The 288,358-nt window shown below is 46.1% G+C and overlaps 12 protein-coding genes, 1 long non-coding RNA gene and 1 pseudogene across 19 annotated transcripts in view; 4 read left to right on the forward strand and 10 right to left on the reverse strand.

The window, feature by feature from the left end:
* Positions 1–2,043, forward strand: part of LOC146181957 (uncharacterized) — a 43,099-nt gene extending 41,056 nt beyond the window's left edge. Inside the window, exon 7 of the mRNA XM_084576950.1 lies at positions 1,599–2,043. The gene's annotated coding sequence lies outside the window, so the exon portion shown is untranslated. The remainder of the gene's footprint in view (positions 1–1,598) is intronic.
* LOC146181958 (mpv17-like protein 2) overlaps positions 1–9,388 on the reverse strand; it is a 12,498-nt gene extending 3,110 nt beyond the window's left edge. Inside the window, exons 1-4 of the mRNA XM_084576948.1 lie at positions 9,048–9,388; positions 8,457–8,692; positions 4,895–5,023; positions 2,604–2,645 (exon numbers count right to left, since the gene is read on the reverse strand). Of these exons, the coding sequence (XP_084433074.1) occupies positions 2,604–2,645; positions 4,895–5,023; positions 8,457–8,692; positions 9,048–9,216 (576 nt within the window). The 5' untranslated portion in view covers positions 9,217–9,388. The remainder of the gene's footprint in view (positions 1–2,603; positions 2,646–4,894; positions 5,024–8,456; positions 8,693–9,047) is intronic.
* Positions 9,389–17,134: 7,746 nt separating this feature from the next.
* LOC146181959 (transmembrane protein 8B-like) lies at positions 17,135–55,875 on the reverse strand. Of its 2 annotated transcripts, none has more exons than XM_084576952.1 (13): positions 55,662–55,875; positions 51,928–52,099; positions 51,198–51,402; positions 46,263–46,387; positions 41,688–41,986; positions 39,498–39,667; positions 37,048–37,233; positions 35,966–36,201; positions 34,974–35,128; positions 33,690–33,868; positions 32,453–32,713; positions 29,861–30,071; positions 17,135–23,224 (listed from the first exon to the last, which is right to left on the reverse strand). In XM_084576952.1, the coding sequence occupies exons 1-13, from the start codon at positions 55,753–55,755 to the stop codon at positions 23,094–23,096; spliced, it is 2,424 nt and encodes an 807-aa protein (XP_084433078.1). In that variant the 5' UTR covers positions 55,756–55,875; the 3' UTR covers positions 17,135–23,093. The 2 variants fall into 2 exon arrangements, with proteins under 2 accessions (XP_084433078.1, XP_084433077.1); XM_084576951.1 differs by having other exon boundaries at positions 17,136–23,227; positions 55,662–55,874.
* A 100-nt stretch (positions 55,876–55,975) lies between these two features.
* On the forward strand, positions 55,976–58,972 carry LOC146181960 (U6 snRNA-associated Sm-like protein LSm4). The gene is made up of 5 exons (XM_084576953.1): positions 55,976–56,133; positions 56,239–56,280; positions 56,361–56,459; positions 58,112–58,292; positions 58,742–58,972. Exons 1-5 carry the CDS (start codon positions 56,131–56,133, stop codon positions 58,843–58,845), a joined length of 429 nt encoding a protein of 142 aa, XP_084433079.1. The 5' UTR covers positions 55,976–56,130; the 3' UTR covers positions 58,846–58,972.
* Positions 58,973–65,911: 6,939 nt separating this feature from the next.
* Positions 65,912–198,264, reverse strand: LOC146181961 (rho family-interacting cell polarization regulator 2-like). 2 transcript variants are annotated; one of them, XM_084576955.1, is made up of 22 exons: positions 197,757–198,264; positions 163,993–164,083; positions 102,709–102,942; positions 100,515–100,659; positions 100,089–100,167; positions 99,303–99,356; positions 98,681–98,891; positions 96,804–96,973; positions 96,007–96,155; positions 95,276–95,414; positions 91,307–91,578; positions 90,357–90,570; positions 86,874–86,989; positions 86,092–86,290; positions 85,501–85,633; positions 81,714–81,863; positions 77,591–77,734; positions 72,935–73,084; positions 71,362–71,405; positions 70,609–70,692; positions 68,997–69,090; positions 65,912–66,877 (listed from the first exon to the last, which is right to left on the reverse strand). In XM_084576955.1, exons 3-22 carry the CDS (start codon positions 102,929–102,931, stop codon positions 66,804–66,806), a joined length of 2,844 nt encoding a protein of 947 aa, XP_084433081.1. In that variant the 5' UTR covers positions 102,932–102,942; positions 163,993–164,083; positions 197,757–198,264; the 3' UTR covers positions 65,912–66,803. The 2 variants fall into 2 exon arrangements, with proteins under 2 accessions (XP_084433081.1, XP_084433080.1); XM_084576954.1 differs by lacking the exons at positions 163,993–164,083; positions 197,757–198,264 and adding an exon at positions 149,718–150,002.
* Positions 119,835–123,968, reverse strand: LOC146181962 (uncharacterized). The gene is made up of 3 exons (XR_014700318.1): positions 123,530–123,968; positions 123,287–123,447; positions 119,835–121,745 (listed from the first exon to the last, which is right to left on the reverse strand). It is a non-coding gene; the product is annotated as an uncharacterized LOC146181962 (long non-coding RNA).
* Positions 198,265–204,315: 6,051 nt separating the features above from the next.
* On the reverse strand, positions 204,316–206,421 carry LOC146181963 (uncharacterized). The gene has a single exon (XM_084575582.1). The coding sequence runs from the start codon at positions 206,387–206,389 to the stop codon at positions 205,214–205,216; it is 1,176 nt and encodes a 391-aa protein (XP_084431708.1). The 5' UTR covers positions 206,390–206,421; the 3' UTR covers positions 204,316–205,213.
* A 181-nt stretch (positions 206,422–206,602) lies between these two features.
* On the reverse strand, positions 206,603–208,286 carry LOC146181964 (uncharacterized). Its single transcript, XM_084575583.1, has one exon. The coding sequence runs from the start codon at positions 208,227–208,229 to the stop codon at positions 207,216–207,218; it is 1,014 nt and encodes a 337-aa protein (XP_084431709.1). The 5' UTR covers positions 208,230–208,286; the 3' UTR covers positions 206,603–207,215.
* A 438-nt stretch (positions 208,287–208,724) lies between these two features.
* Positions 208,725–210,391, reverse strand: LOC146181965 (uncharacterized). The gene has a single exon (XM_084575584.1). It carries the CDS (start codon positions 210,383–210,385, stop codon positions 209,216–209,218), a length of 1,170 nt encoding a protein of 389 aa, XP_084431710.1. The 5' UTR covers positions 210,386–210,391; the 3' UTR covers positions 208,725–209,215.
* A 15,732-nt stretch (positions 210,392–226,123) lies between these two features.
* LOC146181966 (UDP-glucose 4-epimerase-like) lies at positions 226,124–245,252 on the forward strand. Of its 2 annotated transcripts, none has more exons than XM_084576958.1 (10): positions 226,124–226,478; positions 232,526–232,762; positions 234,320–234,435; positions 240,612–240,725; positions 241,292–241,468; positions 241,571–241,751; positions 241,810–241,895; positions 244,561–244,638; positions 244,708–244,822; positions 244,928–245,252. In XM_084576958.1, the coding sequence occupies exons 2-10, from the start codon at positions 232,636–232,638 to the stop codon at positions 245,062–245,064; spliced, it is 1,131 nt and encodes a 376-aa protein (XP_084433084.1). In that variant the 5' UTR covers positions 226,124–226,478; positions 232,526–232,635; the 3' UTR covers positions 245,065–245,252. The 2 variants fall into 2 exon arrangements, with proteins under 2 accessions (XP_084433084.1, XP_084433083.1); XM_084576957.1 differs by having other exon boundaries at positions 232,625–232,762.
* LOC146181967 (uncharacterized) lies at positions 235,643–238,638 on the reverse strand (annotated as a pseudogene).
* A 44-nt stretch (positions 245,253–245,296) lies between the features above and the next one.
* Positions 245,297–277,499, reverse strand: Rpn1 (regulatory particle non-ATPase 1). The gene is made up of 21 exons (XM_084576956.1): positions 277,344–277,499; positions 276,967–277,023; positions 276,717–276,881; positions 273,485–273,606; positions 272,250–272,465; positions 271,451–271,609; positions 268,754–268,898; positions 268,424–268,484; positions 267,442–267,591; positions 266,217–266,323; positions 265,846–265,973; positions 262,679–262,766; positions 261,745–261,907; positions 261,413–261,514; positions 261,257–261,327; positions 259,052–259,213; positions 251,415–251,583; positions 251,071–251,292; positions 247,103–247,221; positions 246,067–246,181; positions 245,297–245,405 (listed from the first exon to the last, which is right to left on the reverse strand). Exons 1-21 carry the CDS (start codon positions 277,425–277,427, stop codon positions 245,338–245,340), a joined length of 2,673 nt encoding a protein of 890 aa, XP_084433082.1. The 5' UTR covers positions 277,428–277,499; the 3' UTR covers positions 245,297–245,337.
* A 143-nt stretch (positions 277,500–277,642) lies between these two features.
* Alg14 (ALG14, UDP-N-acetylglucosaminyltransferase subunit) lies at positions 277,643–285,317 on the forward strand. The gene is made up of 5 exons (XM_084576959.1): positions 277,643–278,082; positions 278,645–278,847; positions 279,582–279,722; positions 280,016–280,075; positions 281,520–285,317. The coding sequence occupies exons 1-5, from the start codon at positions 277,917–277,919 to the stop codon at positions 281,688–281,690; spliced, it is 741 nt and encodes a 246-aa protein (XP_084433085.1). The 5' UTR covers positions 277,643–277,916; the 3' UTR covers positions 281,691–285,317.
* A 1,144-nt stretch (positions 285,318–286,461) lies between these two features.
* bt (projectin protein bent) overlaps positions 286,462–288,358 on the reverse strand; it is a 258,850-nt gene continuing 256,953 nt past the window's right edge. For all 4 annotated transcript variants that reach the window (XM_084576962.1, XM_084576961.1, XM_084576964.1 and 1 more), the window contains one exon: positions 286,462–287,214. The gene's annotated coding sequence lies outside the window, so the exon portion shown is untranslated. The remainder of the gene's footprint in view (positions 287,215–288,358) is intronic.

Raw genomic sequence — 288,358 nt, forward strand, 5'->3', positions numbered from 1 at the left:
GACAATGCATAGCTTCCACAGTGCATGTCGAAGCAGGTGGTAGTAAGCAGGCAGACTTTCAAAGCTGACCTAGAGCACTAGTATGGCGGCTGCTACGATGTCGTAAAACAAGCATTGCAGATGCTGCGTATACATAATTGGACAGTTAGAATGCACAAGCAACTAGCAGGACAGTTAGATCATAAGAATATCAGCGTAGTACAATTCCGTATATTGATCCGCTATCGCGGGAACCTAACAAACTGAGCACGCGCGGAGGTAGGTGCACATCAACTGCGCTTGAGCATGTCTGAGCACGCATGTACAGATGCATTATTCATCACGGGTGCAATACTAAAACTCTCTAATACAAAGTGGCCTGGATATCCATGCATTGGTCACCTGGTCCCCCACAGTACCTGAAGCAGCTAGAGGAAGCTGGATAGCTGTAGTGTTGCACCAAAATGCATTATTACAGATTTTAAGGAAAGGGATCAGTGTTAGAAGTAGCAGGGGCACATAACTGTGCTGTGTTACTGTAATCACAACTCTGTTACACCCATATTAATATAAATATTACTTTGCACTGTATGGCAGTGAATAGCTTAGCACACCTTAATTAGGGTGGTTTAGAACCCTGCATTTTGACAGTAATAGTTTTATGCTGAACCATATGCTATCTTAATGTGACAGGATCTTGGCCAACATTTTAAAAAATATGTAGAGGTCAAAACAAAAAAAAAAATAACAGTGCACAGATACCAACATTCCGCCATAAAAAAATTAACTCTGTTTCCAAAAAAGGTCATGGAATATGAACAATGCAGCCTAGTTTTACATTTACCTTACGGGCAGAGCATTGAAAAAAAAAAAAAACTAATTTCCCACTAATGTTACTCGAGCCAATGCTTCATGCTTCAAGCCAATGCTACTAATGCTTCAAAAGGAAAAGTATCATGCTTCAGTTCCAATTTCTTTATTCACTGCACTTACAAGCAAAAAGATGGCGCTGCACTTACTATATTACAAAAACTTTGATCACTACTATGATTTTTGAGGTGTAAATATTTGCAGCAGATATGAGAGATTGCTTAATTGCCTTTTCTCACAGCCAAACCAGTAGAAAAATGAAGCCAAATTTGTGCGTGGCTTAATGTGCATAAGGAAAATATTGAAACTCGCAAGGATTTGAGTAGACTATGGTGCAAGAGCATCTCTGGTGAAATGAATCCTAATATGAACACGCTTTAACAATGTTGCAGCCATGCACAAACAGTAAGCATTAATGAACATTCATAAGCATGGAGTTTGCAAGTTTTCATTCAAGTAAAATTCTGTAAAATACTGCTCTTCTGCTTTCAGCTGCAAGTAAATTTTGCAAGCAGTAGACATAACAGTAGCAGAATGCACTTTATAATGGTGGGCTGTACTGACAACAAACATGCAAGAAAGCAGCCTCAATAAGCAGTCAATAAAATATCTTTCTAGTAATATCTTAAGAAAGACTGCAGGGTTCCGGTCAGTGTCAACTTTTTGATTTCTAAATCTAAACAGTGTGCACTGTTGGGCAGCAAGTAGCGAAAAGAAAAACGGTCTTTTTTTTCTTCTTCTTCTTGCAGCAATGCAACCTGAACGGAAGTGGCATCAAACCCTTCATCAATTCATCACAAAGCTCTTTCCACAGCTTCCTTTGTGGCACTGGCAAGGGGAAGCACTCCACTGGCATGATGGCCAACATTGTACCATGTAGAGATTCCAGTGCTAGCAACGAAGACTCTCTGCATATCTCAAACAGCAGGTCTCTGCCATGCATTTTGGTGCAAAGGCAATGGGCAGAGGCTCCATTTTTTTTCTGCAGCATGAGGGAACTATACTCTCAGCCCAGAGGAGCCGCCAGCTCAAGTGGAGACCGTGTCCAGACTCCCGACTTGATTATAGCATTTCTGTCTCTTGCATTTGTAGCCTGCTTTCCCCAGTCCACAAATCGACCGCCTCGGATGGCTGCATACTTGCATAACTAATCTTTCACAAGTGCGTGAGCAGCACTGCACAATATGCCCTTCGTTTCCCACTGCTTTCGTTTGCAAGAAGGAAAGCATATGCGAGTGAGGTGGTAAGTGAGAGCTTGCTGGGGCATAAAGAGTGGCTGTAGTTAACGTTTGACAGAAATAGCTTACAAAGGAATTCAGGGTCAACAAACTTCTCATAGCTGGAACTACACTGAACCGAGCAAAAACATGGCCAAAAGTAACAGGTCACAAACTGAGTACTTATACTGCCAACAGTAGTGTAGGAGCCTATGATACACTAAAATACTCTCTGGATGTAAAAAAGGGCAATGTTAGGGTTTTCTCTGGCTGCTTTGTGTGCCAAGCCAAGCAAAGTTTTATGTGATTGCAAATGCTTGCGGGAACAATACTACATATACCCTCGTCATCATAAACAGGTGGAAAATAATAGGAACATGACTACTGGAACTGTACATTCCGAGAGAAAACGATAGTGTGTTTTGCAATAAAAGTTGTGTTGTCACAATACCGAGTTTTGTCGTGACTTACACGGCTACAACACAGGCATTGCTAATAACGACAGGCAGGAAGGAATTGAGCGACAGCTAGACTTACACTCCATTGTAAATTTTTTGCTTTGTCTTCATCATGAGAGTCCTGGAAAAGGAAGATCAGCAAACAGGAAAATTAGGTTTGATACAAATTGCCTTAGTGCGAGATTACAGACAAGCCAGTTAGAGCTTGCACAACTACATGAAAATTAGAACTCACCAGCGCCAATGGCAATGCGGCTTGATTGCCAAATGAGCCCTTAGGAGCGGCGCTCTAAAAATGCTGCTTGCTGCTAAGTACACAATATTGTGAAGCAGATACAGTTGCTGGGCTTATCGGGATGCTGTTTTACTTTAAAAACTGAAAGTACTACAATCTTCTCACAAGCTATTTGCAGCACTTTGCAAGGTAGAGCTCTCTCATCCAGTCAGGGCTGCAAGAGCACAGCAATTAGACCTAATATTTTAGCAGTCAAGGACTATTTTTCAAACTATCAACACAGAAATTTAAAACACAGTTTAGACTTGTTATTAAAGTACAGAGAGCACTTCATTAAACTATGAAATTAACAGACAAAACACACACGGACACAGCGCTGCAGAGGCCGCCGTAAAGTGGTGATGCGCAATCTCTCGGCAACATAGGGTCACCCGGTCATCTTTGTGCCATCCATCAAATGTGCACGGTTACCTCAGGATGGCAAAGCAGATAGCTTTAGATCTTCTAGAAGCACTTCGCCTAGAGTGCAGGGGCAGTTCAAGTTTGAGCTCATTCATCAAAAGGACTGCAAAACTCACGCAGGTGAGTGAGCAAACAATTTACCTGTGGAAAACACAGGCAAAGAATGCAGGCAGTGCATTGTCACTGAAGAAGCAATCTTGTGGAAAAGGCTGTGACTGGACGAAGAAGCTGGATGATTTTTACCTGAGCGCTTTGCAAAGGGTGGTGCACAAATTCCAGAGAGGGGAACACCAAGTAGCACTGAGGTGGTGCAACGTTTCAAAGAGGACGCCATACTACCGTGTCAACAGCGCTGATACAAAGGATGCTAAAGGAGCATGACTTCCAGTGCAAGAAACACCCTCAAAATGCAATGATGATCAAAGCAATGCACATTGTGCTGTGCCGGATTAGTCTGACTGCTTGTGTTTTGACTTGTTTGTTGTTTGTTTGTGTTGGGCTTGTTTTGTGTTTCGCCTCCATCGACATGGCTGCCCTGGCAGTCCTCACAAAGTAAATATTATGAGACAAGAGGAAGCAGTAGCTATCAACAAGCACACTTCATCCACTCTTTGTCTTCTTCATGAGATGACCGATGATGATGAATACGTACAGATGAAGCTGTTCACTGAGAGTACTTACAATATTTGTAATACACGTGGCAGAAACATTGAAAACAACTCTGCATGACAACAAAAGAACTGATAAGAACTGGTGGTAACAAAATGAAAGCTAAAGTTGGGTCAGTCCTTTTCTAATTGGTTTTTGCCCAGTCAAAAGCAAACAAAGAGGAGAACACCAAGTGCCACCTGCTACAAAAATAAACAAGGTTAATACTAGTATGCCTTTTCCCAAATAGATGGAGCCACCTGTCAAATTCACGGGAGCGACAGATGTGTAGTAACACAATTATGTATTCTGATTGTAGTTCTAATTGGCTCAGTGTGCCCTTACCTTCCCCAGTGCTGCAAACATCTTATGAGATGTAATATAGATGCTTCAAGTACAGCTCTGAAACCACAGCCTCACCGTGGTCTGTAATGCAGCAGATTCAGTATAGCGATACAATTATCTCCAACATAAAATCAGTCACACAAGCACAGACCATGCCTGACACTACGTCCACACTCCACAACCAAATGACACTGCCAAGAAATCGTGGTACTCCACAAAGCAATGATGCACAAGCAAGCAAGCAGAATAGAAGCTGAATGGATAAGCTTGCCATGAGGCTTGGAAAGTCGACACACAAATGATAAGTCAAAGAATGAGCTTGTGGCTTCACCATCAACAGTGCAAAAGCAGTTCACAGAAGGGTGACGGACATCCCTGTTCATTAGAGCTAAATTTAACATTATGAGATAGTAACTCTTTTCTCAGTATGTGCATATAAACACCGGAAGGGCTAAATTATTCAGCAAAGCAAGAGGGGCACAAGTGACATCGTTGCATGTGTGATGGAATGGACTTGATGAAGTAAATCTAATTATTTCGGTTAATCCCAACCACAAACAGATAACACATTCTTCACCAGCAATTCCTACTGCTACTTTCCCTTTAATCTATTGGTGCTATTCTAATTGTGCCAGGAAAGAAAAAGAAAGAAGACATCCTTTAAACAACTGTGCACATACCCGATGAAGGATGAATGAGAGGAAAATATCGTAGACCACAGTAAGGCCACAGACGTAGAGAAATCGAAAGCGTGGTGGCAGGAACATAAAGTTGAGAGCTTGTGCGGGGACAAAGCACCCCCAGTCTGCCTGCAAAAAAAGTGCAAGGCACACTTCAGTTGAGAAGCACAAATTTGCTTTTTAAACAATACCAAAAAGAGGTTCCCAATATAGCATAAAGGGGTACATAATCCCAGGAAGCTTGCGCATTCACTAACCCCATGGTGTACCATATTCGCAGCTTCAGATGTGGTCTGTGGTGCCCACAGGCTGAGATAGTCATATCATGCTTCATGCGAAGGTCATCCATGACAAATGTGCCCAAAGAGGCCAGAGTACACACAGACCAAGCCGACAGTTATGCTTGCAGCTTGAAAGAGAAATACTGTGGAACTACGCAGCCAGGAATGCAGTAATTCTTTAGAACCGTCCAACTTAGAAAGATAGTGAAGATAATTCCATCTATTTTACTTCTAAAAAGTGAAATTTAGACACTTTTCAGACTGTGCCCGTGGCATCCATTATCAAAACAACATCATCAGCCTGTCTCTCTTTGACCTCCAATCAGCCACCCTGGGTCAGTTATGTTCACCCCATTTACAGCAACTACTTCTTCCATGCAAGTCTATCTGTGAGATTTAATTCAGAATCCCTAAAGAGTATGTTCTGTGTTACAGTGTTTTAAGTCATTTGTGTAGTTTGACTCGGTCATTATAGTTTAGACAACACTGCAAGTGGTGGGTAAAAACAAGGGAAAAATGATGTGATATAAACTGCAGTGTGCAGCAGTCCAGTAACAATAATTTCAGGAATTCTGCATTTTATAAACAAATGAAAGCTTTGAAATAGGCACAATTGGCCTGGTAGCTTTTTATATAGCTCACTGCACAAGATACATAAACAAGTGAAACAGAACTTTATGGGTCTTTGCTACACAAATAAAAGAAGCCAAAATGAACAGAACAAGCTTCAGCGTCATGCCTGTTACAGCATGGAGGCAGAGCACTGCAGAGCTAAGAGAGTGGCATATGCTGCTGTGCATTTTTCACCGAACACATTAAGAAATTCCTGAAAATAGGTTCGAAATAGAAACACTTTTCAAGAACGAACTGCCAGACTGTGTAGACATCAGTTACTATAAATATTAGCCAAACTGTTGAGCTATTTGACTAAAATTCATTAATAACCTTGTTTTAATTTGTAGTGTTTGTCCTTATAACGGCAATGGGGAGTCTGAAGCCATGGACAGGAGGGTGCTGCACAAGCTCTTGAAACCTCTAAAGCTCTGCAGCAAGAGGTGACTTTTCCCCTGGAAATCAAAACTGAGTGCGTCAGATGCATAGGAAGCTCGATCAAAAGGCAACTTTATAGCTGGCGTGTTGCAAAGAAGACTAAGGCCCCATCATTTGAAAAGCAATGACTACCGTTTTTCTTGCACCAAGAGGCGAAGAAAACAATGAGCGTGTGGAGACAGTTTGAAATGGAAACCATAGGAACTGCAACATGTCACCAGTACACACAGCAAGTGCACCAAGCTTCTTGCATACCTGGTTTGTCCATTTTGGAAGAGCTTCTTCGTTCCAAAAACTGATGCGATATTGTGTTCGCCTGGCTTCCAACTTGCCACTGGCATCAACTGCTAGACTATCTATTCAATAAATAAGTTAATTACTTCATTCTGATAAACTAGTTCCCTGTATAGTGTAATCTTTATAAGTAAATGACATCCACAATGGCTGACAGTTTGCTTTTTGAAAAGGATGTTTGTACTTCGTGCTCTCTGTATTAAGGAATTACAGGATTCCGGTCTGGGCTAGCTGGTTTGTTTTTCTTCTGCAGATTAACACTGTGCTAAGAAATGAGGGCACGAGGAAAAGATAAGGCAGGACAGCACCCTTCCTGTCTTGCGTGTTGTCTCCTCTTGTCCTTGCTCCTTAGTGCTTTACCAGCCTGTTTTCCGCAGTGTTCACTGAAACCCCCGGTATGTATACACACTCCACATTAACAATCATGCTCACATAAGTAACATGCCTAGAACATTTCAAGGCACCGCGGCATGTCCCAAGCTTTGTTCCACAGCATATAGAACTCGCAGACTATAGATCAGTGTGCTTTGGCCGGTATAAGTGGATAAATTACCAAAGGTGGCACACTCCACATGAATTAAAAAAAGGGCTCGGTTGCATTAAATCGTTTTCTTTCCTTTCCCAAAACAAAATGGATATCAATCTCCAAAAAACACAGCTTACAGGAAACCAGCCCGTGCCAAATCAGCACAAAATACCTTTTAAAGGGCTGTACTCTTAAAATGCACACTTTTGCTTAGATGCTATGAATACGCCATTATTTCTGCCCACAAAGCTGTGAAAAAACATGCACCTCCCACCTCTCTTCCCTGCAAGAAAGAAGTGACATAAAATGCACTGATCTGTGACAACCCCCCCCCCACCACCAATAAAAGTGCACGCACTCCCAGGCACATCTGGACTGTGGGGTGCCCATCTGGACTATGGGGTTAACAGAAGGCGCATCAGGCACATCTCTGAGACTAGCCGTTAGCCAGCCAATAGCCATACACTAGCCATTTTAGAGCATGCCCACATAAATGATGCTGTCACTGGCCACAAGGTGAACGGGGGTGAATGTAGTAGCCATAATTCTGGCAATAAAAGTTATGACACAGAGAGTCACCTCAGAGAAGGCCCATCACTGTAAAAGGTAGAGACTAGGGCTGAGTTGGCAATGAAGTTTGTTCGAACCATACAGTGAGAAACTGCCACTGCTGGAAATGTGTCCAGCAGACAGCACACACAGAACACTGCGCACAAGGACGGGGTTCCTAGTAACTAACATATGACCTTTGTACGATAAAAAAAGAGAGGACCGAATACAGTCGCAACACTTTAATCAGCTGGTTTGACTATGTGGAGAACGTACGAGAACCTTGTAACATCAGCTTCATTCACTTATGGACAAGTGCTTCTTACAGCCTAGTGTTGAACACAGTAGCAGCCATCAACATATTAGTGAAGAAGTCAAGTAACGAGCCGTATATGGCATCTGTGAACTCGTTTTTCTAGATTGTTTAAACTGGACTCCATTATCAGAAGTCCTATTTTGCTTGTCTATAGTCAGTGTCATACCAAGATGTCAAGCACTGCCTTCAATAAAGCAGAATATTCGTACACTTAGCTTCATGCTTGAAATAATATTTCACTGCAGAATGGGGGCATACTGTCTACAAAGATGTCACGCCTTGCAATTTGTTTGGCGATGCTGCTGGTCGCGAACCGAACCAGTCAGCGGCTCAGCTGAAGTGAACGGTGAGCAGTCAAGACAGACAAGACTGGAAAACGACCCGCGCTTTCCGAACTTGTCTATCTTGACTGTTCACCGCATTTGCAAGTGTCGAGCTGAGCGGCTCCCTGGTCGCATGCGACGGCCGGTCGCACGCTCTTCGCGACTCGCAAAAAAAGCAACAGCTAGGCAGCCAACTTCAAATTAGACACAAAAATTCACTTACGACACAGAAAAGAACGATGTTTCTCTTGAACTCGGTGACGCTCTGTTGAAAAGGCTTGCTGTTCAGTGCTCCAACACCGACAAAGAGGATGAAGGCAAGTGGCGGACAGATTGCGAATTCGCATAGTAGTTTGCGACCCACCATTGCGAAACTGTTCCCAGGAAACTTGCGGTCCAGGAATGAATACCATTTGTGACCACAGACACCGAACGTGCCGCCCACGATCAACATATTTTCTGTGAATACAAACGGGCGCGCATCACAGTCTTGAATAAGCACTACTGCAGTTCAGCTGCTAATCGATCCCGATGAGTTTACAGTTAAAACAACCTAACAAGTGAATGCCCGCAAGCGAAAGAGCGCGTGCTCATGCCGTTGTGAGGATCCTGTTCAAACACAAAGTAAGCGACGGTTAAAGCATTGAAGGACTGTAAATTCCTTAAAAACATATCCACGTCAGCCCCGATGGGGGCTAAAGAAAATTAATATAGTCACTTGCAAAGAGACACACAGTACTAGCGAGGTTCCGAGCACTTTTGTTACAGTTCGTTGGTGTTAGTGCTTGGAGTAGCGCGATTAACAGCAACTTACTAGATCTTTTTGTGTCGAATGCCGTCTGTTTTTCAGCATATATTTCGTAGCTTTGTTGCATGGTGTCGCCGATCATCATAAAACCTGTGCCAAGGGCAACATTAGTAGCAAATAAGTGCTTGGTAAATAAGGAGGCTACTGCCGACTTCAGCTTAGAGAAAGTGGGCATGTTGTTTTGCAGCGTTTAGAAAAGGCATGAGATGTTTATCTCGGTTGGCTAAAGCAAGACACGACTCAGTCACTCAGATTCACGCGACACACGATAAAACTCCCGCAACTAAACGCACTAAACACGACCAGCTAGCACCCTCTATGCCTCTACCGGCGCAACGTGTTATCAGCGATCGTCTCGGCTGGCCGCACATCGAGGTGTCGCCGCAGTACCGGCCGCCGACGTTCGTCGCCACTTTTCTGTGCGCATGTGCGAACTGTGGCGCGACGAATTTAAAGGGGTCGTGAAACGAAAATGTAGCTGCCCAGTTGTAATTTTCCTTGCTTTAGTAAACATTAGGCATGCTGGTTCCAAACGGGCTGCAGATGTTTTAAATAAAACAAATATTTCCCGGTTCACTGACGACAAACATTTTATTTGTGCCATCCACGCCATTTTGACAGTTTGTAGCAAACTATTTCACACACACACACAGATCTTATTTCTCAAGCAGGCGTAAGACGTACGCACACACAATGCACTCACTCACTCACCCGCCTGCCCGCCCGCCCGCCAGCCGGATGTGTAAGGCACAGGCTGTTGAGCTCTTCAACTAATTAATATAACTTAATTTTATATTAGGTGAACAGAATTCAATGCTTTTCCTCGGGTGATAAAGGTAATTCAAAGATCCATTTCTTCAACGTACAGTCGCACTCATATGATTTTGTGATTACATGTGATGTATCATTATGATATGCATATAGTGCTGATGGTCAAGGAAATGGTTTGAAGTCCCTTCTCCAACATGCACGCTCATAATCTGAAAAAACAAACAAACAAACAAAAACAATTAGCACTATGAAACTGCACAAAGCAGTTATGCTTATGGTGTTATTAAATGCTTAAGTTATTGCACTACAAAACTCTGCAAAAGCCTTGGTCGCACAATAAAGAATGCCAAACTAGGTTCTCCTTAAAGGTCTGTGACATCAAAGTAGAACAGTTACACTCACAATACTCTGCAATGCAGCATGCAGGCTTTCTGATTGTTACATCTGAAAATGTATAGAGCATTGGCAGTGCCACATATATGGTATACCACGAGTAATAACAGCTGAGAGCACCTGCCAGTACCATATCACGAATCAATTCACTACTTGTATCCTACATCTCAGTTCGGGTTGGATTCGAGAAACTGAAAAATTTTCAATGCCAAGTGCTTCTACCTAGGTTGAGAGCTGCATGTTGATTTGCTGCAGGCAGAGGATTGCTGGGCTTGGAAGGTGGTCGGCCAAAGTGGTCACCTGAGAGAAAAAGCACACAGCCAAGATGTTAGGAAAAGGATCAGAAAAAAAATTCTAACACCATTGAAAAAACAGAGGCTTATATCTATTCGGCCACAAAAGCAGATAACAAAAGTGAAAATAGGGTAGTCATGACTTCGACTAAAAGAAGAGAAAGAAAAGTTTCGTGAACGGGCTTTGCATTGGTACCCCACACTACATATATATAAACGTAAACTTCAACAAACTATCAATGCATAAACTAGAAGTAGCAGTAGTGGAATAAGTGGAAGAGTAGTTTGCAGACAGGGAGACAGGGGAACTGTTGTGCAAATCTTGAGTAGACGATGCTTTGCTATGAATCTTCGAATGAATCATCGAGGTCGTTTGCTTGTTCACAGCTTGCAAACGGCCAGGTAAGTCGCAGTCTGGGGCAATAGCCATCTAATGTGCAAAGGTTAACAACAATATGTTTGGCTTCTTTTGACAGCATCATTGCATTCAGTGAACTTCCCAGAGAGAAGAAATGCAGTGACCAGAAAAAAAAAATAAGGCAGCGATACCATAGAGGCAGAACATTCACTTCGTGTGCAAGAGGAACATGGTTCAAATCCCAGTGCACGCAATCCTCCACCGGATAAAAAAAAAAATTCAACGTTGGTTGCACTGCATAAACAGGCCTGGTGTGCAACATAATCCCGGTGAACCACACTGGAAATACACTTTCTCACCAGAACAGGATTTGGCTGTCCTGGTGTAGTAATTGGCCCCTACCTCCTTATGAATACTCTAATAAATCCATGACCTTCAGTCCCCGACGGCTGCAGAGCAAATGACCACGGTGGCGTTCAGACCTGTGACGCAGCAGAGGGTGCTAAGAATCTCTGACTCTGGACAGACCGCCATTAGAAGCTGACCCTGGTAACGTTTAACGCTAGAACTCTAGCTAGTGAGGATAGTTTAGTAGTGCTGTTCGAGGCACTAGCGGACATGAAATGGGAAATCATAGGGCTTAGTGAGGCATGGCCTCCGAGATCTATTCCGCACACGCGCGGGGGTGATCTTAGGTTAGGAGGCCAAATGAGGCATACACTGTACTGAAGGGCGGGTATGTACTGTGTGATCAAGGCATACCGGACAGGCGAGTACTAGTAGTGTTCCTTGTCGATAAGCACACAGCTGGAAGCATAGATGAGTTCTAGAGCATTGATGAGAGGGTGGCAGGCATTGTAATTAAGCTTAATAAGCAGTACAAGCTGAAGGTTGTACAAGCCTACCCACCTACATGTAGTTATGATAACCAGGCAGTCAAAAGCTTATACGAAGATGCAGAATAAGAAACGGGGAAATAACGCAGTATACTGCACTGATGGGCAACTTCAATGCCAAGGTAGCAAAAAGCAACCTGGAGACCAGGCAGTAAGTGAAAATAGCATTTGCTTTAGGAATAGCAGAGGGAAGTTATTACTTGAGTTTGCTGAATGCAATAACTTATGAATCGTGAACACTTTCTTCAGCAATCAGTAAATGGAAGGACTGAAAGTGTACATAGAGATGCACCAATTGGGAGAAAAAATTAAATTGAATTCGTGTTCTAACTATGGCATTGTGCAGGATGCAAAGGCAATTGGAAAGGTGTGATGCAGTAACCACAGGATAGTAGCCTAGATTTGAAGAGGGAACGAAAGATTAATAACGAAAAACTCCATGAACGAATTAGTGGTGAGAGGGATAGTCGAATAATTTCGGATCTTGCTACATAACCAATATTCAGCTTTAAACCAAGGAAGCTTGGTGCCCTTAGTGTAGAAGCAACGAACAATAATTTCAGAGATATCATTACTGAGTGTCCAGTAGATGTAGGTGGTAGGATACTCGGAGAGGATAACAGTAAGCTATCTAAGCAGGCGAAAGATTTAAGAAGTGCCATAGTATGAAAGCCTCCAACCTAGTAGACCGTATAGAACTGGCAAAGCTATCAAAGCTAATTAATAGGTGCAAAGTATCCAGCATAAGAATGTATAGTATGGAGAAAATCTTAGTATAGCATTAAAGTGGTGAAGAGGAAATTAGGCATAGGCTAAAATCAAATGCAAGCACTAAAGGATAGGATAATATGGATTACTAATATGGGTAAGATAGTCGAAGTAGCCTAGGAGTTTTATGCTGACCTATACAGTACTGGGTAGCTAAAGTAGTCAGGACAACAGTGAGAATGACAGAAGTGAGGAGCAGTCAGACATTCTGCTAGTAACAAAGAACAAGCATAAGAAAGCTTTAAAAGCTATGAAAAGAAGGAAAACAGCTAAGGAGGTTCAGGTAACAACGATTTGTTGAAAGATGGGGGGAATACTGTGCTAGAAAAACTGCCCACCCTGTATACGCAATGCCTCATGACATCAATGGTACCGGAATCTTGAAAGAATATGGACATCATCTTAATCCATAAGAAAGGGGACGCTAAGGACTTGAGAAATTAGACCAATCAGTTTACTATCCATTACATACAAGGTATTGACTAACCTAAGGTTGTCCATAAACCCTGACTGCTTAGTGGAGGGTCAAACTCTAAAGTTAAAGCTTAGCTACTTTGGTCATCTAATGAGATGCGAGGAGTCGCTGGAGAAAACTTTGATGTTGGGAGAGGTTGAGGGTTACCGGAGAAGGGGTAGGCAGGGAACGTGATGGTTATCATGGCATCCTCGAGGCGCTGCAGATGAAGTTATGTGATGTTAGGAAGATAGTGACAGACCGGAAAGTGTGGCGTGATATGGTCCATAGGGTCTAGAAGAGTCGGACACGACTGAACTGAACTGATTGACTAACGTAGTCGTTAACAGAATTGACTTCTATCAACCGAGGAATCAAGCAGGTTTTCAGGAAGGTTACTCTATTATCGATCATATCCATACTATCAACCATGCGATAGAAAAATGCTCGAAATACAACCAGCCTCTATACATAGTATACATTGATTACGAAAAAGCATTTGACTCAGTCGAAACCTCTGCAGTCATTGCGACATTAAGGTATAGATGAGCCATGTATGAAAGTACTGGAAGATATCTATAGCGGTTCCACAGCAACCATAGTTCTCCATAAAGGAAGGTGCGAGGTAAGGAGACACGATCTCCCCAGTAGTATTGACTGCTTGTTTAGAGGCATAGGGAAAGAATTCAGAGACTTGGAATGGGAGCAATTAGGAATAAGGGTTGATGAAGGCTAGCTCAGTAATCAGACTCGCTGATGACATTGCCTTGCTAACTTAGGGGAAGAATTGTAAAGGATGATTGATGGCCTGGACAGTAAAAGTAGAACGATAGGCCTAAAAATTAATATGCAGAAGACTAAGGCGATGTTCAACAGCCTCGGAAAGGAACAGCAGTTTACGATAGGTACAATGCACTGGAAGTGGTAGACGAATTTGTCTACTAAGGACTGGTAGTAATCGCAGATCTAGACCATGAAAGGGAAATAACTAGGAGGATAAGATTGGGATGGAGCGCATTTAGCAAGTACTCTCAGATCATGACTACTAGCTTACCAGTATCGCTCAAGAGGAAAGTATACAACAGCAATATCTTGTCGGTACTCACTTACAGTACTCATGTTAACCCCTGAGGACGAGCTCAGCTCGTCACAAGCAATCGGCACTTTTTTGCTTATGACGAGCTAAGGTAGTCATGGATTTTCTGCAATGTTTCAAGGGGCTTTTGGCGAGCCCAGCTCATCAAACGGTACCTTACTGCATAAAACATAGATGGCAGCATGGGTCCCATCATATGCGTGTTTCTTGAATGCGATTTTGAATACTAGATGGCAGAATGCCACCATCCCGTTTCCCGCGCTTTCTAACAAGCATGGCATCATCCAGGATGTCCCCTGGATTTGAAACGGTTCGGTGAGCGCCACTTTCCATCGCACATCCCGCCAACAGGAAAGAAGAAAGAACCGACACGTCGCTGTGTAGTGTGCTACTTGAAGCAAGACTGAAATGGGAAAAACATTCGCAAGGAAACAAGGGTCTGGTGCAGGTGGTGCGAGAAGGCCCTCTGCATAGTGCCCCTCTGCGTAGTGCCATGTTTCGAACGCTACCACACGGATAGTGGTCTCATCTAGTTTGAATGCATTTAGAAGCAATGGTGCATCTTTTGCATGGCAATTCTAAGCCACCTCGTACTATCTGGGCTTTCAAAAATTTATTTTTTTATTTTTGAGTGCTCCTCAAAGGCGTTAGGTATGGAGTATTACAAAAGGGGACAGGTAATGACTAATAAAATATATCTGCCGTAAATTCTTTGTGAATTTTTTGTGTTTCAAGCACATTACTGAAGCATGTGACGTAATAAAAAAGTTTGGCAACATAATTTTTTTATTTGGCCTTTAAGCAGCTAAGAGACAGGAAGCGCGCAGAGTGGGTAAGAGAAATACCTTGACGCAATAACATTCCAGTGTAATCCATAAGGAATGGGCATGGGCAGGCCATGTAATGTGAAGAGAGGATAACCAATGGTCATTAAGGGTAACAAATTGGACTCCAAGGGAAGAAAATCATAGCAGGGGGCGGCAGAAAATCAGGTGGGCGGATGAGGTTAAAAGTTTGCAGGGGTCAAGTGATGCAGCTAGCATAGGACCGAGTTAATTGGAGGGATGTGGGAGAGGGTTTTGTCCTGTAGTGGGTATAGTCCGGCTGACGATAAATTTGAGAAATCTGTGTTATTCCTCGTACTGCTTGGGAATAGCAAACCAGCGCTATTAACTACATGCTAGTGCTGAGCCTGTTGGCATTCAACATTTATAGTTTTACACTGCAGTTAACTTTTTCACTACACCCACTTCCAGTTCACTCTAACTGTAATGTTTAAATTGAAAATGACGATTATAATGGTGCTAGTGTTTATTGGTCAGCTCGAGTACATAGTCAGGGCCCTTCATTGCAAGATTCTATTTTTCTTAAAATTTAGAGAGCAAAAGTTGAGCAATCATTTTTAAGTCTAAAATCCAGCAAAATCTTCAAGGATTTAAGTTTTTTGATGTGCAACTTTTTTTTACAGCACATGACAGTTTAGTATTGGGGTTTGTTTTCGTGTAGGACGAGAACTCCCTTTACACTACGTCTATTGTCAAAAACGGCATGGAAATGGTAGGTGGCAAAGAAAAGCAGTCTATTAATCAAGCCTTTTTTCCTTGTATACTGCAAACATTTAGTCGTGCACATTACTGATCTCCCATGCAGCACTTCTGTGTCCATGCGAGACCTGTTTGCTGTTGTACATCGCAAGAACATTCATTTAACATCAAAATGGCCATTTGAAACTTGCAAGGATCTGGGAGCAGGATTCCTTTAGTGCCAATAGCGCTGGATATGATGACACTCTCAGGGCAGCCGCTTAGAAGCAGTTTTTGGCCTATCGCTTAAACAGACTTTAGAACTTATCCACCAATGAGACCATGTCATTTAAAACGAGCTTTAAGAAAGGCTTACCCAATCGACCAAATGCATGCTTGTACCTGCGGCATTGTGTGAAGTCTTCAGCCTTTTGCATTAAAGAACACATTCTTTAAAGGATGCATTTTTGGGAAGAAACTTTTTTTTTTTCTTTATGCACAGCAGTGGAGGAGGTTCAATTCTCAGTGCAATCAGCAACCCACCGGTGATAGAGTTGGGTGCAAGCTTTCCCTTGGACTGATGCTTGGCTTATCCGAGGTGAAATGATTGAGAAATGGGTCTGTGACCTCACCTTGTGTTACACCAACATTTGGCTAAAAACTGCTTTTGTGCAGAAGTCATAAGAAAATGTGCTAAAAAAATAAATGGGATAGGTCCAGACTACCAACTAAAGAATTACAGTTGATAGTTTATGCTCATCATGTTCTGTGTCGGCCTTTTGTGTGTCGTACGTTTTAGTGCAAATTTCCATGGCTTCTGCAGACAATCACCGAACAGCCTGATAATAACTCTTGTTAAAGCTGCTTTTGTGCCAGAAATATTAGTCACCATCATCAGAAATCGGGATTACCAGAGTTTTTAAGAAAGCTGTTCAGGGCGCAACCATTGGGTAAACCAAAGTTTTACTGAAAGATGATGGGCCTTACAAATACGCTCTGGGTTAAACGTTGTAAAGGCATAATAAAATGGACATACACTTCCACAGAAATGTAAGGAACATGGTTGAAAAAAAAAAACAGCGTACAAAAGGCTAGGGATCAGAAGTATCTTTCTATAGTATTTTGTGCACTGTTTTTTTCAACCATGGGCCTATACTAACTAGACCAATTGAATATTCTACTATGCCAATGAAAGAAAAAAATCTAAGGACACAGATAGCTTCAGTCCCAGTCTTTGTCCGGATGGGAACCATGAAGACCCTGACTACGAAGATATACAGCTGCCCTTCTTCAACAGCTGCACTTCTTCAACATTGAGACAAAAACTAAGGTAAGTAGTTGTGAGTGATGACTAGCAGAAAGCCAACATCTGTTACAAAGTACTAGATCATGTGATCAGATCAAATCACTTTGGCACACCTTTCAGGGCAACCAAAATGTGTTTTAGAGCAGTAAAATTATCTTTTTGACCAGGTATATGAATCCAAAAGCTCTACCCAGCGTAAACATCTTATGCTGCCTAATAGAGGTTGGTATTTCATTCCTGTGAAACTGAGAAGTGGCACCTTCTTGTTGCTTCTAGTCACAATTTAAACCATGTAATACAGGCAGAGACTCGAGTCAAAAAGAAAAAAAAACAGGTTTTATAAAGGGGTCTTGCATTATACAATCCAAAGCAGCAATAATAAATAGCAAAAAGTGTAGAACTAAAACATATAAAAATTCTCCTATCAGCATTAAAATTCCATATTGTGCCTTGACCCCAGTTATCACAACAAAGAACACAACACACAGGGCAGCATTAACCAAACTGCCGGCTTGTAAATTGTGTTGGCAAGAGTCAACGTTGGAATTAAAAAAAAAAAACTCACATTATTGCAGCGCATATTACTTAGGTAAACAAAGTAGAAATTCTGCAGCAATAACAACATGCAGCCCCACTGTAAAGTACTGCCAGTAGCAAAAGCAAACAGGCTACAAGGGCAATTTCTGAATAACATTGCTGGTTCACTTGTAGACAATGTGACCAGGACATCCATTCTGTACTTGTAGAGGTAGCTGTGTTACATATTCCACACAAACCTCTTCTGCAAATTTAGCACAAAACACATAATACTCCTTTTTGGAACTGTTACAAGTAGGCACGACACTTACTATACGCCTGATGATTTCAGACTACTTGCGTAGCTGCAAGTCTCCACAAGTAAGAATGCAATGCACTACAACAAGAGAAAACCAGGTCTTACCCACACAGCTTTGCAAATGAATGCAATTGCATACATCGCAGTGTGTGCCTTGTAACCCATTAAACATAAAGAGAGAAGCCACACCACAGCAGTCTACCACACAAATATAAAATCTAACAGCGCAAATTAATACACGATACACAGTAGACAGGGCAGGCACTGAAAACACAGTAACCACCACATCTACTGATACCCGGTCGCATGTGTGTGCATCTCAAGTTTGTGCTGTTGGATTTTGTCAGTAGCATGCACGAACTCGCCCAATAAAACGTGTTTACTGTCACGAAAACACTGCTATGGACACGAAATAGATGTGACTGGCACAATCTCAACAACAGGTACAGTACAGAACTTCGTTAATACTGGAAAAGAAGCGGCGCATGGCCCACGGCCTCAAGAGAGAAGAGTAGAAATAGGGCTGGTGTTGTGTCCATTTCTACTTTTTTCTCTGGGTCCGTATTGTGAGTCTGCGTCGTTATGGAAAGTGTCGCTACCTCTCTGACCTCAAGTCATCTGACTGGTGGAAGCAACGAAACCGGATGTCAGTTTGATTGCCACCACATCCGGTTCCGGCGTTTCCACCAATCAGACGACTCGAGGTCAGGAAGATGGCGACACTTTCAATAACGACAGAAACTCGGAATACGGGCCCTGCTCTTTTCTTAGGCCGTGCGCTGTTGTGCTGCTTTTCGTCCATCATGAAAAACCAACAGCTCATATTTTCAAACTCGATACGTTCCTATGGTCAAAATAGCAGGCGGCAAATATCCCCCATAGAGTTGGTTTTTCTCCTGGCCACTACATTCAAATTTTCAACAAATTGTGCTCGTATAATATGCTTAGTGACCAACTGCATGTTCCAACGCAAGGACAGACTGGGCCCAGGAGCACATGAAAGGAGTTCTTAGAAGGCAGCGACCCTCTCCGACTAGGGTGGCTTCTCTACAGTACCTCGGTGCAAGGGGGCGAAGCTAGCGTGCATAGGACGTTTTCACAGACACGGCGCCAAGAGACGCAGCAATTTCTTTGTAATGACTTAAGCAGAAGGAGGCAAAGCATTTGGGAACTATGCCTTCACATAAGAGCAGGCCAGATCTGGGGAAAGCATCGTGAAGAGCAAAAATGTGGCGAGAGCCACCCATTGCAAAGACTTCTCTGCGGTGCACTGGTAAGAGGGCGAAGCATCCGCAAATGACGAGGAGGTGATTTCAGCTCACCACTGCTGTGAAGGTGCCGGATGTGCTGCTAAATCTCTTCCACACTAAGGACAACACAAAAGCGGACTGAACTCTGTGAAAAATAAAACAGGGACTTTTCATATCTTAAGCAAGGAAATAACAGCCTACATTTTTTTCAGTTCAAGCGTCAATAAATTTCTCTGCACCTAATTCAACAGTTAATATTCAAAATTACACAGTTTGGGTTATATGCTTTTTCAAATAATATGTTTCTTTCCCGCATTTTTTAATAAATATGTCCACAGGGTTTTATTGTGGATGGTTTGCTGGGCAGTACACCTAAAATATTCAGTCACACTCACTCCACCCTATATACGTTTAATGCCAACAGTACAACGAACACAAAACATCAATCTATTGCAAAGACCATTGGCAAACAGACAAATGCACTTAAGTCTGTGAAACGGCGAAAGCCCCTTCATAGGATGTCCTCATTAACTGCATCATCGTCATTTCTATCATCATCACTATCCCTAGTACTATCATCATTGTCACTGACTGCATTAATGTAGCCAATCGCTACTATTATACTCACACTAGGCAAGGAGAATTATGATCGGTTTCTCATGAGCCTGGCGAGGCCTAGTGGTCTGTGTACTGGGCTGGGAATCTGAGGGTTACTGGTTCAGTCCCCCGAGACAAATTTTTTTTTTTTTCTTGCCTGTCAGTCCATGCAAACACTTCCTGGGGACACTTCCGCAGCCCATGAAGGCTTTCGCCTTAAATATATGGCATATGCTGGCCAGAATCATGACAAGAATGAGTTACTAATGGGTTTGTTAGTCCTACCAATAAGTCAGAAGCATGAGGTGGTATGAGGAAGTACAAAATTTGTGGCATTATAATGAACATAATCTAAAAAAAAAAAAAAGAAAGCATCATCCCAGAGCACAGAGGATGCTAAGTTTATCCTTTACAGCTTGGCAGCCTGAAGTTGCAAAGGAAAAGGCAAGCCAGCTTTACACATAAAGTAAGTTGAGCATGAGGTCTTTGCAACTGCTTGTGCTATATCTGCTATGCAGGCTTGGCATTGCATTACATAGCACGCCTGCTTGAAAATGGCTCGGTGTGGGAGCTATCATCGCCACTAACAGCTCAGCCATGTCCGCTCTCATGCGCCGGCTGCGGCTACACTACATCAGCGAATTCCCTCAACGGATCAATTTACCTGGCTTTCTGCTATCTCCTGGTATGTTCTCCTATCCTTAGAATGCATTCCCCTGCCCTAACCGAGAAGCATAGCCTACATAGTACAGACCGGTATATAAATCCTGGTAATGGCTTCAATAAACACTTCTGAAAGCTCCAAATTACATCAACAATTGCTACAAGACCCGCATAACTCTGGCAAGTACAATAAACTACACAATGACGTTGGCATAAAATATCACTAAAACGATGTCACCCTCTTCACCATTTTCACCAAATACATCACCATCTTTTGGGAATCAGCATGACATCTACTAAACTACAACATAACACCATGGCTTTAAACAAGCGAGCATCACATAACATTCATTCCATTTTGCAGATGGCACTGGACATTACAAAAAAAAAAATCTTTCAATCACAAATTCGTTCACGAGATGTCAAGCGAGTGTACTCAGAAGAACAAAATGTACTGCTGCACATATGAGTGATGAGGCTCTCAGTATGCATGCAATGTGACAGAGCTATACGGCCACAGTCCACTAACTGAATGCTAAAATCTACTTAAATTCAGCCACAAATAAATCCTCCTAGATAGAACTTCTCTGGGGCATGTAAAACTCTCCTGCAGCTATATATAATTACCATACCTTAATTATACAAAACAAAGCATTACATTTGATCAACGAACATGAGTTCCCATTTGAAAACCAATGTTATAGACAGGGCTCATTGTAACTCATGGATCAAACAAACAAGCTTGGACATCAAAAAAAAGAAAGGTATTGTAAGAGGGTCTATGCTCATAATTTATTACATAAAAATGTTATCATGCTACAGACTCTAAGGACTCCTCATTTATTGTTATTGATGCTAACAGTGTCAGCCTGCCGAAAGTGGCTATGAAGCAGTCTTAAGCTAACGGCACCCGGTTGCTTAAGAACCAGGTGTCTCGGACCAACCTTGTGCCTTTTATGGTGCCGGTCTTACTACACGAGGCATTTAAATTAGCAATTTAGAGCATACTTAGCAGCCTAATAGGGAAGTGCCGGGTGCGAAGCTCTAAAAACACTGTAAGAGTACTGATCTCCATTGGACACTTGATAGGATGATAATGAATAAATGGGAATGAGAAGTGATTATAAAACGACAGCAAGTGCTCATCTCCCAGAACACTTTGCATAACTGCCAACTTAAGAAAGATCAGTTCAAAGAGATGCTGCCAAACAGAAATCATGATCCACTGCCCAGGTAGATTCCCGCAGGAAAAATCATGTGGCATGGTCATGTGGCAGGCAGGTGGCCTAATAAGAACAATATTAAGCAGCTAACCATGGTAGTTAAAGAAACAAAACAAAGGTGTGATCAGATGTTAAGTCTAATGAGGATGAGAAAAACTTTTTGGAAAATGTGGCCCAGAAGAACGTAACACTACTCATGCCAGCATCAAGAACAAGCCAGGGGAGCACGAATTTTAAATTCCATGTCGCCTAACCATTTCTCAAAAAAGCACTAATGGCATTGATTGACTGTAGCTAGTAAAATAAAAACCAGAGTAACACCTCATTTCAAAACTCAAGTCAATTTTAGACTTCTGGTGTGGTTTCAGTTCATGCTTGCTAATTCAGCCACTGCTTACGTTGAACTAGTTCATTAGAATGGAAATTCCGGTTGAAGAATGACTGGCACAGCAAGCGGTCACCCACAACAGCCCTCCTCAAGCCTCAATAATTTATTAGTGCATCTTAACAAAAAAAGAGTGGATGAAGTTAGCCAAAACATATTTGGAACCAGTTACAATAAAAAAATCTCCCATTTCAATCGAGCTATGCTTTGGCCCTTTCCATATCGTGTAACTGGCACGCACATCTGATACTATGTGCAGAACAGCAGGTGTGATGACAATCGCGAGGTCACATTGCCGAAAATACTAGTCCAGCCACACTGTTCAGGCATTCCAAGCTTCACGCTAGACTGACCTGGCGGCAGCTATCAGCCACACTTTGGCCAGCGAGGTAATGATGCGTCACAAGTCTTGTTTTAATTCTTGTTCTGAAGTGCACTTGACTGTTGTAGCAAAAACTCCCACTCCGACTTGCATTGTTCTTCAGTTATTCTAGTGCACTGACACTGCATGCTTGTCACATGCAGCTTTGCAATTTGCATGCTGGAACCTACTCATAGGCAATGGTGGAGGTGGTGGTGAAACTTGATTTCTGTCAAAAGTCTCACATTTATCTACTTGCAAGGAGGCTCTAGTGATAACGTGTCACAAAGTGAAGGATGCTGCAAGGACTTTTTACACCATTCTGCAGCAGTTTTGCTTCAACATTCCCAACAGCATGCCTACAGCAAGGCGCTTGACAAAGACCAGAAAAACTGTCATTGCCGCGTGGCACTCATTTCACAAAATGATGCTCGTCACCCAGGCTTCCACCAAGTTAATAATGCGACATTACAGCAGCTTATTGGGGTCTAATTAGTAACTCAACATTCATATAGTTGAGTCATTTTTCATAGCCCCTTGAAATCAATGAGGTTTCACTGCACGTAAAAAATCTCATGTATGCACTACTGGGTCAATTAGCCTTACACAGTAATGCACTTGAGCAACAAAAAAGCAATAAACAAAGCCTCTCTTGATCACACATACTACTGAGCATCTATAGCTCTGTCCACTCAAGTTCCAACTAAAAGGCACCTTACAGTACCAGTCACCATCTGCAACCACCTTGAGGCCCTGCCCCTCCCTCACAATTCTGTTCCAGCCAGCAGTGATGATGACCAATGGCACCTCAATGACAGGCAGCAAAACGGTAGCCCTAAAAAAAGGCAAATGCAGTGCACAAAAACACTCCAGGTGTGGATCACGTGCCCTCTCCTCCTATCACCAAAGGAGCGTGCGATGACGGCAGTTCAGGTGTGGGCATCATGTCGCTCAGCTCCTCCACTCTGACATAGCTGCATGTGTTCACTGATTCCTTCTTCTCGTTAGCTGCTGCTGTAGTTTTGAAGAAGCCAGACCACAGGGAGGTAGGTAGGGAAGGGGGCCAAGGAAGCAGGGTAAGGAACAGAAAGAGGCAAGATTTAAATGTGCCACACAGTCCGCAGGCACGGGGTTATTATTAGGAAGCCAAAGAAAGAGGCCATGGTTAGGGAAGGTAGGGGGAAGAAAAAAAATTGCAATCAGGCTGTGTCACACATCACAGGATTACGACAACTCTCTCTCTCACAGTAATTAGGCTAATTGTACACAACTTGCAAAAATGTGGAAGCACAGACCAGATATTACAGTTCTGGCTGGCTTAGATGTGCTTGGCAAGGCAAAATGCGCTCTGGCAAGCAGCAGCCTGGCATGGAGTCCCTCCCACTCATGACCACATAAAGCCATGAGCAACAAAATCATATGCCAGGTGCAAATATGCCAATAAACCCATTGAGTGGGCCAGCTATTTTAAAACTTTGAGGTGCAGCCAAACATAAAAACTCGTGCCAGATGTGAATGTGGTAACGAAAAGACTGAGAGGCAAGTCCACACTTGAGCTACTCTGCATTCCTGCTACCTTCTGTAACTGTGGTGCCTACTGCATTCTTAAAGGGGGAAGCTACCCTTGAACACCAACTTTTTTATTTCTTGAGGTACTCGAATGAAATTTTCAGGGTATGCTCATAGTACACACATTTGAAGAACTAGCAAGTTTCATGGAGCTGGGCTCATCGGTTCTCAAGTTAGAGGAGTATATCAAGATAGTTTACATAGGTCCCTAGGGGCGGGGCTGGAGAATTTGCGAAATGTGCTAGCAGTGTGAAATTTGTTATGGTCATTCCTGGATAGTTTCCCCAGGGCAAGGCAATTCCCTTTTTCCAAATTTCCTTTCTGAAAAATTTTAGTACAGCCCCAAATTTAGTGTTAAAATTTACACCTGACTTAACGATATTTTAATTGACTGCCCCTAATTACACATGAAATATTTTGAAAAAAAAAACTAATTGTCTTGCCCTCAGAAATTTACTTAGGTATGCAACAAAAAAAAACTCGTGAAAATCCAATAAGCGGTTCTTGAGCTATGACTTTCCCTAGCAGCCACACCGTGCAAAAAATTGATTCTGAGAAAACGGCTCTCAAAGGTTGAGAGAACAATAACTTTTTTGTTACTCAAGTTATCATGATGAAAATTTCAAGACAGGCTCATGACATTAACAAATGAAAAACCACCAAGTTTCATAGAATTGTGCACGCTAGTTCTCAAGTTACAGAAGCATATCAAACTGGTTCGAATAGGTCCTTTATATCAAGCCTGGAGAAATTGCAAAAGGCACTGGCATTGTGCAATTTGTCATGCTGATTCCTAGATAGGTTCCTCAAGGCAAGACAAAGCCCTTTTTCTAAGTTTTCTTGCTGAAAAATAGCATAGAACTGGATTTTTTGTTATCAATTAGACCTATGTTGATTAACCAAATTAATTATGACAAATTCCAGACATACAGTCAAACTCGAATATAACGAACTCGGATAGAGCGAATTATGTTTTATATTGAACACTCGAATTTCCGCTAGCATTATGCATATAAAATGTATTTTTTATAACGAACTACACATCGGATATAGCGAACTCAGCGCGCGCGATCGGTCGCCAAACGCCCGCCAACGGGCGGGCCTTTGTGCCGGCTCCGAGTTCTCTCCGGGCAGCCCACGCTGCCGGGCCGCAATACTTCTAGCGCATGCCCTTGTCAGATGGGAGGGGGATTGGCGACGGCTCCGTTCCCCAAGGTCTCACACAGCGCATACGTCATCACGCGCCCGCTAGGGTGCTTCTGCTGCTTCTGCGCCGATGCCACGCTTCCGTAAAACGCAGGAGGGGCTCTCTACAGCAGCTTCCACGAGGGACCCTCCTGTACGCATGCGCGGCCGTCGCCCGGAGTAGCGTGAGTAGCCTTTAAAATCCGCGCCATCGGCCAGCCTCTCTTTGCAGCGCTCCTATTCGGCAGTTGCCTACCATGTGATCAAAGACGTTCGAGCAGCTCCGGACCTATTGCGCTTCGAGAAAGAAGCAACACCGGCCAGAACTGGTTTCAAGTTTGGGCGAAGGGAAGGCAGCCTCCGAACAACGAACGCGTCAGTGGCGAACTTTCCCGCATCCTCGGAGCTTTCTTTGTTCGCGTTTGCAAGTCGTGCTGCTGCTATCCTCACGATTCCGGACGTGCCTACGTTGCTGCTGGCTTGCATTCCGGCGCTACATCCTGCAAGATGACGACGAAGCAGCGGCATGCCCTACCGCTTTCCGACAAGCTGGAGATAATTCGCCGCGTTGGCCGCGGCGAAAAAAAGTCTGACGTTGCCGCGCATTTCAAGATTCCGCGGAGCACGTTAAGCACCATTTTGAAAAACCAGTCGGCCATCAGAGGCAATGCACAGGAACGACCAAATGGTGACGGCTTTCGCCACCGCAAGCCGGCTTACGATCAAGTAGAGAAAGCGCTGTACCAATGGTTTTTGGACGTTCGCGCGCGAAATCTGCCGGTCTCTGGCCCCATGCTACAACAGAACGCAAAAGATTTTGCCTTCGTCCTGGACGTCGAGGGGTTTACAGCGGGCAGTGGTTGGCTCCAACGATTTAAAGACCGCTACTCCATCACCGGGAAGGTGGTTGCAGGTGAAAGCCAAGCAGTGGACGCTGAGAGTGCTGAAAAGTGGGTGCAAGACGTGTGGAGTGCTGTCACGGAGAGATACGAACAGTGCAATATTTTTAACACCGGCGAGACTGCCTTGTTTTGGCAACTGCTGCCGAGCAGAACCTTGGCGCTAAAGAATGAGAAGTGCCATGGCGGCAAATTGAATAAGGCCCGAGTCACCGTTCTTCTCCCGACAAACATGGACGGTTCATCAAAGCTGCGGCCGCTTGTCATAGGCAAGTTCAAGTCTCCTATGTGCCTGCGAGGATGCACTTCACTCCCAGTCACATACAACTCAAATTCTAAGGCCTGGATGACCAGAACGTTGTTCGAAGCGTGGCTGCGTGGCTGGGACGAGGAACTTGCAACGAGCGGGCGAAAGATTTGCCTCCTCCTCGATAACTGTTCTGCGCACCACTGCGGCGTCACGCTCAAGAACATCGAGCTTTGTTTCCTGCCACTGAACGCAACAGCGGTTTTGCAGCCCCTCGATCAGGGGATCATCCGCGCTTTCAAGCTGGGCTACAGGAAACGCGTCGTTGAGCGGCTGTTGGTGAAATTGCGGGTTAACGACGAGCTCAAGATTAATTTGCTGGCCGCAATAGAAATGATTAACCGTGCCTGGCAAGACGTGACGCAATCCACAATCCGCAACTGCTTCCACCATGCTGGACTATGTCGAGAGGATGCAGAAGCTGCTAGTGAAGCGCACACTGTGCAAGATGACAGCGATGTTGCCACGCTGTGGGAAGAACTCGCTGATGTTCTGGACGCTGTGCCCGAAGAAGTTGCCCTGGAGGATTTTCTCACTGTTGACGACAACGTAGCCGTGACAGCGAGCCCGTTGGACTCGGAAATTGTTGCCGACATGCTGGCATCTGGTGCGAACGAGGAGACCGAGGAGCCGCCGCCGGAGGACGATCGCCCTCGCCCGACGTTGCACGAAGCCCTCGCTGCTACCTATCTGCTGCGCCGATACTGCTCCGGAATACAGGGAAGCGGACTGGAGTTTGTGGAAATGATGTCGCGTGTGGAAAGTGCGATTCTCGCTGATGGAGTTAAATGCAGTGTTCAGGCGAAGATCACTGCCTACTGCAAATAAGTGAGCATTTATCTGCAATAAATTTCCTTTGTAGATTCATGGTGAGCGGCACGGTTTTTCTTTAGTTAGTGCGTTTTCGCTGCGCTGTCTGGACATCGTGTATAACGAATTTGGTACTGAAGTTCGTTATAAACGGGTTTGGTTATAGCGAAATACTTTATATAGCGAACAAATTGCGTTGAATTACGCAGTTCGTTATAACCGGGTTTGACTGTAATATTTTGAATACATGGGCTTGCCTTGCCCTCAAAAATTTATTCAGGTACAGTCGAGCCCACTTATAACGGCCCCACTTAAGACGAACACTCGTAATTATAACGAACAAGTTTGGTGCGACCGTCAAAATATACATTAGGGCTATGGCGCTCCGTCGATCTCGGCTACAGCGAACATCTGTGCGACTAGCCGATCGGCTACAGCGAACGCCTTGGTGCCGCGGATCACTTTCCACATGCTGAGATCCGTCGATCCTGTGCTCTGCAAGCCGCGACAATCGGCATTCCCGATTCCCCCGTGGCATTTCGCCCTAGCATGATAGGCGGCGCAGACGCAGCAAGCGGTTCCCCGGTTTATCTATCGCGGCATCTCGCCGGAGGAACGAGGAGCGGCCCAAACGCGACAAGTGACTTCCCGGATTATCTTCCGCGGCGTAAGCGCCGAAACGAAATATATATATATATATATATATATATATATATATATATATATATATATATATATATATATATATAAAATATATATTTTATATATATATTTTTATATATATATAAAAAAAAGCTAGCCAAGTCTGCACTGAATGCGTGTCGCACCTCGAGGCATTGTGAGCGACCACGCAACGTTTAACAAGTTGCACGAAACCGTTCAGAGGGCACGATGAGAGATCGTAAATCCGGCGATCGCAAAAATGGCGAAAGGCGAACAGAACGTACGAAGTACAAAGACAGCCAAGAACGACAGCAAGCAAATAGCCGTAGCAGACGACGCGGGGAGGTAGCCGGCGGAGACCGACGCGTCAGCGGCCGCAGCAGCCAATAGTAGTCGGCCGATCCCCCGCGTTCTCGCGGAGCGCGCGCTTTGCCCAATCGCAGCCTTGAATTCGAGCGCGGGAAACTTGAAAGCTGCCACGAGGCTCCCAATCGGAAGCAAGCCACGCCTCGACCGCGCCGCCACCGCCGTCGCCGAGGGTGGCAGAAGAAAGCGCAAGAATTCACAAACAAAACAAGACCAAGATGGCGGTGCTCAGTTCGGCGGGAGAGGAATGGTGCGTGCGCGAAGTTTGAGAATTTTCGGCGCTTGCTCGCTGCTGCCGCAGCTTGTTAAATAATTAATTTTGAGTATTTCTACGGCGAGTTAGGCATTGATAATTACAGAAATGGTAGTCTATAAGACATACTACCGGAATATATAACCTTCCAAAAATTGACTGTTTCGCGATTTTTCGGTTTTCAAAGGTCGCGTTCCCCCTTAAAGCTAAGTAAAATAAATCCTCTTACAAATAAAAAGCCAACCTCTGGAACTAGGAACAAGCATAACAATCAGCACAAATACTATATTTGGTGCTTATAAATGGATAAATGAGGTTTCACGGAGCTTGAAATGAGAATGGCATGACTAAAAATTAAGTTCATGAGTGCACAGTGTAGCCAGTGCTAGCGCCACCAAATGTTACAAGCGGGGTGGTGCACTGGTAAGACGCCCGACTACTGTGCCGCAGTGCCCTGGTTCGATCCCAACCGTAGCGGCTGCATTTCGATGGAGGCGAAATGAAGAGGCATCTGTGTGCTGTGCGATGTCAGCGCACGTTAAAGATCCCCAGGTGGTCAAAATTACTCCGTAGCCCTCCACTACAGCTCCTCTTTCTCTCTATCCACTTTCCCTCCCACCTTCCTCCCTTCCCTTAAGGCGCGGTTCAGGTGTCCAAAGAAACAAGTGTGACAGATAGTACTGCGCCTTTCCCTTCCCGTGAACCAATTATTATTACAAGGGGTGTGCCCATGCACCAAGCTGCCCCATGTAGTCAAGAAGCTTTGTTACTTATCGCCTTTCTGCAAAGAGTACAGTAGAATCTCATTGATACGTTCCTGGTTCATACGATTTCCCATTTCATTTCTCAAAATCAAAGGCAGTAAAAACATCGCACACTTCGTTACACTATTTTTTTCCCAATTAATATGTTCCTGGATAACACGATTTCCCAGTTATTACATTAGAAAATTCAACAAATTTTCGTCGTAGAATACATTTTGTGATCAATCGGACATCTGTTAACGAGCGCTCGCGACATAAAAAATTGATCTGCGACGCTCGCTCACCACAGTTGCTTTCCTGCAGTGCTTTGGTGCAAAGGGGCGAAGCATCAAAGAAAGCCAGCAAACCAAATAGAAACATAGCTTCATGAAGAGAAACGCGATGGTTTCTTTGCAATGCCGGGTGCAGGAAGGAACGATCTGATAACTACAACTATTCGCTTGCGTATGAGCAGGCCGGGTCTCGGGGATGCAGTATGAGCAAAAAAGCCACTGCAATGGCTTCTCACAAGTCACCGGTGTAAGGGGGCGAAGCATCTAGCAAGAACTAAGGAAGCAATCCTGGCTCATCCTCACCTTCTACGAACCGAATTTGTTACTGAATCCCTTCCTTGTTTATGACAACGCAAATATGGATTGAATTCAGTGAGAGCTAAGAAAGGAGCTGTGCATTCTCAATTCTAAATGCCTTTGTGGCTCATTCAGCAGATGAATTTTTTGTTTCAAAATCAGGCAGTTCAGATCATCCATTTTCCCGGATATGTATTTTTCCCTGCATTTTTTAGAAAACATATCACCAAGCTTTTGCTGTAGTCTTGACTCAGCCACTCACACTGGCATTTCCTTTTTGGGGGCAGCACCATGAAGAGGGAGAGGCCCACGAGCGCGTGCCACACGCTGTGCACGTAGGCATAGTTGCGATGCGTCTCGAACCCTGTGTACAGGGCAATGCCCACAATGCCCAGAGCAGCACCAGGGGCCAGGCTTGTCAGCCAAAAGCGTGGCTGAGGAAAGCAGCTCCTCCGCGAGGCACACTGCCTCACCTGCAGACAAAAGGGAAGCTTCTATAAAGGGCTAGTTAGGCATACAGCAAATCGTGGTCACAGCATAAATTTTTTTTAAAGTTATTAAGATTGAGCAGTGTCAATCAGATCTGTCCAGCTGTTCTACTTTGTTGTACTGTTCCATCCATGAGAAATGGTTAACATGATTTCTCTGTTATGTGAATGCAGAAGAAGTATAAGCCCTCTGCACTTCCTTGTGAATGTTAAACTCGAGCAAAATTTTTTAAAATGTGGACTGGTCGTTAACTGACACAGTGCTACACAAGTAAAAATAAGCTAGATATAATTTTCTGCAAGCATTTAAAAAATATATCTGGGATAATATCCAATACTGAAACTATCAAGACGACGAAGCAATTCAAAAATATAATGGTATTAATAACAGCTTCTTTACAATGAATTCCCCCAAGTGGCTCAATCGATACCTAATAACTGATTCTTGATTTTTGCAGTGGCCTACACGTTCATATCAGACTAAAACGGATGACTAGTGAATGACACCTAGTGAAATGATGCTTACTGTTAAGCGGCAGACCATTTTATCATGATATTTCCATTTTGTTCACAACATAACAGTCCAAAAGCAGCATTGAATAACAGGGTGCCAAGATGTTTTCAAATTTCCTGAGTTTTCCAAGTTTTCCAGTAGTGTATTTGTAGCATTCCCCGAGTGACACAGTACTTTGTTTTATGCAACAACGAGCTGACACAATGTAACCTGATGCTATCACTCTCTAGTAAAAAATGTTACAAAATAAAAACAACATGATCCATTTTGAATGGTAAGGAGTAGCATTTATTGCAATTAAGAGCAAAACAGAAAGACGACATTATTAAATCATAACAAATCGACTATCTTAAAAAAATATGCTACAACCAACCGCAAATCAAATCAAACATTTTCAAATACAGTAGCCGACTGATTTTCGGACTTCATCCATAGCTACGTGTGCATTTTCACGACCAATATTTCCGACTCTATTGGAATTCGGAACCTATAGTAAACTATACATCGAAAGCGTCGCAAATTCTTGCAACATCTTCTGCTGCCTTGCTGGAGCAGTCTGGTGGGAAAAAAACAAGAAAACAAGCGGAGGCAGTGGCCGTCAAACAGCCCATGTGCGATCTGTAGAAAGCATGTGCTCTGCCGCCGGCCAGAGAGCCGGGGAAGTGTCCATTTTCAACATGCTTCAAAATTCGCAGCTTTTCTTTTTCGCCTTTCTGGGTGGTACACTCGACAGCACAAAGTGTGAGGCCGACGGTCGCTAAGGAGTGGATGCGTAAAGCCATACTGCACAACTCGTGCAATACCAGTCTGCTTTTTTCACGAGTTTAGTTTCCCTGCAATAAAACTAACCTATTTTTTCTGATATAAGCACAAATTCTGCAAGCTTCCGATGAGTTTTCCTAGACTATCCAGATTCCCTGAGAATTCCTGGTTTTCATGATTTTCCTGGTTGGTAGACACCCTGAGTCAAAAATGTGAATAAGCACAAATAATTAACGTGCAGAATAATAAAGGACCAGATTTCACACATCCTTCGCTTATAAGGATTCAGTCGCTTCTGCATCACCAAGTAAACATCACACAAACGCTATGCAGTGGCAGTTTCTTTAATCTGTGTGTCTCCTGTCCAATACACCTCCTCCTGTGCACTCCATCTTGGTGTCGCAGTCACTGGCCTGACTGCTTTCTATACGATGCCTTGTAACTTCACACAAATGCAGCTTTATATTTCAAATGCTCAGCTTCTTGTTTAAACTCTGGTTTGAGCACATTCCACGAGTTCGATGTGATATATTATTTGAGGAAGACTGAAAAAAAAAACCTTACACAGGCGTACCAACCAACACCGTGAACCGAGCTCATTTAATTCAAATGTACGGTTTACTAGAACTAACCTTTTAGTCACATAGTGCAAACTGTATTCAAGGGGCTCCCTTGCAATTCAGATTGTCAAGAGTCAACTGTATACATTATACATAACGCAGTGAGAACAAATGTCCCAAAAGGCCCATTCACTCAAATAAAAAGTTTATGACGCAACAGTGTAGGCTACTGGCCCACATATAAAGCCCCTGGCTGCAATGCCTAGGGGTAAAGTGAATGTAACGGTCCTGGCAGGCGGATTCTGATATCACCCTCCCATGTGAAATGCCAAACGTAATTTCAGGCAACCCTGCATACAGTTAGTGTTCGGCTATGTCAGCTGCCAGCTACCGGCCACCAGTGCCATGCTCATGATTTTTCACTCACAACGCCAATGCCGGATTTTCGGTGAATGGGGCCTTTAATGCTTTCCCATTAAAACTCACTATGAGCATGGCTGCCCGCTAACACTACCCTGTGGACAGCTTACCCAAGAGCCGAACACGAGGGTGAGGCCCAAGCCAGCCGGCAAAGCTATGACGAGAAAACCGGTGCGGTCATTCTCCACTGCCATGGCAATGCAAAGAGTGCCGAAGGTGGACACCAGGGTGCGCAGGGGCACTGACACCTCAGCTAGGCAGAGCAGGGTGACCCAGAGAGAGACCACCGCGGTCAGGAAGTCGCAGTACTGCAGCACGCTGGGCCTCAGCACGCACACTGGGGACAGGGCCGCATCGCAGGCATGGTACAACTGCAATGTGCCCAGGGAAAAGACATGGGCACCACCACTGACAATAATATCTTCAGTGCAGAACTATTTGGCCAAAGCGTTTCTGCAAAAACACCAAACATTTAAGGGGAGACGCTGGTCTTAAAACAAATTTTTTTATTACTAAAGATATTGTAATGAAATTCGGTGTGTGTATGTATTTCTTCCTGCTGTTTTCAAAAATAATGTTTTACTACACCTCAATTAGTTTTCATACTATGGAAACATAACTGATGTCTAATTAGATAATTTCTAACGGTTCGTTAAGACACTTTCCCTCGATATTATATATATCGCTATAGCCAAAGACCTGCCATGAGGAGCTATGCTATTCATATTGTCAATGAGGTGCATTATCATATAAAAATGTCAAATTATGTCCAATGCCCAATAGTTTTTAAATATAATTAGCTGACATTTTAATATATCATGCATTCCACTCCCTTCTGTAATGATCCCACGGGCCCTGAAGGTATTCAAATAAATAAATATATGAAAATAGCATAGCTCCACATTTCAAATCTTCGTGAATTCAATGGTATCAGACTAGGCGTCATGTTGACGAAAAAAAATTGAAAAAAATCGGATTTGAAGTTTTGACACTGACTGCAGAAAATTTTGGGAGCAATCTTCAACTGTAGATATTATTTGAATGTTCCCTATCTGTCCCCCTGCAAAACAAAACAAAAAAAGTGTCTTATTCCATCCAAGTAAAGCATTTTTTTAAAAATGCTGAGGACATGTACATGATGAAATTGTAAAATATATTTTCAAGAAGTTATGGGTTGACTTTTTTTTTTTAGTCGACGAAAGCGCGGGGCTAGGACGTCAAGCTCCAAGGGCAGTATTTTGAGCCCTGAAGACGATTTCTTGAGGGGAATTAGAAGTCCGGAGCCAAAAAGACCCAAGCCCCAATCTCATGCACACTCCTCCCCACCATGCCTAACTTCATGCTCACCGTAGAGGCACACATGGTAGTGAGGTACACCAGGCCCTCGAGGTAGTGGCCTCGATAGAAGGCCAGAACAATGGCAGGCAGCAGGAACAGGTTGCTCAGTGTCAGCAGCAGCAACTCAGTGAGCATGTGGTAGTAATTGTGGGCCTCTCTGCTGTCTGTGCAGCCCCAGCCGCGGTAGCCTGCAATGGCACAGTGAGCCTGACACAGTGAGCCTGGCCGGCATGGAATTCAAGACATCATGTTGGGAAAGGAAGGAAAAAAGCCTAAAATAAATGCATCATGGATGAGCTAATACTAATGGCCTACTCTACAAAAAACTTCGCTACCCTGAAGCAATGATACCGGTTATTTGCACCATTGCATTTGTTTTTTTCTGCACATCAAAGCAGTGTGACAAGCATTCTTCTGAAAACAGAAATTGCTGGTTTGGCTTCTAGCAATTAAAGTCGGCCATTATCCCAGAATTGTCATGCACACACCACAAGTACCGATTGAAAACTGGGTGATAATGCACACTGGCCCTCATACATGAATTGCACGAAGTGGCGCTTGAGAACATGGTCACCAGTACAATGTTTTCCAACCCAGGTCCCAGTGAATCTGCTATACAGTAAAACCTTGTAAGACACTCAGGGGACTCAAGGGACTCCAAAAAGGTGTCTCTTGACCAAGGTCTCTTGCAACCAAAAATTTCTATCAACTCATATGTGTGGCAGTTTAGATTCCCTGATCTAAATTCTGTTTCTTATCAGTGTCCTGTTTAGTTGCAATATGCCAGGAACCAAGAAGGAGTGCCTCCGTTTGACTGGGAAGTCAAAATGTCCATACTGATTCAGCCACTGTCATCACATTCCTGTGTGACTGAAACAACAGGGACATTTTGACTTCTCAGTCAAGGGGAGGTACTCCTTCTTGGTTCCTGATATATTGCAACAAAGCAGGACACTGATATAAAAATAATTGAATTAAGGGAATCTAAACTGCCGTACATATGAGTTGGTACGAGTCAGCTGAGTTGCATTAATGTACCTGGGCTGTGTCTCTTATAAATGTAGCAATTACTTTAGAGACTTGAAAAAAGTTGTCCTTAGAAACAGAGTGTCTCTTGTAAGCAATGTTGTTAACATGGCAAACATAGGAAAACCAACCAAACCATTTTCAGGAGTCTCTTATAACATAGTGTCTCTTGTAACCATGTCTCTTGTAACGAGATTTTACTACAGCAGTAGCACCAGCATGAGCTGTAAATTCCCAGCTTGTTCCCGATTGCATTTTGAAGCTCACCAGAGGTGCAGTAGCAGCTGCTGAAGATCATCCCTCCGCTGATGTACTGGAAGCACCGCCCAAAGAGGCCACACTTGTTGTTCAGGCAGGCAGTCGAGTTGATACTCAGTTCCACCTGCACAGAGTCTGTTTCACAGGGGACCCAGCTTGGCTCACTGCAAACGAGGGGAGAGCAGGAGAGGCGAGTTGTGCTGTTCGCTGAAAAAATATATGTGAGAGGACATCCATAGGCACTGCTACCAAGTGTTCATTCAAAGCGGAAAGAACAGGTAAATGCATAGATCCTATACAAATATGCACATCCTATACACGTTGGCCACAATGAGCATTTCACAGGTTGTACGCATCACTTGAAACACACGCACTGACTTTCAGTTATCTGATTGAACTGCAATGCAAGCAGGTGGCTGCAAAAGCTTACAAAATGTGGGCTTCACTTCAGATCACTTCAGACTTCAGATGAACCAGCTGTTGACCTAGACTGTGGAATGCATTTATGAATACTGTGCCCTATTACCTATTCTTTTTTTCTTTTTGTGCTTATACACTGGTAGAAAGCCCCCAAGTGTGACAAAAAGGGGCAACTTCCACGGGTAAACCTTATATCCACCACAACTGAATGGTTGACTGAAATCGCCCAATGTTTGAGAACATTATTTTTTGAGGATTTAAGTGAAAACCCTTCACCACTTCTGCTTGATTTATTTCTGATTTACTAATAGTCATACACACTAACTTCATCCAATATTCCTAGCCCATCTGTTTCAACAAAGTTATGAAAGAGCGAATAAATTTACCAGGTCCTGTTTGTTCACATTAAAAGATTTTGTTAGTACTCTAGTTTTCAATTTCTCCAGAGTTGCCATAATTAGGCACACCACAATGCTGCTCTTTATTTTGCCGCTCACAGTGTGTGAAAAACGAATGTCCTACTAGCAATAAAACATGCCCCGAGTGCAAGGAAATGAAAAATAAACATTAAAGCATGTCACCTGGCATTGGCACTTTCCTCAAAATAGCACAGAGGCAACAGCCCGAGGAACCAGAGTCCGAATTCCGGGTACGGGATGTGTAGCTCAGCTTTGGCGTAGTGGTCCGTGCTAGTGTTCACCTGGAATTCACTGCCCCACTCCCATGACCTCTGGTCTTCCTTCAGTGACGGACGTGACCCGTATGACAGCACCGCTCGCAGGGTCACATTGGTTGGAATATGGTGGGGATCATCTTCCTGCATTTTCAGGTTTCACGCGTTCAGGCAGTTAAAACTTGAACATAAAACTACATCGATACAGAATTCTAAACAAAGAAATAGCTGTGCTACTCATATAAGGATGAAGAAGAGGCAAGACGCACACAAATGCAGGCTAACGACCTTACTTTGTGAAGAAATACAAGGCAATATATAAGCAATTTCTGCTAGAATCTAATCGTCAAAACCCCGTATGCGAACAAGTGCCACAGATGATATCAGGCAAAATGGAGAAATTCATGAGCAATGAAGACAGTTTTCGCCTGGGCCGACCCACTAAGTGAAGACAAAGCCTAACCATGAAGTCGTCAAATCACCCGAGAACCATAAAATAAAGGGAAGAATGCCATCAAGCACAATTACAGACCCAATAAGCCGACCAAGACCAGCAAAAGCAAACAAAGCAGACCAAAACACCACCTCCAGACTGCGTCAATGAAAAACAGTAAAAAAGACATCACATCACATCAGCACAAAACCGTGCAATGGGTTCGGCGGCAGTGTACTGCAGACCACAACCGCTCATCCAAAACGCTTATTCTCTATGCAGGCGAGTCTAAATTTGAATGGCTATTATTGTGTCTTCTTGTGCACGCTTCCAAACACAGCAAAAGTGTACTTTTGGTTGTCATTGTAAGAGCTCCAAGTAGATGATTCCCATCTAAATTCTCATTCAATGGCTAAGTATAATAAAGACCTGGCCAAACAGCTATAGATGATTTCAGAAGAGAGCTGTGTCTTGAGATGCGAACCTTAAAGGATAGTGTGAAGTGCTGTGCGGACACAGCTGAACAGCTACTGAGTTTTTTAAGAAAAGCTCATCACCTTGCCTGGACTGAGGAGGTGCAAATTTATAGACAGCGTTCCACCAGAGTCCAACACTGGAAAGACTCGGAAAATGACAAGTGTCGGCTCGTGCAGACTCAAGTTGAAGCCAGATGTGAAGTTAGATTCGTCTGGCCCAGGGTCCAGCCTGTAGCCATACTCAAATGTCCCTGGCATGTTGATGTGCTGGTGGAAAAAAAAAAAGGGGGGGGGGGGGGGGGGGGGGACTTTCAGATGACAAACATCAACTGTTTCTCATTAATAACTCAGACACCTAAAAATAAATAAGTAAAAGCAACAAGCAGAACAATTAAGGGGAAATGAGGGTGCTCGTTATAATACATGAAGGAAAGAAGCCAACAGTCGGCGAGGCCAAGGAAAGCGTTGGGGATGGTACTTTATGTCAATCTTTTTTTTTTCTTTTTTTTTTTAAATGTTTACTTGGATAATCACAGAAATTAGTAATGTAATCTGTTAGGGGAAAGATAATTAAATACAAAGTAGAAGAAAAAACAACGTGCCGATGGTGGGAACCGAACCCACGACCTCCGAATAACGCGTCCGGTGCTCTTCCAACTGAGCTACATCGGCCGCTGTCCCCCCTGCTACTTGCTTGGGTATTTATGTTGTCTGTATACGAACCTTGAGAGTGTTCACCAGCGCCACCCTCAGCCATAGCGGCGGACGTAGAACGTCCTTTGTTACCGCCAGCGTCACGTAGAACGTGATCAAGAGCGAGGGCGAAAGCTGTGCTAGAACCCTCTTACGCTACCTATGGCTTCAAGACTGCCAGAACCGAGACCCCCGTAAGCTACAAGCAGAACAATTAAGGGGAAATGAGGGTGCTCGTTATAATACATGAAGGAAAGAAGCCAACAGTCGGCGAGGCCAAGGAAAGCGTTGGGGATGGTACTTTATGTCAATCTTTTTTTTTTTTTTAATGTTTACTTGGATAATCACAGAAATTAGTAATGTAATCTGTTAGGGGAAAGATAATTAAACACAAAGTAGAAGAAAAAACAACGTGCCGATGGTGGGAACCGAACCCACGACCTCCGAATAACGCGTCCGGTGCTCTTCTTCTACTTTGTGTTTCTTCTACTTTGTGTTTAATTATCTTTCCCCTAACAGATTACATTACTAATTTCTGTGATTATCCAAGTAAACATTAAAAAAAAAAAAAAAAGATTGACATAAAGTACCATCCCCAACGCTTTCCTTGGCCTCGTCGACTGTTGGCTTCTTTCCTTCTTTAGTAAAAGCAAGTTATTCTTGTATTTTTTTCTTGGCTACAAGTCCCTTCCAAGTACAATCACCAATAAATTTTTCGGATTCTCTAAGGTCTCCATATACATCTAAAAAAAGATATCAAATTATTCCTAATAATTGTTTTGATTTTACATTAACTTGCAGTTGATAATATCGTGGTGGAAATGGCCAATAGTCTTATGCACAATCTGAAGCTTCACATGTCTCGTAAGTCTTGTGTGCACTGTGTACTGGCAGTGCTTTTTTTGTGAGCACAGAGTTTAATGACTCGTAAGTCTTGTGTGCACTGTGTACTGGCAGTGCTGTTTTTATGAGCACAAAGTTTGATGGCTGCTCTTCTTTCAGCATGTTACATATGAATGTATGTGCTGCATCTAAGTGACACCAAAGCCCACCTATTCTCGTGGGAGCTGCACTGCGCTCACTGTACAGAGGGCCCAAAACAAAACGGGGAAGGCAGTGAAGATGAGAAAAAAACACTTGGAGCAAGCACTTTATCAGACTCGATCATCATAACTAGGCCTAGCAACTTGAGCCCAGAATTAGAGCTTTGCCAAGAGCAAAATTTTTGGCTCAAAGCAAATGTGAATAATAAAAAATGAGTCCAAATAAAGTACAATATTCTGCGAATATCACCGTTAAGTTACAGATGCATATGGTTACAGTTACCGCTAAACATGGCCAGAAAAAAGCATTAGAGGAGCACAAAAACATGTTTTGGGGTACAAAGCGAATAAAAACAATGAAAACTGTCCGACAAGATATGCATTCTGCTCATAGCCCCCCCCCCACACACACACACACACATATAAAAAAAACATAATTGCAAAAATTATTTTGTTTTTAACCATTTCCATGATTTGCTGCTCCTACAAAGCCTACCAGGCAATAAATGAGAAAGCAGGAATTATGCAGTAATAACTTGTTTACGATTACATGACGCGCATTGTTGCAAGTGAAAAAAATAAGAACGAATGGACTAAAAAAATTGAACTTCCTACTCAACATGAAAAAGGGAGTCTGAATGCTGTCATGAAGCACAGTAAAGTGGATACCTCCTTTGCTGGAGGAGTGGCATCAGAGATCAATAAATGACGAGGCAAGGCACTCACGAAACACACAGAGCCTGCTCGCAAAAAGAATAGAAGAGCAGCAAGTGACAGGATGACAGGAATACTTACCACCAGCTCATATGACGGCCAACAAGTGTCCGAAAATTTTGGCACCTGCAGGTATTCCTTGAGGACTGTCCTGAGCATGGTCACATTGGCTGTGAGCACCTTCTCCAACATATCCAAGTTATCCTTCTTCCTATTCTTGGCCACGGAGCTCATCATTGCTGTCCTGCAACCTGACGCCCACCAGAGTGTTCAGAGTGGCAAACGGAAATATCTGCAATAAGATCCTGAGGAAAAAATTCTAGGGGGCACTTTGGACTACTAAAGTGTAATGAGACAAAAGCCTTTATAGCATGGTTGTTGTCTTTAAAGCTCTTCATCCCGTCTCTTACAGCACGTTTCCGGTGTCCGCGGAAAAGTGTGACCGATACTGCGCCTATTCTTCCCTAGAAAAACAATTTGAAAAGCCGCTCATTTCTGCTTTACTGTGTCTGCTTCTGTATGCTGTGTGGGGCGGCGTTTGAGGAAGCGCCAAATGAAAGGCGCAGCATAGACGCCTGGATCGGACAGCCGGCGGGGTCAGCTTCATATATGCATGAATTGCCTGGTGAAGTCATCAGTCATGACTGCATGTGACGTCATGATGACGTCAGTTCTGTTTATTAGACATGACCAGATGCGACGTCATGAAGGCGTCCTGTCATGACGTCTCATTTGGTCATGACATGACTAGGTGATGATGTCCCTAGACCCCTGGAATCTTGCAGAGAAGTGTGCTACTTTTTGCGAATGCACGCATATACAGAAAGGTACTTATGGGCCTATAAAGGCTTTCATCTCAAAATGCCACATCTAACAATACCTGTGGACACATGCAACCAAAGTGATTCAAATGAAAGTTGGCCTCCATACGTCTCAGACGCTATACGATAAACAAGCCACTCTGTCCATAAAGGTTTTTGCTCAACTTCAAGAATGTTTGTTATGGCCTTATTATAAATCCACACCTCAAACAGTAGCAGCGTGCAACATTAGGCGACGTCAGAATCCATACCGCATTACTATCCTTATGCCACTAATGTCCATAATAGCCAGCATCAAGCAAAGTGTTCTAGTAGAAGGGAAAGTTGGGTGGTTCTTCACAGTGCAAGAACAGTGCCGATGATAATAGAAAGAAAATACAGCACAAGCACAAACTCTCAACTGAAGGTTTCAATGCAGGAACGCATTTACCTCAATAACGAAATTGCGAAGGTACAAGATTGTTAGTCTGGGAAAGCTTCTAGCCTGGGGCTAGTGATTGTCACTACTGCTCATTTTCTGCCACTCATTTGACTAGTGGGGCCATCTGGCACAACTGCACACCCCAATTTTGCCTGAATCATGTTAAAAACACGAAATGGTGGCACTTGATCAATAATAATAATAATAAAAAGGTAGCCGTATACTATGCTAAGCAGGTTTGCATGCTTGAACGACCATTTTTTCCTTTTGCATATCCCACTTGTCAACTACCGACGTTAAGAACTATGGTTAATGTTAACAGCCAACTTCAAACCAATACAAAAAGCGCATCTTGTATTCATTACATCTTTACATGACACATCAATGTAACCAGCATGAACTTTGTGTGCAATTTCAGTTATCAATACCGCTACTCGCTGCCAGCAGGATAGCACCGGAGCACATACGTAATAAAACTGTTTCCTCACAATCTGTACTTTGTTTATGGACCAGCCCACATGTATTCCTACAGTGAAATAATATAGGCATAGTAAGGATTAGACCGCCAATCTTTCTCGAACGAAACTAAAGACTATGCCCCTGCTACACAGGTGATGACAAACTAGCTAGGCTTACAACAATCTTTACAATGATGTAAGCCTAGCCAGCATGATGGCATCTGCATCACCAATGTATTAAAAAGAAGAGAAAAGAGTTATATGTGCATATGCACAAGGCATACATTCACACAGTTGTCACCTGCTCGGCTGTTTTAATGAGAATGGCAACACTTCAGCATATAACGCAGTGACTTCCTTGCGTGCAATTGCCCTGACCAGTCAATGCTTACTGCTATCGCTGATAGATAACCAACTCAACTGCGATCTCGAAGACATAAAACATTTCTTTCGTACATTTTCACACAACGTTTGGGTAAACACCAAGTTGCACATAAGTCTACATGATGCCAAAATGGCCTCCATAAGACTTATTCCAAAAGTCAAGGGTTCTAACTCAGTGTAAACTTACCATGCGGGGTGAGATGAATTTTAAACTCCACCACCACTTCCGATGTCAGCGAGACTAGAATGTAGTTCCACGCATCTGCGGCGGGACTCATGGTGCCGCCGCAAGGCTCAACCTCCGTGCAGTTGACCACTGTACTCCGCCGTGACACTTCGATGTCTACTCCATCTATCATCGACGAGGATGGAACCTCGGCAGTGGCATACACAACAAGTGGGCACAAATCGGCAGTACTGTTACTCTGAATCTTGCATTCAGAAAGAACAAAATCCAGCGTCCACATCTCCCGCGATGATGCAAACCTTAACAAAGACAAAAAGAGCGAAGTAATAATCAATGTCAGTGAAAAGATGGCTTTGAGGCATGACAGAAATATGCCAGAGCTTTAAAATTCACATCAATTGGCAAGCTTAACTAAAATATGTTATAAATTATGTTCACAAGAAGCTTTCTTGAAGAAGGCCAAGGTGGCTTTATATTCCATTCCTCTAAGCAAAGCATGGCTACGACACGCTAATATTGTCACTCGTGGTAACAATAGCTGCTGCTGCATTTAGTAAGGTGCTGCAAAGCACTGCAAAAGTTGGAGACAAGGATGTGTGCACAGCTGGTATCCAGCTGCACGAAACCTTGAGCAACGCCAAGGCCTCATTCAAGAAGCAGCTGAGCACTTCTTTCCAAGTGACCTGGTTGAATGTGAGAAAGAGAAACATGCTCAACTGAGGTGGTAAAGTTATGTGCTCCGCCAGGACACGTGCCATGTAAACCTCGGGCTTTGGTTGCGCCGAGGTAAAGCGAGGTCGACAAAGCGTGAGGCGGTGGTCAGCAAGGTCAATTGCAATGCTACAATCGCTCAAAAAATCCATGCCAAGAATAATGACTCTAGAACAATTCAGTAATACAACAAAGATGATCGGGCACGTGAAGCCATTAGTCTGAACCCGAGCAGTATATCTGCCTACTGGCTTCATGAGGTGGCCTCCAGTGGTTATGATTTCGGGGCCATCCCACTGCGTCAATACCTTACGAAATCAGCGACACAGCTCCCTCCTCAAAACAATAGTCTGTGCCGGTGTCAACGAGTGCCGTCGCATCATATCCATCGGTCACAACATCAAGATTATTGCACACCGTGCTAGGAGGGTTGTCGGAAGCTCCATCGGTAAGTTCGTCAGGAAAGTGATTGGTTCACACTGGGGAGCTTGGTGACGCGCGTAGAGGCTCTTTGGTATGGGTTCGGCAATGCCATTGGGCTTAATTTTCCCAACTAGGGGAGGTGCTTTGCCACCGACTACTGTGAGGCGGGGAATCGTAACTGTGGAGCGGTGGCGAGCGAAGGTCCCGACGAGAAGGCTGTTAGGGTGATGGTGAACGGCGCAGATATTCCGCGATGTCATGGGGCTGCTCACCAAACTCCAGGCAGGGAGCATCTCGCTGGAAGCCACGAAGACCAAGCTCGTGGTAAGGGCAGTGACGGTAGATGTGGCCGGCTTCTCCACAGTAGAAGCACACCGGGTGTTGGTCGGTTGTCCTCCACACATCAGTCTTGCTCATCCTGTGCTGCTGTGGGCGAAGATTATACGCAGGTGTAGGGGCAGTGCACGCAGGTAATGACGGTGAACAGGCGGTGGCGGGTGACGAGCGAAAAATGCGTATGTCTCGACGGCCTGTGTAGGTGAAGAAACAACAGAGCACTGTGGGTAAAGGGCCTGGTGCACTTCTTCGTGGACAGCCTCCATGAGGGCACAGGGTGCCTACCATCAGCAGGCGGAAGCAGCTGCCGAAGCTCATCTCACACAACTTTGCGGATGATCTTGAGCAAGTTCACAACGTCGAGGGAATCGGCCGGAAAGCGGGCAGCTGAGAGACTTAAAGCGCTGGGAACTCCAGCAACGCGATAATAATCGTCCACCCACGTGGCCAAGGCTCGCTCGATATTCATCGGCTCAGTTACACAAACTGCCACTGTTGTCGGTGGATCTCGAAATGCCACCTTTTACGCCCCACACGACTACGCGCCCCTTTTTTTCCTCGGTGGCTCGGGGATAGGCCCGAGCAATAAGTCGCAAGACGTATAAAGACTAACCGGCCAAGAAGGCACACACAGGAAAAAACAAACGCAGAAAAAAAGAGGCTGGACTACCAACTGATTTATTTGCAAGATCCTCAGTCACATCACATTCTCACAATCGTCATCACAACCTTCCGTCATGGAAACACAATTTACATTCGTCGAAACTCCTTTGCCTTACCTTCGCTTACCCAGCTACCTATTTGTAATACAAAACTATTTTTACAAAAGCAGCGTCGGAAACAACCAGAGTCATACACAATACAAACAGTAACAAAACCCTTTGATGGGCATGGGTATTCAACCATAAATCAACGCCATGTAGACCGGGCACACACTTTATCTAACAAGGCCTGGTGATTATAAAACACATTCAATGAACATAATTTCCTTACTTCATAAGGCAACAGAACAGTCACTACAGCATGCATCTCCTTTCTTTGCTATCAGAAAGGCGTCAAGGACCTCACGCGCTATTTTATCGCGACTTCTGCCAAGAATCTCTATACCGTCAAGCACCGGCTCACATATGCACACTTTGCAATGAAGAGGCAAATTAGACCCGGTTCCATTCTTTAGCGATTTTGAGTGTTTCAGTGCTCTGTCGTTAATACAACGACCTGTATGGCCTATATAGACCTTGCTGCAGGTCAGTGGAACTTAATAAACCACACCAACTGCACGCTTCACAAAGGGTTGGCCATGCCTCTTTTCGCACTGGGGTTTCTTTTTTTGTCCGAAGCGCGTGCACACAAACCACTCAGCTTTCTCGGGGCTGAGAAGACGACAGGCACTTTATACCTGGCAGCAACCTTTTTTAGGCTGTGGGCGACATGATGCCTATTAGGGACCTCTTGTGGTCTCCCTTGCAGAGGCTTAGCTGCGGAAATTTTCTTCTCTTTCATTTTTTGTAACAGGGTCTCTGCTACTGCAGACACAACAGAGCACGGGAAGCCTGCCTTTTGAAGTCTGTTAATTTGATTATTAAAACTATCCTCAAACATGTGAGCGCAGAGCTTGATCAGCGCCAGTTCCAAGCAAAGAGAAGCGATGGCCCTTTTTACCATCTTGGAATGTGTCAAAGCGCAAGACAGCAATTCTTTCTTTGCTCTGGGGAAATACATCCAACAAGAATGCCCTTCTGAAAAAGTGATGTTAATATCTAAAAACTGCAGCAATTGTTCTCCGGTAACCATGGGTAAAAAGTAAGGCCTTTCCCTTGTTGTCCAAATAGGCTTAAGATTCCTTCTATACTACCGGCACGTGTCAAGTTACGGTTAGTTCTTAAAATCACCAGAAAGTCATTAGGATACCTAAAAATTCGCAGGACAGAGCCTTTTTCAACAAAATATGCTAAGGCACGGTCAATAGAAGACAAAAATATATCACATAGCACTGGGGCAACACAGAAATCTATGCAAATTCCCTTTTTTTGAATGAACATCTTTGTTCCACAAGACGTCTTGGACAAAACTTTTTACTGCTTCATAAGGCCGCTGAACTCTAGTTTGCAGGAGGGCCTCTGCTCATTGTTGCCGATATTGATTGGTGAAAGTCCTCCGTAGCTCGTCCTTATAGACGTCCCAGGATGTAAAGGAGGCCTCGTGGTCTTCCTATCAGCGACAAGCAGTACACTCCAGGCAAAATACAAATTCTGCAGAGAGTGTTCAGCAGTCCAGCCCCTGTGGCGGATCACATGTTCGTACTGGTCCTCTACCTTTTCGGAGACATCCCCAAAGAATGTAGCAGCTGCACGAGGAGTCATCAGTAGGAAGACCATGAACAGTGCGAGAAAAGAGTCCATCTGCTGGTACTGGCTCGTGGTGCTCCGAGCCATTGTAAGTCGTGTTGAACGGCTGTTGTTCAGCAATAGACCGAATTTGGGAGCGAGCCCTTGAAGCTGCCAGCTGGCATGTATCTCGGCCTCTTCGTTGAAGGGGCAGAGGCTGGGACTTGGGAGGGGACTTGGAGCAGCTGGCAGTGAGGAGCTGCACTGCATTTACCCAGCACCTTCACCAGTATATGTATCATGAGGTCTTTCAGCAACCTGAGATGGCAGTCCAAAGGGACAGAGCTGCAGTGTTCAGGAGCAAAAGGCAGAAACAGGAGCCGGAGCCAGGCACAGCGGCAGCGGCCGATTCCACTCACACTTCGCACGATCATCCTCTTTGTCGCCAATCCATCTTATGCAGGCAGCAGCAACTATTGTTACCTTGGGTGACAACATATCACATTCTATGTTTTGCATGATAATTGCAGACTATTAAGCACAGGTTTAGCTTCTTGAATACAAACCTCTAGAGCTCACTGACTAAACAGCAAAAAGAAGGAACATCACTCCATTTAAAGTCGTGCTATTTATGCTCGTGATTTGCAGCACTTTCCCAATTCCCTCAAACCTCAACACTGAGATGACAGAGCTGGCTTCTCCTAGCTCTACTCACGACTCAGCTCACTTAACTGTACACTCAAGCACATAGATGGAAAGAGGCAGTCTGTTTAATCACCTGAAGTATGTGGGCTTGTTGATGCTCTGTACAGTGGGCTGACCAGGCAGGATGTCAACAACATTATCCAGGAGGTATGGGGTCAGCGAGCTAGAGAGGTACACCTCACAGGGTGAGAACAGGTCCTGCAAGCGTGTAAAATGTCTAACAGCATTTCTCTGCTAGGAACACTACGATGACAACAGCAAGTGAAATTGCTCAATGTGGCGAAATGCTAATCACTTTGACATTGCAAAGGTTTACATTAACTCGTGTACACTGCACTTATTTGAATGAGCCCCTTTTTTTTTTTTTCAAAAAAAAAAAAAAATGGAATCACCTAAAAATGTTATGGCTATTGAAATTGAGTATAAAACTGAATCACTGCCAGGAACATCCTATAGGGAACCCAAGCTGGAGTTAGCTCCACAATGCCAGCGCTCGGTTTCCGACGGAGCTGAAAGAAGCGGCAAAACCTGCGTGCAGCCGTGGCCGCGCAGCATATGGCTTACTGCGGAGCCTGCGCAGCCTGTCCGCACGTGCACACAGAGCAGGAGAATGAGGAGGAGGGACAGTCTAATAAAGAAGAGCGCAAAGCCGGCACTTTTCGCCAGTGGGACTTTTCATTTTTATGTTTTTCGGTTCCTCAGCTGGCAAAAAAGCTTGGAAACATTTTTTTAGCAGTGCTTTCGAAAGCAAGGAATTATGATTAGCTGATAGACTGTCATCACTGTGCGCCACTTCAGGTCCTGAAAAACGGCCCAGGTAGCATCAAACAGAATATTGTTATAAAATTGTTACCTAAGTCCCCTGAATGTTGCCTAACGTTTTGTGACATAAAAATCTTAGTACAATATTCAGAAGAACACAATACACTAATACTTGACTTTTGAATGTTACAATATTACATAATATTTTGTTGCTTTCAAGAAATTGTTTAATGTTATAAAGAAATTTTAATATAACCTTCTACACATCAAAATAATGTTTGAATCGTAACTATAAAAGAACATAAAACAACATTTCAAGCGCAGAGTCCCAGCCCTCCTGAACTAACACAGCAGCTAGGGGAAGTTAGTTCGATGCTGCTGTACTAACTCAATGGCGTATCTACCCTTTACGATGACTGGTTCGTAACGACTTGGGGTCATTTATCAGAAGCCAAGGCATGTCATTCTTGCAGCAGTTTTCTCTCTCTCCTCGAGACAAACAGCGAGGAAATGCCTGACGACCTTCGATGCAGATGGGGACAGCTTTCCACGGAAGCCTTTGTCTTTGTAGTTCTACAGCTACCCTGCGCAATCCCTAGTTCAGTTATCTGCTCAAGCGAGTGCAACATGTTAGAGCTCCAGAAACAGGATCGTGTATGAGGATAGAACGATTAACAAATCTGTAGTCTGAGGCTGACTCGGTTCCCCAATGGCCGCTGTGGCACCGCCAGGTATAACCAGCAGTGTGAAATACAGGCGGTACGAGAGAACAAAAAGGGCCAACAACCACCCCATTACCATTTATCCGTTTACCACACAAGTTGTATGAAAAAGTGCACTGTAATTTAATCATTGTAGTTTTTTCTCCCTTTTCTTGGAATGTGACGGCGGCTAGAATGTAGGAGGAGGAGAGCAACAGCCGCGCGTGTGCACTTAAACACGTGCTCGAATGCAGTGCAGAGCAGACTATGCAGCCGCGTCGCAAGGAGGTTTTGCCAAGGCCTCCATAGAGGGCGCTGGCACAAAGCGCAACACCTCATGGCAGAGGTTGTCTCTTCTACTGTCATTGGCATGACAAAAATAATGGCTTGGTATTTCTTGCGTATCAGTATCACTTCTCTAGCCTGCCACAGTTGTGAATACAGACAAGCCTCGTGATCATCTCAAGTGCCCCTCAGCTAGGATCTGGCAATCGGATTTAGGCCAATAATAGAAGGCCCCGCCACAGTTGAGTAGTGGTTAAGATGCTCGACTACTGCACTGTAGTACCCAGGTTCGAACCCAACTACCGCCGGCTGTGTTTAGATGAAGGCGAAATGGAGAGTCGTCCATGTGCTGTGCAATGTCATGCATGCTAAAGATTCCCAGGTCGTCAAGATTACTCCTTAGCCCTCCACTATGACACCTCTTTCTCTCTTTACACTTCCACACCTACCTTCCTTCCTTCTCTTACAGCATAATTCAGGTGTCCACAAACAAAGCACACTGTGCCTTTCCTCTCCTGCAATAAGCCAATTTAATTTAATGTAGAAGCGTTCACTGCAAAGTTATGTCGCGGTCACTATGATGCAGGATTAAAAAAGAAGAAAGGTGATCTTGCGTGCCAAGGCAAGTGGCAATTCTCAGTATGTTTGGTGCTCCTGAATCTCGTATGTGTTGTTGGCGAAAATAAAAAGATCAGCGAGTCGACTTGGAAGGACTTTAACAGGCCGAAAAAGCAGTTTCCAGAAATAGAAAAACAACTTGCCAACTTCATGAAACAAGATGCAACTACAAAAGTCTTGAAAGTTAGCGCAGCTGACGAGGCAGGAAGGCCTAATGCAGACAGAGTTCGAAGCCAGAAGGTGCTGCCTTACAAACTTTGTGAAAAGGCACAAATTTCTGCTTCAAAGGCTATCGGGCAGACACCAGAACTGCACTAAAGGTGTGTTGTTCCAAGCAAGATTAGTTTATCGAAGAATGAAAATCTGGCGCGCGTATAGTTGAAGACATTTCATTTTTCCAATGAGAGCTCTACTACTCTAAGTGCAACCCAGTTTCACCTGGCTCTGACTCAATGACCCTGAAACCAGGCCAAGGTCAAACCAAGCAAACATCCCAAGCAAGACTAGCAATGTATGCCATGTATGACTATATATTGGAAAGGAAAGGCGCAGTATCTGTCACAACCCTTCGTGGACACCTGGCCCAAGCTGTAACGGAAGGGAGAAAGGTGAGAGCAAAAGAAGAGAAGCTATTTCGAACGGCTACGGAACAGTTTTGGCCCCCTTAGGCTCTTTAACGTGCACCTAAATTGCCAAGCACATAAGCGTCTCTGCGTTTCAGTTCTATCAAAACGCAAAGGCATCCTTGTGCTGTGCAACGTCAGTGGAGGGAATGCAAATGCAGCCTCTGAAACACCTGAGCAGCGAGAAGCCGATTGGCGGCTAAACAGAAGGCTTACCATACCAAAATTGAAGTGGCTTTGCAAAACCAAGTACTACAACAAACTTTTCGCTCAATATAACCAAGTACGCAAGGCTAAAAGTCAATTTTTTTTCCGACTACGAATAATGGGTACAAATTAAAATCAAGGGTGCTTTAGGACCAACCAAATACACTAAAAAGATTGTGTCAACCCCTACCTTTAAATCAAATTCAAATTAAATGAGCAATGGTAATAAAGCTCTTCAGTCGCTGCCCTAAAAGAGGTTAAATGGACATTGGGGTCCTCATTCAGATGATGCTGACAATTTTACATTCACAACTGCTAGTACGCGTCCTTTCCACTGCCCGGAATACAGAGGAAATAAAGAGTATACATAACTAAGAAAAAAAATAGAAAAATAACACTTTTGACAAAACTGTGGTGGCACGAAAAGAGGAGCAACTGAGAAAGTTCGAGCAAGATTCACAAGAAATTCTTTCCACTAAAACTGCATCATTTTTTGTAGAATTAGAAAGGTTGCTGTTCCTTTTGAGAAATTTTGGTCACATTTAAGACAGCAAGCACAGTTCCCAAGATTGTGCATGGAAAGTTGTACAGATTTTTTGCACATGGCTCTCAGACAATCGGATTAATGGCAAATGGCAGATGTATACGGGCACCAACTGAATGGCACCACTACATAGGTGCCCTCAAGAAGCTATGGTTGCAATTTGTTTGTACAGGGTCGTCCACTTTTAGCTGTAACACTGTCATTGCCTTCAAAACAACACTGCACCCAACGCAGGCACATATCGATGCAAAGCGCTACAAGCACAAAGGGATCTGAGGGTGGTGCTTCGTATAGCCTGCATTTTAGCTTTATGGCATTGCCTGGTCGGATGCAACGACACTTAGAAAGCAGTGACGGTGCTATAGCTAGAAGTGGATGACCCTGTACATTACAAACCAGAAAGTACCCGAGTGGCTACCACTGCAAGTGAAGGGAATTTTTACTTTCTGTCTCGTATGCAAACATCATATGTAACACTAGTGGGTTTGCATGAGAGCGTCTTCAACGGAAGTGAGTATGGTTGCATTTGAAAGTCGCTATCTGCTGCCACTCGCTCACCTCTCAGCCTCCAATGAAGAAAGGCCTCAAAGCATTGGGCTGCTAATAAATATTAGTTGGTGCAAGTATTGTTCAGCTTTTACAGCACTACTTGGTGAATTTGGCTGGGATGTTCACAGCAACATCATCTTTCTGCAACAAGTGCATTCATTATACTAAAGGTGTTGCTTGAGGCCCCTTAAGAGTCTGTTTTCCAAGTGTGCTCACCACTGAGGCATGATACCAAGTTGCCGACCAAGGTCTGAAGTTAGCTAGTCAATGTGACATCGATAAATTAAGAACATTGTGATTATCAGGATGAACAAACTTTATAAAATGAGATGTGTGCAAGCAGTGATTTTCTGAAGGAAAAAAAAACAACAACAATAGCTGTATGACTGATCCTTCACTGACACCTTTCAAAGCTCCCTCTTTTCTTGTTCGTACCTGCTATGTATTTTTCTTTCATTCTTTATTTTCTTTCTTCCTCTTTTGCCAGAAACTTGCACGCATGCAATTCTGATGCCAAAAACAAAATTGTGTTACCCGATAGTCAGCACTTGTGTGCCTGTCTTCTCTTTCATCTGCCCCTCTACTCGCATCACTTTTAATTTGCCAACACCACGTCACCTTTTTTTCCCACACCATGAACCCACACTCATGAAACAAATTGTACATGACAGCGTACACAATCTATGTGAGGAGCTCAAAGCTGTGTAAACACTTGGCACCTTCTGCAAAATCCTCTGGTGAGGATCTAGCGTGAACGCTGCTGCAAACCACTGGCCGGGGTCAGGTGAAGTGACGTTGATGATGTGTTGCTGGGAGTCGGTGCTAAAGATAAGGCTTCGCATTCGCTGCCGCTTGGTCACAAAGTGCTCAGGAAAAGTGGCATTCAAGGGGCTTAATACAGGCAGCCCTCCAAACTGAAGGTATCTGCAAATGTACCACAAGTAAAGAAGATAATGTCAAACATTAAACAAGAGGGTGAAAAAAATACACTACAATCTCTGGGAGAGGTTCATATGGAGTCATAGATGGCTTCAAGCAACAGCTGTGCTCATACTACATTGTATCCAGGAGAATACCATGGATATAATTTTTTACTGTGCCAATTTTACAAGGAACAAGGAATTCAATGAATGCCAGGCCTATTAAGTGTCTCTACAGCTCTGAAGCAAAGTGCAATACAAAGGGCATGTACTCAAAGCCACGATGTGGTGTTTTTACATGAGCCGCCATCCAAAATTCAATCCAATCCATAGCTGCAAATCTTACAGGACATGGTCACTACCACCATCCTCATTATGGTTAATGCTTGCCTATCTAACATCACACTGCTAGCTCTCAATTACATCACAATGTTAACTACCAATCGCTGACTTCAACATTAGCGCCACCACATAAAATAAGACATCAAAGTGATTTGGAAAGCATGATGGAGCTGCAGGAATGGCTCACAAGTGGACGGTGTCTGGTCTGCAGTGACTGCTGATGTTGGCCTTGAACATCCATGTAGCTGCGAGCGTGCCTTGAGGAACAATGAAAGGCAGCAACGTCACGTCACCATACCGCCGGTACGGGTACACCAGCCGTGGCTCCAAGCTCTGGCTCATGACAGCTGTGTCCAGATCTGTAGAAGGCACAACACTCTCTACAGTGGAATATTACTTGGGGAAAAAACTGCTGCCACGGTCAGGTCAAACATCACGAGTCGCTAAATGTAGACTCGGCATTTAGGCAAAACACAATTTTTTCTCTAACTCTACAATCTGACACAGAGCTTCACTTTTCCTTTTTTTTTTTCACCAGTGTTACTACTGTATTATGCATTCTGTTACAATGGTGGTGTAGATCTTATGTCCATCATTTTTCATATCTAATGTAAACTTTCTGTGATTGTTTTATTTGAATCCTTTGTACTGTCCACCGCTGCCTATAGCCTTTAACTAAGGCTATGAATAAATAAAACAGGTTGGCAATGTGATATGAGTAGATGCTGCTGATACCTTTACATCGAGTCTTGTGTCATTCTTTTGTACTGTGCTTGCAGACCATTACACATCTGTCTGCCCACAATCAGACATCTCTTGCATTCATCTAGTTTATGGCTAAATGTTTCACAAAATTTGAAAGAGGTGGCAATGCAGACACAATTAGGACACATTAAAACAGCAAGCTGGGGAGTGCTTCATTTTGAGGAATATGTCCGTGGACAAAATTTCTTCCTTGAGACTGATCGCCAGCCACTTCTGGAGCTCAAGGGGTCCATGGATATTGACTTAACTGCCTCCACGGATACAGCGTTTTCGACTGAAGCTGATGCACTTCCAGTACCAAGTAAAGTATGTACCCGGCAAGTTGTTAGCCACTGCTGACACGCTCTCACGGGCACCAGTGGATGGTTCACTGCCAAGGCAAGTTGATCAAGTTGAGCTCTTTGTGGAAGAGATTCTTCGCTCACTCCCAGATTTCGTCTCTACACGTCAAGAAGAGCTTCACCAGGCACAAGCCATTGATTGTGAGTGCAACCTTCTGCTTGAATACTGCACTAAAGGCTGGCCCAGGCAATCAAGGCTGCCTCTTCACATTTAAAAGTGCTGGCAGCATCAGGGGGACCTAAGTGTTTGTGAAGGTTTTCTTCTGAAGGGAGTCCGCATTGCTGTGTCTTTGGCTCTTCAGCATTCCATGCTTGACCTCATTCACAATGGGCATCAAAGTGTTAACCGTTGCAAAGCTATTGCTCGAGAGTCCGTATGGTGGCCTGGAAGAAACAGCCACATCGAAACGCCCGTCTCTAACAGCGCCAAGTGCGCTGAAACGAGTTCAATGTGCAGAACCGATGTTGCCTTCACAGTCAGGAGTCTTCACAGTCTTCCCTGACAGGAGGTAGGAATAGACCTTTTCTATCTGAATGGTCAAGATTATGTACTGCTGGTCGACTACAGGTCACACTTCTCACAAGTCATCACTCTGCATTCTACAACAGCACTGGCAGTCATCGAAGCAATTAGGAGCGTCTTTGCACACCACGGCATTCCAAACGTCGTCTGCAGCGACAACGGTCCACAGTTTGCATCCAATGACTTCTCTGCCTTTACACAGACTTATGGCTTCAGACATGTCACCAGCAGCCTACGTTTTTCGCAGTCCAATGGGGAGGTGGAGAGGATGGTGCGAACTGTCGAAATTGCACAAAGCTAACGATCCTTTCTTGGCCCTACTGGCCTACAGGGACACTCCTGGTACCAACGGTGTGAGCCCTGCACAGCTTCTCATGGGCAGACGCCTACAGACGAGAGTTCTCAAGATAGCACAGCAACTAGAGCCAGGCTGGCCCTCGTCGCATTCTCTTAACCTGCGAGATCGAGTTAATCGGAGGACACAGACATGAGACTTTAACCAGAGACACGCAGCCCAAGTACAGCGCCCACTTCAGACCAGTGAGCATGTCTGGGTGCAAATAGCCCTGTGATGGTTCTGGGACCAGCCCAGCACCCCCGGTCGTACGTCGTAGAGACCCCGAAGGGTGTCCTCCAGCGTAATTGTCTGCACCTTGTCCTAATGACCAACTCTTCAGGGTCCAATCTGTCGCCAGAGAGGAGCCGCCCGAAATGAAGCCATCCGGTAGCGAGTCTACTACTGCTGGGCCTACCACCTCTACTTCGTCTGCTTTACCCAAGTCCCAACTTACTGCACCCATTCATGTGTCCCGGTTTGGAATAATGATCCCGAAAAGACTGGTGTGAGGGCTGTGTTGTGCATACTGCTCCTTCTTAAACAAAGGGGGATGTAGTGTGTGAGAGTTCCGCTAGGTGGCACCATTGCTTCCCCAGCTATATATTTGGGTTCAATAAAGCCCGAGGGTCTTTGGCCAGCTGAGCGGCGGTGCGTCTCGTTTGGCGTTCGTGCTTACAGAAGCACATCCCGCTACAGCAACGGTTTGTCGGCCAAGAACAATGGTCAATGAATTGTCATTTGTCTCTGACATGCACCACCGGCAAGACCTCAAAAACTTTCCTGAACATTAATATAGAATATTTATTAGTATCTGCGGCGGAATGGATACAAAAATATAAAGACGCAGGTCAACAAAGTGGTCTTGCAGCTGGGTTACCATCTTATTAAACAGACACCAGCCCGAAGCTTTCTCTCGCACCCAACAACTTGGCTTACTTTCAAAGCAGGAAAGAAGAAAAATATGTCGTCTACGCAGAACTTCCGTATTTTCAAGTGAGTTAGCGCCGCTCACAGTATGCTTCATCTGAATGAGCTACGGCCTTGTCTACCGTTAGTGCGCGTAAATCCTTTACCGCAAAGCTGTGCACAGCATTCGATGAAACACTAATCATGTTTAAATTCAACATCACCTCTGCTGCGAGCTTATTTTTTTCCCTAAAGAGAGTAAAGCAGCAAGAACACCACAACGTGGGAACGCCGTTGCGTAAGGCTGCTTGGCCCGCGAGGAAAACCACCGAAAGCGCAATAAGCAGTCACGTCATCCGGCTTGGTGAAGAGGGGAGGCGAATACGGACAAAGTCAGCGTGCAACGACCTCCAGCATGCCCGGCACCACTTCAATCGTGTTGTCCTGTCTTTTCACAAACTGCAGTATTGGCGACGCACGAAGTGTATCTTTGTGTCGCTCCATAGAGAAAGGTCGCCCTTTGCGCGCTGACACAAACAAACGTCACGTCGCGACGAATGGCGCACGTGTCTAACGGGCATAAGTAGGGTCCCTGGAAAAACTTGTAGTGAATAACAAGCGGATTATGCAGCACGATTGTCCCATATGTCGAACGACATCGAAAGGCGAAAATCGAAAATGAACGACAGCGGAGGGGCGCTCAAGTAAGATGATTCCGGTGTTTCAGAGATACCGCAGTAGTGCAAGAAGGAATCGAGTGGTCCGAACCAAGCAAAATCTAAATAACAATTTGTTTTGAGCGAAGCATCAGCAGCAGCAGCAGCAGCACCCACAGCAACTCATTTATAAGGGAACAAGACGAGCTGATACAAGATTGGAAGACCGCTATGGATCACAACAAGGAATAATTGATACATGTGAAACGACATAGCAGTACGATTGTCACTTCTACAGCAATACGTAAAGGCAATCGTTGCTTCCTTTCATGGGGCAAACCAAACGCATGCTACCGCGCTTCAAGCGCGGTCTTCAAACAAAACCACACTTACCACCGCTTGCGCTTTGCCATGACACAGATGCAATGATCAGGATCACATTCTGCAGAGACCACGATGCTGGGGCCATTCTCAAAATTATTGTCATACTCGCTGCCCCATCCACGGCCTGCCCGCACCACCCGACCAACCCCAGCCAACCCGACCCACACCAGTGACATGCATTGAAGCGAACCACTGGCACCACTTGTTTGGTTCTGGGCTGGAAGGAGGGCGCTTATCTGTCCACTTTTCAGTTAGAAATGGCGCTGTTTACCAACCCTTTGTTTTCTGTGCAACTGTACTCTGTACGTCTATTTGGTCAGTCACCTTTTGGCTGTGACTGGCTCTGACCGGCTGCTAGTTTCGCGTGTGCGTGTGTTGACTTCGGCGGGGACTTGTTTTCTCGGTCTTGCACTGCGAATTTTGTGCGTTTGCGGTTACCTGTAGAAAATAGAACCGAAAGGACAGCGCGCAAGTCAGTATGGTAAGTTCAACATCTTTCATTCTGCGAATTTAAAAAGGTGGTTGCGAAGCACCTTTATAACGTGTGCAACCCGAGTGAGCTGAAGTGTAATTTGTGTTATTGCAGTTGCCGCTATCCCTGCTGCGGACGGCCCAAAATCACCCCATGGTAAGAGAAAGCTCTTAGATAGCCAGAGTTAACTCTCTTGTTTCTTTTGGGCTTTAACCGTTCGTTGTGCTTGCTTTCAGCTTGTGGAGCTCAAGAATGGAGAAACTTACAACGGCCATTTAGTGAGTTGCGACAATTGGATGAACATCAACCTCAGAGAGGTTATTTGCACGTCCAGGGTACGTTAATCCTGCTCTGTGGTCATATTTAAAAAGCCTCATTTCTCTTAATTGGCAGTGTCTTCGAGCAGCTGCATGTATGCTGTATATTCGTGACCTTTCACAGTTTTTCACATTGCTCTGGTTCTGAACTAACTACACCCTAACTGTCCACATTCATGCTCCGTCAAAAGTAAGGAACATCCTTGGGAACCGTAAGCTTCGAACGGTTGAGAGGGAAAGTTTCTCTAACCCTCAACAGATTTGGAATGTTGTTGATGCGTAACGAGCCAGAGAGGACAGAGAAAACCCAATCTTTTGACAAAGGATGTACTACACAGCACTCCGAATGCCGCCGTACAACAGCAAAGATAAAGATGTATACATAACTTCTGTACCCGCATGGCTGGACTGAAGTGACCATCTAGATTGCTTACCTGGTATTGCAAAAAGACCTAACCCTCTACCTCCTTGGTACCTGTTTCCTGCAGTCTGCGGCCTCTCTCTCTCACAAAGCTCCAAAAAACAATAACTCCAAAGAACACATTATACAAGAATTCCTTCAGCTGAAAGAAAACTACAGTAACTTCATGGACTTTTACACAGATGGCTCGAAAACAGATCATTATGTTGGAAGCGCAGTAGTTCGAGGTGAATGGGAGGAAATAAGACTTCCCCAGTGTGCGTCCATCTTTACGGCTGAATGTTATGCTGCCTTTGTTGTCCCCCCAAAGAGAAAATAATAAAAGGAAACCTCAGAAGTACTTTTTACACAGATTCCTTAAGTATAGTCACAGCACTTCACTCAAGAAACGCAGTTATACCACTACTGGGAAACATAATACACAGTATAGCAACACTTACAGATGAAGGACGAAGCATAAAAATTTGCTGGGTCCCCAGTCATGTTGGAATCCAAGGTAATGAGAAAGCAGACATGTGCGCTGCAAAAGCTCGAGACAAAGTAAAAGAAGTGCAGATGCCATCTAAAGACTGCATGAAATTGGTACATTGTAAGCTGACCCAAAAATGGCAGTCCACATGGAACACTGAAATAAATAACTACACCTCATAAAGCCTGAGTACCCACCTGAGTACCCACCATCAACGTTCCAAAAAAGTGGCTCTATGCCGTTCACATAGGACACACACATTTAACACGCAGCTTTATTTTAAAAAACAGGATAAGCCCTTGTGCAATTCATGTGGACATGAGCTAACAGTCATCCACATTTTACTCTCAAAACACCTTCCGCTGTTTTACAAAGAACACATTCCACTTCATTCAGCGTTGCTTTTAAGTGAAAATGCTCTCGTTGATTTGTCCTGTGTCTTTAGGTTTTTAATAGAAGCAAATGTTCTGAACAGAATGTAAATTTTAATTACATAAATACAACACTCTTACCCTTGTGGTTGGTGCATGATAGCCTAAGTTGCTTATGCGCCACTAAACCCAACACAACACAAACACGCTACTCAGTTCTGACTGCATTGGATTTCCTTTTTGTTTTGTTTCTTGACTGGTCTTAATATGCTGTTTTACAATGTTATTTCCCCCGCTTATGAAATGCCTTCAGGCCTTTAAGGCTTCGATAAATGAAATGTTAAACCCCACAAACCAACCAACCAACCAAATGAAATGTAAATGAAATTGTGTACACCCTCTCCAACAGGACGGTGACAAGTTCTGGCGAATGCCTGAATGCTACATCAGGGGCAGCACCATCAAGTACCTCCGTATCCCTGATGAAGTGATAGACATGGTGAAGGAGGAAACTCTCGTCAAGGGCAGAGGACGTGGTGATGCTGGCAAGCGTGGCGGCTCTGGCGGACGTGGTGGACGCGGAGGCAGGGGTTCGTAAATTCTGTCGTTTTCGTCACTTTATTATTTCTATAATTAAAGCTGCCTTACCGAGGACAAGCATGCCACCTGCACGACCGCGGTTTACATCTGATTTGAGTATCTTATTGACTGCGCACATTCGACTTCATAGGCACTGAGTAGGACTCTGGGATCCACGCAAGAAAAATGTAGTCTGAGGCTATTGCAGTCTACTTGTGGAAATGCCCAGTTATGGTTGTTCCTGTATGTTGTTTTCCCAAATTTTCTATCATGTAAACTCCTTTCATTCAAAAGTAGCTGCTTTGTTGTTAGAACACTGTCGGTTAGTAATGCACTCCAACCTAATTTCCTCTGCATCGATTTTAAGATGGTGTGTAGCAGTTTGTATAAAAGCTAGAGCATGCCATTAGCATGTTCCTTAGGGACGAGACAAGCAACAGCTTGTATCTTTTTTTTGCAGGTGGGCCCTTCGGAGGCAGGGGAGGCAGACCTGAGGGCGATTCACGAAGGGGTGGTGGCCAAGGAGGCAGGGGTGGCAGAGGTGGCCGAGGTCGTCCTGGTTGAATTCTCAATCCTGTGTTATTGTGTAGAGCCTGGACTGAAGGCTGCCATCATTGTGTACATTGCAACAGCGTAACCCTATGTCATCAGAGCTCCCATCATGTCAATAAATCCTCATGGTCTAAAAAAAATTTCATTGCTGAGCTGGTATGCTCGCTTGACAATGAAGATTTTAGAAATGTTCACCATTTGGGCATTCTGTGTAAAGACAGATTTCGTTGCAACAATTTACATACATGGCATTTCATTTCATTCTGGCTTAAATAGAAAAATGTATGCATTAGAAAATAATAAAAATATATCAGATTACAGTCGAACCCTGTTATATCGAATTTTGGTTATATCGAACTTACGAAATATCCCCTTGAAAATCCCATGCAAAAGTATAGGAAAGCCGCGTCATATATCGAACTCAATTTCACCGGTCGTTCGATATATCGAACTCCGCACCAGGCACTGGAAAATGTGCCTTCCCCAAAGACGATCGCACCAACCTTGGCCGATTGCCGCGTGACGTTTTCAAGCCACGCGCGGAAGGAATAAGAGGAGACAGTTCGGCGACGGCTGGTCTGGGCAGCGCCGCGCCCATTCCCCAAAGGCGCGCGCATCCGCAGTTGTCGTTTCCCGCGCGCCAACACATGACGTTTGCAAGCCATGTGCGTGGATGTGTCCATTCTTTTGCCGAGCTATCTCTCTCCTTCAGCACGCGCAACGCATGCGCCAAGCCAGCTCAGCCCGTTTTCAGATAGACGTCGGACGCTTTCTCCAGCGGGTGTTGCGAACCCTCTGCGTGCGTCGGCGCGGCGGCTGACGTGGCTATGGCGCCTGCGGATGTTAAGAAGCGACAGCTCTCTCTCTCTCTCTCTCTCTTTTTTGCGTTTTTTTTTTTTTTTTTTTTTTTTATCGTTGTGCTGTACGCGCGACGTAGCGTAAGATATGGCGGCTGCGGACGTTAAGAAGTGGCAGGGTGTTTTTTTTTTTTTTTTTTGCGGGGATGTTTATTTTATTTATTTTTTTTAATCGTTTATCCTTGCATGTATGAATCGGCGAACGCACGCGGTCAGCTGCTGCGATCATGACGCCCGCCCAAGCGCGGCATGATAAATCGAACCAGGCTTGTGCAATCAAGCCATCACGTACGGGCACTCTGCCAAGTTCGCTCCCCGCCACCGCAGGAGCTATCAAAAGATAAACGCGCCCCGACGTTATCGCTGCGCAACATCTTGGCACGCTGCTAATGAGCTGTGGATGAGACGACCGAAACGGACTGACGCGAGCTATCGACATGCAAGCGAAAATGCTCGCGATTTCTGCCTTTCTGCCGCCCCGGCGACACAAAAACCTTGTTTTGAGCTACCGCGGTGGCTCGAGCGGCGAGAGGGACGCAGTTTCAACAAGTTTGAAAATTTTCGCTCTGTCGCTGCCGCTCGTCGCTGAGATCGCTCAGTCGCTTGCATGTGAGCGAGCTGGCCTTAACGCATTTTTTTTTTTTTTTTCAAATTCTCGGTAGCAAAAGTGGAGGGTGGGTTCATTATGCGAGTGAGTTGATTGCGCGACAAATGCGGTATCGTTTTTTCGCATCGCAAGTGCCGTCACAAGCCGATTTCTGTATATCGATATATCGAACTATTTCGCGATCCCCTTCGAGTTCGATATATCCGGGTTCGACTTATATATAACTTACTTCCTCACCTTGGAGAAAAGTCGATTATCTTTTCTTATATTCTTTTTTCCTTTGTTTTAAAGCGTTTTTGTTGACATACCATTCATAAAAGTGCTAACAGCATGAGTCGGGTATTAATAAAAGTTTTTCAGAATAGTGTGCTGGGGTGTTTCATGGAAGAAGACCGCATTAATGTTAACTTTTCACAGCCAGTTGCGCCAGCATTAAGCTTTGCTTCTAGCAAAATAAAATACCTCTTTGTGTCACCAACTAGTCAAGCTTATCATCAATCTTCTTATTTATTGGATAATGATAGCAAGTTTCATTAAGTAAAAATCTGTGTTGGCCACCCGTTTCCTATTTAGCCATCCCTCTATGTTGAGACAGAATGTAGCATGAAATGAGACATAATGGAAATCTCCAATTGTAACCATGTGCAGCATCGTTCAATGAATATATTGTGTGGGTGCTTGTTTTTATCACAGTCATGCTCTAATGCAAACATGAGACTTGCTTTCTTATTTCAGATCCGAAATTGGTCCATGTGAAAATTTTCAGTTTCAGGCAAATTATGCTGAAGCTAAGGTGACCTTGGTAGAAGAAGATGCACTTACTATTGCAGTTGTTTTTCATTTCAGAGGTGTGAAAACTGTAGTTCGAAACCGTTGACGAACCTTGCTTGTATTTCGTATCCTGCAGCAAGTGTTGAGTTTGAGCTGTCCTGTTCATATCATTTGATGCTACCGTCATGGCATAGAACTTAGAGTTCATATTCCTTTTGTGGCTTGTTGGCAGCATAATTCAGCTGGCTTAAATCTCCTCTAAACACATCTACACCGTTGGCTCTATACAAAAGCTGTCAAGCTTTAGCTTGATCTACGTTGCTAGGCTTAAACAATATTTCAGAACTGCTGCTCCTTAGTTTTGCTGCAAGTGAAAAAAAACCTTTTGTAAAAAATGACCGAGTGCAATGGTAAAATTAAATATTGCGTAGGATAGAATATCCTAGCCAGTCAAACCTTATCACCTTGATTTATAGATTACGAGGTTTAACATCCCAAAGCCTCTTTCAATTTTAATCACCTCTAATTCTTTAATGTGCACTAACATTACATATTCCACGAATGCCGTGCATCTTGCCTCCGTTGAAATGCAGCTGCTGCGGCCTGGATCAAAGCCAGGTACAACCACTGAGCCACCTTAGAAGGGCCACTGACAACTTGTGACGTTGAAACAGGGAGGTAAATGAGTCTTCTCTGCTTAACCCTTTCACTGCCACTCCCGGAATATCTCTGGGAAACCACACGCACACTCCCGAGCATACTCATGTTGTCTTTGTAACTCGCTCTCGATATTACTCTTGTAAAAATTATGTGGACATGCTGTTCCACCTGTGCAGAATCCATATAAACACAAAACTTGCAAGGTAAATTTTAAACATATTGCGTGGATGTTTCTCCATCCTCGTGATCATTGTCGTCAACACTGCATCACTTCGTCATCACTAATGCAACCATGACGAGGCAGCGTGCCACGTGCGTCTACGATTTGACGGGAAAAGAAAATGAGAAGAAAATAAAGTGCAATGATGAAAAAGCAGAGCTAAAAAGCTTGTCGAATGAAGACAGCGAGGAAGTGGTCCTGCCGCCTCTCAATACGGGTAGCAAGAGGAAACATACAGAGCATAATGAAAATACTTAAATTGTCTTGCAGAGCATCGCAGTACATTAGCCACTTGCAGTAGCTAGGCCGGTTAGCTTGGTTGTGCTGCTGCGTGCTCGGGCAAAGCTCGCTGCAGCTGGCATGTGTTTCATGTTCATGCCAGTGTTTGCCTGACTGCAGAGACCTGCCCTGCTGGCACCTCAACATGGTGTCAGAAGTGGCAGAACAGTCTCGTCCTTCGATACATCGACATGGAAGACAACGATCCTCATGCAAGGCCAACCTGTCAAATTCAGGATCGACACAGATGCTGACGAATCTGCCCTCCCAACTAAGACTTTCAGCATGCTCAGACATCGGCATCCATTGTCATGTGCTCCTCGGCAGCTCTACGGTCCTGATGAGAAATGTCTCGCAGCCAAAGGCGTAGCACGTCTTTACCTCGCCTACTGAGGACGTGAAACACTCCAAGAAGTCTACGTGCTGGAAGATGTGCACACTCCCTTACTCGGCAAGCCCGCCGTGTCAAAGACCTGCAGATGCTAACCTTCGTCAGCGCCATCGCAAAGAAGATAGCCCAAGAGATGAATTTCCTTCGTTGTTTCAAGCCCTTGGTAAGTTACCAAGAGAGCACCACATTTGCCAGTGCGAAGGTGCAAAACCGTTTGCTTTCAGCTCCTCTTGCCGCATACCAATTTCACTCTACCAGAAAACAAGGTTTAACTGCAGCGAATGGAAAATATTGGCGTCATTTCACCTGTTGATGGGTTGAATGGTGTGCACCTATGGTAGTAGTTCAAAAACCAAATGATGATGTTAGAATCTGCATGGACTTCACTGAATTCAACCATTACGTCCTGAGAGAGTGGCATTTGATTCAGTCTGTCGAGCATACACTTGGGCTACTTCACGGGGCCAAGGTGCTTTCGAAGCTCAATGCCAATTCAGGGTTTTGGCAGATACCACTTTGTGCGGACTGCAAAAAAGCTGACTACCTTTTTTTTTTTTCAACAGGCTTCCATTTAGTATTGTGTCCACTCCTGAGCACGTTCAGAAGCAGATGTGAAAAATTCTAGAAGGTGTCAACAGAGTTGTATGTCATATGGACGACATCCTTAGGTGGGGCTCAGATGAAACAGAGCACAACAAAATGCTTTGCACTGCTCTTCAATGACTAATGAAGGCAGGTTTAATGCTAAACGAGAACAAGTGCCTGTTTAACCTCGACCAGCTCACATTCCTAGGTCAAAAGTTTCACCAGCACAGAATCGAGCCCGATAAAGTAGGAAGTGGGACCTTACTCAACAGCAAGCATTCGAGAAATAGAAGCAGCTACTTTCATCTCGCCAGGTGTACGATCCCGCCAAGAAGACAATGGTCAGTGCAGACGCTTCTTGCATTGGACTAGGGGCAGTGATTCGACAGAAACAGACCAGTGGCAAGTTTTCAGTGATCACCTATGTCTCCCAGCTTCTATCTGGCATGGAGAAATGCTATGCGCAAATAGAGAAAGAGGATCTTGCCTTAGTTTGGGCTTATGGAATTTCAGTTATCACCTCGATGTCAAACCCTTCACGGTCGAAACAGGCCACAAGCCGTTGGTACCCGTATTTACCTCAAGACAAAATCACCTTACCCCACGGCTACAAAAACTGCGAATGATGAGGCACCAGTACGAAGTGGTATATGTCGTTGATAAAGAACTCCTCGCGGCCAACACGCTTTCTAGAGTGCCTCTGCAGGAGACTGGAGATTTAGAGCTAGAGTGCGACACCGAGGCTTTTGTCCTCTGCATGAGGACAAGCGCCCTCATTAAGCAGCACTGCCTTGTGTGGCTTAAAGGTGCCCAGAAATCAGATTGTGTGTGCTTACTGCAAACTCTGCATGAAAGCCTCGTCTTCCCGACGAGGTTTACTCCTTCTATGAGCATCGTACGGCCCTTCTATGAGCATCGTCAACAGCTCATCGTGAAGGACGATCTGGTAGTCTATGCAGCTCGTGTGGTTGTCCCACTCATGTGCAAGAAATAAATTTGGTGCCTTTTGCACGGAGGTCACTTTCGTAAACCAAGGTGCAGGCCTGCACTAAGGACTCTGTTTGGTGGCCTAAAGTGGCCAAAGACATCGCAACCACCATAAAATATTGTCAAGAATGTGTCAAAACGTCCAGCAACCCAACAATGTCCCTTCAAAGCACAGTTTCTAGCAAGATCTAGGCAGAGAGTCGCACTGGACCTGTTTTCCTTCAATAGCCACTGGCGGTTAATCGTAACAGATTATTACGATAGATACCCAGAACTGACTTGTCTAGAAAAACTATCACTGATTACAGTGATCAATCACTAGAATACCATGTTGGGCGAAAATTTATTTCCAGAGGTTGTGGTCTCCGACAATGGTCCACAGTTCTCGTCATCTGACTTAACGAAGATTACTCAGGAATACAGGTTTAAACACCTGGCATCAAGTGCGCACTACTCTCATCTCAGAGCAACGAACTCGCTGAGGCTGCTGTGAAAATCCTACAGATCAACTCCACTGCAAAATGGCTAAAGTCCTTATGAACTATTGATGGGGAGGCGGTTGAAGACAAAGCTTTCTCTGACTCCTGGAAGTCTTCCCTGTTTTCCAGACGCCACTAAACTTCGGTATTTCAAAACCCAATACTGTGAACAGCAGCAGAGAAATTATGATATGCATGGCGTATGGCAACTTCCAACCAATTATGGAAAGTGATGAAGTCTGGTTTAAGGCCTAAAGCACAAAGGGGACGTGGTGGAGCCCACAAAAGAGCCCAGATTATATATAATTGCCATTGGGCACAGCAAAATTGAACCCATCTTATCCTTTTTCTCAAGCCTGCGGAAAGAGAGAGACAACCAGAACGTAGACACGAGGCATCTGTATGGTGGCACACACACACACAGACAAGTCTCCGGGAGATTCACAAACAACCTGCACAGTCTCCCACCAACACAATAGGTGTGGACGTTGCGTCATTCCTCCTAAGAGATTGCTTTTCTGTCAGGGGAGCCACATGCAGTGGTTAGGCTGGTTAGCTTGACTGCACTGCAGCGTGCTCGTGCAACGCTCACAGTGCACGTGTCTTAGGTTCGTGCCAGCGTTCACCTGACTGAATAAACCTGTTCTGTTGGCATCTCAACACTGCTGACCCCACCTAGTGATAGCGAGTGCTACTGAATGCATGCAGACCACTTCTGTTTTAGCATAGTAACCTTCACATAAATGGCCACAAGACTACTCGAAATATACGGTTCATGCATTTTTCATCTTCATTTGTGCATAAACAGCCTTGTTGGCAGCTCTTTGAAACCACAGCACATTTCCTTTTAGAGTTCTTAGCATAAAAATATGATATTTTGTATTGGCAGCAACAGTCTCTGGGTGTAGCACCTTAGCAAGCTAACTGTTTGTATATTTGGGTGGTTGCCAAAGGAAGGGTGCAGTACCCAACTGTAAGGGTTCAGGAGTGGTGCAGTAATAGAGGGCTCCCAATTCAAACTAACTGGAAGTGCATCAACATTGCACAGAGAACTGCTGTTTTTACACCACTTCACCTCTATTAAACTGCTACCACCATGACTAAAATTGAATCTTTGTTACGGTGGTAGCAGTTCGACAGAGGTGAAGGGCAAAAACAGCAGTTCTACGTGCAATGCTGGTGCAGCTACCAATGGGTCCTCAAAGTGTCGCTTGAAAGGAAGCATCAAAATGGACAACCCACTCATGCATAACTTGTTTATTAAAAACCAGCACTCAGTCTCAAGAATTTGGCAGACTTTTCATTTGCCTTGGTGGCAAAGGAAAAAAAAAACAAACTAACATCTTTCAGCATCAAAGAACAGTTTGCTTACTTCATTTCTTCCTGGAATGATAACAAACAACCAACTTTGCTGACTAGACTGCACGGGGTGGCTCCTTCGGAAAGTGTGATCAGGGTGCCTGTTCTGCAACTGGAATTAGAAGCAATTGCACTGTCGATTCCCGTTAGCAACATGGCACATTGGAAAGCTCTTCAACATGCGCATCACCACTTTCTTGTAGCTTTGCTCAACTGATGTGCAAGAAGAATGCGCGGACACACCCAAAAAGCAAGCGCGGTAAACCTGTCGCAGAAGTTAAACGACATTAAAATGAAGAAAAAGTGCTTCTGTGCATCACAACTATGCTACACAATAGAAAAGTTAATGAAATTTCTAGGGGAAAAAAAAAGGAATGTAAATAAAAATTTGAAACAAGTACAGTCAACTTAAAAAATTAAAAGAGAACAACATAAAACACCCAAATTAAAAGAGTCCTCAGTGGAAATCTGATATTTACAGACACAGCAGCAGCAGTGGGGGGCTATAAGCAGGAACTCAAAGAAAACAGCATTGTAGTTGCAGTCTGACACTGAGCCGGCACAAATGCAGGCACATGCAGCGAAACGACATACTGGTCACGGTCTGTGAATCAGGTGACCCATATGGTCTTAAGTACCAAAGCTGGAATCACTAGAGAGCATATACTTTGCAGTGGTGAGGGCAGAGGAATGGTGGTTAAGGGATGCCAAAATATAGAGACGTCCTGAAAAGACAGATTTTGTTCGTGGTGGTCTAGATTTCATCAACAAAGCTCTACTTGACAGTCAGACCCTGGAAACCATGTGCAACCAACTGGGACTGCTGAAACTCTCTTCTCCCATCCTCCCCTGAAAAGATGCAAGAACAGCACAGCCACGATAAGAAGACATTCGCCCCAATCACTGTTTACACTTTTGAAAAAGATGAAAGCGAACACGAGAGAAGTGCAAATTCTCAAGTCACATCTCTCTAAAATGTGTGTATGATTTCAAGTAACTTCAAACAAAGTGGGTTTGAAATAGAAGAAAAAAAAATACATATTTACAAGAACAAACTCTCAGCGCTGCAAAACTCCTCTGATTATTCAGCTAATTAACTAAAACCCAGTGATAAACTTTCTAATTATTGCAGCTGGTTGCTTAGTCCCAGTGGGGAGTTTGAAGCCGAGAACAAAGTTATGCCATATCAGTTTTTGAAATAATGAAAACCTCATTTTCTGAAGTCCTGCAGCATGAGGGCATCTGATACTTTTTTCCTTACGAAACCTAAACAGTGCAAGAGATGCACAGGAAGTTCGTTAGAGAAGCGACATCAGGTGATGACAAGATGCAGCTGAAACGGCCCAAAATTCGGACTGCCTGCAATGATATGACGTGTCATGCACTTTATTTTCTCTCGCTCTTAAATATACTAACAACCTGGCAGCTGGAAATGACTGGCCTTTCCCTTGCACCAAGCTGCGAAGCAAAATGTACACAACATGATGCAATACCACTGCCGTTGCCACTGCTCACGTCACTAACGGACGTCGCTTCTTCGTCGAGCTTCCTGCGCTTCTCTTGCAGTCAATTTCGTACGGAAAAAGCGCTGAACCTGCTCACGCTGCAGGGCTTTAGAAAATGAAATGAGTTTTTCTTAATTTCAAAAACTACCATGGTATCGTCTTCTTTACGGCTTCAAACTTTCCATGGGGACTAACCTTCCAACTGCGATAATTGAAAGATTAATTAGTGGGTTTTACTTAATCAGCTGGATAATTAGAGGAGCCTTGCAGAATTTTATATTTTGACCCCTATTATTTTAAAAATTGCTTAAAGCCTTCTTGAAGCACCCTGTATAATAGAACTACTATTGCACAGACTTCTCGCTAGCTATGTTGCAGGATGCAGAGAATATGCAGGCATATAGTGGAGGCTGCAACCTTACCACCAATTTTGGGCTTGTCTTGTACAAACCACAAACTTTCATGTCCCCTCTCTTGCAACGCAGCTGTATCAGGTCTGTCATTATTAATGTGCTTTTCTAATAATATAACAGTTTACCAGACAACACAATAAACACTGCCTCATCAGAACCGATCAGTGCATTAGAAAATTATGGCTTTTATACTTTATTATATGGCAGCCCAATATTCACAGTATCCCCCTAGTATCTACAAGTGAGCATTATAATTAAGGGTGTGAAAATATTAGAAATTTTGAATATGATCCGAATATGTTTTTACTCGATTCATATTCATCTTTGAAAAATTGATACTAGAAATTTTATGAATATTTGAAAATTAACTAACACACTAAAAATTCTCGAATTCACAGCAGTTTTGCTGCATTGCACACTGCAATGCTTTACCGCATGATGAAACCAGGAATACTCACTTCTCTCAAATGTAGACAGCTATCGTTCATATCAGAAAAAAATTCCAGTGATGCAAACGGTTTTTGGCAGTTTTTCCGGCCCATTCAATAATTCGAGCTTTCAGTTAATTCGAGCATTTTTCCTAGACCCTTAAAGGCCGAAATAACGCCAGTTCACTGTATTCAATAATATGACAGCTCCAACCAGGTTCATGCAGGTCCTTCTTGTACAAAAAAAGGTCTATGAAATCCTGCATACAATTTATATTCAAGTTTTACTGAGATATGCACTTCTGCGCAGTTCTATTAAGTATTATTTGCAAATACCATGTGAATCCTGAAACAAACAAGACAAGCAATGTTTACTATTCTTTAATTTTCAGGTTTGTTTTTCACTGGTCAAATATTCAATTCAATATTTGAAGCTTTTTTTCTCATATTTGTATTCGATTCAGAGATTGTAATATTCATGCACCTCCTAATTATAACGTTTTCGTAGAGATGCATACACTAGGTTTGTTTGAGAATTGCTGCAGGCAACGTCGCATCATACCGCTTCTGTCAGCCTTCAGATCTTCAAAACAGACACTATATTCCTACGTAGGCTACATACCGAATGAGAACAGTGCTTCTTTGGCTTGCTGTCGCACTTTGGCCACTTCATCTGCGTAGGAGAGATGCACCAGCTCCTCCATGTACTCCTGAGCCTGTAAGGAAATGCAGAGCAGCTGTGCCTTGGTTTCTGGGACAAGCCCTCTTTGCTAGAGGAACAACTCTCTAGAACCAAAGTTATTAAGGAATAAATTTTCAAAATACAAGAAAACCAAAAAATTCTCGCAACTCAATTTCCTCAGTCTTTCACTTTCAAATCTCACTCACCCAATGACGTCGCACTGCGGGACCAATCAAAACAGCCTACATGAGCACGTCACTAGAACGTCACAGAAGATGGCTTCTCATGGTTTCCTGTTCACTGCAACACGTTTTTGCTAAATTTGATGACTTCTCTCCCATGGCTAAGAGCGTGTGGGCGCCTCGCAGAAATAGAATAAGGAACAAAAATACTAGGGGCAGGCATGGGAAGGAACATTCCTTTGTCACCATGCACCACGAACTATTGTGCGTTTCTCGTGAGCGTACTCCTTGACCGCCCCTGTCTCTCTATCCACAGGCATTCTACAACACCGATGCACGAGTGGCGAAGTCGTTCAATTCTTTCCTGCCTAGCTTCAGCTGCATAGCCACAGGTAGCTGTCCATGTGCACAGGTCATGAAAGTCTTTGATGCAAAGTGGTAACTAGGGCCTCTGTTGATGCTTTTTGAGTCATTTGCTTTGCAGTGTCTTTGTGTAAAGCAAACATATTGGATTCATTTACTTAATATAAAATACAGAAATGTGAAATAACACATTTTTCCTGGTGGACACAATTTGCAATGCATTTGCTATTTATTCAATTGCCAAACAGGTGCCAGTTGACATCATATCCGTTGCAAAGAGCCACTGCTGCATGCCGACACCATCAGCAGCATGACTTTGGTTCTTGATCAAATTGAAATACTAAGTAGGGAATATGAGTGTTACGACCGGTGGCAATAGCATCACCATAACTCGACAATTGCAAAAAATAAGCAAAATAATGCACTCAAATTGTGTTGCAAAACTCTGTAAATGGTTTTACAGAGGTCTTCACCTTTTAAGAATGAAACAACACAGAAAATTTTGACAACTGAATTTTGTCATAAATATGCTCACATACAATGTGTTAAGTGAGACTTCCATGAGAAGGCTACATGAAATTACTTTAATGACATACTCTTGTTGAATACATAATTTCCATTCCTCTATGATTGGCTTCAAGGTGTAGCTTGTTGTCAACTTCATTATATTGGTATATAATAGTTAACAATAGTGTAAAGTGGAGAAGGCACTCTAAAAAGAGCAACCTTATATACAAAAAAGACAAGTCTGTAAAGAGCAAGCTCCCTGGCTAGCATGACTCATTTCTTACAACTTGACAATAACAGGAACACATTCAATTGCATCATCAGGTTTTTCATTAACGAGAAAGACCCACAAGCACGTCTTCAAAGCCCTCCCAATGGGCCACAGATCCTAACTTTGATCACCACTATCTAGCATAACTAATAGCATCGCACAAATAAGCTTAAAAAGATGCCAAACCTTAAGATAAACAATCTGGAGGGAGAGTCTGCAATGTGCTCACCTGTAGAAAAGACAGAGCCTTGCAGCAGCCCTGTCTTGTGAGAGCAGCATCAGCCTCCAGCCCTTCAACCAGCAGTGCACACACCTGCAACGAAACAGAAGGCGCTCAAGAAGCCTGGGAGCACTGAAAAATGCATTAGCAACACCCAAGAATGCTGCAGTGATTGAAGATTATGCTAGCTTCAACTACAAAGTTACAAAAGCAAGACTGAGCACTTGGCTACATAAGCTTTTATAAGACCAACATGAACTGCGACTGCGAAAGTTCAATAAGATACCGTTCTTGTCATTGCAAGACATCTGCTGCAGCATTTTCTTTGCACAGTAAAGAGATTACCGAGAGTTCATCTTCGTTTACCACACTAAACTGGGAACCAAGATTTTTCACAATCTATATCGGGAAACTAGAACCCAATGCGTTGGTTTTTAGTTTGTTTTGTTAAGAAAACCTGCCGATTTATAATGCAGATCTAACAAACCCGAATGTGCTTTACTTCTGTGAAAGATATCCACAACTAAAGTGGTCAACGAAGAGGCAGCAATGGTGCCTGGTGGTACACACCTTTTCGAAAGCGACAAATTTTGATTGGAACTGCATTTGGTACCATACCGAGCCATGCATTGCCTGCCCTGTCATGCAACTGTTCTTTCACAATGCAGTCTGTACAAAGTACTGCTTCATTCCACATGACTCTGTTGTGCTCTATCCTATCAAGCATTGGAACCTGGGCTGCAATAGATAATAAACACTTGCCTGAGCCTTGGAGGTGACTTTTATAGCTGTCTTCAAGTACTGTTCTGTAATGGTGGAAAAAAAATCCATCAGCAACATGCCTCATAGTTAACCAATTGTATCAATCAAAGTGCATTAAAAAAAAAAAGCAAGAGGAGTGAGGTTGTATGTTACTAAAGTCCTCTCAAAGAAATGCTCCCTCGCTTTGCATATTGTAATTCGCCTTTTTCGCAAAATGTGACGCCTTCTGGGAGTGGTTGAAAATTCATCTGCTACTGGTTGAAAAAATCCTTGCGAGACGCAGCCAACTATGAAATGGTGATATGTTTTCCTGACAGCTAAAGCCATCTGTCGCACACGCCTTCACGAATATGAACTGAGCATGGCCCCCCAGATCAGCTCCAGCTGTGCCGATCGCGGAGGCCAAGAACTGCACATGCGGGGGCTGGTGGTTTGTTTTCAACAAGGGGAAAGGCACGCATGCCCACAGCGGCCTTGTGATAAAGGGAGAAGGGGGATTGCCTAAGTTAATAGTAGTTTGCCTTGCTCCTAACAGGACCAGCGCAAGATGTAGACTATTCCCCCCCCCCCCCCCCTCTCTACCTCTCCACCCCATAAAAAACTACTCAAATCTGCATCAGTTTTTCACTGCTTCTCAAACAGCTCAATGGGTCAACTTTCCATAGCCTAGGCAGTAGAACTGTACACAAGGGGAAGGGGGTTCCACACAAATCCATGAGAAGATTTTGTCCCATATATTCTCCACTTCTGCCCTGCACGGCAAAACCAGCTGTCGCACAAATTACTGAAACTAGAGGATTTCTATTTGAGCACCTTGCCTCCATACATGAATTTTTCAAGTTTATTATTTCCAGATGCATGACCCTAGTAAGGCACTCTCGGCTTGTCATACTGCTTATAATATGGTGCTGGGAAGTGTACGGAAGGCCAGCACACTCAATTCTGCCAGAAAAGTTTGTTCACTCTCGAACACGCAGCTGCAAAGAATGGTTGACGAAGCGTGATCCAAATTATGCAACCTCTGTCGACCATTCGACCTGCATGAACTTTTTTTTTTCTTCACTTCTCTGATGTAGCAATTTGGAAGGAGACCAACCTTAAGCATTTTGCAGCCACAAAAGACCTGAACACAAAGCTGCCATATGACTTCTGGATAAACCAAACTGAACTGATTGTCAGCAAGTCCGTTTTCAAACTGATGAGGACCTGTTTATCTGTAACGTGAACTACAACAATCTGCACTTAAAAAGAGGCAGGTGTAGAAAAACAGTGCTGGCCTATTTCGTAAGACTTAAACACCTTTGCAAAAGCAGTTTTGTTGCATGTCACGAATGATTTGTTATGTGAACAACTATCTTGCCCTCTCAAAGGCAACAAATGCTGAGCCTCAGTGTTGAATGGTGCTACCAAAATACTGACAAATGGACACGCTGCTATCTTGGAAAGAAAAAATAATTCTCTGCTGTAACAGAGCCTCGTGCTGTAATATGCGACCTTGCAAAAAGAAAAAAAACCCCAGAGAGCAGTTGTGACAGATTTTTTAAACAGGCTAAAATAATCAAACAAGGCTCACCAGCTAGGCTGGAAAGTTGTCGATCACCGCAGACCAGAATTTGGGAGATGGCGAACAGCAGCTCCTTGGTAGGCACAACATTTTTGAGCGCTGACAGAGTTCTCTTCACAAGAGGAAGCTCCCGTGATGACAGTGAATCAAGGACCTTCACTGCATGAAGTTGAGTACATGAAAAAACGTCAGAAAGCAGCCTTACACAAAAAACTATATACATTCCAAGCACCTAATCTTTAAGATTCTGCCACGCTTGGCCTCATCACTTTGTTGCCCGCATGATCTACCCGCTCTCTGAACAATACGACTATTTGTTCATATAAGTAAAATTTTGTGATGAATTGCAAGCTGAATGATGGTACAGTACCATTTCTAGACAGCTGCATGCTGTGCGTCGGCATTTATTCTGCCAGTTACCAGCTGTTCATCACTATTACTACTTCTTAATTAGAATAAGAATCAGTTTATTGAATGAGCAATGACAGTTAATTAACTATTTGATCAATATAGGAGGAGGTCCCAAAGTCAGAGTGCACAGGAAAAAAAAAAGACAAAAACAACTCTTTCTGGACTGTCTTTTGTAAAGCAAACAGTTTGCTTCAAATCTTTCACCTTGTTGCTCCCGTCAAAAACATTGTGCAACATTGTCACTCTAGAATAAAGCAATTGTGCTCCAATTTTATGTCAGCTCATTTGTTTACATTTCTATTTGTTAATCGGCACATTAAATGCTTTCCAGTCATCAAGTGTGGATGACATCACTGCCTGCACACCTCAGCAATGATATCTGGTCCATAGTATTGTGGGTACTGTTTTTTTCCAACATGAATAATAATGTAGTGTCATCAAGACACCACAGGACCAGGGCAACATCCAGGAGATAGGTGTTGTGAGTACAGACTTTTTCTACAGCAGGGAGGCAAATAGCTGAAATAGGATCCGTAGCGATTTTTGGAGCAGCAAAATCTTAGTTTTGGAGCAGTAAAGTTCATATTTGAAGCAGCTCACCGGACAAAAAAAACTGCACTTCGCAGCCCGAATTCAAATTTCGGAGTCATTAAACAGGCAGGCTTACCTTAGGGCACAAAAAAAATGAAGAGGTGTGAATATCGGATCCTATGAATGTGAGCCAAAGGAAGCCTAACGCCACTTATCACCGGCACTTAGTATGTTTCCTTCAGGAATTCGGTGCGAACCTACTTTTGTAAATACCTGCTTTGTACTGCAAGGCATGCTATCACACTAAAAAGAAATATAAAGAACCTGAGCCATGGAATCGAGGAGGTTAATTTTTCAAACTTCGGGGATGAACAGAAATGAAAAAGTTGATAATATGCTTTTTCTTTTTTCTGCATCTAGCACGGTTTGACAGCCTTAATCATAGGATCTTATCTTGCTCCCAAGACTGATAAAACAATGTTTTACTGTCTACGAAATCCACAGCTTGTGTTGTGAGAGGGCAACTCCAGAAGAGCCCAATTTGAAGCCACGACTAAAAGTGCAGCACAAAAACAAAAAATAAAATGTTCAGTCACAAGCAAACACACAAAAAAAAAAAAAAGAAAATGATAACAGCGACCAAAAGGTGAAAGGGCAAATGTCGAAAGCGGATAAGAAAACAAGTCATAAGTAAAGAAAACTAACAGCGACCAAAAGGTGAAAGGGCAAATGTCGAAAGCGGATAAGAAAACAAGTCATAAGTAAAGAAAACTAACAGCGACCAAAAGGTGAAAGGGCAAATGTCGAAAGCGGATAAGAAAACAAGTCATAAGTAAAGAAAACTAACAGCGACCAAAAGGTGAAAGGGCAAATGTCGAAAGCGGATAAGAAAACAAGTCATAAGTAAAGAAAACTAACAGCGACCAAAAGGTGAAAGGGCAAATGTCGAAAGCGGATAAGAAAACAAGTCATAAGTAAAGAAAACTAACAGCGACCAAAAGGTGAAAGGGCAAATGTCGAAAGCGGATAAGAAAACAAGTCATAAGTAAAGAAAACTGACGAGCGCATCTTCGGCACTGAGTTACGCTTTCTAGGAGCTGGCAATGACTCGGTGGTTGTGACATGATATTTGATTAAGGGGAGGTGGGCAATGACTCTGGATAATGGGATATATATTTCGTGCACAGAGCAGACTTTATAGTATTTCGATGTTTTAGCATTCGTAGATGTTAATTTTGGTAGTCTTGGGCTCCACTGCCATCTTGGGTTCCGCTGCGGCGTTATGGAATTCAAAATCTAAGGCTGCTGCGGGTTTCTCGACCTGCTGACATCCGAAATAAATTTCACATGTACCACCTGAAGTTACACTAGCACAAACACAAAAGCCATAACTGATGCACCTAATACACTATCTTGGGATGGGAAAGTGAGTCTATCGATGAGACAGCATAAAAATAACCTTGCTGTGCATAAATGACTAAACAAAATACCGAAAACTTTCAAGAAATACATAAAAAACTAGAGATACATCCATTAAAAGAATGCGGCGCTTAACTCTTTTGTTACCACGTCACTGTGATTCGATCACTGGTGATCGAAAAACTCGAAGTTCAAATTTTGCGCCACCAGCACTGCAACGGACTTGCTGCGCCATCTAGTTTGATACTACATTTTTGTTTTCGGTGTGGTTTGTTTCTTTTCTACATGGCAACTATTTTCCAAATGCCTTTGAAATTCGGGTTGCGGCGTGGAAAGCTTCCAAAGTGCCATCAACCATGGGAACAGCGCTGGCTCGAACAAAAATCTTTTTCAGGCGAATTAGTTGCCGCTGGAGCAGAGTTCTATGCCATCAAGGGCAGCCACTCAGAAGACGATGTTGCATTCTCGGATTTTGATTGTTATATTGAAACTCTGCAACAACAGCGCGGAATGTTGCCGGCTGGGTGCACATACGTAGTGGTTTTTGCCTCCGATTTGTCTGTCCTTCCTTGGAGCTCGTTCACTCAATGGAAATATGTCATGCTTAATATTTTTCTCATTTTTAGTGCATCAGCAACATTGTGGAGACGTCCTTCCGCGCTTGCAAAGAAGGATTTTGTTTTGGCCGAATATAACTCCTGGCATTGACCTTATATTGACACTCTGTACCAGGCCTTCTGGCTGCTGCGGAGTGTCAATATAAGGTTTGCCAAAACAGCGGACTGCTTCAAACTGTTCTTACTGGAATAGTTATAAATGCCATATGCCTGAACAAGTGTGCATTTACAGTTACTAACTTCCCAATTTTTCGGACATGCTCTATTAGTCTCGCAGCACTGCAGCACCGCAATATGCTCCATACAGCTAAGGCATAAGCGCCTGAGATTTCAGATACATTGTGACTGATTATTCGATTTTTCGGACTTTATTCGCTCCGCCGCTATTTGAGGATGCTTCACCGCAAGGAACCTGAGGATATGTGGTGAAGCATCCACAAAACATGGGGGTTCTGCAAACCCGCAGGGACAGGATTGCTTTTGAGTCTGTACAACGTCAAAGCTCGTGCTTTTGCCCGCAACGTGTCAACGGCAGTAGAGCTATTGAATGCTTTGTGAATAGGCTTTTGGTTGATGAGAATAACTGCATGTTTCTAATTTTCATACCAAGAGTTTGTCAAAAATGTCAGGGTGGCTATATGTTCTGTTTTGTAATTTTTCTGGCATTCTTAAAAGTGGTCTTGGTTAAAAGTGAGAATGGTTTAAGTACTGTTATCAAGATTTGCTTATGAAAAAGAATTGTACTTCAAACGTGTTTTTTTAGAGTAAAATTTATTTCAAATCGAAAGCTGAAATTAGCCTTTTTCAGGTAGTATGAAAGACATTCTATATGTTCTAAAATTTATTTTACTAATTTTCTTCAAGAGTTATTATTTTGTAAATTAAATATTTCCACTCCCATCCAGCTAATTTTATGCTTCCCGGATTTTTTGTTTAATATTGGCACTGAGTATGTATTCAAAGAAACATTTTTCGAATGTGCATTCTATTTTCATCATTGGCATGTATTTTACCTATTTTACCTCTCTTATAATTTGCAGCAACAAAGATTGTCAGAAAGCTATGAAAAGCAGCCATTTTTCCCCTGGAAACAAAAGAGTTAAAACACAGTGTTGAAGTATTGCTCCAAAGTCACAAGTACCACCATGGCCCTTTTGGCAGTGCAACGCAATAACGGTGGCTCCACATTTATGCGGCCCCTTTACATTATCAGGATGCTTTTCTGCACAACTGTTACCCACGCGGTGAAGCATCCTCAAACTGTGAGGGTTCAGCGTATACACTCGAAGAGTGGAGAAAGCACGTGGATGCAAGAGAAAAAATATGAGTAGGCGCTAGAACGGCTTGATGCCATCTCAAACTAAAAGGCCACTGACATGCGCTGCAGTGTCTGAGACGTCATGACTGGCCATATCACGGCCGCAGAAAGTTATCCCAGGGTATGGCAAACTTTTGCGGCTAGTTCAGGCATTTGGCCGCAGCGTGGCGCAAAGTTAACAAATTTCATGCTTATGGCACAGCACGGTGCAGAAATATGCAGCTGTATCAAAATGGCGCAGCTGTTGCACAACTGCTACAGTATAGCATGCTGACTGTGAGGATGGCACTAATCTAGGCAACTGGCAATAATGGCATACCATTCTATTCGTTAATGTGCTTGCAAGCTGTTACCACCGTGAATACTCACATTCAGCTTCCAACTGCTCCACATGGTCCATGAACAGGGTGCTTCCCAACTGTGCAAAGTATGTCTGGAACTGGAGCACTGTGACCCTTGTGTCAGCTTCCAGCCTTGTAACATCCAGCATCTTCTGAAGCACCATCACCACCACTGGAACAAAAATTGACCAAAAGGTCACTAAACTGCTTGATGCACTTTCTAGAGAATAAAAGAAACTGGCAGATAATAATGAGAATCTGTAATGCAGAACTTCAGAGCAGCTCTTCAGGTATATAAATGAGGTTTTGCGATATGATGACGTAAAGAATTTGATGTATTAACATGGCCAAAAAATAACATTCATTTTTCCACACATAATCATCTTTCAACTGACACTCTGCGGCGGCGGTGGCGCCTGCTGGATGAGCATGTTCTTCCTCACCCTCAGCACACCAAGCCAGTCCAGCCAGGTATCGATAGTATAGAAGGGAGTGGGAAAAAAAACCTGACTGCAATTCAACCGGGCAGGAAAATAGGCAGTGGGAAAGGTTGGCATAAGAGGCAGGGCAGTGGGACATGAAGAATCGAGGCAGAATTTGTACAGGTATAGCCGTGCAGGCGTGATGAGTGTATACAGCTGTATCTTTCAAAGGACATGAGCCTCATGCACAGAAAGACTAGCTGAGGCGGGCAGCAATGTTCATTTTTTTGTACCTTTGCTTTTGGCTATTAAACTTTGGAACAAGCTGCCAGGTGACGCCGCATGTACTAACAATTACAATGCATTTTCTGCTGCTGTTTCTTTTGTATAGGTCTGCTGTTTTTGCATCCTGTCTTCTCTGTGAGCACACAATACTGTATCCCTTCTTATGTAATACCCCTCAGCAGGTCTTTAAGGGTAATGTAAATAAATAAATTAATAAATAAAGGGACAGTCTCGATCTGCTTTTCTAAGACCTAAGCCAGGGGATGAACGGTGCCTGGCTACAAATTTCACAAGTGAGCTGGTTAGCCTGCTCATTGCCATCCCCAATACCCAAGTGCCCAGGGATTCATCGGAGGAATCAGGACAAGGCTGCAGCGAAACAAGTGTGGCATCGAGCTCCATGCACAGATGAGGTGGTAGCTTTGAAGCGAAAAGTTTCACTACACTCGTCAACACCACGCTTCGTGTGAGCCGGAGCCCCAGATTTGCCACCTCTGCGTATGCGCGAAACCAAGTTACGTCTGTAGGTGGCCGCCGCGCCGCTGCCACCGCTGACTCAGTAGTCTGACCAAGCCATTTATTTGGAGTGCCCAATTTTCATCCTCGGTCATAGCAGCATCCGCGCGCTCCAGCATTGCGGAGCATTGCGGCACCGTCTCCCCGGATGCAGATGCTCTCTGCCGAGATCAGAGGGGAGGGGGAGGAGGGGCTGCCCAGCGCGCTATGCCAGTTCTCTCTCCCTGTCTTCTCTGCCACAGCTCTGGGCGAAGGAGGCCAGGAGGGGAAAGATGAGGGCTCCCCGTGTAAGAGAGAGAGAGGGCGTTCGCCACTTAGTGCAAGCGAGGAGAATGTTGAATTCCCACAAGCTGTACATATATCCTCTAGCATAGCACAATATGCCACTATGCGACAATATCGTCTTGTAGCTTTGTAAGGCAGGTCTCTAACTGGAGGTTATAGGGTCGCAGTCTAGGTGATCGGAGTAGCTTTTATCAACACTTCCATAATCTGAAGAGATGAGGGCTCAGGGCTGGAAGTGTAATATGCAGCCCTCTCCATGTAAGTAGAGGACGAGGACAAGAGTGCCAGGTTGAGGTGAGCTTGAAGAAAATAGAAGAGGACACCAACCAGATAGGATTGGAGCGATGAGGGAATGCTAAGGGGTGCTTCTCAGCGGTCACGGATATCTATGCATGAGTTACGTGAGGTTGTCACAGCAGTGGAAAGAGTTGCCATAGCTTATAAAGTGCAAAATGAACAGAATCCCTCCCGCTTGCTCCAGAATTCCCTTCTCCTTCAGTTACCACCTCTCCTTCTGCCACCGCTCTTCTCCGTCTTTCACTCTTGCCCTCAGGATGTGCCAGTCTTCCGTTCTGGCAATTCTGTTTTTATGGTAGTCAACCCTCCGCTGCTTCTTGCAGCACCACACCCAGGTTGTGCTCTTCAGTCTCCCTGCTTCTGCAGTAGCCACCTTCCAGCTTTTAGCCTTCCTCCACTCTTGCCATACCTCCAAGCCACTAACCCACCCACTGCCTCTCACTCTCTCCCCTAAATGTAGAGAGGGGATTTCCAACACCTCTTTGCCACCTGCTAGCCATGGTAGGCAGCAGGTGGCACTTTGCTTAGCTATTACATGCCATAGAGCGTTACACCGACAACTATAACACCGACAATGCACAATCCAGGAGTGGGCCCCCACTCTAAAAGGTACATTTCACTTGTGCCCAGCTATCAGTTTGGTTTGGTTTATAGGGTTTAATATCCTAAAGTGCCTCAGGCTACGAGGGACACCGTAGTGGTGGACTCATGGCTCTTTAATGTGCACTGACATCACACAGTACATGAGCGCATCACTTTTTGCCTCCATTGAAAAGAAGAGGCCATGGCTCAGATGATTACAGGTGCAAGTGAACAAAGCAATCTACCGTATTTTCCGGTTTATAAGACACACCTTTGTATAAGATGCATCCCTAATATTTAGAGGCTTTCTAAAAAAAAAATTGGTATATAAGACGCACCATTGTATAAGACGAATCTCAATGTATTCAGGTTAGGGCAATAGGACTTGACTTTATGTGCTTACTTGACCGTCGTGTACTATGTGCATAAAAGAAAATTTGCTATGTGCGTATGTGAATGATAGAAAAAAAGGCAACACTTATGCGCAAAAAAACTTGCACAGTGAGAGCAGAACACTTAATTATTACTCAAAGCTTTGAAAGGCTTCATGTTTGTACGCAGTTGTCAATTTCTCGAGACTGCGCCCAGACGTCCTCTTTGCGCTTATAATCAAGGCACTGATCATCACTGCGCGTGGACGTATACGCTGCAAAACACATGCAGGAAAGAGAAAACACACATGCAATAGCCACCAAACACTTTTGTAACTCCTAACTGGAAAAGAGGGTCGGCTCGATCTGGCTTGTCTAGGCAGTGCGGAAAGGGCCAGGAGCATAGACGTCGCCATCTTTTGGCATTCTGCCAGTGAGACGGCTGTACAATTCTAAAAGACTGTAACGACTGTAAATATTGTGATCGCAGGTGTCGCTACAGTTACCGTTTCATGATAAAGTTTGCCTAGAAACATTGCACGCACAAAAAAAAATGCACATAAGACACACCATTGTATCATGCACTACCGAACATTTAGTAAAAAAATACCGAGTCTTATACACTGGAAAATACAGTAGACATCTTTTACTCGGAAGTTTTCGTCTGCGAGGACAGCTACCATAAGGTTTTAGTGCGACAGCACTCATCCGGAGACCACAACCCTGAGCAAAATCTTGCCCTTCTTACTTGTGGAGCAGCTGCATAGTGACGCTGCACAGCGCTTCCATTGCCAAAGCACAACGTAGCCAAAAATGCAGATGTGAGGTGGACAGTCCCACAGCCGACCGCACGATGTAGCTCACCGTAAAACAAGATTTAATTGGTGAAAAATGTGTGCCTCACTTCAGCACAACAGCACTTTTGCATGATACTTAGAATTTGGTCGAATATTTTTATGGAAATCCCCCAAGGTGGAGTAGATTTGTAATAAGGGAGTAATTAACCATTGACATCCATCCCAAGCACAGCCATACAGCTACAAAAGAAAAATATACCTATAATTGTAGCCAAAAATTCTCAGCATATTTTTCGTTCATGTTTCATGATGAAGTAAAAATAAGCCTAGTTAGTACGAACTAGGCGTTTGCTTTTACATTGGCACTACATGTGCAGCTTCACATGACTGTCACTTTATTAAAGCCAGCGACAATTACTGCTTTTTGACCAAAGCAGCTGCATGTGTGAATGTGGCCGTTTGCACGCAATAAAGAGGAAGGTCCCAATGCTTCCGTATATATGTGTCCCTCTCCTGTGTGAACACTAATCATAAACGGGGAAAAGGGGGGGGGGGGGGGGGGGGCATAAAATTTGAGAGAGACAGAGAGAGCGTACCTCTTTCAGAAACGACTGTGTTGTTCAGCCGTGACCTGATGAGTCGAGTGAGTGGCTCACGCAGCTTTGCCAAGGTTGTCAGTAACCCATCATTGGTGCCCATTTGGCACCAAAGATGGCCAATGTCATCCTCTTCAACAAGCTGAGATCCTGAAAGGCATAGTGGCACAAAAGTTGTGGCATTAACCAAAAGCAACTCCCTGAGCCCAGTCTGGGGCTCGTAAAATGGCTAGATCATCACAGTCAATGGATAGAAAAACAATGTGAGTATATCAAGAACTTATTACTGATTGTGATTAATACACTAGACGAAAATAAGAAAGGACATCATCACAATCACTGCCAGTTGCCGCACAATGGTACTAGCAAAGGCCTGTTAGCAACAGGAGTGGACGTATCGTATCGCCATCACCAATTGTGCCTTGAAAACTGGATAAGGCTGACTAGATAAATGGTGTTGCTGGCGTTGCGCCACAGCGGGACAGACTCCGTCACAGTAAGGAATTGACTTGGCTAGGACCTTTATGATCCACCTGGTAAAAATGGGAAGCTTCAGTACTAATTTAATCCAATCCAAACCAAGTCCGTGAAAGATGGCGTCGACCACATTGACACTGACTGTGCGATAGCTCTCAAGATGAAAATGCAGATTCCTCGGGATTTCTGACAGGGTTTCAAGGTTGGTAGCCTCGTGAAAAAAATGCGGGCATTTGCACTTTACGATATTAATGGTCATCAATGCTGGGAATGCCCTGCAGTTCATCCAGTCACTAATCGGTTTCATGCATGCAAAAAAGACTGCCGCCAGCACACGTGAATTTTCGTCTTTTTCAAATATGCTTAAGTTATTTTATGGCTATTGATATATCCTGTTATGAAGTGTTTAGAGCTGTTTACGATGATTAGCATTGTTCAACCTGATTTACTCATCACTAGTAGGCAAGCCTACATGCACGAAAAAATAAGTGGGTGGCGCTTTTTTTTTTCGTTCTTCCTTTTTTTTTTTTTCACCACTCCAGGTATAACGATAATCAGTTAAACGATCGAATTTTCCAGTTTTCTCAATATTGTTATAAGTGGACTGCATTGTAGTCTTCCTATAAAAGAATTTCGATACTGAACAGAAAAAGAAAACTCATGGCTCTTATTCATATTCCAACATATTCATAATACTATTATCTACAGTTGAACCTCGATGTAACGAACCTCAATGTAATAAAATCCACAATCTAACAAATTTAAAATTTCCCAATCTCTGCCCTATTGAAAACCACATGTATTTCTTTTCGTGATTTAACAAAGTATTTATGCCGCACTTTCGATTGAACGAAGTCCTCGCACGTCGTATGCATATACCAGGAGCCACCTTGACAACGAGATGAAAACTAAAACTTCAGCCGAGACAGACCACATTTTGTATTTGCCTTTTTGTGCGTCAATTTTGCCAGCAGTCAGATATTTGAGAGTGAAATGAAATGATGATGATAGGAACATACTGCCGCGCCATCTGTTGAGTGCATATAAAATTCGCGGTGTTGGAAGCATGGCCTCCGAAATCACCCATGCATGCGCGTTTCGAAAGAGAGAGAATGAACTTCATTGACGAGAATTGCATAGGTGGTATTCCTAGTAAGGATTCCAATGGCTTGGGCTGCCTCCCGAGCACCAATAAGCAGCTTGCGCTGCTCAGAGAGACATACGTAGGCCAGCTCCGCCTCCCAAAAGTGTTTCGACAGAAACGCGCGTGATGGGGTGATCTCGGAAGCCATGGCGGAAATTTCAGCGCAGCGCCTAGAATATACTACAGTACAGTCCGCTTATAACAATATTGAGAAAACTGGAAAATCAAACTTTTATAACTGATTACCGCTGTATCTGGAATGGCGAAAAAAAAAAGAAAAAACAAACAAAAGAAAAGCGCACACACAAGTATTTTCCCATGCATAAAGGCTTGCCTACAAACCAGCGATGAGTAAATCGGGTTGAGCAGCCCTATTCATCGTAAAGAGCATGAAACACTTAATTACAGGATATACATCAATAGCCATAAAATAGCCATAAAAACCATAAAAAGTCGGAAATTTGCACTTTGTTGAGCAGCAGCTGAAGCTTGACAATCGCTGTGAGCATGGCTTCACTGGCGGCCGTCCATTTTGTGTGCACAAAGAAAATTAGCGACTGAATAAACTGAAGGGCATTCATTCCCTTGGGCAGCACCTTGGTGCACTGCCAAGAAATGTGCAACCAACTGCGACATTGCGAAAAGTAGACACATGCTCACGACAAATGCTTTTTAACAGCGATTCTGTTCAAGCCGAAGGTTGCTCCTTGCATAGCGCACAGCCAAATGTGTCCGCAGTAATGACGTCGCCATGACCAGATGTGACATCACCATGACATCCCCAAGGCAGTAATGATGTCACTATGACCGGATGTGACGTGACGTCACATCCCGTCATGTCTAATAACCATAACCGACATCATGACGTCACATGAAGTCATGACCGATGACTTCATCAGGTGATTCATGCATATACGAAGCTGACCCCACCAGGTGTCTGATCCAGTTGTCCTTGCTGCGCCTTTCTTTACCACACAATATACAGAAACAGATGCAGTAAAGCAGAAATTAGCGGCATTTCAAATTGGTTAACAGGAAAGAAAAGGCATAGGTAGTATCTGTCGCACTTTGCCGACAACAGCAGATAGAAATGATGAGTCTTGAAGTATAATCATGAATAACTTAGTTTAACCAAACGCAAACAGCGCCGCTTGTCATCAGTTTTACATGAGAGTACTTTTTTTTTTTTTTTTTTTTTCAAATTCCCAGCGGCAAAAGTGGGAGGTGGATTGATAACATGAGTAAATAAGGCATGCGCACTTGATGCTTGAGCAAAAGATCACCGCGTTCAATGTAGCCGCAATGTGGGCAATGTGAACATATGACAGCGTCCCTTAGATCAGCTGATCTAGAAACTTTTGTTCCTGTTTTCGAATGTTGGATGATGATGATGATGATGATGATACAAGTGGTGAAATCTAGCAGCGGCTTCGAGTACTAGGTGCTGTGCTCGCTCTTATCTATGCGCACATGAAGAAATATGATGTGTTCACTTTCGTTTGCTATCACCCATTATGCTTCTGATATACTAAAGAACATCTGGTGCCATTTTTGGCGCTGTTATTGCTAGAGTTTCTTGCTTATTTCCTGAATTGGCAATTTACAAGTTCTCATCTATTAGCAGTGTCCCACAAACCCTGTTACTTTATTTAGGTAGCAAAAACATGGAAACTTCGATGCAACAAAATTAGAGATTTAATGAAATTTTCGGCTGCATGTAGGGCTTTGTTATAGTGAGGTTCCACTGCATTGTCTTCACCAATTTATTTATTTTTTGAGCAGCGTTCACAACTGCTACAAACTCCTGCATTTTGTAAACCCTACATCTTATTTAACATCGCAACAGGGACCTTGAAGGAAATTGAAGTGATGTGACGAGTGATTTATTGCTCTGCTTTCATACAGGACCTTTCCTGAGCTTCAAAGGCACACATATTGTTACATACTCAGTATGTAATGGGGGTGTGGACTCGTAGTCCAAGCACTACGAGTCCGCAAGACACGTCAGCTTCTGTTTCTTCTTTTGTCCCCTGCCTCTTCTTCCTTATCAGCATGTGACAGTATTATGCATTTTGGCAAAATACATGATGTACCATATCACATTTCAAATAATGCACGGCAAGGAGAAAGAGCAGAAAACAAGAATCCCATAGAGGAACTCCTTACCGTACAATGGCCTCCTGTCCTCGGCAAATCTGTTGGCCACTCGCAGTAGCTTGTACAGGAGCCGAGACTGGTGCTGCAGCTTCTCTATGGATGCCCGCTCTCGGCACCGGAGTGGCCCAAAGGTGCCCAGGCTCTGCGCCAGTGAAAGTAAGTGCACAAGAGGCAGTGCATCGCAGGTTCCAGATTGTGTGTAAGCTGTGCTGTATAAGAACAGAACTAAGGCAAATAAAGTAATTAAACTCGCTTATACACTGGAACGCTGACTACAGTGTGCTCTATCCGTGTTCATAAAATCAGAGCAAAGCAAAAGAATACACAGTGGGCAGACATTTGACCATTATCTGGACATCAATTGTTACAGCTATGAATGAGAGGTAGCATGTGCCTTTTCCCTCAATTTCTTCCTAAGAGCAGAAACCCTCTTTCGTCCCAAGTGAACAAAGATGCTATACAGAGTTATATTAGTGTAGACGTCCCTTCTTCGAACTAATTCGAAATTTTTTTTTCTTAAACTGCTTTCAGATATGGAATGAATTTTCATGATCGAGTGTTTAAAAGGAGTGCAGTAATTAATGAAGTGCAGTTTCTAACCTCGACCAAACGAATACAGTAGCGGCAGTGCACAGCGATGACGCAGTCCAGCTGGTCGGAGCCAGTGGAAATTGTGACTGGACTTGGTGTGGATCCGCCGCTGATTGGGCTCTTGCGGTCTTTTAGCAGCGCAACACCAGAGTCGGCGGTTCCTCCATTCTTGGTCTCTCGGATCTTGTAAGGGCTTTGCCGGATCGGGCTGCAAAAAAAATGCAAGCACAAGATAACATGTTCACTTGGTATAAAATAGAATTTTTTCACTGTCCCATTGCAACTACAATGCTGCAATTGTGCCATGCTTTCCCTCTGTTTTATTATGACCATTTCTTTGGCATATACAGCATTGTGTCAAAAGCAGATTATTGTTCATCAAACCAACATTAAAACTTGTACTACTACAACAAGGATTTACTGTAAGTAGTCATTTCTGTATGAAAAAAACAACACAATGAACAATTAGAAAATGCTTTTAAACATAAAGGGAGAAATTTCAAGCGTTAAGGTATGGCCAGACAATAGAATAAAAAGCAGGCCCGAGTCTTGCCCAGTGCTTCTATTAATGTCAAAGTGCCGGTAGGCTGGCTGCGATTATGCACCGTAGCGTTTGGCACAGCAAACATGCAGATTGTGCATTCATAAATTAACTCAGGGCAGCATATAGGCTTCCACAGTCTTGGAGCATATACATTACACACTCACTTTCTTAACACTGCAAAAATGACTGGCTCATCAAGGTAATCAAAGTGCACGCTGTTGGTTAGCTGCTTAAGCAGGAATCACACCTGCTTTCAGAAGACTCAGTCTCTTCACTGTCGAGAAAGTCAAAGCAGCCGAGGGCACTCTCCACAGAGATGCTGACATTTGAGCCAGTGGATCCACGTCTGTGATGGCTTCGTCTCTGAAAATCAGGCATCATCACGCCACATATTACAGCTCTGCAAAACACCACACCACATAAATCTATAGAAAAACCAAACCAACAAAAAGATTTTACGTTAGTAGGATGGTAGACAGCAAAGAAAAAGAAACCAGGAGCAGAAGAAAAAAGCAGAAATGAAGATAAAATCAGTCGTCTCAGACTATGCATTCCAGCATGCAATAACAGAGCAAGTTACCAAGGTCAACCACCATGTACTGTATATAGACATGATCCAGACCCTCCTGCATGTACTTTAAGCCAGCAAAAAATGGCAGCCAATAGTAACACAAGAAACTTTGCACGCGGTTACTATCCGCCTGACAAGTCAGTATGCCTAGCACACATCACGTTCAGTAGGTTTGTCCCAAAGGCAGGCGCCTTACCTTCTCCATAAGGTTACCACACCAGGCTTCTCGACACAAGGCTATGGGTGGTTGCTTTCCATAAAAAACTAACCAGAGAGCCTTTTAACAGTCATGGTCCTCTCAATTTTATTGCAGAAAGTGACAGGAGAGGGACAGAGAGAGACAGTGGTGACAGAACAGAAAAAAATTAGGTATACAGTAACAAAAGAAGCAGAAATGCAGAATAAACATCAACAAAGAAAGGAAAAAGAAAACTAGTTTGCTTACACAGAAGTGCAAAAGAGTACAAGATAGAAAAAACTCATGCACACAAACATACAAAACAAAGGCTGAATTCTCAAATTCCTTTTGCAGATGACTCATACTGCCATGTAGTATATTAATTCCTGAAAACATCTGCTCTCGCACTTTCTGAAAAGTCAATGCCGACTAAATTCAACAGCATTGTTTAGGCTACTTTTCGTACCTAGATAAGAAATGCTGAAAATAAATATCCCAATACTGTGGATGCTGTAAGCAAATGCTACGTTCAATATAAACTGCACTACTGAAATGTATTTATTTATAGGGTGTTTCATTTTATACAATACAGGTTTAGCCAAAATCATAGCCGTCTTCAGGTACTCAACATTTACAAACATGATTTAACCAGGTATCCAAATGGCCTTCATAAGCAATGTTCCAGCTGTTACTGCGGTTAAAAAAAAATTGTATAAAATGAAATGCCCAGCATACAAAGCAGAACACAGGCATAAGCAAGGAACTAAATATAGCTTGCTGTCCTCATGTTAACTTTTTTTTTAATTGGTTCACATAAAGGGAAAGACGCAGTATCTGTCACACTTGTTTCTGTGGACACCTGAACCGCGCCGTAAGGAAAGGGAGGAAGGTGGGAATGAAAGCAGAAAGAGGGAAAGGGGTGCTGTAGTGAAGGGCTCCACAGTAATTTTGACCAGCGCTGACAAAAACATTTTTTTTTTATACTGAGTCATTCAGCCCTACAAAAAATTCAAAAACCACGCTCAGTAATCAACAAAATATGACAGCATCACAATAAAAATGCATAAAAAAAGATCAAATTTCCCTGTGCACTTTCCATTGCTCTGCTTTCTCATATCAGCAGCCATCACTACAGCATGAGTTGAGCCCAGCTGTGAAGAAGTAATAAAGCATTTCTTTTTCCATGTCACTGAACCCGTATAGTTGATGACAAGAGTGAAAAGTGAATACATATTCCAGGCTTAGTTATGAGATGCCTTGTGAAGTAACAAGTTTCCTGCACCACACTAATAAAAAAACGAAGGCACATATACCATAGCTAACTATCGTAGTGACAGTGTCCTTCAATACTTTTACTGGTCGTGACACTTCGCCAATGGTAGTTTGATACAGCTACTGATTGATTTATTTACAGGAAGGGAAAGCGCGGTAACTGTCTCACTTGTTTTCTGTGGACACCTCAACCGCGCTGTAAGGGAAGGGAGGAAGGTGGGAGTGAAAGTGGAAAGAGAGAAATAGGAGCCGTAGTGGAGGGCTACGGAGTAATTTCGACCACCTGGGGATCTTTAATGTGCGCTGACATCGCACAGCACACGGACGCCTCTACGTTTCGTCTCCATCGAAACGCAGTCGCCGAGGTCGGGATCGAACGCGGGAACTCCGGCACAGTAGTCGGGGGTTTTACCACTGCACCACCCCGGCGGGGCGATACAGCTACTGAAGAAGCCACTAAAGGCGTCCTTGCCTGTCTGAAGGCATCGGAGCGGCGTGGCCACTGACGCTCTATGGCACACGTCAGTGAGAAAAAATGTCTTAAGATACCTGCAAATGTTGATAGAATCTTAATTGATATTACTTTGAAAGAAGTTAGGGGAAAATATAAACAAAGAAAATTTAGTAACACTGCAGCGGGAATTTCGATGGCAACAAATGCATCGTATTTGTGTCACGCCATGCATTGCTGTCATAGAAATGTTTCTTCCGTGTTCCTGAAGCATCATACGTGAATTTGGATGTCCTTGGATGTCCACCTAAATTTGGATGTCCTTCTGAACTGTCCATACCAAATTAGGTTAGGCATCAATTTCGGCCTAAATCTGACTAGTTTCAGGAGTCCAGGAGGCTCAATTCTGGAGGTGGCTGAACGAAATTTGGAGGTCAGCACTGAGTTGCCAATACTCGAATTAGATTGGACACCAGATTTGGTCAAACCAAATTTCAGGAGCCCACAGGGCTAATTTCGGGGCTGCGGACAGGCACTTTCTGCATAAACTTTCTGTGGACACCTATTGCAGGCACCTTCTGCTGAGTCTTTTTTTGTGCCATGAGCCAATTAACACTGATGCATTAAAAAAACTGAGCACTGACTCGCCACGATACAACGGCAGCCGCCTTCGCGGCTGCCTGCCCATTGTTCTCAGAAAGTACACAGCGCCACACTGTGGCCACTGCTGGCAGCACACAAAGCTCCCCCATTGAGTAACGGCGAAGTGTCATGAACAGAAATGTTCTGAAGGACTCTGGCAGTAAGCTACAGCTGTTACATCAGTTTGACATCAAGCAGCAGCATTACAGGTTGCAAAAATGCAATATAAGAGGTCAAAGTACTGATAACAACCTGTTACTATCAAACCTTAAGTGCTACAGCTACTATAAATCTCCATCAGTAAAGATAACAGCAGTTATATTTCGTGGAAGTGGGTGTTGCATTCATGTTAACATACACAGCATTACAGTCACTTGGCACATAATGTTAGGTCAATAATGGCCTTTATCATGTGGCCTCACCATAGTAATGACATAAAAAAGCGGCTGTAGCTATACATGAAAAGAGGCCATTCTTTTCTCCCAAGGTCCTTCATTTACCAAAGAAATAAACCACTTTCCAGTTTTCCCTAGAGAAGGTACATCTTCTCTCTAGAGTCCTAGAGACATGTTGCAGACTAGAAGTGGAGCGTGGTGGCAGTGCAGCAGTTCCTCACCCGAAGCATGCGATCCAGCTCAGCTATGCTCTGCTCCAGAGAGTGCAGCTCGGGGTAATGGCCTTGGATATCTTCGAGGCACGAGCTCAGGCCCTGAACGGCCTCTCGCAACGGTGATGGCGCCGACGAAGGGGGGGACACTTTGCCACCCAATTCGGCCAAGTCTAGGCTGCTGCAGCAGTCTGAACCACTGTCACCACCCATGCTTGACCACCTGGTTGACAAGCACAGAAGTCCGGCAATGAAGGTACCATACCACAAACAACTGCTAGGACTGATCCTGACAAATAAAGCAAGAACAGCATCGCTTGCTCTTTTTTGTTGCACGGTCTCCAGACAGCCACTGGTACCGAAGAGAAATAGTCTACAAACAACCAAATAACCAATATCATTTATAAATGTCCCAAAATCCAGGTGATAACTGGCAGTTGAACGTCAGAAGACATCTTTCTCCTCATTTGAGCACCCTGATGACATGGGAAACATATGCAGTAGCCATGAAGAAGTGGGAAACATATGCAGTAGCCACCAAACAATGTTGTAAATCGCAACTGGTAAAGTAAGTCGGCTTGCCTCAGCTTGTCTTGCCAGTGTGGAAAGGGCAAGGAGCGCCGAGGTCGCCATCTTTTGGCATTTTATATTACTAATGCTCTAAGTGTCTGTGAGGTGACCGTAGCTTTTGTAATAGCAGAAGTAGCTACCGGCACCGTTCCATGATAAAATTGGCCTATGAATGTTGCACGAAACAAAAACTACAAAAAAAAAAAAACACTTAAGATGAATCGTTGGATGCACTCCCAAAATTTTATAGAAAAAACCACTTCTTACACACTGGAAAATATGATATTCTAATGCAGTTAATAACTGTCAGCTACAAAGCTCTTAATATATGTGTGAAGCCATACTGACACAAGGAAGAGGGGAGTACAGTGAAAAAAAAAGCTGCTCACCTCTGAGACGTCGTGGTCTCCACTGCTCGCAGAGTAGGGCTTTGCGGTCGGTTGTGCACGTACGAATTGACGAGGAGCGTCTGACCAGCAGCAGCTCGGGGGAACTCCTCATTAGGACTAGTCAGCACTGAGCTGGGTGCTGACATGCTCCCTGAGCCGATGCTCCCACCAGCACAGCTTCCCTGTGGTGTCAACCGTCGCCGAGACCCGTCCCACTCGGACACCTGCGGGCGCCAGTCACGCTGTCCGGTTTCCAGTTCGTGCACCATGCTCTGAAATGTGCAAGCGGCAGTGAGTGTGTGCGAAGCAACATGTGCCCCTACTAGGCTGATCACGACGACATCCACATTATTGCACGGATGCATCACAGAACAAGGTTACGCTATAAATTTAAAGGGATACTAAGGCGGTTTTCAAATGTGATAACCTTCTAGATTTTAACTGAATTATGTATTTGTTGACCACGCACTCCAGTTATTTTTAAATTATGCATTAAACACCGCTGCAATCGTTGATTGAAAATGCGCCGTTCATCTCCCATGCCCTGCGCGACTGTTGGAGAGGAGGAGAGCAGAGAGGAAAACCTCGCCCATGCTAGCCAATGTGACATCACTTCGAAAAGCTGAAGGCAATCCAAGCCATGCAAGAGAGCATTCAGCTTCCATTGTTTCTCGTCATGTGTGCATTTTGAACATACAAAACAAGTCAACTGGGTTATGTGCAATTAGATCCCTCCGTTCGGGTGCACAAGCACCTACAGCCGCGACGATGTCGTGTTTTACGGTTTCAAGTAATATCAAAAGCTCACAGCGCAATAGATCACTGCTGAGAAGAGATATGTTCAAGCTGACCAAAGGAAGTGTATTCTGATCGAAGCACTTTCGTGACTGTGATAACATGCAGCGTTTATTCTGTGGTGCTTTGTCAAAAGGCATTGTTGAAATATGACACAGTTCCTGCAATTGCTTCACATAAAAGAACCATGTCAGTCATCAATCCCAAGAAGCTTGTTTACTGAAAGGAGGAAAAGTGTGGTAAGGCGCTTTCTACTTTTGACTGCAACCTTCTTTACCTTTTGACAGTTCAGGTCTCATTTGTAATTGAATGTTTGCGTTATCCATTGATTGCGATAAGTATGTGGAATGCAATCCCAACGGGACAAACCATACAGCTCCTGTGCGTCTTATTTTCTTGCGCAAGAGTATACATTCTGCATACAAGCTTCTATAGTGCAACTCATAAGCCGCACACGCTGATGATTATTTGCAAGCGGGCAGGTGACTGAGAAGAGCCTACTGTTGTGTCGCCAGTTGTGTTGGCTTTGCGAGATCGACCCTTTCCCGCATGGTATGCTCCGTCCTGGAATGCTTGCTCAACCCCTGTGTGAGCATTCTTACGAGGCTCAGGTGTATGTAGCTCATGTGACTCAACATAAACGCTTCCAAATCTGGAGCGCATTGAGCAAGGTTTGATTCGACACGTTGAAGCAAAAATCGTCGAAGCTGCTTATATGTTGTCTAATAATTTTGCACCCCATGCTGTCTCATCATGAATAACAGCTACGCGATTCACACGAAAACATTTCACGCAGTTCTTTCTCGTCGGGTGAAATGAACACCAATGAGGCTCTTGTAAGAAAACGCGACATTTCGAAACATACTTGACTTTTTCATCAAGGTGAACAGGTGTTGCAGCTTGACTTTTAACACACGTGAAGCGTACGAAGAGAAAAAGGTTCCCTAAGCTTACAAAATGTGTCGTGGCTCAAGCTGCATAGTGCGCGGGTTTGACTTGGTCTCCAGCACAAAAGTTCTATCAATGTCCTATATGCATTGCAGGGCCTGCTTGCACGAAACATTTAGGTGCAATCTTATTCTGGTTTTCAGTCTTAGTCAAACCTTATTGGAGTCTAAACGTTCCCCAGCCGATAAGATGCTTGCATGAAACAAACTAGACCGGAATAAGACAGAAACTGAAGACTCATAAGACTGGAACCTAGGCTGCCCGAGCAATCTTATCCCAATTTTAAAATCAGTTGAACATGGCTGCCCTGCACTTGGACTGCCTCGAGATGCTCGCTGAATACTTGTTGTGCCACGAACATGTGTTCCAAGGCAAAACGAATCCTCATTAGCGAAGAGCAGCTGCAACAACGCTTATGCTTCGGGCAGGGTGGCATAGCCTTAACGCCATTCGGCCCGAAGTCAAAAACCCGACAGAGGTGGCTGTTTGCCAGCGTTGGCATTGCGAGAGAAAAACCACGAGCATGGTGCTAGCTGACGGTAGCTGGCAGCTGACATGGCCGAGCACTAATTGGAAGTAGGATTACGTTACGTTTGGCAGGCGCTGCAAGCTCGAGCCTCTCCTTCCATATGAGAGAATGATATCACAATCAGCCTACCAGGATCCTAGAATTCACTTTATCCCTAGGCCACGCAGGCACGTTCATACGGCTTGGTTAAAACAGGGCTTTATGTGTTGGCTGGTAGCCTACGCTACGGCATCACACCCTTAGAGGCAGAGCTTAAGTATCTCCCATAATTTTTTTTTTCCTAGAGCCACAGATTGTTCATAACACCCAGCACTGAAAAACAGATGCCGACCAAGGCAGCCACATTTTCCCTGTGGTATTGCACTGGCTATCGGGGACAAAAGTCTGTGGACCACATGTCTGGCGATTTCGGACTAGAAGTATAATGTAAGCGAACTGTCACTATTTCCCTAGCACACATGAAAGAACTAAAGTCCAACTTTCCCATCAACAAGTATGGATAAAGACTATTGGTCGATATGAAAGTTATTCGCTTTCGTTGCAGTTTGCGTGGTCCACAGAATTCTGTATCCAATTAGGACTGTAAATGGTGCATTGTTGTTTTTGAGCAGTCTGTGGTAAAAGTGTATGTAATCTGCATACAGTTCTTTTGAAAGCCAGGAATTCCTACTCTGTGTGTTCGTGTGGTGCTTCTATGCAGAACTGAGTTGGTGTAAAGTCTCGGTAGGAAGGCGTGACAGAGGATAGAGTGATAGAGGATCAGGTCTTGAGGCGATATAAATAAGGAATGCAACAATACCACTAAACAGCTATGCTTGTCAGTAAAACCAACGAGACTGAAAGTTGATCACAAATGCGATCAAGTGACATCACAATATCATCACATATATGTCTGCATCACCAAACCTCAATTAGGCGATGCAGGGGTGGGGTATAGAGTAAAAATGCCGGAATGAATGGGACATGCTGGCGAGCCTCAATAAAATAATAATGTCACTACATATTAGTACTTATTTATGTTTAATGGTTTCAAGTAAAAGCAAAAACTTTCCTATCAATTCAGTTCTTACAGCCAATCTGTTTAATTAAGTCTAGCCATACCTAAAAAAATACTTAATAGGTGGAAGCTATTACAAAAATGATAACCAGGCCACTTTTGCATTAAGCATAAATTTACTTCACAAGTGGCTGACTTAACATTACAACCGAATAACCAGTATATATCAGCCATGAAAAGCAGCCTTGCACTTCAGCCTCTATCATCTCGCTGTAAAATTTCGTGCTCAACTTTATTCCACAAACTTTTTAACCATCCTGTACTTCACAGCGAAATAATTAATGAACCACTGTACCTCTTTCATCGCATTGATCCCATTCGCAAAGTCGGTATCGATCATTGTAACACAAAAACTTTCAGTCATTTATGTCTCTTATATCTCGTGAATGGAACCATCTTGCCGCTGAAATCATATTAATTGATAACCAATTTTTTCGCAATTCTTTAGCTAACATTATATAATTAGGTGAAATTTGTATATCATTTTACTGCATTCGTTCTAACTTTGTATTATCTTGTACTGCTCCCCTCAGTAATGCCCCTGGCGCTGAGGGTAAATAAATAAACATCCTTTCTTAGAACATGTTCTTATAATAAACATCAAAACGCCAGTGTAGATGTAGACAGCAGCCAGTCTCACCCCTGTCCTTTCAAGGATGGTGTCATTCCTGAATGGTGAGGTACCCCGCCGCCTGGTGAAGGGAGAGCTCATTACACCGAGCACTGGGGGAGACTGCTTGCTGCCAGAGAGGCCATCTTCCATGCAGCCATGGAGAGGACTGAAAGAGTTACAAAAGCCCAAAGCAAGGTACCATTTTAGAGCATTAAAAAGATAGAAAATCTAGCTTGAATTGCCAAACAGCTGGAAGGTACTAATACAATACTGCCTACTGTCAACTAACAGGTCGCTAGTGTTTGATGATCAGCATCACACATTTTACGTCAAATAATGGTGACCTGATAATACAGCTAGTCATCATGGAAGCTATCATTATAGATAAAAACAAGGCACACCATCATTTCTTAATCTCATTTAACTATCTCCTATCCATGATGCATCAGGAGAAAATTAGTGTGTGCGAGCGAAGCGGGGGTGGGGGGGGGGGGGAAGAGGCTGAATTTATTTTTATTTTAGAAAAAAAAAAAATGGCCTTACCCCCAGCTTGGTTTCCCCCTACAAAACTTATCACTTATGAAGGGCCGACCCCTCCTCACCTTAAATCAGAAGAGAATAGAATGGAGCATGAATGGAATAGAGTTGTAAAGATTTGTTACGGTGACTCCCTCTGAGTGGAAGTGCAAGCAAGGAAAAAACTTGTGTAATGCAAAGGCAGCCTGTTTTGCTGTTTATGTATTTCCCATTTCACTCACTTCCAGGTGATGACAAGATTAAGCTTGAGCGATCCACTTGAGTTGAGGTTGATGGTCATCAGTTGTGAATGTGAGCTGAACAGTTCCTTGATCTCACAAGACTTGTTGCCCAAGAGAACGTTCTTCCCCAGACCGCGAACTTCTACAGCCTGTCAGTCATAAAGTGGCAAACAGAAAAATGATGAGTCTTCACAAAACTTTGTACTTAAATCACAAGTAAAGATTTAATGCCATGAAATGTTACCGCCACAGCACTGCATTTTCAAACGATGTAGAACATGATGCATTACATTTATCCTTGATCTCACAAGACTTGTTGCCCAAGAGAACATTCTTCCCCAGACCGCGAACTTCTACAGCCTGTCAGTCATAAGTGGCAAACAGAAAAATGATGAGTCTTCACAAAACTTTGTACTTAAATCGCAAGTAAAGATTTAATGCCATGAAATGTTACCGCCACAGCACTGCATTTTCAAATGATGTAGAACATGATGCATTACATTTATCACATATTCAGTGTTGCTACGTAACAGCCTGACAAAGAACGTGTTACAATAAAATATAGGTGACAAGCTGATGGTGTGCATGAAAAAAAAAAAGCTCAAATAGTGAGCAACTTCATCCAGTTATCCTTAAAACTAGGAAAAGAAAAGTTGGTGGCTTTCAATTGTCAGTTACGGCACAGGGAATGGTCATTTTACAGCATAGGGTAATGTAAGCATGTACACTGCCTAGATAAGTGGATCTTGGAGCTCGTAAAAGAAGCAACAACCAAAACACTGAAAGCACGTGCACACCTTGATGTAGAGGAACTCCCCAAGCAGGGCCTTGATGATGATCTGCTGGTTGTCCCAGACCTGCTGGCCATCCTTCAAGACACGCCCCCTTGACTTCCACTTCTGGTCCCCATGCTTCACACTGATCTCAAAGTGGTCCCCAGCACAGAGGCGTGCAAAACCCTGAATGCCTGTAGAAAAAGTAATCCCAAAGTTCACAAATTTCGCAAAGTGTATACACAATAGTACACCGTAGGGGTACCTTAATTCTCAAGAATATTAATCACAACAAGTTCCTTATGAGTTTTCAGCATATATAAATGACAACTGAAGTTAAATGATAAGCACATAAACAAACAAAGCTTCCATGTAATGTGCAACCCTTGACCAGTTAGGTTGGTTTATGGAAAAATGCCCAGTTTCAACAAGAAACAACTCAGGCCAGTTCAGCTGGTTTATAAAACAATCTCAGTTGGTTCTGGCTGGAACCAACTGAATAGGCAGCATGCAGAGAAGAGAGAGACACACACACATAGACAAGCACGATTCTGCACTGACAACTAATTCTTCTTCTTGCCTCTGTGCATATATGGCACAGATCCACAGTGGGGAATTGGCCAGAGGTCAGTGGATGTATAGAATTGAATCCATGATGTTTAATTAGACTGTACTGATATAAATAGCTTACTGTATGATATATGCCGTATGATATATAGACAGTAAAAAGAGGCATTGCGAAAGTGGCTTTGGTGTCAGCTCTTACTAAATACTGTCATCACCATATGAGGCAAAGTTTCTTGCGCCTCAGTGATAGGCTTCTGGACGGAGGATTTCCAATGATGTTACTATGCAGCATAGCAGAAAGCTTAGTGCTGCAGGAGAAGTAAAGAAGAATAGGGAATGGACAAGTGATGCAAAGGAAAAAATAGTCTTTGGTACCCTACATTCATGGCTTTACCCACAACCTGATGAAGATTGGTCAGAAGCGTGCCATTCAAATCCTTCCTATGGCTCCCAACGAAGCAAAAAGTATATGTGCGTGGGTGAATGGGAAGGAGAATAAGTTGAGAGGCAAAACGCCACACCAAACGAGATATTCAGAATGCATTCAAGGAATAGTGTATCAGATTCCTCTGTTCTGTGGAAAGTACATTGGCCAGACCGGAAGATGTGTTAATGACAGGATTAGAGGACACACCCCTGCTGCAATATTGAAGAAGTCTGGAATCGACCTTGAGGTGCAAAGAATAAGTTATGCAAGGAACAAAAATGCCCAGCTGATCTTCATAATATGGAGGTTTTGAAAAAGAATAAGGACAAGTTGATGACAGAGATATAACTGTGGCTGGGGAACAATGTGCTAGTACGCCTCCAGTTTTCTTATTGAAGAAGGAGAAGGACAATGAAGGAAGAAGTTAGGTGTACATCGAAGAAGTAAGAGGGTGCATTGGTGTGAGTCATTAGTTGTCAGTGCAGCATCGTCCTTGCCTATGTATGTCTGTGTGTGTAAGTCTCTCTCTCTCTTCTGTGCATTGTTGCCTGTTACGCTGTGTTTCTCATCATGTCAACCGGGATTTGCTTCATAAACCAGCTTAACTGGTCAAGTTTTCTCCTGCAAAATTGTTCTAAACCACGTGAAATCAACTTTTTCAGGCGCTTACTTGTTTGATATCTTTGTGGCCCAAACAAAAGGTGGTAACAAAGCACATATATTTCATGCTTACGGATACACAGGCAAGCAAGGCTGCCAGGCAAGGAGCTGCAAATTGTTATGGTGATCTGACGCTTCAGAATCACCTACTGCCTTTAACTCAATCTTAATTCCGAAGTTCTTGTGTGGCCTACTGCTGGAAATTACCAAATTCATTGCGAGTGTCATTAACATATAACAAACGTACCCCTCATTTGAAACTGCAGGGTCCCCATAAGCTGCTCCAAGTGTGCCTCCAGAATACAGAGAGTGTCCACACACTCCCGGTAGCCGGATCGGACGCCGTGCAAAGCATTGTCCTTCTCGCAGCCGGGCGACAGGACGTAGGCGTACGCCATGCTTCGCACGCCATCACGCATCCTCTGCTGCACCTCGTAGTGCTCACGCAGCTCTTCCACCTAAAAGGGGTACAGACATATGCCACAGAAAAATAAAAGAAATGTATTAAGCCTGTGTAATTAAAACTCAACTTTGTGAGCAGAGAAAAAAAATGGCATTTAAATTTAACAGTTCGATTCCAAGTAGCAACCTTCAAGGTTGATCTGCTGTCCTCATTTGAGCTGCCCCTTACATAATTCAAGATTTACTTGCGTAAAGGATACACTAACACAATAAATGCCACAACCAATTTGCTGCAGCCTAAATAAAGGTTTTTGCTCTGCCAGTGTAGAAACCTACATCATACACACCAAGGTATTCCAAAAATTTCTAGTATTAGGTGAGTAACTTTCAGTTGTATTAAATATTCAAGACCATCTGGTACTGGAGAAAAAAAGAATCAGAAGAGAACATGAGTACCGCCATATTACCTTGGAAAGTTGGAACTCAATTCGTTTTAGGTACCTCTCAGCTGCCTTCAGTTGCTGAAAAAAAAAAAAAAAAGAGCAAAGGCAAATATTAAGCTACTAACAATAAATGCTAACAAGCAATAACTCAGTCACAGGCAAGCAAGGCATATAGGCAAATCAAATACACATGAAGACATGCCAGCACAAAGAAACGCAGAAATCAAGCACAAAGGTCTCCGACATATGCCATAGCACTACTACAACCATGCAAGCAAACCATGCGGTAGAGTATTAGTGTAAAGAAAATTAAACAGCCCCAAAATGTGGAACCCCACATGGCTAGGTAGTGCATCTTCCCCGCATTCCTTGGGAAAATGCAGTAGCAAAAATGCATCACATCAAATAAAACAAATATAAAGGTATCAGCAACAAGGAATTACTGAAGGAAAGCAAATGGTAACACCAACAAGGTAAAGGAATGCAGCCTTTCCACAAAGAAGCGGCATCACCATGGCTGCTGAAATGTGCACAACTACCTGTGTTCTCCTCACCTTCTCACATTCGTACAGTTTTCCCTGAGACTGAAGAACACAGGGCAGGACAGGGTAGATGAAAGAAAGAAAGAAAGAGATGGAAGAAGAAGGTACAGTACGAGCATAGATGCACAAAAACTGCACACATGACGAGGTGCAATACAAAAAGTATGGTGCTTTACAGCAGGGTGAAAATATGAAGCCCTGCAATCAAAGGTCGACCTGAGGAGGAAACTGTAGACAGCAAAAACATGCTTGACCAACCAAGGCCTACCTGCGATGAGGAGAGTGAAAGGTTATCCACAGAAGACCTCAGGCTGAGAATATCCTCCTGTGCTAAGCTGACACATTCCCTGCACAAAACAGAGAAACAAGCCATTTAAATCAGTAGCCAAAGAAATTATGGGAGGGCTAAAAACACACCGGGAATAAAATAGTCCGTCAGTTCTGTCTAGGTACGTACAGTGCAAAAACTATTGCAAGCTACAGCACAGTATAATTTCAGAAAGCAGTGCAAAATATTTCAACCTATGCAGCCTCTATGCAATGCATTAAGAATTTGAAAAGACAGCTTTGGAGTTTAAATAGGGAGCTGTGGTGGGTAGGGTTGTGTGGCTGTGTGGTAAAGACATTAATAGTTGCAAAAAATATGCACGCAAGTGTTGTCAAAGTGGCCATTAAGCAGAGTACACGTGCTGACCTGAGGCCCCTTTCCACGGCGTTGAAGATCAGCAGAGTCCTGGCTGGCCGAGGAGACCTGGGAGGTTTCCCGGACCATGTTGAGGAAATGCCTTGGAGGATGCGTCGAGGTGCATGCGGACTATGGTGTTGGCCTAGCACTGAACCTGGCAGCAGCAGAGAAAAACACAAACAGCAGTGAGACAATTGCTTCTCTGACTAAAGCAGTCAAACGTCAGCTTGATGTTTTCATAAGTATGGTAGAAAATCATAGGTAAGTAGGTGGCCACTGTCAGCAATTTGTTTTTCATACTTAAATTCATGCTCACTGTTCTGTAGAGTTGTTAATTTATTGTCTGGGGGTTAGTGTAGGTTAGATGAACCCTCGATCCTTCTATAGAATGTTTTGAAGTGTATTGTGGGGTACATCACCCAAGCTTTCAGGGGCAAACAAAAGTGAAACTCAACCTCGATGACATGCAGTGGGTTTTCCTCCAGGTTTGCTCTTAAAATCATTACAACTGCCTGACACATCGACACTGGCTACCAAAAAAGACAATGCAGGTAAAGCCACCATATAAATACTTGCAGGTAGTCTGACCTAGCTGGTCCACAGTTGCAATGGCCAAAAACTAGTGCACGTGTAGTGTGGAATTTATTCATGTGCCATATAAGCTCTTGCTCAGAATAGTGGATGGTTCTCACTCGTGTGTTACCAATTGAACTCCTGATTAAAGAGGTTATTCTTACTCAGCAACATGATGCTCGGTGACTTCAACTTATCTCCGACCTTCTGCATTTTATCCCCACACCATTCAAGCTACTTTTTTTATTATTTCTTCACCCTAGCATTACTGACTAATGCAAGGGCTTCTTCAGTATTTTGCCTCTGTAAAGAGCTGCAAAGCTATCATGCTACAAAATATGTCCTAGCAAATTGATAAAGGCTACAAAATGGGGGAAAGGAATGTTGAAAAATGACTTGATGCCAACCAAAAGCATCATCCATAAATATGCAGCCTTAAGAATTAATGGCGCATCACAATGGCGAGCATGATCAAGTCATCAGTCACACTCTGATGGGAGCCCTCCTTCATCACATATGAGATTCCGGTAACTTTGCAAAAAAAGAGTTGGCTAAAATTTTATGTAAAGGCATTGGTTGGCGGTGACCTATACTGATGGCAAAAGAAGCATTTATGTGGTGATTTTTAATAGCTGGTAGCTACCATTCTTTTTGTGCCACTTGTGACCTTGGTCTGCTCTTCTGTCTGAGTTCACCTGTATTTGTTTCAGCCACCCTCAAGCAAACTTATAACAGTGGCACCTTCTGCACATACAGGAATGCACTACCTTTTGTTGCTTCAGCGCATAGCAAACACCAAAGAACACAAACATTTTTTTTAATACCCAACCTATTAAGTCAAAAATTTCGTGTCGGCATGTGAAACTTATGCCAATGGAAAGCATCTGAGACCATTTGAATAGTAAATGTTAATTGCTCATAATGCTTTTACTTTGCATATATCATTTAATGTTCAGGTTTTTGCAAATGACCCTTGGGCATTCTTAAGCAGAAGCGGGACGTTAAATGCAGGCCCGCATTAAGAATAACGAACAATACGACAAGTTGCAAAGTGGAGATGGTAGAGACCATGCACTAGGACTGTGCTAAGGCTCTAGCCAATATATATATACAAGCAAAGTGGCTTGTTGGGCAAGTTGGTTGGACATTATGTTAAAACAGTGCTAGAAACACGGACAGATAGAAAGAAAAATAGATAGAAAATGTGTGTGTCTTTCTATCCGTGTTTCTAGTGCTGTTTTAACATAACAATATATATATAATTTGCAATTACATTGCTGTGTATCGATTTTGCAATCGATACCCAGCAATGTAGAAGAGCATAAAGTGATTGGTGATAATGTAACAACCTGTGTCAATATAAGCCAATATATATTCTCAGGTTCGCAAAAGTCCCGATAAAAATCAGGATTTAATGAAAAGCTGGATTAAAAAATTAAACAACAAAATTCCAAATAAACAAAACTAACAAATAATAATAATAATAATAACAATATTAGTCTGGACTTTACAGAACTCAACGCTCCCAATTACAAAAAATTCGATATTCCCCGAAATTCTGTATTCAAGAAAACTCTCGGTTTAAGAAAGCCAGCGATAAGATAGCTCCGTGAAAGCAAACGTCGTATACCCTTCGAGAGGGTGCTGGATCCGGAGCTGGCGCCACTGCTGCTGCTCAGGCTGCCGTCGGCAGGCGGTGGCTGTCCCCCCGACGAGCCCGACGCGGCACTAGGCGTTCGCCGGTGCCCTCCGCCATGTAGGAGGCCGGCAAAAGAGCGGCTACGGGCCAGCACAGAGCCCGAGCCCGGGTCCGCCGCCTGCTGCCGAGGTTTGAGCCGCTCGCTCAGCGACATGTCCTCGCCTTCTGCGAATGGGTTCACAAATTACATCCGATATTAAAAGTGAGAAATTGTTTTTTTTTTATTTAATATAAATAACGCTGCTCAATCTCCTCTTTCACAATTTCTCACATGTAACCATGGCCCCACGTGCAATAACTGTTGGAGCGCCTTGAGGTACCTGAATATCCATGTATGATCCAATGAGTTTGGCATCAATAGTATGGAATCAGATTATCTACACCCTAGAATAGACGATACCTAACTTCAACCTTGGAACCATGCTCCAGCCGTCGTTGAAGCCACCATGTCCATTGAGCGTAGACAGTGGTGGGCAGCCCTTATCATACCGAGTACCGGATCCCGCGGACTCTATAAGGAAGCGGGCTATGACGCGGGTTGGGATTCATGAAAAATCATCTCATGGTGGTCAAACATCATCTCTCTGTTCTCTTCTCTTTATATTTTTCATCAGCTTGCCGCCCCGTAATATTTGGTTGGAGGCGCTGGGTAGGTAACCCATCATGATCTACTTTCTTCTCTTCCCCAGTGCAGAGTAGCAGGTCAGAATTTAATCAGTCCGGTCAACCTCTCTTTCCTTTCAATAAATCCACCTATCTAGCTGGGTACATCATGATCAGTCGTCATCCTAGCTGGCCCGAAGCTTCGGCGCCCTAGGTCTGCTTGCATCATCGACGGCGGGCTCCATGTAGCGCGTCTGGCTGTTCCCCAGCCTTCCGCACACGACACGACCATGCCGTTCCTCGGCCCCGTCCCTGCACCCCGACCAAAAGACACGAATGAAAGGCTAAGGCTCCAACCCGAGACGCCCTCACACGACCACAAGACACAATGAGAGAGCCAATAACCATGTGACATTAAAGGGCCCCTGAAATATGGTACGTTCTCCAATATTCTAGTGGTAGAAACTCATAGATGCGGTCTTTGTGAGTAATAGAGCCAAATGCGAGCAGGCTGATTGGCAGACGGGAATGCTACAGCCCGCGTTAGGTGACGAGCACCCGACAGCGTGCACTCCTTCACCGTTTACTACACGTCGTACGAAAAAGCGCGCTGTAATTTAACCACTGTAGCTTTTCTTTCTTTCTTTTTTTGCCCTCTTTATTGGAACGCGACGGCGGCCACAATGCGGCAGGAGGAGAGTAACGAAAGCGCGCGCACACGCAAACACGCGCTTGAATGCAGGCAGATGACGCGGCCACGCTGCGCGGAGCTTTGGCCAAGGTCTCCACGGAGGGCGCTGGCACACAGAGCGGCGTCGTAGGGCGCCCTAGAGTAGGCTGCCTCGATGCCTTTCGCAAGGCATAGAGGCACTCTACCCTAGAGCTATCTAGAGCGGCGTAGGTAGCTCACTTTAGCTTAGGGTGCCTTTACAGCCAGGCGCACGGGCCACTACAAAAATCTCCTTCCCGCCACGTGGGGCGCGCGCGTCGGTGCCCCATCGCGCCGCATCTCAATTCACGGGTGGTATTATAAATAACCGTTTGTCATCATGCCCACGTGTGCTGCACCCGAAAGCGCAAAAGGATGAGATTTCGAACGAAGCAACAACAAAAAAGAAATAATAGCGCGAAACAGGCGCGAGCCGTAGCAAAACACGACGATATGCGCCGCGCGCACGTTATTTTGTACCGACCACAACAAGCAAGAAAAAGTGCGCGCAAACACGTGACGGCGCACGGCCAATGGGGGGGTCGAACCGTCACCACCGAGATCTTGACGTCACGACAAGCGGATGGCGATAAAATACGAGAAAATGTAGGTGCGAGCGCGAATCTGAGTCACATAATGTCATCGCCCCTTTACCCAAGCATGCAAGCGCAGATTCAGTGGCTGATTCTTTTGGGAGAGAAGGAGATGCAAAGGCCTTATTAGAATCTCGGTGACGATGGTAACGCCGGAGGGAAACGCCGAAGAGGAGGCGGGCGACAATCTTCACATGCTCCAACGCAGACGGCACGGTTCAAACGAGCAACAGCTTGGAGTTGCTCTGGGCGTTCGCTTGTGTGTGCATGTGTGTAGGGAGATGAGGGGTGGTCTCGCCATCATTCTACTTTTTTTTTTTTTTTTCCCGAGCAGCAGCGGAGGCAGCTCAAAAGATTTGCTTACTTCCGTGCGCAGCGCGTTAACTGGGCTTAATCGCCACTTTTCTAAGCCCGTTATGCGAAACAATTATACCGACTGAAAATTGTCCGTCCGTGAAATAAGCCGCATCTTGTATAATTCCACAGACGTTTACAGGGCCTTAGAAGATGCTGTCAGTTTTGACAGTATTTTCTTCTCTTCGCCACTACCGAACTGCACGTGTGCGGGCGCGCGTTGCACGTATGTGTGTCGGCTTGCGTGCGTGCAAATAATTCCACGCAGGTACTGCAGGCGACCCATATATTTGCAGCCCCGCATACGCTTACAAATTTTCATTACAAGAACGTATAACGCAAAAAGTATTCCTGTGCGCTACGCACACTCACGAATCTGCGTCGCTCCCCATGCTAGCCACCCCGTTAACCACCGGAAGAAAAAGATCGTGAGAGCAAGAATGAAAGAAAAAAATCGGCGCTCGCTCCATATTCCAGCGCATCCCGCCTTTCGATCGACTAGCGCCTCTCTCTCTCTCTCTCTCTCTCTCTAAAACCAAAAACAAAAAGAACTTCACAAGATATGTATGTGACACTACCTCACAAGACAGTCACGTGATTGCGCACCCATGACCTGCAAAAATATCCTCCCACGGCATGGTGGCGACCACGAAAACAAACTATACAAACGAGAAGCCATTTCACGAAAAAAGAGGGCAGCCGATCTCGCACCGTGTGAATTCTGCGCCCGCACATGTGGCCCACCACCGTCTTTCCGCCATATGTACCTGACGCGGGGTTCGGTCGTCGCACACTTGCCGCTACGTGAGAGGGAGAAGAGAGAACGCGTCGCCTCAGAAAACGATCGAAGCAAACAGGAAAGCACGCGAGACTGGGCGCAAGGAAAATGAACAAGGAACCGCACACAATGCAGGAGCCCTCAACGGAGAGAAATAAATAAAAAGGAAAGAAAGGCCCCACCCAGTGGCACTCCCCTATTTCTTCTGAGAGAGCGGGACCCAACCGCTCTTGCACCTTGGACGGACCCCTCCGGTGACCCTACGTGCCCTCGACTCCGCCATCCCTTCCGGAGAATGGAAGAGCCGCTTTTTATATACGTGGGGAACAAGGTCGCCGCGCTTCCTTCCCAAGGTGCCGAAGGACAGTTCTTCCCTCTTTCTTTTGTGCGTGCCCTTGTCTTGTGCCGCGACTGATGGGATCGATAAGACCGCCCATCCGCTGACCGTGGCCTCTGGGGGAAATTCGCTTCGGCGGCGTGCAGCCCGGGAGTAGTGCTGTCTGCGAGAGCATTCCGTTAGGAAAAGAGGCGACAGCACTATGACATCTGCATTACGTCAGTATTTCGGCCCGCAGAGATGCAAAAATTCCAGAGTGGCTAGGAAAAAAATAAAAGTATTTCGGGTTTTTTCATGACAACGAGGAAATTTTTGTGAAAAAAATGAAATACACGCTTAGAATAGAGTGAATTTACTCACAAAAACCACAAACATAAATAATAAGTTTAGATTTATGAGATCACTCACAAGCAAGCTTAAGTCGTGAATCGGATATCCAATAGATGTGATTTGTGTAAATTGGCTGCAACAGTACCACTGACTAGCTGGTATATTGCTGGTGTTGTAAGTGGCTAACGATACTACCTTATCGCTTCCGTGCGTTTTAGTCCCTTTGCGTATCTAATCATCAAAATACACCACAGTGTTTCAATTCGTGCCTGTTTCGACTGATCAGTAGAATAATGATTTTGGCGAAGTCATGACCAATTCATGTGTACCATCTCAAAAGTGTCCGACAGGACTCATTTTTCAAGGTCTCTTCTACACGATGCTCCACTTTCGAGCAATTCGAGTCGAGCAAAGCTCCATTCAGAAACTATTGAAGAACTTGAACTGAGGCCGCGTCAATTTGGCTTTGTACCTCTGTACGGTCTAGGAAAAAGAAAAACTTTTTTTTTTTTTTTACTTGGGGCATGTTTTTCGTATCTGCACAGTACCGACTGACTTGTTTGATGCGTGGCATTTGTGTCATTTCCTTGATGCTCAGCCTTGTCAAACACGTCGCATTGGGAAATTCATTCACAACGTTACAGTACCTGTACAGTGCAAGCTTTTTGTCCACCAGCGGACACACAAGAACGTGCTTCCATGGCACTGTACTACGGGAGAACCTTTCGCAATGTTTGAGGCAATGCACAACTCTAATCGAATCTCGTGCATTGTTTTACATTATTTTCATTTGTGAACCTACACACGTCCAAACTGCGCAGTCGTGTAAGTTCAGGGTTTTGCCTGGTTTGTCTTAAAGTTCATTAGATGGCAATGCGATTATATCTCGCACATAATTATTGTACAGCCTTGTATATATATAGTTTTGTGTCGCGTTCATCGAACGGCAGCGCCTTCAGCGACATTTTGTTTTAAAACATTAAACTAGACTTGTCATGTTCAGCCCAGCGTATTCCTTTGACCTGCTTTCAGAACTTCTTGTAGCACCAATGTCGCACCCATGTAAAGACGGTGTCTGAACAGGCGATGACGTAAGCAGTCTCTACTAAGCCGGTGGCCCGGATCCGTTGTCGGTCGCGGCGGCCGCAATTCGGTGCATGCGTGACGTCATAGCAATGATACATGTAAAGGTTAGTGAAATGTCTTGGTAAAGATTTAAACAACATTAATCTATCACGTATGCAACATAAATGTAACGTTCTTGAAAATGATAATTCAACCTTGCACACGCATGTAGGCTCAGCACTTGTAATGGTATACCACAATGGTATACCACGTGTACGCACAGAGTCAAGCTTTTATATCCATTTCCAAGGCGTGTCCCATGAGTGACAATGGCGAATGAATAATAAGCAAAGTTCTTGGGAAAATGATATGGCGCGGTCACTCCGTGGCAGGTATCATCTCAAAGATTTAGTTGCGAAGAAGTAATACTTAAAAAAACATGTTTAATAGAAAAGAAAGTTCAAAAGCTCTGGGACTCAGTGATTTAAACATTATCTGAACGTGTAGAAGATTGCATTTATGTTGCGAAAGCGTATGCGTAGTATGCGCGAATGCGTGCCTTATAATGGCCACATGCCAATCAATGATAAACTACTAATCAATGGTAATTAATTACAAATTAATTAGCTACTTGATTTCTAATTAATTGTTTAATTAATTACTAATAAGTGACAGTTGCGTAGCAGAATGCGGCACTCAGGCTTTTGTCTTTCACCACTTTAGTCGCTGAAAGTCCCTCGTAATTTTTAAATGTTGCGCCTTTTCAGTACCTCTCCCTGATCCACAAGGAAGAAGCGCCCATCCGGCGCCAGCGAAATCGAGCAGGTGCAGCTGTTCTTCTGCACGAAGAATTCCAGGATGTGGTCTGGGAGCGGCCTGTGCAGGCCGCAGAACAAACGTGCTGCACTCGGAATCTCGGAGCGTGAACGTACATATATGATAGCATATATGCTGCAGGCTGCAGCCAACGTTTGCGACGGTTCATATTCGCCCATTTCCGCTCAGCTCGCAGTCTTACTAGGCGACGACATCATATACGTGAACAGATGCCGCGAAATCCGTACACGTACCCCGTATTTGCCAAAAGCAACCAGGCTGCTCCGAAGATCGTTTGCGACGGTTCATATTCGCCCATTTCCGCTCAGCTCGCAGTCGTACTAGGCGACGACATCATATACGTGAACAGATGCCGCGAAATCCGTACACGTACCCCGTCTTTGCCAAAAGTAACCAGGCTGCTCCGAAGGTTGCCGGAGCAGGCGCGCGGCCGTGTGGCGGCGTTGCGTTCGCTGGCGCCTGCCGGTGCTTGTCAGGTGCAGCAGCTGACGCAACGTCGCACTCACTCTCGCCTCTTGAATAATGAAAACTAGGCTGCGCTTTCAAGTGTTTGAAGCCCCGTTCTGCTGAGCGATGGCGCTATTCGCTATTCTCGGCTGAGGAAGGCTTCATTTTAGTTCATTACTTAAACCAAAACTTAACCACAAGCAAATGTAATAATTTATTAGAACCAGTCATTGCATTTATTTATACGCAGCCCACCCTCAAGTTTTGCAAACCTAAAAAAAAAAAAGATAAGTGGGCTTGAAAGGGTTCACAAGCTTTTCCATATATTTGTGCCAGAACCACGGCGCGTAAAGTGGAAGTACGCAAGGCACCTCGGAGAAAGTATATTGGAATTTCGATGTGCGTTATCATTCTTAAATTTACAGGCGCACCAAAGAACAGTGCAATTGTGCAGGTGAGTTAAAGCAGCGGATTACAGAAAGCCAGCACTTATAATTATATAGCGAAAAACGCGAATTATATCTGCTTCAGAAGTGCAAATAGCATCGTTTCTATATCGCTGGGCACATCCGGGCTTCGCACACGAGAAAACGCGGCCCGTACATCATACGCGCGAAGTAGTTTCTATCATCCAAATAGCGATAGTGAGGGTGCGAGATGTCAGCTGCTCTACCCTCGGAGCTGACGAGCACCGACAAGCGCCAGCGAGTGCAACGCCGCCACACGGCTGCGCGCCTGCTCCCGCAGCAGCCAGGTTACTTTTGGCAAAAATTAGAGGGTCTTTTAGATGTCTCTTAAGAGGAGAATGGCGAAAGCTTACCCTTTATCTCCTATCATTTGCCTCTATCGGCGTTCGTTGCAGTGCTACATATAATTATAATTGGGTTTTGCGGGGACCGCGCCAGCTACATTTGAAGGGAGTGCTTTTCCCGCGGCTACCGACGCGCCGCCCCTTTACCCCTTTCTTCTCCCCGCTCGTGCCGGGAAAAACCGGTCCCAAGGGAAGCGCACGCATAGCATCTCGTCTTTCTTCCCCTCTTCCTTTTCTTTCTTCTCTATTTTCTCTTCTGTCTGCACGAGGCAGCATCGAAATGTTTGGGCTGCTTTGTGCATGTTTTTTGTGTTTGTTATGCTGTAACATGCGTAGGAGAGGGGCATATGTGGCACAGCGATTGGTCAGCCCCTTTTAAAGCATTGCATGCTATTGGCCACATACTTACCTGTCGATGATTGGTTTATGGACCAGACTGGTTTTTGGAAGCGCGAAAAAAGCGGGTGGTTCAGAGAGTTAGGCTGAGAGGACAGTTGGGCTCGGAGGAGAGTTAGGTTCGGACGAGAGTCGAGGGCTGACGGGTTGTCCGAGGAGGGAGGCTAGGCTGACGGAGGTCTCTAGGGCATCCAGCCTAAAGTGTAGCAGAAGGCCAAGGCCTGATTCTGCTAGCCTCTGACCTCCGATCGTTCACTGTCCGAGGAGGGAGGCTGACGGAGGTCTCAAGGGACTCCGGCCTAAAGAGTAGCAGAAAGTCAAGGCCTGATTTTGCTAGTGTTGTCGAAAGAGACGCCATGCACTTTCGGCCCACGGACGGAATGCGCGCAGACCCTCTCTGGGGTTTCGCCTCGGACTCGACGGGGGGTGCTCTGCTCCGCTCTGCGAAGTAGCTACTCGGCCATTCCGACCCCGGACATCTGGTGGGAGAGGGTGTGCGGAGAGGGACCGAGTGGACCGTGCCGCCACCGAAACGGACCCTTTTCGGGCAGTGTGTGTTCTGTACGCCGTGCGAGCGAGTGTTGTAAACGAAGGGACAATAAATCTGTTCCGTTGTTTTGTTTTTGACGACTGTGTCGACTACACTAGCCCCTGACCTCCGATCGTTCACCCACCTGTAGTTCAGCCCGTTTGATGTTTTAATCGCATCTGACGACGTTCATGTAAATATAAATTGTAAAATATGTAAATAAATGCGTAGTCTAGAAGGGAAGTTATCTCCGCACCGCAATGTGTCGCTGAGCCACGAACACAGCGGTGATCACCAACGCCACTCGGTACGAGCGAAGGCAGGAGAAAAAAACAGCAAGTAATGCCTGTCGTACAGGGAAGCCCTTTCCCACGCCTTCGCTCATGAAAATAACTGCCCGGTCGCGTGAAACCCTGCCGGATACCAAATAAATTTATTTCTCCTCCTGGGCGTGAGGTTATAAATTCGATTACAATTTCTATTCGCATTCGCAGTCTTTTCTTTCTTTCATTTTTTTTTTTCGGGGCTCTTGTAACGTTGAATCCTGCGTTACGCTTCTATCCAGCGATAATGCTACGAGACAATTTTTCGGTGTACTTCTCTTTCAGCATCGCTACAGGTTTCCAGCCTAAACGACAGCAAGGTTAAAACGGGAATTGCAATCACCTCGACTTTCCGGTTGATTTCAACGATCCCTCCCGTAACGTTTTTGTGCTTAATAACAACGTTTTCCTATACCGAGACACATCTAACGATACAGACGCTAACCCTTACAGAACATGCTTCCCGAAGCTAGCTGCTGACCTAAACTCTACCGAGACGCTCGTTTAGCACTGCTCAATTACCGCCCTCTTTTAAGCGTATAAGATGGGTAAGTAGGATAAAGGAGGAATTTACTTGATTAGTTTAGATTAAGACGGAATAGATTGGAGTTCAGTGGAGCAGTGGGTAGAACATAAAGAGCAGTCAATTCTTTCCCCTTTCACAAAACGAAAGTAGTCACAAAGTGCCTTCTCTAACGTGTTCTGTCCGCCGCCTCCCTATCGAAAGTGCTCAAGTGAGAGCTCAGCTAAAATCTGCCGAGCAATTAAGCAAACCAGACAGCGCGCGCTGAGCCGCTGAAATTGCCGCGCCACAGAGCGATGTGGATGGTGCGAAGAATTTGTGCTCGACCAAGAGATCAATCGGCGGCGCTCCAAGACGGAGGGTGTGTTCGCGCCACAGACGCGCAGACGAGGGTCACGTGACAGGCGGACCTTTCGGAACTGCCGTCCAGGACGAAGATGGTGTGCGAAGGCTGAACTGAAAGCGCGCAGGGAGCGTCTCCATCGGCTCACGCAGATCGTTTAGCCATTTTTTTTTTAAATACATAAATGGCAGGGTTTTACTCACACTGTTTTCTCCGTATGCTTAAGTGCATTCGGGCACAATACTGCAAACACACGCAAAAAGAACCTAAGTCGTCAACTAATCTAAGACGAACGTTTTTCGTCTTACTCCACATAAAAACGCAAATTGAAACAGCAGAGCGACTCCGAAGCATTTACCTCCCCCCAACCGAAATGTCCTAACTCACGATACGGGCTTGAGCGCATAGACGTTTGGAAATGCATCTTGTCTGAGCAGCTAGCTCTTACACCATGTCCGGATTGCTCTCTCAGCCGAACAGCGACAAAAATGCGGGCAGAGTAAATGGCCCCACGAGTGTTTCCTATCGGGATGCCACGAAGAAACGCATACGCAGCTTCATTACACAAACGGCAAGAGTACCCCGGAGGTGCTGGGATTGTGAAAAGCCAAGAGCGCGCCTTATCGGGACCTCCTCTTGTAACCAGCATTCCTAACGCGTAGATTGCGCACACACGTAGAGCGTCAGAAGCGTGGAGGTCTCGTGAGAAGGGAACGCACAAGGGAAAATGGCTCGAGCGCTTAGGCGATGCGCCAACCAGTACGCAGCAGGGATCTTGGAAAATAATACTTCCACCGCAGAGAACACATCGGCAAGAAAACACAGCGAAACACAAAGCGCCTAAACAACAAGTTAAAACACGAAGAACACACCGGAAACACAGCAGAGCAGCGTACTTTAACTGGTTTCGTTTAGTTTGGTTTGTTGGGTTCTAGCGTCGCAAAGCGATTCGGGCTATATGAGAGACTCCGTAGGGGAGTCTGATCAAAATGCTGACGTACGGTCACAAAAACAAATCAAACAGCGATGATAGCACAACGCTTGACGGAACACGAACAAAATAGCATCGTAAAGATAGAACCAACATCACAAGCGCAGGAGATCGCGGCCGTATCACTACGCCATCACCACCTTATTTTTTTTTTTTTTTTCGGAAGCACAACTAAGAAAAAGCGGACACCATCGTCAAACAGCGGGCATCACGAGATATTCACGATTTTAAGAAATAAAGCCAGGAGATTTACGAATAAAATAATGCGCGGTAATGCCCCTATACGCGGGAGCCCAATAAACTAAAATCCGCCGAGGAACACTTTAGCGAACCCCTTCTCTCTAGGCTATATAACCGCAGAGGTTTCCGTATAGCTCTAAAGTTTGACTACCAAGCTGCGCTGCATCTCATTAACCCGTTCGAAATGCACTAAAATGCTCCAAAAACTGATGACGGAGTTTAGCCGGTGACATCTGCTTGGCAACTTTCCTGACAGAGGCAAACAGCAGCGCGAAAATCATGATGGCTTCGCTGAGCATGCTCTGCCGTGGGAGGCTTATACCATACTTATACTCTTCAGTAAAGCTCAGCTGACCAGTGCAGCAGTCGCGTGCATTTCTTCCTCTCTCAGTCTAATCTGGGCCGGTGTTCCCTCCAAGGTGGAAACGTGTTTATCTCTCTCCTCTTCCTCGAGTCCCCATCTCGCGAAGAGACGCCAAAGAACGACCGGATGCCTTTGTTCACTGGAATAACGAGCACTCAGCCACGACGACGGTGACGTCATGGGCAAATAGGTGGTGGTGAAAACTATTTCCGTAGAAACGGTTGCGTATACGGTTAGCATCGGTGTTTCAGATATTGATTTAAATGAAGGGAAAGGCGCGGTAACTGTGTCACTTGTTTTCTGGGGACACCTCAACCGCGCCGTAAGGGAAGGGAGGAAGGTGAGAGTGAAAGTGAAAGAGAGAAAGAAGAGCCGTAGTGGAGGGCTTCGCACCTGGGGATCTTTAACGTGCGCTGACATCGCACAGCACACGGACGCCTCTTCGTTTCGCCTCCATCGAAACGCAGCCGCCGGGCGAAAAACAGGAATACTCAGTAGAGAGAAAAGCGGGTATGCGATGTCAGCGCACGGTAAAGATCTCCAGGTGGTCGAAATTACTCCGTAGCCCTCCATTACGGCTCCTCTTTCTCTCCTTCCACTTTCACTCCCACCTTCCTCCCTTCCATCGGGGCGCGGTTCAGGTGTCCACAGAGCAAGTGTGACAGATACTGCGCCTTTCCCTTCCTGTGAACCAATTATTATTATTAAGAAGGCGGCCTGAGTGAAATCGAAAAGCTCACCTGCAAATCACCTTGCGCGCACGCGCACAGAGGTGTAATTAGACCATACGAATTAGCAAAGAGACGCAGTCAATACAGAGTTCTGATCATCTGCGATTGAGATCGATGCACAGGCAATACGTAATCACGGCGCTCTTGAACGTTGAGACTGGACACCCGGCAGGCTGCGTGGTCCCGAATTGACTCATCTATGTGGTACGGCAGTATTACTCCGAAGCAGCTTTTTTTTTTTACAAAACAAAACAAAAGCAAAAGATATTGACGTCAGAGCAACGAATTTCGTATTATATACTCATCTGATTTTCTTTTTTTTATGGGGGAGGGGGGGGGGTGTAGGCCGGTCATACTGAAGTGAAAACAGCATGGTGCGAAATGACAATTAAGGGCACATATCACACAGGCGCACATTATGATAAGGCTTACCGAATCGACTATGGCCCATTTTGCGTATGGCAGATGTCCAATTAGCCTCATGAGATTCAAGGGCTTCAGTCGCGACTAAGCATGGCCCCACGGCGGTCGCAGCAGTAACCGCAGAGGTCAGTCACGACAGCTGGCGGAATATCGGTGAGGAACTGCACGCTCGCTGTCGAGCGCCTATAACCTGATCGTAATCTCGTCTCGGGGCACTCGTAGAGTCGTAATTGCTCACATGTGAGCGCTTTTTCGCTTGAACATACACACTGCTTTTTTTAAATATTTTTTTTATGAAGGGCTACATAACCGCACTATTGTATCTATGTGCTAAGAGCGCGAGTATACAAAAAGTTATGCTATTATGGCAGTTTGATTACAAATCCACTATTCCACCAGTCGCACGTAGTACACTGTCCCCACTGTTATCACTGATAACAGTTTCTACCTATCGCGGAGAAAAATATGCAGCTAATGAATCCACAGATAACAGCACTAGAGATCAAACTATTTGTAATCGACTCATAAGCTTATCGCGAACTCGGAAGTACGAATAGAATAACCCGATCTGCGCTCCTCATGATCTTCTCCACACACACACACACACACACACACACACACACACACACACACACACACACACACACACACACACACACACACACACACACACACACACACACACACACACACACACACACACACACACACACACACACACACACACACACACACACACACACACACACACACACACACACACACACACACACACACACACACACACACACACACACAAAAATAATCCACGCTCATCAACTGATGCGGTGAGGACTATGCACAAGGACTTCTTTTGCTTCCAGTGGCAGACTTACGAGGTGTGACACAAAAAAATAAACGAAACTGTGTAGCTTGAAATGGAATGGTAATGATTGAGCGGGTTTTCAGTAATCAGACTAATAATTACTACATTTAAGTACTAAAAAGAGTTCGTGAAAAAATTAGGTAGAAAAAGGCCACAGTTGAGGAGTGACGGATGCCTGTTGCACGCAGGACAATGCACCCGCTCACACGGCCCTATCTGTCAAACAGTTTCTGACCAGCAAGAAACAACACTGTGGTAGAGCATACACCATTGTTCACCTGATTTGGTACCAAGCGACTTTCTATGTATTACCTAAAGGGAAATCTTGCTTAAAGGGGTCGTGAAACGAAAATGTAGCTGCCCAGTTGCAATTTTCCTTGCTTCAGTAAACATTAGGCATGCCGATTCCAAAATATCTCGTCGAAATATTGCTTCTGCATTTAATAATACCATTCTGAAAGCACAGCATTTTTGCGTTCCTGAAGCGACCATGCGACCCTGTAGGCCGGAATTAGAAGTACTCGCCTACGTCATATTTAGCCGTTTAGAAACTCAGATATAATCATTATTTCCCATAAAATAATAGGTTCCTGTTAAAGTTAGCAGATAAAAAAATAGTGTATCAATTATTCGCTCACGCAAACGCATTTCTTCAATCTGTACCAGGGCAATCCTGTCACGTGACGCGCGGTCGGCGGCGGCGGAGGAGGACGGGTGGTGTCTGCTTCTCGCTGCGCTCTGGAACAGAGCGAGAGGCGAGGCTCAAGTTGTTTTTTGGTAACGACGACTAACCTCGCTCCGCCGTGTACTCCAAATGACAATGGTTTCAATCTTGTTTTTTTTTTTTTTTCTTTTTTTTTTTTTTTTTGTGAACATTCGTGATGGAGCAGAACGTCTTGAGCAGTTTCATACCACCGGTACAACTTGGTTGTGCGACCGCTGCTGTAAATTTTTTTTTTATTCTTGGCGTCATTATAGATACGATGTAAATACGGTTTCGGTCAAAGAAATCGACAAGTGTGTTCAATCCGAGTGGTGGCTGGAGTGTTTCAGGAGCGGACGCCGCGGCGCGTACTCGTATATTGCTCGCCTCCGCGGTGCATCGTTGAGAATAGCGTGTCGAGCTTCGCTTCCTTTATTTCGGCTGGATGACCTGAACTATGGCACTACACGGAAAGCCGGAAACAGAAAAAAAAAAAAAGGTTGGTATAATGTACTCGGGTGGCTCCTTCACCTAGCGCGTTGTCGCAGCTTTGCTCCCCCACCTTCCCGACGCCTCTTTCGTAACCTTTCTGAAAAAAAAAAAAAAAAGAGGAAGCATACTTCCTACAACGTCTACAGTGCTCAGACTTCGCCTCTTTTTCCTGACAACGTTAGGTTCTGGTTTTAGGCGTGTTGTGCGGGTTTGAGTGCTCGCTAAGCCAACCGTGTGCGTCGCGAGATTGCAGCACGGCTTCTCCGAGTGGAAGTAACGTTCGCTTTCACAAGTTTTGGCACACCGATTGGGTTGATGTGTTCGTACTACTTGACTCGCAGAAGCCACCAGTTCTATTTGATTGTTTCCTGCCAGACTGCGCTCATAGCAGTAATATGCGCATTTTGGATTTTTAAAATTTTGAACGATACCGTGAGGACAGTACAACAGGTGCCCCTACCAGCATATCGTACCACCCAGAACAGGCCCCTTGGTTCCACTTTGATCACATTCTTTCCACAGCACTCATCTAGTCCCATAGAATCTGATGAAGAGGAGGATCATGTTGAGCAGGGCTCAGAATCCTTCACATCATTTAAATGACATTTCTATTTCGATGGAGGCGAAACGAAGAGGCGTCGTGTGCTGTGCGATGTCAGCGCACGTTAAAGATCCCCAGGTGGTCGAAATTACTCCGTAGCCCTCCACTACGGCTCCTCTTTCTCTCTTTCCACTTTCATTCCCACCTTCCTCCCTTCCCTTACGGCGCGGTTCGGGTGTCCACAGAGCAAGTGTGACAGTTACTGCGCCTTTCCCTTCCTGTGAACCAATTTAATTTAATTAATTTAATTAGGGTAAAAATGGTTCACCTCAAAAGCTCATATGCCTCATGTCCTTGCATTACGATGGTGTGATTACCAAATCAACCATCCAGGAGAAATGCATTCACGCAAGTGTTATCGATTGGAAAGGCGGATAGATGGGCTTAAAAGTTTAATATCTGACCTGCTACTCTGTGCAGGGAAAGAGAAAGAGAAGAACAAAGAGGGTCGTGACTTGATTAAAATATATACAGGAATAATAACTTGCACCACAGTCACGAGTCAAGTCCTGTGTCATGCAAGAAGCAGCAGAAAGCCTGCATTGCCTGTAGAGCTTTCCATTTCTGGCCAACCGGCCAATAAGTCCTCTGAGAGAGGCCTGTTGCCAAAACACTTCAAAGAAGTAACTCGAGTTATTGTTTTGCACGCATATACTGGGACACACCACTAGTACACGCTCCACAGTCTCCGTAATGTCACATGTGGAACATTCTGGGCAGTTCGCCTGTCCAATTAAGTATAAATATTTGTGTGTGAAACCACATTTAGATGCAGTCTATGGAGAAAACATGCATAATGGCATATAATTGGCAAGTGGGTATGGATCCACTAAAGCACTACCTTGTGGCCTTGAGCACAAGTAGATATAAGGAACTCAGTGATATGTAGTGCCAAAGGCTGGTAAGGGTGTGGTGTTGAAAACTTCCAAAAATTTGTAATGCAGGCTTTGAAACTGCGAATGAACACCACTTCTGAAGTGGTTTCCCACAGATGTGGAAGGCCTCTTACCAAGGGGCCACAAGCTCAGCAGCGGTTTGTGGAGAATTATGCCCTAAAAAAAAAAATGTCATGTTCTGAGCGGCATCACCACAGTTGTAGGTGACACTTGTGATGATACAGATCTATCTGTGTATACATGAATATAGTTCTAATATTCTCACCAGATGTATGTCAGATTAAGTTGCTTGAATCTACTAATTGGTACCATGGATTTCTTCAGTATCCCGAGAACATGCAAATGCACCAAAGGTTGGGTCATTACACACAAAGGTTGGGTGGGGTGGTATGGGAAGTCGTAGAGTGATAGCATTTGTGATTAATGGCAGCGGAGTGCACGTGAAAAACTGCTGTTCAGCTGCTCGTCATCATTGGGTGGCAACGGTGTTGTGCAAGTAGTCGTAAATACACACAAAGTGGTTCGTGTGACAATTATGTAGATATTGGGCAGGCATGTCACATTCTGAAGTAACAGCGCAAAACGTGGATGGGAGCACCAGACGAGAAGACGACATAACGTCTCGTCTTCTCGGCTTGTGCTCCCGTCCACATTTTGCGCTGTTACCTAAGGATGGAAAACCAACAAACCCAACCTGCTATTCTGGATAACATGCCATTGTTTGAGGTGCATTGCGGCCGCCAAGGTTTATCCCAAGCACCTGCACTTCTGTGTACATGTTAAAGAGTACTGGGAGTAGTGCTCATATGGGTGTGCACCATTTTCCTGGCTCGGGCGATCAGATTGCAAGCGGGCTAGCACACACAGCCCAAAGCACATGTAGCAGAAGTTTGGACTGTCGAACCGCAGTCTTTAGTTCAATTCCTTCCCTTATATTTTTCAATTTGTATGAGTATCATACAGTCTGTGCTTGTATGATTAAATTGCGAGGGCGTACATATCACCTGCTCTCCTGACCAAACTCACTCTGCATAAGTATTCACCAAGCAGTTTTCGTTCCATCAAAAGGCTTTCACAATATTCAGCGACAAGCAGCTACTCAGACAGCATCAGCGTAGCATTCTTGGAGCTTCGCAAATCTGTGGTTACATTGTTTACTAGCAAAACATGCACGGTATGTAGATATGTGCACTAGGACGCATAAGATGCAGTGACAATGTGGGCTGCCCTTACGTCTACAGCTGCCCTTTAATCCTGTTACATTCTAGCCTGCACTGAATTCAGCAGCACAAGATTTCACAATTAAATCATCCCAACTTTATATTTCCAGACTTGACCCCAGCACCGACGAAGTTCATTGTATTACCAGCATGTTGGTGGTATATTCAACCAGCAGGCCAATTAACTCGTCATGCAGGTTCTAGTGCAGATGTTTTCATGCAAACTACGGGTATCATCAACGAAGGAGGCTTTACTATACATACCTTTTCAGCACGCTGTTTTATGGCTGGTTAAAGTCTGGTACATTTCAAAGTATAAGGCACATATTATTGTATGCATGTCTACAGATTGCAGATTATGTTGGCTTGCTTCTGAATGAGACTGCGAAATGCTGCAAATAGTGGCCACCTTTAAAGCAGCTTTTGCAAAAAACTGTTCGATTTTTCTACTCCCCATGAGCCACTATTTTTCGAGGCCATGTAAAGGTGAATGCGGCAACTCAAAAATCTAGGTTTGTCAATGCCACAAGGACCACCACTTTGTAGTACATTTGGGCATGCTCTAATGTTATCAAATGAGTGTTAAAGAGAGACATGTTGCTTTCAAAATAATTTATTGGTTGGCCGCATGTTCATCAGTGCATTCAAAATTTTCAGGCTAAAGGCAGTTGACCTAGAGCAAGACATCTTTTATTCATGCTTCTTCACTGTCTTCCTCTCTCCTAAATATACAAATCTGTATATACAGCTTCACAATCATGATGCGTTGAGGTCAGTGCTAAATAAAAAAAAATGCATCTGACAAAGGTATAGTCAGAGATTGAGTACACAAAATTCATTCTAAGTGAGCCTATATATGTCTTGTAGATTCCAAGGGAAGGCAAGCGTAGCAGGGGGCGGCAGAAACTCGGGCAGACAGATGAGATTAGGAAGTCTGTGGGGATCATATGGATGCAGCTGACAGAGGATCGGGTTATTTGAATGGATATGGGAGAGGCATCTATTATGATGCCTCCCCCATTATGATGTATTTGCGGTCAGTTCCATAAAAAGAAAAATTCTACCCGTCAAAGGTATAGGTGGGGAGTGAGTAGACAAAATTCATTCTAGGTGAGCCTATATATAAAAATACAAATAATTTTATTTAGCATCAACACTGATTATACAGTACTCGTGATGCTGCAGGGTGCTAGCAAAAAGCCTGCGATGGCTTGACAAAGGCTAGCACCCCGCTTACAGTGCAATACAGCAGCGGACAAAACACAACAAAACAAGAAAAAGCCATTATAAACATAACGACGGCTTTATATATTACAAAGTACATTTAGAGGATAGGACTATTATTGGGTGGTACAGAACTGCATGTGTTAACAGTATATTGATTTGAGGACATATACTGTTGTAGTATAGATTAGCTGGACTTGTTAACAGAGGAATTAAGAGCTTGTGGTAGCATGTACATCAACATTTGGCGGCCATAGTTGGTACGGGTATGGGGAATCTTCCAGACCTCACTGCTTCGTGTGCCATACGTTTTTTCAACTGGAGTCAGCGTTACAAGTGTTTCAAGGAAAGCGTCACTATTTATGCGATAAGTATGATAACGTTTTAGCAGAACTGCGTTGAACAGGCTAAATGTTCTATATATGTCTTGTAGATTCCAAGGAAAGGCAAGTGTAGCAGGGGGCGGCAGAAACTCGGGCAAGCAGATGAAATTAGGAAGTTTGCGAGAATCATGCACCTGGCACAGGATCGGGTTATTCGGATGGATATGGGAGAGGCATTTGCCCAGCAGTGGGTGCAGTCAGGCTAGTGATATCAACAAGACTAACAACTGGAAGAGTTGGCACTGATTCATCTTAAAACCAGCCAGAAGACGAAACATGTGAGAAGGGAGCACAAGACAAAGTTTGACTAACAACTGAAATGTTACTGAAGGAAAGAGGCAAAAGAAGATTCGCACAGAAATGCACGTGCACGAAAAACCCCAAAGCAGTGAAAGCGTGGAAAGCAGAAAGGGTCTAAAAAATCATCTCAAAAAAGCAAATTCCTTATGGTCAAGGACCACTCGTTACAAAAGGGAAGCCACAGATCCAAAGGCACACTATACTGCAAAGGCTAAGGACGTGTGTGTGGTTAAGAAGTCGGTCAACAGTCTTTTGGGGCCTTTTTTACATGTGCATTTCTGTGCAAGTCTTCTTTTCCCTCTATCCTTTAGTAAAATTCCAGTTATTAGTCCAGCTGTCCTGCAGTTCTCTCTTCTCATGTTTACTGGCTTGTTTCAGAATGAATAAGGTGATGACTCTACAAACCTTGTGCAAACTGGAAACCAGTGTAACTGTCAGATGGAAACCTTTCCCTTATATGGCTTGCATCACAAATAGGGAGGACTTTACTGTAATGTCTGCCGAGGCATCCCCAAAGCCAGTGCGCAAGCTGGCTGTAGCAGGTGTAGCGGTGCCTCCTGTTGACAAGAGAAAAAAACAATATTTACTTTTCAGCATAGCAAAATGAAAATGTGGTTTAGGTATTTTACAAACTTGAAAGTTATGCATGCATCTGTACAATTAATTCCCGTCTAACAGAAGCTGTACAGTGTAACTTTCACTGTCAATTTATTCTCCCTGGAGGTATGGCAAACTTTGAATTCTGCTGCAGGTGATTGAGAGAGAATGAGACCCACCCAATATTAGAACTTCAGTGCAATCATAATTTGCTACTGCAGCAAAATAATGCCTGAAGGCAATGCAGCTTTTGCCTGACAAAACCTGGTAGTCGTCTTACACCCTCTAAACTAGAGTTGAGGCGGGGTCCACGCTGATATCATCCGCATAGCACGAAGATGTTAAGTATGCGACTTATGCGTTAAGCAGCTCTGTGCATACAGTCATTCTATTCGAAAGAGCCATAAACGACAAGTCCACTTCTGTCAACGGCTCTCAGTTGTTTTCCCACAACACGCCACGTACCAAACTTTCTGCAAGTGTCGCAAAACTGCTCTATAACTTCATTTGCTAACTGCAAAATTTCCAACACTTACTCAAGCTGTGGAAGTTTCGGTGTACTGGCCTTTGGAAGAATGTCGTTTTTTTTTTGGTTCTCACATATCAGCGCATGCAAGATGTCAGTGTCAAAGCATTTTGGAGAGGTTTACTGTGTGGAGGTATCAGTGAAGTCAGACAATTTTTTAAATTAAATTTTCACACTATGCAACACTCACCTAATGCAAGTGGGTAAAAAAAACAAAAAAACTAGCAAATAAAACTTTGAGTGCTGGTATGGTGATTGTTCTGGCAACAAGTGGGGACAGGCTATAACAAGAGTTGTCGGGCTAGTTAGTGATCGTCTGCAGAAGCCAGTCCTGCTCTGTGTGTTTTTCTCTTCTGTGTCGTTTTTTAGTGCATTTTTCCACGACTTCTGCAGGAGACAGGCTACTTCATTGCATGCAATTTCACTTAGCACAGAGTCCTCCGAAATGAGAATGCTTTTGTACTTATTTACTGCATTTCTTGTGGCATTCCTTACGTATTCATGTACTGAAGTGCTGCACTTGCTGAGGGTCATACCTGGCTAATAAAACAAGCAAATGTGTCCGGACAGTGTTTTTTTTTTTTTTTTTTTTTGCCGTTACTTCACATCAATGTGCATGCCCTTTCCATTTAGCAAGTTCGCACTATCAGATGATGCGTGTTTTCTCATTTACTCGTGCATGGAATTAAGCAAACCAGTAATTCGCATGGTGAAACTTCATGCTCCCCCATGCGCACCTTCTACGAAAAACAAGAAAAATATGAAAACCAGCGATGTTGTGTTCGCGCTAACGTGGCGCAATATCGACACTGTAGACAGTGTAGATGACCGCAAGTAAGTAACGTTGAAGGGGAAGCTTTCTTTTATTAACACTACCTTCCGCAATAGATTTCTTTACAGTATTTCTTGCTCGAGAAAATGAAAAACAGGTGGCCGCTTGTTCAAGTTATGTCGCCTTTCGCTCAAGGTTCTTACCTTGTGTTCTCGACTAGCAGTCCATGATCAAGAAGCATTTGGAGTAAATGCGGATGATCTGTAACACCCAGACGGCTGCTTCAACTACGTAGTCGCCGCCGGGATCTCGCCAGATGCTCTCAATAGCAGTAGGCATCGGCACGCACCGCCCGCAGCTGCACCTGTTCGAAAGCTTCGGTTAGCGATTGCGCACTCTCGCAACGGTCAAACCTAGGCTAGGCTGCAAGACTCGGACATACATACCAATCCGTAGTTCCGAAACGGCTGGGATCGGGAGGCTGACAGTCGGGGCTTCTGCAAGCCGGAGTTGTGCAGCGGTTACCGCGGCCTCTCGACACAAGTGTTACTGTACCGGTCGCAGGCTCCATCTTCGCCGACGTGGCACCCGAAAAGTTGCGTCGGCATAAGGCTCAAAGGCCACGATGTAACCACGTTCTAACAGTAGCGACTATGTTAACTATAGCAGCGAAGCTGGAATCCACGGAGGAACCTAGGCGTCGGCCATATTAAAAAACCCTGTGTGAGCGTAGAGTAGGGCACAATAAGAACCTCTAAAATACACCGAGCTCAGTCAACTTTGGCTCAGCAGGCTCCGGAAACGGGAGCTTCTCATTGGCTTAGCGCTATGACGTCTCTGTTGAGTTGAGGAGGACGCGCGCTAGGAAACCGAAATTCTGTTTTTGTCGCTATTAAATCAACGCGGGCGGTGAAACGAATCGAGGTATATTATATGATGCAGGACAAGGATTACATTTAACCAAGCCGTGCAAAATTTCCGGAAAACGTTTCACGACCCCTTTAAAGGGAACCCATTTTACCTCAGTTTAGGAGGTTCAGGGTTCAGGCAAAAACGGAGAATCTCCTGAAGAGCCTTCCAAAATCCTCGTTCTAGAACTGTTACCAGCAGTGTCAGCACCGAATGCAGAAGTGTCAGACAGAACTGATTCTGTATGTACAATAATTTATTGGAGCAGTCTCGTTTTTGCGCGCGCGCGTGTGTGTGCGTGTGCGTGTGCGTGCGTGCGTGTGTGTGTGTGCGTGCGCGTGCGCGCGCGCGCGTGTGTGTGTGTGTGTGTGTGTGTGTGTGTGTGTGTGTGTGTGTGTGTGTGTGTGTGTGTGTGTGTGTGTGTGTGTGTGTGTGTGTGTGTGTGTGCGCGCGTGCGTGTGCGTGTGCGTGTGCGTGTGTCACACCTCATGACCCATTCCAGCGAGGCCAGCAACAGCCCTTTCTGCATTCGCACAACTAAGATAAGAGACGTAAGTAAGCGGCAATCTAATCTGGTTCAGAAAAGGCTATGGAAAGGGCTGTGGTGCAACATTTTTTGTTTTTTCCACTTTTGCGCCATTTCGGCGATAAACGCTAAGAGGATTTTGCAAAACTTGACTGGGTGGCAGCAGACAACCATCCGAAAAGTTCGCCCCCAGGATCGCCGGTGTCCATGGCCATGTTCGCACCAGTTTGCCGACAACGAGAGCCGCAAGCAATTGGTGCTTTCGAGAATAAATAAATAAATAAATAAATAAATAAATAAATAAATAAATAAATAAATAAATAAATAGCGCGCACCACACCGCAGAACGACGCGACCACCATATCGGGGCACGTTGAAACACAGACGCAAGCCTTCATCCGCACACGCATGCTGTTCGGAGAAACTTTGAAGCACGCCCGCCTTCGCACGCGTCGTATTGCAAGGTCCCCCCGCGCGAGAAAATTATTCACGGAGCCACTGCTCTTCCTCCGGCAACAAACGTCGCTGTAGACAAAAATGTGGGTGCAGGACACGTCGCGATCCCCACGCGCCGCGACTACGGCATACGCGCGCGTTATGAAGCAGCGAACACACGCATATGAATAGGTGGTGCGTTTGTACTATCTTTTTTTTTTTCGGCATACAAAGCACCAGCGCCGCGTGAGTCAAATGCTGCCGAGTTACGACAGCTCAGCCAGTTATGGGGCAAAAGGCGCAAGCCGACCGTGGCTGCAGAATGGGGCGTAGGTGAGGAAGATGCGTCGCCTTCGCGGCGTGTAGGCACACGAACACGCCGCAGCAGTGGTGGGCGCTCGGAGACGGCGGAGAGCGGAAGAGCGGCTGGCCTTGGAAACAAAAAGGCGCTCTCTCTGGCGTTCCTAAGTAACCCGAGGGCACGCTTCCAAGGGCAGCTGGAATGCGGACGGGCACGCTCTTCTCTCATCGGAGAAAGCTATGCGCCTTACACCACGCTATATACCTCCTGCATAGAGACTCTCAGCGTACCTGTACACCTGTGCATAGCGCAGTTATAGAAACGCTCACAGTATGAACAGCGCTATGATTATGCCGCCTTAATCTGAAGACACACACTGCATAACAGCAGCCTAGCTGGAGCAAAGTTGCGAACGACATTTTAAAGACGAAAAAAAAAAAAGGAAAAAAAAAACGTCATTCTTTATCGGCGCCTTCGCACCGCGTCCCCGATACGTGTCCATGTTCTCTCAACACCCCGAGTAACTTGAAACAACTCGCCTACAAGAATACAAAATACCACGCTTCCGACAACATCAAAATGTGGTAGGTTGGTTCAATTGGTTGCAAGGTTTAACGTCCCAAAGTGACTCATGAGTGACGCCGTAGAGAAGGACTCCGGAAATTTCGACCACCTGGGGTTCTTTAACGTGCACTGGCGTCGCACAGCATACGGGGGCCTTGCTTTTCGTCTCTACCGAAAAGCGGCCGCCGAGGCCGGGATTCGATCCCACAAACTTGGGAACAGTAGACGAGCGCTGGAACCACTGCGCCACCCCGGCTTTTTTTTTTTTTTTTCTGACATGGTATTTATTACACGTGGTTATGTACAGAAAGAGTTATGTACACAGACTATTTGCAAAGCACTCGACCGTTGCTGAGCTGCACAACAGAAAACCCAACTAAAAGTCAGGCAAAGATAAACACCGTGTCACCAGTCAGGTTGAAAGTCAATTTCTTCATAAATGTCCTTCAGTTACAGCATCATTCTGCTAAAATGGAGTGTAGGTGTAACAACAGGTTCAGCGCTGCGATCCAACATGCGTGTTTTTTTCCACAAGCTATGAAGTCCAATAAAAAAAAAAGAAAAACGTCACATACGGTTCGTAATCAGATTGTGTAACTATATATATATATATATATATATATATATATATATATATATATATATATATGTGTGTGTGTGTGTGTGTGTGTGTGTGTGTGTGTGTGTGTGTGTGTGTGTGTGTGTGTGTGTGTGTGTGTGTGTGTGTGTGTGTGTGTGTGTGTGTGTGTGTGTGTGTGTGTGTGTGTGTGTGTGTGTGTGTGTGTGTGTGTGTGTGTGTGTGTGTGTGTGTGTGAGAGAGAGAGAGAGAGAGAGAGATGATATAATGATTGATGACCTAGATAGGAAAAGCAGAAAGGTAGGCTTAAGAATCATTATGCAGAAGACTAAGGTAATGTTCAACAGCCTCGGGAAGGAACAGCAGTTTACGTTAGGTAGCGAGGCACGGGAAGTAGTAGGCGAATATGTTTACTTAGGACAGGTAGTAACCGCAGATCCGGACCATGAAAAGGAAATAACAAGGAGAGTAAGATTGGGATGGAACGCATTTGGTAAGCACCCGCAGATTATGACTAGCAGCCTACCGGTATCGCTCAAGAGGAAAGAATACAACAGTTGCATCTTACCTGCACTCACCTATGGGACTGAAACGTGGAGGCTAACCAAGAGGGTTCTACTTAAGCTGAGGACAACTCAGAGGGCTATGGAACGAAAAATGGTAAGGGTAACATTAAGAGATAGGAAGCGTGCAGAGTGGGTCAGAGAAATAACACGTACAAAGTTACTGATATTCTAGTGGAAATCAAGAAAAAGAAATGGGCATGGGCAAGACATGTAATGCGAAGAGGGTAACAAACTGGATTCCAAGGGAAGGAAAGCGTAGCAGGGGGCGGCAGAAAGTTAGGTGGGCGGATGAGGTTAAGAAGTTCGCAGGGGTCAAGTGAATGCAGCTAGCACAGAACCAGGTTAAGTGGAGAAATATGGGAGAGGCCTTCGCCCTGCAGTGGGTATAGTCAGGCTGCTGCTGATGATGATGATGGTCCGCTGTCACGTGACCCAGCGAATGCAAACCGCTTCCAGGCGTCGCTCACGCTCCGCCGTCGCGACGCGCGAACGAAAGTGAGCAAACGGCAAATTACCGCACGCGACATATTCTTTCTTCCTTCCTTCCTTTATACATATATTTTTTGGTCGTAGGCTCAACCCTTTGGCAGCCTTCCATGCAAGCCACCGGACCGGGGAGGGATGGGGCAGCGTCGGGTTGCGACTCGTCGCACCACGCACACGCGCGACCTACAGGTAGAGGGAGCGACAGATGATACAGCTACCCGCGTCGGCAACACACGTCGCGATGGAGCAAGTGGGAAGTTCGACGCGAATCCTCGAAATTCGATAACGAGCGACAAATCCTTCCCGCAGTTGTCTGCAGGCCCCTTCCCCCTCCATTTCTTTTCTTCGCTCGGCTGGCGCGCACTGTGGGCAGACAACAAAAAAGGAATGTAAGCGCGGTTACAAGGGAAACAAGGAGACCTAGCGCCATTCGGTGTATGGAGATTTGGATGCATAATCCTCTAATGGCGACTATGGAACAATCTCTTCAAACCAGTGCTAACCACCCGTTAATACTAGTGTCGGGAGATTTCAATGCGCGCCATATCAGCTGGGGGATACAAAACGAACTGTACCTAACGGCGCCCGGCTCTAGTCTTCTCCAAAACGAGGTCATAACCCTCGTAAATGATACACAATATAATGAGCGCGCATCGACAACAGTGCCAAAACAACAACAACACCGATCTCACAACCACGTATTATCACCCTGGGTGCCTGCGTCTGCAAGTCAGCATTCCCCATTTAGCAGGCAGATGTATAAACGCTCAGGGAGCACTAAAATGCGCTGCTTCTAGATTCTTGCTATAGTGAATAATTCTTGCCATGCATGCCTGCGCCGCGTCGTAGTCGCGTAGGCTTATTCTGCTTCGTTCTGCAGTTAATGCCATCACTGTCACAAACCGACCAATTGGAGCCTGCCTGGTGGAAAGACGGAATAGCGTCTTGCGGAAGGCGATCGCTTTATGCGCCACAGCTGAAAGATTGCTCGCCCCTGCCGACAAGGTGATACGCCTGTAAGCATTCAATGCATCTTGGATTGTTGGCAGTGATTTTTGTGCCTTGACTGCTAGATTAAACCATCTAACTTCATCGTGACTGAGCGCACTCACAATTCACAAATTCAGGGCACTTCCAGCAGTGCCCACCAGATGCCACCACAACAGCAGGCGTGACCACTAGCACTGTCCTGCGTGTCTTTCTCAACGCAAAGGCTGTCTCGTTAGCTGCACTTTCCGTGAACAGCCTGTGCAAACACGCAAACGAGGCTCCCGCGGGCCCCTTAATTCACGCACGACCCGCGCTCGCGGGAAAGAGAACGCGTTTGCTCCTCTCGGCGGGCGTAGCAGCGTCAACGTTAAGCCCCGGCACGTATGCGAGACGTGCCTGCCGCAAACGACGCTCTCTCCCTGGCTGGAAGAGGCTGGCCTAGGCAGGGAGACGCATGAACATCTGAACTATCTCACTAAAACGCAACAAACCACAGGGGAAAGGAGCCCAGAGTACCGTGCGGCACGGTGTTCACAACTTATGTGAAGTGAATTTGTCGCCTCGTGTTTCTTGTATTTTAGTGCCACGTTTTACTTTTAAGCAAAAGTCAGAAACAAAAACAAAATTAAGAATTAGTGCAAAAGAAAACTGCGAACGAGGGACAAACATGCCGGAAGAAACGGCCACGAGACAATGAAAGAAAGGAAAAAAAAAGAGAGAGAAGGGGAAAACCACAGCCACATGAGAGGGCAGGTTAAAAGAAAACACTTTGGTCACCCGTAGGAAGAAAGGAGCAGGAGAGAACAGCAGCAACATGCGTGAGGGCCATTGTTTTTGTCCTCCTCCGCGGAAAGCGAGCCGTGGGGCAAGGACGGCGCCAGACACAATGGACGCAGCGATATAGGCCTACGTGCCGGGTTACAAGAAGCTGAAACCTCCAGGGCGTATGCGTTGTACGATAACGGCCCTGGATTTTTCACTCTCTCCGGTACGGTAGCACGTAACGAGTGAGCCAAAGGGGCCTAAGCAATCTAGCATCGACACAGGAGAGTACTGGGACACTGTGACAGAGTAAATGAACACAGTTACGTTGGAGTGACCAAATAAGCAATTCATATCACCATAATCATGTTTATTTATTTATTTACCCTTAAACTCACTTAGTTTAGGGCGTTATATGGTGGTGACATAAGCAGCCGTGACAATTAATACAGCGGCCACTAACATTAACCATAAACACAAGGCACAGGGCTCATGTTACAACAACAATAATAATAAAAAAAATATGAGCCAAAATCAAGAAAGGCACAGCGGATCAAGAACAAGCAGTTGAAGCTGAGATAGCCGAAATCTATACAAATATTTTAACGCCGTTGGAACGTAGTTCTCCACCACCACAGTGATAAAGTAACCAGGAGCGATAAATCGGAGTATGAACGCAGCGTGTGGAAGTAATTCTACGATACACTGCAGGACTGAATTAAAATCGTATCAATATATACCTTAAGCAAAACGCGGCGGAAGCGTCAATCTTCTTTACGCTGTCTTGTTTCCATGCCTTTTATTTCAAGAGAAAACAAACAAGGCTCGCAATATTGAAATCCTGTGCGCAGTCTGACCGGTAGGAGTAACCCCGCGTTCTCAGTGACGTCGAGAGCGCTCTCAGAAAGCCGTTTCCGACGCAGGCACCGAGCAGTGTCTAGTTTATTTCTACTATCAGCGGCCAAGTCAACACGGGCTATAATGTTACACGCAGCCGTATAGTGTGACTGATATGAAGCGCGTATTACTACAAGGAGCTTTTCACGCGATAACCGCGCTCGGGTGTAGAGATCGTGAAGCGTACATGAGCTGGCAAAACGAGAGAACGAATGCGCGGCACGAAGTCATAAAACAATGCGTCGCCTGTTCGCAGAGCGCATACCTGCAGATTGAAAGGAACGCAGCAGGCGTTGAAGAGCCCAATCGTTTTCGGTTTCACACTGGACTCGAAGCAGGCCATTATGATGCTGACAGGTTCCCAAAAGTATACTGCTAAAACAATCGATGAATGATGAAGTCTATTCGATCGGAAGGGATCGGCCACTAGCTGAGGGATGAGCTTCTCATATCCTGCAGATTGCGCGTTGTGAGTTTCACATTACACTCGGAGCAGGCTGGCCTTACCGCCATATTTCGCAGCGGCATGTTGTATTGCGGTGCTTGGTAAGAGAGATTTAGCTTACTGTGATCCGCCACAGTGACCCTCTACCGTGCGTGGGCGAGGCGGACAAGCTCATTGGTCCCGACGTGGCAGGTCCATGTGCGGACATCCAGTATGTGGCTCCATCTATCCGCGTCGAGGGGGTTTCGGCATGCGCAGTGGAATGCGCGGTGGCGGATCACGGTAGCGGATCACGGTAAGCTAAAACTCTATTTAGCACACCGTGATCCGCTAGCGTGATCCGCCACCGCGCATTCCTGCGCATGCCCAGCATCCTTTGATGCCGATAGATGGCGCCACATACTTGATGTCGGCACATAAACCTGCCGCATTGGAGCCAATCAGCATGCGCGCCGCCTCGCCCACGAGCGGTAGAGGGTCACGGTGGCGGATCGCGGATCACGGTATGCTAAATCTCGTTAGACTGTCTAGTGTGCTAGGGTGGGCCACGTGAAATATGCGTAATTTTGTGCCTCCCTCGTGAAAAAGTTGTGTAATGCATGTAAGATGTTGTAGACCTGCTGTACACAGTTCCTGACAACTGGAAAAACCTTGCAGCAACAACTGAAAGAGCTGTGAAAGAAAAATCACCAACTTAGAGGAACGTTGGAGAGAGTTCTCGCAAGGCTATGTGCCACCGGGACAAGAAATTCATACAACTCGGACACAGCGGAAACGTGCTTCAGTCACGCTCAGCGGGCGGATGCAACACGTGCGGCCCGTATAGTTGTCGAGTCGTAAAATAACTGCAAATTAACGACCAAGCAGCTCCAGGCGACAAAGGCAGTTCTGCACAGGGCTAGGCATATGCGCAATTACAGAGCATCGTGAGATAAGAGCAAATTCGATATACAGCGCCCGGAAAAGTGCCTGCGGGATGATTTTCAAGCGGTATAACGAACGCGACACCGAATAAGATTCAAACCATCTTTACAGTGCTGCACAAAAAGTGCATGCAAGCGACGCAGGAACTCGGAGTCGTGAGTCTGCTTCTTCGCAGCGCGTTACAGGGATGTTGCGTTTATTTTCCCCAATTTAATAAAAAGGTGCGAGAGTACGGACCAAATTCGGGGCTGCAAATATATTGAGTGCCTGCGCATGAGTTATTTGCACACGATCGCGCCCGCACACATGCAGTTTTGTAGTGGCGGAAAAGAAATAACTAAAGACTGAGATAATCTTCGAAAGGGCTCGTAAACGTAGACGTTTGAAATTAAGCTGTGAAATTGTGCAAGATGAACTGTTTCATATAAGGGGCTAAATTTAAGGTAAAAAGGCGGCCGATTGAGCCCACTACGCGCGCACAGAAGCAGTAAAATGTTTAGCGCTTCCTCCGCTGCTGCTGAAGCCATCGCAACCCATACCAAATTTGGCCCACACCTCACCGCCACGAAAAAAAAAAAAAGAGGGGGGGACCGCGCCGTCTGCGTTGGCCAGCAGGACACGCATTAGTGACGTAACCACAACGTCAATTTTGCGTCACGTGATTGCGCGCCCAGCGCCTACAAAAACATATTTCCTATCTAGACGAACCGAGCGCCACGGCTCTAGCGTAGCTGCGGTTTAGTGACGTCATGGTTGCCACGTGACTAAGCAGAGGCGAGCATGCGGCGCCGCCGCCACCGCTGACGTCATAAATGTCACGCGATTTCTCCTCGGTTCAAGGTCAAACGCGGCTACGGAGAAGAGCAGTAAAAGCATTCGCTTTTAAGATAAGAAGTGCGTAGTTTTAAACGGAATTGTGTTTCCTTTGTTATTGCCGATACTTCATTATGAGACGAACAGGTAAGACCAAAGCTCCACTGCACAACCACTTGACATTGCCCACAAGCTCGCAACGCGCATACACCGACTAGAACACGTACGTCCCATGGGCGCGCACACGTCACGTGTTCACACGCGCAAAGGAAGACTACGTAACACAACGAATCATGTGCACAATCGCGGCATGCCAGGTGCACAGATCTGTTTACACAAAGATATGCATCTCTCAGAAGGGGACAAAAACCTCCCCCGGAAGCGACGCATCTGAATTGCTCGTGCACACACAGAGGAGGCGCCCTCGTCCGAGGGGGAACATGCAAACATTAAAAACGCAACAAAAAACGAGTGCAGCGCCCCGAGAAATAGCAGTATAACCAGGCGCCGCTCATTCGTTCGTCGTCTTTCCAAAGCCCATTCTAAATTCCACGCAGTGGTTGTGCGACCTCCATTGTGTGCGTAGTGCAACCATCAGCGCGGATCGAGTTCCTTCAACTCGGGTTCATGCACGTTCCTCAGCGTCTAGTACGACTCGCGGAAGCATCGATCATCCACTTTGCGCCGCCTCTAGCGGCGAGAACCCGCACACCGACACAATCGGCGGGAAAAAAAAGAGCGCAGCCCTACGCACCGCCGGCGCCTACGCACGTCAGATGCACCTACGGCGCCGCACGCGATCGCACGGAGCATTCCTGCGCACTCTCTCATCGCAGCGAGTGCGTATACTTACGTGTTTGGTGTAAAACAACAAGGAACGGGTATGCACAGTCTTTGTCAAAATTTCAGAGCCCAGAGGGATTGCTTTTAAGCCGTATATTGTGACTTTTAAAACACTCATGGAAGTCCTAGCCTTTGGAGAGGGTAAAACGAAATATCTTCTTGCCTTCAGCAAGTTTGGAAACCTGGGAATGAATTACGAGCCACATAGTATGTCTCAGAAGTAGACCCGCTGGGCTGTAAACTTTTGACAAAGGATGTACTTATTGTGTATGGTAAAAATGGGCGGACACCTGAACCGCACCGTACGGCAAGGGGCAGCGCCTCCACTACGGGATTTCATGCCGAAGTTACCCCAAACTGGGGTGCGGCGACTCCTTTTCGAGCTGCTACGCGTCAAAGAGCGGATTCCCAGAGAAGGGACAAACATAGCGCGGCGCGTCAGAGTCGGGTGGACGACCACCTGCCCACCTTAAGGTGTCCACGTCGCCCACTTTTCGTCGTGGTAGCGACGATGGCAGCGTACGAGTGCTGCTACAGATGACTCCGTTCGTATTCACCTCGTGTCAGGTTTCACGTAGAGATAAAGGGCTATCACCAGCTGCTCGCAACTGGCGGCGAACTTTATCGCAGCAATGCGTGACGCGTCCAACGCAATCGCTAGATTGCATACTCACAAGCGTCGGTCCTTGTCAAGGCTTCGCGAGCGTTATCAGAGCGCCCAAGCCAATGCACAACCACGCTTAGTGAAACGGCATCGCAGTGTTCTGCGTTCAGCAGAGGGTATGATGGTGAATGCCCCGAAGACAATCTTATATCCGTCTTTTACGTTTCTGTAAAGAGGATCAATTACTAACAGTTGCGTCTTGTTCCAAAAAATCTTCACGCAGGCCGCCATCATGATATCCAAGCCTTCTCTGGACAATTACAACGGGAGAACTCAACCCACCAACAGCAGAAGGCGCCAGGAGTTATTGCGATCACGAGCGGACGAAGAACGAACACAGCCGCCCGTGCTGTAACTCCAGACGTCCTTCCACGTAGCAAAACCGCGAGCTCGGGTCCGGTTTATTGCCTAATTTTCGATGTGCATGCCAGATGAGAAGCAACTGTGCAGTCAAAAATGAAACCAACAAACAAGAAGAAAAGCTGGCTGTAGTTTATCTCTGGTTAGCCTATAGTTGATTGCGAAAGCAATGGCGGAAGCTCCTTTTGCCTGATACAATTATTCCCCTGTCACGCCCTATCAGTGTAAGGTGCTACATTATTGGAGACACTTAAGCTCATCCTTTAAGGGTATGATGCGAGAGCGTAAGCTACCAGCCCACCAGGCCATTCATACCCACTGGCTACCGGCTACGCGACGAGGCGAAACCTGGCGTAATGTTGCTTTCTCAACAAAAACAATGCCATCAGTTTCCCTGTGTCTGCGCGCTTGCAGCGGCCTTCGCAGCAAAGATAAATTAGGGTTCACTCGGCGCCTCACCCCTACTGTCCCGTCTGACCCCCCCCCCCCCCCCCCCCTTTTTTTTTTCCCTTATTCTTTTCACCCATGCATGAAAAAACACGCAATTGTTCTCTCCGAGCGCTTGCAGCCAACTGCACACCCTCATCATTTCCCCCCTTGGAAACTTACCCCATGTCTTTAAGAAAAAAAAAAAAGCAATAGCAGTGTACAGTTCAAATTCCTATATACGCAAACGGCGAAGGAAGAAAGCGAGCCCTCAACCTACTTTTGGTTTTGGCTGCAGCACGCACGAGGAAGAGCGCCGTATGCCAAAAGAACATGCGGTAATTACTCGCACAGCCGAAAGCAGCCGACCCGCCACGGCCACGCGAAGAATTACAGTAAATAGCGCGTATTACGGGAAAGCGACTTTACGACGCAAGAGACACTGTTGATGTTAAAAGGAGAGGGGGAAAAAAACATCCACGACTCTTCTTTCGAATGCCGGCCGGCTCGCTCCCTGGTGCCAGCATAGTAAATAGTTTCATTTATATGCCTTTCCTTTCCTGTGTACCAATTATTATTATTATTATTATTATTATTATTATTATTATTATTATTATTATTATTATTATTATTATTATTATTATTATTATTATTTAGATGTCGCAGGGATACACTTCAAAGGAGGCTGCTTCACATCAAGGATGTGGCATCGTTCTCAGTAACAACAATAATAATGCAACTCCGCAGAGACCTAGTGGTTGAGGCGATGATTTCTTCCAAATCGTTCCCTTGGGTGAAGGAGTCTCCTCCCACTCTGAAATTACACACTCACACGGGAGCCAGCAGTGCGCATGCGCACGGCGAGTTGAGGAACATGCCCCGGGTTCAGGAGGATTGGACTGAAACATGCACGTCCGGCCCGTTCGTACTTGCGACTCGCAGAGGATGCGCGACCGTTTCGGTTGAACAGAGACAGTTCCAGCACTGCTCAATTATCCAGTCCTGCGACTAGTTACTAGTTAGCTTTACACCTTCCTTTTCGTTGCGGTGAACAGATGATCGAGATTGACATCTCGTTCCGATATCGAGAAAAATTGGGGAAAGAAACCAGCGGGTCGGGTCGCCTTTGCGGTCGAACTGAGCGGCACCCGGTCGCATGCCCCTCGCAAGTGTGAATGTGCCCTTAGGCGGGTGGGTGCCTCGTGTATACGTGCACTGAGCCGAGTAACCCGGGCTCGAACCCGCACGCGGCGGTTGCGTTTCGATGGTGGCGCTGGTCCCGCAGTTAATTCGACACACTATCGAAAGTCGTGTTCATGACAAATAAGATAATGATGACCACTGCAGTGTCACATTATTCAGAAACCACCTCTGGCCCTATAGGTGCATTTTGTGGTACAGTGTCCAATTCCTCGATACTCACTATGCGGGATCCGAATTCCGCAGCCTGGAATAAGGGTGAAGAAAGGACACCCATCGAACTGTGCGCGCGATGGGTTTCTCCCCGCAGGAACAGCTGTTCAGCCGCGCCGAGGAATGCCGCGCGCACGTTGTGTGTGCACGCACACTCGGCAGGAGAATGGCAGGAAGAGGGAAAAAGAAAAAGAGGTGGAAAAGCGAAACTGCGCCGCCGGGCCACGCATGAGCGATATAGGCTTTCGCGAAGCATTTCCGCGCAGCGCACGACTCGACCACTGCAGAGAGCGATGGAGCCCGTTCGAAGCAACGTTACGAGGTTGGTTCGAAGCGGCGGCGGCGGCGCTGTAAGCGCATCCTGGGCGCGCCTATAACGAATGGGGGGGGGGGGGGGGGGGGGGGGGGTCAACTGCACTCAAAGCAGAACGCGGTTTCACACTACAGCTTCAGGCGATTCAATTTCTTTCTGCATTATGGCCGAGATATAGCCCTGACTACGGGCCTGACTATATGCTACTGCATCTGGGAGTGATGAGAGATAATGGAAGATAACGGACGCTGGGCGCGCCTATAACGGATGGAGGGGGGGGGGGGGGGTCAACTGCACTCAAAGCAGAACGCGGTTTCACACTACAGCTTCAGGCGATTCAATTTCTTTCTGCATTATGGCCGAGATATAGCCCTGACTACGGGCCTGACTATATGCTACTGCATCTGGGAGTGATGAGAGATAATGGAAGATAACGGACGCACGCTCACTGTTAACGAACCAAGGGCGTTCACACGCGGAGATAACTCGCCTGCCCCAGTGACGTCTGCTGCGCGCACTCGTTAGCAGGGAGACAAGCGAAGCAGCTGGAATATCAAAGGAAGACAACGAATTATAAATCTTACAGTGAGTCTATATTTAGGCCCTTGTGGCTATAGGGTTGTACACAGGGGAGGAAAATGGGTAAGTCTGACAAACTTCCCTCGGCCGTCACAAAACTGACTTCACAGCGGCCGCCATTCTATTGTCTGCAGAGCAGTGCGACTGTCAATTGGGGGGTGTAAGGCGAACGCCGCTTTCTGCCCCGGTCTGCATTGCTGAAGTACAGTGCTGAGGCTATGCACTGGAAAACAAAGTGGCGCCCGTGACGTCATGCATCTCAGGCACTCGACAGAAAAAAAAAAAAAAATACTTAGCCAGTGGCGAAGCCACTTGCTCCGCCACTGTTACAACGCGTGCTGTCCGTTTTATGTGGAAATGGAATTCAACACAACGACTGTTCCTATTCAGGCGCTAAATGTGTATTTTGAAACGGCTATTGCGCAACGTCGCCGAATTGCTGCACTGTATACCCTCGCTTCGTGTGTAGCGCCTGAAGAGCACACACACACACACACACACACACACACACACACACACACACACACACACACACACACACACACACACACACACACACACACACACACACACACACACACACACACACACACACACACACACACACACACACACACACACACACACACACACACACACACACATTAGCAATAGCTGTCTTCAAGAGTTCTTCTGCACCTCTCCGAGGTGCTCGTCAATTTTTTGACGGGCGACGTCGCCGACGTGTACATCACACCCACATTGAGACGAAGGACGACGTACTTAAGTAACACGACGAAACTTAACTTTATATAACAAGAGCACGATGTACAGAAAAGCTATTTACAACAGACAGAGAGACGACTATACTACAAGAGAGGCCGACTGCGAACTAAGCGCAACTTCGAATTGTGATTCTTGATGATGGATGGAAGAAATTTGTACAGCGTTTGCAACTGTTTCTTCAAGCTTGGAAGAATACCTTAGCTGCGCTGTATGGGTATGGGGAAGGGGGATTGAAGAAGTAGGTAGGGGGAGAATGATAACAAAAGATAAAGTCTGGGGACGTGGCAGTGGGGCACACGGTGTCACGGCACAAGGATTCACCAGCACACATGAACATGGTCCAGCTGATAAGCAACTACCGCTGATGGCACTTGCTGATGCAGGTTGCAGTGCGAGTTGTGACGGCAGTGGGGGGAGGGGGGCGATTTTCCAACTCCACGATCTGTCACGCTAACCGTAACACGAGCTCATAGCTCTATTTACCACTTCTAAGTCGGGGCCTGCCTGCTGCAGCAATCGTAGCTTCGCCGAGCCAGAACCCCCAATCGACGCGCGGCGCGCTCTCAAATAACCGCCGCCGAATATTCGAGACGCGGAGGAGGAGCGGGAACAGCTCAGCGCTGCCAAAGCTATGCTCCCCTCCTCCGGCTCGCTAGATAAGTCCGGAAATTTCTGGACGCCATGGGCTGCACGCGTGGCCTTCCCAAGGCCGCGAAGTGAGGAGGACCGGGCCCACGCGGTGGGATGGATGCGTGGGTCAGCGTGCCTTTTTGCCCGTGTCGACGGGGGACGAGGAGGACCAGCGCGGTGGCCGGGATTGCGCAATCGATCGCACCTCAGTCGGGAAGCCGATCGGTCCTTCCATCCGCGCCGCTTTCTCCGGCGTGCGCGCCGAAAATGGACCACCGCAGCCTGACAGTTCCGGTACCTAAACATACGCCCTCAGTGTTCAACTTGTGGCATCCCAGTGTATGCGGGCGAAAGAAGTGTGCTAGCCGCTTCCTTGAAGCGTTTGGACAAGAGGCCTTTGTCGGAGGAACTGCTGCTGGGCGCTTGGCAGGGCAAGGGGAAGGGTGTCCAGGCAGTGCGTGCTCTTTGCCGTTTTTTGTGCACCAGCGGGCTTGATTCGCGCTTGTGAGGCAAGCTACTGTGTCTGTATATACTATATTTCATATGCCTTCTCCCACATCGTCACTCATCATGATCTTCTTTCTTATCCCCTTCCCCAGTGCAGATTAGCAGGCCAGATTTGAATTATTCCGGTCAACCTCTCTGCCTTTTCGTTTCAATAAATCCATCTATCTATCTCAGTCCCAACACCCCCTGCCCACAGCTCAGTTAACGAGTCATCCGTTACCTGTTTACAGATGCAACGTCAGCGGGTGCACACAGGTTGAACGTCTTCGCACATAAATTTCCGCCTCAACTTCGAGCCGAGGCGCTCGACTGCCCACCCCAAAAGCGCACGGCGCACCCCTCGCGCGGCAGACAGCTCAGGATACTGCGACAACGAGGTGCCCACGCACACCGAGCTTCCGTTCAGCATCACGGCCACACACAAACGCCGCCCCAAAAAAGGTGGACAAATAAGAGCGCTTCCTCGAAGCGATAAGCGGGCAAAAACAAAGAAGGCAAAGACGAGTCCACGTGCGTGCCTTCACATTCCGCGAGGGTGTTTTCTCCAAGCCCGCGTCGCCCCCACTGCACGCCCGAATGCACAGACCACGTGGACCACCAAGCAGGCGTGCCCCGCCCACGAAACAGGACGCGAAACACGGCCTGCTCACTGTTGGCCAACCGTGGCATGGGCGCTCATTTTTCACAGCCAGTATATACGGAGCTAACACGACCAGGACGAACACTGGAAAACATCCTCGATCACCAAGACTGTTTGGCAGCTGAGAACAGAACCTCGTTCCTTCAAGTACTCTCCAACGCAGGTATACGCGGAGTCAGTTTCACATTTTTCGGTTTCAGAAGCCGTGCAAGCACGCACGCGTCTCCAGAAACGGCCGTCGATTCACGAAAAATACCAAACGCCAAAAAAAGCGTTCCTCCTCAACAGACAATCGAACACAATGGCGAGGTGGCTATAAACGCCTGCACGAAAAGATAGCACGGAACTCGCACGCGCGTTTTCTTGCTGTTGTGTCGACTCGACTGAGGATATGTTTTCCTCAGTTTTATGACTCTGAAACAAGGAAAACAATACCTGTTAGAAGCGTCTCATTATAATACTCAGCTTTTTAAGAAGCGATTATATGTAGCAGGAGCCGGTAAGGTAATATCCGAATATCCTTTACATCAGTGCAACACTGATGTAAAGGATGTTCGACAGCGATGACGACAAGGCGCGGCCCGGTGCAAAACACGAGACCCGAATAGCCTACCTACCCTCAGTCGAGTGGAAACTTTCTCTTACATTATCTACATTTCGCTTGCCATGGTTGCTGTATATAAAAGATTAACTGAACTTGGAACCACTAAAGGCAAAAAAGTGTCGCCGTAGTAGTGCCAGCCCAACAGGAGTGTTGACACTATGGACCAGTGTGGTGCCACTATACCACCAAGAAAGTTCGACCTCGTACTCCGTACTCAACTTTACACGCAGCACCAGCATAGTTTCAGCACTATTAAACATCTTCAAGCTGCCAGACCAGTACAACTGACTAGGTCATCAAAGATCACGTAATGTTTTACACAAAATTCCGCAGGTGAAGCGCTGTAGTAATAATGCCGACCTCGAAGCATGTTGAAAATACCGGCTTTAAGGGTTCGAAATCACAAAACTAGTACCAGGTACCAGCGGTTCACTTCGCCTTTGCTTCGTTCACTATCACGATTAGCAGATTGCCACCGTCTGAGTCAAAAACCTCTGTCAGGACTCTGGAAGTATAGGCAGCCTCGCTAGGAATTATCCGACTATACGCCGGTTACGGCTTTTACAACAAAGCACATTTTTAATCCTGCGATGCAGACAGCGACAGAACGGCCTAAAGTTCCCTTCAAAGATGAAATGTCAAGAACCATATTTTTGGCGAAAACTTTAGTGTTAATGAAGAGCTAGTGAATTTGCCATGTTATGAAATGTTTGGTTTTGAGGGCTGAATGTTCCAAAGAACCTAGAGGGGAACGTCGTAGTGGAGGGCTTCAGAAATTTCGACCACCCAGGGTTCTTTAACGTGTCCTTACATTGCAGTACACCGGCGCCTGCTGTGAATGAATGTTTAACAGAAACAAATCTGTGCAATCGAACTGATGCGCTTGCATTAAATAGCGAAATTTAGCCCCTCCAACGATAGTGGCGCAGCAGCAACGAGAGGTTAGAGCGTTTCAGTAAATCATCTATTCCGCATCAATAGCAGCTGACCCAGTTTGCATTGACAAATAAGTTAGGAAATAAGCCTCGTGTATAGTACCAGGGATAAAGGTAGATGGAGAATACCTCAGTAATCTGCGATTTTCTGATGACATTGCCTTGCTAAGTAACTCGGGGGATGAACTGCAAATAATGATTGATGACCTAGACAGAAAAAAGTAGAAAGGTAGGCTTGAAAATCAATATGCAGAAGACTAAGGTAATGTTCAACAGCCTCGGGAAGGAACAGCCGTTTACATTAGGTAGCGAAATACTGGAAGTTGTAGGCGAATATGTCTACTTAGGACAGGTAGTAAACACAGATCCGGACCATGAAAAGGAAATAACAAGAATAAGAGTGGGATGGAGCGCATTTGGCAAGCACTCACAGATTAAGACTAGCAGCTTACCGGTATCGCTCAAGAGGAAAGTATACAACAGCTGCATATTACCTATACTCACCTATGGGGCTGAAACGTGGAGGCTAACTAAGAGGGTTCTACTTAAGTTGAGGACAACTCAGAAGGCTATGGAACGAAAAATGGTAGGGGTAACATTCAGGGATTGGAAGCGTGCAGAGTGGGTCAGAGAAATAACTCAAGTTACTGACATTCTAGTGGAAATTAAGAAGAAGAAATGGACATGGGCAGGACATGTAGTGCGAAGAGAGGATAACCGATGGTCGCTGAGGGTAACAAACTGGATTCCAAGGGAAGGAAAGCGTAGCAGGGGGCGGCAGAAAGTTAGGTGGGCGGATGAGGTTAAGAAGTTCCCAGGGGTCAAGTGGATGAAGCTATCACAGAACCGGGTTAATTGGAGAAATATGGGAGAGGCCTTCGCCCTGCAGTGGGTAGTCAGGCTGATGATGATGATGATGATGATGACAGTACTAGGGCTGTGCCAATCTTGAGAGGAGCAGATTGAAGACCCCCAAGCAAAGTGTGCGTAACGCGTGACCGATATGCCGGTCTCCAGAAAGTTAAACGAGACCGGGAACATATGGCAGCCTCCGCCCCTCCGCTGTGCCCCTATAACCTGCCCTCCCCCAACTCGACCACCCCGAACGGCCGCTTTTAATGGAGCGCATCGGGGGAAAAACGGCATTGTCTTGGGCGGTGAAGCACAATGGAAATACGAGAGGAGGGAGCGGCCAGACAGACCGCAGCAGCCGTTCCGTCTCTATCATTCTCTCCACGAGCAGAGACTATGGGAGAAAGACAATGCCACGTGCATGTCATCATCCTCCAGCATCACCCGGGGGCCGTCCTTCTGAGACAGTCTTCATTAGTTGCATGCAGTGGTGCAGAGAGGCGGATAAAGGCCCGAATTCAGAAAAGAACTGCCGCTAGAAAGTTGGAGAGTTGAGCATACTTATTTGTAAAGTGTTTATTCAGTTTTAATTCGAACTGAATAAAAAGAAGCCCCTTACATAAGTCGAGAAAAAAAATGGTCGCTTCCATGACGCAAAAACGAGTAACTTAATACATAACCTCATCCAGAAGCCTTTGGAAGGTGTTTCCTTTATCTGTATCCGTTATTCCACTAGAGACACGTTCATTAAAATAGAGATGATTTACTACCTTTCCCCGGGCGATCCTATCATCCAGACATTTCTTTACCGGACGGGGGTTAATGCGTTCCTTCTGTACTCCGCTTGGCAAGACTGAACATAAAAGATGAAAGTTATACTAACAGGTGAAAGCCAATGACGTAGTTGATTCGTTTGGTTTACAAGGTTTAACTAAACTTGTACCTCAAAGAGGCTCAAATGTTATCAGGGACGCCGTAGTGGAGGGCTTCGGACAGTTACGACCACCTTGTGTTCTTTAACGTGCACTGACATCGCACAGCACCCGGACGCATTAGTCTCCACCAGAAAGAGGCCGCCGCGGACGTGATTTAATATCGCGCCCTTGGGTTCAGCGCATCGCAGCGGCGCGGATGTAGAGTTGCGCATCCGTCTAAAACGACTTTTTCGGGTCATTGTGACAGCTTCTCAGACACGGCACAAGTTGACCAAGTTTACAAATGAAAACAAGCGGCTTTATCTCTGCAAGGAGACGGTAACAGACCGCCTCAACGCTTGTAGAACTTTGCGCGGTTAGCACATCGGTTAGAGGGTCGTTCGCTGCAAGTGAAAAATAGTATTAGAGAGATTTAGCTTACCGTGATCCGCGATCCGCTACCGTGATCCGCCACCGCGCCTTCCTCTGCGCATGCCCAGATCCCCCTTGACGCCGACAGATGGCGCCACATACTTGATGTCGGCACATACACCTGCCGCGTTGGAACCAATCAGCTTGTGCGCCCTGCCCACGCGCGGTAGAGTGTCACGGTGGCGGATCGCGGATCACGGTAAGCTAAATCTATCTATCGACAAACATCGGCGCATCTATGACCCTCCAAATAATCCCCTCTTGCCCCGATACAATAACGCGGTAGCAAGAAAACCTGCAGCTTCCGCGAGTATTTCGGCGGAAGCGGCGTTCGGAAAAGTTTAAATAGAAAGTTTTAGCTTACCGTGATCCGCCACCGCGCGTTCCACTGCGCATGCCCAGATCCCCCTTGACGCCGATAGATGGCGCCACATACCGGATATCGGCACACAGACCTGCCACGTCGGGACTAATCAGCTTGAACGCCCCGCCCCGCCCACGCGGGGTAGAGAGTCACGGTGGCGGATCGCGGATCACGGTAAGCTAAATCTCTCTAATAACTGGACGTTCGGACAGCATCCCGACATCGTCAGGCCCAGTTTACTGCATGTACTGCATTTCAATCAAAGCACGCCGCTGCAACATACTTCGTCTCGTGGCGGGAGCTCGCCTCTTAATTGGCACCACTACGAACATACTGTATAATTGCCGAAGCAAACAATGGACAAGACACAAACGCCCCCTTTCTTTCCACGCTGTCTCCTGTCGACCGCAAACGCAGACGGCAAGAATGAAGACGACGACCGTGCTATTACACAGCGACGACAATGACCGGCTAGAATAAAAAAAAAAGAAAAAAGTCTTTTACGCGGCCATCAACCGTCTGACCCCTTGGCGCGAGGAAAACGACACCACATTCCGGCCTTTTATACTTCTCCCTAAAAGGCAGCAAGTACTGAGGATTGCGGGTGCAGCGAGGTGTATTCATCCGGCAGAAAGACAAACAGAAGGTCAAAGGGTGCCCACTTTGAAGACACGCGCCGCCAACGAATCCAGCCCCCTTTACCCTCTGTAAAGACTGTTGCGGCCCTTTGAAGTGGCGCTCCCGAACAAAATCTACCGCTGTCCCTGCTTGAGACGCCGGTTTTCTAAGTCGAAAGACCCATAACACTAGTGCTGATGGAGTCCTTTAAAATCCCCGGCTCTGTCTCCTTTTTCAAAGAACAACAATGTCTCCCGATTCATGTTTTCCAAGTCATCCCATCAGCAGCCGGTAATAAAATCTCTTTTCAGGTTGAGAACAAGGCAACGCTCAACACGATACGCAACACGACGAGAACGTTAGTGGCGGGGAATATATTGGGAACATTAAAAATGGTTGCAGCCCTCCTGAGGATAGTGGGATATACAAACAGGGCTAATGCGCTAGCGAATGCGAAACATATGTAGTGGAGCGGCAACGACGAATTGGCGGTGAGGCGTGCGCCGCTTCGCCGGACGCCGTCATCGTGCCCTTAAGTCGATGCGACATGGGAAAGCGCATCGCATTACTGCGCCAGGCAGGGCTTGATTGAGAGAGAAGTCAACTTTCTCCGTGCACGTAAATCAAATTTGAAAATTTACAACCTCGTGCCACCGTTGCTTTGAATATTCGACACCGCGTGCCGCCACTACAGCGCTAGAGATGATGCGCCACACGTAAACGTTGTCGCATTGCATTATCGAGAGGCGCCACGCAATGCGATGCGCTACTGTCGCCTTCATGTAAACGACAGCGTTTACATGCATCATCTCTAGTGCGGTGGTGGAGGCACGCGCAGTGTCGCATATTGAAAGCAACGGTGGCAGCAGGTTGTAAATTTTCCAGATCTCGTTTATTATTTATTTTATTTATGCCAGAGTAAGATGAAAGCTGTAATAAATAACAATAACAGCGTTTGAAGCGAAATTAAATACTTCGTCGCCTTTTTGGATTGTGAAACATTTATTTTGTCAGAAAAGGCGGAATGCAGATGGTCCGTGATAGGTGGTTATGAGTCCACGGCCGACAGCGACCCGAGTATAGTACATTCAATGACCCGGGTTTGAACTCCCATAGTCTGAGCTGACCAACACAGCCTCCCATTGCTCGAGAATATAGAATTTTTATTAAAGATTGCGGGGGCGGCTCCTCTTTACAATTCCACAATATGTGATCATATAAGTGGCTATTTCACCACATAATGTACATTCCGGGTCGTAATCGCCGGGATAGAATTTTGACAACAGATGAGTCATAAAGAATCGCGTCTGGAGTCACCTCCACGTGGTCTGCTGCTCCTTATCTAAGGCTTTGTTTGGAGGGGGGAATATCCTCCTTTCAAGCTTAAAGTGATTAGTAATTTCGTCGTTTATCCAAACCGAAGCCATTTAATGCCCCACGCTCTCTGGCGATGAACAACGCTTACTCTCTATAGCCTAACAGCTGTCCGGTTCCAGAAGCTATCTTAAAATGTGATGCGCGTTCTGTCGCCACAATTGTGTGGTGCGGGAATCTTCAGAGAAATGGAAGGCTTCGTTCGCCATTCGGTACCGACGAATTGGTGGTGAGGCGAAGGCCGTCATTTTGCCCTTATAAGGCGATGCGACCGGGTTAACCGGGTTTATTTACATGCACGGAGGAAGCCGACTTACTCCTCTTATTCCCGCCCTGCCTGGCGTATTAATGCGATGCGCCTGCCTAGCGCATTACTCCTGTTTACATGAATGCGACGAGATGCGCTGGTTGTCGCATTTATGTAAACGCGGCTTATACTGCGAACAATACGGGCCAAGGCACGGTAACAAATGCGCGTCTCCTTCCCCCTTCTGCCTAGCTTCCGCTGCAGCGCCACCGAATAAGCTGCCCGCAAAATTAACCGCAACAATCGCTCTTTTGATGTTGCATTTGCCTCTACGTTCCCGAGTTGTATCCGCTAATGAAGAGCCGAACACCAGGCAAACATCGGACTTTTATCTCTAAAGTTCTCGATTATGAATCGAAAAATCTGGATATAAGAAAGAATTAATCGAAGCCTCTTCAATGGCGAAAATGGAAAACAATGAAAGAAGATGAGCGCGGGCGCCTCATCTGCAAAACTGACGAAGAAAGAACAGTATACGTCTATCTGAAAGCAAAACCACCAAGAATTTATCCCCCGAACATGATTATAGAAAAGAAAATACTGTACTACTTTTTTTTTTCTGTTCCCACCCAGACCTTCCGAAACCACCATTGCCATTACAAACAGCTCAAAAGCGCCGTAAGGGCCGGAGCCTCGTATAGCTACGAAAGGTGCCACTGTTGCGCGGGATGATCTTGCCGCCCCTGGTTTTATGCCCCGCGGTTACCACGCTCTCCCAGCATTGTGAGTCACTGCACACCAAGGACAGGGATGCGTGCGCCTAATTGCGGCCACCTGATAAGCGGCGGCAGATAGCGGAACACATGCCGGAGAGAGACAGAAGGGCAACGAATGCGGCATCCGGGAGAAGGAGCGAGGGAACAGGCGAGGTTAGGCGCCACAGCGGGACCAGCAACGGAGAAGCATCTTCGGATGCGACACCAATAGAGAGTTTTAGCTTACCGTGATCCGCGGTCCGCTACCGTGATCCGCCACCGCGCGTTCCACTGAGCATGCCAACCCCCACGACGCGGATAGATGGCGCCACATACTGGATGTCCGCACATGGACCTGCCGCGTCGGGACTAATGAGCTTGTTCGCCCCGCCCACGCACGGTAGAGGGTCACCGTGGCGGATCGCGGTAAGCTAAAACTCTCTAATGTCCCGGCCTCAGCCGTCGCTGACCGCTTTACTTCACGGTGTTTACGGCCACACGAGCCATGTCGCAGATAGGAAACTATATGTAGCTTTTTTTTTTTTTCCGAGCCGCGATTCAGGGCCACTTACAAACGTCCCATGACCCGCGCAACGGGCACATTCGCGGCAGCTCAACTCCGTGCGTCGATATTCCTGCACTTCTCATGACGCAACTTGTAGTCGATGCTGCGCTCACCGCTATTGTGACGTCCGAACAGCCACCTGCGCGACAGTATCGTAGGGAGGTAGCCATCACCTGCGGCGATAGCAAGTGCTTTATATTATACATTTACGTCCGAAACAGTGATACTGCGACAGAAAATAAAGATGGTACGGTTTGGTACTGCCAGCATTCGGCAGCCGCCGGCATACGCCCTTGTCACATTTATTTATTTGTTTACTATCAGGGCCGTTGAGGCGTTACAGATAGGAGTGGCAACTATCTTATAAAAAATAAAAGATAACGACCACTTTGCTTTTACTGCGTAGAACAACCTTGTGCTCTGTGTTCACACTCGGTGTCGCAGAGTGTGGCCTTTATCATTTTTCTCCGTCGCGCAAATTGCGCCGAGATGTTTCTGGAATGATCGCAGCCACGGGCACGTCCGTTCCTACGCTTTCTTCATCTTAGTTGGCTATTTCATCTACATGTTCCTTCAACGGCTTTAAACACGATGAGTGAAACGGGTATTCGTATAGATCGACGACCGCTGAACACGATTGTTGCTATCACCGGCGGCGATTGCTTACTTCTTTCGCGGACGCAAGTCAGCCCAATAAAGAGTTCATTCTCTTTTTCATTTCTGCAGTGTCTGCATTGGTTTGGTTTGTGGGGTTTAACGTCCCAAAGCGACTCAGGCTATGAGAGAGGCCGTAGTGGAGGACTCCGGAAATTTCGATCACCTGGGGTTCTTTAACGTGCACTGACATCGCACAGCACACGGGCGCCTTGATTTTCGCCTCCATCGAAAAGCGCCGAGGCCAAGATTCGATCCCGCGTCCTTGGGCACAGTAGTCGAGCGCCGTAACCACTGCACCACCCCGGTGGGGCAGTGTCTGCATTATAGTCTATTCACTGTGTGTGGAAACATGCTGATTAAGTTTGTAACTTGCCATTTTATATGCATTTTTTTAACCCCACTCCTGCCAGCCCCAGCCAAGGTTGCAGTATATATAAGTGCAACACCAGTCTCTTCGTTTGCCATCTTTGGCAGTGGCATGATCACGTGGTATGGTACAATGAGATACGTGGGGAAGCGACTCCGGATACGGGGGATGCCTTAGGAGGGGACACCGGCCATTTCGACAACCTGGGGTTCTTGAACGTGCACTAACATCGCTGCTTTTCTTAGCGGCCGCCGGGATTCGATCCCGTTTCCTTGGGCTCACAGCAGTCCAACGCTGTAATCGCTGCGACGCGGAGCAAATAACGAGTAATAACAGAGCAGTTACGTGTTGGACTATACATCAAATGAAACGTTACAGGGTACCTAATCACAGTGCAGCATGCCCCTCGCCAACTCATTTCCACTGCAGGAATCCTCAACAGGGAAGCCATGTTTCGGATCAAAGCCATCGAAAGGTCCTATTCAATTCATTCAGGCTTCCAACGGCATTCCATTACACGTCGCGGAAGCTGTCTCCTAAATGTACCACAACGTGACGACTCGTTAACACCTCTGCAGTAACAAATTATATATATATATATATATATCTATATATATATATATATATATATATATATATATATATATATATATATATATATATATATATATATATATATATATATATATATATATATATATATTTTTTTTTTTTTTCAGGGTGAATTAGCGCATTTTACTACACGCCACCGAAAAAACCACGAGGAAGAGAGTCTACAAAGCGGGCGATGAGCATTCAGTAAAATAGACCACGTCGCGCACGGATAATCGATGTAACCTTGAAAAAGTACCACGAAAGTATACGGACTGTCAACCAGACGTACTCCAACGCATTAGATCGATGATAAACCACTCAAAAAAAAAAAAAAAAACAAAAAACGAAGTCTACAAATCCAAGAATCCATGCGGACGACGCATAGCTTCGGACGCGAACCAAGCGACAGAGGCCGCAAGACTGCCATCGTTACGGCCAGTTCGTAAGCAGATGATAACCGCAAACACAGTGCTACTACCCTAAAGGTTAGAGCGAACTAGCACTAAATCCATTTAAAAGCCAGCCTTTTTTTCTTTTAGCGAAAAACGGCCTACGCGGCAGGCAGACTTCTACTGAACAAAAGCTGTAGTGTAAACACACCTGAGTCGTAATCGGTCCTCGCACAGCGATTAGCTATATTCACCGCGCAAGCACGCGACCACAGAGCTTGACCGCCAGGTCGCGATAACTGTAACAGGGCGAAAAACTGCCCCAAGCATTCAAGCATAACTCAATGGTCACAAAGTGCTTGAAAATGCACGCATACATTTTTATCAGATTGGAAATTCCATCTACAGATGCCCGCAGGATTACCGCAGGCCCCAACGATTACGCATTCATTTGTACGCTGCATCGCCTTCGTAGTGGCACTGCTGCAAATAGAAATAGGACGCACAAACTCGCAGCACTGCAAGATCGCGTAATCATTTCAGCACCCTCGGCATAAAGCTCTGTGCCCATAGATGGGTGCACGCAATATACGAGACTGCTCCGAGAGAGAGAGAGAGGAATGCTGCTTTACCGACAAGCAAGACAGACTTCCATCTTCGCCCGAGGGGTTGATCCCACGCCGCTGGGAATCCGTAATCCCGTGACGTCATGCACACCAAAGACGATGACGGCGTTGTTATTACTCCGCAGGACACACGGCCACGTTTCGTTAACGATCACAGCTAACAAACGAACACACAGGTACGGCCTTCACAAAATTCCTCGGATGGTCTCGCTTTTACACCACGGGATGAAGCTCCCGTTTCCACCGCCGCCACCGCAAAAAAACGGCGCTTAACTGAGCGCGTGTCAAGGCGATCGAAACGCCGGGGAGAGGCGTGTCGAACACAAAAAAAGCGGAACTGTCGTCACAAGCGCTACCTGACGGAGCTGAAACAAACAACGGAGGAGAGACGCACTCGCCACCACCGTGCTCGCCATCATATCGCCGACGACGTGCACCGGCCGGCAAGAAGCCCAGCTAGATTAGATATCGGTCTCCTAATCGGTGGCTCCGAGGTCGGCGAGCAACTGTGCGCAGGTAGCCGTGATAACACGTTTTCTCGTCACAATAATTATCAGATGGTGACGGCAACGAGACGGCCAACAGCTAGGCGACGAGGCCAAGGTAATGGCTCGCTGGAGCGTTCAATTTAAACCCTACCGGGTCATCCGCTGAGAAAAAGTTTCACCACAGCGGAGACGTGTTAGAGCAGACATGGCTGCCGGAATTCTGCTGCGCATGCGCAAATGAAAGCCACGGTTGCGCCACCTCGGTAGAAATGTATCCGAAATATAAAATGAATACTTAGAGTACGGCCTCAGATGAGACCGAAGACCGGATCAGCCCCATTTTCAAATGACGTTCAAAGCAGAGCAACTACTATATACGGCAAGAAAATCGACGAACAGTAAACGGCAACAGTCTTTGCATAAAAAAAAGTACCGTTTTCTACTCAGAAAAAAAAAACAACAAAAATCTCAAAATTTACTACAGAGAAAGCGATCCCCCCGCCGGGGTGGTGCAGTGGTAAGACGCCAGACTACTGTGCCGGAGTTCCCGGGTTCGAACCCGACCACGGCAGCTGCGTTTCGATGGAGGCGAAACGAAGTGGCGTCCGTGTGCTGTGCGATGTCAGCGCACGTTAAAGATCCCCAGGTGGTCGAAATTACTCCGTAGCCCTCCACTACGGCTCCCCTTTCTATCTTTCCAATTTCACACCCACCTTCCTCCCTTCCCTTACGGCGCGGTTCAGGTGTCCACAGACACAAGTGTGACAGATACTGCGCCTTTCCCTTCCTGTGAACCAATTATTATTACAAGGACAGTGATCCACCGCAGACTGCTGGACGGAAATGATTAGTCACCAAACAGTACCGAATGCACAAAACATGTTTCCGACTTCATGTCTTGACCTCGCACACCCTGCAACGAGGGTACCACAGTATATAGGCGTCTGGAGATGGCAATAACCAGGTTGGTTGACAAACGGTCAACGCGTGGAGAGAGCTTCGAGTGTATTCGGCCTCACCATGCTCTAAAAGAAAACGTAACACCGCGAGATCATATGGAGCGGAGGTCACTTTCGTTTCCATATTTCAATCTCCTCAAAGAGTCCCTGCCTCAAATTAATCTGGAAGCCACCCTGAATGGAAGGCGAACTGGCTCTCTCCTGTTCGAGCCGGACAGCGCAAGACATCGGTCCAATATTGGGAGTGCGTAGGCAATTTACTCATCCTACGTATAGCCCGAATTCGCCAACGCACTTTCAATAACGAACCGATGGTTATTGCTGCCAGGGTATATCTTCCTCCCGCACGCACACGCTCTGTTTGAACAAGCGCTGGCTTCTCTTCTTTCTCTTTTCCATCCTACCTGAGCTCGTATGCGAAGCTGGTTCATTACGCACAATTGAGCGCTTGGATCGCAAGTTTTCCGATACAACTAAAAACTCCTCGAAAACAAACAGGCCGCCCCAAATTTCCTAAATGAGCGAATACGGGCCTCAAACGAGTTTATCCCTGCGTTCCGTCTTCTTGAAGGTTCCCTTTTTAATACCGAACTTCGCCAAAATCCACCTTAAACAATCAATTTTCGTTATATAAGCGCATGTTTACTCGCATATGTTCTCGCTAACTGACAACGCATGAACAAAAAGGAGGCAGCTGTGAACCTTATTGCAGCCTTTACTGGCTTTCTTGCGTGCACAGTGTAGAATCGTGAGTCCTTCTGTTGATGCCCAAATAAATTTACTTCCCTTGACAACAATGGTTATACAAATGGTGCTATCTATACACTGCACCCAACTAATGAGAGAGAGAGAGAGAGAGATTAAAACGGCGGCGAACGTTGCATGCGACTCCGCGAGCTTAGCTAGAAGGTGCGCAAGTCCTTGCCAAGATTAGACGTTGCTTACCGAGGGCTGCCCGAGCAATGATTGCCGGAGTACAGGGAGAGGAGACGGATAGAGGTGAGGGAAGTGAGAAGCTCTTCTGCCAGCCTAGGAATGCACGCAGCTCAGCGTCCCTGACACAAAGAGAAGCTATGCGGGCCGGACTTTGAGAAGCAGCTCCGATCGCTAGCGTTTGGTGCGCGCGTGCTAAAAAAGAAAAGAACAAGCAAGACAGAAAAGAAAAAAGGGCACCGAATCGCACACGGCGCGCAAGCATGAAGCCAATGAAGCGCCTACGCGGCTCTCGATGAAACCGACACGGAAGCAATTACACGCTTCACGCGGCACCACCACCAACCGCCGCTGATACAGAGCCGCGTGCTGCTGCACTCGAAGCAACGACGAGGCTACGGCAATAAATAAATAAATAAATAAATAAATAAATAAATAAATAAATAAATAAATAAATAAATAAATAAATAAATAAATAAATAAATAAATAAACGCGTGATGCGCACCCGCCATATACTACACGCCTGCATTGTAAGCCAGTTAACCCGGCGACTATACCCACATCACGCACGCACGTCCGGAAGAATGGCGAAGAAGGATGATGGAAAGAAGGGCAGGTCGAGGTAAGCTCAAAAGAAAGAAAGAAAGAAAGAAAGAAAGAAAGAAAGAAAGAAAGAAAGAAAGAAAGAAAGAAAGAAAGAAAGAAAGAAAGAAAGAAAGAAAGAAAGAAAGAAAGAAAGAAAGAAAGAAAGAAAGAAAGAAAGAAAGCACCGTAAGAGTGTGCACATATACACACACTAAGTACCGTTCGCCATGGCCCTGGCAGAGGCATACATAGTGGTGTGCATGGAGGAAGGAAGTTCTTTCCTTCCTCCATGGTGGTGTGTAATGGCTGGGGAGGCATTCCTTGAACCACGAGCGACGGCACGAACAGACAATGGCTGCCACAACAAGACCGCCAGAGGCGAGAACGGGCCACGAAGGGGGAGAGAGAGATTCAGAGAGAGAGTCTCCAACACGTGTTTTAGCAGAGCAATAAGCATACGGCCATTGCGGGGAAGCCGCGGTGTCCTCGTGGAGAACGATTGTCCCAACGTATATAAGTGCGTGAGAGCCTGCCGACAACTTCGACCGATTGGCTAACATCTGATGCCGCAGCGTCAGCCCGTCTCCTAGCCGCTTAATTTCCATCCATTCTTCCTCCCTTACGTACTCCCCGCGGCAGGAAGGGGGCCATTGATTGGCTATCGTGGGAAGGAAGACAGCGAGGAAAAAAAAGTAACAAAAAGGATAACTGACAGGAGCGTTAAATTAAGAGCGCCACTACCACAACATGTTGTACAAACAATGCGCGCAGATGCTATCTGTTTGAAGTAACAGCAACTAGTATTCGGCGCACCACGTACATGCGGAAGTGTGGTGCGTGGTGCGGAACTTCCTCTTTCCATGCCGTTGTCGCCACGGGGCACGTTGACACGACACCTTGAGGGCGGGGAAGGAAGGACTTACGATGATGGAGGCCTCCTCTTTCTCACTTTTCCCTTCTCTCAATCGGTGAGAAGCATCACACTATCTTCGCCGTTCCCCTCTCACCCACCCCCTCCGGGCACTGAACAAACCGCCGAGAAACTCTTCGTAATGAGGCTCGCGAAGACAATGGCGTATCGGCCTGCGCCGACTGATAGAGGTGACGCCAGCCACCATGCTCCGTCTCTGTGTGTGGACTCTGGAGAGCCGCGCACCAACACGGAATACGAGCCCCTTGTGTACAAGGACTCGATTCAGTCGGGTCGAGATCGCCTGCCGAGTAATAAACCAGGGGACGAATTACGGACGGCTCCTATTTGGAGTAGTGTTTTCGTCGCAAGGGCATCAAGGACGCAAGTTCTGAAGGAAGTGGGAATAATGGCGACAAGTGAAGACGATTTGCTCGAGTGGGTAACTGATGAGAGCAGGAGCATACTTCTGTTCCTGCAAGAAAATGGATTACGTGATTTCACATTGCATGTCATGTGGCAAGTTCGTGAAAGCGAATAAAGTGTTACCAGAAATGAGAATGCTAAAAAAAAGAAAAACAGCGACAGAGCCACGCGAACATCGCGAGGAAATATTACCTTTGTTTTTGTCTTAATTCAATAAAGTTTATCCACTCACTCACTCGCGAAAGATGCAAACAGGAAAGATGATCGGCCGGAAAGATGATTGGCGCTGTTGCAGCATTACTAGCTCATAAGCCTCTTTAGTGCTTTGAACACTGCCGTTTTTTATTTATGTATTTTTTTGTACCGGAGACCAAGCGGTAGGAATTATGCAGTGCTCTACCCTTACTGTGGAGTCATCCTATTCCTGTGACGCAAGAAATTTGCAATGCCAGCTTATAAATAGTCTCAAGGAAGCCTATATATGATACCGTTCTACAGAAAAGCAAAGCACCTCTGCTAAATAATCTCCTGGATAGCCAAGCTGGACACTGCTGCGCGGTTACGGAGAGTGTGCAAAGCAGAGAGTGAGAGGATAAGAGAGGGTGTTGACGTGGATGGAGGCGCCGTCGCCGTGAACGCGCTCACGGCTTTCACACCCGAGCGGAACGCCGACGGCACGCCACGCCGGCGTGACTAACCCGGCGAGACACGCGTAACGGGATCTCGCCGCAAACTGACCAGATGTATGCGCTTATGACCGCCGCGATAGCAAACAAACAAACAAACGAAAAGGCGCTGTTCCGAATCTGCCATTATGTCGCAGGAAGTTCCGAGCAGTGACATTTCTGAGCCAGGCGCTGCTCTCACCAATAAATATGAAACGTAAGGCCGCTTCAGCCCCGCCAGGGTAGTGCAGTGGTAAGACGCCCGACTACTGTGCCGGAGTACCCGTGTTCGAACCCGACCTCTGGGGCTGCGTTTCGATGGAGGCGAAACGGAAAGGTGTCCGTGTGCTGTGCGATGTCAGTGCACGTTAAAGATCCCCAGGTGGTCGAAATTACTCCGCAGCCCTCCACTATGGCTCCTCTTTCTCTCTTACCACTTTAACTCCCACCTCCCTCCTTTCCCTTACGGAGCGGTTCAGGTGTCCACAGAAACAAGTGTGACAGATACTAAGCCTTTCCCTTCATATGAATCAATTATTATTATTATAAAGGCCGCTTCAATTGCTGCATGCTTCTGTGCGGACACACAAGACACGAGAGAGAACCCGTATGCAACCAACGGCTACACTAGAATAGAAAAAAAAGGAGAAGAGTACAAAATACACAGAACAATGAGAACACTTCATCTGGACGTCAAAAAAGTTTAAGTTCGAAGCGGAAGTCGAAATAAATTTGATGTCAGAGGGCACCAACTAAATGCGCCCTGTAGTGTTGCTACGTGCCCGTACTCGACCTGCAAGGCTAGCACGCAATATGCCGGAAGTAACTCGGAGCGGTTTATGCTTGAGAACAAGTGAACGAAGCATTATTGTGCGTTTTATATGCGTAAAGTCATACGCTTTTGGTTTGGTTTGTGGGGTTTAAAACGACTCAGGCTGTAGTGGAGGACTCCGGAGATTTCGACCTCCTGGAGTTCTTTAAGTCATATAATATAACTGCAGCAAACTCGTGGGGTATTGCTGGGAACAATCCGGCCTTCCGAGCAGCAACGATAGTAGTATATGCGTAAAACACGATCACCGAGGGGCTCCCACTGCTTCGTATACAGTATGAGCTCAGCCTGCGGCGCATCAGCCTCGAGCTACGCTAGCCGCGATGTGCCTCCACAAAAGGTGCGAAGAGCAAAGGTGGATTCCTCAAGTCCCAACACTGCACCAAAGTTGGAGAAAGCCGTGCACAGGTAGCGAAAGTAACTGCAGCATGCATCAGAACGAGTCGGATCTCTCGGCTTTGGCACTATACGGTACACACGAAAAAATGTCAGCATGAAAAGAAACAAAAATCTAGAGCTCCCTTGGTTCAAAAATCGCTTAAGTATGTTTAAAGGGTACGTTTATTCGCATAGTTATTCGTCCTCCGATCTCAAAAAAAAAAAAAAAAAAAAAAAAAAAAAAAAAAAAAAAAAAAAGAGAGAAAACCGGCGAAAGAATGGCGTCTGGTCTGTGCGCTTCAGGTTCAGGGCATTTATTCTGGGGTTACTTTTAAAAGGTGCGATGCTGTTATAGCCGCTAAGGATGTCCGGGCTCTCCATGTGGCTGCTTCTACCTTTCAGTCCACCCACTTACTTCAACGAGTCGTGAGGCGGTCCTTCGGCCTGAGGGAAGCTCACGCCTGTCGACTGGCTCACACGCTGACTCTTCACAAATTCCTTTACGTCCTACCATATCCTTATATCACATCAACCGATAAACTTTATTCCTCTGGACTCTTTCATTCTCTTCACATTCTCATTTCCCGTCATAGTGACCGACAGGTGGCTCGCCTCTCCGGTACAGTTCATGGACGCTGGCTTCTCAACCAGGCTGCTAATATCCCCCCCCCCCCCCCCTTCCCCCAATCCAGTAATTAGTACCTGTGCCAACTCCTTCGACCACCGGAAGCTACTAACCTCCGTATTATACTTCCTCTTCCAGCCAACATGTCGACGTTCTTGCATGCTGGCCGCCGACATGCTGCTGCCTCTCATCGAGTCATCATAGTCAGCCTCTGGAGTCGCCATGGAGTCGCGTACACGAATGCCTCTTATGTGGCTCCTCGCGGGTTCGGAAGGTCCCTTTTCATCATATTCTATGTACATACCCCTGTCACTCTAGCAACCCCTTCCTCCGCCCTCGCGATATTATCGCGTTTGGGGCCCTCTCCATCGTTCATGCCAATAAAAATTTCCATTCTCTTCCACCTGTCCCTAAGTTTATCCTCTACACTCACTCCCAGGCGGCTATCCGTGATCTGCAATCTAAAGTTTTAGCCGTCCACATCATCTGCCCACGGAGCATAATGCCGAAATTGCTTCGCCGCAGCCCTGCCCCGTCTTCCTCCGATGGATCCCTGGACACTCGGGGATTGACGACATGGAGTTGGCTAACCAGCTCGCCCGTGAAACTCGTAACCGGGCACTGTTCATCCTACGGTCTTGGTAATTGGAGGGCGGGCCGAAACTCCCTTTCCGGGCCACCATCAAATAATATTAAAATACTGCCCGCCAAGACCGCAAGCCACGATCCGACCCTCATTCTAGTCTTTCTGTACGGGAGGCTCACATAATTCGGCAGATAGAGCCGAATACACTCATGACCCATGCACGGCTGTATTTGTACAAATTCCTCCGTAACCCTTCATGTCCCACCTGCCCTGCCCCTTATGTCAACCTCTTCCATTGCCTATTTTCCTGTCCGGTTGCACCGCAATCGGGTTTTTAAGGCGAAGGCCTTTAATGGCTTATGCTCGCGGTCGTGCCCGCCCGTGCGCTGGAACCGTGCCAGCTGTGACCTCTCCACCGCGTAGCGGCAAGGTATATGTGCTATGGTAGCGAAGGCTCCATAGACGCCCATACGTTCAAAACATGGCAGTTCATGGGACTCCAGTGCCCAATGAAAACTGGGGAGGGGGGGGGGGGGGGGTTGAGGCATGACGTTGAATGACGTCACCATACGTTTACCTTGGCGCGAATTATAAACAAGTCTTTTCATAAAGCCGCAGCGCGGCATTGACGAGCCTGCATCTTTTGAAGGTTGCCTTTCAGCGCGTGCCAACTTTTGCCATCTAGAAGAACTCGAGTTTCTGTAGCTTACGCCCTTGTTTAGTAGCAGTTGCTCCAGTACAATGAAAGTGGTTGGCAAAGGTGGCAGCATAGAAAGGCCGCAATACTTCCAAACATATAGACCAAACATGCAAATTCGTAATGCAAATACTACTGCAAGTCATGCAGGTACTTTGGCCATGTACAACGCGATCCACTTCTAGCTATAACACGGTCACTGCTCTCAAAGCAAAGTTGCGTCCGATGCAGGCACGTATCTATAATGCAGCGATGCAAGCACAGAGAGACCTGGACGTCGTGCTTCAAATGGCCTGCCACTTAGCTTTATTGTGTGGCCGGGTCAGACGCAATGGCGCTTTGAAAGCAGTGTCCGTGTTATAGTCAGAAGTGGACGACACTGTACTTTGCCCCTCACCACAGGAAGGTGTGGTCCAGAAACACTGGTGCAATCGGGCAGTCGTGCCCAGTTCGCAACAGAGTGTACCAAGTGAACAATTATGGTTTTCATATCCATGGTTTATTAATTCAACCAAGCAAATACAATAATAAAGCGCAACAATAAAAATGCATGCCGCAGACATCACAAACAGTAGCGCTGTTTAAGCATGCTAATCATCTCCGGGGCAGCGACCGGCCAGCGAACAATAACATCCTCACGACGAGCCTGCGTGCATTATGTGGCCGGCGAGGTGTCACCGTTAGCCTATCACCTTCTTTGACAGGCTCTGAGGGAATCGGATCCCTCTCCCAAACGCATCATTTAGACTCCGGGCCACCAGGGTCTGCGAGGTAATGATGCCGCTGACGCGGCTGCCCGAGCGCTTACTTACCGGGCAGCGCTCCTCACACAGATTCCTCTGGCTTCGAGCCAATCACTCCTGTAGTTTCGCGAAATTCTAATTGATTATTGAGAACAACGTCAGCTTTACCCAGTTCCTGCAAAGGGGTTGAGATAGGGATGACCAACGAACCCTGAGGCGCCCGCAGACCAACACTTTGTTGTGTCTTACTAAAGCTAAACATTTCGATTCCAAGATAGATAGGCGGTGTAGTAACGATCTCTGCCCGACAGAAACGAGCTCATGTAAACCCGGACGGGTCGGGCTGGCTCAGCCCGACAACCAGCTCCCCCCACCCGACCCGCTTGCGTCGGGCCCATGTATATACAAGGCTATTTACCGAGCCGTCGCGGCGTTTTCGTTTTTTTTTTTTTTTGTTCTATTATTATTCTATTTTTGTTCTATTCTATTTTTCTATTCTATTTTTTGTTCTATTATTATGTAGTGCAATTTGGACTACTAGCTATAAATATCCAATTGTTTGTAAAAAAAAAAAAGTGACTTCCTTGAATTTATTCTTCAATCACACACCGACAGACGTACTTCGCGGGTTGACCGGCCTAATTTTTAACTGGGTTCTCAAACCTCACAGAGAGACGACGGGTAACCGTAAAGGGGATCTCATTATAGGTTGCATTGACAACCACCATTGCAGGCACCCCACACGTACAGAAACAATTTGCATCAGCTTAAGCGATTATAAAAGCACAGATGCTGTCTGTCGGTACTCTGTCTGTGTGTGGTTGTTTTTCTCGCGCTCTAATTTTATTATGTACAATATAAAAGCACGACAGCACGCGGCGCGGCTCCGTTGTCGCACCACTAAGCCCGAAAAGTTGATCTGTGCAGTGCAGGTACAGAGAAAGACCGAGTTATGACCGGACACGTTGGTATAACGTCGTTCAGAGCGGCGCCGCCGGTTTGCGCAGTCGCCGTCGGCCCAGAGGAATGGCAGCGCGTGTAGAGCGTGGGTAAAAGGATCGCGCCAGTGCTAGGGGGATCCTGTCGGCCCTGATCCCATTAGGCCTAATGGGATTCCCACCGACAGCAGGAGAGTGAAGGCGAGAGGGCAGCAGCAAAAGCGGCAACAATAAACCGAGCGACCGCTATACGCGCGAAGGCCCGGAGGAGCGCTCAGAAAGGGTTTCGGTCAAACCGTGCAGCGTGGAAGGAGCGAGGGGAGCGGAAAGGGTTGCCGGAAAGTGCGCGGCGCAACAAGAAGGCAAATGGCATAAGTATAGTGCCAGGCTATAGGATGATATAGACGACGATCGTCACCATGCAATAGAGCGCTTACAGCCGAATGCATGCAGCTTATAACTTCTATGCTGAATACTGAAGGCTCGAGTGAAATCGGTCCCTGTGAGGAGTGAACCATTTCATGAAGAGGTTTCTTCATCGTGTGGTTTACCGAAAATAATAAAAATAATGAAAACATTTGTACCGGCCGTTTGCAGCACTGCGAAAGGCAGAGGCACCCCGGTCCATATCAGGATCGCACTACAATAGGCAATGGTGCTCCCACGCGCTTCTCACACCCCAAATTGGCGGGGGTGACAGTATAGGAGCACAATTCCCTATTATAGTGCGCAGGGACGAGAGGCACTTAGGAGCACAATAAACAAGGGCACCTCTGCCTTTCGCAATGTTGCAGGTATCTTGTGAGACGAAGTATAAGCAGGGGTGGCGGAAAAGAGGAAATAAAAGAGGGGCTTCGCAGGTATGTGTCCGAACGAGAAGTCCAGTCGCGGACATCTCACTTGTTCTGTTCGCGCTAACCCGTTCTCGCAAATGGAGGCAAGAGGCGCGTAAGCACCTGCCACCAGAAAAGCTACGCGCATGACTACCTTGGTTTCAGCGCTGGTGTCTCCGTTGGCGCCAGCGGCACTGAAGTTGCACCATGACACCGAAAGACGCCGAACAATGGCCGAATTAGTGCCGGGCTCATTAATGTCGAATTAGCGAGTGACGTCAACTTTAAATCGTATCGCTCGCCAGACGATGTTTATACCTTTCGAAAGGGAGGCTTTTTCTCGACTTGGCTGAACTCGTCAAAACACGGCTACACCTGATCAGACGGTGGATCGAAACCGGTACCTACATATAAGTACCAAGAAAACTTATTTCTTAAACAACGCAACTTAGACAAAACGCTGTCACCAGCAAGAAATCGGCTGCATCAATGTCTTTTGGTCGCCACTAGTGTTTTCATGGGGGGAACAACATCCGCCAGGAAGAGAGAGAGAGAGAGAGAGAGAGAGAGAGAGAGAGAGAGAGAGAGAGAGAGAGAGAGAGAGAGAGAGAGAGAGAGAGAGAGAGAGAGAGAGAGAGAGAGAGAGAGAGAGGAGGGAGGGGGGGGGGGGGTGAACCTCAATGTAAACAGCCACTCGAGTGAAGTGAATGCGAAAACATATTTGTGATTCCTTTTGCATCCTTCTCAATTAGAGGACGATTCTATAAAGAAAGGGAACAACTGACACCAGGAATTCATAGTGTGCCTTCGGTACTTCAGCTCGCGTTGCTTTTGCCTTTTTTTTTTTTTTTTTTTCAGAACAGCACAAAGAATGGATGAAAGGCGACGCTATGACTATTGCGACCGCATCTTCTGCCGAGTGTATACAACATTTATAGCGGAATGCATGCATGCACTGACGACTATGCATGGGCTCGTATTGCAGAGCTTCATTCGCTTGAGGCAGTGTGCTAGCTTTAAGTGCCGATTGAGTGAAATCGGCTCAGCTTAAACACCTACCAGGGCCTCCATCAGCTGATAGTTTCCTATTAGCCCAAATCCGAACGGCGACAGCGGGTTTTTAGACAGCGTACAGCATGTGCAAGGAACGTCTCAGGCATGACCACCAGACCGAAATCATCAGGATCTCAACTGGTGAATAATTTCGACAGTCTGCGACCAACCAGCAACCTGAAATCCCACTGCCTGCCATCCGATTGCAACCTTTTTTTTTTTTTTTTTTTTTTTTTCCTGGATCAGTAAAAGCCGGATAAACCACGTCGCTGTGGCGGTTTTCAGCCGGAAGTACGTATAAATAGCAGCCCCTCCTGAGCTCGTTCCGTATGCGTATTCATCGGCAACCTCAGCCTTGCCCAGAGTGCCATGGTACCTTACGTACTGCCTGCTAATGCCGGCATAAAGTGGGCCCACCTGGGCTACGCAGGCAGTACTGCGGCCACCAGCCGCTACTTCTCATCCAAAGACAACGCGTACAGCGCTGGGGACCGGTCTTGCCCCTGCAGGTTGTGCGAGCAATATCTGGGTAAAAAAAAAAAAAAAAAAAAAAAAAAAAAAAAAAAACAGGGCAACGAATACAGGCCAAACAGGGCTAATGTCTTTTTTTTTTTCTACTCATTGATACAAAAAATAAAATAAAATATCGCCTTCGCAAAGCCTGCGGTCGCCCCGCATGTACCGAACAAGCCCAGCAATTTTCTCACTAACATCTGCATAGGCTGAGGAGCAAGCGCTCCCAATAAAAGTCTTAAAGACCCACTGTCCACCCTCCGGTCGAAAATATAGCGCATTATTGTACTAGCTGAGGTGCAATGGCTATAGCAATGCTTCTAAAGAATGTTTTTTCTAACCACCTGCATAGTTTCTCTATGTATTTTCCGCGCTAATTTATAATTCGTGCTTTCTTTCGTAGTCCTCCCGATACACTTCCTATTGCAGCTAAGAGCTTCGTTTTTATAGTTTCAGTGAAAACTTTGGAATAACCATTGCACTGCTATAATTACTGAACTTGAGTTTAGTGCAGATCACATTAACACAAGTATTATTTCCCAGACAGCATAAAGCACAAGAATATATGAGATCAATGTGCAAATGCATTTTGCAGCTTTTTAAGGAAGCGTACGTTATTTTTTGTACACTTCGAAAGCGGATGCCTTGTTAAATATCGAAATAAACAAAACTCATGAAGCCGTACAAAACAGTAGCATGAAGCCATAATGAACATTATATTGCTCTGTGCTTTTTATTAAAATATTTCAATTCTTTAATTTTTTTCAAATTGCTGACAGCTGCCTTCCCGAAGAGTTTACTCTTCGTTTCCAGTGACTGTCGAAAACTTGGTGTCGCAAACATTCACTAGCTTGGTAAATTTTAGCATTTTTCTTCTCCGCTTACCTTTGTAGGAATCATTAAGGATTTCCTTGATGGTGTCATTTTCCCGACGCGCCCTCTTTTTGCTGGGGTCTTGTAAAAGAAGGTGTAGACGAAATGTACGATGACCAATTAGGGAACTTCGAAGACACTGAGACCGCGCTTGAGCGACATGGTTCTTACCATTTGTTTATTAGGATATGATAGCTTGGTGATGAAGTCTTGCTTATGAAAATTGAGTGCGAATACCAGCATGACGACACTTAAATATAATATCTCGTAACCACTATCCAATAACATTTAAATTTACAAAATATTTTTGTTGTGTGTTGGGTTTTATGGTGCGTGCCTAAGCTAAATCTATCGAAATGGGTTAAATTTTATTTACTTAGCTTGGAATGTATACGGTTGTAGTAAATTCCTTGCAGGAGCTCTAAGCTTTTCTGTGAGCTTCACTGCTGGGAAAACCAAACGCTAGTGACTTATGGGCTCCCGTCGTAATCCAGGCACACACTATCGTCCCAAGTCGTGGCGGTTGCAAAAAGCGCGTGCTGGTCTTCAGCACCACGTTCATCATGGTATCAACGCGCACAATAAAGCCAAGGTAAGGCAGTTTGACTTCCTGAAGCTCGAAATCCGAGACGTCGGAAAAGAGAAATGCCAGCACCGTTCGCTGCCTAACATAAACATAACAAGATAGAGCTGAAAGATTCACCTGTGCTGCCTTCCAGGTGCGATGCACCTGCATGCGTTGCCTCCCCCTACGCTGCACAGAACTCCCACTATCGTTCGCGGTCGGGCAACTAGTGTGACGTAGACCCCTGTGGAAAGGAGGAGCGCGCAGGCCTTGTTCAGTCCGGCCGTGGCGAGGGAAAAGCGCGCAGCAAGCGGTAGACACCTATTTTTCACCCTCAGACAGCGAGACGGACCAATGGATATCGTTTTCGACAACGACGTCATTCTTGCGGCTCGTAGAGAAAGGAGGAAGCTGTTTTCCCGACGGAGAGGATGAGATAGTTTTGATTTGTATTTTTGCTGCTACAGACTATCTCCGGAACCTGATTGAAACACTGGGCTCCTTTGCTCAAAAGGTCCTTCCCTGGACAGTGGCCCTTTAACATCCAGCTCCGTGTTCCCGGAACCGAGCAAGCAATCCTCTCGTTCTGCCGCGGTGCAGCTTCGCAGAGGTTATGTTATTGCGCTAGACACGAACACAAAGTGAACACACACACTCTCTAGCTCGGCGAGTACTCACGTCTCTGGTGTTCATCCCTCGTTTCAGAGTCGTCGACACCAAGGTGCGACACCCGGACAAACGAACACGCCGCCTTCGGACGTCACCGCATCTGCAACGAAATGCAAAAAAAAAAAAAAAAAGAAAAAAGAAAGGACGGTTGCTTAGACCTGCACGTGGGAAAGCGTAGGCGCGTCAAGGAATATGATACAACGCACGGCGGAACGGGACGGTGGGAAGGTGCCAACAAAACGACCCATATGCGCCGGAATGGCGACTCCACGCCCAGGCTCCAAAAACACGGCACATACACAAACATCACCCCGTCCCCCTTTCTAGCTGTCAGAGCTCAACAGCCCAGCAGTGACGTTACTCCAGGTCCCCCCGATTGGAAGATCTAAAATGAGCGACGGAAGCCCGAATAAAACGACAAGAAGCATGAAAAGAAAGAAGGAAAAAAAAAAAAAAAAACCGAATGAAGAAAGGAAAGGCTGGTTTCGCTTGAAGTGAGAAAAGGCCAGGAACGTCGCGAGCGGTGCCGAGTCACGTGAGCTTGTCTCGAGGGCGAAGGGACGCGCGCGCTCACCTCGGAAGCAAATGGAGAGCAAAGGGAGCCTGAAAAGAATAGCACAAAAACGGGTGGATCCCTTTTCCGATTCCTTTAAGCGCCAAGGAAGGCAACTGAAAGAGAAAGAAAGGGGCCACTTTCTCCAAAAAAAAAAAGAACAAAAGAAAAGCACAACGGGCCTGCTGCGGTGTCTTGCGCGCAAACAAACGAGCACCTTGTGCAACAAAGAGGCGGTTCCTCACTCGCGCGCCTTTCAGCGTTCTGATTTTCCATCCCCCCTTTTTTTTTCTCCCCGTTCTTGCAGTTATCTTTCACCTGTTTCTGGTCGTCGCGCAGGACAGAAGTGTGGGAGAGAAAAAGAAGCGCTCTCTCTGTTCCGCCTGCAGAAAACACTGCCCAACGCACGGAGATGCAGGACACTGCTTTAAAGAGACAAAGGGTAGAGAGAAAAACACGGCAGAAGAAAGGAAGGGGACCTGCGGTAGCCGCGAGCAGACAAAAGAAGCGAACGTGCTCGCCAAAGACCATAGTGCCCCACTTTTCAAAGAAAAGAAGATAGCCCCGCCCGCGTGCCGCTCCTGCAGACATGCTGGCGAGAGCGTCTCGCAGCTGCAGCAGCAACCGCGAACAAAGGTGGCAAAGCAGCGGCGACAGCACAGATGGCACAGCCTGCGGGCAACCTGCGACTTCCCCCATTCCAAGTCCATTCATTTGCAGCCGCAGGAGGCCTTTGAGAAGGGCCGCCGCCGCTCGCTTGACTTTCGCTGGTTCGTACAGCAAGAAAGATCAAAAAACAGCGCGGCTACTTGGGACAAACAGAGAAGGGAGAATAACGGACAAGCGCTGACTAACAACTGAAGTTTATTCGAAAAAAGCACAGGTAATATACACTTTTTTTCTTCAAGAACCAGGACGCATGCGCTCCTAAACAAGCATCAGTCTAATCATGGGAATCCAAATATACAATCTCAGTGTCATGCAGAAGCACCGATGGCGTGCTCACGCAACTATCCCCTTTTTTATGGATGTGATAGGCTTCCGATAACTCCCTGGTTAGTTGATCCTTATGCCTGTAGATTACATTAGTGTTGTTAAAAAGAGGTGTGCATAGTTTTTTATCAGGATATCTCTGATCATTATTTAAAGGGCAGTCCCTGTAGTGCAGGGCAAGGTTCGAAGATGGGGCATTTTTCAAAGATGCCTTATGTTGGCGTAGCCGGGTGTTGATACATTTACCTGTTTGGCCTATATACCTCCTTCCGCAAGAAAATTCTATGTCATACACACGCCTTCAGCACATGGTACGAACTTAACCTGGTGGTTTATTTTACACGACCTCCTCTCGCTTTTTTGTTGATTCTTCATTCTTCTGTCCACTATGGCACATATCTTGGCAAGCTTCTTGTACAGCAAGAAGCTACGGAAACGCAGCCGGGTCACATCTTGCTAATCCGCGGTTAGTTCCGAGATCTCTTCTTTTCCGCCAATGACAGCAGGATGGCTCAGAGAAGGCGCTAGAGAACTTGCGCGTGCGTTGAAGGTGTGTCCAAATTAATCTGACGAAACGCGGCCGTCACCAACGGATACGACCCCTTGTCGCCTTCAACTTCCCCGCTTTCACGACAGCGAAAAAAAGAAAAAGAAAAGCCGCATTAAAAGCAGCGTCGCGAGAAAAGGAACACACCAGAACACGCGCACACAAAGGAACACATACAAGCCGTGGGAAATTACGGAGTCGCGAAGACATCGTCGCTTCCGCGTTGTTAGGCGCGGAGACGAAACGAAGCAGTATATTCCCCCCCTCCTCCCCTCCCTCTCTCACACACACACACACACACACACACACACACACACACACACACACACACACACACACACACACACACACACACACACACACACACACACACACACACACACACACACACACACACACACACACACACACACACACACACACACACACACACACACACACACACACACACACACACACACACACACTGCACTTCTGCGATATACCCCGATTCATTTTAACTACACGAAACTAAAAAAAAATAAAAAAAAGAACAAGGTGTGATCATCACTATTAGTGCGAGAGTGCATGATTATGCATTAGTTCATTCAAGGAGATAAGTGAGGGACTTGTCGGGACGGAATAATTACGAGGGCAGTGGAAGCGGAGAAACGCTCAAGCATATTAGCGTTTGCTGCTGACGATGATAATCCCGATTCACGTGACAAAGTCCGGTGTGACATAATCAAGATTTTGCAACTCGCCCTGAATAACGTCACTCGTGTGACTACAATGTAAAGTTATCGCTTTTTGCAAGTTATCCAAAATCGCGAGACACTTATCATAACGTCTCATGATTAGTATGAAGCTGCATATAACTAATATGACGCTACATAAACCATTTCCACTCTTATTTTTGTGCCCTGACGCCCCATGACTAATGATTACACGACTTATTATAACGTCATATGACCGAGTATTACGTCATGACTTCGCATTACACAACTAACGATAATTGTCAGATAAAATGACACACATCTTACATCACGCGACATTTTGGGACCATGATTTCCGGAGACACTTTCTGCGGACGCTTCTAGCGACGGCTCTTCCTTCTCGTGAGCCTTATAAGCCTTTCACCTGAATAAGCTGACCATGCGAATGGAAATACGACCGTTAAAACGACTCCGTTCAGTACGCGTTGTTCGGTCCTGGGCGCTGCACTGAAAGTTACCGCGATGGACTCCACTCATGTAAAGGGTCCTTTTTGGGCCTGTACACTCTCATTTTATAATTAAATGTTTTTTCCCACCACCACCACCACTGTTTCGACTGGCCCACATCTTAGAGCTCGGGCTCTACTCTTCGCACTCCCAAGGTCAGCTTCACCTTGAACGAGTGACACCGTAGAGGAGGAATGCGGAAACTTCGACTACCTGGGGTGCGCCGACCACGTGACCAGGCGGGGAGGTTTAATCGTAGCTTCTTCACCGACGATTGATTGCTCAGGCATATAGGCGAGGTGCGTGCCGGTCCAAGTGCGTCAACGCTGATGTGTATGGCCGTGCGAGCTCGGACGAACCCCTCTCCAAAGCACGTGACGTGGCAGGTGCAACCATGTTGGCCCGCTGCCGCGTGGATTATACACATATGCGATGACCAGTGTTTCTCGGCACTTCGGTGTCTGAACATTTATAGCGATGGCAATAGCAGTAAACAAACAGTCAATACGCGGCTGTTTCACCCAAGGCCTCTTACCATCGCGATAGCTGATGACGACATATCAGTCCGCCCTTTGTCGGAGTGAACCCAAGTCCCTTCTCCAACCTTCTTCCCTCCGACTCGGCAGCGTCTCAGCCTTGCATTTCTCGGCCATACGCGAGAAGGTTATACTGCAGCACGACGAGCTCATTGTTTTAGACGCCGAGCGCGAAGATAGCGCGGCCGACGCTGCGGGGGCACCGCATGCAGTTAAACAAAAAGAATAAACACTGCCTTCCCCGTGCGTCGCGCATCAGTAACAACGACCGAGAACAGGTCTCTTCTACAACGCGGCCGAAGAGGTCAAGCATTCGGCGATTGTCTTCGACCGTCCAAGAAGTTACCGCATGGCTTCCCGCCTGCCTTAATCGAAGCCCTCCCCCACACTGAGCTACTCCAGTACTGTTCCATTCTCGCCTCCACCGTGTCCCAGCTTTCCGGGTACCGCGCTCACGCGGCCTCAACCATCTCATTGTCGAGTTGGAAGGCCGCTTCGCGTGGCGTGCGCGTGGGAACTGCGGAGAGGGAAAGTTGTAAAGGAACAGCGGAACACATGTCAAAGAGCGCGTCAAGACCATCGCTAGTCTTCCGAAGGAACAAGTAGCAAGAAGAAACAGCGAAGGCCGTTGAAGGACGAGCAGTGACCACTGCGACAGAACGCCCGAGTCCGACGCAGATCACGAGGGCATGCTGAATCGGCGTTTGCAACACTCGTGCACAGGGCAGGGCAAGTAGGTGGCGCTCGCGAACTGACGGCGGTAGTGTTCCTGGAGCATATACAGGAACACTAGACGGCGGTAAAGAGCTTAGACGGAGGAAATACCAGTCATTCCTTGCGCTTGTCCGCGTTTCGATTGATTGATTGAATGTCCTTTATTGAATGGGAAGGCTCATGGCCATGGATGGGGATAAAGGGGAGTAGACAGAATAAATACATTAGAAACCGACTTTATTACTACATAAAAGCTGGTTCTGCAAGTTTTTGTTTCTTTACTTCTTTTTCTTTTGTGTACAGTAATTTTATCGATTAGTACTGTATTTTTTATGCAATTATGCCGATATGAAGCGAACGACCAGCACGTTCGCTGACTGGACCTCTAGGGCCGCCGTCACGTGCTGCCTCCGTATTGGTCAATTTGAATGCCACCGGCTGCCTCTGGAGACCGAGACCTTCACGAGTGTTCGTCGAGTGCAGTGCCGCTCACGAGGAGGGGACGTACGCGTCGTATAGCTAGTCTCGGCCGTCGTTGTGCGGCTACAGTTGTGTCTGGCTTGCAGTCATCAGCATCTTGTGCTGTAAATAATGCCCCGTATAAATAGTGTATAAGGACGCCTCCATCGCATCGACGCTGACTCGCTTTCTCACTATCGCCAAGGGAGCAGGCAGCTCTCGATCACGAAACAAGTGAACTGAGCTACGGGCAATACTTCTTCGGCACAACAGGGCCGATGGTCAACCACCGTGAAACTATAGTAGAGCCCAACAATGTCAGCCATTTTAACCGTACGCGGCTACTATAACTCTCCATGCCCAAAGGCCAAGGTAGACCGATATACGCGCGGTTAACTCTCGCTGCCCGGAAAAAGAGGAAATAAGAACGGAATGAGAGGACAGGTGGGAGAAAGAGGATAGGAAAGAAGAAGGGGTGGGGAGAAATAAGTAAGGGCAACTGCCAATATCCTCCGGGGAGGGGGGTCCGGACACGGTGATGCCACGCAAGGCTAAAAGTGGATGGTCGAGATCCGTTTTGTCGCACAGTATACACCAAACATCTGCTTCAGCAGATGCGAGACGCGAGAAGGACGTCGCGCTCCTTTCCTTTTGTAATAAATGCTTTCCACCACTCATCTAAAGAACCGTGCTTCAACGTGGGCTAAAACTCGAAACGGCATTAACGTTTTTCTATCGTTGGTCTTACACCAATCCTGCCTCATCTTGTGCCGAGATGTCTTTTCGTTCTTTCTATAGCTTCCGTGTTACTCAAGGGTTCGCACCACTTGTGGAGAATAAAACTAGCGGAAGGACGCAAACACAGAGGTACACAGGACAACGCTGGACTAACAACTGAGTTTATTTCTAAGAAATTCACACTCATATATACCCTTCCAGCTAAGAAGCAACACAAGCGCACACGCTATGAAAATTATGAGGAAACTGAAATGCACCACAGCTTTCGAGGGAGGCCCTGCACTGCAGCAACATGCAACACGAAAAGTTCAAGCCCACGCGGTTGCAGCAAGCCAGGGCGCATGTCGCGCAGAAGTGGCGAATGCCACAGCGCGACCCATCAATCAATCGATCAATCAATCAATCAATCAATCAATCAATCAATCAATCAATCAATCAACCAATCAATCAATCCGACTGAGCTCCTCGACAAAAGCGCGCGCACTGCACGCGACTGAATCCACGAAGCCAGGCGAAGCATTCGGTGTCAGTTTAAAGCAGAGCTAAGAACAGAAAAGGAAAAGAGGAGCGCATTAAACTCGAGCACGTGAGGACGATGGCTCGCATTTCGGTCCATGGTGACCTCGACCTCGGGGTCATTCTGGAGAGCGCGCACCGCGTCTCACGAACGGGAACTATTACGAGCACGCTCGATATAAAGCACAAAAGGAAAATTAAAAAAAACGCGCAACCCCATAAGCTCGCGGACCCTAACAGCACACACTTATAGGGCACGAGAGCCCGTGAAATACCGAACAATGGGGGCGGAACCCATATTCGGGCAGAGTCTGGTTCGCGTTCAAGAGACGAAGAGAGAAGTGAAAGAAGCGCCGCTCGCTAGCCGCTCTTTCTTTAAATAGATCGCTCGCCCCGCCAAGGCTAGCGTCAAGTCCACTTTCACGAGCTAGCGAAAATGCGAAGCCATGCGTCGACGCCGCCGGAGCCTCAAAGCGACGCACATCGGGAGACCCGACTGGTCGATGGCTCGAACAAAAGCAGGCCACGCGAAGAGGCAACTACGAGGAGTCACTGCGCGTGCGCTGTAAATATGCGGTCTCGCTGCGAACGAAAAAAAAGGGTTCCTTATTGTCTTTCTTTTTCTCCGCTCCCATCCGACCTCACTGTTAGCGGCTGGCTTCTTTTAATTTTATTTTTTTATATCGGTCCGACCGCTTTAGGAAGCGATAATGAAAAGTAGGCTTCGCGCCGCGCTTCGGAGAAAGGTCGAAGTTTGCAATGTGGGACTGGATATATTTTCCAAGTCGAAGCCGTGCAGAAAAGACGCGGATAAAAGGGGAAGAACACTTAGCGATTCTTCCTCTGAGGTTAGAGAGGGTTGAGTTCAAAGCGACACGCTCGCACGAGGCCAAGGGGTCACCAGAGAGCACGTCAACGCAAGACTTCAAAAGGCCGAAGTCCATTCCATACTAAGAAAGAAAGAAAGAAAGAAAGAAAGAAAGAAAGAAAGAAAGAAAGAAAGAAAGAAAGAAAGAAAGAAAGAAAGAAGGAAAGAAAGAAAGAAAGAAAATTGCAAGGGTTCAACGCTGCTGCACCAAATATTGAGCGAAAGCATTAGCTGCGGGTGACCGAGCGTTCATCTCTTTTTCTTCTTCCTCAGCCCACACCGCTTTAACCGAGCCGTATGAACGTGCCTTAGTGGCCTATAACGTGAATGCCAGGGTCCTAGCAGGCTGATTCTGACATAACCGTCCCATGTGAAACGAGAGGCCCAACTTGGCAGCTTCTGCCAGCCCACGTGGGGTGTGACGTCACAGCGTCACGTGGGCAAGACGTGGCTACCGGCCGCGCTACGCTGAAGGTTCGAAACGTAGAGTAGTATTGCTTTCGCAATAAAACCAAGGGCCGGCGTGAAGTCGGTGGCGGTCATCTTGTGGTGGGCAAAAAGGGAGTAGTAGTACCGCCTCTTGGTACCGCAGTTGATGCAGCCTGTCAGTATACCTTTGCTTATAACAAGAAAAAAAAAACGCAAACGAAACAAATATTATGCCACAGCTTATATCAGCTCGCAATCGTGACCGCGTGTCGGAAATAATTGGAACTTCTTAAAAAGAGAATCGTGTGATGGTATAGCTTGTGGTTATAATGACTGATGGCTGTGTGAAGTTAGGCGATGAGTCCATAAAATCACTGCAATTGATTGATCAATTGTTGAAGTAAAGAAATGAAAAAAGGAAAGAAAAAATTGGGTTCAATGATGTCAAATGCTCAGAATGAAAAGTTAATGGTTGATGAAGCTAATTAAGAAATTTACAAGTGCGTAATTGGGTATTTTGAGACTTTTGAACCCACAATTTCTAATTTATTATTTATTCCAGATACCTCAAGGGCCCGTGGGTGACGGCTTTATATGAGGGATGGGCAAATAACCTGGTGCTAATAAAAAATGTCTCTATGACTTTCTTGAAATGGCCCGGGCTTGTATGAAGGATGGCACTTGTGGGAAGATTGTTCCAGTCACGAGCTGTTTGGACAAAGAAGGAGTAAACATGGGTGACGGTGCAATCAGGAGGTGGGTAAATGGCCTTATAATATGGTGGCTTGTGCGGGCTGAAGAACGATAAGCAGGCTGGGTATGATAGTTACCAGGAAAATTGTGAAACATTTTATAGTACAAACATAGTCTTGCAACAATACGACGTTGCTGAACTTGGTAGGCATGCATTATCTTTTACACAAGTAACGCTGGTGGAGTACAAGTAATTTGAGTAGATGAATCGAACGGGGCGGTTTTGAGCAAGTTCAACAGATATAGCTGGTTAAGTTTATCGAGGTTCCAGATGGCAGATGCGTACTCTAATTTTAGGCCGAATTAATGTTTTATAAGCTAGTAATTTAACCGCTAATGAAGACAGGCGTAAATTACGGCGAAGATAGCCTAGAGTTCTATTAGCAAAGTTAATAATGCGCGTAATGTGTGTGGACCAATTAAGGGCACCCGAGATATCAACCCCAAGATACTTAATATGCAGTTGAGGAATAAGACACTAGAACCGTTCATAAGATAATTTGGGGTAGGGTAATTTTGCCGTCTGTGGAAAGGAACAAGCGCAGTTTTGTTAGTGTTGAAAATCATCATTACAATTTCATTAACTCGTCATCGCCTGTCACACACCTATCAATCAATTTAACACCCCGCAGTGCCAGACAATAAAGAAGAAAAAAGTCGAGGGGGCGCTATGGTTAGGGCGCTCGACTACTGTGGTCAAGGATGCCGGATAGAATCCCGGCCTCGGCGGCCGCTTTTCGAGAAGTCCACTTAGCGCTCTTAGGATGATTACACGGTAGCGAAAGTTATTCAAATCAGTTTTCTAAATGCAGAAGGCACTTAAGTTACCGTAATTCGGTACAGAACAACCATGAACATCCTGGTACAGATTGTGAAAGCGTGAAACGCCATTTCAAAGACGCACTACTTTTTAAACACCTCGAAACATATGGGGTGCGAATTGGGAGGGCGATCCATAGAAACACACGTAGACACAACTTACCGCAACGCTTTTCTCGTTCCGCAGAACACCAGAAGTAGTTAAACGTTGGCGGGAGCTTTCAAGAAATGTGCGACAAAGTATGCTACGTCATTTCGGAGGCGATCTATTTTTAAAACACGGCAAAAATATCTGTTGTGAGGTACGTACACGCCGACAAGCTGGCTATCCGCTGGGTGTTTCTATGAATCGCGCAAGCTTCTCTTAAAGCGTGATGTGCAGCCGTATGCACAGAATTTGCTTACTAATAACAGTCGTTCAACGTATGCCGCCTAGGCAAAACTATTTCCAAAATGCACTTCTCGAACGTCATGACAACGCAACGAAACACAACAGACCGGGCGGCGCAGAAGACGCTCTATTCGATCGCGGAACACGAGTAGACAGGAGTTTTCGTCGTCTGCTGCTGCGCGCGGTTGGTTTATTGTGCCGAGGGAGGAATGCCTTCAGCTTAAAAGTTTGTATAGGGAGCTTGCACAAAACGCTGAGAGCGCCATTTTCCTGCACAGTGCAGCAGTCGACCGTGGAGCTGACCGCGCAAATAGTGCCAATTAAAGCGGGAATCCCATGTGAGCGAAAAAGTGAACGACGCAACAAGGCGGCGCGGCGAAAGCGATCATGCTTCGCTCAGTCGCCTACTGGGGAAGGCGCATGCACGCGACAGCGCGATCCGAGCGAAACGGCGACGACGCTCTGTGTATGTAGGTTGTGTGGCTGGCATAGCTCTTAGTACACAGCAAAACTACTGCCAAATGCAACAACAGTCATAACAATTGCAAGTTATTTCGCGACAACATGGCAAAGCAAAATGTATTTACAACAAACCGTATCGAATGTGTGTTAGCTTGCACTGTAGTCTGTACGAGTAGTCACGTGACCCCTTGTTTCTTTTGTTTCGGTTGCGATTAGACGTTCTTTGAATCCTTGACTATTTACCATTGTTCGTACAAAACGAAACATTTACGCGGTAGCTCACAATCACAATGCAACACAGCAAAATAAAGAAAGCGTGCAAAATGAGCGGCAGTGACGTACGCTCACTGCCGGGCGAACGAGCGAAATTTTCTATTTCGGCAGATCCGAGCGACGAGCCAAGCGACACATGCATTTCTGTTCGCGCGAAGCGCGACGCGTGCCGCCGTCGCGTTCGCGTGAGTTTTCGCGTACATGTGATTCAGCCTTAAAGCGATGGTTTAGTGCGGTCGTGGGCTCCGCCGAAGCATACTAAAACACAAAAAGTGAAGTACGAACAAATCGACTGCGGGTTAATTTTTCAATATACCAAAAGTACGATTGCTGAAATGCGACAAGACCAGGAGCGATTGGAACGTCGCAGACGAGAATGGCTTGCACGCATCAACAGACGACATTCACAGAAGTCCGGACAAATACCAAGAGTGTGCACGTCATTTCGAGTCAGGATTTGCAGTCATCGAAACGTTTAGACGGCTGACCTGCTAAATGAGCACGTGAGGCTAGAATGGTGAGCTCCTGCAGCAATCCGTGCCTCAATGCACAACATTCGAGGTGCACGAAGCCACTCTCGTCTGCGACGTTCCGATCGCTGGTCTTGTCGTCGCATTCGTGCAATACCTTTGGTATTTTGAAAAACCCGCAGTCGTCTTGTCCAGACTTCACCTTTTGCATTTTAGTGTGCGTTCGGCTATTACAGCTCACGACCGCACAGTAGACCATCGTTTTGACAATATTTGCGCGGCTCGCTCCCCGGTCGACTGCTGTACTGAACAGGAAAATGGCGCTCTCAGCGTTTCGTGCAAGCTTCCGATAGTTAGAGCGGCAATATCCAAGAGGGAGTGTGGACCCTTATATATAGACCTCACCGAACCGACAGAGCGCAGCGTGCGCTGTCTGGTAGGAAATATTTCAAGTGTGAAAGCTCCCTTGCGGCAATGAACACAAAACACCCGTGTTTGGTGACCGACACGACCATATTGGTATCGCAACATCTGTGCATGCACACTTGTATAACCTTAAGCTTCAGATTTCTGCTGCGCACTTCTTACCGCCGTATTCACAAACACGCCTTCACTCGAACTTCTACTCCAAGCGGCCCTCGAGGCCTGTTTTTCGTTTCACAAAGCAATCTCCACTCGAATCGCTCCTCCAGTGTCGGAGAAAACTTGAGTTTTCTCGAGAATCTCGAGTCTGCGACGACGCTACCTTGGCCGCTCCTCGACCGCCACTCCGCTTGTAAACATGGCCGACATCGCATCGCTCGCTCGCTGTGTGGAATTCGTTCTACCGGTATACTAAAAGTTTCACGAAAGAAGATACGACAAGGATGCACCGAACCTTTCGCTAAAGCATCAGCTGAAAGTGACAGTGACCCGGGACTTCTGGCACGCTACCGTTTTACGAATGTGGTCATGGATAGCCTCCGGCCGTCCCTGCCGCTCACGCCGAACATGGATAACCGTGATCAGCCACCGACGTCTGTGTTGTTTGATCGTCGCATCGTCGCATTTCGCGTGTGTGGCGCGGGCACAAGTCGTCACTGGATAAATGGATAACCTTTTCGGAGCCCACCGAGTGCAGAGATGAGGCGCGATTTGGCCAAATGGTGAGCTCGCCCGCGGCCGGAGTCGAGCTGCGGCGGCGCACTTTCCGTGGCTCGCCCCGCGCGTCTCCGCAGACGGCGCCGAACTTGTGGGGGAACAGCGTGTTGTATTGTGCTGACATAAATGGCTTGCCCGTCGCCCGAGGGTACGTAGTACGTCTGCGGACGCGCGGCCGGCGCGGCACTGTTGAGGGAGCGCGTTGGTGCGCTCCTCCTACGGAGGGATATTCGCGGCCGACGAAGAGCATGGCTTTTCAAGCACGTTTTCAATTAGGGCTCCCTACTTGTTTGGAAACCGCACACGGCATTTTCTTCTGGAGGGTCGAATTCAGCGTTCATGAGCTGCAATGCGCTGCGAAGCAGCACGCATGTTTAGCTCGCCTCCGAGCAGGCCAGAGCCATGCTGGTAGGAGTTCGCGGCTTGTACTTTTTTTTTTTCCTGCAATGTATTTTGACGCCCGGCAATAAAAAAAAAGCATGGTAAAAAAAAAAGTTGGTCAAGCCTGTCAAAAAAAAAAAATAATAAGAAACGTCTGTCAAAGCCTGGCAATAAAAAAAGGCAAAGCGGCAAAGGCCGAGCGTAGATCTCACACCAAAAAATAAACCAAAGTATTCACACCATTTCTCGAAGCTGACGTCACCAGCAGCGACTGTTGCCAGATGCGGAAACATTTTCAGCCATTTTTCACAGCCGCCCTTTTCATCCAGCCCGCAAAACAAGTTACACTATGCTGTTAACGTCGAGGTCGGTCGCGAAAGTTGTTTAGAAGACTTGACATGAAAAACTGAGCATGTTACATAGTTCAGCACGCAGTTTTCGGGCCAAAAGTTTATCTTAATCTCGTCCCCATATGCCACTTGCGCTGCTCCGAGTGGAGGAGGTATTCTCGAGGAGAACTTGTCGGAGTAAACGCCGAGGGACGTTCATGAATCCGAATCGGCCCTGGAGTGGAGTAGCGGCTGTATTCTCCGCTCCGAGGAGTGGAGGTGGAGCGTCGAGTCGAGGCGCGTTTGTGAATACGGGCGTTACTGTTGAACGCACTCTTTATATAAAACTTTTGCTTCAGTGTTCGCTTATGGTAGCAGGCTGCATCAATTTAAACTCTTTTTTTAGCTATATCTCCATAAGCCGCGAGCAGAAGACAAGCAGACGACGAGGTGCGGAGGAACACGCGCCGTCCTGATTGGCTGAGGAGGCGCCTGCCATTGCTAGTGATGGAGAGCTCTGTCCAATGACTAATGCGCTGCTGTCAGGCGCCGAATTTCGGCAGAATTCAGCGGCAGGGCAGAGCCACGTTTTCTACGTTACAGCAGATACGCATGAGATATCTGGGGCGGGTAAACAAACGTTATTTCGAGCGACTGTCAGAGTTAGGGCAACCCGAAATTTGTATCCAAAACTGCGGAGGAAGGGGTGTCGAGGGGAGAAGAGAGCGAGAAAGTGGCAGTGACAGCAACCTGCGCTTTGCGAGAGGTCAGGTTACATAATGTAAATGAGAATCTCTGGATGACCACATTGTCTGCAAGTCAGCTCTTGGTTTCCAACAAAAAGGTCTCGTTCCCAGACGCCGCTGATTGATTTTATAGGAAGGGAAAGGCGCGGTAACTGTCGAAGATTGGTGGGCAGAAGCGGTTTGCCTGGTTTTGGTATAGATACCACTTTTACCTCCTTCCACTCGGCCGGCAAAGTTCCTTGTTGCCAGCATCCATTAAAGTAATTGGTTAATTTTAATGAATGCTGGCAACTGTCTCACTTGGTTTCTGTGGACACCCCAACCGCGCCGTAAGGGAAGAGAGGAAGGTGGGAGTTAAAGTAGAAAGAGAGAAAGGGGAGCCGTAGCGGAAGGCAACGGAGTAATTTCGACCACCTGGGAATCTTTAACTTGCGCTGACATCGCACAGCACACGGACGCCTCCCAGACGCCATTCTCGCATTATTCGAAGAAACTAGCAGAGGGAAGTTTGCTCGGAAGAGTACAATGTTCGAATACCACTTCTGTTTGTGAAATGGCGGATGAATAGTGTGGAGATTGTTTTGCTCCTCGAACCTGAATGGGCTCGGTCCATTCGCCGTGACCCTAACCTTCCACACGTTCGCGAATCGCGACTCGAAGAGATGGCTGCTTGTTTCCATTTCAACAAAGTCTTCGAGTGTCGTCTAATAGAGAAAACTTTCCGATTGAAAAGCAAGCCATGCAGAGAAGCTGGCTTACAGAGTCCGGCAAGTTGTCCATTGAAATCCCAAGGTTGTCGAGTACGCCCACTTCGGGCGTTTCGAAGAAAAACCCAAAACATAGCTCGTGGGCTTCTTAATTGCCATCAACCGACAAATTTTCACGACAGCCAGAACAGAAAAAGCGACAGCTGCGATAAGTGTTATCGAGACCGTGAGGATCGAACCAGAGCGCCCATAATGAACCCCGTTAAGCGATCTTAAGCGATAAAAATCTCGTGCAGGTGAGAAGACCCCTCGTTCATGGATGCTGCCAACATACAGCTTAGAAGCCCTGTTACAGATGCATTACCCGCCCTGTGCACCTGTACGATGCGAGGCATCAGCGTTAGCTGACGTCACAGTACTCACTATGCGTGCTTCTTTCCTGCCAAAAAAGGCGCCCCGTTTGCCAGACGTGCAGCCAGCACGCGCTACAGGCGATGTCGGATGTCATGTGACGGGAGGGGGGAACTGACAAATCGGGAGGACGATAAAAGGCGTGACCGGGCTTTCAACATATGTGAATGCACGCGAATGAGAATCTGGGCTTATTAAATAGAGAAAAAAAAAAGACTCTAAAAGAGGGAACCGGCATTACCGGTCGTGACGAAAGTCAGCAGGCGCATGTCGGATGCCGAGCGTGTATATGTTCTTCCTCGATGCACACGTAGGATACGCTTGCACGTGGGCTGGCCTCAGCTTTCTCGAAAGGGGGCGAGCGTTTACGGCCTTTCCGGAAAGGCAGCCGTGAATCAAGCGACTCCGCAGAAACGTACGCACAGAGACACGTATATGCACAGCTCGATGCCCGAGACGTATACGCGCATGATGCGGTCGAGCGCCCGTGCTGACCTTGGCGCTGAGTATACACATGCGTGTCGTAATCTTGACGGGGAACAAGACGAGAAACCGGAGGCGCCAAGGCGATTTTCCCCCGTCTCACTTTACAAGCTCCTCGGCTTGAGGTTCCGTGCCTCTCTTCCTTACACGGGTGGGAACAACAACGACGACACGGCAGTAAGCAAAATAAAATACTGTTAGACGGTAAGCCTTCTCAGTGTCCTTCATTCGATGCGCGATAGTCTGTTATGCATAGCGATATTTCAGGGAATGAACCAATTCCTCCGACAAGCTATTTTAGTGCATCGTTCGAAATCCCGGTTGCGAACCGGAGACGCGTCGCTATCTCTGGCATACATGGCAAAATTACTTTTGAAAAGGAATTAAATTACATTACTAATTACTTTGCTGAAAATCACAGAAAAGTAATTAAATTACATTACTCATTACTGCTCCCCAAAAGTAATGAATTACAATTACTTCTACTGAGTAATTTAATTACTTTGAAATTACTTTCTATTTTCCATAAATGCAAAAACTAAGTAAAGCTATTTAAAAAAACTTGTTCTCTAGAGTATTCTAGTTGACTGTGGTCTGCTCAATTCCGTCTCCTTTTGACAATCCGTTACACTGGCTTCGGATTGCAGCAAGTCGTTCCTGCTTTCGCGCACTCTACTTTGTTGTCTATTGAAGGAGTGATGGCGCACTTTAGTAAAAGTAATTTCGAGAGGAATTAATTACTTTGCTGTGAAATTACTACCAAAAAGTAATTCACTACATTACTAAATTACCAAACGGAAAAAGTGATTCACTACATTACAAATTACCGAAAAAAATAATTACATTACAGTAATTTCATTACTGTAATTCAATTACTGCCATGTCTGATCTCTGGCCTCATATGACGTGTCCATATTTGTGCGTCAAATGCGGCGCATGATAATATATGCCGCATTTCCGAACGCAGAATCTGTCCAGATAAAGCATGTGCCCCGCGGTGTGTGGTCACGATGCGAGCGCCTCTCGCGGTGGGAAGGAGATATTTGTAGTGGCGGATCTGTTGTGCGTGGGTCGCATTCGCTGTTTATTATTTATATGCTCGGCATTCTATGGTAACAAATGAATTGATAGGTTGCAGTCACTGGACTGCACACATTTTCACTCGCCAGATAACATATTTTTCACGTCCCCAAATAAGCTTTACGAAGCGAAGCGACGCTAAGTTTGGATCGCTGTCGTTCAACGAGCAGTGAGCTGTCAATCATGACCGGATTTACCGCGTCCAAATTTTCCGCGAAGCGTTTTTCCCGAAAGAGGCCACATTACCTTCACCTGCGTTAGCAGTCTTTCTTAACTCGTTAAAAAAAAAAAATACCTGTGGTATTAGCTCGTGGTTAAACCTAGAGATACGCGAGAGCGATCTGCATGGCTACGCTTAGGTTCGGCTTGAAAGGAAAGACATGGCTTTTGCACATAGTATTTTACTCTATGGTTTCAGCTTTATTTATGCCATAGGGGAATCACTTCACGTATGAGCACCCCTCCTCTCGTCGTTGACCACTCTCATTTCGGTGTAGAAGACATTTAGCGGTATGACATCGCCTCTACGTCGAACTCCGGGGCACACCAACGTCACAACGTTCGAACGAACCTTCTGTCCTAGCAACTCGCTGTTGTCGTTCGCCTCTACCAACTACCGAGTTATCTGTCTTCTTCTTTCTCTTTTTGCCTTCTTTTTCTTTCTTCTGTTTTTCCTCGGTTACTGCTGGGGAATCTGGCCCCGATATACGAGCGCGCACGCCCGACATCTCATTTACTACGCAACACGCAAAAATGCATTTTTAATCGGCGACGGACTGCTATAGATGTTGAATTTAAGTTCTTTAGTTGATGATACTGAAATATTAGCAAACCTCGCCAGAAATGCGTCGCGGGGTGGTTGTGCTGTCAGTCTACACCTTGCGAGTGCAGCAGCTCGTAATGGGTTGCAATTGCCTTCCCGATACTAAGCCAATGTTGAAAAATTTCTGCACGCCTGCTCTCTCATGCCGGGAAAGAGTAACGAGTCCGAATACCTCTCAAACTCGATGCTGCAGCGCCCGCGCGAATGCATTCCGAAGCGCGGATACACTCTAGCGCGGGCGGAGGCATCGCAGGGTCAGGGCTGCAGCGCCCTCCTCCGAGTAACGGCCACAGGTGGCAACTACCCCCAGTGCGAAGGCCGTAAGAGCGTGCGCCGCTGCATTCAGTCCTGCCGTGGCCTTACATGGAACGCGACCAGTCCGGGCATCGTTCTAATGACCAGCCTTTGAACAAAGAAATTTGCGGTTACGACACTATAATTACGCCGAAGGCGAATCTCGGGGAAGTCCCATTTACAGAGTCGATGGCTGCCGCGTCTCCTCCTCAAGTGCCTGCACGCGATGAATCGCGCTTCAACTTTCAATCGCGCTTCAACTTTCAATCGCGCTTCAACTTTCAAACTGGGTCTGGTACCAAGCAGCATCTTTCAAACAAGTGGACAACAGATGGTGCCAGTCGGGACACCGGATTCTTGACAGAGTTTTAAGAAAGGAGCAGGCAAACGATAATAAGAGGGGCGGCACGCGTGCAGCACAGTCCGCTCAAACGTGTTTACGAACACTCACCGCGAACAAATCAAAAGGGCGCAAGGCGATAAAGAAAGAGGGAAAGGAGGCAGAGGAAGCACGCGAGCCGCAAGTGCACTTTCGACGCCGCGAACGCGAATAACATCCGGATAAGAGCGCGAAGGGACGAGATGCAGGCGATGGCATGGCACGGATGAGCTCGGCATCCGACTCACGTAGGACATCGTTTATACCCCAGGGAGAAGGCAATCGGCCATATTGGCAGCCGACTGAGTTTTTCTCCGCCTGGGAGAGACTTCAAGGAAAAAGGAATGTTGCCGCATACAGGCACCTCGTCTCGCCGCGGAAATTGTAGAGGTGCGCTCTTCTGGCGTACAGGTCGAGGCAAAATGCAGCACGTTATCCAATACAGATATTTAATTAAATCGCTATATATGGCATGCTGAGATTGCGATATCTGGCATGGACGATATACGCTCTGGCTTTCGGCTATTTACATTCATCCTCACCATCGGGCTGACTACACCCGTTGCGAAACAAATGCTTTCCCCTAAGTTAAAAACAAACAAACGAACGCCCTCCACCTCGACTGATGGTTGAGTCGGCGGAAGGGCTTCCCTCTCGGCGGATGGTGATGGATGTGAAGGGAGGGCCTCGTGCCGGACCCTGGGGGACTTGCTTTGCGACGGCTGCAGAGCTGCGCGCATGTCGTTCATCAAATGAGTGGCCTCCGTCCAATGCTTTTCCAATGCTGACTAAGCATTTATTAAGTCTAAATAAAACAAGCAGAACTAACACACTTTACATTACATTCTGATTACACGGCGCCGAGTCTACTACTATCGGCCACCGCCACGAACTTTCCTCTCTACTCCAGTAGCGTCTTCTCTGACCTACGGCCAGGGGGCCACCGCCAGTCACACACGACTGGGCCAAACGGCTGCCGCCCCCCCCCCCCCACACACACACACAAAGAACGCTATCTCACTCCCGCACCCCGATCTCAAGCTACTCCCGCCAAAACTCAGTCTGACAACCCCCTCGCAACACCACAACCAATGAACAATTTTCCGCCACTTTCTCCCGAATTAAACACCTCATATAGAAAAGAAAAACAAAACATCACACACCAGCGAACCTGCTCACCGCTCTGGCTGGCTACGCCAAAAAGAAAACATGCAGAGATGCACGGCGCCGAACATTTCCATCTTCGCCTCGCGCGCAGAGCGTCTCCGAAAGAAAATACGCTGCTCGCCCGTTTCGGCCAAGAGACCCGAAACCCGAGCCTCGGCACCCCCGGAGCGCCGAACCAAACCCCCGTCTTTCCGGGAAGCGCGACGCCGTTTTGTGGGACAAGCTACCGTGCCCTCTCAAGCTCAAGCCGCTCTCTCCTTGCGTCCCCGCAGAGCCTTTCGTGGGTCCAGCCCGCTCTGCCTTTCCGTCCTCATTTTTCTCCCTCTGCGTTCTCCCTCCCGTACAACGCCTGGACGCCTGGACCGAGGAAACGAAGCTAAGGCAAGTCTACTTTGCACTTCAAGATTCAGCCCGGATCTCGTTCGAAAACCATGAGATCGTTTTGAAGGTTTGGGAGACACTTAAGAGAGCTTTTGGCGGCTTTTGCCAATGTCGTCCGAAAGAAATGTCCGAAAAATGTCGTCCGAAAAGAGCCCAGGCCCACCTTCATTCCCGAATTCAACTCCCAAATGAGTGAGTACTCAATTACGTTGAATAATGAAGTCGTACAGACCCTAAAGTGACTGCGGAAAAGAAAGTGAATTTTTTTAATGCGAGGAGTCAAAGAATTTTTTTTTTTTCGCGTGCCTCGTGAGAAACCCACCCCAAAAAGTGGCCGAATTCGAACGAGAAGCATCTTTCCTGCGACACGACGAGACGAAACGAATTAGGAGACATGCGAGATGTATTCGCCCTCCCCGACCAACCCCTGGAAGATGCACCTGACCAAGTTCGTCAGCCAACGTTTGACATCAACCCGGCCTTACCACACAGCAGAAAAGACCAGATTGGCAGTCTTCTTCGAAGCTACAGCGAGTGCTTCTCGTCAGCATCGAAGGTGCGACAAACACCATTTGCCAAGCACGCCCGACCTTTGCACCAGAGCCCCTACCCCGTATCGACGCGTAAACGGAACGATAATTCCATTTGCGATTAAGTTGAGGACATCTTTCGTGATGACGTTTTCCAGCCATAAAAGAGCCCCTGGGCGGCACCAGTAGTTTTGCTGAAGGAGAAAGACGGGACACTTTGTTTCTGCGTCGATTACCGCCGCCCAAACAGTATAACGAAAAAGGGCGTGTACCCTCTCCCGCTCATCGACGACGCATTGTACCGGCTCTGCAATGCAAGGTACTTCTCGTCGTTGGATTTGAGCGCGGCTACTGGCAAACCGAGGTCGAAGATCTCGAGGAGACCGCGTTCATCACACTAGACGGCCTTTTCGAGTTCAAGGTAATGCCATTCGGCCTCTGCTCCGCGCCCGCGGCGTTAATAATAATAATAATAATAATAATTGGTTCACAGGAAGGGAAAGGCGCAGTATCTGTCACACTTGAGTCTGTGGACCACTGAACCACGCCGTAAGGGAAAGAAGGGAGGTGGGAGTTAAAGTGGAAAGGGAGAAAGGGTAGCCGTAGTGGAGGGCTAGGGAGTAATTTCGACCACCTGGGGATCTTTAACGTGCGCTGACATCGCACAGCACACGGACGCCTCTTCGTTTCGCCTCCATCGAAACGCAGCCGCCGAGGTCGGGTTCGAACCCGTGTATTCCGGACAGTAGTCGGGCGTCCGGAATACCCGGGTTCGAACCCGACCTCGGCGCCCGCGACGTTCCAGCGAGCTATGGATACCGTATTGGCTGGCCTGAAGTGGAATATTTCTCTGGTGTACTTAGACTGTTTTCTCTTCGACCTTTGAAGACCACCTGCAAATGCTTCGCACAATGCTCGACGCAATCAAGTCGTCAGGGCAGAAAAGTGCCACTTCGCTTACGAGGAGCTGTTGTTCCTGGGCCATATCGTAAGCAAGGACGGTGTTCGTCCAGACCCAAACAAAACAGCTGCGATCGCGCAGTTTCCACAGCCCGGGGACAAGAAAGCTGTGCGCCGATTCCTCGGACTATGCGCGTATTACCGACGATGCGTCAAGAACTTTTCACGCCTCGCCGAACCTTTGACGCTATCAAAGGCAGACGTGCCACCTGAGTGGAAAGCACCGCAAGTAGAAGCCTTCGAGGAACTAAAGCGTCATTTACAGTTCCCACCTGTCCTCGGTAACTTTGATGAAAATGCTGAGATTGAAATTCATACCGACGCAAGCAGCGTGGGTATAGGCGCCGTCCTCTTCCAGATGAATGCCGGAGTAGAAAAAGTTATCGCTTACGCTAGCAGGTCCCGCTCAAAAGCCGAAACCAATTATTCGACAACCGAGAAGGAATGCCTCGCGATCATGTGGGCCGCGTCGAAGTTCCGTCCTTACCTACATGGTCGAGCATTCAAAAGGTACTAAGCGATCACCGTGCGCTCTGCTGGCTTGCAGTTTGAAAGACCCCTCCGGCCGCTTTGCACGATGGAGCGCACGCCTAAAATAATTAGACATCACGGTGGTGTACAAGTCTGGTCGCAAGCATTCCGACGCGGACCCGCGCTTCCGTCGACGCTCCTTCGATGACGATGACAACGACGTCTTTTTGGGACCGGTAAGCGCCAGCGCTTTCGCAGAACAGCCGCGATCAGACCCTGACCTGAAAGACCTATAGCCGATTACCTGAATAACAAGACCGCTTCCCCTCCTACTATGTTCAGGCGTCATTTATCGTCGTTCCTAGTTAAGCAATGGCGCCCTCGTGAAGAACTTCGCACCCAACAGGACCACGCAGCTTCTTGTTGTACCTAAAAGTCTCAGACAAGAAATTCTGCAGGCCTTGCGCGATGAGCCCACAGCGGGCCATCTCGGGTTTGCGCACACGTTGCATCGAATATCCAGAAGAAACTATTGGCCGCGACTGTCTGCCGACGTCACCAATTACGTGAAAATGTGCCGCGAGTGTCAGCGACGCAAGACGCCGCCGATCAGACCAGCTGGGCTGCTGAACCCGATACCACCCCCGACCATGTCAAATATGGATGGATCTCCTCGGCCCCTTTCTATCTTCATCTACGGGGTAACAAGTGGATCATCGTGGCCACTGACTACCTTGCCCGCTACGCCGAAGCAAAAGCACTACCCATTAGTACCGTGGTAGAAGTCGCCAAATTTCTTGTAGAACAAATTCTCTTGCGACACGGCGCCCTAGAAGTGCTCATCGTGGAGAGGAACGGTATTTACGGCAGAGTTGACGCAAGCCATCCATGGAATACAGTCATATAAGCCACCGACGAATAACTGCGTACCCTCCCCAGACCAACGGACTTGCGGAGCACCTGAACAAAACGATCGTGGACATGCCACGTACGTCGACGCCGAACACAAGACCTGGGACGCCATCTTGCCGTACGTGATTTTCGCGTATAACACGACCATGACCCCGTTCAAGCTTGTGTACGGCTTAGAGCTAAAGACGACGACGCTCGACGCGATGCTGCCGCCCGTGACAGAAAACCTATAGAAGTCGCCGTCTACATGCAGCGTGCAGAGGAAGCCCGACGACTCGCCCGGATACGCATCAAAGACCAGCAACAGGCCGACGCCCGACGCTATACAACTTGCGACGACGCGACGCAATGTACAAGCCAGGAGATCAAGTTTGGGAGCCGATACGACGTCGCGGACTGAGTGAGAAGCTCTCGCGGCGGTACTTCGGCCCATACAAAGTCCTTGGGCGCATAAGTCATCCCCTACGACCGCATCCCAGCGGCGCCGGGCGCGACCAGAAATAGTCCATGTTGTGCGCCTAAAGCCTCATTACGCGCGCTAAAGGCCCTAGTTATTTTAATTTCTCATTTTGCTTTCCTTTCTATGTTTACTTTCTAAGCATCGGGGAGATGTCTATTGAAGGGAGGAATAATGCCGTGAACTATTCAAATCTTTATCTGCTCTTTTTTCGACAGCCACCGGCATGTGGCCCTATCATTGTGAATCTAGCACGCGAATCACTTCTGTATTCTTTGTTGTGGCAGATTAATCGAGATGTATCTCTAAGGATTCCAGCCACGCGCTTGTGTTTCTACAATATTCTCGGTTATGCTAGTCGCTGTTCGCGGTTTTATCTTGATGATTGTATACGCCGCTTTTAAATTGAGCGCTGACGGGTCACTTTTTAATTCTTTTAGACCGAACGGTTTTCACTGATCCTATTGTCTCGCGTATTTTAGAGTCCTTCAACGCATGCTTTAGGCGCCTTACTTTTGCCCATGCCCGCGCAGGAGAGCATTAGGTTCTTTTTTTTATTTCTGCGGCTGCATTTTAACCATGGTCATGCGTGCTGGTTGTATGAGCCTATAGCTAACAAGCCTCCCTTGGCGTACAGCTCTGCGCACTCAAAGCCATAAAAATATTTACGTGACCTGCGGGAGGGGAGGTTATCTATAGAATCCCACTTTCATGCGGTACGACTACATAGGCCAATCGGGCAGATGTTACTATGTGTGCCTCCAAGAACACAACAATAAGTAAACAACATTGCCACAGATGGCCATTTGGCGGCCCATTGCAAGAAATATGAAGCAAAACCACCTTGCCATCCCTTAGATAAAACAGTCATTTTGTATCGGCATCGCAACGACCTGACGAGAGAAATCAAGCAAGCGGCTGAGATGGCACGGGCAGGAGAACGATGTGTCAACAGGCCGTCAGTAGCGCTATCAAGAAAAGAGCATGAATTCCTAGGTTAACGGCATGCACGCTTGTCAATTCTTTTTATATGTCCCTCTTCACTGACCTCAACAGAATCAGGTACGTATAAATATATATTGCTCTTGTTTCCACAATAAATGTTGTGTTGAAAGTTAGCACTTATTCTATGTTGTCCTCGTCCTCGGTTCTTCCTTCCAGAGTTAAAATGGTTTACCAACGTGCCCAAACCTTTTCCCTTCCGTTGTTACTCCCAACGAAAAACAAAAAGGAAAGAAAACCGGACAGACGTCACGGAAAGGCCGGAGACTCCGAGAAAGAAATCCTTCGATTGCCACACGTTGCGGTCGGAGCTGTTCGTACAACCTCTGCGGGGTAATGCCTCCGGACCGCAAAATCCGACGCTGAATTACGGCGCTGCCGTCAGAAAGGGAGCGGCGGCACCAGTAACACGCACTTGCCTCCCCCTTATCATCCATCACTGTCGTTCGTGACCAGATCCGTCCATTACGTCACAGTGACGCACACAATGTAGCCAGCTGTCAGCAGGAGAGGGACCGAAACACGCGCAAAAGGAAAAACGTCCATCGGACAAATCAGCATGAGAAAAAAACGGAGACAGAAATCTATTGTACTACACCTCACTACGGTTCCCTGCAGCAGCAGCAGTAATGGCGAAAAGCGCGCGTCCGCTCCATCAGATGCGAAATACTGCACAGAGGAGTTTACTAGCACTGGTCGTACATGCTGCGATAATGGCGAGGATCATCATCATCATCAACATGATTATACCCACTGCAGGGCGAAGGCCTCTCCCATATTTCTCCACTTAACTTAATGGAGAGTATAAGGAGATGCTGCTGTAAGAAGATGACGCAGTAGGTTGAGAACAGCCGAATAATAGAAAGAGTAATCCCTGAAATTGAGAATTTGGCGCAGTCGACAGGTTGCATAAGTGTTGGGCGCGAGCGCCACCAATGGAGCGAATGGCGCTAGCGTCGACCTAGGGGAGCAAGTGGGATCACGTGATTCCTCTTACTGCTGCTGGAGCAGACGCTCAATTGAATTTGTGCGTTTTAAAAGCTAGCAGTCGCGTATATTTCTGTAATTTTGGTTGATAAAGAGTGCCAGCATTGTACTTTTTAATCTTGCATCGTTGCTGAAGCTTATTTAAGCTGTTGCCATGCTCCGTTATTTTTCGTATACGGACGTACGCGAAGGAACCCGGCGTAAGCGCCCATTGCTACTCGAAAATAAAGCTCACAGAATCTTCTTTATTCAAGATTTGAATGGGCAAAGACGCGAGTGACCATTCTCATATGTGCAGCAGACATTTCAGCAGCAAGATTTCATCCATGCAATGAGTTGGCGCTGAACAGTTCAGTTCGGTGAGTATACGCTGAGGAAAATGGCGCGCGCGTTTTAATTTGCGCTTATCACTTGTGAAGCTAACGAACACCTATTGCAGGATGGAAAAGATGCTGGCTTCTTCACGAAGCAGTACGCTCACAGTGCAAGGAAGGATCATGCGAATGAAAAAAAGGTTTCTTTCTTCTGATTTAAGGCGTTTACACGGAAGTTTCACAGAACTAGAAAATTCTGTCGTATATCTCAGGTGGCGCCTGCAGTGCTGTAGTAATTTCAAGCGACGAAGTACGTGAATACACGAGAGATAGTGCATTACATGTTACGGTGTGCTGAGGTATGCGTCAACAAAGCTACTCTGCGTGTGGAAAACAAATGTCCGCCCGAACCAAGAGTGCCAATTGACTGTAGCAAGAACGCAAGAATTCGTTGCGTGAAAAGCACCGTCTTCACACTTGCTATAAAAAAAAAAAAATCATTCATCTTCCCCACTGTCCAACTTGTTTGCTCTGCTATGTTCAAAAGGAGCAGATGAACGAGGTCGCTTCCGCCGGCGCTATTCGAAGGCGCTCAGCATCTGTCAGACCCCTGACAGCTCTGCTTCTCTTGCAGAGAAATCTCATTACCGGTACACTACCGGTATTCAGTGACCGCGGTAATAGCACTTCCCTTCACCCACGTGACGCTGTGACGTCACACCCCACGTGACACTAAGGTGTGGGCTGGCAGGAGCAGCCAACTTGGGTCTCTTGTTTCACATGGGACAGTTATGTCAGACTCAGCCTGCCAGGACCCTTGCATTCACGTTACCCCTATAGGCCACGGCTTGGTTAAAGCGGGCCTTTATACGTGGGTCCAGGAAGAAGAAAAAGGGAAAGAGAAGAAAGCGTTCGGTCACCCGCAGCTAGTGCTTTCGCTCAATATTTGGTTCAGCAGCGTTAAACCCTTGTCATTTTTTTTTCCCATAACAGCAACAGCAATGCTGCAGCCGGTGCGCGTTGCAGTACAGTTAAATCTCGCCAACCTGCTGATGTGGTGAAGTGCTTTCTTACCGAACTTAGCGGGTTTATTACCTCGAATTAAGCTTATCAGAACCAGACCGAGGTGTATATTAAATAAATAAACGTAATATTAAAGCGCAACTAAACTGCCTAGGAAAGTATCCTAGCAGCAGCAGTTCAACGCGGCCTATCCCACTTATTGCGTAAAGCGGCCCTGCCAAGAGGTGGCGCCACTGTATGTCCTCGCGCCCAATATGGGCATTCACTCGAAGATGCATTCCGAACGACGACGTGTAAAGGATGGTACGAAGAGACTGCGGTAGGAAGCAAAAGCAGCGTAGACGGATATTGCATCCATGAATAGCCTATGCACTAACAAATATTACGTTGGCAGGGTTAACCGGCGTCTTCGCGCCAAGCAATATTGGGAGTTATGAGAGCGCATACACAGCGAGTCACGGTGCCGTTAGGAAATCATTTGTTGTTGAAACACGCTTTGGTTTACAAACCTTCGCGTCAGCCTTTAATTATTTAGAGCCAGCCATTCCAGCTAGTTTCTAACTACTCGACAAAAACTAAGTTCCCAGTCTCATTTATAGCTAACCGGCAGCTTCCGATTAAAAATGTGGGCTAATTGTTTAATTGTTTACGTTTCTAGCGATTAAATGTGTGTGTGTGTGTGTGTGTGTGTGTGTGTGTGTGTGTGTGTGTGTGTGTGTGTGTGTGTGTGTGTGTGTGTGTGTGTGTGTGTGTGTGTGTGTGTGTGTGTGTGTGTGTGTGTGTGTGTGTGTGTGTGTGTGTGTGTGTGTGTGTGTGTGTGTGTGTGTGTGTGTGTGTGTGTGTGTGTGTGTGTGTGTGTGTGTGTGTGTGTGTGTGTGTGTGTGTGTGTGTGTGTGTGTGTGTGTGTGTGTGTGTGTGTGTGTGTGTGTGTGTGTGTGTGTGTGTGTGTGTGTGTGTGTGTGTGTGTGTGTGTGTGTGTGTGTGTGTGTGTGTGTGTGTGTGTGTGTGTAAAGGAGATGACACACGGTAGAAAAACAGTAAACTTTAATCCGACGTTTGGGCCGGAGTCCGGCCTTTGTCAAGGAATGTAGAAAGCAGCAGTCGGTCCTCATTTCTTATATACATGCACAATCCAAGAACACGTGACCAGCCACTATCAATAAATAAACATCAAAATCGGCAGACAGCGTGCGTACATGGATACAGGCGTAAGTGCGACAGCGGAGGAGAGAACAGAGCATCCGACGAGCAGTGACGGAGAGACACTGGAATTCATGACCGATGAAACAGCTGGCTCGCAGTTCAATGTCAGCTCGAGGCCGTTTCGAGCCTGGCTATACGAACATGAGAGGCGGCAGCTGAACAAATGGGGACGATCCTGCAGCGAGCTTTACAGCCAGGGTCGTCCCTCAGAGGAAACACGTACATACTTTGTCGAAAAGCCCAGGGCGCCTGCTTCTGAGTCGCGTAATGCGGCTCAGAATGCGGGATCTAGCATTAGAGGAGGTTCTTCCCATTGGAGAGGGTAGAACAAAACTTATCAAGAGATTCGGATAACTTGGAAATGCATTACAAGCCGCAAGTCCTGTCTTGTTTTTCCTGTTGTCCTGTCTTTCCGCGTTTAGCATCCAGCAAAATCCATGGAACAAAATGCAGTTGAAGTTTGCGCCTGTGTATGTCCTCTTTCTTGTATGCAGTTGAAGTTTGCGCCTGTGTATGTCCTCTTTCTTGTATGCAGTTTGAAGTTTGCGCCTGTGTATGTCCCCTTTCTTGCATGCAGTTGATGTTTGCGCCTGTGTATGTCCCCTTTCTTGCATGCAGTTGATGTTTGCGCCTGTGTATGTCCCCTTTCTTGCATGCAGTTGATGTTTGCGCCTGTGTATGTCCCCTTTCTTGTATGCAGTTGAAGTTTGCGCCTGTGTACGTCCCTTTTCTTGTATGCAGTTGAAGTTCGCGCATGTGTACGTCCCCTTTCTTGTCCCCGTTTGGTGTGTGCGCAAGTTTCCATAAGATGCCAATTCAAGAAGTTGCAAGTTTGGAGACCTGCTGCTAGCGTAATAAAATTTTGTCATCAATTCTTTTTTTACCCACGAAATCTATGCAACCATTACTTATACGAAATCTTAGAAACCCGTTTTTTTTTTTTGCAGGAGATTTATTAAAAAATCGTTAACGTTTTGCTTCGGGAGAGACGTGCTGCAAAAAAGTTCATTTTCAACCTTACATACCGGCGTGATGACAAGTAGTTTGCACTGAAACTTTTTCTTCTTATTATTCGGCGTACGTTCTTAATTTCACAAAAAAAAAAAAAAAATATGAAGCTCTAGATTGTTAGGCGTGTTTCCTACAAAGCATCAATGTCGCCCGAAATTTAAAAACAGCAAAAAAGGTGCAACTTTGATTCCAGTTAAAAAAAAAAAAAAAACAAGAAAAAGAAATCTTAGATTTTTATTAAAACCTATCTCAAGAATTCTCGGTACCTCATAAATATTACGGACTAAAAATGTGTTGCATTATACTGTGTAAAGTTATAAAAATAAATATAAAACCTAGCGCTTGTCGTAAAAATTTTCAATATTCAGCCCTGCATTCTGGCACGACTTGAAAAAGTGTTGCCACTGAGACTTTTTGTATGTATTGTTGAGGCCTTGTTCTTTATTTCTGGAAAAACATTAAGGTCTAGAGTCGTCCGTTCTTTCTCCACATAATTCTTAAATTTGGCCAAAATTCAAAAATATAATAAAAAATCGGAAATTTTGATTCCAATTTAAAGATCTAATCCGACTTTGATATTTATCGAAATCAACTAAAACAATCCTAGGTGCTTTATAAATATCAGTAATAAAAGTATTGCATTATGTAAAGCAGAAATATTAAAATATATTTAGGGGGCATGACACCGCTAGACACACAATGCTCGCCTGTGTACTATCTTCTAGGTCCTGACGCACTGGATCCTGGCAAGTACGTGCCCTTCGGTCTACAGCCTACCACCTACTGGAATACCCTGCTTGCATGGAGCAAGCCCGCCATCAACTACAATTTTCCATCCCAGCGTAACGCCGCGTGTCATCCGCCGCTACTGGCACATTCCGGGCTATCGACCTGGCAAACCTGGCCTTCGGCGACGTCCCCAGTCACGGGACTGGAGCACAGTCACCATCAACCCACCAGCTGCTCCGGCCATGACACCGCCAGACACAGAATGTTCACCTGTGTACTCGCCTTCCAAGCTCGTTACCTCCCGTTTTGTAGAGAACTAAGAAGCGATGACAGATTCCTTGTCGCGGTGTCGTGCCCCTACGACTTGAAATGTCGCGATCTCGCCAACCTCCTCCACCTCTGTTGCGAGGCCTGTGCCTTTGATTTGCTCTGCCGATTTCTACTATTACTCTTCAGCGATGTTGAGGCCTCCACGCGGTTAGAAGCTAGCCTCGCCGTCGCTCGCGAAGAGATCAAACAAATTAAATCTGCCCCAAAATGCGCAAGTTAATATCCGATCCGTTAAATCGAACAAAAAAATTCTGACACAGCTGAAAAAAAGCGCGGGCAACGTCGCCTACGCAGACGTGACACAAAAATTTCGAGAGGAAATCGCAGCGCTGAAAGCAGCAAATATCGACACCAACAACCACAGGTAGTAGTAGTAATTGGTTCACAGGAAGGGAAAGGCGCAGTAACTGTCACACTTGCTCTGTGGACACCCGAACCACGCCGTAAGGGAAGGGAAGAGGGTGGGAATGAAGGTGGAAGGAGAGAAAGAGGAGCTGTAGTGGAGGGCTACGCAGTAATTTCGACCACCTGGGGATCTTTACCGTGCGCTGACATCGCACAGCACACGGACGCCACTTCGTTTCGCCTCCATCGAAACGCAGCCGCCGCGGTCGGGTTCGAACCCGGGAACTCCGGCACAGTAGTCGGGCGTCTTACCACAAGCGCAGAGCGACGTTTTGTTGTTTGGAATCGACGATTCCTACAATGAGCAATGGAAAAATTCCGAGGACAAAGTTCTGTCGCTCTGTGAAACAAATCTGGATCTTAAACTCGACCCTTCGTGCATAGAGCGTGCACATCGCCTTGTTAACTTTTCACCCGGGAATAAAACGCCCAATAATCGTCAGACTCGCCCATTTCAAAACCCAAGAGAGCGTACTGAGCTGTGGGCGCAAGCTCAAGGACACAGACTTTGCCATTAGAGAAGACTTCGCTCCTTCCACACGGCTCGCACTCTAAACTATTGGCATTCGTCCGGCCATTATTCAATGGCCTTCCATGGCGCTTTTAAGCACTCCGTGGATAAATTACACGTGGGAAGCAAATGCTACTTTTACGATTCCGCATCAGAATAATAATAATAATAATAATAATAATAATAATAATAATAATAATAATAATAATAATAATAATAATAATAATAATAATAATAATAATAATAATAATAATTGGTTCACAGGAAGGGAAAGGCGCAGTATCTGTCACACTTGTTTCTGCGGACACCTGAGCGAGAGAAAGTGGATAGAAAGAGGAGCTATAGTGGAGGGCTACGGAGTGATTTCGACCACCTGGGCATCTTTAACGTGCGCTGACATCGCACAGCACACGGATGCCTCTTCGTTTCGCCTCCATCGAAACGCAGCCGCCGAGGTCGGAATCGAACCCGGGTACTCCGGCACAGTAGTCGGGCGTCTTACCCACAGAACTCCTACTTCAGGTGCTGTCGGAATCATTAATAACGCAGAGATGGTGGAGTCAGATGCACGAAAAAAAGAACAATCAGCTTGGCTTTAAGCTAATAAAATAATAGTTGGTTCACAGGAAGAGAAAGGCGCAGTATCTGTCACACTTGCTAAGCCAAAAGAAATTATTTTAGGGACAGGCAGTTGCGGCTGCCCGGATTTCGCAACCATAAGGGTGTTAAAGGTTTTCTAGTGAAACTGTCGATTTAGGCCACATTTTTTAGAGTATATAATCCAGACATAATTATTTTCCAAGAAACTTGGCTGACAGCTGATAAGCATTTCCATTCACAAAATTATCGCCCATTCCGACAAGGACGGCAGTCAAAAGGCGGAGGCTTAATTATATTCGTTTCTTCAAAAATGTTTCGCAGGGCTAAGATTTCTTTCCAGTTATCTTCCCCAGATTGTCAGTTATTGGTTCTAGACTTTGAAATTCCAAGGTGCTGTCCGTTTTATTCAGTGAATGTTTCCCTTGCAGTGTAAAAGATATACTAGACCTCTAGATCTTCCTTTAATTAATTGTCGTAGCACAGTTCTGTTAGCTCGAGACTTCAATTCGCATCACGTGTCGTTGGGTGATGAAACAGCAGATACCAGCGGCAAGCGCCTTTGGGATTGAGTTATAAGAACTTTTCCTGCAGAAATTTGGATTTGGTCACTTTCATACACAATCTGTGCTAGATTCAACTTTTACCACTCCCAGCGTTTCTATCAATAATTGATCGACAGTTGACTATGGCACCTCTAGTGACCGCATGCCAATCGTTTTTTATGTTAATTACCGCTTAACTACTGCAACTTTTCAGTTGAAGTCATTTATCATCTATTTTCAGTTAACTTTGCGCTCTACTATTGAGTGAGTAACTATAACTCAGATGAGGAACAAAAATCAAACCGCTTATGTTCGGTGATTGAGGCCTGTCGTGAGCAATTTCAGTTCTTGGGGGGCAGTTAAGGGAATACCGCAGCCGTTTAGCGGAATGATGATTGTTTCCGGCATTACAGATGCAGAAAGGCTGCACGGAAGCTCCTCCACAATCTCAGAGCCCGAAAAACTGCCACGATTACAAGTTCATCGCGGCTACTTTTAAACGTAACAATTGCAAGAGCGTAAGACCAGTATGACGCTAAATATTTCGATTTCCTTTCTAAACCTGGCAACCGAAGTGCTCGTTTCGTGTTCTTACGCGCGCGGAAGAAGATTCCGGCTTCAAAAAATATACCTTACCTTGATTAGACTCCTCATGAAGCAATAGACACAACTGCCACCTTGAGAACCATATCTCGCATGCCTAAATAACGGAAACTTGTTTCGCGATGCTCAATGCTAGTAGTTTTCTCTGTGGCGTTAAACAAGCAACAGCTGCTGTCAGTGTGAAAGCGAACCAGCGAATGCGAGAGTCAACCTCAAAATCTAGATGTTAAGCGAAAACCTCCCAGTGCTTCCTAAAAAACCTCGAAAAGAAGCTTGTCCATGACGATGCAGCTCGCCTAAAGGCCTTTTCGTTGCTGAACATGCGTGCTAAACTCTCACTGTACTCACCCCCCCCCCCCCCCCCCCCCCCCTTCCCATTCGCGCCGTCCGTAAGCTTGACGTCTTTACCTGATAATCGCTTACCGACGATTATCAGCAACGGCGCTAAATAAGTGACCGGGTTTAAAGCGCAAAGGCCAAGAAGGCTGAATGTGCAGCACCAAGTTACACGCACAGTTAGTTGCACGGGTTTCGTTTCCGCTATTTACGCGCTTTTCGAACACAAAGAAAAATAAAGAGAAGGCAATAGCAGAGGCGGTGCACGCCGACACGTTGTTTTATTGGCTTTGTTATCTCACCTATCAGCGGCGGCGGCGCAACCATTAGACACGGATAGCCAGGAAGGGCAGTACCGAAACACAGGCCCTTACATTGCCGAAGTGTCATCAACTCTGCAATTCCCTAGCAATAATAATAATAATAATAAAAAAAAAGCAGACTACAGTAACTTCTTCCTGTGCAAGTTGGTGCATATTGAGCATTATAAAGTTGGAGCGCAAAGAAACAACCACCCACACAGACAGACTAACGACACAGAGAAATAGTTGACGGCCGGTGTAGTAAAAAAGTATAGGTGTGATTTATTTTCGTGTATCTGACGATTTCAAGGCCACGTGCTTGAAAGTGCGCAGCACTTACGCGTATAGAAGAAAAAGAAACAAAACGCCGTTATCGAAATATCTTGAGAAGTCACTGCGTGCCTCTGGAGCCATACAGCGCGCCTAAACTTGTGGCATATAGACAACCGAAGCCCGCCGTTCAGCGAGCGCAGCACATCGCTACAAAGCCGACCCTCCCCCATCAATTTTAACAGTCACGGTAAAGCGCGCGGACAGCACCAAATGGCGTGACCGCTAGCGCTCATTTGCCGCACGCGCGGCTACCGCACGGCAGAAGAGGATAAACTGCGCCCAATTACGCAGCACCTCTAGGGCGGCGCGCCAATCATTCCACATTTAGCGAAAAGAAAAATAACCCAAGCTGCCATCGTTTTCCGATCACGCCACGGCAGGTGCAAGAGAACATACGTAGTACCCCATCGCATGCAGCGCCCGAAAGCCCGGAGCGCACCCATCGACCTATTACCGCGAGCACGTCCGTTCTGAATGCGTTATTAGCGAGCGCGGTCTGTGACACCCCTAAAACACTACTGCCCGTGTGCAAAGCAGATAACACCTTAATCATTCAGCTAGCCAATTATAAATGAGGTTCTAAAGCTATTACCTCAGCTCGAGTGATACACATGTGGTTGGCAGTGGTACGATGTCTGGCACGGGTTTGATACACTGCAAAAGACGATAGCAGTTATAAATGTGCCCTGCAGACAGATAAGTTACTATGAGAAAGGGGGCAAATTTTCACGTTAAGCCAGGTGACGTGAAATGGGTGAAACAGGCGGCGCAGTTATACGCACGCTTAGCTACTGCGGCTCGAGACAGAAACGGAACGGACGTGCGCCGTATACACACGCGAGGCTGGAAACGCTCAGAACTAATAAAAAGTCGCTTCCTTTCGCACGAGAAACGAAATATTCGCTGTACAGCTCACTGCAGCGTATCTAGGCCACACGGGCTATCGGAATATAACGACTTGTAAAACGGCTCTAGAATGATTTCTTAACTACAGATGACTACACCGTTCGTTCCTTCAACTCAAGCTTACAGACGCTGCTGCGAGACTCAAAATGGATGAGGGTCGTCGCTTCCCTGGAAACTGATACCTCACGCACACCACGCACAGGTTCCAAATGCCCGCCAAGAACACACATAATGAGACAGAAGAGTCCGTCGGGAAACATACCATCACTGGCCGGCGTCCGAATATCAAGGTATCCGCTGAACCAGTATGCGCCGCGGTAACGACGACGACGCACCAATCCAAACACGATGCGCACTAATACGGCGGCAGACGGCGTTTAGCAGCCGCGGCGGTTGCTAAGCGCCAATCACGGCAGGTAAACCAAGTCATCCGTCGGTGCAAGTAGCGATCGTCGAAGGAATCCACAACCGCGCTCAACAGGGAATCTTGTCGAAGCCGGCAGCAATGCCTGCGCTCGATTTCGCGCAAGCAAAACAGCGCCAACTGCAACGGCAGCAGACGCTTTCTCGTTTCGTTCGCTTTCGTCGCCGTGAGGGCTGCTTCACGCGTGCTCTCCCTCTCGAAACGGCTGGCCTCGTCACCACCGCAGACGCGCCACGGACAAAATAAGCCACACAGCACCGCAACCACCACTACACCACCACCGCCGCGCGTCACAGCACCGGCTGTTTCGCAGTCGACGCAATCCCTTTCTCTGTGGTCGACGATGAGAGGAGGAAGCGACGCGCGCTCGCTGCGGTAAGGAACGCGATGGTGGCACCGCCCAGCGACAACGCCGTTTACTAAGAAAAACCCAAAACTAGGGGCAATGGCGCGTATTTCAATTTACAGTTTGGTTTGGCTATAGTGCCTTGGCTTGTAGGTGGCTTGTAGGGTCACATCCTCCTGTGAATCCTTTATGCTCTTAAAGGAGTATAGACACTGAAATTTTGAGTTCATGTTTCATCTTCTGTAATGATGCTTAAGACAACTATTCATGAATCGGCTCATGACATTCGCCAGTTTCGGTTTCGGTTTCAACAGTCGAGCGATCGCTGTGACGTCAAAGTCTATGAGGAATGAATAAAACAGCGATATAATCGTTCCTTTGTCATTATATCGCTTTGTCAAAGTGAGCCTGCCTCAAGGACAGGAATTGCACAGGACGTGATGCACTGCATTTGCATATGTCAGTCCTGGCAACATCACCGCTTTCCATGTGGTGTGCAGTACCTCCATCCTATTGAACGGCCACGGCGCCTTGGTTCTGAGGACACTCTAGATGCGCATCGTATTAGTACGGATGCCGTTCTCGTAGTCTGCCAGGTAGGTGCGCTGCTTTGTGAGGTCTATCCCGAGGTACCTGTAAGTACAGGATTGCATGCCCTTGTAGCAGTAGCTTCGGTTACATGGCGGCCTTGACATGGGAACACAGTACTGCCCTCTTTCTCGTGCTGAACTGTATAGGTCCAACTGCTCTGCATGCGCAGTGCAGACATCCAGCAACTTTTGGAGTCATGCCTTCGAGCGTGCCACAAGCTCAATGTCTTCGGCGTACAGCAGGTCTGGTAGGACCTGTTGCACTACGCGGCTACTGACCATGTAAGTCAAATCAAATAACTTGCCAAACTTTTACATTTCACCCTCCAGATTGCTTAGCAGCAGCATGAATAGCAGGTAGAAAGGGCATCCCGCCGTAGACCCCGCTGCACCTCGACCGGACGAGACAGGAGGCCTTGTCACTCCACAACTACCTTGGTGTTTGTGTAAAGAGCGCGCAGCCGGGCGACAAAACTCTTCGGGTAAACTCCTGTGGCGCCACTCCTTCCACAGGACATCATGCTCTACGCAGTCGTATGTCCTCTCCACATCCAGGAAGGCAGCCCAGTGTTTTCTGCAATGTTCCATCGCGAGTTCAGCGCACTGTGGCAGAATGAAGAAATTGTCTTCGAGTCGCCGGCTGTGACGAAAAGCCTGTTGTAGCTCGCCCAGTACTTTCAAATGCTACGTCCATGCTTGTATTCGTCTGCGTAGGACCTGAGCAAGCAACCTGTACATCACCGGATTCACCGTGATCGGTCTGTATGCTGCAGGGCCGCTGCGATTGCCGGAGCTTTGAAAAGGAGCAGCAGTCTGCCTAATCTCAGTCCATCAAGAATTTACCCTTAAAACTGCTCGCAGTTCTTGTCTCTGCGTAGGGCACGCTTCACCTCTTTCGGTCGGGATGGAGGACTCCGAGTTCTTGCTTCGGTGGTCCAAAGCGCCAACTCCCTTGCCCGACTCGTTGTCGCCATGCCTATTAATACGCTCACAGCCACCACCAACCAAAATGTGGTCCAACCTCCGTCGCTCTGATTCGCTAACCTGTTGCCTAGGGTGACAACCACGTGGCTTCGCGTGGTTGGTTAAATACAATGCGCGAGTCTCCCTGACAGGTCCACGCGCGCACGCACGCACGCGCACGCGCGCACACACACACACACACACACACACACACACACACACACACACACACACACACACACACACACACACACACACACACACACACACACACACACACACACACACACACACACACACACACACACACACACACACACACACACACACACACACACACACACACACACACACACACACACACACACACACACACACACACACACAGTGGATTTGAACCAAGGTGCTGAAAGTTCCTTGCGTGTGAACCACTGAGTCACCGCACTCGGTGCTTTTGCTTGGTATCAGGATTAAACGTGCAAATATTCGGCGGAAATCCGCCTGATTGGGTTTCGAACGTTTTTGGTTGGTGATAGTGCTCCTCAAAACTTTTATGTATATAGGAATAAACATCCGCCATTTGACGCAACGGCTCCCAGATGCCAAGCCGCGCCTCCGATTGGTTTCTCGCAGTCACGTGGTCACGCGCCACCATAAATGTTCCGTCTGCTTCCCGGGTACAGAGCTCTACCCCGGGCTCCAGTACTCCAGTAGGGAGACTGCTTGCGCGGCGTGTATGCGGCAGAGCGTATCCTCCCGCACTTATCGTTTTGCACAACCTAGACAAAGGACTGTAAATGCACAAGTATGCCCGGATTGCCGCGCGTTAGGGTTCAGCAATCGCCAGGAATTCGGAAAGACCTATATTACCATACCGAGCGATATGAGTTATAGCAAACAAACTGCACGGGGATACATTTTCACCCGCAAGCAATACTTGCGAATTTTATTATAAATTGTGCTTCATAACCCGGCTTGGGAAGAAGAAAAACTGTTATAAGGACAAGGGAATAGGAGTAGTGGTGGCGTAGAGGTAGAACAGAAGTGGTCCGCATGCTACAAGACCGTAGTTCGAATCCCGATGTCGCGCAATTTCCCACCAAATTAAAAAAGACATGAAAAAAAGTCTGCGCGTGTCGATGGAACTGCATAAGCAGGTTGTGATGAGTGTGCGGTCACGTCTACGAAGGCGCCAGCGTGTCTTTATTGCCAAGGGCACTTCAGGAAGCGGATATCAACCTGGACACAGCAACAGGCCTGCCTCCAACGACGGCGGTCAAGGCCCTGCGCGAAGCAACAAACTCACGAAGCATCGGATACCAAGGTACGGCGAAGGCTCCGGGAGTCAGCCCTTGAAATTACGCTCTTCCCAAGGGCAGCGGTTGGAGAAAGAGGCATGCATCGCCGGCCCCGCATTGTGGTCGGTTTACCGTTACCAAGAGCGCGCCTGAGAAAACAGACGCGCCGACAATATGATATATACTCCCTTCCGCAGCGTCAAGAACCAGGTCTACCCGTGGGAAGCTGGTGACGTATTCGTCATGTGCCGAATTCGGAAGGCGGGTCTTCATGGTACTGTGTGCAAAAATGCCAATCGGTGCTCCTCGATTGGTCAGTGCTCAAGGACAAAGGATTACTTATCTAGGGATCTAGGGACAAGACAGTGTAGAAAAACCGGGTTCTGACCATTGCTGGGGACATTGGGAAACTTTCTCTGAAATCTCTACCATCATGTAAATAAATTTGCACTGCTCCTCGCTTCCGTGGTGCCTCGTCGCCTCGCCTCGCTGGCCTTCGCTACCTTCGGCTCCGGCCCTGCCGGCGTCGCAACACAGGTTTAGGGTGAGACCTGATATCGGTGAAAGCCTCCGGAAAGCACTTCCTCACCAGAACGGGATTTGGTCACCCTGTTGTAGTATTGGCCACAACCTCCTATCAATACTTCAATAAACCGCTAGCCCTCAGTCCCCAGCGGCTGCGAAGCTTCAACTGACAACGGCAGAGGTTAGACCTGTAACGCAACAAAGGGTACTAAAAATCTCTAGCTCCGGACAGGCCGCCATTGGAAACTGATGCAATAGCAACCTTAGACGCTAGAACCCTAGCTAGTGAGGCAAGTTTAGCAGTGCTCTTCGAGGAACTAGCATGGATGAAATGGCGGGCATGTACTGTGTGATCGAGGTTTACCGGAGAGATAAGAACTAGGAGTATTTTTCCTTGTCAATAAAGATATAGCTGGTAACATAGATGAATTCTATAGCATTAATGAGAGGGTGGGAGGCATCGTAAATAAGCTTAATACGCGGTATAAACTGAAGATTGTGCAGGCCTATGCGCCTATATGTAGTCATGATGACCATCGAGAGCTTCTACGAAGATGTAGAACCAGCAATGAGGAAGGTAAAGACAGTAAGCTGTACCTACTGAAATGCAATCTGTACTAATTTCTGAGCAGGCTTTTAGCACCCTTTCAGCACCTTTGCTACAGCCTACATAAAATCAAGGTGCTTAGAGCAAAAGCACCCTTTTGAACCGAAATGAAGGGAGTATATATATAAGAATTAGGGTGCTAGAAGGGTGCTCCAGTGGGTGTATTTTGCAGTAGCACCCTCTTAGCACCCATAAGGGTGTAAAATGTTTTGCTGTGTAATGGGCGACAGTGCTAAGCATGGAGGAAGGAAAGCTTAGGAGAGGCCCTGACGTCATTTTTTTGAAGCCGGCGCGGCCGCGCCGCCACCGGACGCTGCAACGTCTCTCCTCCTCCTTCGCCCTTTCTCCGCGACGCTCACGTACCTAGGGCCCTTAGCAACGCTGTTGCTAGTGGCCCGAGTTTTCATAGCAACGCGTCGCCGTTGCTAATGGCCCGACTTGGCTAACCCTAAATTTTGACGTCACTTCCGCCACACTTTCTCCAATGTATTGGGAATGGCAAGGGCCTCTCCTAAGTTGTTTCCTTCCTCCATGGTGCCAAGGTAGTGTTGTGACCGGAGTTCCGGCCGATGTACGCGCAGACTCCAGTAGCTGAAAAGAGAAGCAGACCTAGCGGACGTCGTCGAGCGACCGCCGCCAAAGGCAGCGAAGCGGCGGCGGCGGAATGGCGCTTTGGGTAATAGACGTCTACTTAGACGGCTACGTGGGCAGCCGCCATCTTGGGACGCATTCCAATTCGCGTGAAGCAGTCTCGCGAAGACGGCTTCGCCGAAGTCAACATCGATGCAGACTACTTTGCAGTCTAAACATGGCGGACAGTGTGCGGTTCGCGCTGAGCGAGTCGTGCGTGCAGTGGTCGCAGTAGCTGTACGGTGGTCGTGCTCTTTGCGAACGCCGGAGTATGCATATGAACGATCTTTCAAACGTGAGTTTTTACGTCAATGTGTGCGATAGCTAGAGGATAATTTAGCTGTCTTTATGGTCGTGAGATTCATAGCACTGCAGATTCTTGTATCGCGCTATAAGAAGAAAGCGTGCGTTGGATGCTGTTGGTCTTCTTCTTTTTTAACTTGACGACGAGTTTCTTCAGTCTTGATGTTATCGACAAACTCGTCGCTCTCTGGGCACCTCGCCGCGAGTCAGGACGGCTGCTGTACGGCGCACGTATGTGTTTCTATCTTGCTGTAGCAGCCGTGGCAAACCCTTCCGCGGATTTTCAGTAATCTCGGAAGAACGAACTCGCCTGACGATGCCGGCTTGTTGCGCATTGATTTTTTTGTGCCTGTATATTATTAAAACGAGTTGCTGTCTGATTTCCTCGTCTAGTGACTACAGACGACAGGTGTAACGGCACAAAGTTTTTCGTTTGCTGTTGCCGGTTATAACCTATCGTCCGTAATCCTCTCAAGTTTACAGTATTTTGCATGTTTTCATTCTTACAGCTGTGTGAATGAGATATCTGAGAAGCATGTACACTTCAGCATCAGTAATAAAAAAGGAAAAACGGACTAACATTCTCTTCCGTCAATTCGTGAGCGGGCCCCCATTGCGTGAGAAGTCGGTCTGCTACAAGTTAACCGAATAATTGTCTATCTACGTTGTGGCGATTACACATGCAATATTGTTGCTGCAAAAAATCTGCGAACCGTTAAAAACGTGATTTTCAACTGTATTGTCGTAAAGCTTTAAAGAAAACAGCGTTATAATAGTTATTCAAACGTTTTAGTTTAACCTTTATGCCGCGAGGTGACGCCGGGCGTAGATAGGTAGACGCGTTCCAATATGCGAACCTGTAGACGTCTACTAGACGTCTACAAAGCAGTCTTGCTAGACGTCTAAGAATGTCCATGGTATGTGCTCGCGCAGCAGCGACGCTCAGGCTTTCGCATTTCTCCAGTGCAGATTCTGCATTTTGTCCAGGCGGCATGGAGTTAACTCAAAGAAACTCATGGCAATACTGATAACGTCTCTGCTAATGTATGCGTGAAAGAGAGCCTTACGAATTAAGAAAACTTGCCAGATACGTATTCTATCGCAATTAAAAGCACCTTCTCAAAGCGTAAAGCGACAATTTGGTTTATTTTGCAAAGCACACTGATACACAACACCACACAAGTTGCTCCAAATGTGTGAGCACCGTTAAGCAGTATTCTCGAGAGGCACAACGAGAGAAGTCGGCGCTAAACCACATAGTTGTCAGCAACCCAACTAAAAGGGCCCTCAGCCCGCCCCTTCTCCACAAATGTAGAGATCCTTTTCCGTGGCCGTAACGTATATTTGCAAGCGATGTCGTTCAGAAAGAACTTTTCCGAATTTCTTCACTGTAAATTACCCAGGGTTTAAACCTGGTTCGACCGATGATACCGTGCGAAAACAGTTTGAATTACCCGCGCCAGGACACGTGAACTATGACGTCACGTTCTAGCACAAGACGTACGGTCCTTGTTTGGCTCAGGCGTCCCTATAGGTGTTTTCGCGTTTGTGTTCAGTCATTATCGTTCCTCCCTCAACTCTCCTCTCTATGCCCTCGACCGTTCTGGTTGCTACGATCGGCATCATCTCTCAAGGCAGCCCACTGTTGAGCGGTGCCACGTGGTGGTGACACCACCAACGCCAATTGCGGTATTACTGCGTCATGATGACGTACGCTTTAGAAGGGACCCAAGAAGACTTCACTCTTGCGTTCGTAAGTAAGGTGGGGTGCTCGTATCTACGAAATACACTCGTTGTGAACACTAGACTCGTTACGCGCTTTCAACGATGCAGAAAAGCAGTGCGACAGAGAGGGCTCTGTAATAAAAAAGCCAGAATCTCGGACTGCGTGTAAAAGCAATACCACAATGGCATTTGCTCTTGTGCGGCTGTTTACGCACTGCCTGAAACATAATAAATGTGACATCCGCTTCAGCCGCAGCAAAGAAAAAAATAACAATCACATAGGGCGTCCGGCGAGTGACATTCTACAATCAACCACGAAACCAGTTTCCGAGCGTTTTGAAGGCATGCTTTACGTTTTTCCACGCGTTACTGAAAAAGCGACCCGTCTTCTTCCAGAAAGACACGGGGACATCGACGGTAACCACTTGTATCGTCGCACCATCAGTCACGTTATTAATTGTTCCGTTCGTCTCGCTGGTGCTGTTAGAAATGACCCTGAGCGGTTCTAATAAAGTCACAGGTTGTAATCCCGCAGGAAGGCTGGAGACCAATACCCCTGTGACGCCAACAGGATGTAGTCGGATCGTAGCAGAGCCTCCAGCGGCGGAGAGATCAACGTGCTCCGGAGTCTCCGCCGGGGTTCCGTTGCTGAAGAGGACCTCGTAGCTGCAGACGCCTTCACTGGTGAGGGCACAACTGGCGCCTAGAGTCTCGACGCTGTCCTTGCTGGTCACTTTGAGATCACACCAGTCAGAGACATCGTCGGAACCAGCATCGGCTCTAAACCCTACCGAGTACCTAACAGGGACGGCGGATACAGCGCTAAGCTGCGAATCACCGCATATGCGAAGTTTGCTTCCTCCAGTCAGAACCACTTGCAAGTTCAAGGTAACAGTGTACGGTTGGCCGTTGAACAGCGGCTTGTAGACTACCAGGGCCACAGAGGCAGGTACGGGGATAGTCATGGTACCATAGTGACCACACAAAGAATATATAGGGTCGCCTGAAGCATCGGTATAGCTGTAGATGGACGCGGGACATCCGGGTATCTCAGCGTCGTTCACTGACCTGATGTCGTTGGCAATGACCAGCAAACCGGAGTGCTGCGGAGCCTCAAACGTGTAACGGCATTCTACGATGTTATCGGTAGAGTTAACGTACTGCTGGATGAGGAGCTTGACTGTTGAGTCTTCTACCACAAAGTGTCCCGAACAGTCGGCCGCCACCAGAGAGCCGGAAACCAGCGGCATTTTGTGGAAGAGAAAAGCCCAGAGCAGCCAGCATAGATGGAGTGACGGAGGCTGTCGCGGAGCGAGTTCCATGCTTGTGTGCGTTTGGCGCGCGAGCTGCTGCTGCCAGTGCAGAGACACATGCGATGAGTAATATCGAAAGTCACGTGGCGACGACTCTGTGTGACGGAAGAACAGCTGCAACTGGTGAATATCGCAACATCCGGAGCACTGGAAGCTCTGCTGGCTGTGCATTTGGTTATTCGCCGCTTGGAATGCCCAAGAGAAAGAGATTGCACGCAATAACAAAGGTGTAGTCGCAGATAGGACACGCTTACAAGGACAGCAGCCTAACAGAAGGTAAAGTGATATGTAATCACGGTTCTCGAAACAAGCGGGATGCGGCTCATGTACCGACGTCACGACAGCGTTATTGGAGTATAGTTATATGCCTTGGCATTCGTTTCTTTATTCATGTGCTGGATTTGTTAAAGATAGGTAATAAATACCTCCACGGGGACAAGTGTCCTTTCAATAAATCATAGCAACCAGTTTGCGTGAAATTATAAAACTGTTTTTGTTTAAGCGTGTTAGCCCGCTGTGAGATATTTTGGAAAGAAACCAAGTAGGATGGCAACCTGGGCAAGCTAGAAATAGCGCATTGTGGATGGAACAAAGCGAAAACGCGAAGAAGGCTAAAGAAAGAAGACGTAACACTTCTCTGCATGTATTTTTCTTTTGTCGTTACCTTGTTCTCATGCTGTTCCAATCACTGTGAACAAGAACCCGGCATATTTATAACATACGCATAAGGCACTAACAGGCTCTACCATAACTCCAAAACGTTTTATAATGACAAACAGCCAGGCATATCTAATTTCCTGAAACAGCGGGTTTCTTTCGTCCTCGTCACAAGCATATAGCATTTAAAGTTTATGTATCATGCAATGCACAAGCTGAAGCATTACAAAAATACAACGGCAGAATGCGACACTGCTTTGAGGAAGAACCGAATAAATGGCCCCTTCTGTTGCAAACCAACGAAAATAAAGAATACAGGCATAGGATAACATGGTTAAGCTCAGAACCAACCACGAAACCAGTCTCCGACGGTTTTGAAGGCGTCTGTTATGGTTTCCCAGGCACCCTTGAACCAACTAGTCATCCTGTCCCACAATGAAGGCGGACAGTTGTCTCCAACTTGGACGTTTCCACCATCTACATCAGTCGAAGTTCCCGTTGAAGAACTTATGGATGTGCTCTCTGCGTTTTCCACAGTGGAATTATCAATGTCCGTGCTGTTGTAGGAACTGCTCGAAGTGGGTACTTCAGGGGGAACCACAGTAAGTGGTGGTTGTAGTGAGCCTAACGGCACAAACTCAGCCGGAAGGTTGGTGACCAGGACGCCAGTGATTCCCGTCGGATGTAGCCTGACCGTAGCCGATCCACCAAAGGTGGAGAGGTTTACGGAATCCGCCGACTCTGCCATGCTTCCATCGCTCAGAAGGACCTCGTAGTTGCAGATGCCTTCACTGGTGAGGACGCAATTGGTGCCCAAAGTCTCGCCGTCGTCTTTACTAGTCACGTTCAGGTCGCAAAAGTCGGAAGCGTCTCCGGAGCCAGCGTCGGCCCTGAAGCCCACCGAATACCTGATCGGTACTGCAGACACGGCGCTGAGCAGCGAATCACCGCAGGCGCGTAGATTGCTTCCTCCGGTCAGGACTACTTGCAAGTCCATCGTGAGGGTGTACGGTTCGCCTTTGAACTCAGGCTTGTAGACAACCAGAGCAGTAGAAGCCGGCACGGGTATAGTCGTGGTACCATAGTGACCACACAAAGAATATACCGGGTCCCCTGATGCCTCGGCGTTGTTGTAGATGGCCACGGGGCAACCTGGTATCTCCGCATCGTTCACTGCCCTGATGTCGTTTGCGATGATCAGCAGACCAGAGCTCTGCGGAGCCTTGAAAGTATAGCGGCATTCCACGACGCTTTCGGTAGTGTTCACGTACTGCTGAATGATGAGCTTGACAGTAGAGTCCTGCAGCACGAAGTGTCCGGAACATTCTCCGGGCATTTCGGACCCTCGACCCATTGGCGTTTCGTGGACTAAAAGGACGAAGAGCGCCCAGAATCGGGCGAACGGCTGCTCGGCTGCGCGTGCCATACTCACAGAGTGCTTCCGTCGACGTTGGCGCCAGAGCAGAAACAATGAACCGGGAGAAGTGAGCAATACCGGGTGGTAGCCTTTGCTGCGTATGCGTGCAAGCGGAAGAGGGTAGAAGGCAATGCAGAACTGCGGCTGCGCGCAGCTTATGATATTAATATCCGGTACACCGACGTACAGGCGAATTTTACTCTTGTGTTATTCATTTCCGGCCCAAGTTTACGTCCCTGAGCTTTTAGTAGAAGCGACATACGCAGAGCCGTACAGATGTTGTTCGCTACAGGTAACGCGAACATGTAGTCAAATGAGCCTGGTGAACGTCTCACTGGGGTCCTACTGTGAACTAAAACGAAATTGTTGCAGAATGCAAGACACAGTCGACAGAAAAAAAAGTAAGTTTAGACATGCGCAATGAAGTGATTTGCTGCATATTTTTATCTTCAGCTTTATTTTTCATATCACGAATACATGCGTCATTGAGGTTAATAGTTCTAAACAACGACCAAAATTGGCAGATGTGAAAACTCCAAACAAAGCCTAAGGTAATACTAAAACATGCGTACACAAAGGAGCATTCAAGCAAAGCACGAGCTGTCATCCAAAGCTAAAGGTGCACAAGCGACACGATGGCTCAAATAGCTTCTTGCTTCGGCAGTGAATGAAAAATTCGCGATGCCTCGTACTCATAAAAGTGGACATAATTTGTCACACGAAGTATATAACAATAAGTAAGTAAATAAAAAGGGGATAAACATATCGCTTAGATATCCACTTTGTCTGAACATTCAGTTTCAAACAGAACATACAAGACAACGACCAGGCTTCAATACATCATCCAATGTGTGTTGCTTTCTTGCACATATGTCATCCTCAGGAAATACAGAGCCTCCTTTTGAGATTTGGAATTTAATCTCTCAGAACCAGCTGTAGAACCATGTCTCAACGGACTTCATAGTGAACGTAACAGTGTAGTACATGGTTGTCCAGGTCTCGCTGACCCAGTGAGTTGTCCTTTCCCAGAACGTCGGTGGACCGTAGTCGATTATTAGGATGAGGTCACCGTCGTCTTCACCTCCAATAGTGCTACCATTCGTGGTCGCGTTATAATCAGTAGCATTCATCGTCGGAGGCTCCGTAATGTTCATTGGCACGTCAGTAGCCAAGATGACGAGGTTTTCCGGTGAACCTTCCGTCGAAGACTCGTTAGAGCTTACGATGTCCGTTGCGCCAGATGAGCTTGAGACGGTTTCTTCCGATACCGGCGGCTCTAGCGAGCTTAAAGGCACGAATCCCGCCGGAAGATTGGAAACCAGGACTCCAGTGATGCCCGCTGCGTTCAGCCTGACCGTAGCCGATCCACCAGATGCGGAGAGGTCTACGGAATCCGCCGACTCCGCCACGCTTCCATCGCTCAGAAGGACCTGGTAGTTGCAGACGCCTTCACTGGTGAGGACACACTTGGTGCCCAAAGTCTCGCCATCGTCTTTACTCGTCACGTTGAGGTCGCAAAAGTCGGAAGCGTCTCCGGAGCCAGCGTCGGCCCTGAAGCCCACCGAATACCTGATCGGTACTGCAGACACGGCGCTGAGCAGCGAATCACCGCAGGCGCGTAGGTTGCTTCCTCCGGTCAGGACTACTTGCAAGTCCATCGTGAGGGTGTACGGTTCGCCTTTGAACTCAGGCTTGTAGACGACCAGAGCAGTAGAAGCCGGCACGGGGATAGTCGTAGTACCATAGTGACCACACAAAGAATATACCGGGTCCCCTGTTGCTTCGGCGTTGTTGTAGATGGCCACGGGGCAGCCTGGTATCTCCGCATCGTTCACTGCCTTGATGTCGTTTGCGATGATCAGCAGACCAGAGTTCTGCGGAGCCTTGAAATAGTAGCGGCATTCCACGATACTTTCAGTGGAGTTCACATACTGCTGTATGATCAGCTTCACGGTGGAGTCTTCCACAATGAAATGTCCGGAGCAATCATCCGAAGTGGCAGACCCATGGACGAGGGACGTTCCGTGCACTATCAGAGCGAAGAGCACACAGAAACGGGAGAGTGAATCGAATTGCTGCGTAGTAGGTGCCATGCTTGCGTGCACACACCGCTACTGCTGTCTATGCGGAGGCAGCACCGGGAGATGAGCCGTACAGGGGATCACGTGGTCCCTGCACTAGGGCTCGAGAGAAAGAGGCCGGTGTAGAGGGAAGTGCAGCTGCAAGAAGAGCGATGGCAAATGGCTGTGCGTCACAAACATGAGTCGCGAATGTTTTTTTATTTTAATTTTTTTTTCTTGCTGCCTCGATGTACGCCGTGTACCTCTGTACGGATGCGTGGTTGGATCATGCAGCAAGCACCGGTCAGGAACTCGACCGCGATAAACACATGCCACGCGCAGAAAGAAAACAGCTTAAAAATAGCGAAACAAAAAAATTATGGCGAATGCGCAGATGTGAGCTGTAGAGGCATTTCATACAGATTTCGCACGTAAATTACTGGCCTCAGAGAGATTTGTCGCAAGGCCGTGTACGGTATACGCACGGCAGGACGTGCGCATCCCAACGCCGCACAACATTGAAATTTGCTGTCGAAAGTGCCAGTATTTAAAAAGAAATGTTTAAAGGCTGTATGATGCATTGAAATTAACCTTCCAGGACTCGTGGACGCCGAGTAGATACTCCAAGCATGTAGGCACGAATTGATGCGACTTGGTTAAAGCTAGCGGGGCTTTTTATCTATGTCGGGCTTACTACCGGTAGCTGGAAAAAGTGGCCGCTTAGGACTGTATGCTAATAATAATGCGTAAGGCTTTAGAAGCGCACAATTTAAAGGATTGGTGAGTAGGCGAGCATAGACCGCACGTGCGCCAGCGAGGATCCGCAGGGTGATACCGCGTCATACCCTTAATGGCGCAGCTCGAGTGTCTGCCATACTTTTTCGTTCAAATCGCTGACACCGACAATGCCGTATATTCCCCCGATCATGGGGCTTTTAACGGTGTCGCGTTAAAACCAAGTGGACGTGTATTGTTACTCCGTGTACAATGTGTAACAAACGGCCAGAATTACTGCGCTCTAGACCTCCCATGCGTTTTTATTAATCGCAGTGGTACGGAAGACGCCAACCAAAACGAAATGAGATGAGTTCTATGGACGAGAAATAGTGCCTGAAATTTACCAGCCGGGAATTTACAATAACATGGCGAATGACGTAGAAAGTCGCGTTAGAGCACGTGAAATTGAAGTTATTTTTCCCCGAGGGGAATTTGTCTGAAATTGCGTGGGAAGAAGAAATGGGCTATTGAGGGTCATTATTAATTTCAAATCAAATAAAATTTTATTTTCCTTTGACAAAGTGCAAGGATGGAGCAGCCGCAAAAAGATGCTGATACCAGCTGCTTGATGATGCGACTGCCCCAACTCATGACAGCAGCAGAGGCATAATGAAAAAAATCTCATTCTCAAAATAACAAAGGAGCGTTACAAATATACTGTCATGCGTAATAACAAATACAGTGTCAAGAAAGAAGGAAACGTGTGATTGACAGGATGGAGAAGAGAATCACGCTGAACTCCCATTGCACATAGTTGTATTATATACACCATCTTTTATCATATCGACTGACTGATGAACATAATTGTTGAGAACTGGTAGACTAAAGACTAATGACTGAAGGGCATAGTTATTTGGAGCGGTTGGTATATAAAACACATGTGGATAATATGTGTTATATTTCTGCAGTTTCCTTCAGTGTGGCGATGTTGTTGCAGAAACAGTTATTCTTTTTTTGAGCTGTGGTGGGGTGGGGGTGGGGGGGGGGGGGGGGGGGGGGGGGGGTACGACGGTAAATATAATAAAGAAGAAGGTTTTCATGCCGCAAGGAATCGAAAGCTTTAGAGAGGTCTGTGCATATTCTAAGTGTTAAATTATCTTCCAAAAAGCTTTTTAATATTTTTTTTCTTGCATCAAGCACTGTTCTGGTAGAGCAATTCTTGCGAAATCCGTGCTGGAAATCATGAAGCACTGAACTTTTAATGAAGTAGTTAGATGAGTGTACATAAAATTTTCAGCGCCTTGGAAAAGATAAGCAAAATCGAGATAGGCCTGCTGTTTTTCTTTGTTTCTATCGCCGCCTTTGAAGACTAGAGTCACTTTAGCAGTTTGGTTTGAGTTAGGAAAAACACCGCTTTACAGACTGAGTTGAAAATATACGTTATTAGTGCTTTTATAATTCCAAATTAATAGACTTTATTTGTAAATTGTCAGCGTCGCATACGCTGCTGTTATTAAAATCATTATTCTAGAAGCAACCTCGTCTTCATCATGACACTTTATTTTGGTGAAATATCTGGCAGTGCGGGATCCGTTTCTTCCAAAGGCGTATTTGAAGGAAAACTGGTTGGCGAAGACGTCATTGTAAAGGTTCGCTAGACTGGATCCTGAAATATTTATGCTCTCGTGAAAGATCGCTTCGATTTCATTAAAGCCATGGGTATGACACAATACAGCCTCTAATTTTTTCCTGGTTAAATCAGAGTACTGAATGTATTGTAAAAATAAGTTACAGTAGTAGGCTCATTTAGCTTTTCGGATTATCTTGGCAGGCTTATTTCGACGAGATTTAAATTCGATAAGAATATTTTGATCATTTTTTTCAAGAAACTGTTCAAAAAGACGATTTTTGTGATCAATTTCCTCTGTAATATCCCTCGTCATCCGAGGCTTTCGGATTTGATTTGCCTGCCACAGTTCTGAGAGGAAAACTTTCAGTATAAGCAGTCTCTACTGTATCCAGAAACGTTTCGTAAGCCTCCTCAGCATCTGTTATTGTGTATAAATATTTCCACGTAATGTTCTGCAAGGATTTTTTAAAGCGGTCTAAATTCAGCTCGGATTTTGAAGTGTTCATTTTTTTCCCTTCTTTTTCGACGGAGTTGTTGTTTTCACAATCATATAAACCTGCAAGTGGTCGCTTATATCAGCAGCTACAGTATCTGCAATTATCAGTGAAGATGAGTGGTTCGTTTAAAAGGAATCCAGCAAAGCCGATGACTCGCGCAGAATTGTGTAAATATTTTTTCTTTTCTGCATAAGTACGCAGACGATGCGTCACATCGTCATAGCGCTCAAAGTGCAAGAACGCAAGAGAACGCAGTGCGGAGGGCCTCTGACGAACTATTCACATAGCTGACCCGCAACTTTCTAAACGCCCTATTAGCTGGCTGTCATGTGCCGATGGCCGAACGTGTACGACAAGGATAAAGTGAAGCCAGCTCATCCTGAGGATTGAAGGCTAGTGTAGCCATCTTACAACATCACAGTACCACCAATAAAGATACTACTGAGAATAAAAACGCTCGGACCCCAATAATTACCTGCCTCAAAAGCATTAAAAAAATTAGTTGTGATTTAGCTCTGGTTAACCCTAGTTGAATTGAGAAATCAACGGCGGAAGCTTCTTTTGCCTGCTACATTATTCCCCTATCACGCCCTGTCAGTGTAAAGTGCTACATTATTGGGGACACTTAAGCTCCTGCTTTAAGGGTATGACGTGAGAGCGTAAGCTACCAGCCTACATAAAGTCACGCTTCAACCAAGCCGTATGGACGTGCCTGCGTGTCGTAGGGGTAACGAGAATGCAAACGGCTCGGGCAGGCTGATTCTGATATCGCCCTCCCATATGAAAGGAGCGACACGACTTGGCAGCTCCTGCCCGTGGCATAGGGGTATACTTGAATTCATATGTCATGACAGGCTGATTTTTTTATGAGGAGACCGTAGTTATGCCTCTTCACGGCGTGGCTGCGGCCACTCGATGTCCCGCTTTGGTTGTCGTAGTATTGCTTTTGTATTAAAAGCAGTCTTCGTACAGCAGGCTCAAAGCAAAGCACTTCGAGTCTATAGTTGACGTTCAGCCGCCTATAGGCTCGATTTTACGGGTCGTCTTGTGGCCCCCCTTCTACAAGTCTGCATATGACTTGGATAGTTCTCATGGCGCAAAAAAAAAAAAAATTAAAGCTGTGCACTATACTTAAAAGCAGGAAGTGAAGGCTAAGATGAGACATAGAAGAACCGTATAGCACTGCAGCAGCATAAAAAGTGCTCTACGTACACGACTAACTCAATCAAAGCCCCATGTGACAAGCTCATATACAATGCAAAGTATGCGGCTACACCCAATGCGATACTAGCAGGAGGCGCAAACACAGGAGTGGATTTGGAGGGAGGGGGGAGGGGGCGGGCGTTTTCTCAAAAGCGAGAAATTTTACATAGAAAAATCATGCTAGCTGAGGCCATTTTTCCACCAGAAAGATCCAAGATATGCATCGAAATTTGATTGTTTTGATTTTATATACTGGCAGTTATTTTTTGTTAATTGTTTTATGTCCTTGGTGATTACTTTGTGGAAGTCGATATGCTGACTGCGACTGACTGCACAGGCGTGTCTTGATCAGGTCCCGATAGAACCTACACCATCAAAACAAATTGCCGAATAAAAGAGTAAAAATGGAGTCCTCTAGGGCCCTCCCTTTTAAGGTATATGCTGCCCCGAACTCCCGGCTAGATATCAATCATTAATAGGCATGCATATTCTAAACTCACAGTAACTTGATGCAGTTACCAACAGAAGGAGACTTTTAACCGTGGAACAAGCAGAAGCCTTGGTAACTGTAAGAACTTCGCATGATTTAAAGAAAATTTGGCATGTTTTAAATCTTTCCCAGCGCTTGGGCACCTTACTGCGCCCGTATTGAGGACTGTGCTGGGAAAAAGGGAACCGTTATTCCCTTTTTACTCTCATAAAGGACCATCCGAGTTTAGAGTGTACATGCGAGCAACGCTCTTGCCCAGTTCAGTTGCCCATTGTCTTCAGCTGTTTTCAAAATTCGGAATGCTGTATCAATAGTCCAACAGACAACTCTGTCATTGGCAACAGTGGTGCATACGGCGCCCACATCTTCCGCACTTTGGTGCTTTGACCTGGGGGAAACCAATCAACCAACCAATATCAAAAACACATTTAATGCAGACGCGACACAATTGCGTCAAACCACACATATGTATCATCCGCGTATGGGACAGTATGGTAAATTACTGCGATGCGGAACAGTACAGTCCTTGGCATCACGGTGGTCTATCTGTGGAATACGCGGCGTTTTTGATGCGCGTACCGTCGCTTCGATTGTTCGCGATGGCCCCGTTCTATAGCGCTCCGCGACGCGACACTTGTTGCATACGCGCATGTCAGAAAACTAGAATTTACGGGTCGGAGCCTGGCGTGCGCTGCACCTCGGCGGTGGCTCTGGTTGTCGACGGATGAAGCACGCACGGTCGGAAGACACCGGATGGTTTAGGAGTGGAAGCAGTGCCGCCTTGCCACACGTCTGTAGAGGTGTTTTGACACGACCGAATTGCGAGAAAGCAGCAAGCCACCAACGGCTAGAGGACGTGGTTAAATTCGATCGGACGAATTGATAACAGCTAGGCACACAATGCAGCAACCGATACGATTTTTTATGCGTATGGGTGCCGCGCACCATATGCGTACGGAATGACAAGAAATAACAAAGTGTGGTAGGAAACTATTTGTTTGCGACCTGATACATGCTGAGAAATCCAACTGCATCACTTGAGGGGAGTAGGGGAGTTGAGAGGTTGATAAAAAGAGTAACTTATCAAATTTGGCATGCTACAAAAGAGAAATTGCAGGCAGAGACTATTATCCTTTAACTAGTAATTTGCTGAACAGGTTAGCTAAAATAAAAAGAATTCCTGCAGCATATCGTGTACGCGTCAGAGCAGTTTTGTTTTGTGCTGATATGCTTCAGGTCGCATGACGATTATTAAAAAGCGAGTGGAAGTCCCTGGATTAATATCGACCACTTGAATTTCTTTAAGCAACGAAATATTAGTACACGGTTCTTTCTGCGTTTAATCTCCATCGAATAAAGCCACCACGGTCGGAATTAACGCAGCACGTACTGGGTTCGGCATCCGAACACCAAAGCGGCAGAGTGACCGGTGCTTTTGAAATGCTTTTTCCAGACGTTCACAGGTAAAAGACGTCAGACGTTTTTAGGACGTCTTCAAAGAAAGACGTTTTTCCAATCCTGTCAACCTCCTCTCCGGGAACTTGAAATGTATCGTTGCGAATCCGGCGCTGTTACGAAGCAAAGAGGCAAGCGCTCAGAGCTCTTGGTGCCGCTTGAAAGGTGCACCGTGTTAGCATGCATGCTGTCGCAATTTATGCGCATGCTCAGCGCCACACAACACATCATCTGGCCCTGACGAGTGGCATGGTTTCTCGGGCGAAATGCAACCTTGATGCGCGTACGGTTGAGCCTACGTCTCTTATTGAGGCAAATGTGCGTGTGTTACGCAGGATTCGTTATGTGGTACGCGTAACCGAGGCGGTGAAACGGAATGCCTTGAGTAATCCCAGTCGCCGAATCATGAACGATGGAAATGGCGGTGTGCATGAGGCCTGAAAGCCCAATGAAAAACTTGAAATCCTTATAGCAGACATTGCAAGGGACATACCGAAGTGACTGTATATGCCTGTTCCGTACTGTTCGGATGATGTGACCACTGTGTTTGCAGCGCGAGGAGAGGAAGACAAAGTACAAGTGCGGCGAGAGACGAAGTAAAGTGCTGAAATAAAGTATTCGCCGGTGCTTTGGGGAGAGAAGAAGAAGAGTCTATCTGGCCCAAGGTTGGGTTCCTAGTAACCATCGCCGGGTTATACAGGCGTAGGAGCTAGCCCACAGGAGTGGACATCCACGTCTCCGCACCGAACCTAATTCAAGCCACATCTCCGCAGATTCGTCCATCAAAACACCTGATCCGGCGATGCGAACCGACAGGCTAATCGTAATCATTTCCCCGGATCCTATATCGGATATACCGAGCCTGGGCCGGGACCATCATTCTTCCTCGATCAAACCATGTCTTCGTTATTTTAGAGCTGTCAGTATATCCAAATGGGCATTGAAGCTCCCTTCGACGTCCTGTGGCCGTTTAAGACGTCCAATGAGATTTTAATACCCAATGGATATTTCAAGATTTTGGCCAAACATGAACAACTAGCTAGCTACATCAATTAGCGCGGGTACAGCGGATAGATCGAAATCTATTGCTTTTTTGGCGGTGTTTGTCGGAAAGCCCAACGTTGGAAGTGAACAAGTCGTGCCCGACGGGAAACTTCGAATGTGGAGGATTATTTGAAAGATGGACTTGGGTCATAGTTTGGTATGTATCAGATCGTGAATGACCGAGTGCAATATGTATTGAGCCATAACCTCACATCTTCACATCTATTATTAGAAATTTTCTCAGAGCAGAAGCACGTCTCTTCAGCCGAGTACCCCTCATACCGTTTCTTTTCTAACATTAAAACTCTCTAACCGGCCTCCTTTTTCCAGGTTAACTTGCCCGCGATTTCTTCTCGGTGAGGAAATACAATTACAATTCACTTATATACGCAGCCCTGCATATTAAAAAAAAAAAAAAAGTTTTCCTTGTGACAGTATGGCTGCTTCCAGACAGGCGTTGTGCTTTTATTCCCTCGTTAAAGGTGTCCCTGAATTCGCCCCTCTACATCCGTCAATGTGGCCAAGCCGTTTCAAGACTCTCATAGTTTTGATCGTCACTGCTGGCCCAAGACCTTTGAACAGCAAGCTAGTGATAAGGGTATATCTGCACCATGTTGCATTAGATGTATCAAAAGCAGATGTTAAAATGCTTCGTGCCCTTCAGGGGCGGAGCATGCAAGTGCCGTGATACGCTCACATAATGAGGCGAACTGAGAGAGAAATGGATCTCGCGTGACTGGTCGTGCCGCGGTCGCGAGAAACTTCCAAAATAGATCAGCCTAGAATAACCGCTGCTCCGAAGTCTTCAACGCATTAAGGCGCGCTTTAAAGCGAACATTTCAGTGCCTCAATGTTCGTTCGGTAAGTCTATAAAGAGGATTAGGTATAAATTAACATTTCAGGACAGTTTGTCGTCTTAATGCAAGCTGGAGAACTGATGTTTGCGTACGCCTGTCTGGTGACATCTGATCTCGAAGTGTGCACCATGCACATACTAGGGATGAGCAGTCAGACTAACCACGGCGGGCCATGAAAGCATTGAGATCATGTGGGGGACGCGCGGAAGAAGCGTCATGGCCGGCAGAAGCAGGGCAACAAGATTCCATGCATGCTACGACGTCGGTTGGCCGGCAGCTCGAAGCTGCGAGGGGCCTCTATACAACGCGCCACTCTCGCTAGTCGGACATTCCAGACGTCCCCCGCGGCTGGCCGGAGCGCGGGTCTCTACGGGCTACACCCAAATACCGAAGATACACTCTATATCATGTTCCCTGCTTCCGTGCCCGCCCTTCACGCTCATTTCGCTTAGAAAATAAGTCAGCTTTTAACCTCAGTTATGATTTTTTCTGGCTCGCACCAGCACCTTGCTCGCTACAAACTGGTGACCCGTACACATCGAGCAGTCACGCCCGATCACGAACAGCTGACCACGCTGAGCTCGCCTTCCATCAGGCGCACATCAAACAACACAGGCAGGGGCGATGTCTTCACGTTTAGTGTTGTATTGGATCGGTGGGCTCGTCTGGTCAGCGTCTCGGGTTGGTCGGGTCCTTCGGTCAGGTTTTTCATGTGCTGTGTTTCATGTGATGTTTTCTCGAGTGTTCGTGGCGTCTCGGGTCGGTGGGATCTTAAAGTTGGGCTACAATCGTCTTTCTTCGTGTCTTGTGGTCAGGGCGGGGACAGGGCGGGGGGTGGAGAACGGCGATGTCGCGTCGGGTCCGGCTGGCTGGGGAACCGCCAGGTGATCCGTCGTCCCAGGAACCCGCTGTCGACGGCGCCAGAAGACACAGGGCGCCGAAGCTCCGGGCAAGGATGATGAGCGATGATGACGTACTCCGCACCTCTATCCAAAATGTTACGGGGCGGCAAGGCGATGAAGAAAGGAGACAGAACGTGACATAATGGATTCATTGATTGATTGATTAAAACTCTAATTTCCACCGATTTAGGAGATGACATAATGGCGATGGTAGATTACGTTTTTATCAAAGATGGTGGATCTAGCGCGAGCGCACCTAGCGCGAGCGCACCTGCCCACGCCACTGCCCGCTTCTTTTTCATCGCCCGTAACAATATTACCGATTACTACAAGGAGGAGCACAGGCGCTGCCCGGCCCCTTCTAAGGGACCGGATCGCGCGAACGAGCGCTTCCTCATCAAAATCGTCAATAATACCGTACTGTGCCCGGCGGTGCTTAAATATTTCAACGCATCCTTTGATGGTGCGTTCAGTATTGCGAGAACGTGGCCTACACCTTCCACGTGGTCTGGGAGTGCCAATCAAACCCATTCCTAGCAAAAACCAAGAACGAACCAGGGACCTTTAATGTCGGTTTAAATGCTGGTCAAATGTTCCTAACCGGTGCCAACGGATCGCAACAGCCCTCGACGATTGAACGGAAGCAGTCGTCGTGGATTATTCAAGAGAGGCGCCTCATGATCTGTCTGCGTCTCAGAGGTTGCGAAGACGACAGGCCGAGTCCGACCATCAAGTGGACGTAGCTCGCCGAGAAGCTGCCGCACAGAGACGATGAGAGGCGGGTCGAGCGAAATGTGTAGCCGCTTGGTTACTTAGGTTTAGCAGGGTTAGACATATGCCTAATTTTCATATTGATTCACTTTAAGAAACATGTGTTTTAAAAATCGCGGAACGAAAAGGCGGTGTTAAGGCGCTATCGCTTTTACTCTTAAGGCGAAGCCCAGACGGGTGGCGCAGTGGTTACGGCGCTCAACTACTGTGGCCAAGGAGGCGGGATCGAATCCCGGCCTCGGCGGCTGCGTTTCGATGGAGGCGAAACGAAGTGAAGTCCGTGTGCCGTGCGATGTCAGTGCACTTAATGAACCCAAGGTGGTCGAAATTTCTGTAGTCCTCCACTACAACGTCTCTCATAGCCTGAGACGCATTGGGACGTTAAACACCACAAATCAAACCGAACTCAAGGCGAAGCTTGAACATCCCCCGAATTTTTATGCTTTAGGTCCAGCCACAGCACCATGATTGTCAGATTGATTTATTGAACGTCCTTTATTGAATAGGAAGGCTCATGGCCATGGATGGGGGTAAAGGGAAGTAGACAGAAGCTTCATTGTTTTCACAGGTCGTCACTCAAATCATATTGCTCTGACCACGCCACTGAAGAAGCCATACTTGGCAAATATCATTTGTGTGTTAGCATCAGTTCATCAGTTCCTAGAAGGGAGCGGTAGTTCAGGCGGCAGGGTTCGATCTCGGAGCGTCCAGTAGAAAAAGCAGGGCAATCCCAGAGTAGATGAGATATGCCGCCGCGAGTTAGAGTCGTACAGTGGGGGCACGTAATCATTTCCTCTGTATACTGTCGCCAGCGGGCCATAATACGTGGCGTGTAAGCCGCATGGGCGATGAGCTTATTCAAAAAGACTTCTTGGCTTCGGGTGAGATGGGTTTTGCGCGTAAAAGGGGTCTGGTGTGGCTACCTGCATGCGATGCTGACCGAGGCTAAGAAGACTGGTCCATGTATAATGCATAAGGGCAAGAGAAGGGGTGAGTTACCCGCCCAAGGTCGAGTAAGGACGAAGATATATATTGTTTTTCGTGCGGAAATACACAGAATACAATGTATGAAAACGAGACACCTGCAGTTCAGGTAAACAAATCGTTCCCAATTGCAGGCAATCGGGTGAAACTTTTCCGTACTTGCAGGTTTTCGCGATATTTTTCTCATGTCGTCATTTTTTATTTTTTAAATTTCACTATCGTCGATGCTTTTTATAGGATTGTTTCGTGGTGTCCGGGGTTTTGGCACAGGTCAGTAGCAGAAAGGGCGGATAAGCGATCATCGATCTCGGGCTTCTTGTGCTCCGAGACCCTTCTCGGTAAACGGCCAGGGGAACCATTGACCTCACCCGGTGAAGGCATTCTTGACGCTCCAGCTTTCGTGAGATCGAGCTAGCCGCTTCTCTTTCAGTCTCTTTCAGATGGCGACCGCAACCGTCGTTCGGGAATGCCCCCGCGCGTTCGTTTTCTTTTCTTTTTTTTTTTTTCCCCCGAGTCGTCCGTTGATCGTCCGCGAGCGAGGGCAATGCACCCGGGTCCTACTACTCCGAAATGGACTGTTCTCTATGATTACAGTGGTCGCGATGACCGGCCTAAGAGTGTTGGCTCCGGCTTTGACTGTTCGCCTTTGTTCTCAACAGTTCAAGTGGAGATTTCCTGACATCTTCGCGAGCCCGATGGAAATTAATCTCAACAGATGTGCACGCTGGACAGGTTCAAATGGTTCAGGTAGCGTGAAACGTATTTCACACTAAAAAAACCAAACTTATTTTTCATCTGCAACGCACTTAGAACTGATTTATATTGATCGTGTGCAGAAGTAACAGTACAAAACAACAACAGCAAAAAAAAAAAAAAAAAAAGTATTCACTCTTCGTCCATACTTGGGCGTTGAATGCACGCTAATAAAGCGTTCTCTTTTATAGAGCTCCCTCAGTCTGTACGCCCGGAATTTGAGATGAAGGCGCTGCCGAGAACTGCATGTACATCGGTGACATTTCTGATTCTCTGCTCCGTTCACTCAGCGTGCGGTGTGAGCACTGAGCTGGCGTATCTGCCCCTAATGTATGCGTACACATATACGCCAAGCCCGCCGGCGTTAAAGGTTTGCAACACCCAGGCGCCGAGTGCCTACGGCGAATACCTGACCCCTCCGACCCAACACTTAACCTTAACAGTACATCAGCGCGCCTTCCGCGCAGCGTCTGGCGGCGGCGAAAAAGGTTGCGCGAGTTCAAGGCATGCGGCGCGCGCGTCCTTGGCTTGTTGCGCTTTCCTGGAAAGGCACGCCTGACGAATGCTGAGCTACGTATACAAGGCAGTAGCAAAGCTTGTTAGAACATCCTTCTCCCTTTCCCTCTCGCTTCCACCGCAGGAGATGATGCCGAGACAATTGCTTTGCGAGCCCCGCCGGGGTGGTGGCAGTGGTAAGACGCCCGACTACTGTGCTGGTGGAGTACCCGGGTTCAGAGACGAAGCGAAGAGGCGTCCGTGTGCTGTACGATGTCAGCGCACATTAAAGATCCCCAGGTGGTCGAAATTACTCCGTAGCCCTCCACTACGGCTTCCCTTTCTCTCTTTCCACTTTCACTCCCACCTTCCTCCCTTCCCTTACGGCGCGGTTCAGGTGTCCACAGAGAACAAGTGAGACAGTTACCGCGCATTTCCCTTTCTATAAATCAATCAGTAAATCAATCAACTGCTTTGTGAGCGTGTCAGTTTTCTCTTCGGGCCTGCTTCTCTGGCCGTTCCTACGTGATGCTGTATTAAAAACGTTGTTCTTGTTAGCCGAAGCCTCGTCTTTTGCCGGGACTGCTGATGCCTTCCGCGGGACCCCGAGCCGCAAGGCCAACGCCACCCTTCCGAGCCTCATTTAAAACTGCACGTCTAGCAGCCGAAGGTGCAATGGCTGCTTATAACATATGGCGGAAAGGCAAAAGCGAGCACACAAACTCCTTCTTTAAAATATGTGAAATTCCGAAACAATGTCACGCATAAACAGTCTGAAAGGAAAAAAAAAAAAAAGAAAAAAAAAAGAAAAACTAGGGTGTTGAGTCCGCTTAAACTAATTAAGACAATTTTGGCATGGTCTTGATAAAAGGTTTAGCACTGAGAGACTCCCGTAGAGTTTAACGCCTTAATTGCATGGTATTCAATTGGAGGTATACATACGCCGTCGCTATGGATCTCTGTGCCCCGCCGGGGTGGTGCAGTGGTAAGACGCCCGATCACTGTGCCGGAGTACCCGGGTTCGAACCCGACCTCGGCGGCTGCGTTTCGATGGAGGCGAAACGAAGAGGCGTCCGTGTGCTGTGCGATGTCAGCGCACGTTAAAGATCCCAAGGTGGTCGAAACAGCTCCGTAGCCCTCCACTGCGGCTCCCCTATCTTCCTTTCCACTGTCACTCCCACCTTCCTCCCTACCCTTACGGCGCGGTTCAGGTGTCCACAGAGCAAGTGTGACAGATACTGTCTTTCCCTTCCTGTGAACCAATTATTATTATATTATTACTCCATTATGGCGTACCTCACAGCCTGAGTGATTTCGGGACGCTAAATCCCATTAACCAAACTAAATCAAACCTTGTCACAACTAGCCTCTGGAGAGAAAATAACTAGTGCAGAATGCTAAGATAAAAATCTCACAAACGCGTTTTTTATTTAACAGCCTTCTCAATTTGACAAGAAAAAAAAAAAAGCTTTCTGCAAGCATGTTATGCGGTTCGGTTCCCTAACCAAAGCGCAGCCCTTATCAAAGTATATTCGGGTATCCGGATTTCATTAGACTTCTTGCTTCTTGTATGGGCACCATGCAGGGCTGTACCACGCATGCGCATGTCCTTTGCGGAGGAAAGAGGGAGACGTGAGCCAGGCCGTGCCGCGGAGACGCTGCGGATCTGCGTGCGTGGGTCGCATTCGCTGCTCGTTTTTTGTATTTGCGGCATTATATGGTCACAAATTGTAGTCGCTGGGTTCCTCGGTTGTACATATTCTCATTCGCTGATATATAATCTTTTTCACGGCCCCAAATAGGCGTTGCGAAGCGAAGTTCGGATCGCTGCCGTCTAAAGAGCAGTGATAAGTGACCTGGTTGTTGTTGTTGTGGCTGCAGGAAGAAAGAAAAGAAAATGCACGGGCCTGCTACTGGCTCTGTAGCTGAGGCACCTCCGCTGCCTCGTGCGGACAGAAGAGAAAATAGACAAGAAAGAAAAAAGAAGAAGAGGGAGAGAAAGACGTGCGCCGCAACAATTCAGCCGTCGTCCGCCACCACCGAAGCGGTGGCGGGTGCAATGACGGCCTACAACAGATAAAAATCAGTGGCTGGCTAGCCTCCGCCGCAAGCGGCGTTGGCCTACCGTCCCAGCCCCGTAGGGCCAGGAACTGCTCATCAGTGACCTGGCAATCATGTCCGGATTCCCAAAAGAGGACCAACTACTTTCCCTTGCGTTCGCAGTCTTTCTCAACACGTCAAAAAAGCAAACAAACAAACAAAACGAAATCAGGCAACTCATAGGCATCTGCAATATCTGGTGTCAGTTGGCATGCCCGACAGAAGGAATGTGCGTGCACTATAGGACCACCGTGCGCGCCCAAGTGGACCGCGCTCCTGGACGCAGTTGCGTAGCCTTTAACCTGTCCTGTGGTCGACATTTACGTGTGTACGATAGCTTGCATGAGCATCAGTACAATGCAGAGAGTTATCAAGGGGAATGTAGTGTTTTAATTGCGTATTTACTATTTGTCCTTTTCTTGCGCTTAGTTTCGCGAACTCATCTTGTTTACTTTATTTTTGCTTTCTTTCACTATTTTTTCCTCCCTATCAGCTCGTTACTTTTTTTCCTTCCACACCCTTTTCTTCCATGCTCTGCCGCCACATTCCTTCTCCGCCTGGGTAGTTTTCATTGCCCCCCCCCCCCCCCCCCTAGTATTTGCCACAGCAGTATGATAGTGAAAGAAAAACTGACAGAGAACTGCATCGATACAGAATGAAAATATAGAAACAAAAATGCGCAAACTAGAAATATTACTAATTTAGCTCGGGCGGCGGAAAAAAAAAAAGGTTTTAAACGTCTTAGAGCCGTTTTGTATATTCGTCGAATTTAGAAGCTTTGTTTACCCGTAAAGACTGCCGAGTAGAGACTCTGCATTGTGCTTCCGATTACTGCTGCGTAGCCTTGGAAAGTTACTCGTGTCGTGAAGGCACAGGCTCCCGCTTTTCTTTCAGCCTCTGCATAGCTCTGGCGACTTTGGTTATGATTCCGTCTCAAATACTGAAAAAAAAAAAATGCAATGAATCTTGCTGAAAATCACACTAAATTTTTCGAAACGAAAGAATAAATGTACCGACTCTCATTGACAAAAAAAAAAAACAACAAAAAAAAAAAAAACGCCTGTTTCAGATTAATGCCACCCCCCAAACTCGCGAGAGCGGTCGCACACCTTTTGTCAATATTGGAGGGGGGGTCTTAGACCCCCCGAGACACCCTGACTTTAAGCGCTGTTCTTAGGGTGCTCGGATAACGAGCCGGGGAATCGGGTTCGAATCTGGCCGCTGCGGCCGCGTTTCGATGGAGGCGAAACGAAAGGCACGCGCGTACTGTGCGACGTCAGAGCACGTTAAAGAACTCCAGATGGTTGACGTTATGCAGAGACCTCCATCACAGTGTCCCTTATAGCCTAAGTAGCTTTGGGACATTCAACCGAATAAACCAAGCGATTATTTAAATGTAAAAAAGGAACCAAAACTGTTCGCGCTTGCAGAAGCTCAACCCGCCGGATCGACGAGGAAAACATTGCCCCCATGGATGGGGAACATGAACCTTTGTTCATCTAGTACGTCCGCTGCTACAGTCGAAAAGAAAAAAAAAAAGAAATATGAACGACGCGGTGAGGAACGAATAGCGTTGACCCGAAAAACGGGACGTTTCCGATCGGCCAGCACTCTCAATTTCGCCTCAGAAAATGACAAAATAAGTAATACAACAGATGTGAGCGACCTCCCCTCTCCCTCTTACCATCCGCCTCTGCCTTGCAGTAGCACTGCCCGCCACGCAAGAGAGCGCGGCTATCAAATAGAGGAGGAAAGCGGCCCGACCAGACGAGGCGGCGACGTCACGTCGTCCTCCTTGCAACAGCCGGCTGCCCTCCTCTCCCGTTCTGGCGAAACGGAGACGAGACACAGCCACCCAACTCAAGGCCCATCCCACTCGGCCACCAGCAGTTAATAGAGAGTCGGGAAAGGAAGTTGTTGCGTCGGTTCGCCCCTTCCTCGCGCAACGAGCGATATCGTCATCCAGTCTCCGGGTGCTAGACCTTGCGCGTGCAGCGCTGAACGGCTACGTGTTGTACGCGAGGCAAGCCAACGTACTGGGTCCTCTCTCGCGCATCTCGAGAACCCCGTGGAACTCAACTACTGTGGGTAAACAACACAGGCACGCATTACCCCCGAGCTCAAGTTGACGCGGCTGCCATCTGCATCCCCGTTTCCAGTGGTACCCTGCCACGGGTGTACCACCCTCCATCGCTTCCTATTCAACCGTACAAGCGACGCAACCAAAGGTAGGTTAATTCTGCCGTCGACTGCGTGCACTGCTGTTTGTACAGCCGTTTTCTGTAGTGAAGCGACGAGCACAAGGCTACAGCTTCCTATGAATTAGGTTGGAGTGCGTACGAATAGCACAGAGTTGGAGGACGTTTGCCTTGCGATCACAAATTTTACCGCATAGCCACAAGAACTTGTAGCACATATCTTCAAGGAGTGCCTTCGCGGACACCGAGGTGAGCGACGTCGCCTTCCGTGAAAAGTATTACGTGGCTGGCTGGATGCGCGCGGGTCTCACTGGGAATCTGTTGAATTGTTTGTTGTGTGCACTCTGTAACGGCAAGATATATAAACTGGGTGCAGGGTTTGTCTAATGAATTTTCGGTCGCCTGTGTCACTGCGTCGAAAGGCGGGTTGAGGTCATGAGGCAAACGCGAAACACGGTCGGACAGGTTGTAGTTTGAGGCTGTCTGGAGCGGGGCCTCGACCTGCAGGCACTAACAAGGTAGGGACAGAGCTTCACGGAGGACTGAGAAACATCGCGATGTGTATAGAAGCGTCAACTTAAGGTCCCTTTAGAACCGTGTCGGCGAACATACTGCGGGCATATTACCAAAAAAGCAAGTAGTCGTAACGTGTAACGTCCAGATGTACTGTCCGGAGAGGTAACTATTTATTTGATGGAGCTTGGACCCGCGGTCTACGGCGCCAGAAATTTAAAACGAATAGAAAAGCTGTACAAGTCTGCCTGCATTTTGGCGGAGGGAGTTTTGTCCAGCTCCGCTTACGTCTGATCGCGCAGTCTTCTGGTTATGGTAAATGTGCGAAGGGCCATCCTGGCCGAGCGTGTTACAGGTGGTAGTCATATGTGCGGCACAGCGGAGCATCCGGGCATACCCCCGGGGCTGGGGCAGGTAGGTCACCGCCGCTTCCGGGGGGGCTAGCCTGCCACCGAATTTTTATCTGTTGTAGGCCGTCATTGCACCCGCCACCGTTTGGTGGTGGACGACGGCTGTTGTTGCGGAGCGCGCTTTCTCTCCGTCTTCCGTTTCTTTCTTCTCTATTTTCTCTTCTGTCTGTTGTTGTTGCTGTGGCTGTAGGAAGAAGGAAAATAAAATGCACGGGCCTGCTACTAGCTCTGTAGCTGAGCCACCTCCGCTGCCTCGTGCGGACAGAAGAGAAAGAAGAAATGAAAAAGAAGAGGGAGAGAAAGACGCGCGCCGCAACAACAGCCGTCGTCCATCACCGAAGCAGTGGCGGGTGCAATGACGGCCTACAACAGATAAAATTCGGTGACTGGCTAGCCCCCGCCGCAAGCGGCGTTGACCTACACCGTCCCAGCCCCGTAGGGCCAGGAACTGCCACCCTTCACTCCCTCCCTTTGCGGAGGCGAAAGACATCGAGACCTTATGCTGTGCTAGTCATAAAAATAAAAGAGAGCGAGTTGGTCCCCACGAGATTAGACCACGTGATAGCGTGCGGTGATATCTACTAGCGTGGCGCGCGCATGCGCGAATGGGCGCTGTGCGGGGCCCGCCGCGGCGTGATTCCGTTCTCTCAGGTCTAGGGGCTGGGACTGGTAGGTCACTGCTGCTTGCGGCGGGGGCTGACCTGCCACCATATTTTTATCTGTTGTAGGCCGCCATTGCCCCCGTTGCCGTTGCGGTGGTGGACGACGGCCCTTGCCGACACGCGTCTTTCTCCCCCTCGCAATCAGTTTTGTACGCGTAGAGTTCATGATACGCTGCGTCATCGGGCAGCACACAGACATTTTCGCAGTCACCTTCACCATAAGGCGGGTTACACAGGGTGCCTCCTCTGAGCAGCGTCATCTGACGATAGATAGCGGAAATGTTGTAAAAATGAATCAGAGTGCGTTTAAAGCCTGCTGTTCTCGTTGCCTCAGTGGCGCAATGTTTGATTACTACTTAACTGCGCACTTAGCGATTAAAAAGTGCGTTCGAATATTGTAAGTGCAACATTTTTCTTATTTCTTTTTTAAATTACAACATTAATATAAGCTACCAGTATCTTTCCTGGGAGGGTGTCTCCTTTAGGTTGCATCATGTGATGTTTTTAATTCTTAATAGCCACGAAATCAGCCGTGAACAGAACCACGAGGTAACAGCATGACAACGGTAACACTAACTATTTTCACCGTATTCATTTCCTGCCTTTAGTGAGTGTACGTTACCTCTCGGTTGCGTTCAGAGACACCCCACGGTAACAATCGCCGTTTAACCCGCTGAGAGGCAACCAGTGAGGAGAAAGAAGTTGCGGGACCCTACTGTTGAGGAGACGGAGCGCCCCGCAGCACGCGCACCACCGGGGAATCGGTGCGGTAGCCCATGCTCGCCAAAGCAGAGAGCCGCGCACCCGCGCCAGGGCAACACCACCTAGACTACTGCCAGGGCAGACGCGCGCACTAAAACATACCGACATCAAAACATAGGGACTGACTTGGAGAGCGGAAAAACGGGGGAGGGAACAGCTTCCTCGGAGCTTGGCTTACGCAGGTTGGCCGCGTGACGTCACGCTCTCACTTTTTTTGACCTCCATGCCTCTATATGTTCCCGCTGCGGGAGCATGTCAGGAACACTAAGTGATTGATTTATAGGAAGGGAAAGGCGCGGTAACTGTCTCACTTGTTTTCTGTGGACGCCTCAACCGCGCCGTAAGGGAAGGGAGGAAGATGGGAGTGAAAGTGGAAAGAGAGAAAGGAGCCGTAGTGGAGGGCTACGGAGTAATGTCGACCACCTGGAGATCTTTAACGTGCGCTGACATCGCAGCACACGGACGCCTCTTCGTTTCGCCTCCATCGGAACACAGCCGCCGAGGTCGGGTTCGAACCCGGGTACTCCGGCACAGTGGTCGGGCGTCTTACCACTGCACCACCCCGGCGGGGCAGTATACGCTCTGTTGTTGTTGCGGCTATAGGAAGAAGGAAAAGAAAATGCACGGGCCTGCTACTGGCTCTGTAGCTGAGCCACCTTTATTATTACTATTGATTTTGATTTTTATAGGAAAGGAAAGGCGCAGTAACTGTCTTGTTTTCTGTGAACACCTCAACGGCGCCGTAAGGGAAGGGAGGAAGGTGGCAGTGAAAGTGGAAAGAGGAGCCGTGTGGAGGGCTACGGACGGAGTAATTTCGACCACCTGGGGATCTTTAACGTGCGCTGACATCGCACAGCACACGGACGCCTCTTCGTTTCGCCTCCATCGAAACGCAGCAGCCGAGGTCGGGTTCGAAACCGGGTCTCGCCGTTGCCTCGTGCGGACAACAAATAGAGAAGAAAGAAAAAGTAGAGGGAGAGAAAGACGCGCACCGCAAAAGCCGCCGTCCACCCCCTAAGCAGTGGCAGGTGCAATGACGGCCTACAACAGATAAAATTTCGGTGGTTGGCTAGCCCCCGCCGCAAGCGGCGGTAACCTACCGTCCCGGCCCCGCAGGGCCAGGAACTGCCACCCTTCCCCCATGTGGAGCTGTTGTTGTGACTGAAGGAAGAAGGAAAAGAAAACGCACGGGCATGGAGGGAAAGAACTTAAGAGAGGCCCTGACGTCATTTTTTTGAAGTCGGCGCGGCCGCGCCGCGACCGCACGCTGCAACGTCTCTCCTCCTCCTTTACCCTCCGCATTTTCTTTCTCCGCGACGCTCACGTACCTAGTGCCCATAACAACGCTGTTGCTAGTGGCCCGAGTTCTCATAGCAACAGCTTCGCCGTTGCTAATGGCCTGACTTGGCTAACCCTAAATTTTGACGTCACCGCCACACTCTCTCCAATGCATTGGGAATGTCAAGGGCCTCTCCTTAGTTGTTTCCTTCCTCCATGCGCATGGGCCTGCTACTGGCTCTGTAACTGAGCCACATCCGCTGCCTATTGCGGACAGAAGAGAAAATAGAGAAGAAAAAGAAAAGGGGAAGACGCGCGTCGCAACAACCGTCCACGACCGAAACGGTAGCGGATGCAGTGACGGTCTACTACAGATAAAAATATGGCGGCAGGCTAGTCCCCACTACAAGCGGCAGTCACCTACCAGTCCCAGCCACGTAGGGCCAGGAGCAACCACCATCCGTCACCACTGCGGCGTTCTAGGTAGTGCCAATTGAAGGTAACGCCAAATGAAAAGCCGGATGTGACGCCATGATGACGTCACTTCCGGTTGCAGACAATAGAGAGTTTTAGAATAGGGGGCCCCAAGCTTTGGGGCCCCCAAGGAGCTTGGGGCGTCGAAATGCGCATGCGCAGAACGTAAGGCGCGCTTGGGGTCTTGGGTTAACGCTTGGGGCGGCCCCTATTTTTCCAAAATAGCGTTCGCCCAAAGCCGCCGTTGGGTCGCTTGGGTTACGGCAACATGGCGGCGCTCGGCCAAGCGGCGGCCGCTCGCCTCGGCACACATTCGTCGTCACCGCTCCATGGTGTCACGCGTTCATGGAAAACGAAAGGCCAACGAAGCTTATGCTATGTCTCATGATGCCCGCACAACCAAATTTTAGCGATAAAACGTGCTATATTTTCAGATTGCTTCCGGATTTACTGAGCCGTTAGGCTTAGCGAGTTCGCCTCCTTTGGTTGCCATGGGGATCAGACGGCGGAAAGCGCGGAAGGTTCAAATGAGGTTTCCCGGTCTCAGTCTGGATTGACAATTGGCCGATTTCGTCTTGTCTGACGAAAACGGTTTATATAACCGGTAGTCTTAAGATAGTTTTTGCACAATAATAGTACTTTTTGATGAATAATATAACGTTGTTTGCTTTTATATATTAAAATTCTTTTCCTTGGCTACCATCGTGGCGCTGCAATCGACGAACGCAAGCCCGGCTCCGCTGCGTCGGGAAAACCCCTATTCTAAAACTCGCCGCTCGGCTAGCACGTTGCGCTGCCGCGCGCTATTTCCTTGGGGGCCCCAAGCCTTGGGTCCCCCTATTCTAAAACTCCCAAATGTCTGGTGTCACGTGTCACGATGACGTTATATACCAATGACGTCGTTATGACGTCACTCCGCGCATGCGCACAGCTGGTTGAGCGGAGGTGCCACGGCTCAGCACGCAGCCACGCTGACCTCGGGAAGCGGCTGGCGTATAGTGTAGCTCTCGCTATAAAAACTGCGTTGATTTAACCCTACTTAAACCTGGTTATAACTGGCGAAAGCACCCGCCCGCGATATTTGCTCGTTGCCTCCGAGATATTAGTTGTAACGTCCCGGGAAACGGCGTGTACTTGCCCAGGCGAGACAGGCCAGTTTTCGGACATGCAAACGTTCGATTCCGCAGTGTCCCATACTATAATACCGCAGGATCAGTGCTTTCGCACGAAAAATGCAAAAAAAAAAAAAAAAACAAACAAAAAAAACTTACAAGGGTTCAACGCTGCTAAACCAAATATTGAGCGAAAGCATTAGCTGCGGGTGACCGAGCGTTATTCTTCTTCCTTATCCCACATATAAAGCCCCGCTTTAACCAAGCCGTATGAACGTGCCTTAGTGGCCTATAGGGTAACGTGAAAGCCAGGGCCTCAGCAGGCTGATTCTGACATAACCTTCCCATGTGAAACGAGACCTAAGTTGGGAGCTCCTGCCGACCGCTTGACTTGGTAGCCCAGCTCTGACCCTAGTGTCACGCCGGGTGTGACGTCACAGCGTCACGGGGGTAAAACGTGGCTACCAACCGCGCTACGCTGAAGGCTCGAAACCTAGAGTAGCATTGCTTTCACAATAATATGATCGCTCATGCACTTTACTCTTCAAATATGCGTACGTCCTGGCCCATTGATTTACCCTTGACGAAAGCAGCGCGCCCGTTCGATTCAGTGTTTGCGTATGCATCATTCTGAACCTTCTATGCCGCACATTTTAAGCTGTCAGTTACTTTGCAATATTCTAAAAGTTGCTTTCGCACAAACTAACCCTGTCAGGAGAACAGCCTTTGAATTATAGATTACTGCTGGCATATTCCAAGCCATTGGGTTCGTGGTGGTATTAGAGGCACAATATAAATGTCTGTGCTATATATATTAACTTTCCTGCAAACTTCCTCCTGACATCAACCTAAAATTGCGGCTACAGTTTCCACAGACGCAAAGCCGCCTACGGGAATACCTGAAGGGGCCACAACGACAAGTCCTCGTCCCTACCGCTTGGTAAGCGAATCTTCTGGCTGTGCAGGTGTGGTCAAGATGAGCGGCGCCAGGACGGTGTTCGTGACCGGCGCTGCGGGCTTCATAGGCAGCCACACGGTGATCGAGCTACTGAAGGCCGGCCATCGGGTCATCGGCATCGACAACTTCGCAAACGCCGTTCCAGGTATATCACGCATGTAAAACCGCGAGTCACTTCGGCCATTCGTTTCTTACGACCTCTAATGAGCTCATATTGAAAGTCTCGCCTTGCTGATGGAGCGGCGGGAATTACAGCTCCAAATTGTGCACAATCGATGAAAGGTTCATGGATTTAGTAACGCTTGACTGCGGAAAAACCGCGTCCTGCAAAAAAGAAAAAAAAAAAGTACCAACACCGGCTCTTTTCTCGTGAAGTGGTTGCCTGTTAGTCTAAAGCCGCATTTACACTGGCGACTCGATTCAAGGATCGAGGGGGAGACCCGAACAAGCCGCCAGCTATCCATTTGAGCGTGTTGCGCACTGCCTAATTTCGTGCGAGCCAATCCGCGACGCTTCCGCCTCCTTCCTATGGCGGGAAAATTCGAGTGCATGCTCGCGTGTGTACGACTTGCTGCGCTCATATGAGGGATCACTGTGAGGACGAAGCGCACTCACTGGTATTTAGTCGTGCTCGCGGGCAAGAGACGATTCCATGATCTACTATCATGAGCAATATGGGCAAGAACGCGGGAACACGTGGCAGATTGCTTCAAATTCAAACCCCCCTCTTGGCGACACACGGCAGCCGCTTTCAGCAAATATGTGGAGAAGGTTCGCCCGTTAAGCAATTCCGCCTGCACCCCATGCCGCGCGTATCTTTCTGCAATTCAATGTGATAACGCTTAATTGATCCTCGCAAGGTTTGGCAATGCGCCGCGCCCGCATGCTACTGCAGAACACGGCCGCAAGATGCGGGCGCAATGAATGGTGGCAGGGCAAGTTCCGAGGCATGGCCGAGGGCTTTTCACACGCGGCTTGATTTAGCTAGCAAGAATCGCTGCATGCAGGCCGCGCTTGAACGGAAGTTCACCTCTCAAGCGGTCACCATGAAAGCACTGGAAGTGGTTCCTTTCTAAATCGGCTGTTTGTGAAACCCCCATCACATTTAACTTAATGAATTTCCCCTACACTGAATACATGCAATTTCGCATAATTCATCCTTTAGACCTTCTCATGACCCTCGGAGAAACCGGTTTGACTGTGCTGTTAAGGTGGGCTGTCAACTTTCATTACTACGAGCGCAGTCCAGTGCCCAATACGGCAGTGCCTTTAACCCCCCACCCCCCTGTGAAATTGTATTCACGCACTCCCGAGTAGTGCTGCATGATGGCATATATCGCTGGCTTCACCTATCTGCAATGCATTTTTTTTTAAATCTTCAGCGCCGGTCATGCAAGCCCTAGCAATTGTATAAGTCACAATAACCTCATACAGATTTCTCATACTAAACTCATACAAATCTCATACACTCTCATATATTTCTCATACGTTGAATGACCTTTGTATGATATTATACGAGTTTAGTATGAGAAATTTGTATGAGGTTATGACTCATAGGCTTTTTTTGCTAGGGAGACGCATATAACACGAGAGAAAGCCCATCGAGAAAACCGGGGATTGGAAGGGTCCAACTTTGTACGCACAAGCGAAGCCTTTCCAATTCAGCGTACGGCAGTGCCGCCCATGCAAGCTGTCTTTACAGGGGAAAACGGTCAGGCAGCCAGCTTGGAGCGGGCGCAAGAACTTACTGGAAGGACGATGGAGTTCTACCCGTGCGATCTGCTCGAGAAATCATCCCTGGAAAGAATCTTTGACAAGGTATATGAAGCCGTCACCGTAGTAGCACCTCGTGATGCCGCGGGCTGAATTCAGGATTACGAAGCGCAACTCTATTATTCAGCTAGTGCACTGTGCGGGCTCACAAGTATCATTAGTAAGGATGCATAAAAGTCAGTAGTATTCCGCCACATAATTCCTCCGTGGCAGGAACTAGTCCTATGTTAACATTTTTCTAGTCACCTTAATAAGCTAACCATCAGCTAAAGAATTTTGATCTTGTTGGTTGGAATAGTCTAATATGTCTTGTTGTCCAGTGTAGTAACAAAACCGCCGCATTCTTATACGGAGCTTGTATGAAGCAGTGTAGTGCGTGCCGAGTTCACAGAGTACCATGTCGCTTTCGACGGTCCACTGAGAAAACACGAGGCTGTTCGTGCGCTGCCCTTGCGTGCGTGCAAGATGTCGGCAGATACCTGAAGAATGTATGCGTCGATGCTGTTCCCGAAAAATGGGCGTGCTATAAAGAAATGCAAAGCACTGCAGACTGCACTACGCGTCAGGACCTGTGGCTTCCCGTCGACATCGCCGACGTTCATTATTTCAAGTTACGGATTGGCGCCGGTCTCGCGTCTCTTGGCCCGTGCGAGCCATTCACGTTGGCGTCGTTAGAAGGATCCTTGGCCTTCTCGCAATCGTACAGACATTTTTGGAATCGTGAAGAACCTGCAGTCGGCCTGGCCGATCGCGCCAGCTGAGTCGTCTGCTGCCAACGACATGGCGGATTACCCAGCATGCATCGCTTTATGAAAGTTTCCAGTTAGCAACATCGCCTCTAGAAGGATGCCTGCGGCATCGCTCGCTTATCCATTGGAGCCAGTATGCCTTCAGTTGCGCGCGGTCGTCGAGAGATGGCGCTAGATACGCCCCTATCTTTATAAAGGGTGTTTGGGTGGTGCGGTGTCGAAGCGGGAACGGCTACCCGGAAAGCGCATGCGCAAATGCGTGTTGCAGCCGGGCGCCGTAAAGATCCCTAAATATCACTTCAAGTAGAAAGGAGAAAAAGGGAAAGATAAGGGCAGCAGGTTTTCGGAGCATACAGCAGGCATCTTTCTAGTGGACGCGATGTTAGCAACTGCAGTTTATTTGTTGTATCCCATGCATGCTGGGTAATCCACCGCAGCCCCGCACTGCAGCGCAGCCACGTGTGCATGGTCGCGTAAATTTCGCGTCCACGATGCCGGCCGACTGCATGTTGTTCAGGATTCCAAGAAAACACCTGCGCGAGTGCAAGGCAAGCTCTCAGCAAACCTGATGCAAGTGGCCCACACGAACCAACAGACGCAACATGCAATTTCGAAGCGTGGCCACAGGTGCAGTCGTCCGCGCCTAGCGTGAATGGGTTTACGCCGCGCACTGTTTTGCCTTTTCTTCGTATCAAGTTCGATCTTCCGTGCACAGCATCGACAGGGAATCTGGCAACATCTTGTAAGCACGCAGGGGCAGCGCACGAGTAACTGTGTGCGGGTTTTGACCAAGCTTCCTATAACTAGAATTAACTTTACAGTGGTGGCGCAGTCATTTCAAGTTCTGGAGCAATTTTTGGAGCAGAAAAGTATTCATTTTGGAGCACCTTTGTATCAGAATGACAATTCTGGAGCAATCTGGGAGTAGCACGAACAAAATAGAGGAGCCACCCAAGATAAGGTTCAGCCATATGTAGTTATAAAAAAATACAGCAAAAGTGTTCACAAAGATGTACAACAAAAACATTTTATTAATGCTGACACTGTCTTGCATCCACGCAAGTATGGCCAAATGTGCTCGACTAAATGTCCAAAGAGCATGCTCACTAGAACCATTCTATTTTTCTCCAAATTGGCACTATCTCAACGCTTCTTGGTATTTTTGCACAAATTCATCAAGCTCACGAAGTGAATCAGCAAGGCTAGAATTCCTTTGTTCCAACAAAGCTTGGCCTTGTTGAACCTGCTCCAAGCTTTTGTTCTTCAACCCAGAAATTACTTCTTCAGCCCTCGTTAGGGTTGATTGACACGATGAAACCTCTTTTAGTTGCTTTCGTGGCCATTTTACAACGCAGTCATCTCCACCATCTGCTAATGCGCCAGGGTTTTTTAAGTCAGTTTCTCGGCTCCGAATTCTTTCAGCATACTTAGCTCACGCTCCTTTTATGCTTTGAAGCTGCAGTGATAAATGCACCTTTTTGGCATCATTGACGTATTTCAAATCTTCACTTGTCGTAAGCCATCGATGCTTTCAATACACAGTGATGCTAGACTTTCAAGCATTCGTTTCTTTAGACTGAAGTCACGCTCACAGCCAGCATTGCCGTGAGCATTTTAGGAATGTAGTGCTAAGAGACAAGGACACAAAATAAAGGAAACAACATTTCTGTGCCCTTTTCTTTGTGCTACGTTTCTAAAATGCAAACACACCAACTTGTCCAATTCAGCATTCTTGTGCAGTTCCTTGCAGTGAGATAGAGATAACGCCTTTACCAGTTTGGAAAGCAAAGGGTATTTAATTTCACCAGTTGCACTCTTTTCTTGGAATGCTTTTGCCTACTGAACATCAATATGGCCATTTTCAGCAAGATGAATGTTGTTAGCCAGGTCACATTTTAGCATATGCCACTCATCTACTAAAGCAGACACTTGATCACTTTGGATCACCAGGCAATGTTGTGAGGATAGCATTCACAATGACCGCACTTCAGCATCTACATTGCAAAGCTAAAGTCCCAAAATAACTGCATTTTGAAGAACTTTGTTGTTCAGAAGCAACTTCTGCAGTAGGTCCTTTGAGCAAGCAATGTAGAATGCACATGCACCAAGGTGCAATCACTTTCTTTGACTTGCATCCCATCCCTCTGTAGCCTCCTCAGTATCCATGCCAACTTCAGGTTTTATTTTCAATAGTGCAGGGTCCTCCACATTGAGCGTCTTCAAGTCATCTGCAGTTTTGTTGATGTAGGCTTCACTTCACAAAAAGCATTAGGATTCGCTTGATCAAGGACATCAACTTTACAGATGTAGAAGTGGTTCTTCCTTCTGAAATAACTTCTTGAAGCCCGAGAAAAGGTCTGCACAGTTCCCCAAGAAGAGCGCCTTTGCATACAGGGATTTATCTGAAAATGCCGATGAAAGCTTGTTGTGAAGGTTCTGAGCATCCAAGCGCTGTCCAGGTAAATGACCCTTGTGGAAATATGTTTGAAATGCTTTAAACTGCTCTTGTACATGACAAAGCGAATCTTGAAGAGTCAACCAGCGATTTGAGACGTGCCTTACAAAGACACGAGAAGAAATTCGCAGTGCATTTTGGCATTCCTTAATGCTTTCACTATCTACAGAGAGTACCCTTGAAATAGATGTTTCTCACAAGCTCCTCTATTTCTGCACCGAATGCCTCCAGACCCTTTGAGAGGGCATTATGTACTTTGTGCCAATCGCAGTGGCCAACATCCACTAGGCCTGATGTTGTGTGATTGTAAAGCTTGTTTTATATGCTTTTCATGACCTTTGGGCCATCGCTAAAGAAGCAAATAAGCCCTTGCTTCGGAAGCTCTGCCGAAGCATCTTCAATGCATTCAACAATTTCCTCTGCAGTCCCACATCCAAGATGAAATGATTGGAGGTCGTCGACGACCACTTGCTGTTGCTTGTTAGAAAAGTACCTTACAAGTACATCCAGTTGCTGCACCCTTTCCTCGGGTTTTGGGGCTTCATCAACCATTACTGAGTACACATTCGGGTGGCAGAGTTTGCTTACTACCCGAGATTTGAAGTAAGAGCTGAGCCCATCAGAAACTATGCGCAACAATTTGGTCTTGCCATAGCTAAACCCCTTTGCAACCCGACTGAAAATATGCACTGGTATATTTTTGTTTCCGTCTCTCCCCAGGAAAAAGGTACAGGCTTGCAGACGACGGACATGCTTTCGATACATGACCTTGAGAGATATGTCAGTGGTCCCATGTGAGAAGTCCAACGTGCTTTGCTCTGGCTTGTGGCTGCAGGTTTCCATCTTTGGCCCTGTGCTTTGCAGCCTTCAACGCTGCATAGCGTTTGAAGGCTGCAACTCCATGCATAACACATGAAATGACTGCATTGCAGAGCATACAAATTGAATCTGTTTCTTTAGTTCCCCTCTTGCACCACAAATGACGTCATTGTTGGAGTCCACTTCATTGAGGATGGATTCATGAAATTTCATGCTTCGTCCTAGAAAGACAAAATTTTAAGCATTACAAACAACAAGGTTATACATTTTAATCAGGAAAATAAATGATTCCACATTGCACATGTTCTCACTAAAATTTTATCGAGAAACAAATCTCCTGAAAAAAAAAAAGTCTTCTGCGTGGCGTCTTGCTAATGGACATGTTAACATTCCTGGTTCATTAAGTTCAACATGCCTGCGTATAACCAGTTTCACATGCAAGTGTTATGGCAAACTTGCTTACAAGCGGTGTGAATCGCTGCAATATTTATTAATATAACAATACCGATTTTAGATTTTGCATACGTGCAGGGCCAATCACAGGTAATGCGCACTTTTCTGGGAGAAAAATGTTAATGGAACCCCAAACAAGAATGTCAACTTATCGAACTATGCCTTTGCACACACGTCACTTTCATCCCATAAGTGTAAAAAGCAGTACTTACGCTTGTTCATCAGGGCTCCCACGAAGAGTTGATAAAGTAACTGCCAGATATATTGTGCAAACTCCATAGCCGCGGTCCCTGTAGCGAAACAAGGTCTCACTTGCACCTTCGTTTCTCTTTACGTGTTCATTGAACTGGCTGCTAAATTCTACCATCCACCAGCACCCTGGGTTGCCAACTGTAGAAATGTTTTATGAGGTTGCCAACTGAAAGCTTGAATGGTTCTGAACATATTTATTTTCTTGTGACAGCCTTCTTTTTGGCGCAGCTAATGTGCAATATTGATCAATTTGCCAATTTTGGAGCAGATTGCCACAGGAAAATGTAAATGTATTAGAATGGCACAAACTGCAAAGCTGGAGCACCACTGACTTTATAACCATTACAGTTCTGCGCCTCGCTGTTGGAACCCGCAGTAGCTCGCCATTATTAAATTCATATCATTCTTTTTTTGGCCAAAGAAGGGAGATAGTGGTTTAATTAATAGTTAAAAATTTTCCGAGATCACTGCAGAATCTACACAGGAGAAATACGTAAGCCTGAGCATTGCTGGGTTGCCCGCGAGATGCGTCAGCGGGATTCTACGAGTGACAGATATGCGCCTTTGCTGTGAACAAATTATAGAACGCAGGTGAACTCCGACATTTTCAACGCAACACTGGTTGTGTTCGACAAGGAGCATGTGATGTACTGTGTGCAGCAGCAACGCTAAGGCTTTGGCATTTCTCCTCTGCAGTACTCGGAACTTTTCTCACTGCAGCTGGTTGATTACCTTCGTTTACACACTTTCTAACCATTCCCACCCATTTGTGCATGCAAATCACGCCCTTTAACACTCGTTCACATTCAAATTTCCTGCCACCGGAAGTAGAGTACCACATGACCCCTCTTTGGACATCTATGTTACTCCTCCTGGCTATTTGGACTGAAGTTGGCTGGCGGCCATCTTGACTCCCAATTACACACTTAATTAGCTCTAATTACCCAATGAACCCACATCAACCATTTTGTCACATGCACACCTTTCCTTGATGCTCTATCCAACGGTACCATTTTCCTGATATACCAAATACTTTTTTTATAGCTCTGACACGGTCATGCCCATGCGAAGCCCGCTACATAACCATACTGTGCTCATTTACACATTAATAATCAAAAAGTAAGGAAAAGTGTTGCCGGCCGCAGCAAATCCCATCTAAAATCTGAAGCACCCGAGCTGCGTCCAGCGGGAAAGAAAAGGGATAGGGAAAGGATAGCAAGGGGAAGTACAGAGAGGAGCGATAAAAAGAAAGGAAGGTTTTGATTTCCAAAAACATGATTTTTGTTGCCAGTGCAACGCAAGCAATTATGCCCCTGCGCGAAACCGAAACCGCGAACAGCTGAGAATTGGACGCCGCGACACCTGCAAGTGTGCGTCAATCGGCAGCGCATTCTCTCGCTGCACTGTGTGCTTGTTAGGTCGTTAGGTCCGCGATTACTACGCCATTTGGAACTTATTGGTAACTGTTTTCACATTTAATTTCTTGTTTACAGTACAAGATAGACTTCGTCATCCACTTCGCCGCCATGAAAGCTGTGGGCGAGTCCATGCAGAAGCCACTCTTTTACTACAAGAACAACATTGTCAGCACAATAAACTTGCTTGAGGTAAGCGACAGCAACGAACCAATCAGAGCAGTTGGTTGCGGTTTCTACACCATTTCCTTCAGCTCACTCATGAATATCTGAAGGAACTGTGGAAGCAGCACTGCAAACAGCGAGTGGAAGAAAATGGAAGTGCGATAAGAGAGGGCAAGACATGCTAAATGGGCAGATGTAGCTCAATATGTGGCACCGCACCGTGGCAATAGACGACTCGAATAGAACGAAACCAGGTGGCATATTCTGGGAAGTAAGTATTTACAAGTAGCTGTGAAACAAAAGCCCAGGCCTCTTGGTTTCCTTCAAGCAACAGTGATACCCACTTTTGTTACCCTGTGAGCTCCCACTGCAAGGCCTACCTGGATGACATTCTCACTGACCAACTTGTCACTGAGGGAGTTTTGGTTAAAACATAGAAGGCCACGTGTAGTATATAATTAATGTCTCCTTGACAGCTGACTGCTTGAACTTATGACAGATCTAACTCAGCACAAGCATTTTCAGTATACTGCCCATGATATACTGCATGCCAAGCAACGTGAGAGGCAGAAGGATGATTTGCTGTCTTTCAGGTCATGAAAGAGCATGGGGTGTACAGCATGGTGTTCAGCAGCTCCTGTGTTGTCTACGGCAATCCCCAATACCTGCCAATCGATGAGGCACATCCTACCGGCAATGTGACTAACGTGTATGGCAGAACAAAGTATGCCATTGAACAGATGCTTGAGGACATCTGCAAGGCTGAGAAGGTAAAGTAGCTGCACAGGTCTGTGACCCCGATGGCAACAAAGCAGGGACGCTCATTTTCCAGCAGCAACTTCATTTCATATGCATGTTTTTGCCCCATGCAGCAATGGAACATCATTGCGTTGCGCTACTTCAACCCCCTTGGCGCCCACCCATCAGGAAAGATTGGTGAAGACCCAATCAGAGCCTTCACAAACCTGATGCCAGTCATTGGAGAGGTGGCAGTCGGAAAGCGCTCCGAGTTGGCTGTCCTTGGTGGCGACTATGACACTGAAGACGGAACAAGTTAGTGAGAAACATAGTGGCCTAATCGGATCTCGCCACCAATGCTGTTAACACGCAGGTGTGAGAGATTTCATACACGTCATGGATCTTGCTACTGGACACGTTGCTGCTTTGGAGAGGTTGGAGCAGAATCCTAGGTACAAGGTAATAACACTTTGATTTTCAAACTGTGGAGCTTAAAGGGGTCCTGTGACGTTTGGCAAACATGCAGTCTTTAACTTTGTCAGCACAGTATGGGACATTGTGATGCCTCAGCACCCCAAGAGTTTGCCAAAATTGTGTTTAATCTCTTCTCCAGAATGGCTAATTTCGAGCCAATGGTGTCGGAATGCAGCGGTCATTTTCCGCAGCTAAAATGATGCCAGATTCAGTGCTGGTTTCCCGGTTGGTTGGATATCCTGTTAACTTTGTTCCTTTGTACTGTGGTAGCGATCTAAAATATGTGTGAGAGTGCTCTAAGACGTGCAAGGGACAAAACCTGAAATTAAGGCGCAAGAGCCAGTGAAAACTAATAAGAACAGAGCTGGGGTGACCCTTTGCATTTAGCTTTAAACTTTTGAAAAGGCAAGCGCTGCATGCTGCTCAATTTGCATCGAGAAGGAAGCAACAAAAAAGAAAAGCCAGTAAACGCTTCCTGGCCAAAAACGTGAAGGGAAAGACTGAACAAAGAGGCCAGGTTGGAAACAGCTGGTGCACCTTCCAATCCTACCAATGAAGAAACATTCGGGAGCCTAGAGTTTGTCTCCCCTATTCTGTCTATGTCACGCACATAAAACCCTGTCAGAATGCGCGAATGTGGCCTGCTCCGGTGAGGTAACAATTGCATGCAAGCTTCCACTGCACGTGCAAGGACCGGTACTGCCCACTGCTGGCAATGGGTGAGTGAAGCATGTTTCAGTCCTATATTTTCATTTTAAATTTTTTATGCATAATAACTTTCACCTGCATGCTCCGATTTCAATAATTCTTTTAGCACTGGTACCAGGAACGAGAAAGGAGTCTAACTAAAAAAATTGGCTGTTTTAAAAAGTCACAGCGCACCTTTAAAGGGTGTTTCTGACTTCTGTATATTTTGCAGGAAGTCAGGTGGGGTTTCAGCAAAAATTATTTCTTTGTGGTTTCTACAGGGAGAATTCTATGAGCAACCTTGTGCATGCGTAAGATCACAAGCTACATGCTTGTGGGTATGCACTCGCCGAGTTTGCTGTTGTACGAAGGAATGATGATCTCGTTTTTCTGTCATCAGAGGCAAAATTAATGACTGAAGCTACTACAGTCAGCACTTTAGACATGTAATGCATGCACAATAAGTTTCTAATAGTGGTCTGATTGGAGTTGTCAGAAGTCCCTTTTGGTGCAGGATAGGAAACATGCTGCACAGCTTAAAATTTGTGGTTGTTTTCCTAGATCTTTTGTCAATGCGAGCGATATACTAAAAAAAAAAATTGTGGGTTTCAACGCTGCTGAACCGAATGTGGAGCGAAAGCTGTGGCTGCAGGTGACTAAGTGTTGCATTGAACTCAACCAGCGTTCCACTGAACGCATAAAAGTTCACCGGCGTTCTAGGCAGAGTATCCGGGCTCGAACGCGACCGCCGGCGGCTACGTTTCGATGAAGGCAAAATGGAGAGGCGTCCGTGTGCTGTGCGATGTCTCTGCACGTTAAAGATAACCAGGTGGTCGAAATTACTCCGTAGCCCTCCACCATGGTAGGGTGGCTAGAAGGAGAGGTGTGATGAATGCGGCGCACTTTCTATAAAGAGGGGTGGCCCTCAGAGCGTGACAACCACTGGGGCCAAACGGAGCGCTACAGTCTGAGGCACCGTCAGCATTCCAGACGAGACTTGAACGTGTCCAAGAAATGCCACGCGACAGAAGCAGTGGTATGCCATCTAAACACACTTGCCGGAGAAAGTGTGACAGATACTGTGCCTTTCCTTTCCTGTAAATCAATTATATTTATATGTAGCACTGCAACGAATGCTGATAAGAGGCAAACGATGAGAAGCAAATGATAGGAGAGGAAGAGTAGGCTTTCGCCACTCTACTCTTAAGAGACACCGCGGAAGACTCTGTAGTGGCCCCGGCACACGTCACTCCTCGGCGGCAGCACCCCTGAGTCACCCGCAGATCCGACAAGGAAAGCGGCGGCGCACCTGTGACGTCATGACTGGTTTCGCGGCGGTGGACGCGAAATGGCTCTCCACAGTGTTGCTTCTGCAACAAAAAATGCATGCCATCGTGCACTGCCTTTTGCTGTCCCAGCCACTACATTGATCATGTCCTGGGCCAATGAGGTGAAATAGAAATTGGGCTGTGCCGATAGCGTACCATGCTATAATCAAGAGACTGCTTCAAATGAAGAATAAAATATGTGTCGCCACTATTGGTCGCTTTCAGAAGTAAACTGTCTGCAGTGAAATAGATTTTTAACGGCAGACCACATGGGCTACTTCCCGTCATGGTGGCAACCTATCCTTTTTTGGTAATAACTGCACAAGTTTGACCAATTTTCTCGGTAAAAGATGCGTCCCTTGCTGTCAGATAAACATCATTGCAGCTAGAGAGGCAACAAAATTTTGTTCTGGTGATCGACATTGTAATGAAGTTGTCCTGTGTGCCCCTTTAAATTAGATTTCCCACGCTTAAATGCCTTCTTTTTTTATATAGCAACAAAGCGAAACCCAGAACTGGCACTCATCGTGCTTCAGATCATTTGCAGTCACTGCTTCGTAAATTTTCACTTGCGGACATTTTTTGGTTCGTCACTATTCATCTCTCGGAAGTTAATTCAAACAATTTTCCCCCAGGTTTACAACCTTGGCACTGGCAAAGGGTACACCGTGCTCCAGCTCATTGACGCCTTTGAAAAAGTGACAGGAAAGAAGGTGAGAGTGATGCGGGAGGCACAGCCAGTGGAACTAGGTCAACAATGCAAACCATCTGCTCCCACACAGATTCCGTACAAGATTCACGATCGCAGACTTGGTGACATACCAGCAATATGGGGAGACTGCAGCCTGGCTGAAAAAGAGCTGCGTTGGAAAGCACAGCATGGCATCGAGCGCATGTGTAAGTCCAGTGTGAGCTCCGGGATCTTTTTCCTTTGTGTAGCAAAATGGGGTCCAGCATGCTAGGGACACTGCAGGGATGCTAATAGATGTTCCCTGTGTTTAGGCGAAGACTTCTGGAGGTGGTTGACATCCAATCCTGCTGGGTACCGCACTGACAACCCACGCACAAGCCTCAAGATCAACACCGAAATTGGGTGCGGTGACTCATCTCTGGCACCAGAGCTCGACTGTGACAAGTAGCAGCAAATGCCAAGAAAGTTGCTGGGCTTTCAGTATTTATATACTTCTGCTGCTGTGCATTATAGACCTCTGAATCACAAACATAGGCCTGCAGGTCAGGTCAGGTCATTTCATTCTATGAACTGGTCACTTCTTTCCCCCCCATTTTTCTCTCTCCAGCAATAAAATAAAAGTGCAATGCAGGAATATGTGCTCTCCGTCTACATTGTGCCATAAGATAAGCCAAGCTCTGTACACAGTTCAACTTCTTTTATTAAGTTAGAGGGGCTCACTTCAGGCGGCATAATTTTCATTCTTCCTCAGTATGACGAAGCCCTCCAGAACAGGCGTGAGGGCAATGTCTGGGCAAGCAGAATCAAGGTTTAATACTTCATCTTCGTGCAAAAAATTATACTCTCTGACTCTTACATCACAGGTGAATATCTTGGCACACCAGATTACCCACTAGAAAAAAAGTTTTTTTTGAGGCAATGTTGCACTTGTTAACAAACTTTCCTACTTGTGAAAGATAAAGCTGCCAAAACAAGGTCTTAGTGCGATAGCACTAATTTCGAGCAAAATTTTCGCTACGCAGCTGCTACGCATAGCAACTGCATAACTGTATTGGTGCAGAGTTGGAAGGTTAATCAACAAAGGCAGAGATTTAATTTTAGTGAAAAATTTGAGTTCAATTTCAGCCAACTACACACAAAGCTAAGCGACAGAAGAGCAAGACCTGTGCAACAACACTTATGTACAGGATTAAAATTTCAGCCAAAATTCTCTACATTCTTTAAATTTTCTTCGTAGAGAAGCAGACAAAGAAAGTACCTGTACAGGGCAGAAGTGCCTTGTGCTAAAAAACAAACTTTATGGACTAATACTCTGCCAAAGAAAAATAAAGCCATTCAGCAATAGAAGACCACCGTATTGTTCACTCAAGCAGAGTGGGCCCCAACGAGCATTTTTAGGCGGCAACTTGAAAGCAAGCAGGCATTTTCCCCACTAGTAGTCAAAGGATACATTCTTCCGTGGCCAGTTCTGCTCGCTCTCCGTAAGCAAGCAAGACAGGAGTCGTGTGTGTCTGGAAGCCCGTGATGGTCTTGGGTTTTCCCGCCTGTCCAACCACATCAACGGCCTGTACGTGGGGGCAGAAATACTCATGAGCCCAATTCAATTTCCAGTCACATACGAACCAGTGCCCACTTGCATAATAATGTACAAGCATAACGATTCACCAATAAAGTTGAACTGTAGTGCAGCTTACTAAAAATGTTCCATCAAAATAAGCCAAGCTCAAATCCTTACAGCGGAAACATGTTTAAAGGGCCCCAAAGCCAGTTATAAGCAGATAGGTAACCATCTCAACATACAATTCCGAGATTTTCTATAAATATTGGACAAAAACCGAAGCACCAGCCGAGACACTAATCTGAAGCAATAACCTCCACTCTAACTGCAGCTTACCCTTTGCCTGCAAGAGGTGGCCTGATTGCATCTTGAGCATGCAGAATTTCATTGCGTTTGCGTTTGTATCAAACAACTGACAGACATCTTCTGAGAATAAATTAACCAACGAGCACAGCTGGAACGCCTCAAACTGAACGTACACACTATCCCTGATTTCCCGAGACACTTCAGCAGTAGGATGCTGAGTTGGGCGAGTTGGTTGTAATTCATTTTGGATGAAAAACCAGCACAAAAGGACGAAGGACAAAGGAACAGGAAGCACGCAGATGAGCGGCGACTCGCAACTACATTTTTATTCAGAAAACAAAATGACTCTCTCTTCTGATTTGCTAAGTGGTGATTTCTGGCAGATGTTTTTTGTGTTCACTGCTTATCTGAACAAGCCAGCAAAGCTCTGTCTATTGAGCACCCCATCTCTAGCCCATACCATTGGGCTAGAGATGGGGTGCCGAGCGTAGCACCCAAATATGAGCAAAGCGCGCTATTATATCTGCCCGTGAATGAGCACACCCCACAACGGCCACCAACCCTGTGATTGGGAACAGAAGAATGAGCACTGTTCCCAGTGCGCATTCCCACCAAGGCTCACCTGTCCCACACGAACTGGCACGGGCAGTGGTTCCAACTTGTCGTTGAAGGTGACCAGCATGCGAGGCTGGATGGCTGTCACCAGGCAGTACAAGAGGTAATGGGACTTGCCCAGGATGACTGCCAGGGAGGTAAGACAAGGTTTCCTGGGCTCAGTAAACGCTCGGATATAATAAAGTGAAACTGAAGTCCCAGTACATCTGCATTAGACATTTTCCCTCCTTTACGATAAAGAAATTGTTGGTAAAAATCGGTTACAATAAAGTGCATGCGGCCACGGCGATGACTTCCCATGAAATGACATCGCCGCACGTGCGGCCAGATCAACAAAAAAATTTTTCTTGAAAAAAAAAAGAAGAAAAAAGCCAGTAATAACAACACTGAGTGTTTATTATTATTTTTTTAAATGGCTTTACCACCAGGTTTATCAGCCCTCAGGAGAACTCAACTTTATGCACGCTTGGAGCTATGAAGGAAAGCATGCAGTGCGTAGAAAAAAGAAAAAGTAAACCTGTTAAAAAACAAGGATAGAACTGCGTGGTCCATTCAGAAAGAAGAGAGTAATACCTCTGTCACACGGGCAATCTGAATGCCCATTGAGTGAATGGCCATTGAAATTTTCGAGGGTCAGCGAGATACACCACTGCCACATGGCAAATTTCAATGACCACTGAATAGTGAGTGTGTGATCCAACAGATAGCGCCACGGGTAACAACATCCAGTAAAAATATGAAGTGAAACAGAATTATATGAGGCGGATATCACACTAAGTGCTAAGTTTAAATGAAAGTTCGCTCAGAGAAGGGTATTCAAATATCTCACAGCTCAGCATAACTCGCAAGAAGAACAGCCATGCAACTGCGGAATGACGACCAATTGCCGCATTCATTTTGCGCCAGCAGACCTGCCAACTCCACAGTGCTAAATCTACTATAGAGGATGCCAAAAAATACTAAAAATGTTTTTATTACTCAAAATATCTTTTGAATGATGGAAAACAGAGCAGTCTAAACTAGAGTTCCAAAAAGTCGCACAAACATAACTTCAGAAAAACGTATTTGAAGTGAAAGGTTGGGAAAGTACTGAGGAGGTTACTGCTTTTGCCTTCCGCAGGAAGTCCTTGTCGAACATCTGACTGTGACAAACACAAACTCCAGACTCCTTGCATTCTGCAACTGTTCTAGGCCCTTTTCTGACTTGGATGAGCAAAACCTGGTGCACGTCTTCTTGACTTTGCTGAACACTCTTTCACACTGTGCGTTATTGCGTGAGAGAGTTAGAATGCCTAACATAACTTCTGAGAGCTTATCATACTTGAAAGTATAATCAATGTTCTGAAGACTGGCAATAGCGTGCCCTCCTCGGCAAAGTTTTGATTGTTTCCCTGACATTCCCCGATTTTTTCCTGGTGCATGAAATTTTCCCTAACAATTCCTGGTTTTCCCGGTTGCTAGACACCCTGAAGTTATAGCGTTTAGCGAACTCAATAACTTCCCCTGCTATTCCTTGACCCAATGCCATAGTTACCCACTGCCTGGTCTCCAGCCTGCTTTTTGCCTATCTTGGCACTGAAGTCACCAATCAGTACAGTATACCGCGTTTTTACTTTTCACATTGCCAATTCTACATCTCTGTAGAAGCTTTCGACTGCCTAGTCATCATGACTACATGTTGGTGCGTAGGCCTGTACGATCTTCAGCTTATATTGTTTATTAAGCTTAATTACGATGCCTGCCACCCTCTCATCAATACTATATAATTTGTCTATGTTGCCTGCTATATACTAATTAACAAGGAACCCTACTCCTAGTTCTCGTTTAGCCGGTAAACCTCGATAACATAATACATGTCCACCCTTTAGTAAAGTATATGCCTCATTTGGCCTCCTAACTTCACTAAACCCTGTAATCCCATTTCATACACTGCAGCTCCTCTAGCAGCACTGCTAAACTAGTCTCACTATTTCGGTTCTAGCATTAAATGTTGTCAGGGTCAGTTTCTAATGGCGTCCTGTCCGGAGTCAGAAATTCTTAGCACACTCCACTGCGTTGCAGGTCTCGCTGCCGCTGTGGTCAGTTGCTCCACAGCCGCTGGGGACTGAGGGTCAGGGGCTTACTAGAGTATTTGGAAACTGTGGCCAATTACTGCATCAGGGTGGCCAAATCCTGTTCTTGTGAGGGAGTGTGTTTCCGGAGGTGTTCACAGGAATCAGGTCGCACCCCAGACTGGTTTACGCAATTCCATCGACACGCCGATATGTTTTTTTAATCCGGAGGAGAATTGCGGCACCGGGATTCAAACCACGGTCCTCTTCCATGCGAGGCGGATGTTCTACCCCTATGTCACTACAAAGGGGCTCTACTGTATTATATGTGTCGGGGAAAGCTAGTTACAAAGGCGACCTACGCTGACTGCTGGCTTACCTACTGGTAAATGTCGGCAAGAACAGAGAAAAATATGGTAGCCAGAAACAAACTTTAAACACTTCCAAATTCAAAGCATGGTGCTGGCGCCGCAGCGGTTTTTGCCGCCTTGCTGGGACGATACACTCGACAGCACAATGTGGGAGGCCGGTGGTCACTGAATGGAGAACGCGTCTCCAAACTCTGTATTGTACAACCCGTGCAATGCTAGTTCGTTTTTATAGCACGTTTAGATCCCTTTAACACTTTCCTGTCTGCAGGAAAAGGGGTGGTTTTTAGGCGGTGTCATTAAGCAAATTTTAGTTTTCTGCGTACAGCATACACGCTGAGTTAGGAAAGAAAACAGTAGTCAAGGTCGACTATGCTGCGGTTGGCCCCTGGACGTCCTCTAGCAGAAAACACAATTCACTGTGCTGCAGGGGCAAGTAATACTACCCAAAAGACGTCATCCTGCAGATAACAGTTGTGACCTTCAGAACAGTATCTCTTCCGATCAGCGCGCAGCAAAAGCGGACCTTTTTGGGGGAGCGAACGTCAAAAACAATGAGGCATGGTTGTCCATGTTTCGGGTCGGTTTGACGTAGTTTCGCTGCCAGTGATAAAGTCTGAGGAGCTCTATTCGTCTTCAGAGTCATCACTGCTGCTGTTCGCATCCGAAAACGAGCTGTCAGATACGTCAACTTCCGCGGAAACGCCTGTTTCCGCGTAGTGGGAGCTTGCGACGTCGACGCCATGATGTAAACAAGGAGCGTCGGTCACCTGACTCCAGAGACCATCTGGACGGGTGCGGCACGGTGGAATAATTAAATCAAAAGCAAAACTGAAAGAATGATTCCTCTAGTTCCCATTGGATGATGCCACTTGTCAAGGAGCGCTTTGAAAGTGGGAAAATTCCAATCGTGAAACCATCGATGGAATTAGGCGCGGTCAGGAAAGTGTTACTAAATAGAACTGTAACTGATTTTCCCAATATAAGCACAAATTCCAGAATTTTCATGAGTTCTTCCACATTATCCAAATTCCATGATAATTTCCAATCTTCCTGGTTGGAAGACACCCTGAATAACAAAAAAGTTGACATTAATTGAAAAAAAGAACTACCATAAAGCTAGAAAGGGTCAAAGAATAAAATTCTGATGTCGCAGCCACCAGCTTTTTTTCAAATGACAGTGTCAATAGCTTTTATTATCAATATTAATATTACCTTATTATCATAAATCCCCGATGCTAGGTCACAAATGATCACAAGGTCCTTTTCGTAATGATGGCATGACCTTTATACAATTGGCAGAAAAAGAAAGTGTGCAATACTAGGGCCTCTTCCAGGAAAGCTCAACATGGCCACAAGCAACCTACACAATCATTTTCAACTGGGAACAAAAGCTGCGCTTAATCAACGGGCACGCTTGCATAAAAATGTCTTGTGATAGAGAAACCCACAGGACCACCACTAATAATAAACTCATAAAAGGATGCAGTCAATCATTCTCCTTGTGGGAGCTGCAGCAGCAGTGCTGGGACAACACAAATAGCACTACTACTCACTGTTCTTGACATCCAAGAAGGCCAGCAGGGTGGTCAGGAGGCCTGCGGTGGCCACAGGGCTCATGAGTTGCCTGTCACTGTGGTAGGGTCCCAGGGTGAGGGTGCCCTTGCCCATGTGCGCCAGCCCCTGGGCCAGCCGCACCATGAACAGGTGGTTTGGGTCTTTGGCATGGTACTGCGCCAGCTGCCGAAGCATGGCCGCCAGCCGGGCATTGTTGGTGCCTACAGTCAAGGAGAGTGCCTCAACACAACATCCACAGCTCCAGGGAGGTGTCACAGCAATGAAATTGGAGGAAACGTGCCATGATCTTGGCACAATTCAGCACCAGGTAAATGTGGCTCACCTGCACCAACAATGCCGAGTCCAAAGATAGCATTGTGTGCCACCTCGCTATCGCTGTCATGAGAGAACTTGCTCAGAGTCTCCAGGATGTTGAGCCGAGGGTTTGAGACTGAGATAAGAGCCAAGGCCAGTGGGACTGCCCTCTTGATCACGGGCTCTCCATAGCGAAGCTGGGCGTAAAAAATAAAACAGCATCAGTGCCCCACATAACAATAGAGGGAAACTTTCCACAGCATCACCATTAAAAGCAGCCAAGTCATCATAATTCCATGGCACTCTCAAAGAGATGTGCTTTGCAATCAGTTTTCTACTCCTTCCAAGTGTTCATTTCTGAACAGACATCAGAGCCCCATCACCATGCTTCATATCCCCCACTGTCTAGGGGGAATCCCCTAAAGTGTAGTACTAATTTCTTATAAGGAAGCAATTACTCACTGGCATTCACCCAAGTGTAGCTATAAGGCTGTGAAAGAAAGCTAAGAGTGAAAGCTTGTTAATCTGAACCTCGATAATTCAAACTGTACTACTTGGTTTGGCAAAGCTCCACAAAAGTTTGGGCATAAAATGAATATGAGTCGGTCCTGCAACAGAAAATTGATCTACACCCCAGAGGTTCGATATGCAATTGCAGATTATACAAGACATTTCACTGTTACACGTACTAAGGAAAACTTTGAATAGAATTCATTAGAGCAACGTAGGAAGACTCTAAGGTTGAAATATCTTGATAATATTCTTTATTCTCAAACAGGTATACAGAGTGATAAGTATTTCAGTTTCAGTTTAGTCGTTCAGTCGGGTCCGACTCTTCGTGACCCTATGGACCATGTCACGCCACGCTTTCCGGTCTCTCACTATCTTCCTAACATCACATAACTTCATCTGCAGTGCCTCGAGGATGCCATCTAACCAACGCGTTTGCTGCCTACCCCTTCTCCGGCGACCCTCAACCTTTCCCAACATCAAATCTTTCTCCAGCGACTCCTCTCTTCTCATCAGATGACCAAAGTAGCTGAGCTTTAACTTTAAAATTTAACCCTCCAATGAGCAGTCAGGGTTTATGGTCGACAATATCGACTGATTTGATCTTCTGGCAGTCCAAGGAACTCTCAAGAGCCTTCGCCAGCACCACAATTCAAACGCGTCAATTCTTCGGCGGTCAGCCTTTTTCACAGTCCAACTCTCGCATCCATACATCACAACTGGAAAGACCATAGCACGAGTTATACGGATCTTGGTTGGCAGACTAATGTCTCTGCTCTTCACTAGGCGGCCAAGGCTAACCATTGCTCTCTTTCCCAGAAGCAGGCGTCTCCTAATTTCATGGCTGCAGTCTCCTTCCGAGGTAATCTTGGAGCCCAAGAACAGAAAATCTGTCAGAGCTTCCACTTCTTGTCCATTGATGCTCCAGGACTTGATAGGGCAAGACGCCATGATCTTTGTCTTTTTAATGTTCAGTTTAAGCCCAAACTTCTCACTCTCTTCTTGTACGCGGATCAGAAGTCTCTTGAGTTCCACTTCACTTTCTGCCATTAAAGTGGTATCGTCCGCATATCTAAGGTTGTTGATACGTTTTCCAGCAATCTTCACTCCAGCTGAAGACTCGTCCAGACCGGCCTTCCTCATGATGCACTCTGCATATAGGTTAAATAGGCAGGGCGACAGTATGCAGCCTTGCCTCACTCCTTTCTCGATCGGAAACCAATCAGTAAGACCATGCCCAGTTCTGACTGTGGCCTCTTGCCCTTCATACAGGTTCCTGAGGAGACAGATGAGGTGAATTGGAACTCCCATCTCTTGGAGAGCTTGCCACAATCTGCTGTGATTTACACAGTCAAACGCTTTCGCATAATCAATAAAGCAGAAGTAGATGGGTTTCTGGAACTCTCTTGCTTTTCCATGATCCAGCGAAGGTTAGCAATTTGGTCTCTAGTTCCTCTGCCCTTGCAAAACCCAGCTTGCACGTCCGGAAGCTCCCGATCCACATACTGCTGCAGCCTACCTTGGAGGATTTTCAACATCACCTTGCTAGCATGCGAAATAAGCGCGATCGTGCGGTAGTTGGAACAATCTTTGGCACTGCCTTTCTTTGGAATGGGGATATAAACTGACCTCCTCCAATCCTGTGGCCACTGCAGGGTTGTCCAAATCTTCTGACATAATGTATGCAGAATGTTAACAGCGTCATGGTTGAGGTTTTGAAGCAACTCAGCTGGAATACCATCAATTCCGCTAGCTTTGTTCTTAGCAAGGCTGGCTAAGGCCCATTCAACTTCACTCTTCAGGATGCCCGGCTCGAGATCAGTAATCACAACCGTCTTATGTTGGGTTTGCACATTTGGGTCCTTCTTGTACAGTTCTTCTGTGTATTCCTGCCACCTCTTCTTTATTCTGAGGCTTCAGTGAGGTCCTTGCCTTGCTTCCTTTGATATCTTTGATTGTCTTATACAGAGCTCCAGTGTTCCTTAATTGGCTGTTGTCCTCAACTGCTTGGCACTGTATGTTCAGGAAGGCATTCTTATCTCTCCTTGCTATTTTCTGAAAATCCGCATTGAGAACCTTGTATCTTTCTCTTTCCCCCATAACTTTTGTCATCCTCCCTTCCTCAGCTATTTGCAAAGCCTCTTCAGATAACCAGTTTGCTTTCTTGCATTTCTTTTGCTTTGGAACTACCTTAGTAGCAACTTCTTGTATTATATCACGAACATCAGTCCACATCTATTCGGGCTCTCTGTCTTCCAGATCTAATTCTTGAAATCGATTCCTCACTTCCACAGCATATTCTAATGGAATTTGATCCAGATCATACCTGAAAGTCCTAATTTTCTGCGTTTTCCTCAATCGAAGCTTAATTTTGGCAACAAGAAGCTGATGATCGGTGCTACAATCGGCCCCAGGCCTTGTTTTTATTGCTTCTATAGCGCTTCTCCATCTCTGCCGGCAAAGAATATAATCGATCTGATTCCTGTACAGACCGTCCGGTGAAGTCCATGTGTACAGGCGCCTCTTGGGCTGTTGAAAATGAGTATTCGCTATGGTCAGGTTGTTTTCTTGACAAAACTCTACTAGCCTCTGCCCAGCTTCATTTGGCTCGCCAAGACCGAATTTGCCTATAATTCCGGATATTTCTTTACTTTCCCCAATTACATTTCCTTACATTGAGACCATGCAAAAAAAAGGGGCGGGGGTGTAACACCCAGAAATTCAATGTCATTTTTCTGCCGAACAATTTCAGATTAGAATCTTACCCCGAGAAGTGGCTACCATTACTAGAAATGATGATATGTTTTGTTGTTTTTTTTTTTCACTGCTGCTGTAGTTTTTATAATAATGTGAAAATGAAACTTTTTGTATTGAATTCACTGCATGTTTCTTTTTTTTTCTTTCTTTTGCAATTGCTAGGCACTCTGACGTGTATCTACAATGAAACAGTTGCTTTCTGTTACAGATTCTTTGTTGCTAGCATGTCGTTTTTATATGTTATCAGAGACTGAGTTCACATGATAAATCACCTGTATATTTCTTCTTTTGTTCCCTTTCATTGTAGCCCCCACCACCCCACTTTAGGGGACACAACCCTCTCAAGAACATTTCTTTTAAATTTATGAGCCAATTTGGATTAAACTTACATCACATGTATTTTTACATGCTGATTTCAAATATATAATAGGTTTATTTGTAGAGTGCATTGTTCTCAAAATTTTGCCTAATTAATGCTCTCCATTTGGAGGTAAGCTAATTACTAAACACACTAGGGCATGATGAAAATGTGCCTGCCAAAATTATCTAGAAATATCACAGAGTGCAACTAACCAAGAATTGAGGCACCAGATTAATGTTGGAGTATATCAAACTTTTCTGTGGAAAAGCTTGAGTTGACACTCATTATAAATAATTTTGTAAATGTTACCTCATTAAAATTGCATATATTTGAGTCTTATTGCACTCTTCAAGAAAGTATCTTTGCAACAAAGAAAAAAAGTAAAGCAATAGTATAAATAGTTCAGGAGATATCGCTCCTTCAAAATTACAGCACCCTCAAAACTGCAGTTTCGAAATAACAAGGAAAAACATGTCAGAGCATGTAGGCTTAAATTATGGTAAGGACTAACATATCAATATGATCAGAAATGGTTGGAAAGTAAATTAGAGCAGAAATTAATGTTCTATACCAATTTGAGTCAAAGTTACATCATAATTTTAGTGCCAAGACAGCCTTTTCAGTAAATTTTTCCGTATGGTTACTACATTTACCTTGGTGTTAAAAGATACATGAAATCAGCTTTCTAGCAAAAAAAAAACAAAAAAACTAGCAACAGCAGGACCAGTAATACTGATCTTCCAAAACTGCCACACCATCAAAATCGGGGGACTGTGAGGAGCACACGCTCACAGTACGCTCACAGTACACGCTCAGTAGCGAACCCCGCGTGCTGGAACGAGTTTTGAACAATAGTTGCTCTTGTTGCCATCCACGCCGCGGCCACCATTTCCAGGGCCATGAACAAATCAACTTCCAACAGGCGCTTCATCTCAATGTTCAAGAGCAGCCGTTGAAGAAGCCTCCCTCGGTACGCGCACTTAACACTTCGTATCGTACCTTGGTCCAAGGGCTGAATCACGGAGGTACAGTTCGGGGGAAAAAATATCAGGCGGATGTTGGTCAAAACTGTGTCATCAACGTGATGTGTACTGCAATTATCCAAGAACAGGCACACAAACCCTCCTGCCTTTCGCATATCTCCATCGAAGGCGGCCAGCCAACTCCCAAAGATGGCGCGGGTCATCCAAGATTTATGGTTGGCTGTGTATTGCACGGGCAGCCTGCGACCCCCTTTAAAGCAACGCGGCTTTTTACTGTAGCCGATGACGAGGAGCGGACGCTTATCGGAGCCGTCCATGTTGGAACACAACAAAATCGTGATGCGTTTTTTGCTTTGCTTTCCACCATGGCATCGCTGCCCTTTTAGTTCCAATGTTTTTGATGGCAGCATTTCATACAACAGGCCAGTTTCATCGGCGTTGTAAATGTCGCAGGGCTTGTATTCGGCTTCGATGCCTTCGTACGTCTTTCGCATCCAAGTTGACGCCGATTCCGCATCGACGCTTGCAGATTCACCCGAAAGCACTTTAGCAACAATATTATGGCTCGCCTTAAAACGGCTCAGCCAACCGGCACTCGCCTTGAAATTGTCATGCCCTAATAGGCAAGCGAAGCCGAGGGCTTTTTGCTGCAATAAGGCCCCGGACAGCGGCACCCTGTTGGCTCTCTGTTCTAAAAACCAGGCATACACAGCCTTGTTGACATCTTCAAAAGTCGCTGTTGTTACCGTCTTGTGCTGCGCACGTGCTCCATTCTTCAGGGCAGCCAAGATGCTGTCTTTGCACTTCAGTATTGTAGACAGCGAACTGCACGGAATTCCAAACTCTTCCGCAATATCCATCTTCTTCCTTCCCTTGGCAGCTTGTGCGATGAGTTCAGCCTTCTCCTGAAGCGTCAAGAACTTCCGCTTTTTGGTCGGAGGAGGCATCTTGTCAGCACGTCGGTACGGCGACGTCGGCTCGCCAGACAAAGAAACAGTGAATGCGTGGCCTGCTGGCATGGAGAAAACAACAAACATCCATGATGGCGATACGATGATGGTGACGGTGGCGCTGCCCTCTGGCGCGGCAAAGCCACAAGTTAAACATAAGAGAATAAAAAATTTAAAGAAACAAAAACCATTGCCCGTCATCGCACTGTACAGAAAAATTTTGGCAACAAAAAAATAACTCATCACGGACATGCCCATTTGAACTGGTTGCCAACAAATCATAGCCCGCCAAATTAGTTTTTTGTTTTTCAAACGACAAGCGCGCAGTCATCATCATCAGCAACTTGTAAACAAACATGACCGCGTGCGTAAATGTGCTTGTTGGTAGCATGGAAGCGCCAAAAATGTTAAAACTGGTGTACTAAAACGCATTCCAGTGATTTAATTTCCTGCAATGGCTTACGCACGAAAAAAATGTGTGGACTGCTACTTGAGAAACCTTCGTTGTTACGGGATTGAAGTCTGAAAGCGTTTCGTTGTTGAGAGAGATGAAATGCATTGAATCTTATGAACGTTGGCCGGGGCCACTAAACTAATTCGTTCCATCGAGAAATTCGTACTTGCGGTTTTTGTTATTGCGGGGTTCAACTGTAAATCAGTCCTGCGTGGCCTAAATCCCGATTTGTGTGCTCATTTTTGCTTGGCAGTGCAAAATGAAAGGTAAGGTTTCGCGTGCTTATACCACGCTTTAAAGAAAAAAAAAATGCTTTTTTTTCAGCTCTGTGCTTTCCATTTTAGGGTAGCCTTTACTTGGGTTTATGAACAGAATTTTTTTTTGTAGGAATTTGTGTGTACTTTTACAACGAATATCGGATATAACGAACGAATTTCCGTGCAAAATGAGACTTCGTTATAACAAGGTTTGACTGTAGTTTTAAATATATTAAGGAAAACTGATCTTTTTTTTGGAGGAAGCATGGTTAGCCAACATCAGATCCTGAGAAGATTTTGATCCTTAAATAATCTAGACTCGCAAAGAAATGCAATAGAGCATAAATGACCATTCTAGGATTACTTGAAAGAAAGTTGTGACGTCAAACGAAGAAAAAACTCATTTTGGTGACTGGGACAAATGATTTATTTTCATTTTTTTATCAAGAAACAGCGGTTAAAAAGCAGTGTTATTACAGAACTTGGGATTTTACCTTTCTGGCTTAAAAAGAATTATAGCGATAGCTGCTATAGAAGCCGAGATATTGATCCTGCAAAATGGTGACTGTGTCCAAAATTCAATTTTGAGAAATCGGTGAAAAATGTTTCTGGCATATTTTTGAATTACCAAAATCGATAGAATGAGTTACAGGTTTTTGGTGCGAATGCACCGTTTACCATCGAGATAATTGCCCCTGCAACTCAGAAGAAAATTTATTTCGACAAGGTTTGCGATTCCGCATGCCGCGCATGGCGCCGTTTCGCGATAGCCACTGCCGCTGTGCCACTAACTTTTCCGAGTGATCCATCTGTCATGCCCATGAAAACTGCTTAGGCATCACTTTTTCATCTGCATCGTCATGATTACGATGCTCGTACGTGGCAGGAATTGCCTCGAGGAAATTGTTTGCTCGGACATCTTCGGTATATTCGGAAATTTTATAATATTTGAAAATTCCAAATATCCATTTTTCGAATACGAATCGAATAGCAAGCATATTTGATTCGTATTCGAAATTTAAAATATTCACACACCCTTAGTGAAAAGTAGTCATTTGACCGCAGTTCTTGTCTAAAAAGCCGGCGACCATCCCCTAATTTCTGGTCAAATTTACCACAATGCAAGTGGTTGTTAGTTTCTTCAAGGCCATTTGATAGTTCGAGCTTCGGATAACTTGAACTTTTTTTTCCCACACCTGTGAAGTTGGAATTAACAAGCTTTTATTGTACGACTTTTTCTTTGCAGGCATACACCTGTTCTTCATTCAGACGCCCCATGTTTTAATCTCGATCAGATCAACACTGAAGGTCCAAAAATAGCCCCACCCACCTTAGGCAATCAGCCAGACAACTTTGCTCAACATACAAGAAGACCAAAAGAAGTGCTGCTCACCAGGTGGCCGAATGCCCTGAAGGCCATCTCTGACCCAATCTCCTCGCCCATGGCAATGAGCGCGATGCCAAGGACGGCAACACTCTGCTGGCTGGATAGGTCCACAGATCCGGTCGGCTTCTCGTCCTCCTTCTTGTCTTTCTTGTCATCCTTCTTCTCCTCCTGTTGGGATGGCAGGTGCAAGAAACTCAGCTATGGGGCAGGAATTTGGCGAAAACTCATCACGGTGGGCACAACGGAGGCGAAAAATAAGACAACAGATGCTATGCCTGCCTCAGAAGACGAACTAGACTCGCAGGAGCCTTGGGTTCAAGGATAAGCGATCTCAGGGGGGACACGGGTCTTAAAACTAGTTTTGTTATTTATTGCCCAAATTTTATGAAGCCTCAAAGAATCGTTCAGTTTTTCTGCCGATTTCAAATATGGGAAATTTTTTCTTCTAGAGCGATTAGTTATGGCGTATTTGAAAATTACTGCTCTTGCCTACGCAAACAATAAAAAAAAAATGCTAATCAGAAATTTATTTTTAATATGCAGGTACAGTCAAACCCAGATATATTGAACTTGAAGGGGATCGCGAAATAATTTGATATATCGATAATTCAATATACAGAAATTGGCTTGAGACAGTGCTTACGATCCTGAAAAATGATACTGTATTTGTCGTGTAATCAACAAACTCGACAAACAAGCAGTCTCCGAACTGCTCCCTCTCATTCCTTCCGCGCGTGGCTTGAAGACGTCACACGGCAAACAGTGGTGCGATCGTCTTTGCGGAAGGCGCAACTTCCAGTGTGTGGTGTGGAGTTATATATAGAATGACTGGTGAAATTGAGTTTGATATACGGCACAGCTTTCCTATACTTTTACACGGGATTTTCAAGGGGATATTCCGTGAGTTTGATATAACCAAAATTCAAATTATTTGGGTTCGACTACTATATAGGCTAAGGAATGCAATGCTGCAAGAAGTTTTAAAATGAGCAAATATTAGAGATTTAGCAGCCCACTGAACTTGGCACTCACAGCCAGGGCTAACTATGTAAGGATTTCAAGATAAAATACAAAAATTTATAGGTGAAAATAAAAAACGTGCTTCCAACATTGCATTCCTTACACTTCGTAGTATCCATCTGTATATTAAAAATTGATTTCTAATGAGAATTTTTTCTGTATTGTTTGAGCAGGTAATTGCAATAATTCTCTAATACCTCTAAACTAATTGCCCTAGAAGAAATTTTTTTTGCATATTTGAAATTAGCAGAAAAAACTGAACAATTCTGCGAAGTCTCATCAAATTTGAGCAGTAAATAACAAAATTAGTTTTAAAACCCACGTCCCCCCTTAAGATTATGCAGTGGAGAAATGCGAACACCTGGTGCTGCTGCACACGGTACATCAGGCACTCTTGATGAAAACCTACAGCCCATTTCCTACATACCAATTAAGTTATTCACACCCTAGGCTATTCAACTTTATAAGGTGAAGACAAGATGAATAAATTCCATGTTCATTTTTTCTAAGTTTTTCATTACGCAAATTTTATATGGTTTGCTAGTTTACAATATGAATACCTTCATACCTAGAGCAGATAAAGGAATAATTTTTTTTTCAGCATATGCTCCTGGGTGATTAAACTATACAATGTTGTGAGCTTCTCATTTTGTTCTTGTTAATTTCTTATGCACTCTAATTTACATGGCTCATAATATCAGATTCTGATATATTTTTCTAATACCAAATTCAGCAAGTTGTAAGACTAATACCGCCTTAATCAAGAAAGCAGTTATGCATTGAATTTCTTAAAACTGTATACTATAAGCCACATGTTATAATAGTTTTCTGATTAGCAGTTTTTTCTCTATTGCTGTAAACAAAGGAGTGAAAATGTTGAATATTTTGAAAACTAAATGACATATATGGTAACAGGTAACATATTTGAAACCAGCAAAAAAAAAAAAAAACTTAAGATTGCATTTCCATGGCATTTAGTCTAAATGTAAAGAAAGGTGTTTTAAGAGCCCTGTCCCCCATAAATAAAGCTTATAGTGCCACCTTTTTTGTCCATTAGTAGTAATACAAGCACACAATAAAGCAATTAATATTTCACTATAAACATGCCCAGCTCAGGCAAAATGTGAAGTAAGGGCAAAATAAAGCCCACTACGGAGTGATATATTCCCAGGAAAACAGAGAAAGACCAACCTTTTCATTAGCTTCATAGTGTTCACTGCAGATGTGCAGCAGTTGTTGGACCTTCAACACATTGCCGGTGCCTGCAAAAAAAACAATGAACGCTTGTTAGGCCTCCACTACACAGGAGGAGGATGAGACAGCTACTGGAAATGAAACCACACTCACCAGCATAGGCACAAATGTTGACCAGCGTAGTGGCCATACTTCTAAATGGCTCCGGAAGGACTTCCAAGGCAGCGGTGATGGTTTCGGCTCCTTCTTGTTTGCCTGGCAATGGGAGCAAGGATTCATTGGCGTTCCACTGCTTGATTTGAAACTCAGGCCACAGGAGGAGGGGTGGCAAACGAAAGGCTGCCATCACAGGCTCAAAGGGGCATGCTAATGATGGTAATCTCCCAAAACATGTATACATGAGCGCAAGCAAAACCACTGGCATGTCACACGGCGCAGAAACCGCACATACAGTGGCACTGACAGGTACCAGAGCCAACGCTTACCCAAGTAGCAGAGACCCAGTCCAAGGGGAAGGAAGCGGGCATAGGTGTCCTTCAAGTCAGCCTCGGACTTCTCGAGTAAGGCGGTCATGATGGTCGAGGTGACGTCCCCATTGCCGGACCCAACTGCCACCATGCCACAGGCGATGGAGGTGATGGCTAATACCTGAGGACACCATACAAGACAAGTTATAGGTGGGCACATCTATTTGCTTGCCCCAAGGGACCTAAGATAGGGGATAGGCTTCAAGAGACGGCACCCACATTTTAATAAAAAGCAGCTAGAAATTAACAGCACACATTTGCGTGCAACATTAAAAATTATGTAAAAATAAATGAAACCATATACCGATTCCAGAGTTTGGATCAACTGCGCTCAGGAGCTAAGATTGCTCATAGTTTTCTTGCTCAGGATAGGATGGCTGGCTGGGAACTGTCGCGTTAATAAAAAACAGCAAGCACACAAGTGAGCAAAGCAACGAAAGGTGTTTCCAGGTAAGATGTCAACAAGATGAGATCAAAATGACAAATAGAACAGTGCATCAAGTGCACACAATGCTCTGTCAATCTTGATGTGTGAAAGAGATTAAATTCAGATGTAATCAATTACATTCCGTAAGCACCACCAAATGTCTCTGCTCCAAGCAAGTAAAAAATACCGTACGCATGTGTTCACAGCATCCTGATGGACTCAAATGCTGGTAAGATCTTGCCATACTGGTTCTCTCCCAACATCTTATATGAACTTCATCATAGAGCTGTTTAATATAACCCATAAGAACAATCCGCTCGATTGCATGAATCGGCAATTGCCATTTAACTTTTCACTGTCTGTCCAGAACAGCAAATGAAAACTCAAAAATGTAACTTCTCGTGCAATCAATATGCCTCCATCACTAGGCTAAGATACTTAAAAAAACACGAAAACAGGCCGCACCTCCATCGTGGACTTTGAATCTGTGAAGACTGGGAGCAGCAGATGGATGACGTCACTGTGGTTGGATCCTGCATAGGCCAGACCCAGCCTGAAGCAAACACAAAAACAAATGAGTAAATACAAGACCCATATGCAAGGTAGTGAGAGGAAAGCATATAGGCATAGCTTACGCCTAGAAGTTAACTCTGGCCTGATATCAAGAAAACGCTGCATTTTATTGATTCTGTTCGGAATTTTGTCCTCACAAATAATGTCGAGTGCCACCCAATAAAAGTTGTGGTCTTTCTAAAGAAAAAATTTGTGCATGGGACCAGCATCTCTACTTAAGGGTTCATTTTTGCCCCTTTACATGCCTTTACATAGTTCTGAATTTAAAAATTGCACACCTTTTCGCACATTTGTGTTGGCCATCTCGGAGCACCCTTTCCCTGGGTTTATTACCAAACTTGCTTGCAGGAATTTTTGGTGCATATTTAAAAAAAGATATTAGATACAGTAAAGGCTCGTTTTCATGGGACCGGGAAAAAGTTTGAAATATGAATGGCCCCGGAAAAGCTGACAAGAACCATTTGCATTGGGCAATGGTTGGCCACTTTTTAGACGAGAACACCACGAAAATGATCATATTTAGCATTTTCATCAGCCAGCGCACAATCGGCGATGGCGATGACGATACGGCCGCACCCTTTACACGGCTACAGAAAGCGATTGCAGTGATAACAGTGCTCATTTCCTAACTGCACGCAATGGCACGCAATGTGGAAGACTTTCCACAGCGGAATGTTGGGCCTTACCCAAGGTTACAATCTCATAGCTGCTGTTTGTGAAAAAGACATTTTTATTTTCAACTACTTGTACCAATTTTTTAAATTATTAAAAAATATTCTATTTGCAACCAATGTTTATTATTTGTGCTCACTTTGCGCACAAAAATTTGTAATTTGCACACCTCTAATAAATTTGCTTCTTTCTAGGCATGGTTTCCAGATTCATTTGTAATTAACTTAGCAGCATCCCAAAAATACCCAGTTCAATTTGCGCTCAATAATTAATAAGCATTTGAATTCACTTTGCCCCCCAAATTTTACTATTTGCACAGCTCTAGCTTTAACACTTTCCTGTCCGCGCCTATTCCCATCGATAGCCCGCTATTGATGGTTTCCCAATTCGAATTTTTCCGCTTTCAAAGCGTTCCTTGACAAGTGGAATCATCCAATGGGAAATAGAGGAACCCTTCTTTCAGTTTTGCTTTTGATTTATTTTTCCACCGCACCGTGCCCGTCCAAATGGTCTCCGGAGTCAGGTGATCGGCACTCCTTGTTTACACCATGGCGCCGACGTCGCGTGCCGAAACAGGCATTTCCGGAAGTTGACGCATCTGAGAGCTCGTTTTTGGATGTGAACGGTAGCATTGATGACTCGGAAGACGAATTCAGCTCTTCAAATTCAGCGTCAAATGATCCAGAACACTGACAGCCATGCCCCGATAATCGTCACCCACTATCGATGGTTGAATTTTCCCACTTTCGAAGAGCTTCTTGACAGGTGGTGTCATTCAGTGGGAAATAGAAGAACCCTTTTTTCAGTTTTGCTTTTGGTTTTATTTTTTCTGCCGTGCCACGCCCTTACAGATGGTCTCCGGAGTCAGGTGATCGGCACTGCTTGTTTACATCATGGTCTCGGCGTTCTGCTGCTTGGAAACGGCGCGGTTCCGCACAAGTTGACGCATAGGAAAGCTCGTTTTTGGATGTGAACAGCAGCAGTGATGACTCGAAAGAGGAATTCAGCTCTTCAGACTATAGGACTGACAGCGAAACTATGTCAAACCGACCCGGAACGTCAACTGCAAGACCTTGATAAGTTTTGTGTTCGCTCCCCAAAAATTTCCACTTTTGCTGCGCGCTGATCGGAAGAGATCACTGTTCTGAAGGTCACAACTGTTATCTGCAGGGTGACAATGTCTTTTGGGTAGCATTACTTGCCGCCGGCAGAGCAGGGAATCGTGTTTCCCGCTAGAGGACAGCCAAGGGTCGACCTCGACTGCTGTTTTCTTTCCTAAATCAGCGAATACTGTACACAGAAAGCTAGAATTTGTTGCAATGTTGCATCAGTCCCTGTTGTAAAAAAAAGTATATTTTTGTTTTATTTGTATCAAGAAACAGATGCTTTTGTGTGCGTTTTTTTTTTTTACTACAATTTTTGCTGATTGCTCTTTTTTATCATCACTTATTCAATAAATATGTTGATTGTCACTAATACCATTGTAGAGCGAAATTCCTTCTCCACAATTTGATACTACACACTCTTGTACCAAGTAAGTTTTGTTAAAGAAAAAAATATTAATGACACCACCCAAAAACCACCCTCTTTTCCACGGACATGAAAGTGTTAAGGCATGCCAAAACTTTGCATATTTAATTTTGAAAGTATTACTAACAAAAAAAGAAAAGCCATCAGAATTCATCATAAAATAGAGTTGCTAGCACGGAACGGTGTGTTCCCATTCAAATAATCAGAGGCTCACAATTTGCCCTCACAGTCACATTTACCACACAAAAAAATGGAACATGCAGATAGGTGCAAAATTAAGTTAGAAGTTGCGGGACCACTGATATTCTCCTAATCATCCGGAATTTCAAATTAGCTGAGCTAGAGTTATAAAGGTTTTACTGCACTTCCCAGCTAAATGGCAAATCTGTACTCTGGCAACACATAATTGCAGACAGAAAGGAAGAACCATGGTGAGAGTTATGTGCACACAACGAACTTGTTTCTAAATTTGTGCGCTCTTAATGAGTACAAGCTCCATTCCACCATACTTTCTTTTCTTAATGGACGAAACGTGGAGGATGGATGTCACCTGACAATGCTGTGAGTCAAATGATGCGCAGTTTAACGAAGCACTCTATAAATGGCGTAACATATGCAACAGTGCAAGTCCTCTCCAAATATTGGGCAATGTGCTTCCAGCAGGTGCAAAGATACAAAGGTCATGAAATGACTAGCACTAATAACTTGTTCCAATGAATCAAAGAGCACCAACACTTGGTGTAACGGAGAAATGAAACATGCAGATATGGTGCAAAATCAAGTTACGGAACCGCAAATATACTCCGAATCATCTGGGATTTCAAATTAGCTGAGCTAGAGTGAGTGCTGCCACTCACCCCAGGATGGATCCGATGCGCATCAGCATGGTGTTGTGGAGGACGTAGTCACTCAGCAGGGCCAGTGCAGGGTCGCACTCGTTACGCACTCCACAGTTGACAATGCCGCAAGCCAGGATGGCTCCTGCCTGCAGCAGCAAGTTGTATGTCTCACACCAACATGCATTCCCTAGCATAACACAGGACACACCCCTTTACACAGCTCCTCCAAACCAGGTAACCCCCCTCCCGCAAAAAAATGCATTCTTAGCAGAATTCAGCTCCATGGAGCCTGGTGCACTCCAGAGATGATCAGGAATTGTGTGCCTATGCATATATCACCCTATAGTTTGTCTGGATAAGTAAAACCATCCCCAAAAGGAAGCACATACCTTGATGTAGTCCTCCGTGGAGTAGAGGTACTTGTCGATCTGTGCGAGCCCTCCATCGACATTCCACAGCAGAATCAAGCCCAGTGATGCTGTGGCACTGAACATGCCTGGATGATGATGGGAGGAACACCAAATAACAGGTCAGTTTGTCGGCACTCCACAGGTAAGTGAAGTCGTCATAACAAACATTTTTCAATGTTTTGCAATAACCAAAGAACCATAACAACATCAAAAGTGGACATTTTACCATTACAATGCTTAAGGGGCTACTATGTCATCTAATCTTTGTCATTAAGGAGAGACTCTGGCTTTTTCTGAAGTATACTTATGTTCCTCTGGCAGCCAAGAACACACCTATTGCTGAGAAAATTTCACTTGTGACGTCACAAACAAGTTTGCAACGCTGCCTTGGCAAGAATGGCTGTGTAGCCTAGACTTAAGAGATCTACGGTAAAAGAACTAAGTTGGCGCATCGCAGTTGTCTTGGTGAGCTTGCATGCTATGACAATGACACCTCTCATTCTTTTGCTGGCCTATTGCAGCTTATAAAAGTTATGTTTTGAGTGGAAGTTGACATTTGGTTATTAGAAAGAAGTGAGCCAGTGACACAAGCCTACTTCAACTTCGCTTGCAATGTCCTTTCAGCTCTAACAGACCTTGTAATATCGGTACACTGCAGTTGCCGACGCTTTAAGGACTTGGTGGTGACCTGGAAAATGGTATGAAAAACTAAAAACAGACTTTCCATAAATGTCAAAGAAGTTCCTTCATTAAAAAAAAAGTTGCCAATTTAGGACTTTCCCATGTTCTATGAGCGATCAACAGTATTAGCTTGTCTACCAGCCAGACTCGGGCTTTCATGATATAAACACTGTGGCCACCTGCACATCAAAAGATATGACGCAGATGAGGGACTAGTTTACTTCAAACGATTTCCCAATGCTGCCACCATTGCCCTGTGAGCTGTGCAATTCCAGTCAATGTTTGTCGCACGAAGCAAGGCCAAATTCGCGTCCTTGAGTAACTATGATCACAAATATTTGGAGAGAGAACATTTAGAATTAAGCGAACAGAAGAGAACGCCTCCTACTGCGTGAATGAAACATGCCAATCAAATTTAGAAACTGGGAAAAAGTGCCTCTCATTATTCTGGAGCCTCAAGCAGTTGTGAGACAACCTGCGCACACACTTCACAGAAAAAATGTGCCACGGAAGGTGCACACACCGTGTTCTTTGTTCTTGTAGAGCCACTTATTTCCATCTTCCATAAGCAGCCTGTCCTGGCCAAAGGCCGCATTGACAAATCCATTGACAAAGCTGGATGCCAGATTCTGCCGCGCCGAGTCCACACTGCCTCCCGGACCAAACGACGGCCCTGCAATGAAGGGGCAATTCTCATGACAAGACAACACATGAGGCGCGCTGGTCTTACTGAGCAAAGACTTACACAGGAGAGCAGCTGCACCATTCGGGATGAAAATGACAACACATATTACAATGATACAAATGCAAAGTGCACACATAGTGCCAGACTCAATGTTGCACGCGTACACCAAATAAAAAAATTGCTAAAGTGCAGAACACCCAGGAGAATATAAGCTTCCTAATCATCTCTTATGTGCCAAACAGAGTCGTCCATCCTTGCATCTATGAATCAACGTAAGCACGCGGTCAGCTGCGATCATGTCACCAACTTTTAGCGCTGTTCGTTTCGAACAGCATTTGCAGCTGTCGCACTTTCCAATTATTTTGTGGCAGTGGACTATGGCCACCCCAAGCATAGCGTGATAAATCGAACCAGGCTTGTGCAATTAAGCAGTAACGGGCACTCTGCCAAGTTCGCTTCCCGCCATCGCTGGAGCTACCAAAAGTACAGATAGTCAAAAGACAAACACGTCGTGACGTTATCGCTGAGCAGCATCTTGGCGCGCTGCCAATAAATAAGCTGCGGATGCGACAGCCGAAACGGAGGGAACGTTTTTTTCTTTTTTCAAATTCTTGGCGGCAAATGTGGAGGGTGGGTTCATTATGCGAGTGGGTTGATTACGTGATAAATACATTATCATTTTTCACGATCACAAGTGGCGTCTCAAGCCAAATTCTGCATATCGAATTATCGATATAGTATCTAACTATTTCGCGATGCCCTTCGAGTTTGATATATCTGGCTTCGACTGTATAATACAACGTTGTCAAAATATACTCACGTGTGTTGTCGAGGTGCGACTTGTAAATGTCCTCGGGAGTCTTTGGCTCAGTGATGTCCAGCTGCATTTGGAAGGCAGTGAGTAAGGCAATAATTTCTGCTACCTTCATGGGATCCTGAACAGACGTCAGTTAAGTGATGTTGGTTGCAGGTAATGACACTGCTTTGTGGATATGCATTACTACTGAATCGAGAAGAACATTTTAAGCACAGCCTTACGCAAACGCTGGGCCTAAAAGCACGCGCCAACCAATATGGCTGACGTGGCCATGCAAACACGAAGCAACCCTACCAGTTCTAACCCAATAAGGAAACAAACAAGCAAGCTTGCCTCTCGAGCGAGCCCCATGAAATGGTCATTGAGGGAAGAGTTGGACACAATTTCCGCCAGGTCTTCCATTGCCGGAATGGCATCATCAGATTTCAGCGTCATCTGCTGCCTGCCCAGCATGAAGGCCATCTGTTTGAGAACGTCACTGAAAGAGGAAGGTCAGTGAGGACAACCCCAGTGACACCAAGATATAGTACAACGTTGCATGCATTACAAGCGTACGCGTAACGTGTACAGAAAGGTCCCCTCAAAGTGGCTGCGAAAAATGGTAGGGGTAACATTAAGAGATACAAAACGTGCAGAGTGGGTCAGGGAAATAACTCAAGTTATCGACATTCTAGTGGACGTGGGCAGGACATGTAGTGCGAAGAGAGGATAACCGATGGTCGCTCAGGGTAACAAACTAGATTCCAAGGGAAGGAAAGCGTAGCAGGGGGCGGCAGAAAGTTAGGTGGGCGGATGAGATTAAGAAGTTCGCAGGGGTCAAGTGGATGCAGCTAGCACAGAACCGGGTTAAGTAGAGAAATATGGGAGAGGCCTTTGCCCTGCAGTGGGTATAATCAGGCTGATGATGATGATGAAAGTGGCTGCAAGTGGTGGCTCGTGTAACCTGCCTCAGTGCGTAGCCATGCACTCTCAGGAGAGACAACCGTATACAACACATGTAGCAGGGTTCAGTTTCTAGCCACTCTGCGAAAAATTGTGCAGTTCTGCATTTCTTGCAAAAATAACCTAGCAGCCACATTTTCTATTCTTTAATGTTGCTGTTGTTGTTCACCTTTGTAGGGAAGAAAGAATAATGCGAATTTGATTCATTCAGTTATCTGAATTCTCCTGAAAGTAATGAAATTGTGCCGAGGCTTCCAAGTGCTACAAGCTGGTGTGTCGGGCGTGGTAGCTCTGGTTCATACAATTCTTGGTTTAGTTTTTAGCGTCTACTGTTCTAATGTAACTTGGGCTATGAAGGACGCCAAAGTGGACGGCTCTGAAAATTTCGATCACCTGGAGTTTTTTAATGTGCACTAACCCTGCATTGTACATGGATGCCTTGCGCTTTACCTCCATCAAAATGTCACTGCTGCTGACGGGGTTGAACCAATGTCTTCGGAATCAACGTTCAAGTGTCCTAACCCCTGAGCCGCCGTTGCCAGGTTGTCCACATAGTTCTGAGGGAACAGTCGTATTACTGGCCCAGTGGCGGTAAAAGAAGAATGCCTTCAACTTTGAGAAAAGCCCAGTCTGGGAGTTTTTCCTTGTTCAGTGCTGGGCTGTTTAGGAACGAAATTGGGTTTCACACTCTTACAGGAGCCCCAGATTGTGGGCATGGTCACAACAGCAACTATAGGACTATAGATCAACACCGATCTGTGACGTAAGTGCGATGCGGTGGCGCTTCTGTTGCCAGGCTGGGCCGGTTGGGGGTGACAACTAGGCTTAGCGCCTATAAAAATACATAGACCCGAAAAATTTCAAAGCAGTTTTCTGATTTCACAGAGCACATATGATGTCGTTATTCGGCACAGAGCAATCATGAACATCCTTGAACAGATCGTAAAAGTATGAAATCTCCGTACCTAGGCGCAGTATTTTTAAAACACCGCGAAAAGTAATGGGGTGCGAGTTGGGAAGGCGACCCATAAGAACACATGTAAACACAACTTACCGCAACATTTTACTCTGTTCAGCAGCGTTGTACCCTTCTCATTTTTTAGTGAATGTCTCGTATCACGCCCCGACATCATGTTGCATGGCGCACTACATTCCCTCGCAAGTACTGCAAGTCTGACGACTTGCGGGACCGTTCACAGCACGATAAACTGACCGCGCACAGTTGCAGGCGGCAATGCACCACTGCTAGCAGACGCTCCGGAGCTGGAGGCGGCCGCAGTGGGTATCGCCAGCTGCGCTGTTGTCTGCTGCAATGCGCGACTCTCGTTCGGTCCGTATTGTTGTAGGGCGTTTGACAACTGCCTTTTAAATGTAATTCTGTCTAGGATGTATCACTTGGAGGACAGTATTATCAAGCTAATTTACTCCATGCGACAGTATATCAGACTGTAAACAAAACTACGCGATTCGATACATGAGCCTTTTGGGGGCGTTTGGATCTCACAACATAGATTATTCAGGGAGTTTTAAAAGTAGACCGCCTCCGCAATGACGCAGCATACTTCTTCAAAGCGCTGGCCAATGTTTAACGACCGGCCACCACTTCTGGTGCTCTGCGAAACGAGAAAAATGTTGCGGTAAGTTGCGTTTACTTGTGTTTTTATGGATCGCTCTCCAAACTCGCACCCCCATACGTTTCGCGGTGTTTTAAAGATACTTCGCTTCGGCCATGAGATTTCATACTTTCACGATCTGATATAGGATGTTCACGGCTACTCTGCACCGAATGAGGACATCATAGGTGTCTCGTGAAATTAAAAAACTGCTTATAAATATTTCAGTTCCATGTGTTCCTATGGACGCTAACCCTATTTTTCACCGCGAGCGCCGCCTTTGTTTGTAAACATGGTGTTGGTCTATGCTCCCGGATAACTCTTTGTGGCTATGCAGTCAAAGCTAGAGAGCTGAAACACACCAGTGCAATGCGCTGTGGAAATGCTGATGGCTGCGCCATCTGTCGGAAATCCTGCAAAGCTTACTTCGGCTGCGTCTATCCGCCGGTTTCTGTACAGTTTCGTAGTCGCTTACATGTCAGGGCACTTGAGGAAGATACTCTGTATGGCATCGAGGTCGGCCAACTGCATCGCCAGGCGCAGGGCTTCAGGGTGGCGTTCATACTTGAGGAAGAGCTCCATGGCTGTCCGCAGGAGGTTGGTGTTCTCTGGTTCCGCCACGTAAGGCACACAGCTATACCCAAGACCACAACGTGTTAGAATGCTTTCACAGGAGAGGCAAAATTATTAACGCGACAGCATTAAAGGCCTCGTCACCCAGGAAATCTGGATAACATGTTGTCATGCGACATCGAGCAATCCTGTAAACAACCGGTGCCCCTCTGACAAGGCACTGATTAGTCGCGAGAACACCCCATGTGGCGCGTTTTTCTTTTTTCTAATTTGTATGACCTTGAGTGTGAGGGTGACCCAAGCAGTAGTGGTGAGTCAAAAGTGGAGGACTTAATAGAAAGGACCAAATAGGTTTGAAAATAAAGAAAAGCTGCTTTCTAAAATTAAATGAATGACAGGAAAGCCAAGAGAGCAGGCAAGCTAAATTTACATCCTTAACAGCCATGTCAACTAGCAGGCGTGCAAACTAGTAGGCGAAAGGATGCTACAGTTTTCTAGTCACCATAACAACAGTAAAGTGAAACAGCAAGTTTTCCAACCTGACCGACGCAGATACTTTGAACGATTATGGGCCAATGTAAAATTGCTGTTGACATGACAAACCTTTCAAGCACAGCAGGGCAAAAAAATTGAGGGGAGGGGGTGAGGGACAAAAACAGCTGTATCACACACACTATAGTCAGAAGAGACCTTCACTTCACCTTGTGAGATAGAGGCAGACCCTGGGGTAGGCCTCCTTGTCGACATACTCCTGCAGCAGCTGCAGCTGCTCAATCTCCATGAGCAGGTCACATGCCTCGGCCTCCGCGTTGTGCGCCATGTGGTACGGCACAATCTGCTTGGCCAGGCCCAAGAGGGCGATGCGGCGCTCTTCGTCAGCCTCCATCCAATCCTGAGCAATTTCCCCTGCCAGGTGCCTGAAACAGTGCCAACATGCCTCAACATCCATCGTCGTCTGCGGTGGCTAACGCCACTCTGTTAAGCCTATTTGAGCATCAATTCAATTAGTGCTTTCACAAAGCCACTGATCCCAAACAGACACAATGCAGTAATAGAGAAATGGCCCTGGGGAACTTGGGTACGAGTTACCACCAAAGGAACAGCCATCCCATGCTCCAATACTGCCACAGGCAGCTTCCTCTCAAGAAAAAAATAACCTGCACAAATTGAGCTTCACACAACCGCACACCTACTGGAACAAGAGCCACTTGGTTAAAAAATGCCCTTCCACACTATGGCATTGAACCAGGGAACACAGTAGGACATAGGCCTCTCCTGCATGCCTCCTCTAATGAGCCCTGTCCAATGGTAGCCGTGGCGGCTTCACTCCAGAAGAGATTGCCATCTCATTAGCCCACGTGATTCTACTGCCCCGGCTATATAAGATATTGTGCACAGCGAGGTTTCAACATCCTGAAGCTACGAGAGACGCAGCAGTAGAGGGCTATTGACTAATTTGGACCACCATCGTGTACGAGTGTCCTTTGCATTTTGCTTCCACCAAAACATGGCAGCCACAGCCAGGATTACACCCCCAACGTTGCGATCAGTAGCCTAAAGCCAATGTCACTGAGCTACAGTGGTGAATCTGTCCCAGTAGTGACAGTCATATTACACACCTACATTTTTCTCGTTAATTTCAGCTAGAATGCCATTAACTCGCACTTCTTCCATGGCCCACTCGGAGGCTGTGTTCCAGTCTCCTACCATTTTTGCTTCCTTAGCTTTCTGCACTGTTCTCAATTTAAGTTCAACCCTTTCCATTAGCCTCCACACATGAATACCACATACTTACTCCTGGCCTGAGGTGTTATTGCCTCAGCTACAATGCTCTTGTGGCCAATGGCAGTACACAGCAATGCTAGCATAGACCCCATTTATTATGGTCCATTTGAATCTACGCTAGCAGCAAATGCACAAGGTAAAGAACACTTACCGCACGTATTCGTGGCCCCACGAGCCGATCTCTTCCCGGGAGCCAAGAAGTCTGTACTTGAGGCACTCCCTTTCTTCGCTGATAGTCATAGCCAATATGGATACGATGTCCGCGCAAAACCTCTGCGGAGTACAGAGAGGTGCATAAGTGGTCAGCAGCAGGTAATTATCCCAGTATGCTCAGAGTGCCCGATGAAGAAACCTCCAGACACCACACAATAGTAAGCTGAAGTCAAATGACCAAGTCTGAACAAGGACAAAGCAGTAGTAGTACAACACAAGCAATCACTGCTTACAAATGATTGAATACGACAAAAATTTGATTTTTTACACCTCTGCAAAGGAAGGTAAAGGCTTTCCCACTAGGCATCGACAGCCCATAGAATTAGTGGTTAGGATGCCGAGTGCAGATTCCGAAGACGCAAGCTCAGTAAAGGATGTGGCAGCTGCATTTTAGTACAGACAAAACGTAATGTGCCAGTGCAAATTAAAGAACCCCAGATAGTCGAAATTTCCGAGAATTTTCCGCTAAAGCGTTCCTCATAGTGATGAGCATTAGAATGCCAAACCCTAAAAACTACATAGAGTTAACCATAAATACTTGAATGACTTCAATTATGGGGACAGCAATGTGGAGAAAGACGATGCCCAAATACTATATCAATAATGTCTTAGAGCCAATTTTGTCCTCAATAAGTAAATTTCTACAGAGCTCCATCCAAAAGCAAATGCAGTAAAATAGATATCTTGGAACACATGGAACAAGCTAATTATTAATTTTAAGCCTAGGCAATATAACTAAGTTGTCTTTACGCTGTTTTTTCGCCATCGTTTAAGTGTGATAAAAGCATGTTATCATGTTAGAGACAGAACTGACTACCGCATTCAAATGGTCAACATAATTCACATTTGTCAGCCTCCGGGATCCCTTGCGCATCACGTGATTTGTAGTTGCGAGCCTCGGCTGTTTCGGCTGCGGCGGCGATACCTGTATTCCTGTTCTTCCTCTTTGCTACCTTAATAGCTGTTTTCAGTAAGAGTGGCTTTTTTTGTAACCAAGAACTGGCATTCCATCGATGCAAGCCTATTTAATTTTTCTCTTTAGTGTCCCTTTAATGGCAGGACATCAAGATATCCAGTTTTGGAGTAGTCTCGGAGTAATACTGTGTTCTGGGGCAGGATGCAGCAGGGAAAGTGCAATGGAGCAAACAGAGCAGCACTTCCTCCCCTGTTTATTACGTGATAATGTATCCACCTCGTTCAGTAGAAATGGTGCCAAGTAACCCAAAATTGAGGAAAATGTGGCAGAAAAAAATATGCACTGCAATTTGTGATAAAACAGCCATTCTTTCTACAGCATTCAGGGTGGTGTCATACAATTTCACTTCCTATTTAGTATCTACCTGCTAGTCAGGTTGGAGCCTAGTTTGCGATGGGGATTTGAATCGCTGACATGTGTACTTCACTGTAAGTGTAGGGTGCCCACACAGAAGAGAGAATGATGCTGCACTTAATTCTTTCATCAAAAATGAAACTATGGCATTTAACACTTTGTCAAACTCTGCATCAGTCTCTCAATGCCAAAAATCTGCCGAGTCAAAAGGCGGCATTTAAGGCACTATCGTGTCCTCGCTTAAGGTGAAGCCAAAGTGTCCTCCAAGCACCTTACACTGATAGGGCGTGGTAGGGGAATAATGTAGCAGGCGAAAGAAGGTTCCGCCGTTGCTATCGTAATTAGACTAGGGTTAACCAGAGTTAAACCACAACTAATTTTTTATTTTGTGACATCAGGCTTCTTCATGCCAACCTGCTTTGCACTGAACTTCAACAGTGGCTATCGAAATAAATAGAAAGGCCATCATTTCTTGGGTCACCAAAAGACCTCCCCGAGTTTAAAAGGTGGGCACAAGCTTGGTACAGAGATGATAAAAAAAAAAAAGGAAGGCTTCATAGAGAAGATTTTGAGATCTGCATTTCTAAGAAGACTTTTTAAAGAGCTTTCGTCATGTAGTTGAAGGTAAGGAAGTACTTTTGGATAAAGGAAAACAGGTGTTGGCACCAGGTGCAGCGATTCAGAAGCTAGGACACTTTGCTATTGAATTGGGGTACTCTGGTTTTAATCCGGCCACAGCAGCCACATTTCGATGGAGGCGAAATGAAAAGGCATCCGCGTGCTGTGTGATGAGTGGGCACTGAAGATTCCCAAGGTGGCCAAAATTATTCTGAGTCATCCACTAACCACATCTTTTTCTCCCTTCTCCTCTCTTTCCTCCCTCTCTTCCCTTACAGCACGGTTCAGTTGTGTACAGAAAAAGTGTGAAATTCTATGCCTTTCTTTTCCTGTAAACCAATTTACATTCATATTTTGCACTAGGTGCTCTAGTGAGGCTCTTTTCTTCATTGCTGGAACACATTTCGAATTTGAAAGGCACTAACTAGATGAAGAGAAATCGCCCAACAAACCGCGCTGCTCCATGTGTTTTGACAGCAGTGTCAGAAGAGAACTTTCAAGATTCCAAACGCGCATCAGCACAGCACAAACCGGAAAGCCATGTTACACAATCAGATTATAAAGGAGTATAGACATGTACATTTTCTGTTCCAGTATTTTTGCTTTAATCGATCCACAATGTTCCAAAACAGGGGGACTGCGACCCAAAAGGTCCCAGCACAGCTCAATTAATTGTCAGGGAATTTATCAGGGCCAGTTTAAGTTTCGATCTCTCCGAGCACGAGCGCGCGAGCTGCAGTAATTGAGGACTCTGGAAATTTTGACCACCTGGGCTTCTTTAAATGTGCACTAACATTGTACAGCACATGGACGCCTAGCTTTTCGCTTCCATCGAAAAGCGGCTGCCGTGGCCGGGATTCGGTCCCACATCCTTGGGCACAGAAGTTGACCGCCTAAACCCCTGCGCTACCATGGCGGGGCAGCAAGGCGCAACTGTTTTATACTTTCTTCTGGTAAGAAACTGGTGAGCTGCTATTCATGCTCTATGTATTAACAGTACCACCCAGGCTAAACGTTTGACCTCACGTCTTCAGTTCACGACTGACAACGCGGTGGCTCCACAGCTCGCTACCGCTGACTTTGTTTTCCTTTGTTGTGGTGGACAAAATAAACATGTATACTTGCAAGTGGATGCACAAATCCACTTCAGAATCACGCTAAACGATGTCTGCATATTGTGCAAAGTCGGCTACAGTTACACATACAAAACTTCTTCACTCACTTTAGTTGTTTCATCGGTGATCTTCTCGTACACTTCTTGCAGTGTCTTGTAATGAGGCTTGAGAAACTTTAGAGGTTTAGGCACTGACGTCATCGACGTGGTCGAAGCTTTGATCTGAGAGCGAAGGCTCTCGAGCGCAGACAGGTAGAGGGATGCGTTGTCCTCCTGTTGGAGCACAAAGAAAAACGGGTAAGCAGAAAAGAAACAAGCCCAGTCTAAGGAGGGTGCAATCACATTGAAAAACACTTACGACGAGCCGGTGAACGAGCAGATCAAGATCATCTTGGAGCTGCTTGTCTTCTTCGCTCTGAAAGCAGCAACGAGGGATTACATACAAGACGCCAGAAATGACACCAAAGTTTGGTTTCCGGAAATATGTGCGAAGAAGGACGTTAACTAGAAAACGGTGTAGATATCATAACAAAAGCGACAAGTAAAACGGAATGAGTAAAGGTACGGCGTACAAAAGACATGCCAAACAAAAAGTGTGCACCGCGGGACTTGCGCGAAGTGAGACAGCAAGATTTACAAGCGCGTGTAGTCGACTGGCAGGGAAGAGGATTCCGCGGATGGGCGCTTGTCAGCTGAAGTACGGACAGGTCTTAGACTATTGTAAATGTCACTTACGAGTTCCAATTCCTTTTCTCCTTCATTTTTCTTCTCTTTAGAAGGCTGCTCGCTTTCAGCCGGCACGCTCGACTTTTCCTTCATGTTTGAAACCCTCTACACCAGCAGGCCTCTGGGCCTGACCATTACGACGATTACGGCATTACGCATGCGCGTATGTTGATAAAAAAAAAAATCTATTTTTGAAGGCGGTAAGTAAATTTACAATTTAATTATACAACAAAGTATATTTTTGATTAGAAATAAGGACACGAGCACTGTGCCTGCCAATATTGAGTAAAATATTCAGCACTCTCGAACGATGGAGACATCCTGACACCATTATGGCATGGCTTCAGTGGTGAAGTGATGTACGCATGAGCCTCGGATCGTGCAAAATTACGCGCTGCAGCAAGTCCAGCGTGCCGCAACTGAGTGCACGATGAGCGACGAAGCGTGAGGAGCGCTCCAGAAAGCCGACGACGGTCAAAGATGTAGCACCCGCCGAGGGAGGATACGGATAAAAAGTAACTACGTGGACATCGCCTCGTCAGTTTCAGTTCTGCAGCCAACGCTGCCAATCGCGCGTGTCCGATGGAATCTTTCGCTTACGCGACCTACCTACAGCACCTGATCGCATCTTTGGCGGTGATCCTACTCTTTCGAGTTGTCTGGGTCCTGGTCAGAATCAGACATGCCACCAACGCACGCAAAGCACCTCGCAACAAGCCTGCGAAGTTGATGATCGTGTTGGGATCAGGTAAGCGTCCACCGATTAATTTCGCAATCACGTTGCACCTCACCGTAAATAACGCTCTGTCGGCACCGGATGATGCTGTGTATAGTTCGTCTTTTTGCGCATAATCACAAATAGCCTTAAGTTTGTGTTGTTCTTGTCGGTATTACTGCACAAGACTCCCTTGTCTCGCTTCGTTACGGCAACAAGATAAGGATCGCAGATTACGACCGTCATTTGCTACATACCACCTATCCACATGAAAGTTCCTGACCGGTCTTAACTGGTAGATTGAACCATTCGTAGTTGATGCCAGCGGAAACCAGCGCTAGTAATACCAGCTGTAAAAACAACTGAAAATTCGTTAAAGAACCAGTTATTGGAGCAGTTGGGTTATTCTCACTTCCCTTTTAAATTCACTTCCTTTTAAAAAAGCTGGTACACTGCGGCCGTTGAAGCTAACAAATAATTGAAAGCACGATTAATGCTGTGTGTCATTACCACACCAGTTTTGCGTAAGCAGCCGGGATTTTTTTTTGGTCATATTTATGAGGATGAATGCTCACTTTTACGATCTGCTGCGCAGGCGGCCATACATTCGAGATGCTTAAGCTGGTGGAGAACATATCGACGACGTCGTACAGCCCCCGTGTCTACGTGACGGCCACGACCGACCCGATGAGCGCGGATAAAGCCAAGCAGTTGGAGATGTGGCGAGTGGCATCTTCCTCGCAGGTTCTGCTCCTGAGATTCCTCTCATCGAAAAAGGACACGACTGACAGTCCGGAAGTGAGTGGCCGCCCTCAGCTTGCCTTGCTGCACATGCATCTGTTTGTGCTTGCTTTTCGGGCCTGTGAGCATCTTGGGTCTTCATACCATGAAAATAGTGTGAATTAACCATAGTCCGGTGACGCATACTAAAACCACAGTGCAAGCTGGATATTTTGCTGGATCACTGCTATTCTTAAATATAAGACAAGCTCTTGAGTCAGTGGTAATGTAGCCCAAACTCAAAAGTGCCAAAATCCTCCACCACATAATGTATAAAAGAGTTGCTCACCAATTAGGCACTGACGACATTACTGAGCAAAGCTTTACAAAGTCCTTCATGTGTTTCAACCTCAGGACAGCCCATTTTTGAGCAGTGTACTAAAAGCGCCGATGCAAACAAACCTGCACTCATGGAAGATGTTGCAGTATGTGATTGCATCATATGGACTTGATGTGGGAGGTGGACGCTGGCAGACTATTCCCCGACTCACTAGTCCTTGCTCCAAAGACTAAGATTGCCATAATGGTGACATATTTTGTGAAAAGTTGTAAAGTGTGGTATGACGTAATGAAAGCTCTGATTTATTGCATGTGAATTGTTTGAAGGAAGTCAGCTATTGATTTCAACTCGGAGATCAAAATGATGTGGTAAATAATGCTATTTCACTGTGCTGCTGAACTTGAGACCTATATTTCTCACAATTTAAATGCAAACAGTGGCAGCCACGTTGTGCTCACATCACATTTTTCAGGCAGATGAACCCTCGGACTATGTTATCGAGCGCATTCCAAGGAGCCGAGAGTTGCACCAGTCTTGGTTGACCACAGTGCCAACAACTTTTTACGCAATCTTGGCATCGGCACCCATCCTTCTGCGTCATTCACCAGACGTTGTGAGCATTTTGTTATGCTGTTCCTCTGCTGTTTACTCTTGTTTACATGCAAATTAAATGTCATTTTCTGTCTTGCAGACATATCCTTATTTGCTTTCATTTTAACACTCTTCATTTAATTTACATTTTCATGTGTGTTGCTTTTAGAAAGTATGAGGCATCATGAATAGAATATATTTAGAGTATTTGAAGCCAGACCATCTTGTTGCTTAGGCTTGCATTTTTTTTTCTTCATTGCATGCCCCTTTGCTGCATTTTTTACCTCTGCTCTGACTGTTTGTTCCTTTTTTCAGATAATCTGCAATGGCCCAGGAACCTGCGTGCCCATTGTGCTGATGTCATTTCTTCTGGCTGTGAGTAGCATTTGTGTTGAAAAACTAGGTAGAGGAAGCCTCGTGTTCGGTCATTGCTAGCTTTTATTCATTGCTTGCTACTCTGACAGTGCACCAAAAGATAGATGATGGTAGTTAGTACGTTGTGCGAAAGTTGAAGTTTCTTTCCATTTCATCCCTTTTCCTCTCTCTTTGCTTTCGGAGTCATGTGACAGGTCAGGACATACTCACAATAACTCTTTCCTTACCACACTCATTGAGCATTGTCGGCCCGCTAATTTTGCGCAACAATTTCGGAGCCTTCCAGTTCACTTACTAATACGAGATGCCATTTTTTTAAATACGTTTCTTTGCGTTTTTTTTTTAAGCTCGAAAATATTGAAAATCGGCCGGCTTCGCCTAGTTTTAGAATAACGGCCTGTGGGCTGAGTTGCTTCATGATGTGAGCACAGGATTTAAGCAGTGCGGATTCCATGCAAAGTGGAGCGATCGCCCTTTTGACTGTCTTAGAGTGCGCAGATCGGTACGGAAGTAGCTCTTTTTTTTGTCCGAGGGAAATACATCCAGCACAATCTACCGTCTAAGAATTTGATATTAATATCTAAAAACTGTAGGCTGTCATTTTCTGGTAGTTCATGCGTAAAGGCGAGCCCTTTCCCTTGTTGTCTGAAGGCGGATAGTATGTTTCCCACGGATTTATGGCACGTCATTGTAGTGTAGTTTTTAGTATAATGAGAAAGTCGTCCATGTATCTAAAAATTTTTAGGACTAGGCCATTGTCAAGGGAAGAGGCTAAATCATGGTCAACAGATGATAATAGTATGTTACACAGCACCGGGGCAACACAGGAACCAATACATATCCCTCTTTGTTGCACAAACATTCTAGTTTCAGACTAACTACTGTAGACCTCAGGTAAAATTCAAGTAACGACAAAAAAGTTATCAGCACTTCAGCTGAGTTCAGGAAGGCAATAGCCCCACTAGATCCAATGCACTCCCATACCGATTGAAACAGGTTGTCGTGTGGCACTGAATAAAACAAATCTTCAACATCCATGGAAAAGAAATATCCAACCGAAGGAGCCTAGTCTTTTAGAAAAAATACGATTTCTGTAGCATTCATGGTGGCGAAGGGGCCTTCAACTAAGCAGAAACTGCCTCACCTGTTGCTACCACATATCCTGCTCACTCACTATGCATCTGAATGGCATGTCCGGCTTATGGGTCTGAACAGTGAAAAAAAAAAACAAAAAGAAAACGTAACAGTGAAAAACGGTCTCACTGTTAAGACCTGTTAAGAAAAAAAAACTGCATGACATGATGTGGACTGCTTCATGCTTTCTTTTTTTTTTTTTTTTTGAGAGGTGACAGCAGCAATGGTAATGTGCTGGTGCCCACTGATCAGTAGCCTCCTTTGTTTATTATTTCAATATTTTTTATGCATCTAGACTGCTGTCTTTCAGGTGCTGGGCGTGACACGGACAACGGTGGTGTTTGTGGAGAGCTTCTGCCGAGTGGAGACGCTGTCAATATCGGGGTGGATCCTGTACCACCTGTCGGACCACTTTGTGGTCCAGTGGCCCCAGCTCACCACCAAGTATCCGCGGGCTAAATACCATGGTCTGCTTATCTGAGTGGACCACCCACTGATCTCTGGCACAACTGGTGTGGATTGTGCAAGGCACTGCCGAGAGTGTGCAGCTGGCATCAAAAACAAACTCCGCATCTGGCTAGAGTGTGCATTCAGAGCCGCCAGTTTTTTCCCCGCAGTTCTTTATTGTAAGCGGAGCCAACGCTCAGGCAGCGCCTATCAGAGCACTCCGCTGGGCTAGGCTTGCTAAACCTAGCTTCTTTAGCTCGACTAAGAAAGCAAAAGCCAAAGTTGTGTTGACAGTTTCTCTTATGTGCTCAGCCCCATACAGAAGATTAAGAGCCTTGCACACACATGCTTTCGGCTTAGGCTTTGGCACGCATTTCTGTTAGCCTCACCACCATTGTGGCTGTCTTGCATAATCCAGACGAAATTGTACGAGACGGAGATCACTGGATGCCACACTTGACCGGTCTCTCGCTTTCTTCGGTTCATGGCTGTGCACTGGGTCTCAAGCTGGCTACTGGTAGCGTGCCATCAAAGAGCATTTTTGCTGATTGCAAGTTTCATTTTATAGGTGTAGTATTTTGTCAGCTGCTGACACTGGTTGTCGGGTTGTAGTGGTTTAGTGCTTGGCAGTGTGTAGGAATGGAAACAATGGTTTGTTTTGTGTTGCCTTAAAGAGCGTTCAAAGGCTGAAAGAATTGTGAATTAACAGAGATATGAGCAATTTTTTCATAGGACTGTTTTTCATAGGGTTGTGCAAATATTTGAACTGTCATTTACAAACTGAATATGTTTGTTATTTGATTTGTATTCAGGAATTTTTTGAATATTCGAAATGTACCGAATATATCAAAAATTTTGGAATTCATTCATCGCACTGCACGCTTCAGTGCAATGCTTAACCAGGTGGACTATGCAGTGAAGCATCCTCAAAATGCGATAGGGCCATTTTGTGAAGAGGGCCTTCATAGCAGTGTACGCAAAGCAAAGAAGCTGACAAAACCGAGAAAAAAATGTCCTTCTCACTTGGGTATCGTCTCAAAATGCTGACAACCATCATATTGGTGTTCATCAGATAAAATTACTGTGGTGCGAACGTTTTTTGGCAGTATTTTTCAGGCTCATTTGATAATTCAAGCTTTCATTAATTCACATTCCCTTTTTTTTTTTTTTTTGATCCTTTGAAGCAATAATTAGAGTTAACTGTATTCAGCTGCAGCATGACTCCACCCGGTTTCATGCAGGCCCTTCCTGTACAGAAATCCGGTATATGGAACCCTGTGTAAAATTCATACTAGATTTTCCTGTAAAGTATTCACTTCTGTGCAGTTCTAATTTAATTTTATTTGCAAATACCTTGTGAATTTTCAAATAAACAAGAAGAACAGTGTTTGCTGATTTTTAATTTTCCTTTATTTTTCACTGATCAGGTACTCGATTCGAAAGTTGAAGTATTTTTTCCCCCATATTTGTATTTGAATATTTTGAGTGGAAAATTTCAATATTCTCACCCCTAGTTTATTTGAGACTGAATTGTACTTAAAAGTCCACATCAAGTTGCAGATCAAAAGGATTGTGTTGTGGTGCTTTGACTATTATCTTTCCCCTTGTGTTAGCAATATTTGCATGCTCTTCCTTTTTGTTCAGTACATTACTTGGTCTGCTTGGCAATACGACTGTGCGCCAAAGAATGTGCGGCGAAATGCAGGCATCAATTGTGTATTTGGGCATCTGCTTGCAAGGATTGGCGGAGCAGTTGCTGTAATAGCTTTAATGTTTAGCTCAAAGCTGTCCTGTGTTGTTTTGCCGGCTGACTGCGATGGCACATATTAGTGTTGCGAGTAATTGAGTGGCACGCAAATAATGTGCAAGCTGAGTTCTGGCTTTTTGTTCGGTGTTTGCCTATGTTCTCTCTTTTAGACTGGGTGCTAGTTGGCGACGAAAAGAAAAACGTCTGTCGCACAGCCATGAACCTAAAGAGATGCTGCGAAGTATTTTTCTTCTTTCTCTCTTCGAGTGTTCAAAGCCTGTGGCAAGCACAGGTGCCCACGGTTGCTTCAGTGCTGGCAGAGAAATGGACATATGGTTGATGCTTTTTCTAAGGGTTGGTGTCGCAGCAAAACTGCATCTGAAGAGCCGCACCTTTTGCCTAGGACCCTTGGGCTGTTGCTGGTTCAACAGCCCAAAAAGGCTGGCTCAAGGTGCGAATCATCGTGCAAGTAGCTCGCAGCAGGTTGCATTTAAACTTCGGCACTATGATGCCCAAGCGCACAAGATCCGCTCTCTGCTAACGTGGTGTGTTCCTATTCACTCTGGCATAACAGACGGTCTCTGTTCTGCAGCTCAGGAAGGCATTGCAATCAAAAAAACATGTGGCATTTGTAGTTTAAGCAACGTCTACGTGGTACAAATATGAACCTCTTGATTAATGACTTTCCTGGAATGCAAAAGGTGGTGTTGAATTGGATGTGGATTGCACATGGAGCCTCTGTAAGCTTAGCCGATAACCAGGTGAATTGGAGCACACCCATAGTTTGAAAGGCACCGCATACTAGACGAAGCCCCCTCAAGCTGACTGCTAGCACTGCTGCTACATATAGGAGTGTTGTCCTCAGTGCAGCTATTTTTCTTTATTTCTTAGTCTTTTTTTTACACAGGGTTTACTTACTGTATGAAGAAGGTAGCACTGCTAGGAAGGATCTAAGCAGTCAGTTGTGTTCGATTCAATGTCTTTATTTCCCCTATATTTCCTCGAAGAATGAGAGATATACTTCTCGCAAGCCCCCACTGCACCGAGCTGGCCTCTGGCGCAGTGTGGACGGCCTGCATCGAATGCTTGAGACGTGTAGACGGGAGAACTACACAGAACTCGCTTAACAAACGAACGGGATTGCATATTTTGAGGAAAAAGAGAAGAGAATGCTAGTCGTGTGAACAGCTGGGGCTCATAACATACTCTAGGGACACGTTGCATCTAGCTCGTAATCTCACTCAGGTTTTGCGTGTTGTTATTAACATTATTTTTCTTTACAAACGTAATAACCTAACCTGCCTTGTTGCCACTTTATGGAAGTGTCCCGATCTGTTGGGAAACAAAAGTCTACTACATTTTCCAGTTGAAGATCGGCTCGAACTATGGTCGTTGCCTCTGCACCGGTCAGTTGTGTTCGATTTGTCTCTAGTACAAAGAAGCCGGGGTGTGTGCAAATGCGTCCTGTTCGTGGCTGGTCCACTGACGGGGCATTATGCATTTAAGAGGGATTTATCGTGCCTATTTTGTAGAAACCGGCACTTAAGGAGAAGATTGCTCTTATTTTTTCCTCCTGTAGCTGCATTCACATGCTGCACCACATTGCAATTTCTGATGTCATCGCTCCTGCATTGAGCCAAACTGCATGTACTTGTGGATTGCATGTCAGAAACCTCCAGGGAAGACAGCAAAATGCTGTTTTGGGGTGGGGGGGCTTATTTTTCAATTGCTTGATGCATACAGTGAAAGCAGTCAATGCACTCACTTTGAAACACAGCTTTTTCGAGCAGTTTGTCGTATGTATGTGTGACTTACGCAATTGGCTGTGAAATGAACGCACAATGTGGAAGCTTTCATTTTGAAGTGTGCAATCCTGGATTTTTGAGATCTCCAGAATAAAATTATAACTCTTATTTCCTTTGCGGCCTGTTCTTGTCCCATCGAACATAGACAATGTGTTGTCACATGTCTCTACAAGTCACACCCTCAAGATTAATATCATCGTAATTCTAGTAAACAGATCTAACTGGTGATATTTATACCGCTGTAATGTTACTTGCCAAATTTTAATTATAATTACAGCTTATAATAAAGTACATTCAGTAAGTGTATTGCTATCGTTTTGCATCAGTTTCTTCACCGCATAAAGTGTAATGAAAATAGTAGCAACAATGGCTAGCATAACACTCTAGCACTCCAGCTATACATTTCGTGTTTGCTTTTGACAAAGTGAAGCTAAATATATATATTCATAATTTTTTACCCCATGATCTAACCCAGCTGTGGAAGTCCACTTGCATGCACTTGGAACAAGCAGAAATATCTCGACAAAACTGTTAGAATTCAATCATTTTGTTCCGGAAATAAAAATGGTTTTAGGACCCACTACTCCCTTTAACCATTGCATTCAGAAAGAGTTGATTTTGGCCATTGTTATTGTCTTCCTCAAGAAAGATATTTTTAGTGGAGAAAAAGCTTCATTGAGCAGCACTGTGGAGTAGCTTTGCATTCACGTATTTCCATTGGGTGTCAGATGACACAAGAGCTGAGTCAAGATTTGACTGGGCCAAAGTTCTGTTCCCTCAAATGTTGATGATCCGAGGATCAATGAAGGTACGGGCAATGTACATAGGTGGCTGCAAGCTGAGCCACGTTGAAAGCTGCTAGATTCTATAGTCTAATCATTGGGCTTCCCTGTTTGGTCTTCGAGTGAAAACTTGCTGGAACAGTGGTCCATAGAATATGTACCTAATGAAGGTTCGTCAGAAAATGCGTAGTGCTGAGAGTTTCGCCCTGCATTATCTCAGGTAGTCGCTTTACAGCGGGATAGTTTGTATCTTTGGTGTTACAAAGAACCATTCTGTTTCACACACATCTGTACCAATGTATCCATGTATTTGCTCACTAAATGAATTCTTCTTTGTGTACATCCAGAATTTCTCTCTGCGTGACAGAATTTAATTTGCACCACAACTGTCACTTTGCTGTACTCCCCCCCCCCCCCCCCCTTTTTCCCCCTTCTGAAAGTGCTAATAGAGAAGGACATCAGACCAGAGCGTACACCGACTTCTCTTTTATTCACATATGCCCATAGTATGACGTCCAAGCTACAAATAGCTGCCGTTTCGCTAAACTTGTTTCTGCTTCTACACGGTCTTAGCTCGGCACTTATTTCAGAAGCTGCCCCCACCTTCTGAATTCTTGTTGCATGATTTTAAGATCGCAGTCAACGATCACTTTTCGTCGGTACGAATTTGGTTAAAGTACTTGAGCTATGCAGGCCGTGATAGAAGCCTAAACACATTTAGCCGCCAGTCAGCGCGCGATGTATGCACAGTTGTGTAGCTTTTACTCTGGAGAAAGAGAAGAAGAAGAGGCAAAGTTTGGCACAAAGACAGGCTGGACAAAGGGGAACACTCCAAAAAGAATGAAAAGGTTGCGCGAGAAAAAATAAATAAAACAGCAAGCCAAGAAAACCTAGGTTGAGGTAAATTAATATGCTTGTAACTTGGCTTCGCTTTGCCTCCGGTGTGCTTAATTGAAAAGATGTTCTTGTGTGCTGTAGCACTTCCAGTCTGCTGCTATTGAGGGATGGCATAACACTACATGTCTGCATACTCCTTGCCTGCTTACGTATGAATGAGTCGCTCACTGTTTGAAAAAAAAAAAAAAAAAAAAAGCCAACAGTGATGGGAGAAATAATGCTGCTTTGTGCCATGCCACCCCACAATATCTTTTTTTTCTCATTGCTGGTCTTGTAGGAGGAAAATAGAGCGTGTTGAAAGAAGAAACTCCATCGTAGATGATGCACCTGTAAGGTGACAGAAAGGAGGGCAGGCTCAGTGAAGGCAGGAGAAAGGACAGGTTTAAAGAAAGCAGAAGGGCAACAGTAAGTGTGTATAGACAACTATATGAATGATTATTCGTACAATGTTTTCTAAGGCCATAACAGCTTTTCCTGGCTCTGTAACAAATTACCTCTGGCAATAAAAAGTGCCTCTGCAAACTACAATCTCTACGAACTGACATGGCTAAGGCTCCTAGCCTCAAATGATTCCACGAAATATTGTGGATTTCAGCATCTTTGTGAAATTGTATGTTACAAGCCACATTCTATCTTTCTTTTTTATGTTATCGTTTTAAACAATAGGAATGACATAACACTGGGAATGTTATTTAATCATCAAAGCTTTCTTTGAAGCTATAACTTGGTAGTGAAAGATGTTCTGCTGATACGTTGGCCTCCCATCCTATTGTGCGAGCTCTGCATAGTCCTGTATAAGGTCATAATGATGGTCCCTTTCAAAAGGAATAGTATTATTAGTATAGTGGAAAAAACATTAATCAACACTCGGCATCCATTATAGGACCAGGCAGTCCAGGAATGAAAGTGAACAGCAGACGGGTGCGCCAGACATTTCCGCATCCTGTTTGCTGGCATGGTAACAACAGCAGGTGTGGCATTGCGCTCTGCATCACCAATACACAATGCAGCTGATTGAGGGAAGGCGGGGGCACTGTGTCAAACCAAGTGAAGAGAACATCAAGCATTTACTTTACCCTGAATCACAACAGCCACACCATATCTTAATCAAGGTAAATACTGAGTTTGTGAGGAATGTCTCAGATAAAATGGTCACATATTATTCAATACATGTCATGTTTCCTGCAGGATACTACTGATTATTATCTGCCTTGATCTGCCTTCTTTTGGAATCCGAACACTCTTTGCACGAGATGAAGATGCTGTCTCTGCTTGTGTGAAAACAAATTCCCCCTCGGAATAGCGCACTGCTATTGGCGAATTTGCATGTGCCTTCATGCCTGAAGATATGCTGCATATACGAATGCCCTTTTACAAATGGTGCTCAGAAAATGTGCATAATTTTCACCTCATTTGAAGCTTCACACATTGCATTTACATCAACTTGGCAAGCCAATAGTCTGGAAGACTA

The sequence above is a fragment of the Amblyomma maculatum genome, chromosome 8 (assembly GCF_055883805.1).
Source record: "Amblyomma maculatum isolate TAMU_Amacu chromosome 8, ASM5588380v1, whole genome shotgun sequence".
In the NCBI taxonomy this organism is placed as follows: Eukaryota; Metazoa; Arthropoda; class Arachnida; order Ixodida; family Ixodidae; genus Amblyomma; species Amblyomma maculatum.

Bases quoted from the DNA above. Each gene is read 5' to 3' on its own strand.
- LOC146181959 (XM_084576951.1), bottom strand. From the start codon at position 55,755: ATGACAATAATTTTGAGAATGGCCCCAGCATCGTGGTCTCTGCAGAAT. The intron at 51,403-51,927 runs GTGAGCCATTCC...GTACATTTGCAG, and splicing joins AGACCAGACACCGTCCACTT to ATACCTTCAGTTTGGAGGGC. The intron at 37,234-39,497 runs GTAAGTATTCCT...TTTTTCCACCAG, and splicing joins GGCCGTCATATGAGCTGGTG to CACATCAACATGCCAGGGAC.
- LOC146181960 (XM_084576953.1), top strand. The intron at 56,281-56,360 runs GTAAGAGAAAGC...GCTTGCTTTCAG, and splicing joins CGGCCCAAAATCACCCCATG to CTTGTGGAGCTCAAGAATGG. The intron at 58,293-58,741 runs GTTCGTAAATTC...TTTTTTTTGCAG, and splicing joins TGGTGGACGCGGAGGCAGGG to GTGGGCCCTTCGGAGGCAGG.
- LOC146181961 (XM_084576954.1), bottom strand. From the start codon at position 149,796: ATGACGTCACGGGATTACGGATTCCCAGCGGCGTGGGATCAACCCCTC. The intron at 96,156-96,803 runs GTGTGCACGTGC...TATGACTGACAG, and splicing joins GGGAGTTCCTCTACATCAAG to GCTGTAGAAGTTCGCGGTCT. The intron at 85,634-86,091 runs GTTAGAAACTGC...TCACTGGCGCAG, and splicing joins ACTGTATTCGTTTGGTCGAG to AGCCTGGGCACCTTTGGGCC.
- LOC146181963 (XM_084575582.1), bottom strand. From the start codon at position 206,389: ATGCACAGCCAGCAGAGCTTCCAGTGCTCCGGATGTTGCGATATTCAC.
- LOC146181964 (XM_084575583.1), bottom strand. From the start codon at position 208,229: ATGGGTCGAGGGTCCGAAATGCCCGGAGAATGTTCCGGACACTTCGTG.
- LOC146181965 (XM_084575584.1), bottom strand. From the start codon at position 210,385: ATGGCACCTACTACGCAGCAATTCGATTCACTCTCCCGTTTCTGTGTG.
- LOC146181966 (XM_084576958.1), top strand. From the start codon at position 232,636: ATGAGCGGCGCCAGGACGGTGTTCGTGACCGGCGCTGCGGGCTTCATA. The intron at 232,763-234,319 runs GTATATCACGCA...CTGTCTTTACAG, and splicing joins CTTCGCAAACGCCGTTCCAG to GGGAAAACGGTCAGGCAGCC. The intron at 244,823-244,927 runs GTAAGTCCAGTG...CCCTGTGTTTAG, and splicing joins GCATGGCATCGAGCGCATGT to GCGAAGACTTCTGGAGGTGG.
- Rpn1 (XM_084576956.1), bottom strand. From the start codon at position 277,427: ATGAAGGAAAAGTCGAGCGTGCCGGCTGAAAGCGAGCAGCCTTCTAAA. The intron at 276,882-276,966 runs GTAAGTGTTTTT...GTGCTCCAACAG, and splicing joins TGCTCGTTCACCGGCTCGTC to GAGGACAACGCATCCCTCTA. The intron at 265,974-266,216 runs GTATGTGCTTCC...TTGCTGCTGCAG, and splicing joins CCACGGAGGACTACATCAAG to GCAGGAGCCATCCTGGCTTG.
- Alg14 (XM_084576959.1), top strand. From the start codon at position 277,917: ATGGAATCTTTCGCTTACGCGACCTACCTACAGCACCTGATCGCATCT. The intron at 278,083-278,644 runs GTAAGCGTCCAC...TCTGCTGCGCAG, and splicing joins GATGATCGTGTTGGGATCAG to GCGGCCATACATTCGAGATG. The intron at 278,848-279,581 runs GTGAGTGGCCGC...CACATTTTTCAG, and splicing joins ACACGACTGACAGTCCGGAA to GCAGATGAACCCTCGGACTA.